The sequence below is a fragment of the Colletes latitarsis genome, chromosome 14 (assembly GCF_051014445.1).
Source record: "Colletes latitarsis isolate SP2378_abdomen chromosome 14, iyColLati1, whole genome shotgun sequence".
Classification (NCBI taxonomy): Eukaryota; Metazoa; Arthropoda; class Insecta; order Hymenoptera; family Colletidae; genus Colletes; species Colletes latitarsis.
In genome coordinates, this window is record NC_135147.1 from 30076289 (window position 1) to 30351395 (window position 275107).

Below are 275107 nucleotides of genomic sequence, written 5' to 3' on the forward strand. Positions count from 1 at the left end.
TTTCTCTTTGTTTCACTTTTTTTTTTTTTTTTTTTTTCAAACTACGATTCTTCAACAATTTTTATATATAAAAGTGCACCGTGTGTTTGAGTATTTTAGTGTACAGAATCCATCGTGGAACATGGCTTTCCACCGTTTTGTCTGTGCCTCGCGTTTCTCATTTGCCTTTGACGATTTTCTCCGAGGCTGTTTAAACGAAAGAAAGACAACAGAACGATTCACAGATTCAACTACCTCGTTAAGCGGACAATGTATTTACACGCGTACCGATTTCATTGCCGAAACCCTTTGCGCTCCATCATCGAAATACAATCCTTCTGTGTCAAACGTTTGTTTCATTCAATGAGTTATGTCGCCCTTTCGACGCCAGCACTTCTTTGTATACCGTACAGGGTGTTTTAGAATTACAGACACAAATATAGCTAGCTAATGAAACTCGCAACAAGTTAAGTTTGCATCTACAGTTCTGAAACAACCTGTATTTTAAACAAAGCGACTCTCCAATAAAATTTCATAAGCGCTCAAGAAGAAAATTGCGCCGACCAACATTACCGAGCGAATGATCGAAAAACGTATAAGAACTTGGAGAAATTTCAATAGGCCAGTGGCAACGAAAATTTATTGAATTCTTCGATTTATTCTTCGTCGTTAAATCGTGATTTCAAGCTAGGATTGTAAATTATCGGATGAATTATAGGGTGGTCTATTTTAATCTATAAGTGGTTTTATGTTGTTGTAAAAAATATTGAATATTTAGAGTATAAAGAATTATTTGAATGCCAAAGGATAGATTGATAGATGAAGAAATCGAAAACATTTCAAGATCATTTGTCGTTGGTCTGCATATTTTATTTACTACGGTATAAAAAATGTAATAAACTAAATTCAATCGATAGAAAATAAGGTTAGTTTGTTAAACTCGATGTTTTTTTTTTTGCAAAAGGAGACAACGAAATTATTAGTAAAAATAATTCTTAGGTTTGTTAAAGCAAACAAACAAAAGTGACCTTGAAATGCCTTCGATATATCACCCCGGCGATCTTTATCTACGTATCTTTTGCAACTTTAATATAATCAACTATTTTGTATCGATGATGCATTTATAGAACAAAAGTAGGTCCTCCGTTATTTATTCTATGTCAGAGTTGGGCAAAATTTTATTCGAATAATAGATAACCAATCAATCTAACGTAGGTATAGCATTTTATTCGATCGAACAGTCTTTTTATCGATTCATTATAAAGTAGTCAATTCTATGATTGAAATTTTTATTTAACGATTACGGAATAAATAGTTGTTCATATTTTATTCGTTATTCGAAATTTTTAACTAAATAAGAATTTTGTACATCTCTATTTTACGAGCTGCAAAATGAGAGAAGAAATAAACAACAGAACTAATTTAGACGAAACAAGAAAAACTGAGTTGTTTGCACAAATGAACTAAAATGTATTTTAAACTTAATTTTGTGATTTAAACGCTTCTTAACCCTACAATTTAGTTCGTCGATACGGAAGACTATGCATGCGAACCTTGAAACGTCTACGTTTGAAGACATTCGAATTGTTGGAAAACTTTATTTAACTGTATAATTAAAAATAGCCCGAATAAGGTTGTGTTCGAACGTATTTTCCAAGATAAGGCACAGCGTGGTTAGAATTCCCACTTCTGCTGTAGTCTGCTGCCGACTCACCTACCATCGCAGATAGTGCTATTGGCCGAAAATGGTGACGAAGATCGACGGCAGTCAATTCGTGACCGAGTGAAACAGAATACCCACCAATACTGTTTAACAACGAGCGAATATTTTTCTCAGGCTAGCAGTCAGTCTCACTATGACCGTCGTCGACTTTCGTCAACGGTTTCGGCTAATAGCGACCAGTGCCCGGGAAGGTTAGCAAACTACAACAAGAGTGGGAATGTAAACACGCTGTGCGTTCTTTTCGTGGAAAAATAATAGAAGAATCGCAGTTTGGCCGTCGACGAAACACACGTTTCATCCTATGTAAAGTTTGCGTAACGCGAAATAAAAAATCAACCTTGTAAAAGTGCGACAAGAAATTCAAGATTTGCAATCGGTCGGACAGAGTTTACTTAGATGTTGTCGCGTAGCATTTGCGAGATCGAGAAATGTTTTCTTGTATTAAACGTAGAAGATAGTTTAAAGTTAAAATTTTGTTTCTAGTAGATATAATAGTGTTTCGACATCTGGTTTCTGGGAGTGCACAGGTATGTTGCAATTCATAATACCGTTTTCATGTGTATGTATGCTTTTCTTTTATTCATATTTTTGTACACAATAATCGGACAAGTAGCAGTATTTGCTTGGGATTACGATTGCCCGTGTATTTGCGACGACAAGGACTTCTCGTTAAAGTTTTGTTATTAAATGTATTATGCATCTGCCTAACTCAATGTTCGATTTCTAATAAATAGTGGCAACGAGACGATACAGCAAAAACAGAGGCAATCGCTCGCACGCACACAAATTTTCAGACGCAATTAAATAAATACCTTGGACGAACGAAAGAATAGAAACTAAAGTGAATTGACAGAGAAAGTAGTCAAACATAAATTGTTGCGTCTAACAATGTTCACTTCTGGTAGACATTGTTCTTGGTTGTTAGTCCTTTATTGAAAACAGTTTTCGTTCTGTTTCATTGGGACTTGGTATGCTTCCTTTGCATGCCTTTCAATGCACAACAATCTTTGAATTTCTCCTTCTAATTGAAGAATCGTAAACCTAGTAAACGTACATTCGTAGATCTAACAAAGTAGACAGAACTTTTACGAACAGGTGCGTTTACAGATGGAACTTGAATGAAATTCTTCGTCCAAAGATGCGCGTTATAAGACACACGTGCGAAAGGGGGTATTAAAGAATTTATTCGCTTCACGTCAACTCCATGTTCGTCATAATGAATCGAAACAGAACCGTTGATGGTTTGCAATTCGTGCGAAAAGTTTGTGCGTAATTCTGGTTGAAAATTCCTTCATAACAAATGCTATAAAAATTGTCACGGTTTCATACAAAAATTGCTCGCAGTTAATGAAGAATAATATGAAATTATCGCTTAAAGTGTTCTCGGTTGGTTACAAAAATAGAGTAGTTCGTTATCAAAGTTGATCCATTTTGACAAAGATAGAGTCAATGTTGCATTATGAGACGTTATATCGCTATACTATTTATGTGATTCTGTTTTTTTTATTTCTTGTGATTTTCTTTGGCACCAGTAAAGAAAACAATGGTCATTCTGCAAGAATTACGAGAGACAAAGTATCATTTGAAATATAACCTTGTGCATGAATAAAATGTAAGCTTGCGAACGAATTGAATGGCAAATACGAAATATCTCGATATTTAAGAAAATCGAAACAAGCACAGAGAAAATACATTTCAACCGATATGTTCAACGAATGCTTTTGCTGTGTTCGATTTTTATTTTAATGCATCTTTGTCATTAAAATTACGGTACGAACCATCGATTCCATAGGAATATAAGCGCGTTGCAATGCTAATGTTACAAAATACATGGATACACTGATCAACAACAGGACGACGTGCTACCCTTTTTTTTTTTTATCTGCTTTTTCTTTTGCATCTCTCTCGAACGATTCATTTGCTACGTGAACGCAACAACGTTATGCATGCTTTCTTCTCTCTGCCACTCAATTTCCGACTTACATTCGTTTCCTTGGTGTTTTTAACTGTATTGTAAAAATACTTTGTTCGAGATAACGTAAAATTCATCTTCGTAAGTTATCTTAGTGAAAATGTACTTCTCAAATAATTCGGGGGCACGTTTCGACGTGCGCTTAACAGGTGTCGCCGTACACGAATAAAAAAAAAAATACTTGGCAACGAAAGTGATATACGAAGGCGTAGACGATGAAAGAGATATAGAGAAATAGTAAATCAAATATATAAAGAAGAGTGTATCGAAGTGGTTAGAACAAACAACCCTGTTCTTCTATGGAGAGGTTCCCTGTATCTCTTTCATGGACTATACCTTTAACAGAGACTGTATTTTTTACGTAGTTCTTAACCCTTTTCACTCGATCAAGAGGAAAGGAAAATTTCGATCAGTCGGTCGACCTTGTAAGGTAACGATTATTGAACAATTATAATTAATTATAGACGCAATTGATTAGCAAACAATGAAATTCAGATCCATTTCAAGATGTCGGTAACACGTTGACTATCACGGTGGTCACTGACGACCCCGGCTTCCTTTAACGTACGGTATAACACTAAAATTACCGACGACTCAAATGACTTTTTTTTCAAAATAGCAAGTATTATGGCACAAAATTGAGTTTGCTTCAAACTAAACCAAAAGAATCCATGGTAAATAAAAGGTTAAGAATCGCTGATTTCTTGTATTCTTATCTGATGGCATAAAAAAAAAGAGAAAAAAAAAAAGTTTGAACGATCGTTTCAAAATTACTTTTTATATTTCAATACATGGATCTGTTACTTAACATACATCGACTGAAAGTGCAATCGAGTGCAAAGGGTTTGCTTAATACATATATTAGTCTCGAATAGGATTCACTGTTTGTCACAGAACATCGAAAGCCTTTCATACAAAGCGTCGTTCTTTCTCGACGGTACTGATTATGCATTTTCCACGTGTTTAAATGAAATTAATAACTCGATCGACTCCAACATGACGCACTCACATGCATACACATATACGCACGCGTCAACGAATTCATTTTTGTTCTTTTCCACATGTTTGCAATATCTCTTCACTCACAGGTATACATACAGGTTGTTTGGTCACCGGTTTGGGAAAAATTTTAATGGGAGATTCTAGAGGCCAAAATAGGACGAAAATCAAGAATACTAATTTGTTGATGGACGCTTCGTTAAAAAGTTATTAACGTTTAAAGTTCCGTCCCTATTGAATTTTTTTTCTAGAAAGTGGGTAGGATTTCGAGGTTATGTCTAATGACCAAAAATGATTGCAATTGACCCCTGTAACTGAATATAATTTTTTTAATATGATTTGAAATTTTTTAATTGAATTATTTAACAATTTCTTAACGAAGCCTCAGTCAAGTAATTGATATTTTTGATTTTCGTATTATTTTGGCCTCTAGAATCTCCTATTAAAATTTTTCTCTAACCGGTGACCAAACATCCTGTACGTATTAAAATATCGCGTGTGTTTATAAATGCTGGTGGTTAATAAATGTGTTCTCTACGCGAAACAACTGAATCGTGGGAAATTGTTCGCTCACGAAATACAAATAGGAATGCTTTGAACGAAACAAACGATGTGGCGTGGAGCTCGTGCAAGCGTAAGTAAAATAGATTCGCGATCGTTAAAATTTATAATATGCACGCAACGAATCATAGCCACGGTACAACGATCGGTATATACCCTCGAGTACGTTGTTCAGGGATCGAATCGAGGATCGATCGAACTTGATTACCATAACGACCGAAGAAAAGAAAATTACTATAGCAATAACTATATCGTTACATATTTCGATGCATTCGATTTATGGTGAAAAAAAATTGTTTCGATTCGACAATCGACGTAGCAGTTTTTAATAATTAGTTGTAGACATCGAAATGGTTAATCGACCGGAAGTCGGATATATTTTTAATTACCACGGTAATACGATCGACATCGTGCTGGCTTGGTTACGCTTATCGGCAATAATGATTTTTGCACACGAAATCATCACTTCCCAAGCAATGGATAACAAGCAGCTGATTGATCGACGTCGATATATTACCGAGTTAAGAAAACTTTTTACCCCGGAAATGAAGTATGACCTTAAAGCAAATGCAGCTTTTGTTTCGATTTAAATTTCTTCGTTACGATACCAGGATTCAAACCCGAAGCATCGACAGGGATATATCGATATCGATTCAGCACCAGATAACACTTACGCAAACTACTATTAAGACTCACTACGATTAACGTTATCTCTATATGTATAAATACAATCGAGAAATAAATAATGCTCATCTATAACGTTTGCTAATACAATATTCGTCGCGCATGAGCAGGGAAAACATTTTCTAGCGGATTTACAAATAATCGAGCATCCGTTTCTGTGGTTCTTCAATTGCGGTTTAACCACTTTGGTACCTTTTCTTTGAAAGTGTGTAACGCCACTCGTGGACAGAACTAACGACTTTGGTGGACAGTAACGTAATAACTTGGAACACGGTCAACTTGATTGTTCGTAGAGGAGAAACGAATCCTCTGCCCATGCGCTTCTCTATCACATTTATAAATTAGACTTCGGACCTCTCGGATCGGCAACAATCACTGGTATATCTTTAACACGGAAATAGGCTTAAGTAAATGTCAGGTAGAGTTAGCACAATCAACAACGGAATTATAGATCTCGCCGGAAAGAAACTGCGATTGGATTGCGTATTACATATTTCGCGGGGGAGCCGTGCAGTTCGTTCGTCGACTCGTATACACATGACTTTTCGTTTCGCTGGTTTGATTCTCAGTTCTCTCATCAATCACTCATTTAGCAAAATAATTAACGACACTTTTTTTTTATTCCAGAGCACCGACGTTGATATATTATATATAAGTTACAAAGAAGATGACATCTTGCGTACTAACATGCTTTCATGTTTCAAACGATCAGAAGTGGGCGAAACGATAGATATCGAACAGGCATTGTCGTACGTGTTAGGTCAGTGTCGATACGAACGTCGCGAAACTCACCTTGAAGTAACAGTTAACGTTTCTTAGAGTATTGCAATTCTCATAAATGTTTCGCTTCGAAGTTAATCGAATAAAATATAAAATGCACCATTTAATAATCTTAATTTATTTATAGGACGAACCCAATATTTTCTAGGCTCACCATCCGGCTCGTCTGACGTGAGAAACGATTTTTCAACGTTCGTACGACCCTGGCCCCTTAACGTTAAGGATATACATAAATGCGTTATTGGTTCGCAAGGTGCTAATTGTAACGCGTTAATTAAATAGATTTTCTATTTTTATTTCTACGTGAACATCCATTAAACTTTCTCGATAATGTTATCGTAAAACGTAACTGAAAACAGCAAACGTTGATAATTACAGGGTTGTAAAGTACATTACACGTTTTCGATTCTATAGATTTCAACGAATCGGTGGGTGATTCGTAGACGCCGGACAAGTTTTTGTGCAACGTAACGCGCAAAATAATGCTTTGGCCAGTAACGAGGATTTCGAGCCTCGATTGCGTTTAGATAACGTACGATATTCGACGGACAACGAGATTCGGGGAGTAGGGGAGAGGGAGGGTGCATATAAAAAAATAAATGTTTGTTCCCTAAGATTACGCTTGGATCAGCGCGCAAGCATAATTTCTCAATGTACGGATCATTGAAAGTACGATTAACACCGAGACGAAATCTTCGATCTAGAGTAAACGTACATCTAACAAATAGATAAAATCCTTTGCTACGGAATAAACGATTTAGAAAATTGTTAAAAATTGGAGCGATTATATCAAAATATTTGCACTTTCGCTTTCAATGAGACATATATTTGTGAATGCAAAACACCGTGCCAAAAGAGTCGACGAGCACTTTTCCTCTCCAAATATAAATATAGAATTCCCTTTGAACAAAGAACAATTGTACGATATTTCGCGTGGTATTATTTTGTCAAAATGTAAAGCAGTTTCTTGTCTCGGTAAAGAAAAACTGAACGGAGTTTAGTAAAGTATCGTTGATTACGATCAAAGTGCATATGGTTCTTGTTGCACGGTGTTGTTGCAACGCGCTGCATCATCGTGCACGTATATGTATATGCGTTGCGTTCCCCACGTTGTGTGCGCATGTGTACCGTTACCATCGTATATACACGTTGTACGTACGTTCGTCCTTACAGATAAATACATATATTCGGAAGAAACTCAAGCGAACAATATGCAGAAACAGCATCGAGGAATCTGACCGTGTCGCAGAGTGGAATAATCTAAGGGCGGGGGGGTCGGCGTGAAACTCCTATCAAAGGAAGGGTTACGTTTCTAATTCAGAGACGACGAAAGACACACGCATAGAATTTTCGCGAATTCTACGACCGATAACGACAATAATACGATAACATATAAATACGCACGCTACGAAATTTAACGACACGTCGAATACAATTAACACAGCAATCGGCTACCCCTTCACGCATCGGAATCTCGGGTCTTCGTTTTCTTTCGTATATCTTCTGTTTCCTTTTTTTCATTTTTTTTTCATTTTTCTTATCTGGGCTTCTCAATCTTACGGACGGCTGCTCTCATCGAATGGTATATTAATTACGCTACCTTTGAAAAAAGCACGCGGAAATCAGTTTCCAGCCCGATGATGGCGGCTCGTAATCGTGCTGCTCGGAACAAGTTAAGCTAAAACTGAGTCTCGGTAACCCGTTACACGTTTCGCATACGTACTTAAGCAGTGTTGAGTAATACCTAAACGCAGAAACCATACGCCTCTCTCCGCGTGGAACTACGATAGACTTATCTTTAATTTGGTACCCTAAAATATTGCGTTTCTATGCACGAGTACAAATGTTTATACGTTTTTGGCTAAAATTCCGTGAAACGTGTCTAATTGCAAGTGTCTGTTCTGCACGCTCGCGCTCGCGCGAACTTTGATGCGAGTGCCAAACATAGACAAAATTTTATACAAACAATACTAACGTACAGCAATTTATACACAGTTATATTTGTCACTTGTTCACTGTGAAACGTTTCATTTTATAATTCAAATTTTAGTATTCGATTTAAATAAGAACTTTGTTAAAAAACCGATACGAGCGTTCGTCCAACGATAATTCTTGACGGACAAGTGTGCCCCTTTCCTATTTTCTTTTTTTTTCAAATTTATGCTCGAGCGTGATATACGCAATTACTATCGTTATTTTTATGTCGACGGAGGACCTGCGTTCCGCCAAAATTATATCCACGCGACTTTTACATCAATTATTACAAAGTATATCATTGTGATCGACAGATATGGCGATTGCTTAACACACACGAAAGTGGAGCCTGTGATTGATCGCGATTTCGACGGTTTTTTTCGAAACATTTGTTGCCTTCTTTAGAATATGTTTACCCAACACTGTGCACAAGCATATTAGCACGATATACAGAGCTTATTTTGTCGTTTCTCTCTCTCTCTCTCTCTCGCTCTCGCTCTCTCGGTTTCTATTTATATAATTTTTTTGTTCTTTTTTGTACGACTTTCCAGTATCTTTCAGACCCAGAATAAAATCCACCAAGGTTCGTTCGTTTTCAGCGATATTGGTCCCTTTTTTCTCTCTTATGATTTCATAAAGTGTGTTCGTTTCCGTACGCTATTCTGCGTTTTCTGGGAATGAAAAAGCAAACCAAGATCGTTGAAATGGAAAGAAAAATAACGGATTTTAACACAGGTCTGAAGGAACATAAAGAATACGACGTACGTCTGATATATACTTATATTTACAAATATACATATATAATATAGATATAGATATAAAGATACTATATAATATATCCATATATATATATATATATTTATTCCATTTCGCTTATATATATATTTATAAATATATACACTTCTATCTTTTTTGTTTATCATATTTATATATATATATATCATTTTTATAAATTATATTCTAAAAAGGAAAGATACCACCGTCGATAGTCACGTGCGACGCTACTTAAAATTCTATATTGCAACAATATTAATTCTCTTTCTTGATCTTAGTTTTTTATATATATATATATATACCACTTCATGCTCTATTTACGAACATCAACTGACGGCATCGTCAACGTGAAATCATTGCGTTGCTTGCCCGATCATCGTTAATCTCGATTATGCACCGATATGATGCGCTTTTCCAGCGCTTTTCACGAGCGTAGACATCACGTGACATCCAGCGTACACGAAATAATACACGCGATAATCTTAATCAGGCTGCCAACGAAACGATGGGCAACCTTTCGTTCGACGCGTTCTATTAACATGATTGACTAGCGAATACAAAAGTCTCAAGGCGAAAATTGATAACGGGTGGATGAGGGAGGATCGGCGCATGATAAGAGTACTATCGTCCACAATAATTTTTATTCCTATCACGCTACCGTAAACTTGACTAAATATACGTAGCATTTTATTTTGTCTCGTTAACCGATTTCGCTTGATTCTTTGTTTCATTTTATCTAACCGATCGCGAAACACTGCTTATACACGCCACGGAATCGACGACGATAGTTCTCTTCGAGACTCGAAAGGAAGAGATACTTTTTATCTCAACGCAAATTAATTTTAACCAACGTCTGTCGAACGTATAACGTGTATCGTTAAATCTTTATAATATACGTATGTAAAGATACTCTAGCAGGTATTTTTCTCCCCTTAAAAAATATAAACGATGTTAGAAAGAAAGCCAGATGCACGATCGTTAAAGAAAATCAGAAATATGTATAAGTAGAAATTGAGTAAAAAACTTTGTCCGATATCGACCGTCGTTCTGATTAAAAAAGAAAGAAAAGAAAAAGGTTCGATAAAAAAAAAAAAAAATGCAAAAAGATCGACGAGTTTAAAGAAAACTAAAAAATATATATATATGTATATATACTATATAACATTTGCTATTAGCTAACGACCTTAATATACGAATGTTAACGCGGCCTTCCTTGCCGCGCACGATCTCGAGGATACTTGTCCGAAATTAGAAACAAGAGTTCGACGAAACTACGTAAATACTGTAAAACAATGTAATGCAATGTCGCAAATCCCATAAAAAAAAGAAGAAACGATATTCCGTTTTTGTCAGCTCGATGATCGTTGTCGTATATAACAATAATAATAACCGATACGTACCTACAACAATGCTAATCTTTTCGTTAAGCGCGTACTTGTTCGCCAAGAAATGGAACAACGAGACTTAATCGTCGGTTACCGATACATTTAACACTTTCAGCACAATATTAACTTCCGTACAATATCGACGGATCGGTAATTCGTAGCATTTTGACTGGCACAATTGAAACGCATAAATCAATTGCTTACTTCCTACGTAATTGTAAAACCGAAAGAAATCTTTGGATGTTGAATTTAATCTCGCTCGTCGTATCGATGTGTTCAGGACGGCAATCGTTAGGTTCTCTCATCACTGGTACGCACCGCTCTCAACGAACATCGAGAACACCGACTGTCTGACAAAAACGGATTTACAACCGAACGAGATAATATTGCACTTGACGATTTTATCGATAAAACGGCGTGCAGCGGTGCACGTAATTATCTAATTCGCACCGCGGTATAAGACTAAAATTAACCTCGTCTCGCTACGCCTAGCGACGATAAAGTGCTTGATCTTATTTTTTTGTTTCTTTTCTCCTTTAAAGATACGGGATAACTGTTACACGGTAATCCTAAACGTAATGATAGGTACTTAGACGGCATAGCAGCAAAATTTCCTGTCGAAACAACGCACGAAATCGTTTTTCATTTTTTTTTTCTCTTGTTTTTTAAGCGTAGGCCGGACTAACTCGTCTCCCATGAATGTAAACATAATCTTTGCGGTTCGAAGACCTCGAACCTGACCCGTTTCCTCGTAATTCTCGTTCTGACTAGATTTATGATAAGTGCACGCACGCGGATGAACGAATCGAGCACTGATCCTGATCGACCGGACGATTTCGGTTATCTTCGCGACGTTTTCCCGCCAACGATAGCGAAAACTGCTACCGTTAAATACTACGAGTGGTAGGAATTAGTCGTTACGAAGAAATTACCATCGACGAGGATACAGCACACGGAGAACAATATCGACGCGCTTATCGACACAACGATAGGATACTATGGTCGGTAATTATTGCTATACAAGCAAAAGCTGTAAAACGGTACGATGATCAGCTACATTTACATGCGAACGATCACTGTTTCCCGCCAATGATTGCAAACACGGTGTACCACTTTCGCGAAAGCAGCATCGTATGTATACATATCTATACGTATACGTATATACACACATACATACAGATATTTATACAACTATGGAAATTAATTCTCCTTGTACCGATGGTATTCATCCCGCGCATCGTTAATTTCTAAGACCGTGCGATCAATACACAAATACGTAAAGACGCGTCGTACCATGTAACATTGATTTTGCTTCGTCTCGATTCTTTTTACGCTACCACTCTCGTACTTGGAGTCCTGCACAGGCTCCAAGTACGCAGAGGGAAGCACGGAAATAACCTATATCAATGATTTCTTTCTTTGCTTAAACGGACCTAAATATCTACGGAGGACATAAAAATGTACGGGTACGACACGACGACAATGATCACGACATCGATTTACATGTTCTGTCGTCGTAATTAACCACTCGAATACAATCTGGGGCTGAACGTTGTCGTCCAGTGGCTGATCGCGCGACAGACACGCTAAAATATTTTTTTTATTTTTCTTGCGCTACTATACGATCTTCTCCGCGATTCTTCTCTTTCTCAATTTACGATTACTAAACGTATTTATTACTAAATCATTACGCTATTATTACTAGAATCGGCTAAATCATTTCATTACAACTATTAACGACGATTCAAGTTTACACCAAGGATCGAAACTGGGCAGAGTTTGTGATTCATTCACCGATCCAGCCGCAATTCGGTTGCGAAGCTCTATTGGAAATAACTGAATTGAAATCTTTGGTGCAAACTTCGCGGCACAAAACGACGAATAACGTGCCTTTACTTATAGAGTATTTTGTTTCTCTCTTATTCTTTGCTCGCTCCTTAAAACTCGACGAAAAGTTCCTTACCATCGTGTTGGATAAATTTATCATTGTCAGCCACTCGAGCCAACATTTTGTCCGACCTAAAGTTAACCGTTCACTGATTTACGTTTTTACGTACTTCAGGTGCTTTATTACGCTGCGGATAAGGCTCAACTATTTTACCACTTAATACTATATGTATAGAGCTTTCAGCTTTTTCTAATTTAAGTACACGAGTTGATGCATCAAGCCTTAAAGACACCTAACTAGAGACAACACGTACGAAGATTCTGGAAGGTGCATCGATATCGCTAGGTGGACTTTTTGTTTCTCTTAATTCGATTAACAGTAATTTTCGACACTCAGGCGCTCAACACGCGTGTCACTTGTGTTAAACATCTCCCATCGATCAAAAGATCCGAAGACATACCGAGAATTCCACGCGATTACATGTTCGATCGTTTCGAGTGTTCCTAATTGCGTGTCTCCGTTTGTCCACGACATTTTAGGCGTACTGTTTAAAATAAGTTAAGTTTATATGCGTACACATACGTATATATCTTTTATGTAACTTTGACGGTGACCACCAGTGGACTCCGTCGCGTCTATGATCGCTTAACATTCTATTTTAAGTATGAAATACCATCATCACCAGCTCAGATCGTATCCTGCTCGATCTTCACTGTGCAAGCATGGTTTCTCTCTCTCATTTTTTTTCTTTTATATTAAATTTAATTTAAATCCTATCGGAGAAGCGCTGCGAGATGCTCTTCTGGGTAAAGCTCGACGAAAAGTTTAGACCGTTCGAAGACGCCAGATCTCGTTCGAACAGAAACAGAACTTGTCGATTTTCTACGGTAATCTATGCTATACGCACAGGTTTATACACAGACTCGACATTTATAATTGCGTCGGCTGGAGGTTTGTCAAAACTTAAGCCCAGCTTACGTTCAGTCTTGATCACTAGTGACTCGACACTACGCTAAGACCTAAAACTCGACTTACTTTTTAAGCAATATCGGAATCAATAACTTGATCTTTTGTTTGCATTTTCTTTCTGTCGTAATAAAAAATAATCCCTATAATCTGCAACGAAACTATCACTTAAGTACGTAAGCGCTAAAAAAAAAAAAACAAAATGCATAATAAGTGCCAAGTCTTTCTACACGATATAACCATGAGTCTGCAAATCAGAAAAGATTTCCTTAATACACATTCCAATGGAACTAAATCTCCAATAAAAGAAAAATAAAATCGTTATCAATATTTTTCCTCATCTTCCAGACTCAAGGTTGATCCTGTGCGAGTGCTTCTTTCTTTTTTACTGGTATAAAATACTTTGTGTCGAGGAAAATCCTCTAAAAGCGCTCTGAGAGGAAACGAAATACACGGTTGACAAGTCATTGAAAAATCCTTATCGATTCAAATCATTCATCCTCCTCTAATACTTCTGTAGAGCTTCTAACAATATTATATGTATATATTTTTTAAGAATATCAATTCAACAGAAAATGATAGATCGCCCAGCGATCTTTACCGCCACACCATCGAAAATGACTTTCTTTGCTCGTATCTTTTTTTTTTCTTTTTTTTTCTCTTTTTTTTTCTTTTTTTTTTTGTACTAATTTCCTTAACCAAAGTACTTGATTTCCAAAGTACATTTGTTCTCTAACGCCACGAATTGAATCTCTCGTTGGCGTTTCCTCTCGATCACGCTCGTTTCTGGCTTTTCATGAAAATGAAAGGAAAACTGCGATTTCACTCAAACCTTAAGACACAATTAGATCGAAACGCATTCTTGTCTACTTGTGCCAAATTAACGTCACCGTTTGCTCGTTAACGATCGACATATCAGCGAAAACTGCCAGTTCTTATACGAAACAGACGTCGAAAACTCTAGTCGAAGTTTCCAAATTTTTCGATGATCTCCACCACTTAATTGTGCAGCTCGAACATTGGCTTCCAATAACACAGAAAATGATCTCCGGTAAAGACGAAATATAAAGGAGACCCTTACCGAGCAGCTTCAAAACGCCGATGTTCAGCTTTGCAGATTGGCATCGTCGCGCCAATATTTTAAGCAAGAAGCGTTAAGTTGATATTAACATTGTAATCCTCTTCTTCGTTCACTGATTTCTGTTTCTTACTGTGCTCCAAACCCAGCAGGATTGAAGTCTTTGTTGACGAAAGAGAAGCCGTGGAACTCCTCTTGATTAATGCAGTTCACTTCGTCTGGATCCTCTGGCGTCAATACTGGGTCTTCTTTAGTGAATTCCGCGTCGAAGTTCATTGTATCTTTCTCACTTTTCTAAACAACATAATACAATTGTCGTTTAATAAGGTTCAAATAACAGTGCATTAATAATAACAGTTGTTTAAAATACATCAAGTTGATATAAACTTACAATTTTGGGCCTGATCGGGGGTTTCACTTGACGTGCTTCGAGCGCATCCCAATCGATCCTTTGGAAAAATGGATGAGCTTTTATGGCGTCTTCGCGACCATTAGCTGCAACACAACCTAACCTGTCGGCAGGATTTTTCGTCATAAATCCTATCAAAATCGATACTGCTTCTTCCGAGATCCATTTCGGATAAACTACATCGTCCCGTAAAATGGACTCGAATAGATCGTCTTCGTTGTCCGCTTCAAAAGGTGGTTGGCCGACCATCATTTCGTACATTAAAACGCCAAGTGCCCACCAGTCAACGCTCGCCCCATACTGTAATTCTTGAAGGATTTCGGGTGCTATGTAATCGGGAGTTCCACAGAATGTTGTTGTAGTTGTTTTTCCTTCGATAATGCCCTCTTTGCACATCCCAAAATCGGCCAATTTACAGTGACCCTCTTGGTCGAGTAATATATTGTCTAATTTAAGATCCCGATAAATAACGTGATGTTTATGGAGAAATTGCAACGCAAGTGTAACTTCTGCCGCGTAAAAGCGTGCTCTTGCTTCGTCAAATTTTCGAGCTTTCTGAATATGAAACATTAAATCGCCTGAAACAACGGAGACCTCTTTATTTCTAGTCCTCTTATTACCCCAGAAAATAGAGCTTCGATTTTACGAAGCACACCTTTGGTAAAGCTATTTTAGACAATGCTTACCTCCATTTACGAACTCCATAACAAAAAACAATCGATCGTTTGTCTGGAAACAACTATGTATAGCCGTGAGAAAGGGATGTTTCGCTGCCAGCGTTAAAATTCGCTTTTCCGTCATTGTACAATCTACATCGTCGTCTTGTATAATTACATCCTTCCGTAAAATTTTCACTGCGTAAACCTCGTCGGGATTTGTTTTCCGTTCCACCAACATCACTTTCCCAAAACTGCCTTTACCGAGAACTTTAATGAAATTGAAGTCTTCGATGCCAAGCTTTCTAATTTGATTTTCACTAGCAGGTACTGTATTTTCAGTAGCGTTAATCGGCACCTCTTCCGTTTTTTGAACTGTTTGCAAATTATCCGTTGGTAACGTGTCCGTAACTGTTACGGTCGGCGGTGCTTGACCAGATTGACAAGTTGTCGTTCTATAATTAATCTTTGGAGTTTTGATCTGTTTATCCGGAGATATATTCATTGTACTTAAAATTTCAGCCATGGCCTTTGTGTTTATACCACAGTTATTCGCTACATTTTTCTGGCACCTTTTATGAACATTTATATTACAAGCTGCATAAGAGAAAATTTGTTTTAATTCAGAAATGATCTATTAACATATTTTTGTTGCATACACGGAATTTATGTCGTTAGAAACATACCTTCACATTGTAAGCCTTGCTTGAATAAACCGTACAAAAGCGAGCCACAGTGGTCACAAAATGTAAATGTTTTGTAATTGTGTACAGCAAAACGATGTGGCATGTCTATGCTGAAGCGTGGACTTTCTGTATCGTGAGTCGACTGAAATTTAGTATCGTTCGAATATCATTAAACAATACGAAAAATTTCGAGACAAATTTTGTGTTGCAGTATCCAATACGAGAACGTGATATTAAAATAATATTCGTAGAAAATGTATTGCGTTTACCTCGTCTTTCATGCCTGGGCATTTTGTAATGACCAATTTGTGACATCTCTTGTGAACTACGCATGTACAAACTGAAACACAATAATATTTAATTTAACGCATTTACACCTTTTTTTGTAAATAACATTGAGCATAGCATGACCAAAGCTGGCTGCATGCGTGATTAGACGCGTCGATTTGATATGACAAGCATAAATAAAACTCAGTGGATGTTGTGATAGTCTTGCCAATAGGAACAGTATAAGCTTGAACATTAAAAGACAGAATATGACATCTAAGGATATGATAAAATGGAACCATTGGAGCCCCCTTGTAATTTGTTAAGTTGTACTTGAAGACATGCAATGGAAGACTTGCCCGTTTATTACCATGTTTAATTGGAACTAACATAATTTGCATTGAAGAACCTAAATGATGTATTACAAATGTATCATTCTTTTTACAAGTATTATTACAGAAAGCACAGTGTCGAGTATCAAGCCACAGGCCAAATTAAATGTTGAAAATTTCAAGTTTTCAAACTGAACTAGGAAAAATTATCGACTGCTCTAAATGATTTAATTCTTTACAAAGAACTATATACACATACACACACACCTAGGTAAACATGTGTTCACACAAATATAGAGCAAGCAAATATATAATTATAATATCTGTTAATAACGTGTATGTGTCTTCTCACCTTGACACTGATAGCCCTGCTTGCCCAAGCCCCTGAAATACAACAGACAAAACACATCACATCATCTCCTGATATACCCTCATAAAACACATACGTATGCCTTCTTGGACCATAAACCATAATTAGATGTTTATTATGCTAGCCTTTTGAGAAAGATTGGGGAAAAAAGACCACTCAATGTGCATGTCTGTCTTACATTTGCGTACTACGTTCTCGGAAGAAACGTTCTACAATTATACCCATCAACTCCCTTGTACAAATATTACAACACCTTGTTAATATGCAAATAATTTCACCAAACAGTACATGTAGTATATGCTTGTAAAACCAGTGCATGCAGCCGATTTCTGGTTGAATAATTAAATTCGAAACAATAGAAAAATAATTATGTACTCGTTATACTGCCGCATCAAGGTAAAAAAAAAAAAAGAAAGAAATATCTGAAAGAGATTTAATGTTGTTATAGACTAGCAAACTAACTGAAAATTATTCATTATGCATTCATTGTAATACAGAATTAGAGAGAATAAGTATTTAAAGGAATGTTTAAAGTAGTACTTGAAAAGTCACGTGTTCTCCCAATGATACTAAAATCAATTATAAGAAACCAAATACCCAACATGCAACTTGAAAAACTTTGAAAATTAATTCAATATTTCCAATTCCCATATTAATTTGGTGTGCATAACAGTTACCAAATTTAAACACAAGATATGTCTTAAAGCACACACACCTAATTAAGTGTACAGAGTTTTACATCGCGAAATGATTTAAATTAGTAAATGCCTCGAATCAGAGTTAAGAGTATGCTTGTGAAATAGACCCTAAGCAAGTGTAATCGATAAATCTCTGCCAGAACACATACCATATGAATTCACGGCAGTGAGAACAGAAAGTTGGTTGTCTCAGGAAAGTAGCCATAAATTTGTGGCCATTTGCTTGGTGAACCCTACGTCGCATGGCACCCCTTCGCCGATTGAAGCCCTGTCGTTCCTTGAACTCCCTTCTGGGTTCCCTCCCAGCAGTAATGCTTCCACCACCTCTGCCTCCGACTCCTTCTCCATTACCTGTGCCACAGCCTCGCTGTTGATCTAAAATTTCATTATGAAAATATATCCTATATGTGTTTAATCCAACTATTATCAAACCTTTACCTTGATCATTCCACTTTAGATCAATCCTAACCCTTAGTTTTCCTTGAGGCTCTAGGTCAACCTAAAACAAGTTTCATTTGATATTGGTAATTTATTACAATTAATATTACTTAATTTATAGATAATGTATTAATACATAACAAACATAAATATTAATCTAATAAGAATGAATCATTTAAATATAGTATTGATAGTGCATAAAGTTCTCAATAGACAGAGCATCGAATAGTTTACTTTACTTGTTTATAATTATCATCAATCTGTGCCATTTCAATAGAATTAACTTCAATCGTTAACTACTTTAAATCTATGTAATATCTATCTTGTATCTTGCTTTGGTTCAGGTCTTATTGACATAGTCTTATCACGCTACCTTGAATTTTCTTATACTCGGTAAAACTGCACACAAATACAGATTACAGGTTACTTTACTATTCCATGTATCAAGAAGAAATATCATAGCATCGATATTAAACAAACTTGAACCAATTGAAAACAATTCCAAGAATCAAACTGATAAATGCACATAGTATTGTATTATATTTACATTTAAGTCGACTCTTTTTGGATGATATGTTTCAATTTAAAGAAAACCTGCTCATAATTCAACATTATCTTAATTTTCTTGGTTAGATGAATCAATAAACCACTTGATAGTGTTATAATTGTTTGAAAGAACTTGGTTCCATTTTCGAAAAAGTAGAACGTCCTATGTTTACGCGAAAATGAGCGGTATAAGTTTGAGCGAGTATATCGCGACTTATAAATAATTTCTCTTAGAACAGAAAAGTTAGCAGTAAAAAATATTACTGTTATATCGGGAGATATTGAAACTGTTAATAGTTTAATTTGATTCGAGCGTATAGTTTGAAACCAACCCAAAAGTCTGCCGTCTTGTCGCTTCTGTTGACAAGCTCCTCGAAGGGGATGCTGCAATTGGCGACGAAATAATCCGGCGGTAACGCCGCATCGTGAAAGACAGTAAGCCCAAGCATGACTGCATCCTGTACCTCGTGGGTGAAGGATTCGTACCATACCGGATTGAAGGTTTTGGGCTTCGTAGACGAACGATTGAGATGATTCTCATCGACGTCCAGCTGAACGTAAGGGTCGAGTATAGGTTCGTTCTGCCAGAACTTACGCTGCTTGTCCGTCGCCCTTAGCCCGACTGCCTCGCATATTTCGATCTTCATCGTTCCCGTGAACATCGTGAATCGGAAACTGTGTTACCAAAAAAGCGAGGACAGAGGACGGACGAGCCAGTCGACGGGCTGTCACGCCTGTCGACGAGCTGACACTTCAGACCGTGCGAGCAGGTTATCCAGAATTGAGTAAACTACCCAAGTCAACCAGATCGAACCACCGTCGCTGTCTCCGACGTGTTCTGGCCGGAGGAGGTTGTCGGACGGTTCGATACGTTTATCGAGGAGACCTCCGAAAAAATGTCACGTATAGTTTTCGCGCGGTAAATAACGACCTTCCGTAGAAATGTGCGGCGCACCGCTTCGAATATCCCGTCACTGACGAGCCTTTGGCTCCCTCTCTCTCTCTCTCTCTTCTTTTTCTCTCACTCCCTCGCACACGCACGTACACTCTTTCCCTCTGTGTCACTCTGTCTCTCATCCAAGTTTCTCCTTCTCCGCCTCCCTTACCCTTTCCCTTCGTCACCGCCACCAGCACCGTGCAGTTATAAACACTCGGCCCGCTTCGCGTTCACGCATAACAGACACGGAAACGGAAGCTGAATTCCCGACGACAACAGAAGCCTGTCGTCGAGATCGAGACGCAGTGGAAGCGGACACGGGACCACCGAACGCGAGACGATGCTGGTTATTGCGAGGCGCCCCGTTCGCGAGTACGAGGTCTGTCCTTGTATTTCCAATCTCCTGAGAGCCATTAAGCTCCTCTAACTCTTTCTTGGATTCTTGTCTTTCGTGTAACCGTGTCCTTTTCTTTATTATTGTTATCCGTCGCGTCACCGAACGATTACGACCGAGAGAATCTTGTTTCGCGATTACGAGGACGACGTATCGCGATTAGCACTCGTTTACCGTCCCTTGGCAGCCCCCACCGACCCGAACCGCTCGATTGGTCACTCCGCGCTTCGTCTAAAGGGCGACTCGATCTCGGCCTCGGATGCCGTTCGGAGCATCTCGTGTGTTTCCGTCGAAAGCTCAGGCTGCGTTTTCACCCATGCACGGAACGACGACGTATTCGTTGCATCTCGTCGCGACCGAAACTCCTCGACGTTTTCACACGATGAAATGTTCGACTTGGAGAACGGTTGAAAGTTACTGTCGCGTTTCGAGTTTAGTCGTGTACGAAATACACCTTCTCCCGCGGTTTTACGCGTTAAGCTTGCGGAACAAGTGGAAACAGAATGATGCGTAGACATCTGATTGGACGAGGTCTGGCTAAAAAAAGCGTACATACGTTTACTTACGGCACTGGCATCCAGCGATCGTTGAGAAAGGTTGGGAACTGTTTGAACTTTGAATCGTACAATATATTGCAAGTGGAAGGATAATTCGTCGTCCTGTTGCCACTGAATATCGTTCCATCGTTCCAGCGGCGCCATTCCGCGTACGATGAATTTCGGAATCTGAATCGAGGGAAATAGGTCTCTGATTGGACGAATGTCGATCGAAAGTAGAGATATTGTGAATATCAAGTTGAAAATAACGGGTCTTGGCGAGTGAAGGAATTTCAGGTATTTATTGAGCTATATAAATAAACGAACACAGTACGAATCTAGTATTTACACCCACGATACGTTTAACGCAACGATATCCTCGCGCTGCTTCGTCGGGCCAGGACATTTTTGCGCCGGTGGCTTCGTCGTTGAGACGGAAACAGAGAAACCCGCGAGAAAAATCTGATCGTTCTACATAACAACTATTTCCTCGACGATCGACCGAATCGTTTTTCGTTTTTCACAATATCACAAGTATGCGCATCCTGCATCGACGGATTCGATGGACACTCGGTACGATCGCGATCCTATTCCTTCGAGTTAGAATTTAGGACGAAAGGTTGCACTGCTTGCGAATACGTTCGGTCGATCGTCGGTCGATCGTCGGTCGATCGTCGGTCGATTCGAGCAATCGCGATGCGTCTCGTGTTCAAAGAATAAATATTTCATCGAAATGAAGAAAAGTGGATTATAGAGAGACGTGACTTGGATTATGACTACCGCGTACGAAATAAGAACGATCCAAACGTCATCGATCGTGTTTCGGATCGTTCTCATGTGCCGACGACAACGTCCGACGTGGACGCGGTCTCCTGCGCTTCAGCGATCTCTTTCTTTTTCTCTTCTTGCTCCATCCCCGATATCACGTACACTGGTTGCTGGTACGCCAGAAAATGCTGGTCCGCCGCTAACGATTTCGTCGGATCCTTCATTTTCATCTGAAACGCCGCGCGATAATTTCTAATTAATTAATGTTAATTTCATTGTTTCTCCGTAGACAAGGTGTAAACGTCGTACCTTTTTGCGGTACAACATCAACAGAATCAACAAGCTGCTGATTATGAAAGCGCTTCCCGCCGCCAGGACCAGCGTGGCTGTCTGGTAAACGGGCGTTTCCACTTCCGTGAGGATCTCCCGTTGCTCCAACGCGACGATTCGACTCTGCATAGCCATCGGGGTCGACCTGTGCGTGAAACGGGACGTTGTCGCGTCTGCGTACGATTCGAGCATCGAAAGCTTCTGGATTCTGGTCAACTCCTCCAAGTGGAACGCTACGTCGACCTTGTTCGGGCCTATTATTTCGAAGCTGAGTATGGCCGAGTCTTGCCCGATCTCCACCCGTATCCCATTCTTCACTCTGGCGCCCAGATCCCGAAGAAGGTCCTCCGCGTGTTTCACGAACGTGGGTTCGTCGCTGGCGAGGAATCGACCGGGGAAACGTAGAGTGACTTCGACAGCTTCGATCGGCGTCGGTACTGGACACAGAAAACGGAACATTTTTTAATCGAAGGTAGGATGATTTTCAAACGATACATGTCCCGGGCTTGTTAGCGGACTCGTCGTTAAGACGGGATATTAGGTAGTCGGTTCAGAAGTGTATATGTAGGAAATTAAACTTACAACAAATATTCGTTCCCTTCAAGAAAGGCTCCGATCCTATAAGTTGATTGCCAGCCTCGTCGACGCACCAGCACGTAACTGCAGCGCACTGGGTTGGCTCGAATCTACCCTGACGGTCGCATATAGCTGGAACGTGGCCTCTGTCCTTCATCGCTTGACACCTAGTGCCAAGCACCTTGCCGATTTCTTTCTCGTCGGTCTCCAAGTTGATCAAAGAGTTCTCCATGAACGCCTGGATCTCGCGATCGATTTCTTGCACCACCGGTCCCCTGCCGCCCCTTCTAGCTTGCCGGAAGTTACACTTGGGCTCGGGTCCTCTGGTCAGAGAGCCCTTTACGGGCTGACCCTTTCTGTTGACGCACCAGCAGACACCGACGTGCTCCAGGCACTGGACCGGTTCCCACATTCCCGTTCCTGGATCGCATCTGGGCAGGAAGGCCGGTTGTTTCAGTCTTTGCGACGTTTTCAAATTCTTCTCGCGGACTCTCTCGCACTGGGACAGCACCGGGCAGACAGTGTCGCAGACCAAACGACTGGAGAAATCGTTGTGGCCAAGTCCACACTCGATCTTCTTTCTGCACTCGTTGTGCTCAGGGTCGAAATACCATCTGTTAGTCTCGTTCAATCCCATAGCAGAGTTGCAGGGTACCTTTCTAGGCGGCTCGAAACAGACTTCGCGCGGTTTTGGGCAACAGACAGCGTACTCGTCCAACGGCGAGAGCTCGCATTTGTGGGTAGATGGACAATGATGACCGTGAGGACCGCAAGTCGCCGGCGAACCGTCCTGGTCCAACAACGGCGACCCGTTGGGGCACGGATTGTCCTTCTTCGGTAAACAAACTGGTACAGGTGGACAGGGGGGCACGCTACAGGCAACCTCCACCATTCTACAAGCTTCGTTCTCCCCGCGACACGTAACGCTTTTGCAAGGATCTCGACAAGAACACGTGGGACAACCGCTGTCTGGGTCCAGTTCGAATCCCTCGGGACAGTCGAGCTTGCAGTCGATCTCCGGACACCTGAGCGGCGTGCTGCACTTGGGTATCACTCCTTCGAGGACCCTGGTGCCTGCAGCTTCCCTGCCCTCCTCGTCCACGCACCAGCACATCCCGTTGTGACATTGAACAGGCTCGAACGCTCCGCTGCCATCGCATCTAGGAATGTAAGTCCTTCTTGCTGGCTCCCCCGATTCTCTGGCCGCGTGTTCAGCCACTGCTCGCGCGTGCTGACAAGCTGTCGCCATCACCGGTGTTACGCACTGCGTTCCGCAACCTGTGGAGCAACATTTCTCCGTCGTGGAACATTCCTGGTCGTTGCTGCACTGTAGCTCGCAGCTAGAAGAGCTTGGCACGAGGTAGGGGCACTGGCCTGGCTTCATGGCCAGACAAGCTGGAACCGCGGGACAGTACTGTTCGGAGCCACAGTTCACGTCGACCATCGTGCAGGTTTCCTGAGCGCCGCAGGTGATGTCTTTGCAGGGATCGTGGCAACGACATTGCTCGCAACCTGTCGCGTCCACTTCGTAGCCGTAAGGACAGGCCAGCTCGCACGACAGCGTTCCGCACAGTTTCAGTACATCTTTTATTTCGTTGCAGTCGCTGCTGCGATTCACGCCGCTCTTCAACGTGACTCCGCGATCGTTGACGCACGAACAGATACCCTGGTAACATTGCAGTTGCTTGTAACTGCCGTCCTTCTCGCACTGGGGTGCTGGTATTGCCAAAGACATGTCGTCCCGCGTACCTTCCATGCGGTCGTTAAACTCTCGCAAGTACTCGCACACTGAAACGGAACAGTTTCAATTTTCTTGTAAAAAGATTAATAAGTACAATATGTATAGTAGCGTGGCTGTCGAGGATTACTTGTTTGCGTCTTCGTGGAGTTTGCAGACGTCACGCAGCACACCGATTGGTCAATTTCCGGCACTACGGTGCAGTTGTAGTCTCGTGGACACGTGTCGTTCGCCGAGCAAACCACCGCGTTACGTTCGTCGTCGATCAATGGTGTCCCGTAGATACAGGGATTCGTGTAAGCTTTCTTAGGTTTGCATTCTGGTTTCGTCGGGCAAAGAAAGTCCGGGCAACCGTCCTCCCGACTCAACACGCATTCCTCCTTCTCTGGACATGGGAAACTGCAAGGCAGAGACGTTCGGAATCAAAACATAGTGCTACGAGACGTTCGTAGTCTGGTCCGGGAAGGCCATATTTAGAGAGTTGTTTAAAGTGGTATAACTCTCGAGTTTTATTTAAAAACAGGACGCGGAAATAAATGTACGATCGGAATAATCAAAGTTACAAAATTGTTTAAGAATGTAGCGAGCGTGCAACGATGGGTGATTGTACTCGTCGTTGGTATCGAAAGGGTTAAAAATTCTTTTCTTCCGCTAATCGATTTTCACAATGTGTTTCAGATCAGACTACCCCATTAATTACGGTTGCACGCTCACCCTTCGCACGGATTATCGCACTCGCAAGTGGGACACCCGGAGGCGTCCGTTTTGAATCCGTATTGGCAAACTTGGGCGCACTGTTGGGAGACGCACGACGCCGGGAGGGACCTTCCCTTCGTTATCGACTTGCAGTCGACTTTATCAGCCGGTCCCATCGACCCCGATATCTTTCTGCCGTTGTTATCCACGCACCAGCAGACCAAACCGTTTCTCGAGCATTGTCTGGTCTCGTAACCGCCGTCTAGAGGGAACGACAGACGACCACATTAAATAAACGAATTTGGAACAGGAATTTATTACACGAAAACTCTTGCAAGTCGCATCTTACCGTCTGTACACTGAGGAACGTATCCACGTCCTTGTCTCTCGGAGATGCTCAGTATCTTCGCCAGCATCCTGTCCCGATGGCAGGCGCTGAGGTTCTGGGCGACGGTGCACACTCCGCCCCCGCAACTGTCGCTTTTACAGCACTTTTGCGGCGCTGGACAGTCGAAATCATGCTGGCAAGAATTTCCGCAGGACGTCGAAGCAAGATCCTCGAGAGGACACGTCCCCGGTCTCTGTAGATTCAGGCTGGACGGACAACAGACACCGTACTCCTGTTTTGGCTCCACTCGACAGCTGTACATCGGCGGACATGTCGGTTTCCCCGGCGAGTCGCCGCAGAGGAACGGCCTCGGCGAGTCGGTGATTTGCAACGGTTCGCCAGAGGGACAGATCGTCAACAGTGATTTCGCTTTACGACAACTGGGAATTGGCGGACACGGTGGACGGGCGCACGTTACATCGATCAGCTCGCACGTTTGGCTGGTTCCGGGACAGGCGATCCCGCGACAAGGATCTCGACACTCGCACTTGGGGCAGCCCGTTTTCGGTTCGATCTGTTAACGGGAAATCGTTGGTGAGCATTGCACGGATTGGCAATGATGTTGTACAAGCCCTGTTAGTCAATGTTAACGCGAGCTTAAATTGGTATTTCGTTGCAGGTACCTCGAAGCCCAAAGGGCACAGCATTCGACAGCTGTGCGCTGGACACTCTCGAGGATGATCACAGTCGATCGCATCCTTGGCGGGTCCTCTGGTCCCAGGGACCTCGACGCCGATCTCGTCGACGCACCAGCAGCTGTTCTGCCGAGGATGACACTGTACCTTCTCGAACTCGCCGGTTTCGTTGTTGCATGTCGGTATGAATTGCGACGGTCCGCGCGACCCGAGAGCACGCGACCTTCTCACGGCTGCTTGCGCCAATTGCTCGCACCCGGTCAGTTCTCCGGCGACGCATCTAAGACCGCAGGCCGTCTTGCAGCAACGCTCTCCCGATGCCTGGCACTGGAAATCATTTTTGCAGGCCGGGGACCTCGACGGACATACGTTCTGCTCCTCGAAGGATGGGCATCGACCTAGTGTCTTCAACGATGGCTCTGCAACGCGATCACGGAGATTATGGTTACGTTTATTTCTTCATAAATAAAGGAAGCGAATAAACAGGGTCCCATCCAACGTCCAAGCATCCTGTTGGCGCATGTGGAGAGGTATTTATTCGGGAAACGTCACCGAGCGGACGGCAATCGTATCGTCCACGGGTCTCTCCGGTAACGAGGAAGCTCTTTTATAGGTCAGATCGAAGCGAGACCGATCACTGTTCGGGTGTCCTGCGCGGACAGAGACGGCACGAATCGCCGCTTTCATTCTCGAGCACGCTCGGACCAAATTGTAGCGCAACGATAATAATAATAAAAATAGCCAGAGTTGACCTAACGGTTCCTCGCATCCTACTGCCACACTTACTTTACGCTTACCTAACGCGACACCAGCGCGTTTCCAGCGGTGTGAGCGCCTGAGTCAGACACACCGGACTGCCGGTGGCCTGCAGTAGTCGTGGTGAGACTTGGAATCTTATTTTACGATGCAACAAGGGACTTGATATCCTTGTGGAATCTTTTCTAACTCTTATAACGCGGTACAAAAATTCCGACAGCCTTCCTGTAACTCCTGGATTCATTCCTAAGTCGTCTCGAACGTGAAACATTTTACGCTTCGACGTTCAACGATCGGCGTTGACGATTCGAAGGAGGTCAAGTGCGCTTGTATACATATATGACGTACGCTGCTTGTTCATAAATATGCATACCGAGAAAGGAACAGTACAACGAGGGATCGAATTATTATGATCGAAGGAATTGCATATTTACAGACTGCCTTTTTCAGCTACAACTGGTCACTTTGAATGGCGTGACTTGGTATTGACGCTATTTTTATTTATTAAAAACCAGAAATTCTCGATTTTAACGCAACGTGTACATTTTATTATAGATATCGCGTGTGCTATACATGACAATAGCAAACTGACTTTGTGTTTGGATAGCGACACCGATACAACCGGAAGCATCAATGGAGGCTGAGCCAGGTATCTTGCAGAGCATTCGTTCGGCGAAGACAACAGTTTTGGTGAGTTTGTTACACACGAATTACCATTAATTATGCATAAAACCGGGATAGAAATAGCGTTAAATTCAGAGCTGACTACATCGCGTCGTGGGAGCGTTCGATAGCGTATAAAGTTACGTTACGTCGTATAGAATTCAGTATACGAATAATTATTAAAAATGAACTATTTAATACGTCCTACGCTGAACAGCGTCCAACGTGATCGAAGCTTGGAGCATACTGCCAAAAGTATGCAAAATTGGTCGAGAGCGTCTGACCAGTTTCAGTTTTAGAATGGCCGGCACAAAGCCCCAGAAGCTCTTTGAAAATCTGTGGGTAGCATTGAAAAGGTGAATGCCCACTGAGCGCAATTTTCCGCCAACGTCGATCATTGAACTCGACGCCAGAGTTCAAGCATAATAGAATCAAATTTCGCCACGGTATTGTCGAAATTTTGTAGAAAGTATGCCAAAACGTATTAACGCTGTTGAGGTTCGATAGATTTATGGATTAAATATTTATACGTTGCTGTAGGTTTAATTAATTCAATATGTATAATCACTCGAAAGTAACTTTAATCCTCGCCTAGTAGACTCATGGTCCGTTAGATCGAAAACCTAGTATATAATTTATAAAAATAAAATTGAGATTCGGGTGAGAATGGACTCAAAGAATATTTTTCAGAAACAATTCGAAATCGACGGTGTTGATGAAAGAATTTAGTGGATTTTGCAAATGTTTTCGCATCGTTTGATTCATCCACTGCAGACGTATATGAATACGTGACCTAGGAGGTTGCAGAGGGTTAAAAAGAAAAGGGGACGAGCTGCCTGTAAAGGTTTCGAACCGACGAGATCAGAGCGAAAGTGTGCGCGAACACAGACCCACGCCGAACGTATGGAATATCAATAGCCATGCGCCGGCTGTCAATCGACTTTTTACTTTGACTCTCTATACGCTACGTACTCACACCATTACGGACTTTGTAAAAGTCCAGTGAAACTCCCAAGCACATCCGATTACCCGAATTTCCGGTTCGTTGACCGTCGTCCTCTTTCTCCCTGCCTTTCTCGCTCTATTACAGCCGTTCTCGCGTTAATCCTCGCTGCAACATGCGAGTTTCGCTGTTACGACATCCAAGGCTCGCGATTAAATTCCACGTTGCACGATAAAGGCTTAAGGCTCGCTGGAACGTGACGAATGGTTTTCTAACTGAATTCGAACGACTCGTTTCCTCGTGTTCTTTATTTACGGCATTAGTCGACAGTTCGTAAAATCATTCGTTACCGATAATTCCTAATTATCCTGATACAATCGAGCAGAGAATATTGTACACGGTGAACGGCTGCATCTTTGAAACGGTTAAAGACAGACAAAAAATTTTACGACGTCCGCGTTTCGCTGCGGGGACAAAAACGAGGAACGCATAATACGTTTCAGGGGGGAGGGGAGAAAAATGATGCAAAGAATGTCAAAGACACGGAAAAACGAGAGGGGGTGGGAGGGGATGAACATCGAGGTGACAGAGAGAGAGAGTGGGGGGGAATTGGTAAAAGGAAAGATGCAAAAGCGGACGTCGACGAAGCGCCAAGGAATGTGCTTTAACGGTGCGAGAGAAATTCAATTTGTTTATTGCCGGTAGCAAGCGAATCGTCCCGGACCTGATATTTATCGCGAGGGCCCGGTATCCTGCTGTAACACATTGGGAATCGATTAACCGTTCGAGGCAATCCCGGTACGCGATCGTGCAATTTAACCTGGCAATTAATGTCTCGTTAATTATGTCATTTATCCTTGTACAGGACGTGGCGCGGTACGCCGCGTTATAATCCTCGACAAATAATTAACACATTGATTAGAAATGCTCTCCTGGTGCCGCGCAGGTATCGATATCCGTCTCTCCTCGATGCACGTACCATCCGCGGTGCGGAATACGCGTGGCCGTTTCGCAAAATAAAAAAATTGCAACGTTTCAGCGTTTCAGACGGCCGCTGAATATTTTAAAACCCTCTCTGTTGCGTTTTAATGCCATTTATGGTAATTCTGCAGTTCGGTGACTTTTCACAATTTTTATTCGACTCTCTTTTTTAGTTAGGACCTATCGAAGGTTTCTTAAGTGTCCTTGGCATTATACGTGAATAAATAGTCTAATTATATTATACAGTCTCTCGTACACGGACACCCGTACACATTTATGGGAAACAACGCAAGTACAGTAAAAAGAATAAGAAGCGTGTGTCCAGCGTATTTATCGAACGAGCAAACTGCAGTAGAATTTACGATTAAGCGTTCGCGAGGATGGTCGAAGAAGATCGGGGCCTGTTGTTGGCTTTTTTGCCTGCGGTTCTCGCAACACCAAGGACGAATTCGGTTCTCCAAGTCCGATCACGTCCGCGGCGTCGCATTATATGCAGATGCACGACCGTTTTCGAGAGAGCTTGCTTTCCTTTTTTTCTTTTTTATCGCCGCGTGTCCCCGCCGCGAACACGAACACGAACACGAACACGGAAAGAGGCTCTATTGTTTGCTAATGGCCGCTCTTTCAATAATTCGGGACCAATCATTACGGACGAACGAGTCACGCGGGCGGGGACGCGGAAAATAAAATAACGTACGAGGGTTGAAAAGAAACGAAAACGAAAAAGAACGGACGTACCTGCTGTGACTGATGATGACAGAGACAGTAGCAGCCAGGTCGATGACACCCACACAACGGCGCAGGTAAGCCCACCGTTGCAAAAATCACGGCGCATCCTCGGCGCATCAAGTGATTTTTAAATCGGCCGCTATATCTGAAATTATCGGAAAATGCGGCGTTACTGGCCTGCGTCGAGCTGTGTTTCCGTCGACCGTACCAAAATATTCGGTTCGCGAAGTTTGGGAAACGGAATAATAATAATAATACATTTACAAAATTAACGTAGAAGAGATCAGCAGTTTTGTTCGATGTTAATAAAGCTGTCCAGGAGGAAAATGTGATTAACTAACGAAGATGAATATGTGACGTAGTATTTCGTACTCGCCACCAGAAGGCTACGCTCATGACTCTCTCGCAAGCGCCCGTCTGACCCCTCGGCATTCCGTCGCTTAATGCAAGATCTCCTAGGAAACCTTACTGTACGATATATTATTCGATGCAATTCCATGTCATTAAGATATTCCGTACGCGATGAATCAATATTTGCGGCAATACATTTCCCCGTCTCTGTTCCTTTCCGCACGGAAGCCGCTATTAAAGTTTCCCGAAGCCGTGCTTCGCGTCCCGAGCCAATAGAGGCCAAGATTATAGATCTGTAATGGAAAAAGTTTCCCCTTAAAGTCAGAAGTCGTCGACTCGAAAGCACAAAACCACGATGGCGTTTCGTTTCTCGTCGAAACGGTTCGACGGAATTAAAAAATATCGACTCGAGCGTGTTGTTTCAATCTCAACTGACACATTTTCCATCCTGCAGTTTCAGAAAAAACAAGAGTAACATTTACATAAAAACTCCATATCGATGTAAACTGTAATGCCAGTAAATTTTCAATCATTATGGAAATTTCAAATTATGGGTACGACCTTAATTGATTATATCGGAAAGCTATAAGTTTGTTTATATCTTGTGAAAGTGGATATCGTCGGCACCAACTTATCGATGTATGACATAATGATGTACAAGGCTGTACGCGGTAAGAAATAACAAGCACTAAGGATCGGATACGTATTGGAAATGGGGTTGAGCATCGGCTAAGGTCTCTAAGAACTTGCGTTAACTCGTTACAGAAGAACCCCGACAATTGCAATGGGGGCTGACCGTTCTTACGGGTGTCGAGACTCTGCAATTATCGACCTAACTAATCGAATAAGGCGAAACTTTACTATTATCAATTTCTCCCATCTTCAACTTCCCTCGTTGCCGATAATATCCGAAAAATATTCGGGACGATTCCGGTCCAATTTGTTCAGAAATTTTAATGAGAAATAAATAAAAGAGACCATCGTAGACTAAATAATTTGACTAATGGTCGGTCGATGATTGCCGGAATACGAAGCGTTCCGATTAATTTTGCAATTCAAGACCGTCGTTCCACGAGTTTATTGTTTCGCGGTTTCGCTGTTAAATGATGGACGGAAAATAATCTTTTAATTCCACGGCCAAGTGGTGCACTCGGTAAAAAGTATTCTCGGAGTCAGGGATGCGCCGCAAGATAGAATTCTCAGCCTCAAAAGGAAGAATAACAATGGAAGTTGCGTCTCCTTACTCGTTATGCCGCGGGGAATATTCTAATGCGTCCCTCTCCGTTATTCATGAGGCGAAGTCGGCTTCGGGATCTACGAATTGTCGGGACGCCTCTCGTTTCTTTTCTTTCCCTTTGTTCCTCGTTACAACTTCGACGGAAGACGTTTCTTTTCGCCCTCCGTTCCCCGACTCGCGAATATTTTCATCGTGACCCAAAAAAAAAGAGAAGAAAACACAGAAAACAGAGAAGAAGCGAGCGTCTCCTTGACCACGGAAACATTTTATAATATTCTCTCGAATTATCTCTCGTAGTTTCCCTCTTATTTCAATGTTCCATCAGTCTTATAATCCGTTAAAATCGAGCAAAGAAAACGGCGATCGTCGAGTCGTTGACTTTGGATATTTTTTAAGCAATGAATATTTAATTCTAGCGTCCGGATTAAATTTCTTCAGGAGGATCCTTCGCTTGCGTTTGATCTAATATGCGCGGAATTTCTACCCACAGATTCAATTGCAGAGCCATGGCCACGGAACTAATTAGAAACGTCATTAGAGAAATATCTCGTGTAACGACTATTATTATTGCCTGTATGGCAGAGGTACGTCCGGTTTTCTGAAATAAAAGAAACGAGTATCTCGGAGGATTTTCGAGCGCTCCAAGTCATTTGCGATTTGAATAACTTCGAAGCGCTCGAAAAATTAATCCACAGGATGTTTTGCTTTAATCTCGAGGGCGGCGTCGAAGCTTCCTCTTAATAAAGATTCCGTGGACGGACATTTTTCCGCAGAAATTCAATTTTAATCCCGACTGTGGGGGGTCGCCGTCACCGTCGCGCGCCGCGGAAATGCACGATTTCCGTCTTTTCCGCGGCGGATATTACTCGCATCGATTGTTACGTTCGGTCCGTAACGTAACGCGAGGGCATGTGCAGACATTGGGGAAAAATGGGCAGCTTTTAGAGACAGGGACGAATTAATACGAACGCTCGTGGAATTTTTAACTCCAATATTTTTCTTGGGATTTATATTACAGTGTCTTGTTAGCGATAAGATGCTTTATATCGCGTTGTAAATTACTCTTCCTTCGCGAGAGGTGTTCCCATACGAGTGTTAACATTTTTTCGAAGCACCCTATATTTCGGGATTTATACGACCTCCGGGAACGGAGCTGTTCGACGGTGAAATTACCCACGGTTACATCCTTTGGGAAGCCTTTGAATTTAGGGGTGTACCCCGTCCCATGAATAATGCATCAGGAAAGACTGTAACGTGGCTTGAACCGCTCCAACGTCATGGTAATTACATCGATAATCGCGTTCAGATTACGCTCGTGCCCGTTGCACGCCGCCATCGTTCTAAAATACATATCTAATGTGTACTCTGTCCCGGTAATTGATACTCGGGCGCCTTGCTTTCTTCTGGAATTCAGATCGCAGCTGAACTTTTCAGAAATTTCTCAATACCAAAAGTGAAAATCAATTTTCTCTAATTAAATAAACAAAAAAAAAAAATTGAATTGTTAAGTAGATGAGCACACGGGACGTCTTCTTTCTCCTCAACGGTAAAAGTTCTGTGAAACTTTACGTGCAGGGTGATTCAAACAGTATTGGAACGTTTACAAGAATTTATCGTTCCTTAATTAAGTGTAATATTGGCCAATCTCTTAAAGAATTTTCACTTTTATTTACATATTTCATTTATTGCTGTTGTAAATCACGTTACGAACAACTCGGTTACTGAATACTACATTTTTGAAAGCGTTCTATTCCCTTGTGGATTGCTTTATTCGTATTAAGAAATACAAAGTACGAATTATTACGAAATTACAATTAGAGCGGGAGTCTTTCTCGTAAATACATATATTATATTTAATATCGAGTTTCAATCGTTCTGTGCTAGTTTCGAACAAGTCACGCGAAAAACGATGTTCGGAATGCACGAGACTAATTATTTGTTCGCTTATTTAATTGGAGAAATTAAATTAATTATAATTTCATGCCATTCTTTGCACCATTTTCTGGTGAACGAATACTCCTCGAACGTTGTCTTATTGAAAAGACTATTTCCATTATACGTATTTAATGGAGGATTAAATGCTTGAAAGGAAACAGAATCTTTTTCAGGTTCTACTGAAAATTACCCAACCGTACTCGGCTATTTTTAACGGCAATGTACATCGCGATACCTCCGTATATCATGCTCCAAGTTTCGTAGAACAAGTCTCGAACGATTCATCATAATATTACGCCGTATAACTTTGAAAAGATCATATTTCTTACGAACCCACCTAGCCGCCGTCTAGCCTCCATTTTATAAACCTTTCGCTTAATGCTTAGCCACGATTGGCGCGCAATTCGAATGATCCATGAAACGGAATCGTTTCGAGCATCTTTTCGCCAATATTTCTTGCACGAGAAATCTTCCGTTTCGCAGTATTAGAGAATTTATATGTATAATAAAATGGATTCATTTCTTAGTTAAAGCGCAGATCGTAGTAATTTAAAAAATACAAGAAAGAAAAGACGATATCAAAGGGCCTGTACCCGATAAGATCGAGGGCTTTCTCAAGGCTAATACAGAATATGTGGGTCACTTTGTCATCGCAGTTCCTTCCGGGTCGAGAGCTGCCCTGCCCTCTCGCGTTGACTTTCTATTGTCATACTCGTGCTTGAATCCGCGTATGACGGTGTTCGTGCGTCATCGGCGGAACACTTTTCGTCGAAAGGTACTTTTAAACGAGTTCCAGAGTACGGTCTCTCCGGATGATGATCTCTGGACGCGGGTCATCGCCCCGATGGAAATCCTGAACGACCAACGAAGTCGAATACCAGAATCGAACCGGTGGACTACTTAAAAAAAACCCCCGTGTTAGCTCGTATCCTGATAAGTGGCCCAGCGGTACGAATCTGGGTTCGATGAAAATAGAAAGTGCGCTCGTATCGTCCATAGTCTCCAGCTAACGACGGCCATCGGAATCTCTTGTTTGGAAGTCTTCGAAACGGTACGCGCGGGTGGAAGACTCGGGTAGATTCGAACGTTACTTAGAATCAGTTCTCCAAGGATCTTGACAACTCACGGAACTATCGGGAACTCTCGAAACCGTTGAAAGTTCTTGAAAAGTCTCGGAATTATTGAAACCCTTGACTTGGTTGAGTGTATCGAAAAATCGTGAGGATGTTGAATGCTCGAGGGGGTGGAAAAGAATTATCGAGTTAACTTTGTTCTTGCTAGTCTTATTAAGCAAGTAACTCGACGTAACATTTGCTCTAGATGATTTTAATTGCATAGTCGAGTTGAAACTTCTCGTACCCGATTAATTCATGTTCGAAATTTTTACTTGACCGTATATCGTAGAATATTCGATGCCTTATTTTTACGCCAGCCTATATAACGATGAAAAAGTTGTTCTTAAAGTTACGACCGGTAGCGTGCATCGCGGCTCCTGCATAACAGAACGCCATTTTACGTCGTCGATTTACAACTTCCTACATTTTTTCCGGACTTTCTTTCGCTAGAAAGCTGCTTCTCTTCGCGTGAATAGCTCACCGAGGATGGTCGAGGCAGGAAGTCTGCCACACAATGGGCCAAATCTTCCGAAACGCGATCGAAATTTGAACCGTCGATTTATTATATCGTCGGGCTCTGGTTAAAAGAGTCAGCAGTTCCCAAGATCTTTCGTTTGCTGATTTAAAAACGGTCCCAATCATCGACGGATTTCCACGGAAATCGTGCTTCGCGGAGAAACGGTAATGGACGCCCATTTGTAACTCGAATTCCCGCCAACTGTGCGCCGTTGACGCGGAGAAGTTCAGAAAGTTTCAGGCATCTTCAAAATCAACTTTCCTGCCGCTTTCTCTGTAAACACCATCGACGAGAGAGACTCGTTTCGAGACGAATGGGCCTCGAAAGTAGATTCACGTCGAATTTTCTACGCGAGAATCCATTCGTGGTTAACGCAAACCAGGGATCGTCAACGGGGGAAAGTTAGGGAACCGAGAAATATTATTTTACCTGGCTCGTAACGTATCCGTTGCGATATTCAATAGCCAAAAACAGACGCGGTCCTTTTATGGTTTCACGAGATCGACGAGCTGAATTTATGATGCGGTTTCTTCATCGTGTTGTATGCAAGTTACAATGTACAGGGTGACCCTGGGAATCGGGACTCAATTTCTTACTTTATCTCGTGTCCAGAATTTAATTAAAAATAATTTTAACTAATGCATTTTGCATGTTGCAGAGAAGAAGAAGAAGAAACTTGCCTGCTTCTATTCCGGAGACTCTAACAAGTAGAACATTCCTCGAGCCACTTATTGTCAGACGTACACTTGGTAACCTCGCGTTCCAAACAATTAGCGATGAGATGCGCTGCCATCTGCATAATCTGGTGCTCGTTTTATTTCGTTGCACTATCGATGACACTATAGATGAAATCACTCAAACGATCACCATTATTGCGTTTTCAGTGACTCTGGCACGATTTGCATTACCGAATACAAATGTGACGGCCATGACAATTGAAAGTTCTATCGCTCTTATTGGAAAACCCAGTCGATCTATGTCGACTGCTATTTTTAGACCATTGAACTCTGCAAAGTAAGCGCAACGACGAAAAGAAACAGGTCGTTCGGAATCGCTTATGACTCAACCGAATAAATAATTGCTTTTTCCAACTGGGAATCCCTGGTTCGCTGAAAACGAAGCCAATGGCAGCGATAATATCCATGGGAAGCTACCAGGCCCCGTTAGGTCGCCAGCTGTTGTTCGGGACTCGTGAAACCAGGCGCGGAACGAGGGGGAGGTTAGGGGGCCTTTCCAGTGCCATTCTGTAGCGGACCTCACTCTTCAAGTTAAAAATAATTTTTCGACGAAAGGTTGATAAAAGAGTTGGTGCTTTTAGGGCTGTTACGCAAAAATGCACCCTTAATCCGATGTTGCGTGGTACGTACGAGCACGTCGTCGAACAGTTGAGCAACTGGCGAGAACAACGAGTTGGCCAAGAGTGGAAAGTTGTTGAACGAAAGGGCGGGAAACGTTCCTCCGTTTTAACCGCGCGCGGCGCGTAGAAGCATCTTCTTAATGGGGCACAATATCGCGGGTATGCATATTGCATGCACGGCGGCTTCCTATGCGAAAGGTAATGGTCGTTATTGTCTAGATAGAATCCACTTCCTGGCGAACGGTGCTTTTAAGGGACCCCGTGCCTCGCCTCTGACGTCGGAGTCGACCATTTTCGAGCAAGACTCCGTCAATAGAGTCGTTCGTTACGATAGTGGTATCTTTAGTTCGAGACACGGCGAGTAAACGACTTTTACAATTTCAACAGCAGATGGAAACTGAGTATGAGATTGTCAATTAAGCGATGCACGTTGCAATAACGGTATAAACGTCCGTAGATATTAGGTGTTTGAGTTGGATCGTGCTTGTTCGCAAAGTTTTCGATTCACTTAGCGTTAACGTTAATATTATTCGTGGTTTTATCTCGCTGTTTCTGTTCGTAAAGTACTCGTTCGTGGGCTTGCAAGCTCTCCCATCTTCTCGATGGGAGATTTAATCGAGGGATCTTTAATCGAGGAAGCTCAGGAAACCTGAAACAACCTCCGAACTTTTCGCTGGAATTTCGTAAAACTTTGAGAGCAGTCGATTTTTGCGTCATCCTGTTGTTAACGTAATAAAGACGCCGCAGGGAATAATAATATTTACCACGTTCTATTTATCATCCACTTTTGCGCACGGTTTACCTAACGCGACAATTGAACGGATGCACATCGCCATTGAATTCAATCTCGAAAGGTGTGTCAGATCATTATCGAACCGTACCGGCTGTTAGGACGTCGAGGACTGTTATCTTGAACACGTGAACGAGCCATACGCGGGGCTCGAAATACCTCATAATCAGTCTTCGATGTCCGCGCGTTGATATATTTCCAACCAGAATGATGGGAATTACAGAAATAGAATTGCAAATGCAATCTTCGCTCGCGAAGAGGTACAGTTACAGAAAGATAGATCGCATTAAATTATGCAACGTCTTCCTCCAGCGATTCTTCCCATCTTACCATTCGCGCGGAATATTCGCTCGACGTTCGTTTAACGTCCCAGTCGATCGTACAAATATTGTTCCAGATCGCTAATTAATAAAAGTCTAGCCAAGTTTCAGAAAAATCGTAACGATCCTAGAAAGTTTGTTTAGAAAACGGTCCGTACGCGGACTCGTTATTGTTACAACCACCGTGCACGTAATTTTGAAAAGCTTACGGAGCAACGTGGCCCGCGGTACTTGGTCCAAGATCGATGACGAGAAGAAATCGCCGCGGGTCATTATGTTCCGATCTGATTAACGCGCCCGATACCGCGCCTCTGTTTCTCACGACCGACCGCGGAAACGTTCCTCGGCTATCGCGTGTTCCAGATCATTTCTGTGCTGGCTGTGCACACACGGTAGAAAGTTGGAACGCACGTTTTCCACGCGCTACTAATGATACCGTCTTCGCCGGCTGTCCCGTGAAAAGAACAGTCCTCGAAAGACCCATTCTACGAACTGTCCAACGCGTACGAACAAAAAGTAGAGAAAAAAACAAAATGGAGGACACAAGAACGCGACGTTGAAACGTACCTCGAGACTCGCGTGTGTCGCGACGTTTCTGGCACGCTTTGTGCGCGTTTTCCATTCGGCTGTCGCGTGCCATTGTGCGTTCGTGTGCTCGCAAACGAAATGGGAACGAAGGAAAAACTGCGACGCGAATTCGCGGCCGGATGCCTTTTCGCGGGACGTCGAACAATAGGTAACGCGCCAATTCACGGGAACAGAATGGAGAACGTTGGACGAGATTCTCGAAACCGGCCACCTTCTGACACGCTTGCAGAATTCGAACAGCGCGGGGAAACGGCTATAGTCGAAGCCAGAGTCGACTACTGGGCACGTTCAAGGCCGCTTCCCCCACCTCCATTCGCGTTAGACACTCCTAGTCCAGAAGCCTTCTTCGCGACCTTTTCAACCGATTCAATTTACTTTGCTTGTACGAAACGTAGCTATGATTTACCAACGTCTAAAATTGGATCTCGTGGCGCTCGTGGCGCGGTGGTGAAATATTAGACGGTGGGGGTAACTTGTCGGTGTCCTTGAGCAGCCAGTTGATTTTGCGACGACTGTACCTACGTTTCGCGCGGAAAGGAAACGAACTGAAAGACCGAGGAACGTTAAAAGATTCATCCGGGTGCGCGGAAAAGCCTCGAATGAATACGGATAAACGAGGGTTCGTGGAAACGCACCGAAACTTCTCTATTTTCGGGGGCTAGGGTCGCGTTTTGCGTCTCCTTTCCACTCCAAAACGAGGACGTCCCAATTTCCGTGAGCGCCAACAGATTTTCCCTCGGGAAGCGACCGTTCAGGAAATCTCCTCCGCGCTGCAAACACGAAACGTTGCGCGATACCAACTTGGATATCGAAGGACACCTTCGAATGCAAGAGGACCTCCGCGAGACCGAGAAATTTTCAATACTTTTCGAGAATCGAGTTAAATTTTTCCACGAAACTTTTGTCTCAGCGTCCATTTTCCTCCGTCGAGAAAATTTATTATTTTCATGCAGTCGAAAATAAGTTGCTCTTATCCGTTCGCTCGTTAAATATGCATCGACAGAGACGATTCGTCATGAATCTTGAACACGTTCCTCTCATATTTCTCTTATAGTAGCGAACGCGAACGTGAACTCGTGATTTTCCTTTTGCCAGTTTTATTCCAACGGAAAATTTTAACCTTTAACGCGGCTTCGAGGATTCCCTCGTACGTTTTCACGGAAGCCAACGAATCGCGCGAGGGAATTTTCACCCCCACGAGCAGGGATGTTCGATCGAATTGTCTTTGTTTGTTTGCATAATATACGTTTCGTTGGAATATATGTATTTTATTATGAAATTGAAATTTTCATTCGTCGCGAAGAAAATCCGTGATCACCGTTGCGTTTGAACCGATCACTGGGAAATAACGGCTCGCCTAACGGTGATATCTTTCGCATTACGTGGATGTGTCATAAGCCGAGGCTCGGCTCCTTTTCGTTTTTCTTTTCATAACCATCGGTACGAGATGCCTTTTCATTTACATTCGAATGCAAACGTGTCGGAAGACAGTGTTTGGTCGAAATGGTTCATGAAAATATTGAAGAAGACTCGAGGGTGAGTAATCCATCGCAGTTTGATCCAATTAAGTTCGATGCACGCGTTATCGACGTTCCACCGTAGGAATCTAATAGAAAAGCTTCCAGAGGACGCGTAACCGCGTCTTTAATGATCGCGACTGGTTCACAAAGGAGGGTAAACGGTTTCTTTGAGGAGAACCGCGGCTACGTAGCAGCTTTCTTCGTGAAACGCTATTGGAAATTCTTTGTGGCGCTCCCCGGAGGAACCGAGAGAACTCGGTGACTACCAAGTGGTTGATTCAGGCATATATATTGCGAGCACAAAGAACCTTGGTAAATATTTCGTACCAAGTTGTTATTTAAATTGCTTCTGCGCTGCCAGAGGGGCCGGCTAATATCGTTTGAAACAGACACTCGGATTCTGCATACCGAAATTATTATTATTCTCGATGCTAATTGTAGTAGCGTACTATGATATTTAATACGGGAACCGAACGTATAGGAGGAAGAAAGTAAAATTGATCCTGAAAGGGATGATCGTATTAGGTCAGACGCTATACACTGTCCACATTCCCCTTAACCGGGGACTAATCTTTCTTTCACAGTACACTTACGCGCCAGTATGCCTGGAGATGTTAATTAACCTCGATCTTAGAGACAGTACTCTCTACGAATACTTAAAAAAACGAAAGCAGTGCTCAACCTATTCACAGATGAATTAGTTTCAAATACGTAAATAATTAGTATGTCGACCTGTGAGATCTATAAACCGTGAAATAAAAATGTTAAATGGCCACGATGAATAATGCAAAATTTCTCTCTCTTTAACAGTAACAGAGTTATGTCAAATTCGCGTTAATTTTATGAAACTCGCGTCACGTTAAATGCTACTTACGGGATATGCGATTCAACAGACAAAAGGACGAATGTTAACGAAGAGAACCAAAGAGATTTTACATCGGTGACATTCTGTTTGCTCGCAAACCAATTGCCAAGCTTTTAGCCGCTTTCAACGGCGTATAACTTTGTGCTTTACTTTCCCGTAACAAGCATGAATTCTGAAATAATATAATTAATTACTAATAACGTTAATCAACTAATAACTGTGCTACGTAATTATTTGATTGCCTCTACCCTTTGGCTATCATATTTTGTTACTATTCAAACCTTGATCGATCCAATAATTTCCGGCAACGCAATTGGACGAAACGAAATATTCTACACGCGTGATATCGTAAAATTTTACACCGACTGGCGAAAAAAGGTTGCATCTATATTTCAAGCCCCGAGAGCTAAAAATTAGCTCATCCGTCATCTCGTAATGCTCGGATTGTATTGTTTCTTGCGCCGGATACGCCGAAAAACACTGATTACAAAAGCGTATAAGCTGCTCGCGTACGGGACGTTCCACAAATTGTGGGAATAACCTCGAGCATAAATTGGACGCGCAAAAACCACTAAAAATAATTTGATGTAAGATAATTGGTACCGGTAGTCGACCTTTTAGAAGAGCATTGTCGCAATAACCCACACGATGAAAAATTGGTTACGTTTCTTGTCCTACAAAGAGTTTATTTTATACAAAAAATATGGCTTTAATCGTTTCTTCTCGAACCTCGATTATCCGGTTGACCCAGATTGCCTCGGTTTGCTTCGGTCCACATTATGCAGACTAATCCAAGTTATATGTATAGTGGTGTCTTTTTAGGAACCGGTGAACGAGATATCGATTTTTCAATCCAGGTTTTTTTCCCGCCGTTTTGTTCGCGGGCCAAACGAGGAAAAAGACGACAGACCAATCACAGAATATTTCTATGTGTGTGTTTTACGTGCCTGTATACGCCTCGAAGGCCGGAGTCAATCATAGAACAACGGATAGATCGATACCCGACGATAGTTATTTAACATCGTGCTTGCAGAATAACAATTTTCTAATTTTAATTAGCAAGAATACAGGGAAGTTTTAAGAGAATTATTTTCACAGTTATTTCCATCGAAATGCACTTTTTAGTCAAACGAATTAAATTACAATTGAAACGGTATGCTATAAAGAGATACGGAGTGCCTCGGAAGACAGTAGATTACCCCATTCCGTACAGTAAAGGTAATTGATCGCGTATGTACTGCGTACAGATGAGAAAATGAGACCCATGGGGCCATCAGACTTACAGACTACAACGTAGTCGGTAGTACGAAGCCTCTCGGGACTCATCTACTCAGCCGTTGGTTATAACAGTAATTGGCACTTGAAATTTAGACGGTAACTGACAGTTTAAAAACAATTTCCAATAGCCCATTTCATCTGCCAAACATTAAACATTTTACAGAGCTAAATTACTCTATTTGCTTCTTCCGAAAGTTAGCAATGTTAATTATGCAATATTATTTAAATTTCAAATTGCCTAAACTAAAGGGGTCTGGTACTAGAATTTTCGACGTCGACAGATGTCAACCACTGGATCGTTTTAGGGTTCGCGCGCAGGTAGCTCGACGTAATTACATATCGCGCACCTGGTGCATTCTTGCCCCGTAAGACGATAAACTTGGTAAATTTCGTGCGATCCGTAAAATTTACAGAAGACATATCTATAATTTTTGGAAGGCAAGGTTCTCTCTCGTTTCTTTCGCTCCTAAATTATTAAAGGGTTTTAAATTATTAAAACGATAGAATGGCATACATATAATCGATGTACGACAATAATTAGACTTGACTGTTTTATTTCTATTGCAAGTGTAATCTAATATGTAAAATGATAATACATTCCACTTAACCGTGAAGCTTTAAAATAACTCGTATTAATAGATTATAAATTTAAGTGACAGTAACGTTTTATCGAATAATTTCAAACGTACAATCATACGGCTGGAATAGAAATGGAAAGGTTAACCGAACGACTTGCTGGTACACTTAGCTCGTTGTATGTTTAAGGCCGCATTTTCCAACGAACAACGTCGATCGTAGCGAAACGTGCTTTGCACAACGAGGCCTTAATAAACGAGAATTGACGGGGGTAGAATGTTAAGAAAGCCTGCGATACGATTAATACACGGGACGCATCGCGAGATGCGCGTTAAGCATCGTTCGTAGCCGCGAGGAACGAATGGCCGCCGTCTCGGTTTCAGGAAAACGCCAGGCCAGCGTAGAAATTGCATTCCCGTTGCCGTTTAGAAAGTGCACGCACAGGCGACCATGTACCATAGATTTCGCGGGAATTAATTGACTCGGTAATTCGCGGCGGGGATTTACGCGGCGCGATCGTTGGATTTCGTGCACATGCGCAATCGAGTAACGCACGAAACGCCGATTGCGCGATCGTACAATTTCGCCGGATCGTCGCGATTAGAAATAAATACAAGCTGCTTCGAAAGACGCGGCCAAGAACGAGGGTTCCCTGTAATAAATGAACTCTAATACCGATTATTATCTAAATAATACATACGCCATTGATATTTACCGTATCAAGTTTGCTTCCGTTGTCAGAGAATCAATAGAGGATGAAAGTTGCAACGTAACAGCATAATCGATATTTGTAGTTAGGAAAACCCGTAACCCGATTACATTTGCCACGATACGATTATGTGAAATCATGCGGTAATTAAAAGATAATTAGAAAGTTGTTACGGGCTTTAAAGATTTACGATTATGATTACATCGCAATTAGATGCTAAGTACTGTGCGATTGCAGTGTAATTGGTTCGTATCGTATCGTGGCAGACGTAATCAGATTAAATTTTCCCCATCTCTGGACTCTAAATTCACTCAATTATCTACGATCATCGATTTTTTTCATTATTAACAACCATTTTCGTAGTACTTTCTAATTCGAATAAAAGATATAATTGGAATTCAGGACGTGTCGTTATAGTAGGACCAACTAACAGACGTAAATGCTTCGAAATTGGTTAAATAATAAGGAAATTGCACAACAATAACACATGAAATTCTAATAAATATGGGTCAAGTTGTACAAGTATATCTGAAATACTCATAGAAATTGTTTCAATGAACGCGAAGGTACTTTACGAATACATTTACTTAACCTTTTCTCGGTAGAAACTTTTCAGAAATTCTCGAAAGTACGGACAATGCAATTAAAAGTCAAGGGGAACTATTGATTACTATGGACCAATGCAATTACTTAAAATGGCCCCTGCATCCTAGAGACGAAAGGTTCGAACCATCGTTTGTTAATTTTCAGTCGTAAAATACGCCTACGCGTTTTCGAACGAAATAACATTTCTTTGCACAACGTAAAGGAGTATATATGGATCTGTGTGCCTTTAATTAACTTTTGTAACAAGTAATCTATACCAAGTGTACTGCGCAAAAAAAGAAAAAAATAAAGTTCGTATTCAGCAGAAATTTCAGCTCGTACTGGGTCAGACGTTTTAGACGCTCCTTCCACAGGCTTGCAACTGAGCAAAAAATACTCGACGCTACATTGATCTCGACGCATTTATGCATATAAATGGAAATTACTGTGAAAGTGATTGTTAAAATTAGAACGTTAAAGGGTGTCTCCCGACCCGTCAAATAAAAATTTTAATCAAGTATTTCACCAAGTTTCTGCGAACCAGTTTAGTTTCACTGTGAAAAGTAATTTTGTTCCCTGAATAAATATACATTATCTATTTACTTTGTAAACGGAAACTCTTATGTAAGTGGAGCGCGGGCCAAAAAAGCGACGCAGCTTTCACGCGAAATGAAAATTCCTTGCGGAACCTTTTTAATCAACTGGAATAAGAGGGTAGATGAACACGTGGAACGAATTTCTCCTCTTCGCGATCAAAACGACCAGATAAAATCGCCTCGAAAACGCGTCGAGACACGGGAGTTCGGGCGCGAAACTGCACGAAAATTCGATGCACCGTTACGGGTCCAAAGCATCGCGGGCTTTTTAATTCTAGACAATCCACTATCCAACTTCTGATCGGTTAAAAGAAATGTTAGAAACCAGGTGTTCGTGATCTAAATCGGTAGTTTCGATCTTGTTCGAAAAAGCCTTTGCAGAAAAGGGAACGTTAAAAAAAGATGAAAGTAGAATAATATTGAAATATAGGGTCGAAATAGTTGGAAAACTTTTATGATAAAAGTTTCATATGCCCAGATCGCGTTATTCAAAATAACTTTCCTCGTAGCTGGAGGCTAGAAACTTTGACAATTTTTTAGAGAATTTGATAATCGTTATACGTCCGAGCTCCGAAATGCCCGACCACGAAGGGTTGAAAAGATTAAATTCCTCTTTTTTCTTCTTTCGAGATGAAGATCGTGTCTAATTTTAGTTGTACGTTTCCCATGACTACACTCTAAAAAATCGCTAAAATTCGTGCATAAATTTTGCATAGATTTCGCATAAATTTTGCATGTTCCGACGTATCGTATCTGCATAAAGCGGTCTAGTTGATGCCTGGAGGAAAAGACGCGTACGCGGGGAAAATGTAAAAAAATATCTCGCGACCGGAAACGGTTGAGTTAAATCGACGATCGATGGGTACTCACCTCGATTTCGATTATCCAGGGGAGTTAACGCGCAGCAAATTAAATCCTCGTGGCCCTCTTCCTCGCGGGGACAGGTTTCGTCGCACAAATGTCAGTTTCCTAGCACTGTTTCGGATTTTCGTTTGAAATTTGGTAGATGCGCGTGGCGTTTCGACCGCGTGCACGGCAACCGTTAATCGTGTAAGGTGAATCGACTCTCGTTTCGTTCGTGCTCGATATCTAAGGCGGCGGTCGTTTCACAGTTCGCGCGTCTTTCGCCCGTTCAGTCCGCGTCGAATGACGTTCGTGCACTGTCCTGGCTCCGCTGCGTTCGGCGGAGCCGTGCCTCGTATGATGACCCCCTTCTAGAATTCTGTCGACGTACGCCTGCCTCTGGACACCGGCGTAACGGCCACCGGCCACCGGCCATCGGCCACCGATCCACCAATCTGATCCTGTTGCGTACAATCGGCTACGATCGAAATCCAACAAAGACCCGAAAATCCAATCTGTCCGGCACGCAAACAATCATTTTGAAAGATACGACGCTCAACGGTTTGCCAACAAACCGAATTGGCGTACGTTTTATTCGTTTCGAACATCACCGCTTTTCAAAACGAGTGTTCTCTTGCCTTTGTTTCTCTTACCAGCCCATCTCTGTCCAAATTAATTAAAAAATAAAATGGATTCGATAATAATCCAAAGACTCCCCCGTTTAAATTGTCGCGCGGAGTGATTAATAGAAACGTACTATTTAAATTCTGGCACTTTGAAACGGTATTGGTAAATGGTTGTGTTTGCTGGGATACAGAGAATGAAAAGCAAGTCTCTGAAAAAGACAATTTAACGGACGTATGATAGATGGTTCGGTGTCAACTTTGATAAAAAACAAAACGTACGGGTAGAAAAGGATCGATGATTGATCCCATGCGAAGTAGATTGATGGAACGGCGTTTGAAAAATAAAACAAACACCGGATAAAAAGTTTCGGCCGAACTGTGTTCTTTACTGTAAGGGAAACAATAAATTTTTATTTTACGTATCAATATCATTGGAAAACGGAAGGATGAGAATCGATCCCAATATTGCATCTCCACAGTAGTGCGCTTTCTAGTACCGTCTGGTATTAATTTATTCATCAAACACGTTTTAATTAACGCTTTACGCTGCCTCAATTTCTCAGGACAATTTATCAACAGTATTCGAAAACAATACTCCGACTGCAATAACTCGAACGCGCCGGAAACGTATGGTAACTAGAAAACAAAGGGACATCATTTAATCGATCATTTTATTTATTTCGATGGCTTACAGCACGCGTATTGCTGACAGTTTTTTTTTTACGCTGTACGAGTATCACATTTTCAAATACTGTAAATAAATTTTGCTACAGCGAATGCTTTTACGTTTACCGTTTGTCACCGAATTCAACGTTCTGTCTAAATACAATATATTTTCACTATAATATTTATTTTCCTTAGAATAAATGCAAAATATTGTACAAAGAAATAAGTTTCTACGCTTATTAAATAACACATTTTTAAGAGACAGAAACGACTGTTTACGATCAAAGGATCGAGAATCGATCTGGATATCGCGTCTCTTCGCGCCCCCATGAAACGTACGCACCGCCACGTCAACCGTATAAAGAACCATAAACATTTATGATGTTACGCTCGGTGCTTAGATTTCAATAATAGATGAAACGGGCCATCGATCGGCCAGATGACCCAAAACCATCCGGAATTACATCGTCGCAGCCAATTTTGCCACGACACTGTCTATACAGGGCGAACGACCAAACTTTACCACATCAACATCAAATTTATCAACGTTCAACGTGTATCTATTTCTATCGGATAAAAAATTACATACGATATTACAAGGAATCGATCGTTTGGTTCGATAGGACCACGCATATTAGAATGAACTTTACTATAATTCCGATTCAGAGGGTTGAAAAGAAGAAGTAAAGGAACAAGTTCTGGCGATGACGTAGGCAGCTTCTTTGTTGTTCTTCGTTGTTCGAAAGAAGGCCATACCCAACGGTAGTAAGCCATGGGAAAAATTCGTGCGACTCGCGCGAACACGTACGATATTCGATTCTGGGACGTATTGCTCCTCCAAGTTTACGGTACACTTCTCAGTGTCGACCATAGATGCGAGAGAAAAAGTGCGATCTTCAAGTAGCCGCAGTACTTAAAAAGTTATTAAGAAATTAAATTAAAAAATTTCAAATAGTTCTGGAAAAATTATTTTTGGTCAACAGACATATCCCTCGAAATCCTACCCACTTTCGAGAAAAAAATTCAGTACGGTGCGGAACTTTAAACGTTAATAACTTTTTAACGAAATCTCTAGAATCTCCCATTAAAATTTCTCTCAGGGGTGGCCGAACACCCTGTAGAAATAAAGTAACGTCTCGAAGAATTTTATCCCGTAGCTGCTCCCGAGGCTACAGGAACCCCATGGCGCATCTGCACGCGCCTGGCAGTTGGTTCTCTCCTTTCCATTTTTCTCGCCGAAAGGATCCGGTGTAATTCTAGCGCGCACGCTGAAAATTAATGTGGCTCGAGCTGGTACGCGCGGAATTCGATCCAGCAACGACCCGCTTCTTCACCTTTACGGTACTCGCGTTATCCTGACACGACGGGCACGGAAATATGCAGGGAACCGCGCCCGTTTGTATTGGCCGTGTTTCCGAGCGTACGCGTTGGCTCTCATTAGCAGCGTCCACGGCAGAACAGATTGCCCGAAACATGCTTAAAATTTCAACAATCCAGTAAACCAGCAGCTCTCAGCCGTTGCTCGATTGAAAAGGTGCAATTTCGTGCACATCGAAACCTTTGGAATTTATGTCAAGGTTTCCATGCTGTCGCTGCAACACGCTCGATCCCATCGCTACTCGTTAGACGCCGAACGGACCAACCAGGAAGCGCAGGAACGGAATAGCGTCGTTTGGAAGACGTAAACGTCAGTTACTACCCGATACTTGCGTCGCTGATTGCGCTCTTAAATGTAAACGTACTCGAAAATTCGAGTTAAGTCGGAGCTCGAAATCAGAGATCCCTCGGTTTCGAATTCTCAAATAGCTTTTGCACAGTGTGGAAAATTATAAAATTAAGAAGCGTGATGCACGAACTGATAGAAAGTCCAACCCTTCGGTTAGCCCTGCTCGCAGTTTCATGGCGGGACGTTCCGCCCGATATGGTCGAAAAAGTTGGCGTTCGGGGTCGAGCGCGTGAGAGAGCGAGCCGTTGGGACGGAAATTCAGGGCGAAGGTTCCAGAGGTTCCGGTTACGATGCCTCGATGGTACGGGTCGTCGGCCGCGTGCGCGTCAGTATCGCGTCGAGATCCGGGCGAAGGAGTATCAGGAAGAATGGAAAGGGGAATGTCGGTCACTGGGCCTTTCCTCCGCGATGACGGTACTCCGTTTAGCGCCTCGGGGGCCACCGCCTAGAAATGTTCCAAGAGTACAACGTCGATGGTTCATCCTCTTCTGTTGCCTTCTACGCCTCTAAATCGCTAAGATTCGCGTTTCCGCGGCGCCCATCGCTGCGAGGACGTTGCAAACTAAACGGACGGCGCTTCGACTTTCTAAAAGAAGAACTTTGTTCGTTATTAACTCCCCTTCAATTCTAATGCGCAAGTGCTCTCTCGTATACGCTTCCATGATCCACAAATAACGTCTCGTTCATAATCTGTAACAATACAGGTGATTGTAGTTTCAGAGTCGCGTTCATTTTTCTTTTGCAATTTGGTAAATTAGAATTTCAAACTCGCTATTTATAAGGCCATTTTCCTCAAACGACCAATCACTGTTCCGTTTACCTCAATCTGCGACGATTGTTTCGTCCCGTTCTCGTAAAAACAGAAAAAAAAAAGAAAAACGAGCGCTGTAACGAATTCGTATAACTGTGCAGCCCCGTGTATGGTAGCGGTACCTACGCGTAGCGTCTAGCGAATCGAGAAAACTTCATGAATGTATTATACACGCTACACCTGCAACAGGGACGAATGGTGAACTGTCAGAGCCCTAGAATTCTTCGTTCTCCTCTCGGCTTTTTTAAATCCATTTTACGGAACGATTGAAAAATATTCAGTTAGTCGATGCATCTCTTTATCGCCAAAAGTGGCATGTTATGCAGATGGCCTGTATCAAGTGCCTCGCCCTGCACGTTACCAAGTCTGATCGTTATAACGTGTCGAAAGTTTTCTTACGAAACATCATCCGTTATCGTATTCGTTCCGTTGTCTAACATATGTCAGTTATACGTATACGTATATACTCGGACGGAAGTTATTGCAGCGCGAAAGATCAACATAAGGAAGCGGAACGATCGTATTCCTTTCTTTTTGCGATGGATTTCTTTGTCCAATTCCTATAACAGTGGTTTACAAACCTTTCGCAGGCCGCCCCTTCCCTCCTAAAGAAAAAAACAAATTAATAAAAAATGAAACTAAATCTATCTGTCAAATCAACAGATGCCTGTAGGAAAATACAAATGCGACCTTTCTTTTCCTCTCCCCATTATTCCCTTAGCTATAAGATACATGCCACCACTCCGCAATGCCGCCACCATTTTGGAAATGTTCCAAAGAAATTACAAGAAATTAAAAAATCTCTTTCAGCCGTAAAAACAAATATTTTCAATCATAAAAGGACCATAAAAACATATTACTTATCGATTACACTTATTTATGAAACGTGATATTAAGATTCTGAGACACGTTTTTATTTAATAGAGTCAGAAATGTGTAAAACATTCCTTATGTGTATATCAATAAAGAATCAAAATTATAATACATATTTTCCATGCTTTTTATTTACGTTCCCCTCGAACCTTTCCCAATAATTTCCTAATTTCTATAAATTCTAAAATATATTATAACTGGTCCAAATATTATTCGACTCTAATTAATATTTTATCAAACTCTATATATTTTGGCAATTAATTAATTATAAACGATTACTGGAAGCGATAGTTATACCTATATTTACGGTAAAAAGCATCAAAGTATAGTATACAGATCCCCTCTCGCCCCCCACGATTTGCTGACGACGTATAGTATCGCCATCTAAGAACGGGTTTCGAACTAAGCACGGAGTACAGATCCCCTCTCGCCCCCCACGATTTAGTGACGACGTATAGTATCGCCATCTAAGAACGGGTTTCGAACTAAGCACGGAGTACAGATCCCCTCTCGCCCCCCACGATTTGGTGCAAACGTATAGTATCGCCATCTAAGAACAGGTTTCGAACTAAAAACGGAGTACAGCTACCCCCACTCCTCCTACTCCTGATACACACTACTTACCTTGATTATTCATTAATAACTCATTTCCTGGGATTAAACTATGAACTTTTAGAATCGAATAATATAGTATAGACCTTTGGCAAGATTCAAGGATAGTTTTTAGAACCATTCCGCCAGTAATTAAGACGTTATTAATGAATAAAGGAAGTCGTACCATTCACGTCTGTACTATTGTCTGCTTAAATCGATGAATTATCAACTTTTCAACAATAACACGCATATTTTGGCTATTAGAGAACCAAGTAGACATCCCTGGGAACATTCAAGGACCAATTTTACAACGCTCATTCGTCTAATTAATTAGTTATTAGCGATAGATCCCTAAGATGTCGCGTTGAAACAGTGTACAGACTTTCGATATTGGTTAATAACTATTTAATAAGACAAGGGATGGCTAAAACAAGTATCCCTGAATCTTGCCAAAGGTCTATACTATATTATTCGATTCTAAAAGTTCATAGTTTAATCCCAGGAAATGAGTTATTAATGAATAATCAAGGTAAGTTGTGTGTATCAGGAGTAGGAGGAGTGGGGGTAGCTGTACTCCGTTTTTAGTTCGAAACCTGTTCTTAGATGGCGATACTATACGTTTGCACCAAATCGTGGGGGGCGAGAGGGGATCTGTACTCCGTGCTTAGTTCGAAACCCGTTCTTAGATGGCGATACTATACGTCGTCACTAAATCGTGGGGGGCGAGAGGGGATCTGTACTCCGTGCTTAGTTCGAAACCCGTTCTTAGATGGCGATACTATACGTCGTCAGCAAATCGTGGGGGGCGAGAGGGGATCTGTATACTATACTTTGATGCTTTTTACCGTAAATATAGGTATAACTATCGCTTCCAGTAATCGTTTATAATTAATTAATTGCCAAAATATATAGAGTTTGATAAAATATTAATTAGAGTCGAATAATATTTGGACCAGTTATAATATATTTTAGAATTTATAGAAATTAGGAAATTATTGGGAAAGGTTCGAGGGGAACGTAAATAAAAAGCATGGAAAATATGTATTATAATTTTGATTCTTTATTGATATACACATAAGGAATGTTTTACACATTTCTGACTCTATTAAATAAAAACGTGTCTCAGAATCTTAATATCACGTTTCATAAATAAGTGTAATCGATAAGTAATATGTTTTTATGGTCCTTTTATGATTGAAAATATTTGTTTTTACGGCTGAAAGAAATTTTTTAATTTCTTGTAATTTCTTTGGAACATTTCCAAAATGGTGGCGGCCTTGCGGAGTGGTGGCATGTATCTTATAGCTAAGGGAATAATGGGGAGAGGAAAAGAAAGGTAAAAATGATGAGAACACATAGAATTCTTTGAAATTATATCATATATTTTCGTATCACTCGTAACATTACTAACAGATTTCGTTGCTTGCTTCGATCACCATTGTTTCGATCACCCCCGAATTTTCAGCTGTATGACAGTCAGATTAGGCCACTTTCAGTCCATAAGGTGTGAAGTCTATTCGTATACCTCGTCTGTGGTATAAGGTACGACTACATGTACTTTTCAATTTTCCTACAGACCTCCGTTGGCCTTTGCTGGCTTTTACAAATTACAACTTGCTACTGTCAGCCTCTCCCAGCCTCTGCTGACCTCTGCTGACCACCCCTGATGCTTCTGGCAACGTACAACGATTACAACTTGCTACTATTCGCCCCTGGTGATCCCTGCTTCCCACTGCTGACCGCTGCTGACCGCTGCTGGCCCCTGCTGACCACGCTGACCTTTGTTAACAACTTCTAACATGATGTACATGTATTAGAACTTTGTATAATGTAAATCTATGACAATAAATGATATAATTTCAAAGAATTCTATGTGTTCTCATCACTTTTACCTTTCTTTTCCTCTCCCCATTATTCCCTTAGTTATAAGAAACCGTTTCTCTATTTAAAACTGGAATTCTAAAGTGCCCGGAGCGTTTTCTGAAATGCCGGTGACCTTGACCCACTTTCGAAACTGGGTCAAGGCCATTCGGATTCTCGAAGCGGCCAGAAGATTTCTAAAAATTTCAAATGGCCTTGACCTACTTTCGAAATTGGGTCAAGGCCATTCGGATTTCCAAGTTGGCCCGAAGATTTCTGAAATTTCGAATGGCCTTGACCCACTTTCGAAACTGGGTCAAGGTCATTCGGACTCTCGAAGCGGCCGGAAGATTTCTAAAATTCAAATGGCCTTGACCCACTTTCGAAATTGGGTCAAGGCCATCCGGATTTCCAAGTCGGCCAGAAGATTTCTAAAATTTCAAATGGCCTTGACCCACTTTCGAAATTGGGTCAAGGCCATCCGGATTTCCAAAACGCCCAGAATTTTTCTAAGATTCGAATGGCCTTGACCCACTTTCGAAATTGGGTCAAGGCCATTTGGATTTTCGAAGCGGCCGGAGAATTTTTCTAAGACTCGAATGGCCTTGACCCACTTTCGAAATTGGGTCAAGGCCATCCGGATTTCCAAAGTTCCCGGAACATTTCTAAGATGCTGGTGAACTTGCGAAGAAGGTGGTTCGCATAAGAGAATGATTTGGAGAGGAAAAGGACGGTAAAAAATGATAAGAACACATTGAATACTTTGAAATTATATCATTTATTGTCATAGATTTACATTATACAAAACTTTAATACATATAAACATATTATATTATATTACATCATGTCACAAGTTGTCAGCAATGGTCAACAGTGGTCAGCAATGGTCAGCTGACGTCGGGAGATGTTGGCAGAGGCCAGCTTAGGTCGGGAGATGCTGGCAGAGGTCAGCAGAGGCTGGCAGTAGCCAGGAGTAATCGTTGTACGTTGTCAGAAATATAAGCGGTGGTCAGCAGAGGCCAGCAGAGGCTGGGAGAGGCTAACAGTAGCATGTAGTAATTGTTATACGATGTCAGAAGCATCAGGGGTGGTCAGCAGTGTTCATCAGAGGGCAGCAAAGGCATGCACAGGCAAGCAGAAAGCTGCAAAGGCAAGCAGAGACTTGTAGGGGCATGCAGTAGTAAGTATTAATCGTTATAGATTATCAGAAATACCTGCAGTGGTCAGTAGCGTTCGGCAGAGGCCAGGAAAGTTCAGCAGAGACAAGCACACGCTGACAGAGATCAGCAAAGACCAACAGAGGTTAGCAGAAGTCAGTAGTAATTGTTATAGGTTGTCAGAGATATAAGCGATGGTCAGCAGAGTCTAGCAGAGGCAAGCAGTAATCAGGAGCAGTCAGTAACAGTTGCTGTATGGTGTAAAAAATTGTTGGGAGTTCTGTACTTTTGTCAGCACTGGTCATCAGAGGCAAATAGAAACCAGGAGTAATTTGCAGAGTTCAGTAATGAACTCTAGGAAAGGCAAGTAAAAATACCTGAGCAGTCGAGATTCCGAATCGTATGCCGTTAACGTGAGGTTGGATTTCAGTTGTTAAGAGCGAGAAGGCAAATGTGTGCCTTTCTCTCTCGACTGCCACGAGGCGGTCCGAAATTACTTCGGGCAGCTTCGGAATAATCGAGAAAGAGGGCATGTGTCAGTTTGCCTTTGTCGACTTTCCGAAACTCTACGAGCTCACGTACGCGTAATCTGGTATGTGTGAGTAGGGCACCGGGTGCTGAATCTGACATCTCTGATATGTATTTAGTCGAATGCATGCAACGTAAACATGACTGAAGAGCTTTCTGGCGTGACGATAGTTGTATTTATTGCAGCTGGAGTATTAACGATGTTATTGCTTTTTATTTTTGCAAAACGACAAATTATGAGATTTACTTTACGATCGCGTCGTGGCCCTCATATTCCTATTGGACACGATGCAAGAAAGGTACGATTTGTTTACAAAAGGTTATACCGTATATTAACATTTCTATCGACAGTTATCAAATTTAATTTATGGAAATAAAGTGATACAACATTTAATTGTTTTCTACTTTCCACGATAATGATTCAATCCATGCATCAAAGTTCTGTATGTATGCACACTGATAGATTAACGTACTTTCTTTTATTATTTAGTCGCTCAAGAAAGAGATTGAAAGGCGAATAGAAGTAATACCAAGAATTCAGTATGAACCACAACTTATTAGCGATCCACGATTTATCGTGACGCCTAAAACACAGGTTCCACCTCATCATTACAGACTAAAAGTAGTAGATGATGTTAAATCTTTGGGTAACTATTTTTATAAATTTATTATGACGATCTAATGTTTTCAGCATAAAAATTTATAAATTGTTTATGTAGAAGCTGAAATCAGTAAATACGATAATTTTCTAAAAAGGCACCCATCTGAAAATTTGAGGGCATATTTGCTTTCTACATTAGCTCCTCCATTGAATGGAAATGGACAACGGTTGATTCATCAATTTTGTGATTTGTATGAACATGCAAGACACGATCCAACAGAATTTGGGGATGAGGAGTATCAAGTATATACAAGATTGTTTCTTAAATTAATGGATTCGTAAGTATCATTAATTGTTTTGACAAGAAATCCGACCAAAAAAAATCACCTATCTTATTGCTTCTGTTGTTGCTCAAAGTAATTATGATAAAAAACGTGCAAAATTATTGAAATTATATGCCTGCACGCGACCGTCAACGGACGAACGATTAAAGGGTTTTATTTCTATGGATTAAAATTTAATTGTTTTATTTTTTTTTTTAGAGCACGTTTATTAAAATCGTATCCGAGCAGTAGAAAATCTAGTCCAAGTCGTACGCCCGTAAAGAAAAATGTTGAAACGAAACGGAATATATTAGAACCTCGGATGAAATTGCCAGAAGACCAAACGTTAACTGGATCTCGCCCCAACACATTAACAGTTATGACTTTGGACAATAGCGAGACATCCGTTTAGCATTATGAAAAGTGTCACATACAACATATGTGACGACATATCTGTTCGTAACTGCCGATCACGGTGTCATATGACATTACATGTACGTGAAATACTACTTTTCCAATAATACATTACACGTTCATTTTTCATTTGTAATTATACTATCTCTATTTCAGTCTTAATGGATAAATATTTAGTCCATACGTCTTTATAGTATGGATTGTGCCTCAAGCAAATTAACGAACGATGAAACGTAAATTTATACACATTAGGAACAGTACTTGTTCTCATGTAGTTTAACCATTTCATGATCTGAAAAGAGAGATTTGTTATGATGCGTTTTTCTTGAAACTACGAATAAAAATAATTGTAAATACCTGTGGAATTGTATGCTTCCAATCTTGTCTATCGGAAAGGATTGCGAGAGCTTGAGGAAATAGTTTTGCTTGGACATTTTGCGACGTGATTAGTACATCTTGCTTCATTAACATATAATCTATACCGGACAAACTGATAATGGATACGAATAAAACATTACAAAAAAATTCTATTTTATTACTGCGACTTGGGGGTGATTCCACCAACAGTCCTTGAATCTGAGTCATGAAATCTACGATCCAATTTGTAGTGCATTTTTCAAATTGCAATTCAGTGTACACCCTCTGTACAGTCTCAAGAAAATATGTTTGTATGCTTGAATGTAAATAATAAAATTTATATTTATTTCTATAATTTAATAGTTAAATAACAATATCTAATAATAATCATCTCACCTAGATATAAATGTAGTTTCATCAATTACCTCGTTCAACCACATTAAGAGAGATTCAGAACGTTTCTCTAGAGCCAATTTGGCTTTAATTGCGATAGCGTTTCTTAATTTATTGTGCGTTATGTCCCACCATAGTTTAGGAGACGTCATTCTTTCTAAATCGTTTGTTGGTAATTCTAAAGCTGCTGTAAAATAGGATTCGAAACGATTGTGCGTTAAATCTATCTTATCCGAAAGGTTTTCCAAAAGACTAGGAAGCAGCGCAGAGTTTCCGTCGTGTACCTTGTTGTTCTTTATGGTTCGAGCGTACGAGGACATGATACAACAGAACGCATTTATGGCATTTTCATCGTCGTAATTAATTTTTTCAGTTACATATTCTAATGTGGTTTCTAAAAATGGTTTTATGCTATTCGGTGGCATGGTTTCACACAAATCTTCGAGACACGAATATAATAGAAGGTACTCGTTGCTTTTAAAAACGGAATCCGATTCAGCAACAGACTTATACATTAACAGATAATTTTCTACTAAAGTTTTGGCTGACGAAGACGTGTTTGCTTGATGACATCCGACGAAAAGAACATATTTTTTAGCGACGGGAGATATGTCGACAGTGTCGTTAAGAAAACTCCAATTTATATTCGGCAGCGGTTTCGGATATCTGTGAGCAAATATTCGCAAGCATTCTATAATAATACGATGATTGTTGGCCATAGATTTCTCGCTGCGTCTTAAAAATTCGCCGATTGTTCTTATTACGCTTTTTTCTGGTAAATATTTGAAATTTTGCGGCTCACCTTGCGGCCAGTGGTAAATTCCCGTTCGGAAGCCGCTTACTTCTTCGGTCATGAAAGAAATTAAAAGATCTCCGGCCGCCGATAAAGCCGCTTTATTTATTTTCTGAAGCATCGCGATCCAACAAGAACCTGGTATGTACGAGAGTACATCCTCTGGTTTCTTAATTTCATCGAGCGGAGTGGTAGCGTGCGCTGCCGGCAATACAAGATGACATCTGAATATCTCTGGTAATGTTTTTAGAGTAATATGCTCGATGCGAAAGGAACTGAGCGCATTAAGCGCAGCTTTAATAACTCTTACATCGTTGTACGTGACATATTTCCACAGATTCGTTATGATATCGTCGATCAATTCATCGTATTCTTTTACGCATTGAGAAGATGGATACGAAGTCACGTCACCGAACAGTTCGCAAAGACTTTCCAAAACAATGGTACGCTTCTCTTTTTCCATTTTCGGAGCTAACACCTTCCAGGTGGAAAAAATGTCTGTTACGGAAGCTTTGCAAAGAGCAGAAATACTTTGAAGAGTAAGCGCGCTTGCTGTTCCACCGTTTGTATCCGTCGAGCGATTTAATATTTCCGATAATAATGGCACTAGTGCTTCCCCGTGTTCAGGATGATTTTCACAAATGTATTTCATGGCTCTTGCACAAGTTGCATTCGAATACCAGGAATGATCGTTTTTCATTAAACGAATTATAGCGGGTGAAACGAATCTGTAACATCTTGGTTCTTTCCTCAGTGTCTTGAGATATAATTCGATCGTGAAATATTTTAATTGTTTGTCGCCTTTCAATAACGTGTCCAATGTATGAATAACGATCGGAAAGTTTTCTTTCATGGTTACAAGTTCTGGTAAGACGAGTAGTAAATACTTTGATTCTATACTGTTTCTAGACTTGATCAGTTTATGTAAAACCAAGGATAATAAGTGCGATTCGAAGCTTTTTATTTTACTGGTGATATCAACAAGCACGTCGCAACATAGCTCGACTACTTCCGAATTGTTTGTTTGTAAAAAGAGGCCAGACAATAGTAGTTTACATTTAGTTTTTAAATCGATAGGTATGTAAGACATATTCTTCAACCAGAATAAAATATCGTTTGAATTCCAGGCATTTAGGTAACGCACAATCTCCACGTAAAATTGAACGTAAGAATCGGAACAAGTAAACGTTTCGAAAATTTGACTCGTGAACACTGTATCGTCACTCGTGGATTGTGCGTCGATAAAAGTTCTCTTGGTTAAATTTGTCGCGATATCCAAAGCATCGGAACATAGTACTGACGGGTATGCCATCCACTTCAAAATGGATGCTATCAAAGTATTAAAAAATATATAGTTGTATGACATTTTGTTCGTTATCGTCATGCCTGTAACATAATTTAACAAAAATTTAAGAGGAAAACTTTAAGTAGTCGTTGCGTTTAAAATACTTACATATTTGCAAAGCTTTATACAGGTAAATGGCAGGGCATACGGTAATTATTTCTGCCATAAGTGCTAACATAAGATTTCCTATGTGAATATTGCACCGATCTATAATATTGGATAACATATCAAAATTTGGTTCTGGATCAGATCCGTATTTTAACAGCCGTAAAGTCAAAGACGCGATCATTGGCATTAAAGCAGTACAATATTCTACATCCTTCTCTAACAATGCTTTTTCGGTAAGCTCTAAAATTCTGTTGTTTGTATTAACGACAACGCAATTTTCGGTTGTACATGACCAGAGTAAAACTTCTGTCCGCAAGCGTACACCGTGTTTCGACTCGATTAAAAGTTGCCAAACTGGTTGCAAACAGCAATCCAACGAATTCAGAGAAGGATTACATAGAACGTACAGAAATACAGGGCGTAACATTTCTATACCGTTTTCTCTAATTCTGAAACACTTAGACTTTTAGTACATATGTATATACACTGTATACACATATGTATATCTCTATACGTACTGTGGATCCCTGTGATTTACGACAAACGTTATTTGATTTAATACAGTTTTCCAATTACATTTATCTTGATTTAAAATAATTATGAACGGATGTTGCGGCGCGTAAAGATTAAACGGATACATAGTTTTTTCCCCCTTAGCGTGCTTTAGATCCAACATTAATAAGCGACCGATAGCTATGGAGGCAACCGCATAATTTCTAAACCATATAGTACATTTATTATAAAGTAAAAAAGGTTAAGAAACATCATAGACAATATTTATATACCTCATAGAGAAAAGGCTCGATGCAAAGGTGGCCAGTGCTTCGCCGATGTCCCATAATCCATTTTCAACTAGCGTAATTAATGCCTGACAAACGGATAAGCTAAGCACGTTGTCCGTACTATCTAGCTTTATCGATAACAGTTTAAACTCTGCTATCTATAAGAAACAGCAAAATTAACGGAACGTAAGAATAAAATTGTTTGTATGGCAATTCCTAGAATTACAGTTCTTTACGTTTGTAATGCGGTTTGTGGTTTGATCGTTTCTCGTTTTCTTGATCGAATCGATGAGTTTAGATATTGCCTGTAAACAAAACGGAAATGTAGCATTGCAATAAGAATAAATTGTTCACGACAAAAAGCGAACAACTCACGTGCGATATCAAAACAGGATCTTTCGATTCCAATTTGTATACTATTTCATCCATTTTATACGAGTAATATGTAGAAGCCTCGGTCGAGGCTTTCTCCGTGATTTAATTATACCTTATTACGTACGTAATTACTATTCTTTCGCATGGCACAATTAGGTATTTTTCGAGAAGCAAATATTTTTGTTATGAAACATAACCTACGTACATGTACATACAATCTGTCTCATGATATCGTTTTATTATTTATATACGGAGAAAATAAGCTTTGAGGTAGTATTAATCTATAAGGTAAAGATTTGAAACTTGATGCATATTACTCTTGGCACGATACAAAACTACGTACAATTAGGATACGCATATATCTCGCAATACCGTCTGTAACTGAATCCTTTATCCATCGACATACGATGAATCGTATTTAATATTTCGGTTTAGAATGTTGAAAAAATTGTAAAATTTTGTAAACGATTTGTAAAAATAACCAAGTTACAGAGATTGGAATACGTTTGTGTACACACTGGTGAACATGATATCTCAAGATCTAATATATCGATTGACTCGAAATTTGGAGGGAACCTTCAGCAAACGTGTTTTTATCACCCGAACTATAGATTTTAAAATATTTATCAAGATTTTTACTTCTCTCTATAGTTCATGTCATAACTAGACACTTTTTGACAAAGATTTTTCCTTTCCTATCTTTGTTTGATCAGCAAAACGGTTGTGAGGAATCATGTCCGTCAAGGTGAGATTTTTCTTTCAACGCCTATGCTAAGAGACTTTCGTTATTTTTACTTGAGAAAAATACTATGTATACTCGAAACATTAGTAAATATATGTGTGCAATCCCAATGCAAAACAGTCTACGGTGTTTCCGTTTTAAAAAATAATCGATTTAAATGAGACAAAAACGCGTTGCAGGGCAGCAGTAACGATCGAGTATACCGTATAGTGAGATTTTTCAATATATTTATTCGTATGGACAAGTTGGAGCATAGTGCACAATATATTTAATATATAGTAGTCCGAGGAAGGGGATCAGAGTACATTCTGGAGTTTGAACACAATATCTTACAATTTAACGACAAGATGCCTGCGTTTCTGTACTTGCTTTCTGTACGTAATGTTACTCGTATATTCATATATTCGAAGTGTATAATATATAAAGCGCAACGACTCACTATTTTTATCATTCTAAAAAAAAAGGAAACGAGAATACGGGTCCTTGTTTATTACATTACGTTATATTTCAGTCCGCCATATGTTGTCGTTTAGTTTACTCGTTCGAGGATTTTTCGCAATTAATTATGCAACATCGTGGCAAATACGTAGTACTCGCTAGAGTATATCCTTAGTCCGGAAGTTGTCTCCAATCGTTAATTACAATTTGTTAACTCGTTCACGGTTGCGGAGGGAGCCGAATTGTACGAGAGACCGGGAACAATGACTGGACAAAAATGGAAGTGTAAAGAAACGAAAAAAGAACGACACCTTGGATGGAAAAGGTCGTCGTTCCGTAGTCGTAACGAATTTCAACGCGTACGTCCCGAAGAAGAGGAGAGTGTTTTGCATGCATGTAACGCACAGCTATAAACTGTCTAGGCGTTTTACGAGCAAGCTCAATTACAGTATACGGGGGTTACATTAATAATCGACAAAGTTTGCGAAACGGCGAATAAAACGATCTACAGCAATCGACGATTGGAGACAGCCCCTTTTTCTTCTGGTAGTTAGCGATTAACGATCTATATTAAATTTCGTTTAAAAGCAAATACACTTTACAGCCTATACAATCCGTATAACGTCGTTTTTTTTTCTTCCCATTATATTTTTTTCTCGATTTATCCGTTTTTCTCCGTTCATTGTTTCTACACGAGTTTTACGTTTGCGGAGAGCGCAGGGCAGGTCCAGGTACTTAGGCTATCTGCATATTTTCACAAAAATTCGTCAAGATCGTCCGTCTTCTTTTGCTCTTTTTTCGCGTCTCGTATGTTTTTTTATAAAAATCACAGCACAGCACCAGCATTTTACTTTAAAGCCTGCCCGTTTCTCTTTCGAAACGTCTCATTAAAACTGAGACGACAATATCCCGCGTTTCTCTGCACTTCTCGGTCAAAAAACGAATCGCCATTGTTACTCGAATTAAAACAACCAACGCCTTGCTCTTTGTTTCTTTTTTTTTTTGTTTTTTTTTTTATTTGGCATTTTGCGACACTATGCACGGCACGATAAAACTATTTCTCGGATTCTTGGCAACGCGTTTCACCGATCGTTCGTACCACGCTTCCATCTCTCATCGATACAATAATAAAATAATGTAACCGATAATTGTTAATGAATAATCGTAATAAAAGATACAATAATAATAATCGTTACTGAACTAACGTTAGGTAGTTGTCAGGATACTATGCGCGTGTACCACGGCGGCATTAGTATATACCTAATAGCATTTTTTTTCCTTCCTTTTCTCGTTAAATAGTCTTATCCGTTTTGTCTTTACGCTCGTCTCTCTCACGCTTTCTCCCGTTCGTTATTACTCTCTTTCTCTCTCACATACTCTCTGTTTATATTCACACACCACTAACTACCGTTATTTTTAATAAACAAACAGCATTCTAGCGTATTCAATGTACAATCATCTACCGCCGCGTTAATCGTTACTTAGAATCCTGATTCCTTCTCTCGCTTACACCGTCCTGCGAGACAAGTATCTTTGCATTATCTCTCTCTTCCTTATTCACTCCCGTTTCGCTTTCTCTTCACTTTTTTTCGTTTTTCTGTTTTCTTTTTTTTCCATTTTTTTTTAATCCTTTTTTCTTTGATAATCGTCACCGACACATACATCGAATCGTGTCGTCCGTCCCGTGTGTTCGCACAATTTCTCTACAAAAAAATGTCGAGTTTGCGGTGCTCGTCGCAATCCTTGGGTTTTTTTTTTGTTTTTTTTTTTTACAATAAAATACAACGATCTATGATTTCATCGTTATGCGCAAAACGTCCGTCGTTTGAACATTCGTCGCACACGAGACGCACACGAGCGAAACACACGCACACGCGTCGTTTCCCATTCCCACGCGCTCTCCTAAGTTTCTACGTGCGATAAAAACGTTGCTTCGGGGAAGTAGTCGCGGGCAAAGATCTTCGGTGCTTCCTAGGCGGTACGATTTTACTTTGAAATCCTCTTTTCTCGCGCGAGAGAGGGGAGGGGGGGGGGGGGGGCAGTCGGTCCGAAAACGAGATCGCCTCTAGCGACTTTCCGGGCGACCGAACCCCGTCCATTTTGCGGAAGAACGATCCGTGCTCTTCCGGATATATGCATCGAAAGTCGCTAGTATACGTCCTAAATTCGTGCAACAAATCGCGTTCGCGCGAACGAATCGACGCACGCGTCTTGGTTCTCTGTGTCCGGGTCCTATGGTCGTCGCTTACGGTTCGCAATCGCTACTCTTTTTTCTGTTTTTCTTTTTTTTTCTTTTTTTTTTCTTTTTTTTTTTTGCGAGGAAACGATCGACGGAGTCTTTTCACTCTCGTTTTCCGGGCACTTTCTCCGTTTCCGACGCAGAGTTTACAATGTTCGATCTTTTCGAAATCGGTCCCACTCTGTATCGCGCGCAATGATTACTCTAAACACGATTGATTTAATCGCGTTCACGTTTGTTTTTTGTTGTTGTTGGGGTTTTTTATTTTATTTTTTGTTGGCAAAAGAGTAGCGTCGAGCGTTTCCCGAGAGCCGACGAGTGTTCGTCGATTCGAACGCGTCGCTGTGCCCTCTCGGTCGAATATAGATATATCTCGATGGTAGAAGAGGTGCATAGGCTGGCAGATGATGGCTGGTCGATGGTGCGTTAACGAAGAGGTAGCAGGATCGAATTAGTTGGCATATGCTTGCTGTCATCCTAGGATTGCCTGCCAGCGGTGGCAGAGTGCGGATGTCCCGCAGCGGTCGCGGCGCTGACCGGTGGCGGATGATGAGGCGTGTGGTGAGTTTGTGCGGAGGTGGGTCCGGTCGTTCCGGCAGCTAGTACGGGACCGGGGGCCGCGGGTCACTTGGGCGGGAATGGCGAGATCACCGATGCGGCTACCGCGGCGGCCTGCTGACTCGCCAGCATTGCCGCTGTAACACACACAGACAGATACCGGGCCCATTAATTCGATTTCTCTGATCGTTGTTAGCGGAGCGCGTGAAAACCGGGGACCTTTTCCGGATTTCGTCCGATTCGACTCGAGCGAACGAAATCCAGTATCTCGGTCCCAATCCGTCCGAGAACCAGACTTGGGCATTTTCGTATTACGCGATCTGGTATTCGAATGTCCTTAATACGATTTCAATTTTATTTTCGTTATATCAAGTTCGTTACCTAGAGTTTGCCCATCTCTGGTCGTAACGGCGGTCCTCGAGAGACGCGAAATCCTCCGAACGAAACAGCACGTTGTCGACGATTCCGCGCCACTCCAGCCCAAGTATCGCGTGGAAACGAGAGTTAAAGCGAGTGGAAGCGACAGGGATGGGAGATCGGCAGCCGAGAAGCGTACAAGCGTAGAGGCGGAGGCGTAAGTCGGCAGGTTTGCCAAGGTTTGCCAAACGGATCGTCGCGAAACGTTCGAGGAGACGTGCGAGCGTCGAACAATTTTTCGCTGACGATGGAAAAAGCAAAAGCACGGCCGTTTGTTCGAACAGCGTAAGGAAACGCTACAAATGTCGCGCGTTGACCCGTGCCCGGAGGTTTGCCCGCGGGCAATGACGCGCAGAGCGTGAGGAAGGAACGACGGAGGAAGGAACGACGGAGAAAGGAAACGATCGTGCGTCGAGAAGGAATACCGATCGCGCGGGATAAAAGTACGCGAACGCGAGCTAAAAAATATTTGTTCGCGGGGCGTCGGTACGTCTACGTCGTAAAAAAGAAAAGAAAAAGAGTGTACGATCGTGTAAAGAGGCGAGACACGGACAAGTTTGGTGGGTAACGCGCGATCGGATCCAGTTTCCGCGGACATCCTGGCAGTGGCACAACTATGTGTTAGGTTGTTTCGTGCACGGGGGATCATCTTGTCGCATCGCGTCCAAGGGCGAAAGAAGAAGGCGCGTTCACCAAGACCGGGCGTGACGAAACTTTGGGGAAATACGGAAACGGAGGAAAAGCGGTGCGGTGTTTCGTTTGGTTTCCGGTGCGACGCAAAGTCTTTTCTCGAACGAAAGAAACCTTCGTGGAAGACTACCAAAGAACTACGAGGCGAAGGCTCGTCCTCCGTTTCGAACTTGGAAAAAAAGTGCGCTCTCTTTTTCTCTCTTTTATCCGACGTCGTTCGTGTCTCGATCGTCGACGGCGGTTGTCGTCGAACAGAGATATAATTTCGATCGGGAACTCCTCTGACATCCAGTTGCTGACGAAACGGCCGAAACGACGCGCGGAAATGTCTTTCTCGTCGGGTCGTTTTTTTCTTTTCTCGTGCCGGAAACGAGCACGACGATTAGCAATTATCACAGTCTGAACTATACGTCTAACTATGCATCCTACGAGCCTCGTGGCAGTCAGGACGCGACACTTACGTACCTATTCTTAACTGTCGTACACACGCTCCGATATTTTCGAAAATATTCAGTCCGTAGTTTAAGTAACGAATCGTCTAAACGTGTATTTACATAATATATTGTACGAACCTATCGCGCGTGTATTCATTAAAAAATGCAGCTCGCAATTCGCTGGCGCAGCTAAACGCAGGTTTCGCGGTTCGCCGTTGTCCTTGACCGTTTGTCGTCAAACTGTACGCTCGATAAAAACTATTTACACGCATATATATCGATAATCGGTGCTCGTTCGAGACGTCCCGTATCGCGTCGACGCGTCGAATATGATCGGCGTTTATCTCGTTACAAAAAGTGCCAAGAAATAAACGGGAATAGGAAAGGAGACGCGCGGTGCGTCGTCGCAACGAATCGAACGGACTCGACGCGCTCTCGACAGAGGGAAGAAAACTTCCTTCTTCCCGTTCGTCTCGACTCGGGGACGCAACAACACCTTCTTCGCATTCCGCATGCACCAATATGGTGTACGTACGATTAAAACGATCAGGCTTACGTAGACGGATCGGACGAGTTTACTATCCGTAAATCGTGCAGAGTCGTCCGGGGCAGCCTAATCCTGGGAGGAGGGGGTGGTGGTTTTGTCGAACGACGAGAAAATCCCTGCCAGAGCGACGGCAGAGTATTTGCGCGCGTCTCTCGTCTATCTTCCTGTGAAGGACGCGGCGCGCTGTATCAGCAGTAGGATCGTTGGCGTGGAGCGGGGGATGATGTTGTGGGTGGGGTTGGGGGGCGGGAGCGGCAGCGATCGGTGGTCTCTTTCGACCATAAGTCAAAGTCTCAAAGTCTCGAGTTGGGTCCGCGACGCGATCGGGTCGTGTCGGGAGCCTTACTGTCAGGGTCTGACGAGAGGCTTACCTCCGTAGGGAGCGGGGTATTGTCCAGGGAGAAGGGGATAGCCTAGGCCCACGTGCGTGTGATGATGCGTGTGCACGTGTCGCTGCGGAGGCGGCGATCTATTGTCTTTTGGCAAGGTTCCGGTCCCACCGTCGACGGGCGACTGCTGCTGCGGCTGTTGGCCTCCCGGCTGATTCTGCTGCTTGCTGGCGGACTGTTGACCCTGTGCTTGAGGTGGCCCCGGTCCCGCGCCCCCTCCGGCTCCCCCCACCGAGCTCGGGGGCCCGCTCGGCGGTCGCGAGGGCGTCGGGCCCGCGGACGAGGGACTCGCCGAGGCCGCGGAGGTCTTCGGGGTCGGGGACTTGAGCGCGCGCTCTTGCAGCTCGTGTATCTTGTGCGCCGAATAATACTGATTGGCATGGTGCTGGAGCAGATCCAACGCTTTGCCGGCGGGCGGTCTGCTCAGATCCTCCGGCGCGTGATACCTCGGCAATTGGTGGAGGTACGGGTTACCGGAGTACGGTCCAGGGACCAGCATCGGATTCAGCCCTCGGTAGACGGGATGACTAGGGTCGAAGGGCAGGGCGCCGTAGTGCTGCGGCTGCATGTAGCTCGGATGAATATAGGCGTATTGCGAGGTGGGGGGCGGCGGGCCCTGCGTCTCCATCGTCGGCTTGACGCCCTCTTGCTTGCTCTTCGAGTCCTCGTTCTTGCCCAGGTCTTGCGGCTTCTCTTGCTTCGGCTGATGCTTCGGACTCGGCGGTGGCGGCTTCGCCTGCTGACTCTGCTTGCTCGATTCCTCCTTTCGCCTCTGGTCGCCCGGGTACAGGTAATACCTTCGGTCGTCTTGCATAGGGCCGGGTGGTGGCGGCGGCGGCGCCGCCCTTTGACTCTGAGAACCGTGGTAAACGTGATACGGGCTCATCTGGCTCTTCATCTCGATGCTCTCCTTCAGTATCTGATGATTCTCGTGCTGCTTGTCCTTCAAACTGGCCTGCTGCGACTGCGGCTCCTGCTTGATCTTCGCCTTCTGCTCGTGCATCTCTTGCTCTTGCGCTTGTTGGTTCTGTTGTTGCTGTTGCTGCTGCTGTTGGTGTTGCTGTTGTTGCTGCTGCTGCTGCTGCTGCTGGGACACCGACTGCGGAGGCTGGTACGGATACCCGGGCGGCATGAAGCTGCCGTAACCGCCGTAATAGTGCGACTGCTGTTGCGGCTGCGGCACCGACTGACTCATCTCCTTCTTCTCTTTCTCCGCCACGACGCTCTGCAGACTAGCCATCGTCGGCATCTGCGGTATGTTCAGCGGCTTCATCTCCTGCTTCGGGACGAGATCGGTGGGCTTTTGATCGATGGGCTTGCTTTCCTGAACGCTAGGCACCAGATAAGGCGGTTGCCCGTAGTAAGGGTACATGCTGAAGTGAGCCGGCAGATGGGCAGCAGCGGTAGCTTTCCCGTCTTTCTCTTGACTCTGTTTCGACTTGTCGGTGGGCTCCGCCTCGAGGACGGGCGCCGCGTCGTCGGAGATGTCCGAATAGGCGGGACTCTGGACGTCGTCCCTGGCCGAGTCGACGATCGGCGCCTCCAACGGCGACGGGTGAGGACTGCCGCCTGGCGATTTCCTCGACTTTTTCTTGTAGCCCTGAGGCTTCGACGCCCGCGGATCTTTGCTCTTGTCCTGTTCCGGCATCAGAGCGGCGGTCGGTTTCACCTTGAACTGCGGCATCTTGGCGTGCAACGAGACGCTCTGGTACGGCTGCAAATGCGACTGCACGCCTTGGCTGGGATGACCGGGCTGCGGGGGCGGCGCCGCCTGCAGACCCGCGGTCTGTTGCGACACCTGACCGGCCAGACTTTGGAGACCCGGATGTTGGCTGGCGATGCTCTGCAGGCCGGTCGGTTGCTGTTGCTGCTGCAATCCCGTCGGTTGCACCACGTGGGCCTGCGTCAATTGACTGAGCTGCGCCGACAGCGAGTGCTGCACGGATAGCTGGTGCGCGGACGACAGCTGTTGCTGTTGTTGCTGAACGGCCGACTGCAGCTGTTGCGACTGTTGGCTCGACTGGAGCTGCTGCGAGGCAGACGGCTGACCGGGTTGCAAACCCTGCTGGCTCTGCTGCAGAAGGGGATTCTGTTGTTGGTGCTGCGACATCTGGGATGGTTGCGGCGGTTGAGGGATATTCAACGGCTGTGGGATGCCCGCGCTCGGATGCGGCGACGGGACGGGCCTGGGCGACTGGCTGGGTCGGGGACTCGGACATTGCGGCGAGTTCGAACAACCCAACGACGATTGGTTCTGTTGCTGCTGCTGCTGTTGCTGTTGTTGCTGTTGTTGTTGTTGTTGTTGCTGCTGTTGCTGTTGCTGCTGCTGCTGCTGCTGCTGTTGCACGGACTGTTGCTTCGCGGCGGTCGGTATCGTCGTCGGCGGGGCGGGCAGGTCGTCCTGCCCGAATCTGAGCACGCCGGGCTTCACGATGCTCTTGTCCGAGGCGAGAACGGTCGCGGTCGTCTCTATGCCCGGGGAGGCTACCCTCGAGGGCGGCGGAGGCGTCTCGGGCGGTAAACTGGTCGCCTGCGGGCTGCTCGGCCTGAGCGGTGTCCCTTCGGGCTTGTCGGCGGGCGACTTGACGGGCGTAGCCGGACTCGGGGCCTCGATGTTGCTCTCGTCGTTCTCGGACATGCTCGTGATCCCCTCTTTCGTGTCGTCGTCGTCCGCCGAGCCGTGCGCGTGGCTCTGATGATACTTGAGTCCATTGATGTGTTTGTACTTTTTGTTGCAATTCGGTTCCGGGCACTCGAGAAATACCGGGCTCGCCGGCGGCGATCCGCTCGGGGGCGTGGGCGGCGGGGCGCGCCTCTTGTTTTTATCCTCCTCTTCCGGGCCGCGGGATTTCCGCTTCGCCGCCGGATCCGGCCGCGGCGGGACGAACGCCGCTGGACTCGGGCTCGCCGCCGGCGATCCCTGGGCGCCGCGGCGCCCTTTCACGCCGCCGTTTCGCAGCTTGCTGTGCACGGAGCTCCTCGTTTCCGTAAAGTTGCTCAGATCGTTGCCCGGCGTCGTGTTCGCCGCTGCCCTTCCGCGCTTTCCGCGCCCCTTGGGCGTCCGGGCGTCCAAATCGCTCGTCGGCGAGTCGCAGAACCTCGGCGGCGCCCAGTCATGACGAGTGCAGTCCAGCAACGTACCGACGTACGTTTTCCCTCGCCACGTTACGTTCACCACCAGCACACCTGCAAACAGAAACGCTTGCTCTGAACACGCGGGAAACACCGAGATTTACTAACACGATCCATATTCGATCTGAAAGGGGAACGTTTCGGTCGTAAATGACGACGTTACTCGACACACGCTGGTCTTCGGATAACCGAAACGACGAGAAATTGATTTCGTTTTAGTTATCCGGGGATTACTGCGCTTCGTAACAGCTGGTGTTAACTACTCACGGAACGCGACAGGATTAATTTTCCACAATGCGTGTCATACTCGTGAATACCCGATTACGGGTCTCTAACAAGGGAAATACCCCAAGAGTGCCCGCCCGGGCGACATTGAAACGACGACATTGAAGCTTTTGCGTAACGATAGAGCACGTTACGTCGAAACCTAGACGATGTATGGTTAATAATTTACGAGAAATTTCTCTAAGCTTTTTATTTTTAAACCGTGGATAGAAGGGATCGCAGGACGCTGACACGAGAACGGCGAGGTGTTTTTAAAGCGGATTTCGTCAAGATGGAACGACGACGACGAGAGGCAATTCCTTTCGGGAAGATTATCGCGAAGGTTATTTTCGCCATAAGGGAAGGGGCACAAAGAAAATGCAAGAAGCGAGAGTGGAAACTGAAGGATGGCGGTGTACATACTTCTAACCCGTCGACGAGCCACGACAATCTTACTTTCGATAGCTGTCCGACAAGTTGCCTTATTCGCTGTCTGCTAGGCATGGACTAAATTTATCGCTTTTGTACCTCGAGATCGAAAATAACAAATACAGTGTTAAAATACAGTAACAACTAATGATAATATAAAGAAAGAAATGATAGCCTGTCTTCTACGCGTCGTGTTTTCTGCGTTATTATTTCCATCGATAAAAACTTTCAAGGCTCGTATCGTTTAAAAATTTCCGACCACCTGTCGATCATAGAAGCGATCGATTCGTGGAATTGGTCTTTCTTTCATTTACGTCGAGCTCCGTTAGTTTCCAGGCTCGTGTTACGCGTAGCCTCTGTCTCGGGCGCTGTTCGAGGAACCGAAATGAAACGTCGTGTCCGAGAACGCGGGCTCGAAAGATCGTTGGCGATATCCGGTGTCGCTTGAAACTCACCTCCTTCGGTTTCGTGCCAAACGATGCCCTCGAGAGTCACCGACGTACCGGGTTCGCAGGGTCCTAAACATTCTGGCTCGGTAATGGTCCCCACGCTGGTCCCAACGCACACGTCGGACATGTCCTGCAACGACAAAATTTACATGTACATCGTCGAATCGCATTTACGCGTGGAAAACGATCCCGGCCGACGATACGGGTTTCGCCGTTTATATCCGTGGCTCGTCGTGCATTCGATACGTTCCGCGATCGGGGCAGAAACGACGGAATCGATCGGTCGCTATATTACAAACTATCCGAACGTTTACCAGTTCTTTATGACGGGGATTCGCAACGAGGAACATGTAAAACAGTTGAAAAAAATAATTTAAACTGCTAGGCTGGAGGTGCACGAGTGTAGGATTGTAAAAGAAATGCTTTTCTTTTCTTTGGAAATACGTTTTACGTTTACGAATCAAACTTTGAACGATAAAGGTTTTAGCGTATCGCTTGAAAAAGGCGAACAACACCGGTTCGGGCAGTTTGCGTCGAACAAAAAATACGCAGATGAAAAAACGAAGGATCCTCGAATTAACGTCGAAACTTGTTCTTTTCGTCGATTAGGAAAACCGATAGCTTCGAGGACGCGCTTCCTCGAGGCTGTGACATACTTTCACTGTCGTCCGATTCCATCTCTCTTTCTCTCTCTGCTCGTAGTTGGTCGTTAATAATTTTTTTCAAAGCAGCGGTAAAGATGGACGCACGAAAGAAAAAAGCTTGTTCGTAGGGACGACCGTTTCTTAAATTTTTAACGCGGGAGAGTCAAAGAACGAGTGGCTTTTAATCGGTGGTCCCTGATGAACACCCGGGGGCCGAATTTATTAGCAGCTCTTGGCGCGGAGGGACGAACGAAAGAAGCAAACGAATTCTAATGGATTTAATTTATTTGTAATATCGTGGGCGGTGGGATCGCAAATATCCCGTCGTAAATAAATGGTCGTTTAATAGACGCGAGACGGACAATGGTCTATTTTCGAATTAATTACTCGTGAAATCGTGTTGGAAAGTCCGTCGAAGGTCTGGTAAAACCGTATCAACCGTAAGCCAGTTGTTACAGGTGTACCAACGACTAATACCATCGTTGTTCGCCATGGGTCTGCCCACGCGAAATGGTGGAAAATGAGTTGCTTCGAGTACTCCTCCTAAGAGTAAAGTTGATTTTTCCTGAGTAATTAATACGACGCCAGACACACACGAAATCACGCCGAGCAGCTGATTTTATTTCGGAAATTTTTAGAAAATTTTACAGGTCAGGTAAGAAATAATGCCCCCCCCCCCCCCCAAATATTGAAAATTACGTTACGAGACGAGTTACGTTTTCGAGACGAACGGGTCGGAAAGTTCGAGAACGAGGAAACTCGCGTATGAACAAATTGGTCGCTTTCTATAAGTGCACACGGTTGCACACGTGCAGTTTACCGGGTTTCTGCGCGTAAGCGTGGTAGTCGCGTGCACGAGTGTTTAGTACATACTCTAATAAGCGTACCTCGGTCGGGTCGAGTCGCGTTGTCACGCGACGTACTTCGCGCCGCATAATTTTCATCGCGATAAGCATGATTTATGCGAGCGCAATCGATAAGAGAGCCTCCTTTCGTCTTGGCCACGTTTCGTTTCCGCGACGCGACGAGATCGCAGGACCGTCTGTCAAACGAGCGAACCACACACCTTCGATGTGTGAAACCGAGACGAAGCCAATTCGAAGGAAATGTGCTCGTGCTCGTGCTCGTTGGCAATCGACTGTAACGGAAGCAGCAACAAACTACAGGTGCCAACCGCCGGGCGTACACATATCCTACTACACACACAAGAGACTGAGACTCTTTTGCAACGCGAAATTTTACCCAGCCCAACCCCCGTGTTTCCTGCTTCCAGTTTGCGAACAATTTTAAGCGAAATTCGAGATATTCGAGTCGACGGAAATTTAACCCCAACTTAAATTAGAAAAATGTTCATTTACGAAAGGAAGGACAACGGAGTAGAACGGGGATTCGAACCCACGCGACCTTCGGATTGCTAGTCAACCCTCCTAGCATCACCGTGTCCTGCGGATTCGGGGATCTCCGATACCACATAAACACATACTCTAATTGAAGTTAAACTTGTAACGCGTTTTAAAGCATGTAATTTTACGTTATGGTGTAATTATCGCGTGATTGCAATGCAAGTACGTATAATCAGATTACATTGTGCCTCCCATCGTGCGATCGAATCGTGCTCGAACCCATCGCTTGTCGCGAGACTTGCATCTCGATGCATAGAAAGCCAAATAATCGATTTAGTCTTGCACGATGACGGTTAATGGAACATTCGGAAACGTCGATCGATGGTTACCACTAACCTTGCCTCGATAACGCGATTCTATGCTAGCCAGCCTGCTAGAATCCTTTTCCCTATTAAACGTGTCCGTCGACGCGTTCGACCTTGACTAACGTAACGACGATAGCAGATCGATATCGTTCCGGATTCGTTCGAGACGTCTTCCGGAGACGTGGTTTCGACTTGGACTTGGACGCTTATCCTCCATTGTTCGTCGCGAACGGTAACGTTCTTTTCCGCCTACTCTCGTAGCCCATGCGTAATTCCCTAGGCCAGCCATTACTCTCTTCCCCGTCCTCTTATCGCCACTCGACCGTCAAACGATACAGCCGCTTATAAACCGCTAATCGGCCTACGCGCTGCTTCAGTCTGCCGATTACCCGGCATTTACTCGCCGGCGTCCGTTACTTTATCCTATTCGTACGCGATCCTAGGTGCCCGGCACGCCAGCCAACGATTATCGGAAAAAGATTACCGGTGTTTGCGAGAATAACGGGAAACGTCCTAATTCCGGTTACCGAACAACGCGGCGCGCGTTCAACTACAGAGGACGCGCAACGAACTTTCAAATTCCCTCCCTCCCTCCCCTCTTCGATTATACCCATCTGCTCGCCAGCGAGGAATCAAACGACGGCTCTTATCTGCACGGGTCGTTTCACACCAAATCTATCGCTGTTGTACATCGGGGTCAGGACTTTTCACGATATTGAAATATTTGTAGAACAGAGGTCAGGCCACGTTGGCAGACTGAGATTAATAAGGGGTCACGACGAAGGCTTGTCGCTTTTCGTTACGCGAATTAATTAGACGGAAAGGTGACGGGCCAAATCGAAACTAAACGTTAAACTAACAAAAACCGGCCGAAATCGCGTTCCTTTTCTTTTTTCTTCTTTGGCGAGGAAGCCGCGGCCAAGAAAGGACGGTCGAAGCGCAAGAATTGGAAGAAATCGCGAAAGCACCGCGGAGAAACGCGGGAACGGAATACAACGACGATGGATACAAATGGAACAAGAATTATCGTTGGCTCGCGCAACAGTAATTACCGCTTCCGTGGCACGCCGTGGAACGAAGCTTTTTCTTCCGCAGAGTTCTTTGCATTTAATGCAGAAATACGATTTCATTATTTACAACAACCGCCTCGATTCGGTTGCGACGACTACGTCGTTAAATAAGTTTAACCTTTGCATGGAGTTGTTCTAGCATCGATAATTAATACGAAATCTACAGACGACGAGTAGAGTTTTTTTCTTCCTAACGTCTTTGCGTTCGCTAAACGCGGACCAACGTTCACTTTTCTTTTTTTTTTAAATTGGAGTTTGTCGGTGATCCCGTCGTATAATTTTTTCGAAAGCCAAATATAATTTGGGTTACAAGAGGTTAAGTGGTGGAGATAACTACGGTATATTCCGCGAGGCATTACCGTATCTGACCCACGAGTGATAACGCAACGAGCACGACGCACAGACAAACGGGCATCTCGAAGCATAATATAATATGTATACATATGTGTCGTTGGAATATTGATTTACGCGGGACTTCGCGCCATCTGTCAGCCGGCTGCAGCGAGTTTCGACCGTACAAGTCGACAATTTCGACAAGATACCAGGGAACGAGCAGAAAGCGCCGGTGGTCCCGTTGCCCGATGCGATTCGGAAAACCAACCATCAATCGTGAAACGATATCGGTTGCTCGCGCTTGCGTGCGAAGGAACGAAAGTGAGACCGCAACAGCACAATTGCTAAAAAATTACAAATTTCTCTTTGTATCGTATAAAAATCATGGGTGATGTACGGCTGTTGAAGCGTTAGTCTATTGGCCAAGAAATAGGGGTAACTTTGGGTAAGACGGAGTAACGAGGAAACACTGAGTTATGCATCACTTGTAATAATTATTTCTAATCGAATACATTTAATAATTTGTTTTTATTTTGGTTGCAACGGCCAGAGTCGTTGACGCAAAATACCGGTTCCGGTATCGCGTGAGTCCGGTTAGAGCAGAGGAAGAACCACAAGGCATGTTGGAATCGCGGCATCACCAGGAAATAACCAGTCGGAAACGAAAGAACGAATGGCAGACAAAGGAGACGGGAAGCGGGAAGAAAAGGTAAAATCGCGAACGGCAGCGGGACGAGGAACTCGGTGGCCGACCGGCTAGCCGGTCGACTACGGTGTCTCGCCGGCACTCGTGTTTGTTTCTATGTATTCGTCCGTGTACTCTTGGGGGCGGAGACCGCAGAGTATTGATTTCACCCCCTTCGCGTACCCCCGGTCCGCTTTCGTCCCCGAGCTTCGACTCGAACTCGTAACAGCCGCCCACCTCCCGCGTTCTCGACCATCCCAATTTCGTCCGAACCACTGGCCGACGACACCAAAGACACCAAAGAAGAACACCGATCTAACTGAGAGAGAGAGAGAGAGAGAGAGAGACCCGGGCCCAAACCAACCGACACACGCTGCGTTAAGCTCGATGCGTCTAAATAAACGAACAACAAAGCGTTTGGCGGTGGTTCGTAAAACGAGAAATATTAAGATTAGAGGTATGTGTGTGTGTGTGTGTGTAATCGATTGTAAATGTTAAGAGAGAGGAAGATGGATCGGTAGGGTGCAAAGCGTCGATGGGAGGGTGCAAAGCGTTACCTTTGGTTCGGAAGCGGAAGTCTTCAGTTTCTTGGGAGGCGGAGGACTGGCCGCGGTATCCATAGCGTCGTCGGTAGTCGTGGTGATCGCAGGTCCGGTACCGGGTACCGCGGCTAGTTTGGTTTGCTCGGGCTTGGCGGCCGGTCCGACGGCGGTCGCGCTGGCAGGACTGGGGGGCGGGCAGGGTGCCGCGGCAGAGCTGGACGGCGGGTTAGGCCCTTGAGAAACGGAGAAGCCCGTCCGCGAGCTAGGCGGTGGTCCCTGGGTCTGTTGGGGGGCGGTCGCGGCCGCCGTCGGTCCCTGAGATTGCGCGGCCGCCCCTGTCCCGGTCCCGGCACCGAAACCTGGCCCTGGCCCCGGCCCCGGGCCCGGTCCCGGTCCGCTCGACGTCTGACTCTGTCCGCTGGCGGCGCCACCACCGCCGGCGCCGCTAGGCCTCACGGTCCCGTTCATCTCTGGCTTGTTTTGCTGTTGCGACGCGTGGTTGCTCTGCGGCTTCTCGTGCTTGTCCCGCGCCTTGTCCCGACGATGTCCGCTCGATCCTCTCTTCGATCCCGCGGTCGAGGAGGTCGCGCTTCCGGTCCCGCCGGCGGAACCCGTCGAATGACTCGGTTTCGATTTGTTCGACGACGAGGACTGACTACCGGCACCACTGCCACTACCACCACCACTTCCAACAGCACCGGGAACGGTACCGGGGGGTCCGGGACCGGCGACGCCGCCACCGGTTCCGCCGCTACCGGCACCGGTACCGCAACCACCGGAACCGCCGCCGGCGACGCCACCGGCTCCGCTACTACCACCACCACCGACACCAACACCACCACCACCGCTGACACCAGTTCCCGCGGTGCAATCCGAGTTCTGCGCGTTCTGTCCGCACCCCGAGCCGGACGACGCGGAATTCGAGGCCCCCGTGGACGAAGAGGAACCGCTCGAGGATACTAAACCGCCCCCGTTACCGGACTCTTGTGACGAAACCGTCCCGTTCATTTCGTTCGATTTAACGATCTCGTGTTTCGCCTCGCTGCTCTTGGTGCCCGGTTTCGTGCGCTTGATCTTCATTTTCAGGCCTTTGTCGACGGTGGCCGAGTGTTCAACGGCCATTTTGCCGGGATTAGCAGGGTTTCCGTGCGCGGCGTTTACGCCACTCACGACGGCGTTGCTCTGTTTGTTACCCGTCCCCGTAACGATCGACGAGGAACCGTTCGCGTTCCCGGTACCGTTTCCACCGGCGCTACTTACAACGCTTCCGTTCCCGTTACCGGGGCTGTTGGACCGTACGGATGAATTCAGGCAGCAGGAAGACGACGTGGAGGACGTCGACGAGGACGAGGACGAGGAGGATGACGACGACGAAGACGATGACGAAGACGAAGACAAAGACAACGACGAGTTTGACGACTGTCCGCAACCGTTTGGCCCCGCTGACGTTACGGACGAAGACAAGTTCGAGGAGCTTAAGCCGTTTGCGGAATTTTGAAGCTGATGATGATGATGATGATGATGATGATTCGTGGTATTCGAAGCCGATGCTGCCGAGGCAGGCGTAGAAGCCATGCCTGTCCCTGAGCTCAATTTCTCGTCCCTCGTCTTCTCAATGTCCGCATCAAGGTCGATTATCAAATCCCCTATTCCAATGTCCCATTCGTTGTCATCGTACTCAAAGTTGTTGGTCGCATTCGTCGCGGCCGGATCCAGCTCATCGGTGTTTGTAGCCACCGTGCTTGCTTTAGTATCGCGCTGCCGACCCGATGACGACGACGACGACGACGACGACGAGGACCTGTCCCGACCTTGATGGTGATGATGATGGTGATGATGGTGATGATGGTGATGGTGATGGTGGTGATGTCGATGCTCTCGATGTTCCCTTCCTAGTAAACCTCGTTCCTGTTTCCTCGACGTCTGACGACCGCCACCTCCTCCTCCAAACTTGCTACCACCGACTTTTCCGTCCTTTTCTTTCCCGTTTTTATTCTTGCTGTTGCTGTTGTTGTTGTTGTTGTTGTTGTTGCTACCGCTGCTGTTACTGCCTGGATCGACACCGTTCTCGATCGCACCGGCTTTTCCCCCGTGCCCGTCGACGCGATTCTCGTTGTTCCCACCGCTTACGTTGTTGTTGCGATGACTAACGTTGTTGTTGTTGTTGTTGTGATTGTTATTCTTGCTAGCGTGATTGTTGTTGTTGTTGTTGTGGCTACTACTGCCGCTGTTGTTGATGTTGCCGCCGTTATTGCCGCTGTTGCTGTTGCCGTTACCGTAATTAACGCTGTTGCCACCACCACCACCGACGAACGGAGATGGTCCTTTGCGGTTTACGTTAGGGAGGCGACCGCCTAGTGGCGTGGTCGCCATGCCCTTTGAAACGTTTCCCCGGCGCCCGCCAGCCTGATCACCGACTGCCCGCCTGTTCTCACCGATTTCAAGCAATCGCACCACGCGCGACACGCGTCCGTTTTACCCCGACCACCGCCCGCAAGACGCGCCTCGTCCATCGAACACATCACTTACTGTCTCGCGGCTAAACTCTACCGACGATATTCGCGATATATCCCGGAAATCCGCCCTTTTCTTCTTCTTCTTCTTTTCTCTCCTTCGACGGCCCTCTTCTCTTCTCTTCTCTTCTTCTTCGATTTCCACAAACACTCTCGTTCCTACCCTCGCGTCTCTCTACCTTCTCCGACTCCCTTATATCCTCGAATCTCCTCCTTCTCCTCTTCCTCCTCCGCCGCCTCCGTTTTCTCCTTTTCTTTCGATAAACGACCACTTTTCGCACCACCGACCACTACCGATTCCCCTTCTTACCGGTCACTCGCGCACCCACGGATCACCGATATCGCGCGCGTCGGCTTCTCTAAATTTCCTTCTCGTACTTTTGCACAAACGACATCCCTAATCGTGTCTCCTCAGGCGGTTCCGACGAATCTTCCCTCGGTCCTTTTACGAACTGCCAGTCCCGAGCGTGTATTCTCCTCTCGATTTGACGCTAAAACGACGACGATTGTACCACCTCTGCTCTTCGCCGTAGTTTCGACCTGCAATCAAAAGACACGATCCTTTCAGGCGCGTTACGATGTGCGTTTCCGGCGACGAAACCGTTTCTTTTTTTTCGTTGCTTCTTCGCGCGTTTATTTTCCCAAGTTTTCGAATACGATTAAACGGGGACACCTGAATTATACCAGAAACTATAATTACAAAATGCAAAAAGAACCTAGTTAAATTATATTATTATTTACTTATTTACGGGATAAACCCTTTGATACGGAAAGTAACGGGTGTTGGAGAAAGGAGTAAGCAAATATAGACAGGTAAAATTGCAGAAACGATAGAGCGTTGAAATACAGGAAAAGATTAGCACAACATACACCGAGTACAGTAACGCACGGTTAATTTCCAAAAGATTTCAGACCCAACAGTCAAAGTTACGCGTGCAATTTGAGAATGGTTACAAGAGGAGAAAGCATGATGGTTCGACTATGTTAAAGCAACGAGACGAAACGATCGGAGCTTCGACGAGGAGCTTGTGGAAACCACCTTTTTAGCGCCTATCTCTTCATCGTCCTGTCGAATATTAACTGTTAACTACCAATCCCATCGAATCGTTGTTCCTCGACTACAAATTGGTATTCCCACTTAGAGGGGAATTCGTGTCAGGGAACGATTAATTTTACCGGTGGCATTTGGCCGTGGTCCAATCGCGTCGGTGTTGGTGTCGGCGTCGGCGTTGGCGTCGGCGTCGACGTCGGAGACGGTGTCAACCGCGTGAGAAAGACTAAACTATTCAACGTTCATCCCCTCCCGGTGGCTTTTCGCGCTTTCTCTTGTTCCGACTCTGCGATTAAACGAGATCGATTCGACGCGATCGCGTCCTTCCGGCCGCTTCGAATAGCGCGCGCCTGTTAAACCGTTATCACCCTTCCATAGATTCGGAACAAGAAGGGTTTCGTCGAAATAACGTCGGATGATGTATCCTTACGATTCGAATAATACGCCGCTTAGGGTAAAAAAATCAAAGGACTGACCTTGGCGTCATTTTTCAAATCACTGTCGTAACACAGTAAGTAAATACTGCTGCAAAAACTCTAGGTTCTCTGACACGTGTCAGAGTCGACTCGAAGAAGGCCGTGTAGCGTTACGTGTTCGTGTCGTGTCGTTACTCCTGTGTCTGGCAAAGGACGATTCGCGTTTGACGACACAAATAAATATAATATAATAGCTTTTCCGTCGCGGCGACCCTCTTGATCCCTCTCCGTCGCAATCGGTCAGAATCTCCAACTGCTAGATCCGGGTTACGACGATACCGCCGCGTCGGGATTCAATTCAAATTACGACAAGTTAATATTCCATTACACTTGTCCGTCGTGACTGGCACGCGGACCCGAGCCAAGATAGTCCCCCTTGAATAATTGAACGATCGCGGAAAACGGAATGACGAAAGCCTGTTTCCTTTCTAGTCGAGTGCACCGTGATTGTTAGATCTCGAGAACTACTCTCTATGGTACGAATGGTTTACTGCGATAACACTGTCTTCGGCGCAGCTACGATGCCGACGTCCTTCCTTCGCCGTTACGGACGCAAGGCGAACGCGTAATCGTGTTCGCGATAGTCGGTCATCCTCGACGTTACGCGCGTCCCGACGCATTTTTTAAGCGTTCGCGCCACGTTTCGAAGCCCGCGTAACCAGTCGTCGCGATAATATCGTTTGTTTACCGACAGCAACGATAATATTTATCCAAGCTCAGTCACCGTACCGTAGATAAATTTAACTCCTGCCGGCTATTATCCAACAGCTACCGTTTATTGCTATCGTTTCTACCAATATTTATAATAGCTACACTTCATATCGATCAAAAACACTGATTGCCGATCCACGGTGTTTCAAAATTACGATCCAAGGGCGCCAGAAAACCTAGGCACGGTCCTGGTTCTCGATGATAATACAGACCTCTGTAATCCGTATCGTACATCTAATAATACGAACGTGGCGTATTCGACTAAATCTGACGAAATTATTTATGGTTCTCTCCATTTAAGCTACTCGTATTCAACCGACACTGATTCTTATTTTCAATGTTCTTTCGATCGATCGCGACAGATATTTCTATAGGTATACATATAACCTTAAGAGTGTCAAGGCCGTAGCAGTCACTCTGTTCGCGACATTCTTGCACGCTTCGACACTTGCACTCTCGCTAGAACTATACGGCTGCACGTACATCTATACTTACAAGGAATGAAATAAAAAAAAAATTGATTCTTTTCGATGACTCGCATGAGACTCCCGCCTAAAGTTCCAGGTTAAAACGCGCAGTGTCGTTGCCTGATCATGAGAAAATAGTCGAACGACGGGTGTAGTATATCCGTAATTCACCATCAAACAGCGACGCGTACATGTACGTACAAATACGAACGCGCGGCGATTCCATGGGCGATGCGGCTCATGGACAGTAGGCGTTTCCAGCGTCGTTATAAATCAGAGCTAAACACGCTAATTATATCGGGACGTAGACTCGGCCAACAGAGCGATTCGCCAGGGGTAGGCAGTGGCTCTCAACTCGCGGAGAACTTACTCGCGTTATCTTTCTGGTTTCGGTTGGTCGAGCGAGTTCAATTTCGATAAAAACGGTTCGCAAAATTCCGAGCAAACGGTTGCGCGCGTTTTTATGAGGAAAAAATAGCATGGAGGGTAAATGACTCGATAACGCGTACACGATGGCGTTCTATACTCTGCCGAATGAAAACCAGTTTGCGCTTCGTTCTACACCACTATACACCACGCTAGAACGAACGTTACACCGAGAAGGAAGGATCGCTGCAGTCGAGTCCGAAGGGATGGACGAAAGCTGCCAGGGGGGAATATGGATAAGGGAAGAATAGAACGATTTAAACGCGAAGCACAGTCGTGCATGTCGACGTTTCGTCGCCTGAATGAAATGTCGAGAGTATGGGCAAATAATGGTGCGTTCCAACGATACGACCTACCAAACGAACGTACGTTAACGCGGATGACGAATGAGACCCAACGATCGTTTCTTCGCGACACGACCATTCTTGGCTTCAACTCTGTTCGTTTCTTTCCTCGTTCTACGCGCAAACTTCAGGAGAAACAACACGGTAACGGACACCTTTCTCAAAAGCGTTCCGTCTATTTCATATAATCCCATTCGTCATTTTTGCTCTCGTTTACGTTTTACGTTAATAATAACACGGCTTGAGTTAAGCTTCTGCAAGTCCTACGATTACAACGTGACAATTTTAAATGACATTTTTCAAGTCCTATGTAATGAAAATTTATGAAATGACCAATGATCCGCAATATCATGCAACGTCAAGCACGAGGGAAATGTTTTGAATACAACGTATCGTTATATTTGCGAGCATTTGCTATTGATACAACTTGGTATACAAATGTAAACGATTTGAATAAAACAGCAGCGCGCCTCCGAGAGTCGACGGTTTATACAAATTATGCGGAAGGAACGAGTCGTAAAAGAACAATGACCGCGTGTGAAACTATTTATCGTTTAAATGACACACAGGTCTGTGTCCATACTTCTTTAATGTTTTCCCAAAAGTAATCGAAAATTATCGATGAAATATCGGTACTTTCTACTTGGATAAATTACACCAGTTACTTGCAAAACCATCATCGACGTCCTAAGGTTTGCTGAATCTCAACGATCGCGATAACCATCGATTCGCTGGATATTCGTCGCGATAACGCAACGATATCGTTTCTCCGATATTCATTGGGTAAATACAATACGAAGACAATATCAAACACGTCGTCGGGACAATTTGGAATTATTGATTATATCGTATCGTAACGACGTTCCAAATTACGCGTTCGATTACTTGATCGGATACGTGTATCCGATCATTGGGAATGATCTTTTCAAATACATGCAGGCTACGGAAAATTCGTTGATTGGGTTGAATCGACAAACTGGAACGCAAGAAATCTCGAGACTAACGTTTAACCTGCTGCCACATGCGCAACAAGCATTAGACACAATGTGTATAGAGAGGGTGTTCGGTCAACCCTGGGAAAAATTTTAATAGGAGATTCTAGAGGCCAAAATAAGACGAAAATCAAGAATACCAATTTCTTCATGGAGGCTCCGTTAAAAAGTTATTAACAATTAAATTCGAAAATTTCTAATCGTTCTGAAAAAATTATTTTCGGTTGCGGGAGTCGATTGCAATAATTTTTGGTGAATAGACCTATCCCCGAAATCCCATTCACTTTCGAGAAAAAAATTCAGTACGGGCAGAACTTTAAACGTTAATAACTTTTTAACGAAGCCTCCATCAACAAATTGGTATTCTTGATTTTCTTCTTATTTTGGCCTCTAGAATCTCCCATTAAAATGTTTCCCACGGGGGGCCGAACACTCAAGTCTCAAACTTGGTGCGGGCGTAAAAGTTAAAACGTACGGGACGCAAAATGGGCATGTTATCTTTCCGAAAAGTGTTTCGAAGCATGCCGTGCAGAACTCAACTACTAAGATGAAAAGCGTAACAACTTTCTAAATTATTAATTATCGTAATATTTTGAAATATTGGCGGACGACGAGTCGGGAGGATAAAAGAAGCGTCGGTATTTGGAAAAGTCTCTTTGTAACTGGTTGATCCGTTCGGGGGTAGGTAATGCGCGTGACTCAATTTACCAATGTGACGAACAGTAACGGTACGGTCTCGTAACAGTAGCTAGAACGTAGTCGCAATACCTCGTGCAGGTCGATAAATACTCCGGGGCTCCCTGCCGGCGATTTCACTCACGAGGCTGACGCGCGCGAAATAGCACGGGCACGAGCACAACCTCACACAGCCAAACGCACGCACGCACGCACGCACGCACCCACGCACCCACGCAACGCAATTACCGCGCGTATAAAGACGCATTGATTTACGAAAGCACAGCACAGATATCACGTGTGCATTGACAAGGCGACATACACTCGCGTTCGTTCGATCCAAGAAAGTTTTGTTTCTTCTTGTTGCGTAAGCGAACGGAAAAAAGAACAGACGAAAGAAGATGGCACCGAAGAATGGGGTAGATCCGCCGCCAATCGTCCAAGACGCGCCGTGAAAGATGGTCGGGTTTGTTTGTTTCGGTGGTCACACGTTGTCCGGTAGCGAAGAAGGAAGTAGGAGAAGAAACGAAACTGTTCGGCGCTGACAGCGGTTACGGTAACGGTAACAACGACGGCAACAACGACGACGAATAAAACGCTTTGTCACTTTACGTTACATCGGAGCTATCTCGAGTCCCGGGAAAATATGGTTGTTCGATTCAGCCAACCAGTCCGACGACAGAGTTTCGGTCGAGGGATCGTCGCCGGCTCGGCGTGCACTCGACTCTACGCCAACTTGGGCTGTTCATCGCTTACTGAGCAGAACGTTTCCCCTTCCTATTCGCCTGAGCCTCCCCTTGTTCGCCGCCAGTCGCCACCGTCCTCGCTACCGCCATTCTCTTTATTCACCACGGATTACCACTATGATCGTCTGCCAATCATGCTCGGTCGAAACAACGGTCGGTAAACGCAATCTTCCTAACTTTGTACGCGGCGTACTCGTGCATACCTATTCTTAGGCATTGCGAATCTTTGTTACGGGCGACAATTTTTCACTCACGCGACGCGTCGACCTTTCGTTCGCGCGTTTCCAACATATCGGTAACGACCGTCTTTGTCTGCGAACAATTGTAATTCGAATTCCTAATCGTTCGCTAATACCACGTTACCGTTACCGTTGTAAATGTTCGTTATGTCGACAGAAATTAACTGCACGATCTCTGGCGACAGAAGAAACACCTTGACCTACCTCGACCATCTTGTCGTGTTCGTCGCGATATTATTTTACGACATATTTCGAAATCGTAAAACATTTCTTTCGATCGATTATTGGTACATTTACCTCCCAAGTAGGCGGATAATATTGAAACCTTGCCTCGCGCGATCGACAGTTGTGTCGGTTTGCTACGCGTTTAATTTCCGGGTACGCGATAATCGTCAATGTAATGTTAATTCTTCTGATCTTCGGGGACAAAATGGAAAGCAGAGTCTGGCGTTTTGGTTGTTGTAATAAATTCTTGTCAAAATCATTATTCCGATAAAGATTTATCGGAAGAAAATTTACAAAGTTTAACGTCGCAATGGATGTCTATCGATACAACATTGTAACGACTTGACTGTTTAATTTGATAATATATTAATAGAAAGAATACTGGAAGTGTCATTGTTGAATATGATAAACTATCTATAGACGAGCATCGTCTATCTACTACGCTTATTAATTGCATTCATTCGCATTTCAAATGAGAAATGAGACGTTGTTCCAATAAATTTGTCAATAGAGCGAAAGATTTATCGGCGAATAAAAAATAATTATCCATCCAATAAAATCGTCGTTCCGTATTTATGAATAAATCTCGGGATTTGTTATTTTTCCTTTCCTTTTGAAAGGAAAAAACCGCGGGTAACAAGACGCACATGTTTATGTATTTATCGTTCTCGCTTTAATTCAACGATTACGGGAGCGTGTTTTTCTATATCGAGAAAAGTGGAAATTGTCGTTTTGGTCGACGTATGAAATTTGATTAAAAAGTGCACGTTTCGCTGAACGCGATAACGATAAAAGTAGCTACGTGCACGCGCGTACTCGGACGCAGAATTGAATCGGTCGATCGAGCGAAACAAGCATGCATGCCTAAAAACGACTAGGAATTCCGTTAGCGCGAAAGTATCTGCCGCGATGGTATCTAGCATTATTAACCCCGTCGTATAACGACCGCATTGTATGGTAAAGGTATCCAGAGAAACGAGATAAATTGTTAAATATGCGAAATGCACGACTAACAAGTTCAACAGTGCCAAGTCTCGCTGTTGTTCAAAGCTCTTTAATTTCCCCTCGCTTTCAGAGAAATATGCGTGTATTCGTGCAACTGGAAAATGAGAGATTGAAAGAAAACCCGAAATCCCGAGTACATGTACATACGTACGTGTTTTCGTTCCTCTTCTCTCTAAAACGAAAAACTAAATAATCCGTGTATTAGAGCGTTCCATAAAATATCGCACACCTTGAAACTTTAATTGACCATTTCCCAAACTTTACCCACGGAACGAGTTTTATCTCGCTATATATTTACGGTAGAGCGACATATTTTACGGCTATTTGATTTTTAAAATACGAAATATACACAGCGACTCGCGTAACTTGCCCATTCCGAATAACTCCTACGCGTTCCATTTAAAACATCCAAGGCTGCTAAAAAAAAATCATCGCGACAAATAAAATTATATGCGGGGATTATGATTAATGTACATTATCTATTTTCAAAGGAAGACATATACATATTACTTTATGTTAATTCTTTTTACCATAAATATGCCGAAACGTTAGCACCGTGTCTGTATTAATGATTAATTATGAATTTTTGCGCAACACTTGTTCACATCAGTGGAAAACGGTGTATTAATTTATTTATAACTGGCAACTACGCAAAACATAATTTCAAGCACGATGATCTATGACTTTTTATCAACGCCATTTCGGTTCTTCGGATACGCAACGAGCTACGCATATCCACGTTTTCTATTTTTCTATTGAATGAACATTTTTATTCGTTAACGATTTCTAACAATTTATTTAAAAAAGACGAGGGTCGATAATCGCCGCGTTGGTATATACAATAACGAAGACAAACACGTTAGAGCAATACCTTATAATCAGTTAGAAAGGAGCTTTGAAGTAACTACGTTTATGTAATAAACCAGTTTCCCGACAGTATCTGCGAACGTTACACGACATGCGCGTATGATCCGTCAATGACGAGATACGAAGTTCAATTTAAATAAACGATACATCGCTACTATTAACGGTACAATGAAAAATCGTTTCCCCATTTTGCATTTCTCGTACCGGGTGTCCATGCAACGTCGTGCCGATTTCGATATTCTTTATTCCCGTCCCTACACCCCTAATCGTGTGATAAATAGAACCATAAATATAGCGTTGTCACCCATGTACCTACAGCTGACGCGATCATCGTCGCGTTAATACAATAAAACGTCTAGTTGTTTCGTCTGTGTGGATTGGCCTATTACTCCGTAAATTCCCAGCGCAAGAACAGAGGCAGTGAACAAATAAACGCGTTATCAAGAATACTTAAATGCATCGTTAACGGCGACCCTGAAGCAAATGAATTAACCAAACAAATTGTCAACGGTTAAGAAATCAACAATTGCGTAATTAACCGAACGAAGGAGGCTCTAACCGTCTTGGATCGTGAAACGCAAACGGATAACGCAAAAAAGAAACAATACCTATAACTGTCCGAATGCACAGCTGTACAGTCCGTGAATGAACTATATTCGGAGCACATATTCCTGTTGACGAATTCTTTGTGTGGCAAAATAATCCCGCGAGTGATGATTGTTGCGTCGAACGGGAGGAAGGAGGAGGAAGACTGCTCGTAAAGAGAACAGAAGAGAAAAGAGATCGCAGATGTGCGTTGGACGGTAAAGGACAGACAATTTTCGCGTTTCGCTGTGCGGCGCATGCGTCGATATTGTGTACATTCAGAGAGAAGAGGCACCGCATTACGCCTGTATACATATAACCTAGCAGATATGATTCTTGCGGAAAAGAAGAGAGAGAGAGAGGACGAGAGATTTGGAAAAAGCAGTCAGTCGTTCCGAGCAAGGAACCCCCGTGCAATATTACGAAAATATAGTTTTTTCTTGTTCGTCGAAAGATAAATATTTTATTCGGTGAATGTCGAGAACACGGCCTGGAATGGCTCGAAACTGGAACAGAATCGAGCACGAGCACGAGCACGAGCACGAGCACGAGCACGCTTTGTTACGCATTCGGAACAGCGGCAATATAAATTAATGCCAGTCCTCGATAGCATTCTCTAGTAAATGGCTGAACGCTGCTGCATCGATGTGGGCTCTCGAGCGCTCAGCGTTTACCGAGGCATCATCGTCCCCCCTCCCATCCCTGTAATCCCCCTCCAAACTCGACAAGCTCGCCAATACGACCGGCCACTGGCGTAATCTTTCAGGGAACCGACGGCATTCTACTTGTCCCCCTTAACTTGTACCCATTTTTTATCCAACGGCTCTAAAAAAAAAAACGTCTAACGAGGGATTAACGTAAACACCATTTTTCGCGATCGTTCCACTCGTAAAACAGCTTATCTTCTGTACGGCTACACCGGTATAAAAAAGAAGGATAAACGCTCGTCCAAACGCTTTCGAGAAACATCCTTGTGCATTTTCGACTTGACGAAATTTCAAATAATTTTTACTATCGCATTCTACTTAACCAATCTGTTTAAGAGCATAGATCGAGTCTGAGAATAAAAATATTGCTTTTTGCTGAATACTTGTCGTCCGAATCGGTGTTGGATACTTTCGAAATACACGTTCATGACCAACGATCATGTATATGTATGTACGCAAATCTTGACCTGACGTTAAATGGTCGACAGTCACACCTGCTTGTAGTTGGCGCAACAAAACCGAGTACCGTAAATATGGCTTGACGATTCGACGCTCATGGCAAACTGTATTGGTTGATTCCATCTGCGTTAGGTCCGTGGAGTTTTACAGGCACACAAAGTCTACCTGCCTTCTCTTCGAACACGGTCTTTCGCCTTCGTCTCCACTGCATTGGCTCTATTGTACCTCCATATAGTTCAGTCTCGATCTCTTTCTCTTTCAGTTTCCAGTCTCACCGTTTCCCTCGTTGTTTCTTTTTCCCCGCATACTTAATCTTCCTCTTCTTCGTTCGCTTCTAGCTTCTACTTTCGTCATTTTGCTCCATTCGCTTTCTTTCTATTCTTTGTATTCGCACGGGAAGCCTTGGGGGACTCGTTCGTGCCCATATTGCCCTTACGGGTTTAAAACCTTGAGACCTGCCGCCCAGGCGTTTTTGTCGCAGGGGATCGATTTCCTTCGATAGCATCGGTTTACAGAAGAGAGATTAGGTCGTGACCGAATCGTAAGGGTCAACAAAAAAACCCCAAAAAATATTATACGTATACAATTTTTACCTATCGTTTCCGATGGATGCATAAATGTTTCGTTTCGAATTCGATAAACAAATTATTGTACGACCCCGAAAAGGACATAAATGTTCGACGTTGCAACGATCTTCTTACGATTTCTCCATTATCTGCCTCAACAAAGGAACGTACGTTTCTTGCTCGACGGTTTAACAGAGGCTATGTAACCTCGTTACAATTCCAGGTAGAAAATTCCGCGTTAAGCATTCTTTTAAAGGACAAGAGACCCGCCGCAGTTGACGCTGGTAATCATTTCTTTGTACGACAGAGTAAAAAATGCAGCACAATTTCAGCGCGAGCTTCCATCGCGAACGTTGCGGGACAACCAGGAGAGAACATTTTCAGACGATAAAATATGTTTTCACGACGTAGCAAAATTAGTAACGTGTGTATTTGAATCGTTCAGTTTGAGCGAATTTACATCTTTTCTTGTGCACCGATGCGATCACGACCGGTCGAAACATTAATCTCGTTTGACGGCCGATTTGTAACAATTATGCTCTCGCGGAGAAAAACAACGAGCGCTTGCTCTTCTTGTACGATAAAAGAGCTCGTCGATGCGACTCTTGCAATACTGAAATTCCGATGCTTCTGATTTACAATCGATTTAGTGTCGATTTGTAAGATACCAGAGTTAGAAAAAGTATGGAAATTATGCTGGGAAAAATTTCATTGTGAGATTCTAAGAGCCAAAATAAGACGAAAAATCAAGACTAGGAATTTGTTGATCGAGGCTTTGTTAAAAAGTTTACAACGTTTAAAGTTCCGGCTGTAGAACGGCATGAGAAACTCTACTTACTGACGTATCGACAGTCTTACAGTTTTATGAGCGAGAACCGCTATCACGCGTACGCAGCTGTTCGCAGATTGCCGTTCTACAGGCGAAACTTTAAACGTTAATAACTTTATAAAGAAGCCTCGATCGACAAATTGGCATTCTTGATTTTCGTCTTATTTTGGCCCCTAGAATCTCCTATTAAAGTTTTTTCCCCAGGGGTGGCCGAACACCCTGTATAGTTTACAAAATACTAGCAAAAAACCATCGAGCGATATCCATTTTCCAAGATGACGGAGATTCCTCGTAAGCTTTGATAAACGTTTTTCGTCGAATGGGCTGTCGGTAACGAAACCAAGTGGAGTAGGAAACAAACGACAAGACCAACAAATTGGTTCGATGCGCATTTGCAAACTTTTGAAAAACTGTGCACAACTGTGTCAGAGAGAGCGTTGTGTACGTCGTGTACACATAATGCCAGACAATGTAGCTTGGCCGGTTACGCCGCACAATTAGTACGTATGCGGTGATCGTGGAACATTGCGAGAGCCACGAGCAGCCGTGTTGGTAGAGCTAACACGCCTATACGAGTTTCAGTGGCATCGATGTCATGCCATGCCATGCTACGCGACGTATACATATACCCTCCGTTCTACGAGTCGGTCAACGCCGCTCTTGTATACATGTACGCTCCTGCTACCCTATTCTTTCTACCCTCCGCGTAATGGACTTGTTTTTTAATTAATCCTTTCCGTAAATGTTTCACGAATTCTGTTATAGCATATAGCAGTGGAAATCGATACGCACCGAACAAAAGTCCCGTGAGAAATGAAAAAGTCCAAGGTGGTTGTTCGTCGCGAATACAGAAGATTTCCGCTTTAAACGATAAAGAAATTACCGCGTTGCTTTGCGACTGCAAGAGAAGGAGAATGATCGATGCTGAGGACGTTAACACTGCGCGACGATCGACGATTATAGTTACGAATAACGAATCCAGCGTGTAACTGCGTTTTTAGAAGCGAATAGGACGGAAACGAATGAAAGCCGTTCCAGCGGTTCCGACGGTGAAACTGCGGGAACAAGAGAAACACGGTTCCATGGACGCGATATACATAGTATATGTAGTTGCGTGACCGTGCTAATGCACGAGAAAAGGACAGCTCGATGGGAAGATAGGCAGATACGCGCGCGAAGAAACTAAAAAAGAAGGGAGCAAACAAGGGAAGCAGGAAGGTTATACTGCAATTTGAACGGAAAAAGATATTATATGGTTAAAGGGAAAAGGAAAGGGACAGCATGAGAGAATGTAGGTTCGAAACGTGTGTGTAAGCGAGTAAAGGAGATACGAGAGCGAGATAGAGAGAATGCGCGTGCATGTGTGAATGTAGGAAGAAACTGTGAGAGGAACAGGGAGAGGGGAAGAAACAACATCGCCTAACTCGCTTGCTCGCACGCACGCACGGTCGATCGCTCCTGCTGGCAGCCATTTTGTGCTTGCCCGTAGACTCGACATTCCTGCCCCGGCAAAGTATTGGCCGTGATTCGCTTTAACTGTACATCTGTCCGTGTAATAGCGCCAGGTGTACTCGCGAGAAAAACTGCCAACGGAAGTACATTGGCAAAAGATGAAACCTTTTCCCTCGCGAAAAGAAATCACGTCGTTTGTCGTCGTATTAAAATGGCCAAGCATCCTGCAACTTTGGACAATACGCTCTATGCCAGATACCCTTCCGTAGTTCATCCAGTAGTACAGTCTTAACCAAAACCGTAACTTCTACCAACTACATACTTTTAACGACCAACGCGTTTCTTGGCATTTTCTAGCTTGAATTCCAACCAACGTGCATTACACGTACGTGACTTTTCTATAAATTGTACACACGGCTCAAGTTCTAGGCAAAGAAGATGGATAAATACGTGGTAAATACGGTGGGACCGCAGACCTATACTTGCATCGAATTATACGCGCTGAAAATAAGACGATAGTACTTTCGACGCGTCTTGGATAATTTTAATGGGAGCTTAAGGATAGCGTAACGACAAATCGTACGGTGGAAAAATAAAAATCGGTGCTGCCGAGTTTTCGAGCTTTCAACTCAGAAAAAACTCAACTACTATGCCATTATGAGTTGGGAATACTATCTCGTCGATGAGAATACGAAATGCCTTTGGACGCGTTCCAGGCAACTTTTCAAATTTAATTAGGAGAAAACGTTTCCCTTTGTACGCGATGTCTGTGCTCGTGTATACTACGGACACGTTACAGCCGTAAAAACGGGAATTCGTACGAACCTTTTAGAAATACATACATCGCGATTACGAATAGTTTTCACCGACATTACCGATTTATTACGCTTTAATTTGTACGCGCGTGCATGATACGCGACAATAAGCACGTTCGAGTTAATGAAAATACGATGCGAGATTACGACGAGATTCGCGATTGAATTGCATAAATAATTTTTGCGATTTAACGTCACGTAACCAGCGTATCGTGCCAACCAGCGGACAATATCAACGATGCCGGTAATGGAATGAAGCGACAATAATAATTTACCAATGCTACGGGGAGACTTTACTATCGTACCAAGGGTTATCGTTGCAAACGCGACGGTCGCTCGATGACCGTACGTCTAAAGTCGGCCGTTTAATCAATTCCAGATTAGAATAATGTACGCGTCGGCCTCGCTAACTAAAACAAACTGTATTTCTGTAATTATTGTTGCGCGACCGTTTGCGCAACGAAAATAATTCGTCGAGTCGGGTCGGAAGTGTGCGGCGCGTTAGACAAAATGACAAAAAACGAAACATCTTAAGAGAATTGGAAAGTCGGAGGAGCCGTTGAGAATACGAAGCGAGACCAGAAACGTCGCATTAAGGACTATTAGTTTTAAAGAGTCGAAAGAGAAAACGTAAAGAATAAAGGAACGTAACGTTACTCGCGACAGTTCCTTTCAACAAATTACCGGTTTAAACGCGAACGAATAATGTTAGGAGACATCAAAATTCTATATCACGAATAAAAGTACGTTTCACAAAATTGTCACGCTATAATGTTGCCGACTCGATGGACAAGATTAAACTTATCTCCGTCGATAAAGATAATTGGAAATTAACAAACTACCGGCGATCTATGTAACTCTGTAAAATCATTATCTAAATATTCTCCTGCAACATCGAGACTTTTTCTCTTATTCCCGACGATGATAAGTGGCTTGTTTCGAACCGAACGACCATGGAAATCACGATTGCGTAATACACTTCTTACCGTTTCCGAATTAACAGTTTTTCTTAAATATTTTTCCATCTCATTAGCAACTTTAATACCACCGAGATTCAAATTCTTTTTAATTATTTTTACCATCCATCGTATACATTGACCTTCTTACTTCGAGCTGTTGATTTATTTGTTATTCCATTTTCATAATGTTTTTTCCATTGTCATAATGAAGAATCGTAGATATTATGTTTGTAAGTAAGCTAATCAAAGACCATATTTCGTGTTCAACGATTACTCGATTGTTTTCTTTGTATGTACCATCTGGATATTTAAGAAATCACTTTCTATTTTACTCTGAAAGTTACCGCCCAACGTTTCAATCTCAGAATTGTGTAAATAGAATGATCGGTAATGCAAATTGTCTACACGCTAAAACAGATTTAATCCAACAGACTAATCAGAAAGTCCTTAACTGTGGTTAATGCAATGTCCTTCGGAGAGGATCGAATTCGTCCGATTCGCGTTCACGAGTACAGAATCGATCGACGCAAGCTGCAGGAGGAAGACGATGATGCGTGCGCGCGAGCGAAAGGATGAAAAATTGTTCGAAACAGTGGTAAGTGGAAACAAAGTCGAAGATACGAGAGGCAATCGAGATGAATCGATCGAGCATCGATTTCTCGTTCTCTCGAGAAGAGCGACCGTTTAAACCGCTCGTTAACGACACCTCGAGGTCGGCAACGTTGCCGCCCCACCGACGACGACCGCTAATTACTCTCCACGAGGATCGTTTGGGTTCACTCACCGCTCTCTCGGTTATAAACCGACAATAGCGATCGTATCGCTCCGCGTACGTATGTACCTAACCTGCATATACATACGCGTAATGTATCCGCGTGTTTACCACTTCCAGGCAAAATGTTCTCGTTTAATGTCAATCACGTTAATTAATTGAAATTATATCGTTTTGCTCGGAAACCAGACTTCTGTCGGCAAAATGTATTCGTGCGTTGCTACAGAATGAACGAGCAGAGGGGTGAGGGATTCTATCGTTGTGTATTTTATAAGCTCCGCGTTTCGAGTATGTCTACCGAAAATATCGAATCGATTCTACCCGATCGTACGAACGCGATGAGAGACACGCAAGTATTAAACGATGACGCTGCTCCCCAACCATTATAACGGCCTGCAGCCATGTTACGTAAATACGTGTACATATGTACGTTAGGACGAAACTCGACGGATCAAACGTTTCCGCGGCAAGAGAACTGTGAAATCAGCTGTCGTTGAACCAAATTTCTTCTATTAAACCAATTCCCTTGGGAAACTTTTTCACCGACCGGAATGTAAACAAACTATTTTTCTTTGCATAAATAAAACCGGCTACGTCATCTCGTAACCGGTTCGCGAACGAGGCTAGATAGCGTGGATTAATCAAACGTTTCGTCGAGCGAAGATGAGAAATCGAAGAAAACGGTTGCCGTAACATTTTGATTCTTGCTCGACGCTGAAGAGAATCGACGATGCGAGCAGTAAGGCTAGCGGTGCCGGTTTCAATAGTTCCAAGTATCCCATGAATCGGCGACCGTCGAACGATTCGATTTAACGAAATTGGAAATCTTACATGCAAACATTTGTCCGAATATAAAATTCGAATAAATATTTATTGGTATAATCGTTCCGACAAGAATTTATTCGAATAACGCCCAACGTCCAAATACGATAGAATCCGATGCGACGTAACATCGTTCGTGAAACGCGATGCCTCCCTGTGGCGACGAGCACCATATTCGAACAGAAAACTGCCGCGTCGTGTTTCACTATGCAATTCGTTCGTTAAAATAGCAGAGCATGGATAAGCAAAATCCTGTTTTAAAACAAGATTGAAACATAACGATTAATTTTTAATTCCTCATTCTTTCTGATCGATACCAGAGTAAGACCAAGATCTGACGCTGGTCCCCTATACGAGTACGTTTCAGTTTCAAAAAAATCAAGAATATTTCAAAGTAAAATGTGCTCGAACGAAAACGGGAATGATCTGCGTTGTAGCGCGAGTCGAACGACAAGTCTGGTGAAAAAATTCTAGAAAGGTGCAAAGCCGAGGTCGCATCTCGTTTGGTCGAGGCTCGATCGTAATTGACCGAACCGGCGACAACACGACGTCGTGACAAATTTTGCGTCTCACCGAACCGCGCGCGAAAACGATACGAAAGACGAGCAGTCGAAGCGTAAATGGCGCGTAGAAGTAACGCGCGCATCATACTGCGAAATATGTACACGATACCAGTTCCAAAGAAGACAGGCAGCAGATCGCTACGACCGAACGCGAGAGAATGTGTGTGCGACACGTACGTCGCGTATATACCGGCTTTGCTTTTGCTCGCGAGAGCGAGGCTAGGACCGGAGAGGAGAAGAGCGGAGCGAGAGGAGAGGCGAGGCGAGTCAAAGCGCACACACTCGGAGCACGAGTGTACCGTGTGTACGCATACGCGCTGCGTACACACGACGACGACGGTCAAGCGATGAGCATGTACGTGCACACGCTCCCGTGCGACACACGACGCGCAACACGCACGAAAAGTCTTGTTCGACGGAAGTACGAGCTCCTTACCATTGTGCGCGCGTATCAGCGACTAGAAGTACACGCGTTGACCAAATCCAGCCTTTCTGAAAGTATTATGCTATCCGTATGATCGGTCGTATGCACAGATTCGTCGACAGCAGTGTATACTCCGTAAGGTAATCCGGTTCGAAGAAAGACGACCAATTTTTCGACGATGTCGAGTGTCTCGTGACACACAGCATATTCACCTCACGACCCTGTTCGCACGTTCATATATGCGCACGCACAAACGGTCACACTCGTCACGATCCCGATGCTACACTATTCGCGGAAGAACATTTAAATACACCTTACGACATCATAAATCGTATAGATTCGGAGTCGATTATCTGCGCGCGACGTTGGATTCTTCTTCCTTTTTTTTTTTTTTTTTTTTTTTTTTTTTGGAGGGTGGTGGATTAACCGTTGCTGCTTGCCTACCTTCACTCTCACTCTCTCATTTCACCTCTGTCTCTTTCCCACGTCGTGCACTCCACATTCTCCTTCTTCCTTCAATGATACACTTTATCTTTATTCGAGATCCGCTTTATCTTTCAACGCGGTTACGTCGCGAGCTCATCACTATTCGTCACACTGAATAAACACAAACGCCACGACATTGGACACCGACGGTACTTACGTAGCAACTTTATCGAGTACGAAATAAAATGCGCGTGCAGTGTCCGAGTTCTCTTTCTCTCTCGACCCGAGGAACGAGGAACGAGGAACGAGGAACGGTTTCGTGGTGCGATAGATCCGATAGCCGTTCGCCAAACTCACGGGAACCGAACGATATATAGAAATTTACGAACTTCGCGACGTGCAATTAACGAGTCGTACTCGCGATTATTCCGATACGTCCAGGCGACACTCCACTACAGGCGGAATATACAAAACACGACGAACGGGATGATGCTAGTACCAACACAGAAACGAGCATGCCCGTGCGCACTCGTTCGTTTGTTCGTTTGCTCGCGCGTTCGTCCCGATATGCACACACACGCGCACACCCCCCCACATACACACACATGCACCGACAGAGGCAGAGGTATCGAGAAAGACGCAAACAGAAGGATGGAAAAGGTACGTGGGAAGGAGCGAGAGAGAGACAGCGAGAATGAGAAAGATGTTTGCACGCAGCACCCTGCGCGTCTCTATCCGGCAGCTATCGAGGATACGATTATCATGCGCACTCTCTCTTTCTTCGTTTCCACTCGATGCCTCTGTTTCGGTGTTTGCGTTCGCGAACGTCTACCGGTGTTTAACTGGTCCGGATCGGTGCTGTTCGTTTCGATCGCGCACTCCCACAGAGACACTTGGAGCATAGGCTCGCGTACACATCGAGAGACGAAGCAGCAGCTCCTTCGTCGTCTCGTTCGGCCGACGCCGCGAGAAATACACACACTTTCTTTCCCAAATGTCCAACTTCCCTCGCATCCAGGCACACCCGTGTCTCTCCGACGCGATCCCGTGATACTTTGGCCACGCGTACCTCGTCGGCCTGCTCGAAAAATCGCACTTTTCTAGTTTGCGACGAGTAAAGAAAAAACGCAGACACCGCACCTCCCTTGTCAGAAAGCACTCACGGCAGACCGCAACACATGGCTACAGGCCTCCACCAAGATCGGTCGTTCTCGACCGTGCTCGGCCAACTTCGGACAGGACCGTATCCATCGTTCCAGTCGCCATTCTACTCTCTTTCGACGGTAACTACAAAATCTTCTATATAGTCGTAGAAATACCCTGTTGATCGAACTAAACGTCTAATCGTGTTGGGCGAAACGAGCATTGCTCTATAAGACAATTCCAACTTAAAATTACGCTCAAATACTCTTTTTATATATTTAGATTCGCAATCATTCTCAAAAAACGTTCTCATTTCTCAGGTTCCGGTCGTGTACGAGTATCGCGAATTTAGTGTTCGCCCTGTTAATACGTTAACCTACATATTTTAAACGCGGCATCGAATGTACAGTTTTCACGTTTTCTGCTTCGTGTACATTGAAAACTGTGCATCGCATGAGTGCTTTCTGAATTCGTAAATACTTTGAACATGGAGTATGCGTTTTTCTTTTTGTTTTTTTATCGGATTTTCAATCGGACACAGACGTCCGTGAGCTTTGGCGAAACGAAAAAGAGAAGGAAAACGATCGGGCGTTAAAATAGGAGAGGGGCCCCTGTCGACTGGTTTCCGGTGTTGGGCAACCGTTAGAAGCAGGGCGAGGGTTCTGCACAGGCGTCCTCCGTCGTCTTCTACCGAAGGCCGTGTGGTGTCACGGTGAGCGTGGCAAAACCCGGAAAGAAGAAAAGAAGCCGAAGGAGCTTGGAGAAGTACACGAAGGAGCACGAAGGAACCCGAAGGAGCTAAAAGACCCTCCTCGCCTTATGCACCTCCTCCTCCTCCTCCTCCTCTTTTTCCTCGTCGAAGGCAGAAGCAGCCCTGCTTGCGGCCACCACCGTATGTATGAACATACATCGAAACAAAACTCTCCTGTTTTTCTCTTTCTGCCTCTCTATTATGTTCCACCCTCCATTCTGCTCTCTTATACTCGCCGTCTATCGTCTCTTACACGTTGTTATGGCCAAGTACGCCAGCGACAGGCTCGAGCATTTGTCGCTGACAAATGACACTTGGTATACACGAGTTCAACGAAGAAAACGAAATTAAGCTCGCTTAAGACTACCGCTTACGTTGCGACGATGATATCTTTCTATCGTGTATTCCGTCGTCGTGCTATCGATTCCATAGAAATGTCTGTCGATGCACGTTTTCATCTACCTCGGGGTATCGGTCGAATCGTTTCGATTCTCTGTTATCTGAAACGTATATGTATACATGTTTCTTTCTACTCCGACAGCATTAACATACTACATTACCATACACGCGTCTTACCACGCATCGTGTTTGCGCTGACTTTGATCCTTGACAGTTTCGTAACGTATATTCCCCTAGACCCCATCCGAGGCCGATACAGAACATTTTTATTTCCCTCAGTCACTCCGTTGCTCCTGCTCTTTTCTTCCCATTATCTTTCCTCGTCACAACCTTCTCCCCCCCACACACTAGTGCCACTTCGCCCCTTACTTCATTCTTCTGTTCCCCCTCGCTCCCTCTCTTTCCTTTGCACACAAAACACGCGCGCGTGTGTATGGCTATGTTCGAGCACCATCTCTTTCTCCTCGACGATTCTTCGTTCCCATAATGAACCGTACGACGTGGTTCGTGGTTAAGAGCAAATGGACGTAGCAATTTCCCCGTCCCATTAATAATACTTTTAGCGGAACTTGACCCTTTAAAGTATCGAGTCAAGACTGACGTCAAAATCAATTTTCACGTAACTTTTTTCTTTACATCGAAATCCAAGCACAACCTTTTCCCTTCTTGCATTATCGAAGCAAACGCAAATTACGAAACCAGGACAATTCCTTATCTTTGCATCATGGTACACGATACATTTATACAGGTAGGAGGTATACATTTATGTACGTAGGTATAACTATACGTCTTTTGTGCGTCGTTGCAGACATAGTATGTATGTATCTCGAGAACCGCGGGAGCAGATGTCAGCGGCTCTTTTATGACGCATCGATCCAACTCGAAGTATATTTGCGACAAGATTGATGCTTTACTTTCCCGGTAAAGTACAAGTAAATTGTCGTCAAAGAATGGAAAAACGAACGAAATTTTGCGCTGCTTGCGCCGTTTACGCGCGAAACAAATTGCCGATTCAATCTTGGAAATGAATTATTTATTTTCGTCTTACGAAACTTGCCACCCATACTTGGTATCGCGAGTATCGGGGCGCGAGAGTCGTTCACCCTCAATTATCGTATCGCATCGTCGAAACGCTCCCTCGTTTCAACGTCGAACGCATTCGTTTGCTAATAAGGAGGCAAAAGGAGCAAATGCCTTGGAATTAGAGGAAATAGTCGATGGTTTTCTGACGGAAAGGTAAGGCGGACGTTTCACCGATAAAAGTGAAATGTTCGATTTGCTTTCACTTCCGTTGGCAAATCGTAAACAACAATATAAATATCTCGAGGAAATTACACGCCGTGTTTTCAGATCTCGTCGCTTCGCTGTATATTGTACTGTGTACAGTATATTTCCTTTTCTTCGCTCTACGCTATCAATCAACACGCTCCCTCCCTCTCGCGTCTTCGTTTGCGTACAATTTCCTCCCAGTCACGATACATCGCTGTGTAATGCTGTACGCGCGAATCGCAACTTGGCGACTAATTTATGGCGAGAAAAGCAACACGACGCGTTACGATGTATCCTAATACGCGGGACGGGACAGGAAGATCGGCCACGATCGGTTAAGCACGTACGGAATAACGCAATGCGAAGCACGCTCGTTCGAAATCTTGACAGTTTCTAATTAAAAATATAACATATTTTACCTAACGAATGCCCGTGAATGTTACGTTAAAAGCGAATGCATTAGAGCTGAAATAATATAGTTGATTATCGAGGGACGCGTCGAAATACGTGGTTGACCGCACCGCTATACTTGCTATCGAACGTAAAACCGACGCGTCGAGCGACAGGTTAACATCGTTGATATTTGCATTCTATGAAGTTTAGAAGGAAACAAGAGCAAGAAATCGTGTGGTGCGCTGCTACTCCGAAATAGGCGGAGCCAAATAACGGTCGATACGAAACACCCCTCGATGGAACGACACCCATCCGCGCGTACTCGAGTCGAGTCAAGTCGAGTCGAGTCTCCCCCGAGTCCTCGACGTCTCTTCATCTTCGCCTCGTCCCTTATCAGCCTCTATTTCCTTCCGTTCTCTCGATTCCCTTGCTTTCCCTCGGCATTTTATCCGCTTCCTCCTCTCCACCCTTTCCATCGCGAAACTTAACCCCGGCTTCTCTGCTCGCTCTTTCGACCTACCAAACATTCGCGGTCAAAGAAAATATCTTTAGCGTCTCTTCTAAATACGGAAACTTGTGCTCGAACGCTTTATCGCGGACGAGACGTTTCTCTCCTACGATCCATTCTCGATCTTTCCCGCGAAACGAAGGAGAAGAGAAAATACCAATTACACAATCGTAAACGATTACGATGTTAGTTACGAGTTTGGTATACTCGAAGCGCGAGCGAAAACCACCCGCTGTCAACGAATCGATATCCGGATGGGCGTGGCCTTGTCGATCCTCGCGGATGCTATTGCTAACGCGGAATCTCTCTCTCTCTCTGTGTGCGAATTTTCGCGCTCAAAAGATTTAGTCTGTTGCAAACTTGCCACGAACAGACTTTGATTCGATTCCCAGTCGAACGCCTCACGATCGAATCCCGGTCCGCGTTTCCGAACACGAAATATATGTATATTTTTCACCCCTCCCTCGTCGCGTGCTTTCTCCGCCACTTGGGATCTCGCTTTCGAACTCGACCATCGACGATCACCGGTTTAAATTACGAGGGTTGTTCGTACGAGGGAAAAGAACAACTCGGTAGAAAAAATCTCGTCACATTTTTCCGTCGGTGGGGTGTTCGCGTAACGTCGGGAAGGGCGTCGAGAAAGGACTATACTGTATACTGTATAATAGTGGCCGCGAAAAATTGTAGGGGCGAAGGGGAGAGCGCAGGGATGGGAAATAGTAGGCGAGGAGAGAAGAGTATTCGCAGCATGTGGTCTCGTCAACCCCCTTGCTCGACTCTCTTTTCACTCGCTTCTCCCCTCTTGTTTCGTTTCTATCTTCCATCTACCTTCGCGCACCGATTTCGGTATTCTCGTTCCCGTTTGCTTCGACTAAATTTCCCCCTGGGTTCAAACTCGCTTCCTACCGCACCTACCCCTTTTCTAAATACTAATTGCTCTATACAAACGTCCGAAATGTACTTAACGTTCTCTTTCTTGCACGAGAATGCCCCCCGCGGATGTAACCTTATCCTGTCTCTAGCTTCGCGTCACTTTCCTTTTCCTTTTCGCCGTCTACGTATTTCTTATGTTTACTCGTCGCGCGTCGTTACGCGTGGCCCTTGGCGCTACGAAAAACGGAACGTGAAAACCTTTATTTATTATAATGGAAAATAAACTTAAAAAGTGTGGCGGATCGCGGTACGAATAGAATAAAAAAAAAAAGAGTAAATCAGCTTAGCACCAACCGTAAAGGGAAACAAACGGGTTGAAGGATAATTTCCTATTTCCGCTGACCGTACGCAGGATGATGGAAATTCTAGTGTCGTTGGATTTTCAAGATAAACGAAACGAACACGAATCTATTTACCGTTGCTGTCGTTGCATAGAATGGAACAGAACAAATCGGAACGGGACGAAACGAATCGGTTCGGTCGTATTCTCCGGTGTTGGACGACAAGAGCTGGGATACGATATATCTGCTGCAAGAGCCTCGAGTCCAAGCCGAAACCAGTTATACGTATAGCCGATTTACTCTTTGATTCCAAGTTGAGGGGTGTAAGAGTCGTGGGAGAAAAGTCAACGAATATGCAACCCCTTGTACGTACGCGACAAAGCTTTCTACGCCGTCGGTATCAACATCGACCCTTCAGCCGCAATCTTACTGGACACACCAACCATACCACCTAATCGCTATAACTCTTCTTTTTCCTGTTCGTATCGCTATCTCTTTTTTCATATAGCTACACGAACACTGTTTGTCGATATCCGACATTTCCATTTTTCTCAGATCTGTCTCCACAGCCGTCGAAGAGAAGAACGAATTTAACCGTTCATGAATTTCAGATCATAAATCGAAGTTACCGCGATACATTCATTGGACACCGTAGCTAGAAATTTATACCAACACGAAAAATACAGATATTAGATTCTCCGATTACATCCGAGGATTCATTATAGAAACAGAGACATAAAAATGATACTGTTAACTGAAGAAATCCTTTAGGTTAGAATTTTAAAATCCTCTTAAAAGCATGATTACGCTCGACTCATTTCTAAGAAAATACTTTTATCTGAAAATAGAAAATTATCGTCGAGGTAAACTAACAAAAAATTCATGATATGTAACGAATACGAGATCGTATGTGGTATTTATGCGAACTACTATATCACTGTGTTTCTATCATGCGAGGTTACGTTTTCTATGTGATAAATTCGAAACTACAATATTACATAGTACGTGTGTACAATATCAATTATAGTAATTTATGCGATAATTAAATTACCGTTCTACTGTTTTCTGTTACGTTAACGAGTATTTATTCCAAATTTATTTCTAACTGTTGCCTACACCAATGTCTTCCAATTAGCAATTACCCAAATCATTGCAAGTTCTCGTGTTAATCATTTTAGGAAGAAGCTTTTATAACTTGCTACTAATATTTTACATGTTCAAAATGAAAAGTATGTTTTGCATCCGGCGTACGAATGCCCACTGCATTTTGTATTAGGAGATTGTCCCCTGTTGTATCATAATTTTTTGTTAACTTATTTACTAACAAGTTTGAGTTGCGTATAAGCAATTTGGTTGCTTTATCCATGAAGCAATAAAAATCTCCATGTTGTTATCATTTAGAATAAGTAGGTTTTTGATACCAATTTCAAATTTGGTAATTATGGAATCTGATCGATCTTACGTCTAAGAAACATAGGCAGTAGACCAATAGTGTTGTCGATAATCCTGTTCTTTTACTGGAAGTAAGATATCACCAACGTGCCAGTAATATAGCAAGGGTTTATCTTTTAGAATCAAGAGAGAATGTACTTTGATATCCTCCATCGTGATACTGACAAAAGTTGGAATTGAAATAAAACCCATGGATAACAAAAAACTTTCTAGCATGTACCATTGAATGAAAAATGTCTTGAATGTAATATCCAAACTATTATATTTATGAATTTCTTTTCTCTTTTTTAAGGAACTTATTTGTCATAAGTTCTTTATGTCAGGGTTCACTGGCGCCACGAGATTATCTTCAAGTCGTTATATAGTTGCTAATACTAAAAAAAGTTCAGAGAGCAAAAGGTTAAGCCTCTAACTGAAACCTCTAACTAATGCGACATACATATACTGAAAGTTCTTCGCACGAAATTCTAACCTATCTTACATTCGATCCCTTATCTGTGTTTTCTGTCAGTGGTAAAAATAGATCCGTATTTTTTAAGTTCTTCCTATCCTCGACCCTTTTCATATTATACTCTCTCCACTCCGCCCACCTATCTATTCCTTCGTGCATTTATTGCCAAATATTCTAAAAGTCCCCTTTACCTTCGTTCCTTTCTTTATCGCCTGTCATACTTTTTACCTCGATATACGTATACGCCACCTTCCCCCACCCTCGTTTCCTATCTCGCTTCCCTCCGTTTTACTCGCCACCCTTTTCTTCGCTTGTTTCGTCGTCGGTAATACCCTGTATACAAACGCACGCATACCCGTGCACTCGGAAATTAACTAACTCGGGCTCCCGCCTTCGTCCTTTGCCCTTCGCTATCCTTTCGTTTCTTCGGTGGTCTCCTGTTAGTTTCGCTAAAAGCCTGACAATGTTGTTACGTATAGAGAAATTCAATATAGCCGTTAATTCTCAGGTACTTGTATCTACGTGATTGCCAACCTCCTCTCTTTTATCGCAATAACTTTTTATTTTTAATTACCAAAGAGTGTGACACGCAAAGTGCAACCGTGTAAGAAGAGTTCGAGGGTTTCAATGTGCGAATGCGAATGCGAATGCGAATGTAAATTATTAATAACAAACGAAGAGTGGATTAAATCGCAACAGGACGAAACAGAATGAATGTTGGAAAAGTGTGTCGGTGCACCAACTACCAAAGGCCATAGTTACGTTACTGAATGAGTACCCTCTAGCGGTAGTCTTCGGTGAGTTGCTAGGATACACCCCAGGTTCGAACCCCTACGGTTCAGCTAGCAGTGCCCGTCCGGCTACTTTTCATTGCATTTCTAACAACACCTATGGTATTAAATCGAACGAAATCCCTATACTAAATAGTGCCCTTTTTGCATCGATCTCCACCGAAGGATCACGCGCGAAATATTCGGTCGAAAGCACAGATTGCTCATCAAACGGTTCGTAACGTTCTAACATGAACACTGAAAAAACGAAATTCAGTTTAGGAACTATCCGTTTGTTTTTCTTTTCAGCTTTAACAAACAAAAAAAAGAACGTAATCAATCTGATTATGTAAATATCATATTTAATTATAAATGTAAAAATATAGTTTCGCAAGTTGTTCTTCGTTAATTGTTCTTCGGGACAAATGGCTTGTCGCTGAGAGTCAAGTCGTAATTGCTTTTACGCGAATGCAATTATGGAACTTTAACGATGACGCTAAGCTCTTAATTGCGTTTATGCTCGAACGAGATACCTATGTAATCGAGGAAACAATAGACACAGCGTGTAGATCTTTGTGCTAAAACGTTCTTATTCTATGTGTTTCTCGTTCGTCTTCGCGCCTTACGTCGTACTATACTATACCGTACTTCATATGCGAATAAGCAGACACGTAAGCACGGTCTTTGTATGATTGATCTATTACCAAGCAGTTACAGTCGTTCGTTGAAGCGATAGAACACAATTAAATACAAACGACCCTTACCGTTTTTCTGCAAAAACCGGAAGTTGCTTTAAGTTTTTCAGTGGCGACATCTTTCGTATTTAACGCTAACTTTCCTTCCAGACGTGTACCGGTTTACTCGGCAACCGGTACTAACCCTCGACATGACACATAAGCCACTTTATCACACACTAGAAACAACTGTTTCATATTCGTATTATCGAGAGACGACGACGATTTAACGAGAACTCACTAAAATTCACCGACAGTAGACGTTTTAAACAAAACTGATCATAAATACACGCACAAAATGGCAACTCGCGAACCAATCGTTTCAGCTTGTGCGTTTACAGGACTGCCGTAAACACCTCCTAGTCAAATTAACAACTTTACGTTCGAAACCTCTCTTTGCATTCCAAACATTTTAAAGAACGAATTCGTTGTTAAAATTATGTACATTAATTGTACGATAAAATATGCTATTTTACGTTATAAATATGCGCTATGAACTTTGAATATTATTCAGACATACGTTGATGTTGACTAGGATTATTGAAATCCGGCAATCACAGGCCAAAGCGCCTCTAGTGTCATGGCCTTTTCCTGTTCACGCTCAATCTAACGAAGACGTGAACGTAAGTTGTATGGTAAGAAATTTGGAGATTCGATGTATTTACCCGCCGGTCGTGCGAAGAAAAGTGATATTAAAACATTGGAAACACATAAAGATTATCAGTGATTTTAAACGCATCGTATGGTCTCTAAATTACGAGTTGAAGTGTTTCTATCGTACATGTGACCACATGGCCACATGTTTTCACGATTTTCATACAATTTGAATCAACAAAACTTCCAAATAGTGGTTCGCGGAGAAAATTTCGTCTTTAAAATAACTATATCCGATACGAGGATTTAGCTTCTATCAAAATTCTATGATGTAACGGTACCTGTTTTAAATACGTGCTTCGGTTAAACGAAATTTACACGTTTTTTTTCTCTCTCTCTTATGTGTATGCATCGTGTTCATTGACATCTGACACAAAGAACATTTAGTCAGTCTCCAGGAATATATTAAAGAAACTGTTCTGGAAATATTCGTGAATTCGATGCTACAAAGTATCGAGAGATTAAGTTTTTTTATTCAAATTATAGATATATATTCTTGTTGTTGACATGCCTAACTAGAAGATAAAAGTTTGTCGCGTGCAAACGAATCGCCTGCTTCGCGTCGTTTTTCCTTGTTTCTTACATATCCTATTTTAACATTTTTTGGCGTAGAACCGTTTAATGTACGAATTTCTATTTTACAGGTAAACCATGGCCGACATGGAAACGTTCGACGATGTGGTACCTACCACGGCGACTTTACCAGTGACACTTTCTGCAGAATTGCCAGAAATTAAGTTGTTCGGTCGTTGGAATTGCGACGATGTGCAAGTCAACGATATGTCGCTACAAGATTATATCGCAGTCAAAGAGAAGAACGCAAAGTATCTTCCACATTCAGCTGGGCGTTACGCGGCAAAACGATTTCGAAAAGCTCAGTGTCCTATAGTGGAACGTCTCACAAATTCTTTGATGATGCACGGTAGAAACAATGGCAAAAAGCTAATGGCTGTGCGAATCGTAAAACACGCCTTTGAAATAATTCACCTCCTTATGGGCGAAAATCCTTTGCAGGTAATCGATATCTCGTAATTTTATATACACAAACGTTATACCGTTACTATAAAACATAATTTTGTTCGATTTAGATTCTCGTGACTGCTATTATCAACTCAGGGCCTAGGGAAGATTCGACGCGTATCGGTCGAGCTGGTACGGTCAGAAGGCAGGCGGTGGACGTATCTCCGTTGCGACGCGTGAATCAAGCGATCTGGTTATTGTGTACCGGTGCTAGGGAAGCTGCATTCCGTAATATTAAAACAATCGCGGAATGCTTAGCCGATGAACTCATTAATGCTGCTAAAGGCTCGTCCAATTCATACGCGATCAAAAAGAAGGATGAACTCGAGCGTGTTGCTAAATCTAATCGATAAACACCTCTACTTGTGAAAACGTACAAATAAATGTTTTATCTTTAAAGCGATCTTATCATTACGTTTTACCTTTTTAATTGAAAACACTTGATTCGTAAATGCAAAGTACCTAGAAAATGTTGAGTTTTGTTATTTCGTCGGTCGGACGACGATTGTTGGCTACTAACAAAATAAATTGCGAAACGAAAATTGAAAGAAAATGTTTAAAATGCCATCGATTTTACAGCAAACAACTTACGCAGTTGGTAATTTCTCTTTCGGGTAAGTGACGAGCAATAGTAACGACAGAAGGTAAAAAAATAATCATCTTAAACGTAACGTTGAAATTGTTCTGTTATGAAAAGGACTAACTGAATTCGAGAGATACGAAGTAAGGTTATGTCGTTTCATGGTTGGAATTTAGGATACTAGCCAATCACGCGTAGGGACAACTTTTGCACCGGTTCGACACGAGTCCATCTAGGTAACTGTAATATAATTCAGTGTTACTGCTGCACAAGCATGGCTTATCGTGTTGTCGTAGACAGTTTTAGATGTAAATTTGTTTAAGGGTCGATCGCGTAATCGAGTTTCCTGCGATCGGATAATATTTTTGATCATGGCGACGGTATTAAAGAAGGTAAGTAATCCGCAGATGTTGACAAGACGATAAAAACGTTTGGTAACGCTAGATTTATCTCAACACTCGACTGTGATACGGAACATAACCAAGAACATTCTAATTTTTATCTTTCGTTCTTATTTTCTGATTTGACTTTGGCTTCTTTACATCCTAATGGTTGTTTTTGTTTCAGACGACAGGATTAACGGGAATTGCTGTATCGAAAAATCCGAAATGTGAACTAGATAAACTTTATAGAAGAATTTTAAAGGTTTTGTCAACTTTACCGCAAGAGTCAGCTTATAAGAGAAATACCGAGAAACTTATCCGAGATAAATGGGATATCGTTGAGCAGGTAGTTTACGAACTACGGAATATGGTAAATTTGGTAGATTTAAATCAAACATCTAATACGGGGTATCTACAACATTACAGAACAACGATGTGACTGCTATAGAAGAAAAGATAGGGTGCGGTCAACTGGAAGAAGTTATAATTCAAGCACAGAACGAATTGACTCTAGCAGAACAAATGTCAAAGTTTAGGCCATGGGAAAGGTTGATGGAAGAACCTCCGAAGCATCAGTGGACATGGCCTCCTCACAAATAATTTTAATTTTCTCACAGATACTCGAAGATAGTACTAAAGAAGCAAATTGTCGTTTGTTTAGACAATACCATAGATTAAAATATGCGTTGTAGTTTCTATCGTTTATTTATTTGTATCCGCTTAACGGTCTCCCTGATAATAAATAAATAGAGAGTTTGTTAATAGATTTTGCACGTTGGGTTTTAATTAATAAGTAGTCGAGCACGTTCGGTAGAAAAGAACGTTACATATTTATCGTTCGTACGAGAAATGATACTCTAATAGAGGCTGGTGCAAAAGGAATGTAGAGAGGAAAAAGTTTGCGGTGCAAAGGATAGAGAGGAAGGGAAAATGCGATGCGTTAGACGGTAGTGGGGAAGAGGGTAAGGTAGGTGAAGCTCGAGCGGAGGTAGGAGAACGGTTTTAACCAGGCTTTGGGGGTGGGGATTCGAGGGTCGGCGCTCAGTCCTGATTTCGCGTCGCGCTCGAGGATAGCGATTTGCTCCAACTGCACTTCTCTTCGAGACGTCGAACATTCGATAGATTGTGCCGTACCGCATTTTCAATTCTTCGCTCTCTTTTTCCTTCTCTTTCCTCTTTCTCCCCTTTTCGTTCTTTGCATCCTACCCGCTCGCTCATTTTCTCCGCTTCTTCCCTTTTTTTCTCCCCGATCTTTCTACACCGTTTCTCGTCCAACGTTCTTCTTTCTTTTGGCGCAAATCAAACGTCAAACGATACGTCGATTCCACGTTCGAGAGCACGAACGAAGGATACATCGAGCAGTCGCGGTTTCGTGTATTCGAAATTCGGTCCCGCGAACGTGCGTGTATCTCGAGTTTTTCGATAACTCGAAACAGTGGACGGTCGAACGATTTAAATGTGGGATGACTCGGTGAGAAGCGAAGAAAAGTGGAACAAGGAGCCCAGTGGAATCGACAATCGGTGTGTACAACGTTTGGTCTCTAAACATACTTTTACGTTTAGCTTCCGATCCGTCCGAGGACGGAAAACTTAACAGGCGCAAAGGTATCGGCGTTCAAGTTTGAAAAAACGATACCGCTCCGGTATCGATCGTTTAAAAATCGGACGGATCGTCTCGTGCTCGTATTATTATAACGAGTTTGAGTTTGTCCGGAAGTCGAGCACATATATCGTCGTATCGTAGATTCCGAGGCAGGAAACAATGCTCGCGGAAGAAAACGCGTTCTCGCGGGCGAAGACAATGCGCGTGATTTCGTTGAGCGCGACGAAACGAAAGCGGCTAAGATATATCGTCTGGGTAGAGAGACGGTCGGTACTCTGCGTAACGATTTACTCCCAATGTCCGTTAATAAAACGATAAGGTACGGGTAATATCGCAAAAACTCGGTTTCGCAATTACCGGTCAAAGGCACGAGAATTTATGGATCTCGAGATTTGGTCGATCGATCGAGAGCACCGTGGATCGCGAGCCGCCGACATTTGATTCTCGAACGAGATTCTTTTGTTCTCCCGCGCGATTTATCCGATCGTTTCGATGGCAAACGTTTCCTTTCGCGGGATACTAGTCTCGTAGAAAGCTGCCCGGTTGCCTTGTAGATCACGGCGCGGCGCGGTGCGGCGCGACGCGACGCGACGCGACGCGACGCGGTCGAAAAAATTATACCAAAAAGCAGAGAGTCGAAGAATGGTACATGTACGTATACGCGAGCGAAATCGGAAGAACGTTAACGCGCCGTGACGTTGCCCCGTTATGTATGTGCTCGGCGCTCGACGTCCCCGCTGCGACCACGAGCTTTGTTTACCACGACCGTAGGTGGATAAAATTAATTTCGAATAATAGACGATTGAAAAATTGAAACGTCTTATAGATGCAATCTATTTTAATGGACGATTCACGTTTACGTTTTGTTCAAATTTTCTGGTTCACGGTTGGCACAAGAAGATGGTTGGGGATCAACGACGGTGGGGGCTTTCGAAGCAAGTTTCGATCGGTCTTGGAACAAATCCGTAATCCGGCGGTGTAAAAGGCGAGGCTCTTTTCGCAAGGCCGAACATTATTATTTGAATGCGTCTGGTTGCGTAACGCGCGCATATTCTCGGCAGCAAAGAGCCGCGCAAGCGATTTTCTTCCCGTACGAGAGGCAGAGACAGAGAGAAAGTTCGTTGATTGCACGGTTCGAGGTCCCTCGAGAGTGTTTAGCGTACGCGGTATATTAGTTGGAGATAAGTTACCAAAGAGACGAGAGATTAGCGAAAAGCGACAAGGATTCAGACGTGTTTTCAACGAGTAGTCGAGCTTCTTTCCGCGTTCACGGCAGACTAGATTCCCGCGGTCCGTTTTCGCGTTTCATTTCTCGTAAAAGGCGTCGACGTCGCGTCGTTGTTACGAAGATCGATCGTCTTCGTTACGCAAATAACAATCTGTCTAGAGCGTTCGAAAGGTAAGGCGGTGTTCGAGAGCATATTGAATCGCGTTACTGAGAAATAAAGCGAGCGTGAACCATGGTCGGCTACGCGTAGGTATCGCGTTCGCTCGTTACGCGCGATCGAGCTTTCGCTCGTCGTTTTGTTTCTAATTAACGAGAAGGTATCTCACGGGTCGCTAGGAGACCGTCTTTCTCCTCCGGCTTCCCTGAGAACGCGGCTGCGGTTCCTCGCGATTCGCGCTCTTTCTTTTCTTGCTGGTCGCTCAATTTTGCCGGCCGCGTTTCTATCCTTTCGTCTGGTTTTCCGTCGTTGGACGGATCGAGAGGTCCCGTTAAATCACGGTCCTTTTTCAGAGTTTCTTTGGTTCACCCGTCGACCAACAAGGAGAGGACCAGGGTTTACTCACCCAGATTTCAACGACAAGCTTGTTATGGGATCCAAGGTCCGCGCGTATAAATTTCTTCGGACATTGAAAACGGATACGTATCGACTGCCAAAACAGGCTGACCGGATAACGAGTCGAACCACGGTTACTTGGCCGCGAGCATAAGAGCATAGTCGATTATCACTGTCGATGAAATCTATCTGTAACTGCGTCGTCGGTACGGTTTTGTTTCCACGAGAACCGATAGAACCGGCGCGACTCTTTAAGCGCTTTCTCTCCTTCGAACAAACAACCAGAGGAGAGAATGCCGAGCGACCTGGCTGGCACGTTCAGACCGCGAATTTCTCAAAGCTCCATCGTACACGATCGGGAAAAGCACTGTTTTCTCTCTCGTTTTCCTTCAACACTTTCTCCGGCGAGGATCCACGCGTATCACGGACATCCTATTTTCGAATATTTTAATTTCCGAAACTCTTGGAGTTTCTCGTCGTAAATACATCGGTAACGACCCAGCGTTGACGGTGTCCCAGTTGGTCTACAGGAGAAAGCAAAAGCTTAAAAACATGCAAATGGCTCGACAACGATCATGCTAATGGTCAATTTACGCCTGTAAATCAATCGAATACCCTCGAGTCGAGAAACCAGGCCGATTAATGCCTCGCGATGTCGTAACAAATCTACCTTCCTGGGTAGCCTTGACCGGCTAAAATACTCGAAAAGTATTACGTATAATGTGGTATCGGAGGTCTTCTCGATCCTCGCATATAAAATGAATGTTCCTATATCACCGAGATCGGAAGAAACGCGCGTCTGATCTGTCCGAGCCCCGGAAATCTTTCGCGAGGATGCGTTTCCCACGATAAGGAGCGCTAGACGAGCATCGGGACGCAAATTCCCGGCATCCAAGTCTCCTCCTTGTTCGGTGTTTGAATTTCCAGGCACCGTTACAACGATCGTTCGCATCGTTCTCTCTTTGCGCCGGGAACTTTCACTTTTCGTCGGCTCGCACTCTTTGTCCGTCAGCGTCGAGGACGTCTCATCGAGTTATCGGGCCGTTCGATCTACGCCGGTAGACGACCGCCTACGCGCGGGAACGATAGATCGAAGCTAGTAGCGGAGTAGCCAAAATGTCACTCGCGCCGAAGAACAGTTTGGAAACTCACGCGGATGTCTTTGGCGGCATGCAATAACCGTATTCGCGTGACACGTGCGGTCATCAAAGTGTTAACTCGGTCGACGAAAGACGTCCGCCTCGGCAGTTTAGAGGCGATTACGTTGCCGTCGAACATTACGCGCGACGACGTCGTACAATTTGTCGAATCACGCGACGGAGTTGCCGAAGGTAAACCGTTTGACCGGGCCTCGTTGCGAGTCGAAAGGGCACGCGGGAAAAAGCGCGGTTGAGAAACGTCCGATTCTACGTCGCCATCGAGGATCGTGCGCGCGGCCGCGTGCCGTACACCGGAAGTTCCGCAATAGACGTTGTTATGCTCCGCGAAAACGTATACGCGTATATCTCGACTCGCAACCCGTGTTTTCGGCGTATAGTTTATGCTACGAACGCATTTCCACCGCGTTTATTCAAATCTGAATTAAACTCGATTCTCATTACCGCGATTTATTTCAACAATGTTAATTTACTTCCTCCGCATAACCTGATTTTTATACACATCTCTCTCTCTGTTTCTCGGTCGTTTCATACTCGTTTACCTTCGCAGTAGTTACTCATAATGTATGCGAGCTGGGTAAATAGGATTTCTAGGCGATTGACGATGTTTGATCATCGTGCGAGGAATGCGTGGCCATTTTGACCCAGTTGTAGTCAATTTATTCGACCTTTCGAACAGATACGATTGTCTCGAACAGCTTTGCGCAACTATCGACGAATTTATGGAGTTATTCGAGGATACCGCCAAGTCGGACGATTCAGGTTACAGTCGGGTCTCGATTATTCGTAGTAGAACCGGTGGCGTAGTCGAGTATTTCAACATTTATCGGACACGCGTACGATTGAATACGATTCGGCTGCCGCGTCTCTTCGTCGTTCGTTGTTTCCTTTTAGACTCTAATCATCGTATACATGTGCCACGAACAACCCCGTTCTCCAACATCTGTTACGTTCCGTATCGAAAGATTTATAATCGTCCCGGAGAAGACGCTACATCGCAATTTTCATTCCCCGTAAACGCGTCGCTCCGACCTACTGTCCATTCAACCACACGCGCCCCAGACCTTTCGTCAAACTTTCGCCGGTTCTTTCGTACGACTATGTCCCGTCTCGCGTTTCGTACGACGCGGTATTTTCGAGGTCAGGTTTAAAAGCAGCCTACGGCTGCAATTTGCGTTATAAAGACGTAAAAAAAGGTACGCGGCTGTCGGACGGAAAATGCGCGCTCGCATGCGCATTCGAGTACGCGGACCGCGAGAAAAGAGCGCACTGGAATGGTGCTATCGCGGCTGTGATCAGTTCTGTGCGTTGCGATCCGCGGCCCATTGCACGAGCATCGAGTATCCAAACGACCGAACGCCATCTACCTCTACTTTGCGCCCAAACTTCCGTGCTCTTTTCCATTCTCGCATCGTTGCGTTTCTTCGTCTCTCTCTTCCCTGCAACCACCACCCTACTTGGCCAACACACAGACACATGGACACGCGCGAGCTCCACCACCACCACCGCCATTTGGTCTTTTCTCTTCCCTCCACCTTTCGCTCAATCACTCCTCGACCCTCGCCTCGCAGCTTTCCTTCCGCATACCAAAATTCCTGAGAAACTACGCTCGCCGATTTCTAATGGCGGAGCGCATCGCGCCGCGACACGATGCAACGATTCCAACCGAGGCCCGAGCGCACGCGCTCCCGCTACCACCGATCAATCTCCTTATTTCCGCTGCTCTTTATTCGCGTTTCCTCCGATCTCGTCGATCGTCCAAGGAGCGACGCTCGCTCGTGGCCGATCGATCCTCCTCGATAGAGTTCTAGGATCCAGCTAGCCTCGGCGCATGCGCACAGGTGCCGATCGAATGGGTGCGCCACACGATGCACTTGCGCGACTGCGCCTGACCCAAATGCCTCGCGAATAAAACTCATCCGTGCTCGTTCTTGACATCCTGCCTCCTCTCCTTCGTCTACCGCCCCTTCACCCAACGTTTATTCGTCTATTTATGTTGCACGATATTTACTTATGCATCGGTCGATCGTAAAAATACACGTAAAGACGAGGATCGTTTAGAGACCAAGGTAAAACGGAATCGATCGCACAGAGAATAATTATCCGAAATCGATTGATCGTTACTGACAAAAAGCCAGGAATGCACGGCAAAAACTAAAGGAATATGAATATCAACAGTACTTGCGTAATAATGGCTATGAAGGATGTAATAAGGAACTTCCAGATGGAAAGTGTACGTTCAGATTTAACCTGTTGCTGAACACGTGCGCGGGACGAAATCAACGAACGATGCATGCATGTATTTCCTAACTGGAACTTCCTTATTACATATATCTTTTTTAGCCACTATTATTATACAACTACCAAGGATATTATTCCTCTTCCTTGGACCAAAGTTTCTTTTCCTTTATCAAATAACAAAATTGCTCGATGTTTACGTTAATTTATTATCGTTCTCATCAAACTGGTTTACTTCCTTCGAATTTTCATTTTCGTTTACGATTGTCCGGAACTTTGGTCGACCTCGAAGAAGCTTGTTCGCGAGATTCCTCGTTTATCTTGACGAGTTTGTTGGTTGGAAAACTACGGCGAAAACTAGAGGATCGGGCCCGATCGACGTATGTCCGAAAACGGTGCTCCTCGAAGCGAAACGGAAAGGCCGCGGCGAGTTCCGATCCGTCGGCTCGAGAGAAACGATCGCGCGATGGCGTAACGGCGCGTACATTCTCGACAACCTCGAGCTCGATAAGTCCAACATTTTTTTGTCGACGTCGAGTCCTGGAACGCGAAGAATTCGCCTCGAGCCGAGGGAAAATTCGCTCGCAGGGTTTTACCAAGCAACCGGAACGTTTTCCTATTTATCCTCCGATTATTACGACTCCCTTCCCCCGAAGATTCGCGCTCCTCCAACCTTAGCCTTATAGGATCGTACAAAGAAGCGAAAGCCTCGTTAAAACCCAGAGGAGCCCTATCTAGATTTATTTTCTTCGAAATGAATTTCGGCGAATCATCGCGTCATCCACGCGGTGTTAGAAAAGAAGCATTTTACTCGATCGCGTCCGTATCGACTAGAGCCGGGCGTACTTGGAGAATTTCCTGAAAGTCGGTTGGAATGTGGTCGATGGCGCGTTACGAGGACAAGGGGACTTTTCACAGCCGAGTCGACTTTCCTCCGTGCTTTCCGATCGGAGGATCGAGCCCGAGCGATTCGCCGCACCGCGTCGGCTCGTTTAACGAAACGGATCGTTCTTGCGTAGACGAGTTCGAACAAGGCGGTCGAGGAGCAAGAGGAAATGAAAAAATCGGAATTCCGGTGCGGGCAAGAGACAAGAAGACCCAACGATTACAGGGCGGTTAAACGATAACCGGTTACGCGTTTCGCTCGTTCTCGTTCGCGGATAACGTTTAGCGCGTTTGCTTTTATCTTGTCCGGTTCGACCGTCGAAACTGGCCTCAAGAATCGATTGTCGAGATCGTTAACGTCAAGGACGACCGGAGGTGATCGATTCGCGAGGTCTCCGCGTCCCGTTTCCGGACCACTTCCGTGTTCCCCTCGCTGAATCCGTGAAATCGATCGCAGTCGATCCTCGTCCCCTTGTAATAGCGACGCGGAATGGGCTATTCAATTACGGCACACGTGAAAATTCGTACCATCTGGACCGTTACGGGAGAAATCGAGGCGAAGGTCCGGCGCGTAAGATCGATCCAAGATCGTGGAACTATTCCTAGTGCTCGTGTTCCGTGAAGCGGGCTTAACGATCCGCGACTAATCGCCGTACGAGCAAACGGACAACAGCCTGTGTCTGTCGACGCGCGCGAATGCAACCGTCCGGTATAGCGATCGTCGTTTCCCAGGATGTTTCTTTTTTCCAAACTCGACGACAACCTCGGGGCCTGACTCTAATATGCACGAACAATTGCCAAGATCGTCATCATATTCCGTTAATCATCCTTCCTGTATTCGATTCAGAATTACCTTGCAAGATTAGAAGGGTGCTACAAATCTAATAAATTACACCTTGATCGTAACAGTCCTAGTGCTAACTCGACATCTCCAAGATATAATTTCTCGTGCCTTTGGCTCTCATTCATACAACTGCTAGACTTTTCAACGATACGACTGCACACACTGGTTAGGACCACAACACAAATTTTTACGCTTGGCTGGTTAACATAGTGGCGATCCAACGCCTAGATATTGTAGGAAGTTTCCATTCGTGCAGTCGAGCGACCTCCAGCGCGCGTACGCTCCTAAGTGTCTCGTCTCTTGTTTGCATACTCCGTTCCTTTTCTCCGAAAACTCTTACAGCCGTCGGCGAATTACGGTCCGACGATTACGGCTGTCACGCTCCACCGCGGTCGCGATCGTACGCGACCGTTCGGAAGCAATTCCTCGTTCGAAGACCTCGGCGCGGCGTCCTCTCTTTACGCAACGCCGATCTCTAGAAACGTTCCGAGAGCTGGAATGTAGGCCGTAGAGATCGTCGGTGCGCGCGAGTCCGCGTCCTCCGACTGTTTGCATGAAAATTCATCGACGCGCGCCTAAGCGATCCTTCAACTCTTTCGTCTTCCATCTTTTCTTAAATTACCCTGAAAATGTCGAAAACTTTCCAACCATTATCGAGTTTTACATTCCGATAGAATGTTTATGGAGTCGGTTTCGATGAGCAAACCTGTCGTTTCGAAACTATTCGAACAACGTACAAAACGAACTTAAACGCGAGACCAGTGAAAGGATGCCGTTGCCAAAGAAGAAAAAGAAGAAGAGCAAAATCGAAAAGGAAGAATAAATCAACCGAGTACGTTTAAACGAGGCGTAGAAATCTATAAAACGTATACATATAGAGAGTTGCAATAGTGGACAGAGAAAAAGAAAAGAAGATGTATAAAAAGATTTAGACAAATCCTGACGATTAGAGCATTATCGGTACGCGGAGATAGATTGGAAAGTAGTAAATTGACTGTTTCCGGTTCGAAACGTTTCTGATATTTCCTTCCAATTTATCGATTTTCACCTTGTGACGTGCCCACGGCGTACTTTATTCTAATAATGAAAATCCGATTTACCAGTAATACGTTTATACGCGACGCGTTTCATCGTGTGAGTTGGCGTATGCAGAGATCCTTTTGCCAAACATTGCCAAAAGATATGCTGAGATCTTGAATTTCTCGAGGGTTTGCGTGGCCGCGAATCGAGCGGGTTCGTTGGTTTGCCAACTTTCGGATTCTTTACGGATTCCGGTGCGCGGAACCTCGTTAAACGAATTTCGGTCATCGATGCGCGCTCGGTGTCGAAAGCGAAGAGAGAACGGAGAGGAGAAGGCAAAAAAACAGGCTGAGAGGAGTCGCGTCTCGCCCGCTCTCACCGGATTTACCGGATCGGACTCGTCCGCGCCCCAGGAAGACTTTCTTTTTCGCACGAGGACCGCGACCTCGATCCGATTCGATTCGATCCGATCCGATCAGTCACACGTTTTTCTTCCTTTCTCGATTCACCTGTCCCTCGCCTCTTGGCGCAACGATACGCGGTAATGACACGGTACTTTTATCGAAAACCTATAAACGCAAGGAAACTTGTACGTTTGAATCTCCGAACAATTTCTATCGGACGCGAATAGTGCGGTGCGGTGTTTCGGGAAGACGATACCAAATCGCGATAGTTACATGTGCGAGCGATCGATAGTAAACGAGATCTTATTATCTTCCAGATAACGACAGGAAAGTTTATTTCGCATCGTCTCTCGAATCAGATTCAATTAAAACTATACTGCCCGTAATATATCCACGTAGGAGATTCTATTATCCCACCGCGCGAGATAGATCAGCATTCCTACATGCTACCATTCGTAGCGAGAACGGATAAAATTGTATGGGAAGATAAATAAGGTTTCAACACGCGATTCTCGTTAATGGCGTGTACACGAAATCGTTGTACTTCTCTTGGCATATTTCGGTGAATATACGTGTTGTGACTCGGCAACAAAGAATTCGTGGACCCTGTACCGTGCTCGTAAACGCGATCGAGAATCGCATAAACGTTCGCTGGCATCGCGGTTTAACGATTCGATCGGATCGCGTGCGAGATCCGATTCTTCGTTTGAAAGTTCGTTGCGTAGATTAAATAGGAAGCGTGTGTGATATTCTTCCTACGAGCCACCAAAAAAAAAAAAAAAACGATGAAACGTAAGGACGATACGCTCTCAAGCATCTTGGTACATGTTCGAGCAACTTTCTCTTCGACTTTACGCAACGTCCCGTTTTACGTTTTCAGTGGATCGACCGGCCGTTTCGTAGACGTTCGCGGGCAAATTTTAAAATAACGTTGAAGAATATACGCGTAAAGTGGCGAAAAGATTCATCAAACTTTTATGCTGTAAAAAAATTGTCAAGTATCGGTTCTCGTTTTGCCATTTTACACGAGTCTACGCAAAAGAATCGTACAGAGCTTCCACGAGATTCGAACAATTCCTGGAGAAATGGAAAGGGTAAATAAAACGAAACGTCTCCAGGCCCGTGTTCGGATGCAAGGATGCAAATACGGTTTTTTGTGAATTATACACTCTGCGTAATTATTCCATTTCGGTAAGATTCCTCGTCGAATCGGCGATACGCGAGAGAGCCTCGATCGGGCTTGACGCGGGTTCGTCGATGCGTGATCTACCGCGTCGGATCGTCGCGATCCGGTCTGGGTCGTTCGTCGATTTATCGCGTCTCTCGAACCAATTCGAAACCGTTAGGCAAAACCCGTTATCGCTGGTATCTCGGTAGCCTGCCGCTTCGCTTCGCTTCGACGGACGAGAGCCAACAGGGAACCGAAACGGGCCTGTTCGATCTCGTACGTCCGAAGAAATTGGGCTCCGTTTTCCGCTACCGATCGAAACGCCGCGAACAATCGTACTCTCTCGACTGTGTAAACGTCGTCGTCTTCCTCTTTCTTGTCTTTCTACTCCCGGGGACAGTCGTCCTCCCGTCCCGTCTTTCCTTTCTCGTTACTCGACACCTTTTCTCCGTCATCCTCGGCTGCTCAGCGCGAACATCCGTCGCCTCTGCTTCGAACGGGCCGCGAAATTTCCCGCGCGTCTGACTCACTGCACTCGTCCTACTCGACGACCACCGGTTCTCGGCCAGGAATGGTCATAATTCTCCTACAACTGACGAGTCTCGAACGATTCTTTTTTTTTTAAACGACACGTTACGATCGGTTTACGGTGAAAATACGGTATTCCTCGCCGTTGGCACTTTTATAAGAAACGTGTCCTTCTTCGACGTTAATTAGTTTCCGACGTGCTTTGATTATCTTTGTCAAGTGGACTCTCGACTCCAACAGAATTCCATTATTTTACTTAACGTTGATATTTATATACCAAAAAATGTTTAATGTGGGGACCACCGGGTGGTCAAAGGGTTTTACGCAGCAGCCCCGGTAATTCACTTAAGAGTTAAACGAGGAGAAAGAATCGAAAGGTTGACAGAGAGTTTCCGTTGCGACAGATGCACGATGGCGGACGGGTGGCGTTTCTCGTGAGGCGGCAACGCGAAGGACGGGAGGATGGGCAACAATGGGAGCAATTCGCGGGACGAACAGGCCGCGTCCATGTGTTCGCCGGGTTCGGAAGCGAGCCGCGGGTGGTCGCAATCCTTTCCTCGGGAGCTCGCGAGGCATCGGTCGCAGCAGCCCACGGCGGCACGGAAGGTCCTTCCCGAGCCATCCAATCAGAGACTGCGTGCCACCGACAACGGGAGCATCATTCATAACGGAGGGACCATAAGCGGCCGCAGACCACCGACGTTTGCGTCCTCGCGCGACCTCGGCAAGGTACCCGTACTCGTTCGATCCGCATTCTCTTGAAATTTCATTATTTTCCGCCGCGGGGCTCAATTATCGTACATAGTACAATACAGTAATATATTATGTTTCATAAATGTATCCCTATAGAAGAGAAAGTTGTTTAATCCGTTTACCAACGAAGAAAGCAATGTTTCAGCACGAGGGTCCGTTCCGAGGTAGGAGCACCTCGGCGTCGAACGTCGCCGAGCCGCGATCCAGGAGGATCGAGCGACACTGTCGACGTTACCAGAGCGACGCCAGCCAGCAGGAGATCGCCGCGGAGCTGAAGAGGTTCGGCAGCGAGCCCGATCTCCGCTACTCTCCCGACGTCGGTGCATCGTTCCAGGATCATCGACAGATCGCCGACGGAGAAGACGGACGGTCGTCCAACTGCCGTCGCGTCGACAGGGACGCCAAGGATCGCGTCGAGAGCAGATACAAGGCTAGAAAGAAGTACAAAGCACCGGCTCCGCCGACGCTGCTCGAGCTGACCGGCGACGATCCTCGATGCGCGAGGGACCTCGACGCTCGATGTCGATTCGAGAGGGAGGTACAGCCGCCGCCGCCGCGACGCTCTCGCCTGTTCAAGACAAGAGCGGAGAGCAAGAAGGCTCAGGTCAGCTGGCAGCTGTCGGGATTGAACCGTGCGTTCGATCGCGAACGAGTACGAGGAGGACGGGAATCGAGCGAGGATCCTCGTCGCGTGGACGAGCATCGACAACGGCCAAAGCAGATCGACGGGAAGAACACGCTTCAGAGGAGCATGAGTAGCCCAGAGTTTCAGGCTGAGCTGATCCAAGTCGCGAGAAGAGTACGCGACAAGCTCGATTTCACAGGCACCGCGAACGCCAGCGAATCGACGACCGAGTTTCGATCGTTGGATCGTCGATTGGACGTCTCGGTGGGCTGTGAAGGAGATCGTGTATTTCGAGAGAAGAGTCCCGATGGACGCGAGAGTCGCGACGCCAACGAGCCTCTGTCCCCGAAGAGCACGAGTCGAGGCAAGCGACCGGAGGAAACGAAACCGGTGTCCAGTCTCGATCGAGACGAGGCCAGGAAACCGTTGCGGGAGAGGATCGAACGGAAGGCGGCGGACCGTCGCCGACGAGCCAACGAAGGCGCGAAACACGGCAAGCGCGTCGAGGTAACGGTCGGTGTGGCGGATCGGCCGCGTGCCGCGAAAGATGCTCGCGAGACCAGAGGCTGGCCCGTCGGAAGACCGAGCACGCCGGAAACGCTCGGTCAGCGGAAAACCGGGGACAAGGAGAACTCGGATCCCAGCTGGTGGAACGGCGATAAGGCCAACGACAGACGCAAGCAATCCAACGACGAGAAATGGCCCGCTCCGGACAAACCGGAAACTAAAAATGGACCTGCTCTCTCCGAGGAAGCGAAAACCCTGGAGGAACATCGACGGGAGGACGACCAGTGAGTTTATTTGTTCTTTGGTACTTTCTTTTACTTTCCGAACCCTCAATCTCAACTGAATTATTTCACTTAACGTTGATTTTTACCGAATTGTTCAATGGAAATCAATAATTTTAGAGATATAGCCTTTACCTGTCGAGTCCCTCCTGTATTTCGTCATTACTGACTAGGAATACTCAGTTTTCTACGCGATTACAGTTCATTTTGATCCTCTGTAGGTTCGCTTTGTCGACACACCCAGCTCCAAAGACGTTCTATTTCGGCATGAACGAGATTCTGACCAGCGAATCTCGCGACGGCTCTCATCACCGAAAACAGGAAACGCGGGCCAAGTTCCGGGATCTGGAAGACGGTAGATCTTCCGTGGACACGGCCGACGATACGGACGACAACTCTGTGAGCCAGGAATCTTTTATTAATTTCGTTCGTTTGGATAATCGAAGCAGAAATATATGACTCAAACATACATGTATATGTATTCCATGCGTCCTGAACGATAAAACGATATTTTTATATATCTATGCCTAGAACTATAATAAAAAACAGTTGAATGTCATAAAAAAGAAATGTTTGTATAATAATAGGAATAATTTGTAAATCGATGTACCGGATAACTTTTATACCACCGTAGCAAGAAATCTCTGCTATTTTACAGGGGCGAAACGTAGTAGAAGACATCTCGCTGAAATTGCGACCAACCTTGCCAAAAAAGCAGCTAGAAATCCCACGATTTTCGCCGTCCGCAGCGTGGAGATTACTATCTGCTCTGGAAGCGCCAGGACCGAGTATGAGCACCGCCAGCGAAGAAATACCGGTTCGTAAAACGCTAATAAACCATTTCGTACCTCGTGCTCGCTCTATTATTAAAATCACACTGTAGGTCCTTCCGGTACACGCTTCCTTCTGAAATTCGCCGATCTCAGAACCATTCCGTTCTACTGGCCTACAAAAACAATCGATACAATCAAATCGAATATAAAGTATCGTAAAATCTAATGGTAATTAATAACGGTAATAGTTTGCCTCGATCGCGTTCCAGGTGATGTTCGAGGAACGCATAGAGCGTCTCTCGAGGCCACCGCCGCCCCCGCCGCCTTTGCTCGCGCTGGGTCCTAGGAGTCTGCACGACAAGTCCGGCGATTCCGGGATATCCGGGGACGCCGGGGCACCGAACGAGGATTCCTTGGACGTGAGCACCATCAATCGAATAAAGACGCCGGCAACGAGACCGACGTGGACGCCGCAGCAGGACCTGGGCGAGGAATCGAGCAGCGACGCTGGCGTGGACTCGCCGCCGCCTCTGGCAACTCCTCTCAAATATCCTCCCAGAGCGCACGTCTTCTCCCTCTCGTTGCCTCGCGAGGACTCCAGGTCGTACCTCTGCGCCCCCGAGACCAAGCCCAGAGAGGTGTCCGCGTTCAATTCCCTGAAAAAGCTCAAGAGATCGGTGTCCGGAGCATTCGGTATCGGCAGCCACGACCTCCACAGGAAGTCGGCGCCCGACGTCCTCGACGACAACTGGTTCCTGTCGACGAGCGCGCCCACCTCGTTGCAGCACAACCAGGTCGTCGAGGTGACGCGGGTCTCGACGTCCGTGTGGAGGCCGTTCGTGCCTCGCGACGATCCCGAGGAGAACGTCGACGACGACGAGGAAGAGGAGGACGAGGAAGAGGAGGACGAGGATATAGCGGAGGACGAGGACGCTGAAGGCGACGACGAGGTGGACGACGACGCTGGCGACGAGCTGGTGTCCGAAGGCAAAGTCAACGACTTCCCCGTGGTCATGAAGCCTCCGTCTTTCTCGTACCTGACGCCCGGCGGTCACGTCATGTATCTGCCGGAGTCGAACGAAGCGGAACACCGGGTGCTGAGCCTCAACGGACGGAAAATCGCCACCGGCGAGGAGGCGACGATTCGCGAGAAGACCGGAAACTCGAAGGATCGCGCGGTCACGGCGAAACGACGCTCCAAGAATTCAAGGTCGTGCGTGGGCGGGGTCGCGAGCTCGAGAGCCGTCGGCGAGCGCTCGAGCTTCGTCGAATCGTACGAGAACAACGGCGAGGCGAAGCAAAGAAGACGACAGTCGTCGTCCTGCGAGCGAGAATCGAACGGAGAACCATCCGTCGAGTCCGCGGAGAGGAAACCTCAACCAAAGAGCAAGTCCAAGAGCAGACGGTTCACCTTCCAGTCGACGGTCAGACAGATCGAGAGGCGCAGGTTGGCCGAGAAATTGTCCAGGGAGGCAGAGGCGAAGGAACGGCAGAGGAAAGGCGAACTCGAAGCCATGCGGAAGGTCGAGGAGGAGTTTCAACGGAAACGCGCCAAGGAGAAGGCCAACATCAGGCAACAGTTGCGGCTGTTCAAGGAAATGGAAGAGAATTTCAAGTAAGTCGAGAACACGAACACGAACACGAGCACGGCCACGGCCTAAGACTATCGAGCGTTCCAACACGGAACATTTTCTATTAATTTTTTTGCAGCAACATGCCGGCCGTCGAATGGGATGGTTCGCAGTTGTCTCGCGCGGAACCCGACGGAGCACCATCTTCCACGGCTTCGTCGCCGACCTGGTTGCCAGCTGAAAAATCGGCGACCACGGCTGCTAAGAACTTGGACGCGAGCAGCGAATTTCATCGACAACGAGAGCCTGGCTCTGGTTCGGGTTCCGGTTCGGGTTCGGGTTCAGCCTCCGACTCCAAGCACCGTCGCGGCGAACAAACCAGCTATCGACCCAAATACTACGACTGGGCCCCGGATACCTCGTCGAACCTAGAATACAAACAAACTACCGTTCATCCAAAGATCGTTTGCGATATCCCTAAAAGTTCACCTGTATTCGTGGACGTAAACGTTCATTCTGCCAAGCCTGTAACGTCCAACTCCACCCCCAGGTCCGACAATTACAGGCAAGTACCTTCGATCTTCGAGAAAACTCTGATTTCGAGAGGTGACCGTGTAATCGTTTCGTCCTGCAGGAAAGATTTCGCGCACGGTGCGATGATAGGTAGATCCTCCTTCGCGAGTAGCGACAGCGAATTCTCGCAGCCAAACACCAGGCCACATTCCAGGGAAACTGGAATAAAAAGCAAACCGCATCATCGATCTAGGTACGTTAAACGATAGCGTGTACCAGCCTCCATTTCTGCTTCAGTCGACAAAGTAGTTTTCCTATCCTTGTGTGCTACATCCTTCCACCTATCGTATACGATCGTTTGCTACCTTCAATTAAACGAACCTCTGTCAAAGTTTTCATTTCTGGCTATTTTCTGCATGAAAAGCGATCGCGTTTCCTCGATACGATCCGCGCGCGATCCCCAAACCGTTTCGTTTCCGATTACTAATCGTTGGCTTTTTCGTTTTTCGTTTCACGCAGGTTTTAAGGTGGGCATGATATACATATGTATTACGCGTAGTCTTAACGCCTCTAGTCATCTAACAACGCTTCGCTAAAGCTAAGCCAGGTAACGCTTCTAATTGCGCATGGATCCGTGAGACTCTAGCAAAAGTACCATATAAACGAATGCTCGGAATGCGTATCGAATCGACCTGTTTTCTCAAAACTACTTATATCGATGTAAAGTTTTCCAAAACTCGGTCGAATCCTGACGGAAACGGTTCACGCGCGATTCACGGTTCGATTTTAGTCCAGAGAAAAATTACCATGAAAATACAGAGACGCGTAAACCGTTAGATACACGTTATTCGCGCGACGAATCTCGAAACTTGCTTTTTAATAGACACAATAGCGGCTAGAATAAGATTTATTGAAACACCGATTCGTCGAGCAGTGAACTCTTTCTGGCGATTCGAAACGCGACGAGATAACGGAAATAAACGAACGCAAACAAACGAGCAAACGTTGAGCAGGTCGGCTAGTCCGGAACGAAGCGACGATGCTGCAACCTCGGAAGAGGAAACACCGGTGGAACCAGCGAAACGGCCGAGGAATCCTACGCATGATTTCATATTAAACGGAGTGCAACCATTCACGAAAAAGAAGACTTATCGACCGATTGCTTTCAATCCTCAACCGCCTCCGCCCATTCCGAGTTAATCGTCCCGAACATTTCGATTGTACGCGTTGCTGCTGTTCGTACTACGTTCGAAGCGTTGTTTACGATCGTCGTACTTTTAGGAAAGTTTCGAGGAAACACGAAAATCGAACGTCGATGAAAAAATACTTAACGCGAGGGCGTAAATTATCTCGTAATTGCACACATCGAGTAGGTTGTACGCGTTAAAGTTAAATCTCAGAGATTCTATCTTGCAATAGTAAATCGCACCGACGATTGCGAGCCTATTTTCTTTCGCATACACACATCTATACAGACGCGCACACAGATACACGCACACACACACACATATGTAATATAAGTCAATAAAACATTACCTTGTTAAAATGTATTCTGTTATTTTTATCAACGAATATCAACCGCGATAGATACGAGCTAAATTCAACTTGGGAGGCTACAAATCAAACAGAAAGCTCGAGAAACAATCATCTAGAATCTTTTTACCATTTCGACATCGAGTCCAGCGTTAATGATATTCATAATGGAATAAGAATACAGCGCTAAATATGGCAGAAATTACGATTTGAATCTAGTAAAGAAGCTAATATTCGGTCGAAAATAAATGTAATTATAAGATAAACGTGATACGCTTTCACCACAAACCAGGTACATATACGAGTAGACAGACAGCTTATGGACTGAAAGTGGCCCAATCTGACTGCCATACCGACCTGAAAATTCCGAGGTGATTTTAGCGTCCTCTTCTCATGGGTGGCGGTAACTTGACAAACTATTCACTGAATTAGTATCGATGGACCGATGGCGATGCGACGCGATGCTGAACCGTGCAGCGGATCTTGGGATCGAACCTACTGCCCTTGCTAACTCGATCTCGATAGGAAAACGGATGCCGTGCCCCTGAATCGAGGTCTCCATTTCTCCAACGCACCCCGCCGGGAGCCCAAAGGACTCGACTTTGGCTGTCGAATTTCAGTTGTTCAAGAGCGGGAAGGTAAATGCGAGCCTTTCTCTTTGCGACTTCCACGAAGCGGTCCGACATTACTTCGGGCAGCTTCGGTAAATCGAGAAAGAGGGCATGTGTCAGTTTGCCTTTGTCGACTTTCCGAAACTCTACGAGCTCACGTACGCGTGATCTGGCATAGTGTGAGTAGTACACCCGGTGCTCAATCTGACATCTCTGAAGGAAAGTAGGAAACCACAATCCACAATTGGCTCCTCAAGCCGCCAATTCGTCATCACTGATCTCCCTGGCCTAAGGCAATAGCATGGTAGCATATGACATACGTTCCTCGTACAAGTACTTATTTAATTGTATTTATAAATTGAACAAAATAAAAAATAACGAAAAATGACGGCAGAGAGAATAGAAATTGGCGCGCTAACATTAAACGGAACAACGGATGAGGATGTTGTAACGCCCTGGGACGTTACATCTACAAACGAAACTGGAATTGATTACGATAAACTGATTAGTGAGTTCTACAAAGATAATATTTTATAAAGAATGCTTTAAGAATTAGAAATATTTTTGTTATATTAACAAAAATAACTATTATTTTATTATGTTGATCTCATGTAGGTTATAATGTTTTTCAAAAGGCGGAAATTTACGTGACCAATTCCTCTTTATTATTATAGGGAAATTCGGAAGTTCAAAAATCGATGAAGAACTATTATCCAGGTTTGAGAAAATCACTGGCCAAAAACCTCATCATTTCCTTAAAAGAGGAATATTTTTTTCTCATCGAGACATGCATACTATTTTAAATTTGTACGAACAAGGAAAACCTTTTTACCTTTACACCGGTAGAGGACCCAGTTCAGATTCCATGCACTTGGGCCATCTTATACCATTTATGTTTTGTAAATGGTTACAAGATGTATTTCAAGTTCCATTAGTCGTACAATTGACAGACGATGAAAAAGCAATATGGAAAAATATAAAGATTGAAGATGCAATCAAGCTGGCCTATAATAATGCAAAAGACATTATTGCCCTTGGTTTCAAGCCAGATAAAACTTTTATCTTCTCCAATTTAGAACATATTGGAAATAATCCTGCATTCTATCAAAATGTAATTAGGATACAAAGATGTGTTACGTTCAACCAAGTGAAAGGTATATTTGGATTTGGAGATAGCGATCCAATTGGAAAAATTGCATTTCCACCTACTCAAGCTGCACCAGCAATTTCTGGAACTTTTCCTTTTATTTTTAAGAATGCAAAAGTTCATTGTTTGATTCCATGTGCCATTGATCAAGATCCTTATTTTCGAATGACAAGGGACGTTGCACCAAAGATTGGCTATCCAAAACCAGCTTTACTACATTCTATATTCTTCCCAGCCCTGCAGGGCTCTAAAACAAAAATGTCTGCTAGCAATGACAACACTGCAATATTCTTGACAGATACAGCCAAACAAATAAAAACTAAAGTTAACAAACATGCATTCTCAGGAGGACAGGCCACTGTTGAAGAACATAGACAACTAGGAGGCAATTGTGAAATTGATATATCGTATCAATGGTTAAGATTCTTTCTAGAAGATGATGAAAAATTAGAACAACTTAGAAAGGTAAGTTTAAATAAAAATAAAAATTTAGTTTCTTTTATATATATATATACAAACAAGTGTGCATAAAAAATATATAGAAACATGATCAATCGTAATTTTCAGGGTTATACTAGTGGAGAAATTTTAACAGGAGAACTTAAGAAAGAATTGATAGATATTTTGCAACCTCTGGTAGCTGCGCATCAAGCAACTAGAAGTAAACTAACGGATGACACAGTCAGAGAGTATATGATTCCTAGGGATCTTGGTTTTATAACAAAAGTAAAATAATTGCACAAAAATTACTCTTTATGTATATAAAGCACATTTCCAGAAAAACTCCCTTCTCATGAGTTTATTTAATTTTATTTATTTTAGAAATATAAAAAGTAATTGATTTGTTAAAAAATTTATTTTCCGAAATGCGATAATGATAGATTAAACTGCTTTTTTAAAAATGATGTATTTCATAATTATATCTACAGTCCTTCCTATTTAAATATACATGGAGGTATAACATATATTTTCAAAAGAAACTTTAAAAAATACGTTATTAATTCTCCATGAAAGTAGTCCAATATTTTTGTTATATTAATTACCTAAAGAAAACATGGAGAGAGCATTTTAAAATTATCTGGCTAAATCAGTTTTAATTTATCAAATAAGATATCTTGTTATTTCTGATTCAATTATGGCTATTTAGAATATGACTTGACAGGAATGTATTAAAATCATCAACTTTATGAAAAATCTATTTTAAATTCTTACAATCCGTTATAAAAATAAAAATAAAGTATTTATCTCGTCCATTAATTGTATCATTTTTTTTTTTCGCGAAACGGAACAGCAGATTAATGTGGACGTTTATTAACCGCAATTTTTCTTATCAAAATATAAAATGAGCATGTCAGCATTTCATAAAAATAATATTTAAAATGTTTTCCAAACAATTACGCTAAAGGAAATCTAACTAGATAATCTGTGCATGAATCAGAATTACATAAAACGGGGAAACAATGTTCGTCAAAATACTATCGCTTATCGAGAAATAATATATTTTTTTGTACTGTTTATAAATGTTAAGTAATTTTACATGCATTACGTATAAAACAATTAATATTATTATAAAAAATAATTTTTTTTATAACTAGAATTCAATATTATAGTTGGATCGATTAAGAACTCATAAAAATAAATCTCGAGGATGTAAGCACGAGTCACAGAAATTCGAAATTCAAACTAACTGAATTTGCTGACCGTAGCAATACCGATAAACGCAGTAATCAGTGACAGTACAATTTATCATCAACAAGAACTTGGTGTTTTTGTTTATACGCGTCTTCGAGAGAGTTAATTCCAGTATCGCGCGTGAGTTAATTTTACTTCAGAATCCAATATGATTGCCCAGGCTTGAGCGGAAATCGTGGGTTTTTGATTGGAAGATCATGACGCCACGAGGCAATGCTATTAATAACCAACGCATGCGCAGAAAATCGCCTAGTGTATATCCGCCATTCATACAAGTCGATTTCGTTGGTTCTGTGTGTTGAGCCTAGCAAAGGAACATGGTGATAGTGATATGAAACAAGTCTATTAGCAATACCACGCTCTACACATATACTTTTCCGAAGTAACGATGATATTTGGTCACGATCTCCCTACGTAAGTTTCGCGAACATGCAATCTGAGGTATAAACTATTTTAGTCGCAAAATTTTACACTGCCAAATAGAGTTTCTTGTTAAAATCTAGTATAGCTTACTTTCCCCCCATATTCCATTAATTTACAACATCGACCGAGTTACTGTTATAATTGTACAGTAAGCGTAATTGCATGTTGTTCGAATATTTCCATTTACGCAAATGTTATCATCGTATCACATTCGTAACGTTCACACTTCGAGATAATCTTGTACGTTACGTTCGGCATTAGAGCGATGTTATGTTCTAATTTTCCTTTTTTCCCCCGCTTAAACCAAAATTGTAACTTCAATAGAAGACGATTCTCTTAATAAAATCGTCTCTCGCAACGATGCGATCAAAAAGGAAACTTTAAGCAATGTCGTAATATGTACGTTGAACGTGATTATTATTTTTTCGTTTTTGATTTATATCCGTACCGCTAGAGATCATTGGTAACAGATAGTAATTTTATGACACACATTACATTGTTTTCGATCTCAGACGTATATTAAAAATAAAGATTTTTCTATTCTTTTTCTATCCTTGTAATTTTAGGTAAAACTTAAAAAAGTGTTATTCGAATGATCAGCTAAAAGATGCTGGTCAAATAATACTTAAGGAAACAAATTAATCAAGCTGACACAGCAAAAATTCATTAAATACTATGGGGGCATTGTTGGACACTCCAAAAACGGATAAATATAATGAACATGGCTCTGGCAATGGACTATGCTATGGTGTTGCTAGCATGCAGGGTTGGAGAATGGAAATGGAAGATGCTCATAGAGCGATAACTGGCTTAAAGGGTGGTCTCTCTGATTGGAGTTACTTTGCAGTATTTGATGGTCATGCAGGTGCATTAGTATCAGAACATAGCGCAGAACACTTACTAGAGTGTATAATGCAAACAGAAGAATTCAAAGCAGATGACGTTATCACGGGAATTCATTCTGGTTTCCTTCGACTTGACGATGAAATGAGAGACTTACCAGAAATGAGTTCCGGCACAGAAAAGTCTGGTTCTACAGCTGTTTGTGCATTTGTATCTCCCAGAAATATATATATTGCCAACTGTGGTGACTCTCGAGCTGTACTTTGTCAGGCAGGAAGTCCAGTTTTCTCTACAAGAGACCATAAGCCAGTTTTACCTGCCGAAAGAGAAAGAATTCAAAATGCTGGCGGTAGTGTAATGATTCAGAGAGTTAACGGAGCCTTAGCTGTCTCTCGTGCACTGGGAGACTACGAGTACAAAACACTAACAGATCGAGGTCCCTGTGAACAGTTAGTGTCCCCGGAACCAGAAATATTTGTGAGAGATAGAGACGATGAACACGATGAGTTTCTAGTTTTAGCATGTGATGGTATTTGGGATGTAATGAACAACGAAGATCTATGTAATTTTATACATTCAAGGCTGCTGCTTACAGATGATCTGGAAGCAGTTACGAACCAGGTTATAGACACCTGCCTTTACAAGGTAATAATATCTAAAGCTTTATGTATATTATTTTTTATAACGAGCTTCTTATTACTATTTTCAATAATATCAGTTTCACGAAATTCAGTGGCCTTGCGATATGTTGGAGGAGGGGATATAGGTGGTCACAACTAGTTGTTGCTTGCTCTTAGTTTTCAAAATCTAAACGAATTTATATGTATTTTTAATACATTTATTGTTACAGCTTAAACCTTTCAGTAATAATAAGATAACATCCTTTTATTTACGTCACTGACTCATTGTAAATATGTAATTATTAATATTAATACTCTGACGGCGAGTCGTTGGGCGACTGCCGCCGCAGACGACAGCACGGGGTCCGTTCGGATCACGATGCGATAAATACGTCCTCTGAGGCCGAAGGCATACGAGCGTCGAAATCACGTCCGTTTTTATGCCCTTACTTGTCTTACAAACGAAGAGACACAGGAACGCAGATCTTGTCTATCTTGGTTGTTCTCAATTGCAAGACAAGGAAGAACATAGAAACGCACGTCGGTTCTTAGCTCGTGTGCCCCCGGCCTGAGCCGTGTAGGTAGGGTAGGTACGTTTCGTTATCGCTCGAACGTAAACACAAGGCCCAGCGGGGGTCAAGTACCGAAGAAGCGAGCGTTTACGTCTAGAGCGGGGCCCGAACAGACTCGGCGGGCGCCGCCGTCCGAGTGTTAAATTACTAAATTGAGAATTTTATACATTCATGGTATATGCTAATGTAAAAGAAATATGCAGAATACTATATTTTATAAATTAATATCAAACATATTATTCGAATTTCGTATTTTCTATATGTAATGGAAAGTAGGTAGAAATTATATTATTACAGATTTATTTATTTGTTGTAGGGTAGCAGAGATAACATGAGTATAGTTTTGGTAACGTTTCCTGCTGCTCCAAAGCCAAGCCCTGAAGCACAGGAAAAGGAAGCTGAACTGGAAATGGCCATTGAAAGGAGAATTAAAGGTTCATTAACATTTTCATATTCACATCAATTATATTCTCTCTGCTGTTGCATTAATACGAGGTCACAATATCGTACACGTACTTGACATTCTGATAATTCTTAAATACGAATCGACATATAATCATTTGGTAATGAAATTTCAGTACAATCAAATACAATCCTCATAGTAACACAACACAAGTACAAAAAAAGATAGATCTATATTCCTTATAAATTAGTAATGAAATATTTATGTTTATTTTTCTTTGAAACTATTCGAGTATATTATTTCATGTATAAAGTGTACAAATCCAAAATGAATGTAGCTTTTAACATATAGCTAAATTCTTACACAAACACTACTATACGACTGAGTGCACATTATTGAAATTTTTATCTTATCAAGATTTCAGTACTATTCGTGATAGAATAATATCTCATAAAAACATTTATTGTTTATCATTGAAACTTTATCATATTACGTGGACAAGTAGTGACAAATATTTTACTAGTGTTCATTATGTACAGTTCAATTTAAACATTTACTCAATAGTGCATTTTAGAGAGACCAAAATTGATAGTATCTTTATATATGTTGAGTATACATGAGTATATGCCATGTGCTATACTCATCTTACATATACTTCCTTGAAGGTACATGTATATATGTTTCTATTAAGAAACGTTAAAATTTGAAACGTTTATTCTTGTTCAATGAATGTATTTTCCTACTATATATCCTACATATTCAAACAGTTAACTATAATATTACTTTGTGTTAATTTTTTATTAACTCGTAATTACGGATAGTAAATTTATATAAAAATGCAATATAGAAATAATTATATAAAGTGTGTGCAATACCGTAGAAGTAACAGATAAATTCCATTTGTTTTTAAAAGTTATAATATCCAAGTAAAATATTAAAATTTATTTTTATAGTATCTTTTACAACTAATACTTCCAGTATTTCTATGACTCAATATACACATACATACATATTTGTTTCATCCAACCATATTCTTATCACCTGTATATTGTGTAACTGTTGAGATATAATTAAAACTATACATACTTCACAGATACTTTTCATCTGATACAGATTCTAATTTTCTTAGTATTCAATTATTGACTCGTATAATTGTATTTTCATCAGTTTAAAAATAATAACATACATAAAAATATAAAGCCAAAAATTTGTTAAAAATATATCATAAAAAATTGTATAGAGCAATTTAGTGGAATGTTCAATGTATTTAAAATACTTGTAAGTTTGAAGAATATTTAATATAACTTCTGTTTTAACATTTATTAAAATATTATTAATGCACCTGTTATGTACATTTTTTGAGTATTATACCAAAGCTATGCTATCAATATAAATATTATTATATTAGAGTAGTAATAATTGTGTCACTAATTTAAGCTGTTAGAAAGATAGACAATTATAAATATACTAATGGTTATTTATATTTAATGTTAGTTTTCCATGCTGTCAAAGTGTATTAATTGTTTTTTCTTTAATTAAACTCTTTTAACACCTAGAATTATTCTTACTTAAAAATGCATTCCACCCTTGGAGTTGATATTTTTTAGAAAGATTCTTGTAAGTAAAATTTTTGTTAAAAAGTTGTTTGTTCCTCTTTCTCGAACACTGTTAAGTGGTCTTACAGGTAGGTAAACATTTTCTTATGAAAGTATACAAATATTTTACCTACTACATTTTTATTCTTTCTGTAATGACACATTTCTTATGGAGGAACATTGCAACAAATATATCATTTTCTAAATATGTACATTCCAATAATAGTATAGTACAATTCCAGAGGTGGATAAGTTTAAAAAGAAGTTACAAATATATTCGTAAATAAGCATAGACAAAGATGTATCTACTTATGACCGGATTTCATTTTCAGGTTTTCCATAAGAAATGTACTAAAGCACCAACTATTCCAGTCCTAAGTAGATGCATGTGTTCATTCTAAGTTTAGTTTTTGGTCTAGTAACAATCTTTCGCAAGATTCTAAATATATATGAACAAATTGCTTGTAAAAAAAAATAGAATGTTTAGTTGTTAAAAAATAGTGTAGTAATATATACTACAAGGTCTATTTGATTTGTTAAATAATATTGATGAAATGTTTGTAAACAGCATCTATTATAATATTTTATATACAGCACAAATATGATAGTACACGCACAATGCACTTAATAATAATAGAAAATTTTTATAAATAATTTGATTATATATATATATACATATATATATATATATATACACACACACACACACACACAATATTTTTAACTATGTTCACAACTAATTCATAAATCATAATTGCTTTTATTATATTTTTAGAAATAGTAGTTGATGCACAAGAGCACACAAATGAATTCGACTTTTTGAAGCTACTACAACTTCTTGGGGACCAACACTTTCCTAATTTGCCCCCTGGTGGTGGTCTTCCGGCTAAGTATGTATATTTATAATTGACTAAAGTTTAAATTAAATATAAACCGAGCATATTTTTCTTTCAATTATTAAAATTCGGATAGGTTTAATATATTTATAATTTAAGGTAATTAGTCATGTATATTATCATATTTGGCATAATTCCAGAAATTAAGTTCCTTTTCTAAAATTGAATATTCGCAAACTACATCTTTTACTTTTAAATTCTTAATATTTATTTATTTTTTATTTTTTTTTTTTTGTTTTTTCAGACAACCTTTCATTGAACAAGTGTTTCGAGAAGTTTGTCCCAGCCGAGCGGATAGTGTAAGTCTTGGATACGATTTCACTTCGATATAACTAACCCTTGATCTTTTCCTATACTGCATCAAGTGTACAACTATAATCATTAGACATGTTCCATAACCATATAACGATGCAGATGCTATCCGAAATATCTTTATTTTAATCATCCTTCCCGGTGTAAAAAGATTCGTTTTAAAATTGTAAGAAAAGTACACTGGTATATTATAAACTAAGTCTTACCTAAAATAAATCTGCTGCACTAAACATGTGCAGATCATAAACTCTGGCAGTACGATATTGTTGGCAAAAATAAATTAGAGTTTTAAAAATATATTTAAAAATCATAAAATATTATACACACATCCGGTCAGAAATAATGTACACAGTTTATTTCCTAAATTTCTAATTGAATTTATATATGTTCAATAACAATATAAGATATTTATTTTATTTCGGGGATTATTTATTAGAAGATAAAATATATATATATATAATTGAGGGGAAAATGTCTTGAAATAGAGAATTATTCGATAAAATCAAGTTACGACAAAAATGTTTTTAAAATTTTATAATAATCACTTTCATAACACTTAATTATTATTATTATTATTATTATTATTATGAAACATTAGTTTTTGTTATCGGTTAATACATTTAGTTTACAGTACAAGTAACACAAATAATTAGAAATATGTGTAGGTAAAGAAAAATCTATGTTTTTTATTTTTTCTTTCCCAAATGGGTATTACGAAGAAGCTGATAAGTTGAAAAATATTGATATTCTACAACATATAGGCATAGAGGAATATTTCTCAATATGTTTCTATGCATAATTTAAAAGAATGCAAAATAAACTCATAATATATCCTGCAGCTGGTTCCAATCACAATTGATATTGGTGGTTTTCATAATTATCACTATCTATTGTTGGATTTTATAAATTCTTCATTCAAGGAGTGAAAAATGTTTATATTACAGTTATTATAAGCAGAGGATTTGAAGGTATTCTACTGAGAATAAGTACAGATATACTATATTATATTCTATGAGAAACTAGATGATGTGAAAAATTGATGAATTTTTTTTTTTTTTTTTTTTTTAATTTGTCTTGAATTAATCAAATTGTATATTCTCTCTTCGATTTGTATTAAATTTGTATCAAAACGGATGAAACAAATGTATTTTTCAATGTAGTTAAGTAATAATTTACTAACAAAAATTTATATTTATTTATACGTTATTTCACGGATCTAGATTTTCATGAAAATTAACACTTGGTAGAGTATTTATATCATATCCTCTTGCAATGTTGATAAAAAATGCATAATATTACTATATATAATTATATATTTTTGTAGCTCTAGAGAACTTGCGCTCAGAATATTTACTTCGTAGGTCAGTTTTTCGTGCTCTTCCTTTGTAATAAGTTTGAAGAATAGTCGTATAACTGTTTGTTCTATATTTTAATCTTCAAGTTGTTTCATACACAAGAAGAGTAGGAAAACTGATCGTTTAGTTTTAGAAATACGATTACTGTGTATATACATAAAAGTTGTGTTGAGAAAACTGTGTATCAATATTTTATTTAAATCGTTTTTCAAATCAAGTAGCAGGAACGTAGCAAGGAGACCTTAATTTTAGTTTCTTAAGGTAAAATTGTATTTCACGTTAAATTATTTGTATTTCAATTATCAGAATAATTGATTTTAAGGCAAAGTTATTTAATTAATAAATGTCATCGTGCCTGAAATCTTGTAATTAAATGATAACGATGTACCATTAAAAAACAGTTGACATAAAAATTATAGATAAATTATGTGAAGAAAAGGCATAGAAAAGTCACCAAAACACAGTTTTCAATGATCAGCACACATTATATGTAATAAAGAACAAGTAAGTATTGTATATATTTGAGAAAAATATGATATTAGAATAGTATATTATTAATTTTTGCAAATATAGACTTAACCAGTTAATGAAACAACATTTACCAGGTAATCATATATTTATCCTTTTCTGTTTTCATGTGACTGATTTTGCACCCTCCCAAAAATTTCCTACTCATGTTACATGACATGGAAACTATGTGTCAAGGCCATTCTCAAACATAACAATCTAGCATACATACACCAAAGTATACGTATATGTATATTACCCCGTTCCTGGTTACAAAAAGAGTTCTGAAATTAACTATTATCGAGTCTATAAAAATAGTAATATATTTTATTGATATTCGAAAACCGTTTACTTTACAGGTTTTACTCGGATAGAAATTTTCGTGTGTACACGTTTGCGTGACTTTAGTCATTGTATACCTATCATGAAATACCGAAAATATACAACTTTCTTTGTTTAAAAGGAATACAACTAAAATTTTCTTTACTTAAACGAATAATAATTGAATTATCGTATCTCGTTTATTCATTATATTATTATTCATACTATTAAAATACGTTTAGAAATCAAGTTTCAAGTCCATGTTTTACAACTTTATTAGAAACGAAATATCTGTGTACTTTCAATTAAAAAGTAAACTATTTTATCTTCGTATATGCAGGTAAAAGTTCACTGCCAATCTATAATTTACGTATACAGTTCGGAATGTTAGTAATAATAAGAGTAATAATAATATTAATGAGAATAGTAGCAATGACCACAGTCGTGATGATAAATCCAAAGTGTATTTCTAATATAGGTTTCTAATCATACAATTTTTTACTTATAGTTTTGTTCTGTATTAATTATTATAATTTTTGCTAAATTTTTCAGTTGACAAAATTTCGAAAACAGTGACGACACATACAGTTTAGAATTTAGTTTATATTTCGTACTTGAAATAATTGATAGGGAATAGGACTATGAGTTAATGTCAAATACATGCATCTATGTATAAAATCGAAAAAGTAGTAGTCTTTTATTTTCTTTTGTATATAGTTTGGTGTTTTTTGAATTTTATTTTATTTCATTTTCTCGAGATTTCACGGCAAGGGGCTTACATTATGATTTTAGGATCACAGCAATATTTCCAATATTTGTTTAAGGAATGAGTATTTCTTTAATATCGTGGCATAATACATGCCACCCTTAGATTACATTTGAAGAATACTTAAGTCCTGTCCTACGGTTTCAGTTGAACTGTGCAAACCACCGATCTCAAAAATAGCGGTTATTATTTCAATACACTGACACGTACTAATCGTTTGCATTCTATTGGCGCCATTACGACGACATACATAATACGTACCGTAACTCGATTAAATTTTCTTTTACGATAACAGAAATTTCATTTACGAATAAAATTTAAATTCCAGATATTCATAAATTTTTGTGGAAAAAAGAATATTATTTTATTTTTAGATGTTACACCATAAAATTGCATCGACCGTTTCCGGTCGTTCGTATTAATAAAAATTTTCGGAGTTATTAAATTAAATACGTTTAATTTTTTTTGCAAGATAAGAAAATACAATTACAAAAATAAAGCGTTTGGCCTGCTATTTTAATATGTACATTTGATGATATCTCAATACATACGAAACAATATTTGCTTTGCTTATTTTAACCCTGTCACTTGCCTATGATCTTTGTGTAAATCAATGATGTATTTCATTATTAGAAATGGAGAAATCTTAAATATTCTACGAGTTCTTTCTTTTCTTAAGGGAAAATTCACTTTTACTATTCACATATATTTATGTATATAAATAAAGTCAATCCTTTCCTTATTTTTCTCTACTAATATATTTGTTTAATTTTTATATTGTAATACATAATCAATCACAAAACAATTTTAAAATGTGACATGGTTGATATTGTGTGTAAAATTATTATCTATTTTTACTGGAAACATGTCATAAGATCTTAACTGTCTATTTAAACTTGTTAATTTAACGTGTCATATTTCGGTAATGTAACGATCGTTTTATTTTTCATTAGAATATTATAAAAATATTATCTTAATATTTATTTAATATTACGTCTACCTTTACATACATTGTCTATCTATCTATACATATACATATACATATACATATATATAAATATACTTCTTTATAATTAATAAATAAATATTTCCGAAATATGCAAATAGATTAAAGAAACAGTTAAGGTCCTGGGATGATTACATACATTATATCGAAAATTCTCAAAATGTCTCGAATCCAGCATAAGAGAAGAAATAACTTTACACATATTACTATTATCCATAGATTTATTTACATAAAGTTATTTATCTATGTTATTGTACATAATATACGTAATTAAAAACATATTTGATGGGTGTAATTGTCATTTTGATAAGGAAGCGTGTGTGATTTGCGAGATTTTGATTTTATTATCTTGCAAAATTTGTTACAAATTCTTAAATAAATAACACATTTTTTCTTTTCTATAGTTTTTAGTACTCATTCTTTTTCTATATTTTATACTTTTTTCACAGATATAATCTGGATTGGAGTGCAGTTATTTATAATTTTATTCATTGCTGCGATTATTTTTTTTAATAATTTCGTCTTCTTTATTACGGAAGAATATTGTTTGGAATTTTTGCTAATAAAAGTAGACACATTCTTTGGGAGGAGATATTACGAGACAATTTATTACTCGGAACAATATTGTTATTGTTAATTGCATATTGCTACTTTGTTCATTCCATTTGTTTGTTTTTTTGTTTTGTTTTTTTTTCATTACAAAACGTAATAACGACTAATTTTATGTTTAGTAATAAAATTGCGATTTTCAAAGTTTTTCGAATATTTTAAATATACATATATTATACTTTTGTCGATACTATAATTTCAAAATGTTATTTAATTAATGTATAACATTTCCATAATATTAAATAAATATTGGATAAGCAGAATTTAATATTACTCAAGTAACTAATGCTAGTAAATAAGCGTAAAAATATAATAGTTCAGACATAAATTTGTAGTGTTGCTGAGAAAGATTAAACGAATGTGCTTTTTGTGGCTAGATATTAAGTTAGATTTAATTGTTTCAATACATATATGCTAGTATTAAATTAAATAGGAAAACTAAGGTATAATTTTTTAATACTTCAAGATAACCAACTGTATTGATATTTAATGTATCAATAGTGTAAGTATGTAATACATTTTATATTTTTAATCGATGGCACCAATAAGTTATTCGCTATATGCTATACATGTCTAGTATTAAACATTTGTTACATATCTTAGCGTTAAAACGTATTCTTTAGGTCATAATGAATATACTAAGGATACAATATTAAACGATCGTTTTATTTTTATTTTAGGATTAATAACTATCTTACATTTTTGTGATGATAATGTAGTACAAATAATATTCTGTCCTTGTGTAGGAATACTAAAAAGAAACGCTGTCTTTTAATAATAAGTCTTTTATTGTAAATTCTATGTGTAGAAATATATGTATGCAAAATTAAAATACTATATGATGATATGCTTACAGAAGTCACAAACCAGTTAGTGTACACAATATGTATACAACTTGATACATGTGGTATACAATAAACTGGCCGATCCAAAAGTCATGAAACTGAGATACCAACCAACAAGAACTTCAGAGGAGTGCTACATGAACAAAGACTATATGGAATGGTAATTGAATGATGTTACAGGCATATTTCATTTTTGGTTAAACAACCCTAAGAATCGTATTGCAGCGTAATAGTAAATTTAATAACAAAATTTATTGTACAAAGCATTTTATTTCTAAGTGAGGGTAAAAAATCTGATCAAGTTCTCTATAGCAATATATTATAGGTTTTTACTTTGAATATATAGTTAATGTTGTATGTTATTACCCTTCTAATCAATAAATATTTATCAAATATATCTTGTTGTGTCCTCGCCATTTGTATAATTTAAACCTATACAAGTTTAAATTTAGAATATTACACGAAACTATTTCGATATTATTAACGGTATTGAGAAACAAAAAAAAAAAAAAAAAACAACAACAACAACAACAACAAAATACTGTACTTGAATACTTTCATTGCGTTAAATTACGAAACATATATTAATAGTCCTCGAATTCGAAATTATTTTACAATACTTAAATTAAAAGATGTAAATCGATTGGTAAAAAACAGATTCTAATTTATTCAAGATATCACAATGAAACTTTGTTTAGGTAAAACATAGCCATTTTACATAATATATAAACTGTATATGTTAATTTATACTTACAATTATTTACTATTCTAACTAAAAATATTTTGTATGCACTTTCGTAAGTGTTATTCAAATGAAACGTTAAGAACTAGATTTGCAGTTTTTACTTTTTCTAAAGCACATTAAGTCTAATGTGTTATTCAATTTCCTTAATGTTACGATTAACGGCAATTGCATCAAAATATACCTATTAAATAATATTTACAAATTTGTGCTGGTTTGCATAGAAATTTTAATTTATATTTAACATCATGTACTATAATTTAATTATCATTCCATAAAATTAGTTTGTCCGTACAATATAATTTATAAAACGCTATACTTTTCAAAAAATCGGACATGTGTTTATTTGCACAGGAGATAATTTTATGTTTCATTGTAATCTTACCTTAACGATTACAAGGAATAATTTAATTCGATAAATATTCTTTGTGATGTCTCGTATGCAAGAGGAAGAATATTAGTCAAATAAATTGTATTACTGTACTTACGAGTAAATTGTTGTCATCGTAATTATGTTACATTTAACTATTAACGAATTATGATATCCGTTTTCTATTATGTGATTACGTGGAATCGAAGATTAACATTTACTACGTGCGCAAATTTAACTAACGCTTTTGTAATAGGTATGTGAATTACAAACAAAATATGTAATTGGTAAAATAAAGAACACTTCATTCCTACATATAATACATACGTACCAAACACTTGGTATTATTACGAATTAACTAAATGAAATATATGATTAGAAAAATTCCGTTCTCTGCAGAAATGACATATCACGTTTTTTCCCCTTAAATAATTATTTTGTGGTGCAAGTACATTATATTAATGCATTCGTGCTCTAATAGTAATATACATACTATCTCTTATTGAATCTATATAACATGACTTTAACAACATTTCAAATACAAAATTCATTTTGGTGTCATACATATTACTCTTAAATTTAATTAAATATAATCGAAAGTGATTAACATAATAAAATCTCCCTTGCATTCATGTTGTATATTGTCAGGTATGAAGTGTTTAACAGGTCTTGTCCTATTTCTATAATATATGATAAAAAATATACATGAAATATGGTATGCCTACACAAGAATAATTTTTGTTGAAACATCGTTCTTAGACAGAAAAAGAAAAAAACATTGCAACGCTCGTGAAATACATTAAGATAAGTAGTCTTTAAGTAGCAAGCTTATTACTTGATTTGTCTGATTGGATATTTTCCAAGGAAACAAAATAATATGAAATTTGGAACTTTATGTAAAAACTGCTGATTACTTCCAAGTACATGGACAACACATTGCAACGGGTAGCGATGACATCTCTGACGCAAAGCATATTGTACGTCAACAGAGACACATAATCACACAAAGTGTGCTGAGCGTAAAAAAGGCAGTCATTTTAAACTCACGTATATCTTATTAATGAATTATATTCACAAGTAAATAATGAAAATGTAGCGTATTATATTGTACACTGAAAAATTTGTACCAAAGAATTATGACCTTTATCTCTATCACAAGTGTACACGGTGTTTGGAATTATATCGCAAGTAACAATACAAATCAATATATTACATAAATGGTTTAAAATAACTAATTATCAGATCTCGCGAAACCTTTCGTAACTGAATTTAACTATTTCACGTGTCATACATGAATTAATGAATTCATACACATATATGTATATTTACAGTACATGAACACCCACTTCCCTTGACACAATGTTTTGCATGTTTTAAAGCATCGTCAATGTTTGTGTCTTTTGATACATATGTTTCTACATATGCTGTTACAATTTGTATAAAAAAGAAGTTAGCTAGTAAAATGGTACAGTCTACTTGTTAGTCGTCCATCCACGCCAGATAGAAGCTATGCTTGCTGCTGCACTCGTTACTAAACCACCAGCAACACTCTGATTCACTTGCATACTCGAGGATTGCTGATTAATTATTGCACCAGGGATGGGAACTGCCATTTCAGGACATGCAACATTCGGTACCTGAACAAGAAAGAAAAATTTCTATGAAATATATGCCCCCGCGGATCGTCGAGCAACGCATTATTTTTTAACAAGTGGCAAGATCTTACAGCTTCCCATTCCCAATTAAAAGCATCTTCCTCTTCGTCGGAAGCAGAGTCGTCGCTATTTTCTAAATCTGGAAATAATTGACTATGCAATTGTGCTACAATATTTGAATCAACTTCCATTGGACCAATTCTATATTTAAAAATACATAAAATTATAGAAACAATTATCATTCGTTATGATTGATTAAATACAACCGATACACACCTTCCAAGATCACTGATTTCAGTATTGAGCAAGTGCATTAGATTTTGTAAAGTATGCATTGGATGTAAAACCGCGATGTTGGTATTTTGTGTGAAACATAAATGTAACACATTATTATTGAGCCTTGCCACTTTTCTCGCAAATTTTTGATCTGACATCTCGTTCGCACAGAATTCACTGAAAATTGTTATTTATAGAAACGGAGAACGAACGATACGCAAACGCGATAGGTTACTTGAAATATATAGGAGAAAGTAAAATTTTCAAATCAGTCTTTTCATTCTCTATTTCATTTATAAATGAATGAGCAAACAATGATCCTAAGCATGAAAAATTCTCAATATTTAATGCAAGTATTTGCAAATAAAAAATGAAATATTTGTCACATACCCATAAGCAAGTTTATATGGTAGTCTTACATTAACATAATAGGCAATAATATTAACCAATTGTGTAGCATAAGTTAAAGCAGCACTGATATTGTATGCTGGATTGTGCATCGCATTTTCTTTATTTGCACCTGGCACTCCATCTTTGTTTGCTGCCACTGGAAAAAAAAAAAAAAAAAAGAGTAAATTAATATTTCGAAAATCATTTACGATTTATAATATAAAACGAGAAACATAATGCGATGTATACCCCATAGAGAATAAGCCCTATAATCACCAGTTCCTGGCAAAGTAGGAGCAACTATACGGTGTTGAATTTCTGAAGCATTTTCTGTATCATTAATCCATCTCCCTCTAACGTACGAGGTTCCAGATGCATCTGCCAATGCACAAGTCACGATATCTGAACTAGTACCTTCCTCGCTGCTACATAAACTACATAAACAATTGATATTTAGTTACTCCGTCCGATTACTACTTATAGCACAAATTTATTACCTTCTGCTAGATTGAACTTTAGATAAAGGAAAAATATATTGTATCAATTGTTTTGCAGCGGTTCTGATGACTTTTTTCAACTGTTGCCTTTTTCTATCCACCGCTTCCTTTTGTTTTTCTTGCTTTGCTCTCAAACCGGTAACATACCGATGTAATTTTTCTACTCTTTCTTCGTGTCTAGGTAATCTAAGAGCTAACTGAGAGTTTACATCTTTGAGAACATTTAAACGTTGATTACCTATACATTGGTAAAATTCCTTCTTTTATATTATAATCTTTTATATTATAAAATTCTATTGAAAACAAGATATACCTCTGTTTATACTTTGTCTGGTTTCGTTCACCAACGATTGGAGTAGCCTTACTCTTTCTTTACAAGTATTTATATCACATATCTGCAAATATCAACAATTATAAATATAGTAACAATATAAAAACGTTGTTACCAATGGCATAGCAATATACATATACGAATTATTATAAAATACCAATTTATCCCGTTGTTTGTGTTTTTCAAGAGCCTTTACACATTTCTCTTCCAACTGAGCTCTTGCAGCTTTTAGCCGTAAAAGTCGCAATTGTTTATCTGCAAATCTGTCCAAATTTCATCGAAACATTATTAAAGATTCCGACAAAATTTTTATTGCGTGTTAACGAAAATAGAAATCGATTTCTACCCGTCGTTTAAGTGAAATATCTGAGAAATGCACGATACCAGACAGAATTTCAACATACGAAAACAGGGAAACGAACAATTGTCAGGATATATTTACCGTTCGGAATAAACAGAAGTTGAATGAATAAAATCACCATTTTGAATACACTGTCGACAGTAAAAAATTCGACGACTATTATGGCACAGTGGACACTTTAATAAAGTAACGCTTAAACGGCTCGAAACGTCTTCGAGCTCTGACGAAAGCTGAAAATCTGCAGGTGCTGTACAGGACCCATCAGAACTGCTTGTCGCCATAACCAAGAACAAGAACAATAGGCCTTCGTCTGTCTGTTGTCACTCATCAGCTGATCTGATATTTACTTGCATTCTCCCGCCACTCCACGCATGATACCGTTTTTATCGCGTATTCTCACTTTCATATTTATTCGTGCCAGCACACGGGCAGTCCAGTCTTATACAAAATTTCCATCTAATTCGATGAGTAATTGTTGAATTATGGAAAAAACAAACTTAAATCTTCGTTTACGTACATGTATGTCATAGCTGCACCGTGGCAGCAATCGTCTTGGAAGAATCCCGTTACGAGATAAGGGGCAGAGATGCCAGATTCAGCACCCGGTGCCCTACTCACACTATGCCAGATCACGCGTACGTGAGCTCGTAGAGTTTCGGAAAGTCGACAAAGGCAAACTGACACATGCCCTCTTTCTCGATTATTCCGAAGCTGCCCGAAGTAATTTCGGACCGCCTCGTGGCCGTCGAGAGAGCCGCCCAAGTTTATCGTGGAATAGTTTGTTATTATCAACAACAGATGGCGCTTGTTTTTCGACCTCAAACCCTCTGGTGCTAAAACGCCCAAGTTTGTCGTGGAATAGTTTGCTATTATCAACGATAGATGACGCTTATTTTTCAACCTCAAACCCCCTGGTGCTAAAACGCCCAAGTTTGTCGTGGAATAGTTTGTTATTTTCAACGATAGATGGCGGTATTTGTCAAGTGTACGTTACGTGCCACGCGCTACATTTGATTTCATATTTCAAATATTCGAATTGCAAAGAACAAAAATATTCCACCATTATCAAAAAATGCTATTTATTAAAAATACAATTTTTTTTACAAAATCAAGGAGAAAGGTATACAAAAGACACTTATACAGGAATAGAAAACACATAAAAACTATAAAGTTTTTAAAATATTTTGTATGGGTCTTTTAAACAATGTTTGATTTATATTAGCTATTTCCCGTAATAAATATAGTTGCTGCTCTGAGAAATTTGTGTTTACTTTTATGAACAATAATACAAGTTTTCCAAAATTTTTGTCCTTAGCAAAATCAAGTGCTGCCTGTGATAATAGTTGTATGAGTTTATCATTCGTCGCAATATCCGTTTTAATAGATATTAAATTGCATAGAATGGGAAGATGCCAGGACTTGAGCTCTTTTGCATGAGATAAATATTCCCTATGAGAAATAATAACAATTCGTAAATGTAGTAAAATACATTAAAATTTCAACAAATAATAGTAGTCCAAGTACCCACGTTATTAGAACGATGTTTCTTTGAGGTCCAAAAGCATTTGCTATAGCATTAACGATTGTTACCTCTTTTAAATTAACATTTAATAGAGGGATAAAAATTAATTTTTGAACATCATCTGGAAACTTTTGGACACATTCTATGATAACGGATAATAGTAGCCTTGATGGTTCTTCTAGAGCAATTATCTAGAAAAGTGCTTGAATAATGTAAATTTGTTTTTACGGTGTAAAAATCTTTAATCATCTAGTCCTTACAGATACAAACGAATCATTACCTTTGGCAGTAACAAATGACTGAGAAAAATTGCTATATATTTCATTTGTTGTTCTAAAGTCATATTATTCATAGAAGAACAAAGATTATAAGTACCCATTATACTCAATTTCTTTTTTAATTGACAAACTACGTCCACAAGTTCTTCATCCGCTAAATTCTCTAATTGATTTAGATCTAATTTTCCATTAGAACACTCTAATCCTTCAAAAAGACATTCTACAATATCAGACTTTTGCGTAGTTGTCTGTTTCTCTATTTTATCAAAATTTTTTCCCAGTTGTGTAAAATAAAATTGAGTAGATGGTTCCACATCGTCAAGTATCATGGACGAAGCGTTATCATCTTTGCTGCTCTCATCTGTGATTTCTTCTTCGCTTATGTACATTTCTTCTTCCTCCTAAAATTTACATTGCTGCATATTATTGATATTATTTTTCATTTTCATCGATAATCGACCAACCTTTCCTCTTACAATGTTCCATAGAGGATCAGCCTGGATTATATCATTCTTTAATGTTTCCTTAATTGCTTTTAACTTTTCTATGGTATATTCTGATAATATATAGTCTTTTAAAACTTTATTTTGGTTCATATTTTTAATAATAACTCGATATATGCAGAAATCTAAGGAATACCTTTCGTATGTTTTTAGATTCGCAAATACCAATAACTAATTCACGTATGATCGTTTTTCGTTTAAAATTAACAAACAGTTATAAAATTTAAAGCACCGAATTAAAAAATTAAAAAATTCCTTCTCTGAAAAATTTATATTTACTTTTACCAATAATAATAATATACGTTAATCTTAAAGTTGGAGAAATTCATAGAAGGACGTGAGATAATAGCATGACCGTATAGAGGTCCATTTGATCTGACCTATTCGGGATGAAAAGCAAGAATGTAGTAATATGCAAGATAAATTGTTAAGATTAAGTTAATTTTCAATAGGCCGTACGACGTGAAATACGCTAGACGTCACGTTCTGTACAATAGAATCGCGATGATAGTCGAGAGGTTAACGTCGGAGTGATACAGTGAACATCGAGCTTATACGATATTCGGGAGTTTATGGAAATCAAAAGATCAGAATTCCGTTACATTGTTTTAACATGAAACGAATTTAAATATTTTAAATCAGAAAGGTTATTTCGAGGTATAAATTTTACAAGCGAATATTCATAATTTTACTAGCATGATTCATGGCAATCTGTTGCAAACGTACTTTTTCTAGGTAAATAGAATATTTAAGTAGAAAGTAAAAAAATCATATGGATGGAATTTAGCTTCAAGTGTCCGTAAATACAAGTATTCGTCATGTATGCAGCTTGCTTATTAATGCGTATACATATGTAGATATGTACATAACGGTAGATGGTATTGTTTCTAGAAATGCAAAACTGGTTTAACTGCTGGAAAACCCAGATTGTCGCGAGGTCGTCGAGTATCAAGCGCGATAGACAAATTTTTCAACTGTACTGGAATTCGTTTGATCCGTGTTTCTTCAATTTTCATTTTTTTTCCCTGATGAGATGACGAAACACGTGATTAATACACGATTATTTGCATAAACTTTTGTATTCCAGACGGTGTCAGTGTGACGCGTAGCGTAAATTTATTATTAGAAAACGTACGTATGCTCGATTGTAAAAGTCTCAAGAAACCTACTGTTATCGCGATTGACATATATCTTAAAGAAAAAGTTTCGATATGCGCACAGGTTGGCCAAACAATGCATAATGTGCGTGTAAACGAATATTGAATATTGGAGTGTGGATAATGCAAGGGATAGAGATAACGTGCAGGAATTTTTTTATAGCAACAAATGATCTTGGACAAAAATGCCGATATTTTCGAAATTATATCGTCGATTTCATATGTTGACGACCGATGCGATACCAGATCCGCCACGAATCGAAATCGCAGGAAATACGCATAACGTAAACCCAAACGATGCAAATGAGAAAACCAACGTGGAATCGATGTTTGTGCCTGTCGCGTCGGAATTACAATTCGAACAAAACACGGATGAAAAGAAATCTCTGCCAAACGATGCAGCACCTACGAATACTCGTTCTTCCAAGACAGAGGAAAACTTTGATGACATAAAATCTTCCGCGACCGATGCGAGACCGAATGTTAAAACAAAAATCAAACCGAAACAACATAGGTATTGTAAGTACACGTGTACAATGAAAATTTTAGCTGCACACTACTTGGCGCTTCTTCCTATCGAAACAGTAAATATTTAAACGTTAATTTTTCCCAGCACATGTTGTGAATTACAATATAGTTAATTCAAACGGAGTGCAAATTGGCTCGACGACCAATTATATTTGCAAATTTCCTACAAAAAGTGCCGCATCGGCAGAAGAATCATGGTCGAAATCAAAGATAAGACAAATGCCCGTGGAGGTAGAACGTTTATGCGCTTGTACCAAGGAAATTACATTGAACGATATATTTATTATTAAAACTCACGTTGGACGCGGCTGGAAAGACGTTGCCAGAAGACTGTTATACTCGGACGGTCAAATCGAACAATTTGAAGAGAATTATAGGTCCAGAGGAATCAGTGAAGTAAATTCAATTGTTTCTCTGTATTATTTATTCATTATAAAATTTTTAACATACCCTACTAATTATTCTCTTTTAACGTGTTATTTTTCCAGGTAATTTATCAGATATTTCTCGATTGGAAACAAGCTAACACGAAAGACGCAGAAATCGGGAATTTGATAAATCTGTTATGGGTTTGCCGGGAATATGATTGCGTAGAACGGTTAGTTTTTGCTCATAAGGATTCAGCTTAATATCTTTCGATTCTACACCTTACCTACAAAAGCATAAGGAAATCATATTTTGCTTGACAATTTTTTATTTAGATGTATTATTGCATTTATTTAGTGAACAAAAAAGAACTGTCTCTGTGTAGTAAACCACTATATACAAGATAATTAATAGTGCCTCATATAGAAAAGTTCGATACAACAGAAATTATATAGAGATGTAATAACCTTTTTATACATTTTCGTTATATAATATACAAATAAAAATAGTATTTACAGTTACCTGAAAAATTTAAGGTACATGTTTCGATAAAATGTCTTTATCTTACTATATACTCACGCACACACTTTCTTCTTTAATACACGTATAAAATTTAATTAATATTATATTTAGAATTCAATATAAATTCAAGACTGAACTCTTACATTGCCATTGCACTTGTCGATCGGACATGCCTTAAATTCTGACGAAAAATGTCTTCTCTACGGTAGTAGATCAATGGTGTTTTCTTCTTGTTTTATGTCTACTTTCTTTTTAAAAATATGATTCTTACAATTTTCAAATTCATCCAACATCTCTTCAAGATTTTTGTTTCCATCGAGGACTAAAACTGGCGCCGATACATTAAATAATGTCTTATGATAAAGCCATTCGTCGTGAATGCTATGTATTTGCTTCAAGTATTCCAAGGATACAGCAGTTTCTTCCTTTCTTGCTCTTTTCTTCATCCTTTGATGCACAATTTCTGGAGATGTTCTTAAATAAACTGTTTTAAAATAAAGGTAGTATGTAAGTATGTAAAATAAAGGTTTGTATCTGTTCTGCAAATGCATAAATATGTATTACCTATTAAATCTGTTTCTATATTAGCATTTTTTATACACCAATCGTACCAATCTTGCAAAACCATAACTTCTACGTTGCTCATTATCTTTGTACGTTTCATGTGTTCTACAAAACACATTCCACTGTATACAGACCTCTCCATAATTTTATATGGAAACGGAGTTTTGTACGTATGAAGTTGTAACATTGTTAATTGCACATAGGATTGAAATAAGAAAGAATAACGTGCAGGCTTTGTGTATAATAATTCCTAAATATCGTTAATACATATTTGTTAATTCCATTTTGTTTAATACTACTATAAGATATCGACAAAATTAAATTTATAAAAACTTACTAGTAAGTTAGTTCCACCCACATCCTGCCAAAGCTCCACAGGTTCTTGTAGAACTGTCGTATTATTTAATTTTTTAAAATGACTTACGAATGTTGTTTTACCACTTCCTATATTTCCTTCTATGCATACTGTAAATGGTCGACATATTAACTTGCTACGATTAGTCATTTTTGTTAATACAGTGACCAAAGATTTACCTTTAAGAACAACATAGCCAATTTAAAGTATTGCTTAAAACAGTTCATTATTTAACTTTTATGATTTCAAATGCCTTCAAACTTCTATTGTACTACTTACAACATAAACAAAATAAAAATGCCAATCCTCTTTAATTAGATAACTAAAGGAGATGTAAACAAAAAGATTGAAAGTTTAATAAATCCTCGAAAATAAGCACTTAAACGAGTTCTGATTTTAAGAAAATCACGTAAATGCGAACAGACACATTATGCTTTGAGCGAAACAATTAAAAGAACAAATTTGTACAATTAATTTAACTATTATACCGGAATAAGTCACACTGCTTTACTGTAACACTGTACCTACAAATCCCGCGTTTTTCATTGTTTGTTAGAGAGGGGATAAGTAGTTTGGCGTACGAGTTTTTGGCATTTTTGACATCTCTTTTAAATATTTTCAATTACAATTAGTTATTGTATGATTAATTCAAACTCACTTATAAACGTCATAATTGTCGAATTTTAAATAACGCTTATAAATGCGTGTATATAATTTATATCGGTCGACTCGAACCTTGATTTGCTATAACATCCAACATCATTACCAACGTATGAGTTTAGAGATACTATAATATGAATTAATGCAATCCTGTTACACTGTTACATTAGATTTGGAATCTGAAACATAAAAACATGAAAGAACGTTACATTCTTTTTGTCATTCTTCGTCTAAATTATACGGATTGTTAAAACAAATGATTAAATTATATTACCCCACGTTACGTTTTATTACTTTTTCTTAAGTAATTTAATTTTAATTTTGTTGCCGAGTCTCTCGAACAAAAATTATTTTTGTTGCTTTGATTTTGTTAATCAATTAAAATACAAGCAATAAAATATACGAGGTTTAAAGAAAACAATCAATATTAAAACCTCACGTATTGTGTTCACGTTTACTGATAGATATGGATCTGACACTAGTCAACAAAGAGGTACAATTAACTTGAAAAAATGATTTGATAAATCAATTTTCAATACGGACAAATTAACGATCGGTTAGATCGTCTTGTAGTTTTCATTTACGATTATTCATTGAAATTTCGAGCGTCCAGTTTCCGGACAAATAATTATAAACTTTTGAGATTATGATTTTTTTAAACATTGTCCATTTTCTATATAACTATGATATGTAGCAACAATGTTAATTGTAAATTGTTGGTATACAATTTTTACGCTTTTGCACTTTTAGGGTTCATTCCTAAAGTATTTACGTGGCCAGAGCAAGGTTATGAGAAAATTTAATATTTAATAATTGTTAATTTTGCGGCAATCGTATTATAATAAGGACAATGCGAAATTTTGTGAGCGATATTGTAATTTGGTGAGTTTCAGTTATAATTTAAAACGATAATAATTTTAATAAGTATCAAATACATTTCTTTCCATAAAATAATACAATAAATTCTGGCTTGTTTCTTATCTTCTATGCAAACAATTGTGCATTAAGTACAGTTTTGTTTGAATTTTGCTATAATACATTTATATAATTTTTTTATAGCTTATTGCTACTACTTTCTGTGAGCCTTGTCTTTGGAGTTAGCGAGGTCATTAAGTCTCTTGTGAATAATGGAGAAACATTTTTAAGGTCTTCCTCCTATAATTGGATTATCCGATTATGTTTAAATTTATTAAGTTATGCCACTGTATTATTGCCGGGTTATCTTATCTATAAATATGTGCGTCGTACCAAATATATTCAAAGAGGAGGTAAATAAAAACAGTTGATAAGTTTAAGAAGACTTGTAAATTTTTTTATGGTCTGTATATATATATTTCTTTTGAGCAGGTAAAGGATGTATTCCCAGGTTGGTACATTCGTGTTTTGTGGGTCACTGTGAAACAGGACTTCTGGACTCTTCTTATACAACTACACCATCCAATCATAATCAGCGTACTTTTGTTCAGGAAGCTTTACTACTCCTATATTGCTTCTTCGGATTGCTAGTCAGTTTTTTAACATGGGGTTATTTACAAGAGAAGATAATAACCCAAGTATGATTCCTTTAACACGTTACACAGGCGTTATAACATATTAGAAATGTTGTAATGTAATATGGTTGGATACTGCTTTGCTAACTAGATGGTTTTACAATGTGAAAATATTCGTTTTTAGGAGTATGTGGATGCTGCTGGTAACAAAGATCGTTTCCAAGATTCTCAATTTCTAGTGTTTGTAAATCGGATTCTTGCATTTTTTATGTCAGGATTATATTTGATAGTTCAAAGGCAACCTCAGCATAAAGCACCTCTTTACAAATATGCATTTTGCTCTTTGTCAAATATCATGAGCAGTTGGTGTCAATACGAAGCTTTGAAATTTGTTAGCTTTCCAACACAGGTGGGTGTAATTTTTTATTTTCCTCTTTGATTTTAAGAACTATGTTTAACATCTGCATTTATTTTCAGGTATTGGCAAAAGCTTCTAAAATCATTCCAGTGATGATAATGGGAAAGATAATTTCGCATACCACCTACGAGTATTACGAATATGTTACAGCTATACTTATTTGTATTGGAATGACACTATTCATGTTAGATAATTCTGATTACAGAAACGGTAAAATTTCTTACTTTCATAGAGCTAGATTTGTTAATTTCGTTGATTGTATTTTAATATTTTTAGGCGGAGCTACTACCGTTTCTGGTACTACTCTTTTAGGAGGCTATTTACTGTTAGATAGTTTTACAAGTACTTGGCAAAATGCGTTATTCGTGGAATATGGCGCAACAAGTGTACAAATGATGTGTGTAGTTAATATGTTTTCCTGTTTATTAACTGCCATGTCCTTATTTCAGCAGTCAAGTTTTCCTCTCATACTTTCTTTCATGTCAAAGGTGATTTCAGCTCTGTCTACTGGGTTATGCCTAATTATAATAATAATAATAATAATAATCGTTTATGATGCAATTTTAATATTTTCTTGTTATAGTATCCTGGATTTATTATGGACTGTTTACTCATGTCGATTTGTTCTGCAAGTGGTCAGTTATATATTTTTTATACAATTTCTAAATTTGGGCCAGTAACATTTGTGATTATGATGACTCTTCGACAGGTAATAACTTTGTTTTGCATCTGTGCTACTAGAATATATCTTTATATAAAATGTTGTTTCTTCTTTTAGGGTTTGGCTATATTGTTGTCCTGTTTAATATATCATCATCGCGTAACAGCTATTGGTATATTAGGTATATTGTTAGTATTTGGTTCAGTGTTTTTACGGATATATTGTAATAATCGACTGCGTGCTATTAGAAGACGTAGAGCTGCGGCAAATAGTATAAAAGATTAATTACAAATCTGAAAAGTATAGGTGTAAATTCCGTAAGACTTTGTATATTTTTTTTTTTTTTTTTTTAATGTACGAAATATTTCCGACTTGTGAAGTCATTAATCATTTTTATAAAAGTATTAATAATGTTTCTACGTTTGTTTTTATACGTACTTTATAAACAATTGATAACCTCGACTGTTTATATGTATATTATTCCATAATGTACTTTTGAGTAGAGTACTTTTAAAATATGTACTAAAAATGATTTAATCAGGAATCTGTATTATTTATTTAAAAAGTATTTATTTTATTATAAATACTAGGTGTAAATACCATGTATTATTGTATACTTTTTAGAAAAAGATGTTAATAAAAAAAAGGAACGCATCTTAAATTGAGTATTTATGTCTATTTTTATTATGTTTTATAGTAGATATTTTCATTGTCGATAGCTTCTTGGACTAAAAAGATTTTCCACCAGTTCATTGCCTGTAAATAATTGCAAAGGTACGAAAATTAATTAAATACTCACGACTTTTACGTCGTTTCTATTTTCTTTGTTCATATATTGTATACATTATAACATTTACAGGTTTCTCACATAAAATTTCAATTATTTCAACGTTACTTTGATGTATTTGCAAAGAGGATAGAAGGAAACCAAGGTATTGCTCACTCTTCAGGAGAGGGAGGACGATAGATAGCTATAAGGCACAAGATGGAAATAATTAATTCGGATGCCAAGAGGACTAGTTGTATGCTACAAAGAATTACTTCCAGTCGCAGCACATAATTTTGCCAGATCAAGAAGTATAATGTAGCTAACGAGCTAGGTACAGTTAAAATAACTCCGATAAGAATTGGTAGTCCGTGTTCTGTCAAGTTTCCTTTTCTTCCAAGATAGATTCTGGCACCTTCCGTGGTTATAAGGAAGAACAAAAGTGCAAACTCTGTTAATGTTGTGCTGATACCAGGCGAAGGTAAGTTTGCAGCCTTGAAGAATCCCATGCCCAATTCACAAATGGCAAACATACCAAAATAAAAGGAATTTAGGTACATGAGAATTTCGTATGTTAAAGAGGAACTGGCTATTGTGGGCATCCTACCAAACTTTTATCAGCATACAAGAGCCATGCATGTATCGGGTCTCGTGTACCGTAAAATTATTCGGTCATTGTTTCTTCGTTCGGAATACTCTCCGTTTTGTCGTCAATATTCATAAATATTTATCTCTTTTTAATGCAGTCGAACGAAATACTTTACCATAATCCGTTGTTTTTGTTCGTTCGATTCCATTAATTTGTCTAAATACACTGCATCATCGTTTTTTCATCGTTCGTTTGCATGCCAAGTATCGATTTACTTTTAACCGTAACAAATTCAATCGAGGCCCCTATAATATGACAACATTCTCTTTATCAAGATTAAATTCACGAAAAGGGAATATGTATTGGTTAAATTTTTTTTTCTCCGAATATGTCGAAAATACATACATGCATACGTACTAGATTCAGAAATATAATTACGTTTTTAATATTATCACGATATATTGTCGGAAAAGTCTATTTTAGGTAAAGTACGAGCAACAAGCAGATTTGGTTAGAAAACTGTAAACATGAAGAAATGTATAGGATATCGAGTGACCGTAATTATCTTTTCTTCTTGTTTCTTCGAAATACCGCTCTTTCCTTTTCTATTCCCAGTGCAACATGAATGCCCCAATCACACAAGATCTTATAATAATTTACAAGCGAAGTATACACGCTAGTTATTTATTCTCATGAAACGAGAAGGATCGACGAGTGTCGACGACTCGAGTCGAGTCGAGGATTCATCCGGCAGTGTTACCAAACGGGGAAAGAAGAAACTCGTACCTACATACCTTGAATTGAATTTGAAACACGTATCTTGGACACGCGATAGATCAATGGTGTGTTTAGAAAATTTTACTTGAACGTTTACTTTGAACATAAACGCGTACGGCATTATTGGATCTCGAGACGATTTTTATTACGCAATACGTGCGTGCATTGCCTTAATGGAGTTTTAACGAAGGACATATTTTTCTTGAGTTATCGGCCCTCTTTACGACAAGGCCAACGATAGTGTATAATTATAATGGCATTTTATTCGAACCTTTCAAGAATACTCCGCTCGAGCAAATTTCGCCAAAATAGACGAGAAAATTGGCAAACAAGAAATTACAAGTACGCGGCACCGATTCGATTTTATCGCACGTTGGCGAGACGTATCAACTTGGAGGGTTCCAAACGAGTCGTTCAGGCTATTCTTATTCTTTCGTACGAGCCTAAGCGTCAAGCAGAAACGCATACGAGTAAATCGTTGATAACCGACCCGGAACACGAAGGTTTCTTCGGTGCAACCCAGAATGCTATTTTAATTTTGGCAAGAATTTTCGTTATAGGATCTATCGTTATCGGATTGGCTATCGCGTATTCGGTGACGCGTTTCACGCACCGACACGTCTTCCCCACGATACTTCGGAAAAGTAACTATACGACTTGTCAGTACAGTAGTGCCCACGTAAGTGACATCTCCACCAATTCTTAGAAGCCAAGCGATACATTCTATACAGATTGTTCGGCCAGCCCTGGGAAAAATTTTAATGGGAGATTCTAGAGGCTGAAATAGGACGAAAATCAAGAATACCAGTTTTTTTGTTCACGGAGGCTTCGTTAAAAAGTTATTAACGTTTAAAGTTTCGCCCGTTCTGAATTTTTTTCTCGAAAAATTTCAGCACCTCAGCCGAATATCCTGTATGTATGGTCATCGGGTGCCAGCTATTGTATCAGCCTTATCTCCGTTCAATTCTGAGAAGTAGCCATGCCCGTATAAACGGTCCCGAGCTTGGTCACTTATTTGTGGGCCCTACTGGGCCCTAAAATTATTCATTTATTTTCGAACTTGTTCTCTTACGACACCATCGAATTTTTAGGTATCGAACTACTCGGTCCGATATTCGTAAAGTTCGGTCAATGGGCGTCCACTCGGAAAGACTTGTTCCCCGAGGATATTTGCTGTACGCTTTCGCAATTGCAACGTACCGTCTCCCCGCATTCGTGGAGCTACACGAAACAATTGCTCGAGTCTAGTTACGGTTCTAATTGGAGGAACATATTTGTGAAATTCGAGGACAAAGTACCGATCGGATCAGGATGTTGCGCTCAGGTATAAACAGCAAAGGGGTTTCGGACGCTTCGTTATTTTTTTTCAACGTTCGATCGACAGGTGTACAAGGCATGGCTGGATCTGAACGCTCGGGTCCAAGTAACACGAAAGTCTCGAATACCTACGTTCGTGCAAAGTAAATTAGAAAGTCTTTTTGTGTAATACTATACTCCGCTGTTTCTGTCGTAAGATACACTTCAGGAGAAACAGATAGCACGTCTTATAATTTCTCCCGTTTGGTATTATAAACTGAAAATGTTTACATCTATGAGCATGCTTATGCATATGTATACAGGGTGTTCGGTCACCCCTGGGAAAACTTTTAATGGGAGATTCTACAGGTGAAAATAAGACGAAAATTAAGAATACTAATTTGTTAATCGAGGCTTCGTTAAAAAGTTATTAGCGTTTAAAGTTACGCCTGTAGGGCAATCTGCGTGCAGCTGCGTGCATGGGTTGGTCCCAGTGGTTCTCAGTCACAAAACTGTAGCAAGGCTGTCGACACGTCGGCAAGTAGAGTAGTTTCTCATTTCATTCATATGTATCGACAATGACAGTCTGCAAATATATGCGTAGGAAAAGTTTTTTTGAATTTGTAATGTTTAGTAAACAGAAATTACAATAATTTTTAAGTGTGCTATCTTTTTGTTCCGGAGTGTAGACGGACGGACGTTTGGCCGGAAGTTTCAATTTGACGAAAGTAGTAATTTTAATTGTTTGCGCCGGTTCACGGTGCATGTTTTACAGTTATCGAATACTTGAATCTCGAATGGATCATCACTTTCGTTGGTAAGTACGACGACGATGAAATTCAACAGGATACCACGCACAATAGGAAGTTGCAACCGGTAGCGATAAAAGTTCTGCATCCTGGAATTAAAGGCCAACTGAGGTACAATGGTCCCGATTTTTTTTATTGCATTTACATAACGCAAATAAATTCATTCCGTTGAATATTTCATCGACTCTTCTTTCCGTTTTATTCCTTTTTTAGACGAGATCTCACCATTATGAAGGGAATTTGCAAATGCGCGACGTACATCGTTCCACAATTGCATTGGCTCAGTCTTCCCGATTGCATCGACGAATTCTCGCAGATAATGGAGAATCAAGTGACTTTCTAGCAGGGCCCGAAAATTGTTCTAATCTTCAAGCTCTGCTTTCTAAAGCCGACGATGCTTTTCTCGTTTCACCTTAACCATTTATCTTTGTGATTCTCGTAAAGGTCGACATGCATCTGGAAGCGGCTAATCTAATGAAATTCTCGAAAAATTTCTCTGGAAAACGGGACGTCGTTTTCCCACTTCCTTACACGAATTTCACGCAGCGTGAGATACTCGTGGAAAGTTTTCACGAGGGCACGCCTATTTCTGATTATCTCGAGTACAACGATACCAAGTTTCAAGGGAAATTAGCTAAACTAGGGATCAGAACGATCTTGAAAATGGTGGGCGATCGTTAAATTTAATATTCGATCGATTTTTTATCGAGTTTGTTGGCCGTAAATGTTAAGAATTATCGGGAACGACACGACCGGTCGGTCGTGAATTACAGGTATTTAGGGATAATTTCATTCATTGCGACTTACATCCTGGTAACATCTTAGTCGAAAGAAATATCGAGCCAAGCGGAAGAATCTGGGCCTGGCTTTGGAGATTTATCGATTCTGATTACTTGCCAAGATATCCGCGATTGGTCATACTCGATTGCGGTTTGGTAGTATCGTTGAACGATCGATGTAAACAAAACCTTAGGGACGTTTTTCGTTCGGTATTGATGGGTAACGTATGTACAGATATCACTATTCTCCCCGTCCATTCTTTTCGAATAGATTCCGACTTTGTTCATTTTCAGGGTGAACTGGCGGCGGAGTACATTCTGGATCACAGCTCGCAAGCGTCTCTAGATCCAGAGGGTTTCAAGAGCACGATGCGCGATATTGTCGACTCTCATCTACAAAGCAGCGTTAATGTAATTTTCCAAACGTTCACAAATACACGAAATTCTAAATGTTTGTTCGAAATTTTTGCAGGTGAGCGTGAGCACGGTCGTGACCGAATTATTTTCAGCGATGGTTCGACACCGAGTCAAGCAAGACGGATCCTTCAGCAGCGTGATTCTGAGCATGGTGGTGATCGAGGGCCTCGGACGCAGCCTGGATCCGAATATCGACATTTTCACGGAAGTTTTGCCGTTCATTTTTACTAGCACGCTGTACGACGGTTGAGCCAACGAATTGTCAAAATATTCAGTTGTGGTAATAATTAGAAATTTCAACGTTCGAACGATCGTGATCGATCGCTGATAATAAGAGGAATTTTTTAATTCTTCGCTTACTAACAACGAGTTGTTTCGTCGAACACGTTTGGTCGGCTGAACGCCGAATAAAGAACCACGCGAGAAAATTCTTGCTTTAACGGCATCGCGTTAAACGAGTTCCGAGGAGGATTCCGATTTTAAAGCAGACCACTGAAACGTGTAATCGCAACGGACAGAATTCCGGCGAGTGACCAGTTGTCCGTGATCGCTTCCTGGTTGGTCAACATTGGTCGATCATCTTCGGTGTACCGATACGTTGGCCACACGCGCGCGCGTGTGTGTCCGCTTCAGGCGCGCGAGGGCTGCGCTCGTACTGATCTGATATAGGTGTACCGCGTGCGTGCGTGCGTGCGTGCACACCGACGCGGAGGTCAAACTTTTGTCGGATCGGAAACTTTCGCGAGAACGGTTACATTGCAGAAAACGCTCATTTCGCACGGCTAGTAAATTAATTATTTATTTCGTACTACGGTACGCGACAAAATACTCTGACGTAATAACAGCACAAGTTTCAATTGTAAACTTGTTCTTTTGGTTTTTCGTTTCAATGTTCGTCTCTAGTATCGTCGCTCTTAATGTTATCGCAATCATAGAAGCGTGTTGAAACTAGCGGCTCGAAGCATTGGAATTTCAAGGTCGCGAGCAACGATACGGTTCGTTACGAACGAATTTTGTCCGTTTCGACTAAAAGTATACATTGCACGGTAGAAAACCCCCTTAAATCGAAAGCTAATTCAAATCGATGCTTCGAAATATAAATGGGATCATTTCTCCTGGTTAGATCTAGCTTGTTCTGTGCAACTGTTTGGTCACACGCATGAGTGAATTAATTATCAGAAAAAAAAAACTGTAGGTCGGTATGCAAATTTACGAGAGAATTAAGGATGACATGTCGGTCACATCGGTTCGGTACGGTGATTCGTCGAGAAGTCCAGGAAGCGCATCAGTCGGCTGTGGGCCGCGTTTTTAAGCAGATTGTTCTAATTCGTTTATTTATACATATAACGGGCACCCTTTGGTATAATGACAAATAATCGCAGTAGAGAGTGTAAGAAGTATACGTAACAAGCAACGCAAGTTGGACGACAAATATGTGCCAATAGCGATTTAATAAATATCGTATATAATTTACGTTCTGATCTTTGGTTTACAAATTATGTCCGTTTTTGTCGTTTCAAATAAATCGATATTTCGATTATATTTCAAATAACAAAGTTACTGGAAAGAAAGGCAGGAATGTTGTTTTCCATTATCATTGAAAATAAAATTTGCTCGGGTACGGTTGAAGGTGGGTGAAATTCGTTCGCCAAGTGAACCGCGATGTTGTATCGCGCCATCTACCGAGCGTGTCGCGTTCGTTCTCGGTTCGAATCCCCACTATTCCGAGCTACCCCCTCCGACGATGATTCGGCCTGTCCGTGGCCGTAGTCCGGCGGAGCATGTAAACAGAGGACAAGGAGATAAGAGAGTTCGTCTCCGAGCGTCGCCGCGGAACGGTGACGGACCGGGCTTGCGGTATCCGCTCCAGAGCTTCTTTCCGTCGTCTACACGCAAGTTTAAAGGAAACGACGAAGCACGGAGCCCTGTTCGTTTGCCCGGCGCGCGCGACGGCTCGATTGATCGAATCGAGATCTATCAACGGTTGGACCGATACATCGATTAACGGCAATTAATGCTCGTTTCGTATCGGTTGTCTCGCCTCGGGGCGTGCTTGTCGCCGGCGTGCGAACCTTTACTGGCTCGCTCGCAAATTGGCGAGCACACGATTGCTCGTGGTTGATCCTCTCTCTGCATCTCGCGTTTACTCCTTTTTCGTTTCCGGCGCTGTTCTTCTTTGCCAGCGGACAACAGTCGCGAAACGGTCAACGGTAATAACCGCAAGCGCGAAATTTCGAATTTCTCTTTTTCATATCGGTCACGGTTGACTTTAACGCCGGTGCTACCACCTCTACCATCACCACCACTACCACCACCACCACCACCACCACAATCGTCACTGCCGTTACCATTGCTACCCATCACCGGCAGTGACAACGACGGCCACGGGCGACGTTTGGTGTCTCTTTTTAACTGTCCCTCGGCTACGTTCACCCTCCGTAAGTACAAGAACGTTTCGTTTTTGTTTACCGGTCGATCGTCTGCCCACCTGTGTGACACGAGCACGCGAGTTCCTATTTCCGGGTTCAATCTCTCTTCGGACGTTATCTTCTTCGCGTTGCTTTACATTCGCGCCAAGAGAAATTATTCGGCGTAGAGGTTATCGTGTTTACTACCGCGGCGGTCATCGGTGACCGTTTTCAACGTATCTTTGCGGTTAGGTCGAATCTAGCGTTGAGTAGCATCACGAATACTTTTTCCGTCGTGCTCTAACTTGGAAAAATGTAAATAATATATCGTTAAACAGGGAAAACTGGCATGGAAGGCGTATTAATGCGAGTCGCGCGAGCACGAGCACGTGTGCCTAGCGGAAAAACGAGGTACACCCCAAACCGTGGGAACGGTTTTGTTAAATCGAACGATGAAATTTTTGATCGATCGATCGTTCGTTCGTTCGTTTCTTCGTCGATGATAAATACATGGAGCTTTTCCTAGGTGCCGTTACTTTCGTTTAACAGCTACGCGGTGCAGTGTAGCGATTTATTTACGCGTGTGTATAATGGTAACAAAACGAAAGAAAATCCAAACTATAGCGGAGCATGAAAGTACGTAAGCGGGAGTGGGATGTAACGCGGAAGGGAAGTTAGTCAGTCGCTGGTGAAAGATTTAATCGCGGGTCTTCCACACGTTTCTCGCCGTTTCTCGACACATTATACTTCCATAGTTATTGGAAAATCCCATTTCCACTAATCCGACAGTGCTTCAACGACTCGTGCGTGGGGAAGTGTTTATAGAATTAGAACACAAGGTCCAAAGGACGGTTATCGAGTTCTGTTTCTAAATCGTTAAGCGACAATCGATTCAACTACTTAATATTTAAGATTAATAACTTTTAATTGATCTTTTTTATCGAATTATTCCAACGTAAAATACACAGATCAAGGAACACACCGTATAGTCGTTGGTGATAATGCATTGCGAAAGTGAGAACTGTTCGTTTAGTTTACGCTAACTCGCAATTCTTCATCGCGAAAGGGGAAGATCGTATCGTCGGACTGCTGTTATGTTAAATTTAAAAAAAGCACGGTAGCAGGCATCGTCTCGACAGATTTAAAGACGAATATAGAATCGAAGCACTTACACAATGCTACCAGGAATATTCTTCTTTTTATCTTAGCATACATTAAAAATATAAAATTTTATTTCGGTATTATAGATTTCATTTACTGGATACAAAGTACTCTCCTCCTTTTGGTAGTCTATGTAATAAAAAAAAGTCTTGTTATTGCAGGGATTAAGAAGCCACATATGTATATTACATATCAGTCAAGCAAATAGAACGAGGCGTTTAACGTTTGCAAAAGATTTTCCAAGAGGAGTCATCGTGGAACGATCTTATTTTCGTCTACGAAAATATGTATACTACGGGAAACAGCAGATTTCGAAGACAGTACTCGGTTAATTTGCCGCATAATTAACCAGGATATACATAGTTGAAGTTGAAGGTGCTCTATTGTCCGAATATTGGTGTAATTAAAGGGGTAAGACCACTGTGAAAACCTGAAATAAACCGTTTTTTTGCAATTTTTTTTTTTACACTGGTCTTACCCCTTAACCGCGTGTCACGAGCGGTTGTAACGTAGAACATAGTTAAACTGCGTGCGATGGAACGTAAATATTCGATTGACCGACAAATACGTCGCTCTAATAAGATAACAGGCGTTTAACTTTCTCGGCTCACGTTTATTACGGGAAGGAATCGAGATTTACGTAACGTTGTAACACGGCTCGTTGTACGGCGTTTAAACATTGAAATTATACGACGGATTTTCGTATTTACACCGGTGCTTGTCGACCGGTAATTGTCGTTAACGAGTGGCGAAGAAGAGATTACACCGTGGCAACAAGTTGCCGTTACGGACGATATACATAGAGAGAATAATGCCGGTTATCTCTTAGGGACTCGTTCGTTTAATTGGCACGTGGAATAGTCGTTAAGCTGAAAATAATGTAACGCGAGGTAAATTAAACCCCATACGTCAAGTATGTACCGTCCATCCGTTTTCTAACGATTCGACGATCCATTTTCACATATCTGTAACCTCCAAACTTGGAATTTCTTTGTTGTTTCTCTTACCAATGTTAATCTTTGTTTGCTATTAGACTAGACAGCGGTGACAGTGCCGTTTCATTATCTTGGCACACAATTACCCACAGACACGTGGTTATCTTTATTGTCATACCTCTCTCTAGACGCATACAGGGTGTACCGTTTAAAAGTTGATGCTATTGGCACACCACTTTGCAATATTAACTGTTTGTAGGTCGTATCGACAACAGACTTGATAGATAATGGTTACGCGACTCGCGTTAAGTTATAGAGCGTTTATTAGAATAATTAATTGCATCCATATAATTAAATGTAAATTACTAAATTTACGCCATAGGTATTTTTAGCACGAGTATAATTCGGTATTAGAGAATCTCGAAGGCTTGTAATCGCCTTTTATGTGGAACGAAAATATTTGTTTCCCGATTCGTGTAATCTCGGCGCCACGCCGTTCGATTGTCCGAGGGCTCGCAATTTTACGCGTATTTTCATTGCACGATACCATCGCGTACATGGTCCCCTAATTAGATATACGTGCCGCAATTAGATGTAATACGCGATCGAGCGGTTGCTTCTCGGAGATTAGAGTCGCCGCGAGAGCACCGGGGGTCATCGGCGACGACGACACGCGTTATCGTCGCGTTGCAAATAAAAGAAACGCGGTCCGTAAATAACACTGGGGCAGTCAGTCAACCTCGAGTAGATGCAGAGGAAGCCACGCACCCGCCGTGACATTTTTTCCTCCTTTTATTATCCGCGGTTGTGTGCTGCCTTCTCGTCGTACGTATACTATGTATGCGCCTACCAGAGGTGTTGCAAACCTTCTTTAAATATTCAAACGGTTCTAGAGAAGCTCTTCTGGTCACGTACATGGACGATAGTTGTTTAAAAAATTGTGCAAAATAATGAAGTAAAAAGCCAAAAGATTCGTAGATAAATTTTCATTTATTTGTTGCAACCGAGATTGTTTACTTTCCGTTCGTTGTTCGAAAATCGTTACCTAGATAGGGAATCGTGCCCATCTTCTGGTCACGGCTGATTTTATCGATCACGCTTGGCTTCTTCTGCACATCTTGTATCAAGCGTATCGCTCGCAAATCGAACTACAAGAACCGACTCTCTATCAATTTCCTGTTTCGTACGTGTTCCTCCGAGCTCTCGATGAAACCACCTATCTACGATTTATGACTTTCGCGTCGACCCTCCATGTATACATATGTATACGTACGCTGCTCGCATTTTACGCATCTGCCATACACGCGTTCTATTTCTCGCTGTTAGACTAATTGTGAATTCTTCTCGAATCGAAGATCAATTCTTACGGTGTATTTGCGAGAAATATTTACGATTGCGTGTAATGTAAATTCATATGGACGTGTCCTAATAATTTTCGTTTTCGTAGGAGTTCCGGCGTACCGTTTCAAGATGTTACTTTCGAGCGCCTGGTTCGAAGTTATCGCAGCGGCGCTCTTGGCAATATTGATACTTGCCACGGGCTATCGACCAGCCTGGTGGTTCTGGACCGGAACCTGTCACAAGACAAACGGTGGGTTTTGTTCGAGAAAAGGAAAGGAAATTTCTGTGAGGTCGAAGAGACCCGTAGGACGCGGGGGAACTTGGAGCTTGTTCGGTGAACGAATGATGGAGGAAGCGCATTAAAATATACGTATAAAGCAAATAATATTCCGTTGCGTCGCAGTATCGTCTCCAAGTATATCCGCTATCGGAAGAATTATGAAATACATATACGTATATTTTACTTCTCTTTGTATTCTTAATGAGTTACCGAAGATTAGATTCGTTTAAGTCTACGGGCATCGTTCCTGTTTCTCGCCGTATACGCTTTATCTCGAGAACCATAAGCGACCGGCAATTAAAACATCTAGGATAAGTTAATCGGTACCCTCGCCCTCGCAGCAAACGTCAATGTCAATGCCAATGTCATGGTGTCCAGGCGTCCAGGCGTCCAGGCGTCCAGGCGTCAACCAGCGTAAATAAGTATCTTAATGGAGAGAAAATTCTGCGTCTCGAGTGAAATAGGATGTCGAGTCGATAGACGGCGGGTCGTCATCAGTTTGGCCAACCCCTGGCCACGGAAGGCTTGCTTCCTTCCTTCCTTCCTTTCTTTCTTCGTAGCGGCGCGTTCGAGACGGTATATGTATAGAAAAGGAAAGAAAGCAAGGAAATTGTACTTTATAGAGAGGAGGTGTTCGAGGCGACCTTCAATTTGAAGCGAGCGACGTCGCGTGTACGGTCACGGTCCCCTTTCTAAGCGTGGAGAGCTCGTGGTTATGCGCGACAAGGTCGCGCCTGTAATCGCGTCCTTCAACCTTAGAAACGACTTTCTTGCGCTCGTCGAGAAGAAACCTTAAGGCTCGAGCGTAAAGCTCTCGCTCGCCGGCGTAGAAATCGGATTCTTTCGCTCGACTCGTGACGAACTAAATTAACAGTTCCCTTTTTCCCCTCCTGTTTCTTAACAACATGTAATAGTATGTTTTTTTATTTTTTTTACAACAACAGCCACCGTCAAAGAGATGAAACACCAAAGAAAATTTCGAACGGTGTCGGACGTGCCAGGACCCTATTCCCTACCGATCCTTGGAACCAGGTGGATATTTTCTTGTTTCGGATACTATCGACTGAATAAGGTTCACGATGCTTACAAAGGTAAGAAGTTTGGCCATCGTTGTCGTTCCGCTTATTTTTTACAATGTTCGAGAAAGTTAATGGTTGATGGCAAGAGTTCGTAATTAAGAGGATGAAAATAACGGACGGAGATAGTTATAAACGCAAAGCGATCCAATCGTGAGATCTTTCTTTAAGCGACAAACACGTGGAACAGGAACCGGTTGCCAACCGAGATAAAACATGGACGGCCACAACTGTTAACAGCTATTAATAATATGTTATATTTGTTTCTTGAAAAGAGCCAGCACGTTTTACTGGAACGTTGATACGTATCGTATAGGGTCGTCGTTGATATCCCAAAAACCATAGTCTGTTGTAATCTGTTAACTTTGTAGGTTTATTTATCCATTTGTTATTGCACTCGCTACAAGTGTCTTTCCGTATATAATGTTTTAACATAGCGTGTCGTTTATCATTCAAGAATAGATCTGAATCAACGATACGGGCCGGTGTGCAAAGAAGAGGCATTATGGAACTTCCCCGTGATCTCGGTGTTTTCCCGACGCGACATCGAAGCCGTCTTCAAACGAAGCTCGAGATACCCGCTTCGTCCTCCGCAGGAGGTGATATCTCACTACCGTCGCAGTCGTCGCGATCGTTACACGAACCTTGGTTTAGTAAACGAGTGAGTAGTTGGTTCACGCGTATTTTAGTAGACCGCCAAAAAGTCTGCAATCTCCGCGCGTGAGTTCATCCCCGATTCGCGGCTCGCGGCTCTGACGTAAGCCTCGAGGAGAATTTAAACGAACATGCGACTCGATAGACAGGGGCAAGCGTGGCACGATCTTCGGACCGCTCTTACGTCAGAGCTGACCGGGGCCAGTACCGTCCTTGGCTTCTTCCCAGCGCTCAACATCGTCGCCGACTCGTTCATCGATTTAATTCGTCGACGAAGGACGGGGCATAAAGTGGCGGGTTTCGAAGAACTCGCCTACAAAATGGGACTCGAAAGTAAGCTTTGGAAGCGTAACCGATGATCGATCGGCGGTACCGTTACCTTCTACTCTTTCGCGTTAGGTACGTGCACGCTGATCTTGGGCCGTCATCTCGGTTTCCTCAAGCCGGATTCTAGCAGCTCGGTCACGATGAGATTGGCGGAAGCTGTCCGGGTTCACTTCACCGCATCGCGGGACGCCTTTTACGGCTTGCCGCTTTGGAAGTGGCTGCCAACGTCCGCTTACAAACAGCTGATCGAGAGCGAGGACGCTATATACAAGTACGTGTTCGCGCGTCTTTGCCGAGACACGAGGAGGAAATCATGGGGTATACATATAGGTACGATAATGCACAGTCAACTGTCGAACCGAACCAGAACATCGATCGAGAAGAAAGATAAATAAATTGTGGTACCGATCCATTTTTCAGATTCTTCTGATTAAAACGAGTCCAAACACGATACAAATCGGACTACTTGTAATTTATCCGATATACAGATAAGACTGCTTCTCCCCTTCATTTAGGTGGGATGAATCGTATAAAGTTGACTGTGCATACGTACGATTGATGATTGGCCATTGTCGCTAATAAGTGGGCGGCCTCGTTCAGTATAATTTCAGACATCGTCGACGCTACGATACAGGAGAAGCGCGACGATGCTAAAGACGAATCGGTGGAAGCGATCTTTCAGTCGATTCTACGGCAAAAGAGTCTCGACGTGCGGGACAAAAAGGCGGCCATCGTAGACTTCATAGCGGCAGGCATTCACACGGTAAGCCAACCACGATCTCGCGTTCGAAGCAGAACTAGAAAACTGTTGTAATATCCTTTTAAAGATTATTTTTCTAATTCCTATCTTTTTGGTGGTATCCGTTCGTGCAGCTCGGAAACACTCTGGTGTTTCTGTTCGATTTGATCGGGCGCAATCCAAAGGTGCAAGCCGATCTGTACGAGGAGGCGTGCTCGTTGGCGCCACCGGGCTGCGATCTAACGATCGAGGATTTACGGAAAGCCAAGTATCTGCGTGCCTGCATCACCGAATCGTTTCGGTGCGTATTAGCGTTCATTGAAACATTCCTTTCGTCGCATCGTCGCGTAACGCGGGTCTGCTGCATTGCTGTTTTGCGTTTAGAGTAATTCCCACGACAACTTGTGTCGCTCGCATTTTGGACGAACCCATTGAGCTAAGCGGATATCATCTTACCGCGGGAGTGAGTCAGATATTTCTCTAACGTATCGTTTCTTTAAAATCGAAGGGCAAAATATTATCGTCTGACGCCTCTTAACGTTTCCAGACAGTGGTTATTTTGCATACTTGGATCGCCGGTCTGAACGAAGAGAATTTCAAAGATGCCGCCAAGTATTTGCCCGATAGATGGCTGAAGCCTGTCACGCCGCATTCGCCATTATTGGTCGCGCCTTTCGGAATCGGTAGAAGGATATGCCCGGGTAAACGTTTCGTGGAACTTGCATTGCAGCTTATTCTGGCAAAGGTTCGTGTCCATCGAATTTTTATTCCCGTGCAATCGTGTACAGAGTGTTAAGAATTGAATTTCGAGTTAGTTTCGTTGCAACTTTACAGACCTTGGCCGATCGAGGGTTACAATTCACCTATGCTATCGTAATCGTACATTTCTCAGCACTCTGTACCATCTACAAGGCGAGAACAAAAATCATAGAACAATATTATTTATTTTCCATCAATTTTTCTAACCAGTTCTATACAAAAACATAACCTCTACTCGATTGTGCTATGACTTTGTCTCTACCTTGCGAACAAAAACATCTAGTATCTGTCTCAATGGTGGACAGGGGATAAAAACAATTAATATTTATATACATATACCCTATCTGATTTTCTTTTCCACTAATATTTTTCAATTTCTCGATCTGTCGCATAGTCCAAGTGGTTCCAGATATAAAAATCCAGCGTATTTAAGCCCAAACAATCAGCAGACTAGAGAAACACTCCTACAGGACCTATCCCACCCGTTAACACAACACATTTACTTCCATGCCAGTTTTCCATATCAAGGTATGTGTCCTTAACATTTTTCCTTTTCCATGTCCTTAACGAATTTTCTTTGTATGCTAGTTCTATGAGAATACCTTTTCTCTGCCGTCTCTTATACATATTTTTCTCTTACATTATTCCGATCCTTACAGACCGATTGGGTGAAATGTCCTTCTTAACCTTAACCTTAACCTACAGTAACTCTTCTGTCCTCCACTGGAGCAGGTACCGCGTGTTATGAAACACCCTGTATACCGAAATATTTTCTCTTCTCATAGATTATACGGGAATTTGAGATTGTTGTGGACGAGGACCTTGGTTTACAATTTGAATTCATCTTAGCACCGCAGAGTCCGGTGCTCCTTGGATTCCGTGATCGTTCTCAGACAGTATAATAACCCCGTTGTATACGTTCCGTATACGTTCCGTATACGTTCCGTCGATGAGAGATTAAACGCTTATTTAATCCCTCGAAATTCTCTCCAAGGTTTGGTCGTTGTTCAATGTCCGGTTGTTATTTTACGTTTACATTGTTTCGTAACATGTTTAATTCGTTGAAAGTAAGTTTTGTTCGTCCGTTCAAGATATTTATCGTTACGCACAGATATTCTAGTATTTATATTTAATTGCTTGCGCGTCTCTAGAGATCGTTTTGTTTTGTTCCTTTCTTACCGAAGTTAAAACGATGAAGTAATACGTTTACCGATCGGGCGCGTAAGAAGATGACTACGAGTTGTTGCTCGACGTTACGTCTACGTTATTAAATCGATCGTTTACGTCGGTTGGAAAAAATTACCTTTTCCCTTGGTTACTAATGTCTCTCGGAATCGAATAACGCTTCCGAAAAATGACTCGAAGCGTCCTGTGGATGAAACTGGTAACAACCACGCGGCAGAACGTTTCTTTTTTATGCAGTGTATTATATGTATATGTAGATATTATTTGTTGAATATACTGATAATGATAAATGCGTCGAAACTCGGTGGCGAGAGTATGTGAAATCGTTTACTAGTCTCTCGGTAAGTAAATCACCCGTCCCTGCAATGTTTTTAATCGTCCTTTCTTTATTTCGAGACCACCCATTTCTGGTGTGCATCCTTTTTTTCAACAAAATTAAATTACATTTATTTAATTCGTTAATTTACTAAGTGATCGTGGTCTACAACATGCGTACTATCATCGATGAAACTTACATATGTCGTACACGCTTAGTTAGTACACTTATACATATATTACATATTTGAAACTGTATTCGAAGGGAGTGGAAGGAATTATTAATTAAACGTACTAGCTAATTCGACGTAAATTATAAGAGACTTGAACCGATACAAACGACATCGGGACTCGAACGTTTATTTTTTATTCGCCGGTCCCACGTCGATCGATCGTCGTATGCTTACATGTTCCATCGAAGATTGTAGATCGTTGGCGATCGAGCGATCGTACTAGCGCGTCCGACACATCTACAGTTGCGTGTGTCTGCAGGTATAATGCCACTATGTAACTTATGTTAATGTAACAAAGTTAATTTTAAAAACGATTAGTTCGTCGACGCTACAACCCTTAACGGAAACGATATTTGTCCTGCTTAAACGCACGCAACGCGTTAACAGCGCGAGTGTAACAAAATAGCTCTAAATTGTGGACCAAGTGGAGACGGATCAGTCGACATTTTCTGTTTCATGGGCACAGAATTGTTCTAGGGTACTGCGACGCATCGATTCTTTTCTGGCGAATGAGGAATCACTTGACCAAACTTTTGATGCTTCTAGGAAGATTCGGTATAGAGCCTTTGTTGACGCTCGCCGCCGTCGGTCTCATGAAACCGTGGTTTCTGGTTACGGCTCGAGGATGGATCAACTTGCTTCTCGTAACCGGTGCTTTATCGCCGGCCGAACGATTCAAAGAAATCGTTTCATGTCCGACGATACTGCCGCTTCCGCTGCTGCTGCTGCTGCGCGAGCCAATCGTTCGTCCTTTGTTCCCCTTTTGCGGCTCGCCCGACACCTGAAAACACAATGGTCGCCCATCGATGCAACTTGAAGATTTAGGTATACATATAGGTACTCGTGTGTACTTGAGATATTAAACGTTCGTTGACTCGACACTCGAGATTTACAGTTATCTACGTTCTCAAGACTTTCAAGACAATCAACTTGTACAACTATCAAGAGTGACAAGATTTTCAAGATTCTATTCATTTGGAATACGTATTACAACACCGGATAAGGCTAGAACCGACTCCAAGTGTCGATCTTGGCTCGAGCCAAGAACCAGTAAAACTGATAGGGATAGAATTGCGGAGAAATTCATCACCATGCATGGACTCACCCCAAGAGATTTCCGAACTGTTCTCGCAGCTGGACCGACGCTGCTTCCGCTACTGCTGCTTCTGCTAGCGGGTATCCTGGTGACGGTGGAGCGCGGATTAATTCGACGTTTCTCAATATTTTTCGGCGGCAACGGAGCATTGGACGGGCTCTTCCTCAGATCGTTGGTGAGGGCGCAAATAGCGGACGTGTAAGTCCGAAGACGAGCGTGATTCGGTACCAAGTTCCGGACAGTGTTCACCGAGGTGGCGCTGTTCAAAGAGCTTCGCGAGCTTCTGAGACTGCTTCTCGAACCGGACCGTTCCACCTCGTTCCTCGACGGATTGATCGACTGCAACGTTGCGTTCGCGTTCCGTTGCGTACTCTCCGTTTTCCCAGGCCCAGAGTCGCGTTTCAAACTGTTGGTTCGCTTCGGTAGAAAGCTGCTCTTCTCGCCAGTCTTTCTCATCGAGCTCGCGCGTTTCTCGAACCCTTTGATCGACGACTCGAGCGTTTTGTCGATCGACTTTTTCGCGTGGCCGTCCGGCTTCTCGCGGTCATTTTCGGCGACGGCGCGCGCGCGATCGGCCTCGTTTCCCGTGTAGCGTAGCTCGGCCGGCGAACATCGCGTCGAGTCGTGCGTGTCCGTCTCGTAATTGCCGGACGACGTTTCCTGGCTCAGCGTCTCGGAAACTAGACTCTGCGTCTCCTCGAATCCCTCGTCGTTCATCTCTTGGTCCCGAGCTTTGCCCGGGGAGGACGAGGAGGTGACGCAAATGTCGGGAACGAATCTGCCGCGGAACACCGAGGATTCTGGACCCGGCTGGATTCTGATCTCGTTTCGCTCCGTGCGTTTTCTCTCCGGAATACCGCCTAGATCCTCGTACGCGTCGTGGTGTTTCGGAGCGTCGATCATGTCGGTCTGGTCTGGTCGCGACGACGGGCTGGTTCCGTTTTGAATTTGATTCACCTGACTGGGCGGATTGTTCGTCAACCTTATCGCCTCCTTCACCTGACTAGGGTCGATCATGCTCCGTTGTCGTTCCCGGCTGGTCACGGCTCTCTCGGCGAGAACCGTCACGGACGGTTCCCGTGGTCGCGACTCCTGCATCACCGGGCTGAGGACCGTGTTGGTCACCGCGAGGACCGGCGGTGGCTGGCTGACCGGAAGCCTCGAGCTTCTGTGCGTGAACGCGACGGGCCTCGACAACCGTTCAAGATCCTCGCCGGAACGGGCGATGTCGAACGACGACGCCTCGCGACGCTTCAACTTCTCTTGCCAGACGCGAAGCATCGCGTCCTCGTCGCGACTCTCCTCGGACAACGGCAAACTGTGAGGACGTTGGGCCGGTGGTTTCTCCTCGTACGGCTCCGTACTCGCGACCTCGTGCTTGGACTCCTTTTCCGCCGGCGAGTCTTGTTGCACCTTTTTATACCTCCGTGTTCTCCTCGTCGCCGAGTACCTATCAAAGTTACCTGAAACGAACGCGGCGTCGACGATGATTCTCACCTGGTTCAGGTACGTTTCAGTAAACTGCTATTTTAAAGAATCTTTTCAACAAATGAAATATTTCATTTTCAGATGTACGTTCAAAGTACCCGGCTCTATCGACGCCCAAACAAGAAGCTCTGGATTACCTCAGGCCATATAATATGTAGTTTAGATATTTAACGACTTACCCGTACCGAAATCTGTGTTACTCGTGTTTTTCGCGACCGTGTTCTTGAGATCGCGACTTTGGAACGAGCCGTTGCAACGTTCCCTCCTGCACGGCTCTTTCTCGACCGGCTTCACTTCCTTCGGCGGACTGAACAGCTTTCTAGTCGCCGGCGGAGTTTCAATATTGTCCGAGTCGATCTCGATTTTGTCGCTGATTTTCTCTTCATCCGCGCCTCGTTTGTACTTGGAAAATCTTCGCGTCGCGGAGACTTGGGTGTTGCTGTACGGTTGCCGCAGATAAATCGTCAGCTCGTCCTGAGGATCCGTGTTGACGGTATCGTTCATCTTGTTCTTCTTTCTGTCCTCCTCTTTGATCGACTGCAAGGTACCGGAGGTGAGGATATTCTCTGCGCTGAGTCTTGATCTTAGCCTACGGGAATAACGTGGGTCAGTCTCTTCCATACTATTTGGTACGTTTAAGCTAGACTTCCGCCAAGGAGATTTGTCCTTTTGGGACGGATGCGTTTCGGCTTCTGAAACGAAGCAACGAAGCATGAGTCAGTTTGCGTCCAGTTAATCAACACGATAAAAATGTGATCGTCGCGTTGACTGTCCACACTTGTAAATTAACTTTGTAGAAAATATTTAAAACGAGACGGGCCTAGAGGGACAGTCGACGCGTCGAAGGATGCGAAATGGTACAAGTAACCTTCTATAGCTTCCATCGTGCGCATCACGTCCGTTTTTTCGACCGACGGGCGCCAGTCGTAAACTTCGGAGTCGTAAACTTCGTGCGTGGAATTACCGTCGTTCGGGGTATTCGTCTTGCCTTCACTTTCTGTGCACGTAATATCACGAGGATCGAGTTAAAATGGAACGCTTCGTCGTGTCATTTCACGGTAACGATACGCGTGTTTCGCTTACCCGAGTCTTCGAAGGACCGTCGATTAGCTTGGTGCAACTGTCTCGCTTTTCTTTGAAGTTCTTCACCCGCACGATCTTCTTTCTCGTTTTCCGACAACCACGCCTCGATCTTCTGTCTCCATGCTTTTCTGTTTTTAACACGCGTACACACATTTCATTCGTTTATTTATTCGGCAATTATCTCTTTGCGATCGTTACGGCTTACCCGGCAGGTTTTGTTTCTTCCTCTTGCAAGAAGGGTTTGTTTTCCACCAGAGGCGACGGGGAACTCGCCCTTTCTCGGTCGGTCGAAAAGTCTGCGTTCAGTAGATCGCTCCTGCGAGATTGACCGCGAGCTCTTCGTGCCCACGACCGATCTGTTCAACAATTAATTAACATATCAAATTCTCTGCCTGAATTATTATAACACGGGCCATTAACTCGTCCAGCTATTCTACCTAGACTACCCCAGGACTTTCTTTCGCGAGTATTGTCTTGTCCCGACGTCCTCAAAAAGTCCATCAGGTTACCGTCGTCGTCTTCGCAGGGTATTCGACTTCTGCGACGACGGAGGGTGCCATTTGGCGTCACATCTATACGGAGAAACGGACTGGATTACGCCCAATAATTCCACGTTATATACATAATATTGTCTGATAAAATAGACAGGAAGGTACGTTTTTCTAATCGACTTTCCAAACAAGATCTCTAATGCAACATTTCGATTCTTATTTTAGGTCCTCGTCGACTACCGCGTGAGATGCAAGTATGAAAATAGATCGGTCTTAGGACAGAGGGTTCGAGGATAAGACCTGGAGAGTAGGTTTCTTCTTTGGTAGATAGTTGGTCGCCGGTACCGCCGGAACAAGAGCCCAAGCGACGTCGAATGCTCGGCGATCCGGCGATCGAGACGTCTTCGTCCGACGTGACTCCTCCGTTTTGCAATCTTTTCATCTGCATGGAAAAAAGAAAGGGCGTGTGGTTTGTGCGTTTAAAAAGTATGTATAATTAAGCGCGGCGAGCGCCGCGGTACTTTCTTCGATACGCAAGAAATAGACGGGACCGCTTACCTTGGCATCGTTACGACTATAATTTCTTTGAGGTAAACCGGTATGGAGATCGAAGAGGCCGTAATCGATTAGGTTGCATTCGGATTCAGAGGCTGGCGTCTCGGCTTGATTCGTTACTAGAAAACACGCACGGTAATAAACGATGGATCTATTTATCGTCACCTTAAATGCTTTTACTTATTACAGAAAAACTAAACTTTTACCCCAAACTAAAAGAGGCACGCGTAGGAAGAAAAGAAAAATTTTTAAATTTATCCACGTACGGAATCGTTTTTTAGCTAGAAGTTGTTCTTCTCGTTGTTTGCGCCTCGCCAAGACTTGTTCCTCCTGAATTCTTCGCCTTTCGTTCTCCGCGACAGCCTGGTTGAACTTCTGACAGAATTGATGGAATATCTTGAAGCACTCTTCGATCTTGAACGTGTTCGAGTCTTCGCAAAAGAATTCCGCGAGCGATCGCCTTACAGTCTCCAGCTCCTCCATGTCCCCTTTCAACTGGCTCATCTCCTGTTCTGCCATCTGTGGAACAGAGAATATTAAAAGTCTCGTTTCCATCGTCGAATCTGAAAGTTTAGATAGAAGGATCTCAAAATAGTTCGCGTATACAGGGTGTTCGGCCACCCCTGGGAAAATTTTAATAGAGAATTGTAGAGACCAAAGTAAGACGAAAATCAAGATAACCAATTTCTTGATGGAGGCTTCGTTAAAAAGTTATTACGCGTACGCAGCTGTTCGCTGGTTGCCTGTCTACAGGCGGAACTTTAAACGTTAATAACTTTTTAACGAAGCCTCCATCAGGAAATTGGTATTCTTGAGTTTCGTCTTATTTTGGCCTCTAGAATCACCCATTAAAATTTTTCCCAGGGGTGGCCGAACACCCTGTATACCTGTAGGAACTGAGCCATTTGTTCCTGTATGTCGATCTCCGTGGAAGGAAGCTGAATCTGAGCCTTGATTTTCTTGATCTTCGTGTCGAGGGCGTTGAACTCGTTGTTTAGCTGCTCGGTCGTGGTCCTGTAAGTGACAATTCACTTTAGACCGAAACTTGGTTCGCCGTATAAAGCAAACTTACTTCGTGGCAGCTTCCAGCGTGTTCATGCTCTTGGCGAAATTCAACAGGTCCTTCCGTTTCCTCTCGGCTTGCTGCCAGGCAAATTATTCGTAAACGTGAAACTGAGAGTCGCGTGAACGTTACGGTATAGAGAGAGAGAGAGAGAGAGAGGGAGCGAGAGTGTACTTTACCAAAGCCACGTAATGTATGAGATTCATTCCTGGTTTGTTCGCTCGGATTTCGGTCAACTTTTGCAAAGAGGATAGCTTCACTCCAGCGGCGTTTCCGGCATATCCACCCTGTGCGTGATATTAAATTATTAATCGATTGCTCTCTTTCTAATTGTTTTAGGAACCCAGAACGATTATTTCGTACCGAGTTTAGAAAATTCCCAGCGACTAGAACCATGTATAGGACCTCCTGGAGCGGCTTATTCGTCATTAGATCCTCACCGGCGAGGATCATAGAGTTGATGCTAGGTTCTAGGTAGCCCATGTTGGCAGCGAATTCTTCCTTCAGCAACATACACTCTATACGTAGCTTGTAGCTTTCGACGAACGAAGACAAGGTAAAATTAAACGAGCGAATTGTTATCGACAAGCAGAACAAAATTTGATTGCCTCATACTTTGGTACTTGGACGAGTTGCAGGAAAAACTTCTCGGCGTTTCCGAGCTTCGACTTGTCCCCGTCGAAGCTTTTGAGCATTTCCAGCTCGTCCACTTCGGGCAGTATCTTGAGGAGACCGCGTAACTTTTCCGCACCGATGTCGTCGTGACCGCCTTCCTTTATCAGCTGAATTATGTCCTCGTTCGAGCTACGACTCATATTTTTATTGAAACGTATCGCGTCGACGCGGTAATCGACGGCGGTAATGCTTACCTTCGAAACTGTTTGAGAAATATGTTGACGTTCAAGCTCCTCTTGCCGTCCAGAAGCGCGATCTGAAATATTTAATAGATCGGTGAAATCGAAACCGATCTAAAAAGAAGTAAGCCCACCTCGGTCGGTTCTCTTCGGCGTCTCTCAGCGTCGGAGCTGTTTCCGTAGGAGGAGAAACACGAGGCGGCGGGTAACATTGGCGGCACTTGCTGACAGAACAGACCTTCCATTTCCGCCCAGTCTATGTCCGCCATGGGGGAGTTTTGATGCTCGTTGGCGACCAATGACCAAATGTTTCGTTTGCCGATGACCTGCGCGTGACAAAGATTCGAATACTTGGTCGACTGGTTTCTACCACTAATTTTCCGTCGCTCTGCTTAATATAGGCTGGTAGGAGTACTTTGTTATTAGGTATCTTGTTCCAGTTGATCGTTTTCATTTTTGCCTTGGGGGTGGGTATTTCCTGTTGCGGCAGCAGCCTCGCGTGATTATTCGGCGGGTCGGGGGTGGGCGCCCGCGCGACGGGCAGCACGTGGAGCGGCGGTGGGATGGGCGGCGGTTCCATCGATGCATCGGCTTGCGTCGCGTTGGCGGCGAAAAGCGGCGGAGGCGGAGGCGGCGGCAAAATGCGGCCTTGGCTCGAGGAGGCGGCTACCGGGGGATCGGGAGGCGGTGGCGGAGGTGGCAAAGGTGGCGAAGGTGACAAAGGTGGCAGAGGCGGCGCCGAATTGTTCACCGGCAACGACGCTTTTCGAGACGTTCCGCACGTCTGATCGGTGCCCCGACAGTGACAGCATAGATTCGTCTGCGAAACAAACATTAGTCTTACTTGATATTAATATTTACTTACGCTAAAATATTTTTCAGATTTACTTTTACTACTTTTGCCTGGGACGGTACATACGATAACCAACGATAGGAACCTTGCACAAGAAGCATAAACACGAAGAAGGAGTACTATAAGAAAAACGATTACTCGACGTTGGGTCACTCTCGTAGACTGAAAGAGCGAACAAGTGGTGGCGATGAAGAGAGTTAAAAGGGGACAACGTATGGTTTCGTATAATATAGATTTTTTTAAAAGCGATCCCGTTCACGGGTTTGTTCGGTTTACTGCTTCTACGCGCGTCCGGTGAAAAGTAAAAGCGCGAAACGTGTTTGAAACGTTGCGTCGGTTCGCGTCAGGCAGACGATATTGAACAATCGTGCGAGAAACGAGTCTGCGATTACGCGATAGGGAAGAAAGTCGATCGCTCTAACTTTTCTGCTCGTTTTAAACTGCGAAACCTCGACGAGAATAAGTTTAAAGGAAAGAGAAACAACGAGCGTTAGAATTTACCTGTAGACTAGGCGATCGCAGTAACTTGGTGGCGTCCTCGCGGTTTTCTAAAAGCGTCGCTCTATGCACCAGCGTCTCGGCCGTGTCCCATGCTAGATCGCTAGCGGCGTCTTTCGGATCCAGGCGCAGCAGATGTTGAAGAATGCTCAAGAATGGTATTTCTTGCGGGGTGTCTGCGATCTGAAGTACACGCGTCTCGACTTTATCGATCGCTTTTAAAATAGAACGAGCGCCGACGGATCTAAGCGTCGGGTCGCCGCTTATCAATCGTCAAAACAGTCCTTACTTGTCCGAGAATCGCGTAAAACACGTCCACGTGAGAGGATAGATCGATTCCCGGCGGTCCGTGATTCGACAATTCTTCGTCGGTCTCTCGTTGATCGTCGAACACGTCTAGCTGCACTCTGAGATCCGGAGCGTGACTCTTCCTGCAAGAACAATCGTCACCTTCCTGATCTGGGTTCATTTTGAGCCTTTACACGGTTCTTCGCTCTATTTCCGTCCCACTCGAGGCACATGTCTTTTCTAGAATTTCAATTTCTCTGCTCTAGCTTCACCCCCTTTCCCTCTCTGTCCCTCATCGGCGTCCGGTGATCCAAATCATCGATCTACCGGGTCGAAACCTACTTTCGTCCAATTTCCGAATAGATTACCTGTGCGCTGGATATCCAACCCAACACGATACACGTAATTTTTTATCGTAATAATTATGTATACTATATTCACGTAGACAAAATGTATGTTTTAATCTGTATCACTTAAGTTTGAGAAATTATTATTAAGGTTTGAGGTCAACGCGAGCAGGAGAATCGTCTTCCGCGGTGGGGGTGGACATCTACTAACAGCAATCTATTTCTAGTTATAATAAACGTTGGTTTTCTTTGGCGATTTGGACCACTGTGTTTTCGAATTTTCTTCATTTTACCGTTGACGCGCGACACATTCTTTTCCGGCCGTTTTCCTTAAACTTTTCTCGCGCGTTCTGTCCGTTCGATCCGTCAAAGAGGAGTGGTCGATGGTATACCATGAATTAGCATCGTTTCCGTTCAGAGCGTTCGATCCGTTATCATCCGGTGATTCTTACGAAGCACGAGTGCCATACGTGTTTCTCATAATACTCGATATCCACGCCCGACGATCTCGCGTCTAAGGGGAGGAACACGTTAAGCTTAGAAGAGTTTGCTGACAATTTATGACTTACACCACAAGTAAGAGAATGTTTGTCGGTGTTTCCAAACGTATACATTTTGAGCATTGATCAAAGCAACCGATTTCCCGGGTTTACGTCAACGACCCTCTAAAATTTGGCATCGCCTTATTCGGACACCCTGTAGACGAGTTTTACACGTATACGTGGTGAACTCCAGTCGCGTTTCAAACACGATTTCCGTCTCCGCGATGCACACCCGAAAATAGTCGCTGTCTTTGCGGTTGTCCGACCGTGTCATCGATCTTGCGCCCCAGCGAGGGTAACAAAGTCGTCGTCGTCGTCGTCGTCGTCGTCGTCGTTGAAAAATTCCCCGGGCTAATAAAACTGAGAATCAACACTTTTCACTGCCATTTCACCATTGCATTTGCTTTTCTTTTTCTTTTTTTTTCTTTGCTAGGATATATCTGTCGACGTCGATAATTACCAGAAGACACTAACGCGATCGGGTTGACTGTCGATGCGTGGCGCGACGCAAGGATGCAAACGCTCCGATCGGCACGAATTTGTTCTCGGTTTCGAGGAGCGAAACGTTGAGGAGTCGGTGGAATGTCGTCAATGGCTAGGAACAGCAGTCTCGTCATCGGTGGAGTACCGCACTGATCGCTCCAGTCGAGAGCAGAGTTGCAGCTGCAGGTGCATCGCGCGCGAAGAGTTAATTCGGGCTTTTCTCTCTCCCTTCGAGTTCCCTCTTTCGCTTTTCCCTTTTTTCCTTTCCGTGTTCTCGTTCGTTTCGCACGAAGCTTCTTTCTCCTCTTTCTTTCGCCGACGCCCGCTGCCATTTTTCTCTCCCCCTTGGATTCTCGGTTTCGATTAACCCCTTACGGGGCTAAGGGGCTATCCCGGTCTAGACGCGCAATTTTTAGGCCCTTGTTACTTCTTTTAAAAATAACACCGTACATTGCTTTGTACTCGGATTCCGCACGTATATTTGCCGATACTTTGTGTGTATACATATGTATACAGTGTTTTTTTCCTGGCGAAAATTATGTAGAAAGTTTCATTAAAGGGATATTCCGGTCCAGACACGCGATTTTTAGGCCTCTTTTGTTATTTTGTAAAAAAGAACACAGTAGACTGTTTTGTATCGGGAGTAGGTTTAAAGTTTTTTACCAGGCCGCTCGAGAGTGTGCGTGCGTTAAGGGGTTAACGTTGCCGAGAATTCGGGAAGACACAGGGGAAGGAGAGGAAAAAGAAAAATCGGTACGCGTGCTTTTATTTCGCGGGCGAATGGTGCCACGGATCCCCAGTCTCGTATCCTTGACATTCTCCTCGTAGCGAAACTTTTGCCTCGACCGTTTCGAATTTTCTTTCATAACATTCTTCGAACGTTAAAACACTACGCGTTAGGGAAATGTATTTATGTACCGATCGAGTGCTTCGACGCTAAAAATTGTAAATAGTCGAATCGCTCCGACTCGTGATAGTTGGAGTGTCGAGCGACGTCAAACGGGTACGAGATATGTATCGATATTCCTTCGTATCGTGAATTCCAAGAGACAATTCCTCCGGGCGATATTTAAAGCGACTTCTTCGAATGGTTTTGCTCGTTCAAGAATAGTTTGTACGTCCGTCATCCCGCGGAGGAATGACAGATCGTACTATTCCTGTAGAGAGTGATTTAAGCGGAGGCCCAAAGAAAGCTATAAAACGTTCGGTGCATCGTGATTCGTCTCAAATACTTGTCGTTCCATCCGTATTTCCGGCGCGTTCGTCTCTTTTCCTATTGTTTACACAACAACGAACGGTATCGCGACGACAATGCGCACGAAATAACAATAGGGCCACCAGTGTGCAAGGTGGCGATCGAGAACGACCATGTTAACGACCCGCTGTTAGATACCCTAGCGATACGTGTTGTTTTTAATCGATAGAATATACATTTATTTTAAAATTGTCGAACGTGTTAAAGAAATGGATTCTGAACTGTTAATTATTAGTCTCGTGGAACAAAGATGCGCCGCATGGTAGTCGCGCGCAACGATGATGATTATTTTTTGATTAGTGCATGCAATTGTCGCGCGTTGCATAGGCTGAATGAATGCTTCTTTCGTTGGTTAACCAATCCTTGAACATGTAATTGCCTAATAGTCCCCGGCTGGATGAGTACGACGCTCGATGCATGCGCGACATTAACGTTGCATTAGGTGCAAATGAGAAGGTGTGGGTACAATAAGGCGGCCCTTTCGTAACGTTCATTATTATTTATTATTCAACAATGTTAAGGTGTTAATCAGTTAATGTCGTGAATCCGGGTCGTCGTAGAGTACTCACCGCAGCTCGTTCAGGATCGGGAGTAGCTTCAGACCTGGAAGGGAAAACAATAGTGGGCTTCTCGATCGTCGCTTTTCCAAAGTCGTTTAATCCGCATACGCTGCCTCCCATAATGTAAACATTCGAATAATCGTAATACTTATAGGGTGGCAGCGTACGGACCAACTTCGGATGGACGTTAAAAACAGATGGGCAAAATTTAATTCGAACGATGTTTAATGATTAATGTTTCGATCGTTGATCGAAATAAGAATTTTGCCCAACCGTGGTTTGAAAAGTTACTCTACTAACCGATGAACTCGTTGCGAATTCGTATGCGATCCTTCAGCACTGGCGTGGAGATGACCAAGCAATTTATGAAAGCCAATAGTGCCGTCCGATAATCCTCGCCGGTTGTCTTTTCAAGCTCGTCGACCACGATTCGTAATCGATACCGTTCTCCTTTTCGTTCCTGTAACGTTTCGAAAGATTGTTTCTTCCTCTTCTTCTTTTTTAAATTTGATACAAGCTATTCGAAAAATCTGTCCGAAATTGACTGGACTAACGTTTCGATCTTCCAACGGGAAGAGTCTTTGTAAACTCTTATCGCGGACGCAACTAGCATCGTTGCAGGAATTATGTTTGCGCTCGTCGTAACTCGAATATTCGATAAGACTCGAGGTGGTTCGTATTTAACAGATGATTAACGCGAGAAATTGCGGCGCGATAAAACGCATGGTTCGTAATGTTCAAGTCGCTGTCGCACGATGGTCGATTTCGTGCATCTAGACTTTATGGAATCGATCACCGTGCGTCGTGCGGCTAGTACATATGTCGCGAATGTACATATATGTATAACTCTGCAGGAGCGTTACGGACGGTGTAGATCATTCTTTTGTTTGTCGAAGAAAGACCTTGAACCGTGACTTTTATCCAAGCTTAGCACCGCCGCCACGCGTCTCCGTAGCTACAACGGGACGGGTATAGGAACGTCGCGTTTCGAAGCTGTTTTCGTTCGAGTGTCGCGCTTAAAATGCAAGGAAACACGCCGCGGTCCATCACCTGATACGCGTGAAGGGTATCGATGGCCCTCTGCCTCCCACCTTGACTGTAAACGCAAAGCGCGGAAAGCAATTCCACCACTTGTTTCTTCACCGAGGGACAGGCGGTGTCCAACGCTGAAATTGAACGAGAAACGCGTCGATCAGTGATAAAGACGTCGATTACGTCGGACAATTTTGGATTCGAACTACGCGAGGACGTCGAATGATTTACCCGAGGCAAGCTTGACGCAGTAATCGGGATTGTCAACGATATAGTCGAGACCAACGTGGGAATCCATATTGACCGCATTTGTGGAAACCGTCCTCCGAGTCTGAAACAAACGAAACAATGAGAAAAGTAAAGGAACAGTCAACCGACAATGAAATTGGTAGGCGGAGTTGGGCAAATTTTACTTATAATTCGCGAATAACGAGTAAAAATTCTTTTCGGCAACTTGGATGTTCGTTTGAAAGAATTGATAAAGAATTTTTTTCTCAAAAATTAGTAAGATTTCGGGATTATGTCTATCGACCAAAAATGATTGTAATTGTTGACCCCTGCAACTGAAAATATTTTTTGTTCCGAGTCGTTAGTTATCGAATAGATTAAAAATTTGTCATTCGTTATTCGTGAATAGAATTTGCGAGCTTAATTTTGTAATTTCCGAAGACGATCCTAACCGGAGGATCGATTGAATAGACGCTCGACCGTGTGACGGCGTTGGTGCGAGGCGCGAGAGAAAATGTCAGGGCGTCGTGTAATTCTTAATACTCCGTTAAGGCGAGCCAACGTGGAAACAGGTATAAGAAAATCAAACGCCATTTAACGTTTCATAACGAGCACTGAACTTTTCTTGTACTTGATAGCGAACGTTGTCCGCGAGATGTACGATCAATCTTGTTAAACAAAGGTTGCACATCATGTTATTCCGCATTCTAGTAAATGATCTTTGAATTGAATGGGTCAAAATGGATCCAGTTAACGTAGACACGAAGTAACAAAGATGCCAAAATAGTTGTTCGTACTCGTTGCCCGTAGGAAAATTCGATAAGCATATCCAAAGGTAGAAAACAAAGTCGGACGATGATATAAAAACGCGGACAAAGAAACGCGCGAAAACAGTTGGTTATTCTAGAAGCGTTTGAGCGATCGTATCGCGTCGTTCCTACTAAGAAGGTTAATGGTTCTCTCAGCCGACAAACTCTTCGCGAAACCTCCTGAATTGTCGGCAACGAATGGAGTGGGTCAGAGCTGAAGCGAGGTCTAGGTTGAGAACACGTATGTGTATCGTGCACTTGGGTGCACAAGTACGTTCGTATGACTAAGATCGCGTAGTTGGGGGGGAAGAAGAAGTATTACGCGTCGATTTCCTTTAAGCGCAAAAAAAGTAGCCATAATTTCCAACGCGTGCGTGCAACGATCTCGATGGAACCTCGGTGGCACTACATGTATGTAGAAAAAACGCGATACGAACGAAAATTTCAATTAATCTTCGTAATCTCCGTTAAGTAATTTGTAGTAACAGCGAACGAATTTGTCTCCGTATTAGTCAATCGACGTTCCGTCCGTTGGATTGTCATGGGACCGTGAACGAGAGAATACGAAAGGAGGAAAAAAGTGCGAGAGAGTAAGAGTGAAAGGGCAGGAGAGGAAGAGCGGTAGAGAGGGAAATATAGGGGGAAAGACCATAGGATTGCGTCACCATATGCATGCACATACCTCTAGTCACGTTTAAAAATAGATTCTCGAATATTAAGGACCACGGTGAAGAGGTTTCGCGATAGATCGCTTCGTTCCGCCCGTCGGATTTAAGATCGTTCGATAGGATCGACGAAAGAACGAGGAACCACGATCTCGAGTCACGTTGAATTTCGATAGGGCGAATCGTCGATCGATTCCATGGAATCGGAGATTCGAATTACGAAACGACAAAACAGAAAATTCTTGTATTTCGATGGAAGCGGAAAGGACGCGGCGGCCGCGGCGATTCGAATGTCGGGCAAGGGGGATTTGCGCGTACGTACATACAATTCCGAATATAACGACCAGTAGAGGCTGGTCGATGTGATTCATGCTAGTACGCCTTGCTACGGCCGTACTAAGCCATCGGAGCTTCCTGCAATCGTTCCTGCCGACGACCTCCAAGTTCGCACTTGCGTGGCTGCATTTACGGTCACTGGCCATCTTAGGAAGGCCGTGATCGAAACGAGGAAAAAAATAAACAGACCGATCTGGTTTTTTTTACTCGAGACCCTGTCACCTTTCCAAATTCACGCGAGAACGCCCGAACCGTTTCGACGTCTATATGTATACGCACAGTGGCAGCCATTATATTTTCGTACAAGTCGTATTTTCATTTCTGTATCGTCAAGCTTGCGAAAATGTTTGTACCAGGTCGTTTATACAACTTGAACCTCTTCCTAGTACTCGTTCCGAGAATTCGACTCATTTTTGTATAGTTTATGTAACGCAATGGCTTTCGAGGCGAGCATTGATTTTTAATATTTGCTCGCTAATCCTTACTCTTGTGCAGCTGCGTGCATCTTGTTCGATTCTACATATATCTTTTGTCCGCGTCTAGATCTTATGTACCAAATCTCTGTAACTTGTCAGTTCGATCTGTACCATCTTTCTATTCTACCCCGTATCATCGGTCGAAATATCCTGTTCGTCGAGCGTTTTCTTCATTCGTTGTAATAATAATAACGACCCGTCCTAACGAAACGGTGCTCGATTATCGCGTGGGACGATTTCTAGACGGAAAAGATTACGTGCGACGCGAAACTCGATTGTTTCGGGGCGAGACGACGGCGCCCGAAATTTCCAGCGCGCGCGAATCGCAAATAGGAAAACCGGACGGAGAGGCGACGTTTAAATTTGCACGACAACATCGCGCTCAAGATTGCATTTAATAGTTTGGTCGCGACGATTACTAATAGTAGGCAAGCGCACGAATTCGCGTGTGTATCGTGTGTATTTAGGCATACGTATACACGTATGAAATAGCGCTCACGGCGGACGTGGGATACCATATCGGGTACCTTGTTGACCTCGCCTCTCTTCTCTGTCTCTCGTTCTTGTTCTCGTTCTGTTTCGTTCGTGAACGCGAATCTCGCTGTGTGTGTACACCGACTATCTGCTCTCCTCTCTTCCCACGTCTTTCACTACTGACAAAAGAAGTTTCGGCCGTCGCCAATGTCGTTTCAAAGAGTACTCGACGAACGTTCGTCGCTTGCTTTCGACGAGCAACGGACGAAAATGAAAAAAAAATACTCGTATCTAAATATCCGTTAACCCTTTGCGGTACGAGACATTTTTTTATATTCCGTTCCAGCAGGACCCTATTTCTAATATCCCAACACTTGTATGCGTTTTCTTCTTGCAATCTAAAGAGCCAACGACTCGTTGCCTGATTCAAAATTAGTTTTTTCACGCCTGGGAAAAATTTTAATAGGAGATTCTAGGGACGAAGATAAGACGAAAATTAAGAATGCCAATTTGTCGATCGAGGTTTCGTTAGAAAGTTATTAACGTTTAAAGTTCCGCCTGTAGACAGGCAACCAGCGAACAGCTGCGTACGCGTGATAGTGGTTCTCATTCAGCATGAGAAATTCTACTTACTGACGTATCGACAGTCTTACAGTTTTATGAGTGAGAACCGCTATCACGCGTACGCAGCTGTTCGCAGATTGCCGTTCTACAGGCGGAATTTTAAACGTTAATAACTTTTTAACGAAGCCTCGACCAACAAATTGCTATTCCTGATTTCCGTTTTATTTTCACCCTTGGAATCTCCCATTAAAATATTTCCCAGAGGTGGCCGAACACCCTGTATTTCTCTTCCTTTTGCTTGGGACTTTATTCATTTGAAAAATGAATACACAAACGAACGAGACCCCGTTGAGTATCGAGGCGTCAAAGTAATCGAGACAAAAGTCGATTCGCGGAACGGGGAGCAGCCGATGCACCCGACCATCGTGTACGATCTATCGAAGCGTGCCAAAGATTTTTATTCGTTCCGCCGCGTTCGATCTCGCGTAACCGTCGTTCTGCTTGGTTTCGTTGTCATCGAGACACCGTCGTACATTTTTATTCTAATATTAACGCGACATTCATAGTTTCGTCGCGTTCGTCTTCGGGTGAAAGTTGGAATAAGTACCGATCGTCCTTGCTCGAACCGAAAACACCCAGACCTAACGTTCCATCAAGCATATCGATAATTAACACGTTCCGTTCGATCCTGTATGGAGTTTTCATTTCTGAGTAAAAAAAATTAGCGCATTTATTTTATTTATTTATTATCAACAAAGCACTGAGAAATACAATGATTCGTAACCTGTAGTCAAATTATCAAGGGACTACGGGTTCGCGTTTTGCAGTAGAATATCCCTTCGAGTTGCGTCGCGTGCGTCGATTAAAATTCGCTAAACGTTGTTTCGGGAGGCAAAAAATACATCGAGAATCGTTTCGCGAAGCGTATGCGTGTCCCTCACATCGCACTAGGCACACCTGTATATGTAATTCCATTTTAATTGACGTTGCAAATAATCCGAACTGGGATTTTGAATCATTCTACACCGATACGAGGCAACTGTGGTTACCTTGTCGCAACGTGGTCATGGCCCCGACTGGTCGCGAGGTACATATAGTGGTCAGGATCGTCCCCCCCTTTACTTTTACTTCTGCATCTATGACGCTCATCGATGTCTCCGACTATGTATAACGATGCATACGCGTTCGCGGGACTCGAAATCGCGACTTTTTTTTTTTTCTTCTTCTCTTTTCTTTTTTTCCCCTCTTCGTCGATATCGATCGATATACGACTTGGATCGTTTCTCCTATTTCCGAGTACGGATCGAATCGCCAGCCGTAGAAGCGAAAATGAAAGTGTTCTGAAAAGAAAATACCGGCCGCTCGGATCCTAATTATGTAATAGCTAAAATATTATTTCTTTGTCGGTCGCACTGCGATTACGGATCGTCACTTGAAATTCCTAATATACGTGCATCAACTATCGTGACGTTGCTAACGTGAATGTCAAAATTATGTCTAATCCATAAAATCTAAAATACTGATTTTAAACATTTTTCTTGGTACTCGATTCTAATTCTTTCATCTATAAATCTGCGAAGAATACATATTATAAATCCTGTAATGGAAATAGTATTTGCGCTGTTCCGATTGTCGAGTTGACAGGGGAATAACGAGGGTAGGACGCTAGTTAGGTTCGACAGAAACAAAGCGTGTGATTTTCTTTGAAAATGACGTTCCCCGTTGAGAAATACCGCCAAGTTCAACAGGTGTTTGGCAGGCGAGTTTAACTTGTAAATAAATTTTAAAAAAACGGTTTACGGTGAAACGATAGGAACATCGTTCGATCGACGAGATACATCCTCACCTTTTGTTCTCATCCGATCAACAGGTTGACCGCCGAGTGGATGATCCGTGGCTTGATTGGCATCCCGATAGCACGCGGCGCGCACACACTTTTTTCGTCGAGCACCGATTCGCGGAAACTGCGTTTCATGAGCGCGCGACGGACTGCCGCGATGCTACGGAATGATTTACAGCGCATGCGTACTTCCCCACCGTTAAATCGCCACTTCTATCGTTCTTTATCCTTCCCTCGCGACGAGAGACACCATCTCTTTCTCCTTATACGATATTCATTTTCATCCCGTTTCTCAAAGTTACTAAAAGTATTTTTTTTAAATAATTCTGGATACCCTTCGAATACAGATCCAAAAGTAGTCCGGCCGAGTTCGTTGATTATTGCACGATGAACTCCGTGATATTTCCTTCGCGCAATGAAAACGGTCAAGGTAATGATAATTCAAAATAAATTAACATGTTATATATGTATAAATAAAGTTGTACTATTATACTGTAATGGAATATACAGGAATCAATGACCTCCTCGTTAATCGAATACAGAAATTATTTAAATTAGTAAACTAGTAATTGAATTAGTCGATCGACAAGTCCTTTCCTTGGTAGAATCGTTTAGAAGCGCTGATGAAAATTCGACGGTTGCGTTGGCTGGGCAGTAGAGTAAACCATTCCGGGCGGTTGTTGGTGGGTCATCGCGTGGCTCTGGTGCTGATGAAATTCTGGAGCTCCGTGGGGGCCGTTAAGTCTTACTCGTTTCGCATTCTGTCCGTGATTATGGTCACCGTTTCCTTGCTGTTGTTGATTTTGTTGCTGAAATATCACGACATGTCCGTAACGGAGAATCGACGCGACATACGTTAACGAATATACTTACTGTTTGTTGCTGATTTTGTCGCGCTTTGTTTTCAGTCTTCTCCTCTGTATCGTCATCCGTTAAGAATTCTCTCTTAGGATAGGGAATAGGACATCCGGCAAATATGCTACGATAGAATATCGGTTAAATAAATATATATATATATATAACGAGTATAAGAGATATAACAAGACTATGCATTAGACGAAAACGTACTCTTGCGTTGGCAGTGGTTCCTCTTGAAAATAGGCGTCCTGCATAGAATGTTCCGACGTTATTCGTTTGTTAGGATCCATCATTAATAGTTTTTGAAGCTAAAATAGCCGAATTAATGTCATTGCCCAAAGAAATGGTCAAAGTAAATACAGTATTTCGTTCAATCGTACCAAATTAAATGCCTTGCTGTCAGGTTTAATTTTATGCCGATCCATGTACTTCGTTAGAGAACAATTCGCGTAACTGTGATGGAACATACACTATCCGCATTAATATTAGTATTAAACGTTTCTCGAACCATTACTTCCAAACAGACACTTACTTTGATCTTTTAAAGTCTTTCAATAATGTAGGATGTTCTGGCATTTTCTTAATATCCTCCCAATCCTTTTCTAACGGAAACCCCATCACATTGAATATCCTGAACATTAATTAATTCCGACCGTTTATTATCTTCCGTTTACGTTGCATATAAAAACATAAAAATCATTACAGCCGTAACGTTTGTACCTATCCAATTGATCGTGATGATATGGATTGCTAGTTTTAATATCTTCCTGTCTACAATGAAATATTGGTTCGGACGTTAAGAGTTCCGCGAATATACAACCAATAGCCCAAATATCTGAAAGATACACACGGAACTTAAGACCGCGATACTAGGGTGGTGTAAAACGGTATCGTTTAACTATGGTTTTTATACCTATAGCTTTCGTGTAATGCCTAGCACCTAAAAGTAATTCCGGCGCTCTGTACCAAAAAGTTACTACAACCGGATCCAAATCTGCGAGAGGTTTCAAGGGGGCATTAAACAGTCTAGCAAAACCCATATCTGCAATTTTTACACGACCCCTTTCATTTCCTTCTCCCATTACTAAAATGTTTGCTGGTTTCTGGTGTACGATAAATATTTCCGTTAAACGTGGACGATTAATACATATAATACCTGTACGCGATAATAATTACCAAATCCCTATGGAGCACCCAGTTGGAATGTAAATAATGAATACCGTCGAGAATTTGATATAACAAAGACTTTACCATACCCTTTGGTACCATAACAGGTTTTTTATTAGCTTTTGCTGCTCTATGAAATTTTATTATGTGCTGTATATCAAAACGTACTATTATTATTCATTTTTTTCCATAAGACTTAAGGTGTCTTTGAGAAATGTAAACATACCCACAAGTCGTGTTCTGCAAAATCAAATAGTAACCATACTTTGCGATCATTGTGTGACAAGAAAACTCTAATTAAAGTAATCACATTGACGTGTTTCAGTTCCCTAAGTAACTGTAAAAAAAGGAACATATTAAGATACCTGCATAATTCCTATATTAAAATACAAGAGCGAATACTTACTGCAATTTCACGACATGCAGACATTGAAAGGCCTGTGCCTTCGATTTGTTTCAGACCAAAATCCTTTGTGTCTGGCCTAGATTTTAATTCGCTATCCGGCACTCTGTTAAAATTTTGAAAGAAAAACAATTAATTCTTTCTGTAAATTACATTACTTGATAGACAGGTTGTTTCAGAAATACATGTAAATATGTGATCCGCTAGCTAGTTGTCTCAAAAGAAATACAGCTGCATAAACATCCCATCGATAACTCCATGTTTCTATACAGGCTGACAAGAATGTTTCATAACAATTTATTCTTTTCTTCAGCCTTTGAATTTATGGATTCTCTTTGGTCCACAAAGCAAACAGGGGAAATAGAAAAAGCGCTATAGCGCCGCGTGGCGTTATTCGATACGGTTTCCGAAATTATTCCTGCCACTCAAACGGTTAACGAGTAGATTCGACTCCTTAAGTATTTATATATGATTCTGAAACATCCCGTACACGATACTATATTTCATACGCAACCGATATAATTATAATGCGAGTAGCAATAATACGAACAAAGTCTAGATCTACGGAAACATTTCAGTAAAACGTTGGAATCTAAAATTTTCCAACAACGAAAGGAAATTCGTAAAACGTCTTCTAATGGAACAAAATATTAAAAATATAAAATGCTATGCAATCCTATGTAGGTTAGAAACACTAACCCTTCCTTCCTACGAGCTTTATAAACGTGCCCATACGTCCCTCTTCCGACTTTACATCCTTCGAATTCGAAAAGATCTTCGACCTTCGTCCGATCTTTTTGAGTTTTCATTTTAAATTCATAATCCATCATGTTTAATGTTATCGGGACAATTATCAACTATAAACAAACATCTTTAACTTGCATTCGTATGTACAGACAAAGTGATCACCTTTCGTGCATACTATAACTCCTCCTACCGCGCTCTACGTTACGTCCGTGTGTGCTCATAGATGGCAGTAATTTCGATCAGTGGTGACACCCCTGTTTGGACTCGAATATGTCGAGAATCCGCACAAACTGTGATCGAAGGTTTTCTTGATTAATCTCGTGCCCTTTTCGTAATAATTTCTAACAATGTTTGCAATCAACGGTTACGCATACGATCGAAAAACCATCCCTGGTGATATACAACCCTTTCTGCTCTCTCGTCGCGTACAATCCAATACAATCGATCCTTCGTCCGTAATGTCTGTATCTGTTTCTCCTTCTCGGGCAATTTTCTAGGGTAAAAGAGCCAATTACAACCCGTTCACACGATACAGTTTTTCCACCGATTCGGTCACTGTCACGAAACGGTAATAACCGAAGATTCATGCCTCTCTGTATTTTCGTCGCACATTCAACTCTGAAACGTAAGAATTAACCGATTCTCTGCGATGTATATTGCCTTTTATATTCATGCTACGACATGGTTCGCCAAAAACCTATCAATTATAAAAGGATCCTTAATTTTTAGTTCCATAAGAAGTCCTGAATGTGGTACGGAGATTATACTAAAATATTCCTATGTTCGATCGGTTTAACACTAGATTTACAAAACCCGCCAATTTTGGCTGCGGTCACTGGTGACTGGTCTGCCATCTGGTAACACTGGTACCGCGTTCCTATATATTCCCCTTAAGCGGAATGAATTAATGCTTCCCGCTCGGTGTATACCTACAATTTATTATTGATTGGTAAAAATGTTAATAATTTAATACGTTATTCGCGAATACGTATTATCTTTGTTTGTATAAAAACGAGCCTTATTTGCGTATCGGTATCGCAAATCAAGCACTCGTCGGTAATTACATCGTGACGAATTTACCAACAACAATGCCTGCAACAACTGTACATAAGTTTATAACGTTCATAGGATTAATGTCGATACTACATGCGGCCTATTCAGCTGCTCAACGTGCGTATCATTTTACATTTTAAATTTCCCTTTATTATTCGGTACGTTTTAGGTTAAATTATTCTACGTTTTATATTTGCCACATGAAACAAAATTTTGTTACAGATCGTTCGTATTTACGAATAACAGAACAAGAATTTACCACTTTACCAATCGACGTAAGTATCGAACTATTGCATTTAAAATTAAATCCATTAAACGTATTATTAGTAATGAGCAATGTGCTTGTCACAGATTTTAATACAAGGCATTGTCAGTTTATTTATGGTTATGTACGGAGTGATGTACATAGCTGGTGATTTCAAAGAAATTCGAGCTGTGGTTGACTTGGAAAATAAATCTTGGGAAACTTTGCGAAATCTTCCTTCGTTCCAAATGTTCAACCATCGCGGAAGGAGTTTATTTTCGCAACATATGCAATAAAGTTGACATTTATACAGACCTAATGTTAAGGAAGATGTAATACAAATGCAATGTTTTAAAAAATAATTGCAACAATAACTTCTGACATACGTCACAAAATAATTCCAATTAACAAAAGTAAGTATACGTGTACCAATATGACCAATTATAGTTTAATTTAAACATTACCCATTATTAAAATCTATAGTAATACAAAAGATAAATATCTACAGAGTAGTTTGAATTTTAAATCATTTATTTAGAAATATACGTAAATGTACATATACTTTCTATGGACACGGCAGTAAAGTATAAATAAAAGAAATTTGACAATTTTATTTATTATCTTTACCTATACGTTGTATATTTATTTTATACGAAACATTAATAAATGAATAATAAAAGTGCAGCTCGATACAAACACATCACTTTTTCTGCTTCTTCTTTTCAGCTTCTGCTTCTTTCTCTTTCTCAATTTCTGTGACATATTCTTCAACAGTATCTGCATCTAGCATCTGTAACGCAAAAGAGTTAGAAAATCGATCGTTTAATAAAATATCAAGTATGAAATACGACGAAATTTATACCCGTAGAGGCTGACCGCGTCGCATTACCGCGATTTCTAAATTTTTTTGTCCAGACTGCACTACTTCCAGTAATGCTCTAATAGCCAATTTTATAGTACCCTTTTCTGTGGCCACTTCGTCTACGGTGTAATGTTTTTGTAAAAATTCGTGTACCGTTTTGGCGCTTCTACCTGTCGCGTTTGCCTTTAAAATACGAGACACGTTACTTTTCCATCCACTTAACATTAGTAATTTACAAGTATTTCACAGGAAATATACCTTCCATTCGTAGTAAATGCCAGAGGGTTCTGTTTGATACAAATGTGGAATCCCATCATAATCAAACCCAGCTATAAGACACGATATTCCAAAGGGTCTTCTACCATTACTTTGGGTATATTTTTGTTTCAAACCTAGAAATGATTTATATATATCAACTATGCAATCATAGTTGTAAATTATCTATAATCTCTTACCTGCAATATACCTAGTTATGTATTCCAATGTAACAGGGTCCTCTACGGTTAATCTGTGGCTTTGACATTCAACTTGTGCTTGATTTATTAGAACTCTGGCATCTGCGGTCAAACCTTTAAAAAATAAATATAAATATAAGTAAACTTATAGATCATTAGGTAGTTTAATTCGTATAAAAAGAATTGTTTAAAACCAAACCTGCAAATGCCATTACAACATGCTCATCTAGAAGACATATTTTGCGAACAGTGCGTTCTTCTTGTAATTTTGCAATAGATTTCTTTTCAACTCCTAATACAACTACATCGTTACCGCGCACGCCAACCTAAAATATAGTAAAATCCATAATGTTTTTCAATTTGTAAAAGTCATTTAAATTCCAAGTATCGTACATCGGACTCGATAAAACGAAATTGAAGAAAGAGAAAAGACAGAATCGATAATAGAATACCGAATACTATAGAATCGATCAGAGATAAAATAGTATTTAACTCAAGAAGCACGCAAACTGATGTATAAAATTCACCGCACAAACGATGGAGGTTATACTAAATTCCCTCACATACCGCTGTAGATCCTTTCCTTACAGCTTCTTGAGCATATTCCACCTGGAGCAAATGCCCATCCGGTGAAAATACCGTTATAGCCCTGTCGTACCTGGTCGTCATTGTTTTAACTTTCCAAAAAGGGTATTGAAATTATTAAATGCACAAAATGACTTGACCGTTTTTCAAAGCAATTGCTGCTCACTGCGGGTTTTGATTCTAGGTTTTGCCGATAGAGGGTAACTTGACTCCGTATGACGCGTTACCTGCATCAATGTTATTTAATCGTTAATTTTTACTGTAGAAAATTTGGTAAGTTGCTTTCACTCTCGAATTAGAATGTTGTAAATCGGTGTCTTAAAGATACGTTGTACAGGAATACTCGGACACAGTTAGATCTAATTGTAACTCTGCATTTTTCTCGAGAACAGGTTCCAACACGTTCGCGGGATTATTAACACTCGAGTAAAAGGTAGAAATAGTTTAAACTCGTTTACATTGTATGGAAATATGAGAATGCTCTTATTACCAAATTTCTCTTTTTCAAAGTGCAAGTATTTCGAAAGGTAGTACAAACTTAATGTTTGAGCGATTAGGTGGTCTGGGTTAGGTAAATGGGATAAACCGCCAAATTTCCACATCTAGGGACGTTCTACTTAAACGATGTGCTTGTTTCTTTACAGAATTTCAAATATTAGAGTTCGTCCTGTGTTAGCGTTGTAAGTTCGAAGCGACGGTCACCGGTGGCCACCATGGCAGTTAACGTGTCAAATTGAAAAACAATTTAGCATTTTCTGATATGGAATATTTTTCAGATTATAAGTCACTCTCGGACGTCACCATCTTGATCACCATCGATCCACTCAAGAACTCGTACAAGATCGACAAACTTCCAAACGTAAAACGTATAAGTATGTTTTCACTGAAATTTTTATTCGTAAAAGACCCCTTGTTATACATATGTATATGTATGTATATGTATATCCGGTAATGGTATAAATACGGCCCGAATTTTGCCTCGATCCGTCCATCTTCTCGCGCGCCAAACTGCCTCTAATATCCATAGATTCGTAGTAAAAGAATTTCTTTTATTTCAAAGTACGTGATTTTTCGATAACAGTTGGGAATTCCTTATCGCGACGATGCACATATTTATCGTCGATTTTAGAAAACTTGGCGCGATCAACCGTCTGCGAATTATGTGCTTTGCAAACACAATAATACGTATGTATGCATATGTATATTTCAGAGATAGTAGATTAACAATAAAAGAAAAAAGAAAACAGAAATTACATACTAAAAAGAAGAAGAATCGTGGAAATGTTGAATCGTTTGGAGGAACGTGAAAAAATAATGTAGCAGGGATTAGCGTGCTAATTAACGGAGCACCGAAAAAAACAACGATAATGGTAATTTGCGAAGGATTGAAGGAATCGGGGGCCTTTGATATTATCGAATAAAATAGAGTAGTGGGGATGAATAGGTGGAATCTGTTTTGTAACTAGTATAAGAGGCAACGATCGGCTTGGTGAAACGTTTAGTCAAGGTTGAGCGCTCTCCTGTGCCGCGTTTGCTCACGCAACATGATCGGGTTGGTAAAGATCTTGTACTTTATACATATGTATCACTTGTCGTTCCAACGACCAATTTACCATTACTCAATTTTAACCAGTCTCGTTTCTATCGATCGTACAAGATTTATAGAAAAGTGCAATAAACACGGTTTCTGTGTACAGTTGCGTTCGCTGTTATAACAAACTAAACTTGCGTTTCTCAACGCAGAGGTGTGATGTTAAATAATAATTCTCGACGACAGTTCCTCCGATCCAGTGCGCGACACGTCCGTGTTGCACGGTTACTTTATCGTATTCCGTCAAGTGTCGTTTCGCCAAGTCGTTCCCAGTACATATCGGCGTACCGTAATGCCTACATAATTCCGAGTTAATCGACGGTTATTATATGAAAATTGCTTCTCACCCGAGACGCGATCTGTTATCTGTAAAACTTGATGCGTCGTTGCATACGAGTCATACGCGCTTAATTTCTTACTTTGAGCTAGCATCAGCGTTAGATCGCGTTAGAAACGCCGCGCCGTAGCGTAATCATTTTATTTTAGTGTGTCCGGGTGTCATAAAAAGTGCATCGCTATGAAACAATTCGTTTCCTGTATTTCTTTACACGCGTATCGATACGAATGTAATACCATTGTTTACGAGCTGTCTGATAATAAGCGTTAAAATCGATAAAAATAATTCTGTTTTTAGCGTTTCTCGCAAACAAATATCACACATTTGTTACAGGTGTTGTAATATAGATTTCATTTTACGTTTATCGAACATTTCTCGATAGTTTGAAAGTACTTGTCGTCGTTGATAAATATCTCGTGATTTCTGGCTTCGAATTCAATTTTCTTACACGTAACCGCTGAGTTTATACAAGTGATAATTGAGCAAATAGATTGATCGAGTCGGTTGTTTATACGCGAACCGTAGAGTTGCGCGTCGAAAGAGAATGAAAACGCAGAGTAATCGTGTACGCGAAGGTTATAGAAAATAATTTCCATGTAGCTCAATAAAGATAAAAAAAACGTGACGTGACTTTTCCTTTTTTTTTTAAATATTAATCGTCGACCGGAACCGTCTAAAATATTCGTTTAAAGTCACTGTACATCTCTCTTGGAGCGATAAATTTCCTGTGAAATTAATTATTTAATGTAACTGGATGCTTTTCTCTTACGCAGGCTAAACAAGAAGAAGGTTTTAATCGGTGGGGTGAGCATCGTTATTATCGTAGCCGTGATCATCGCGGTAGTGATCGTTTACCTCGCTAAAAACCCAGAAAATGACAATGTTCAGGCCAAAGGAAATTACGGCGAGTACACAATGGTAAAATACAAGATAGATGATCGTTGATCTTCCGTAATTGTTGGATGTATCTGATACCAACACTTTCGCTACCACCGCTCTAAACATTCCGGCCAATATATGTAGACATTTATCGAAGAATTACAATTAATCGGTGAATAGTTTTAACGCGACAATGTTCGATAGCGTATACATAGTTCGTTTGTTTGTAGCCGTCACGAATACGCGACACGTGCTAGCGAGCGTGTTAATTTAAAAAACGTTACTCGACTGTTGCATCTACGTAAATCACGATGAAAGTTTTTTATTCTTCGCGTACGTTGTTCGATCGTACGGTGCTCCAGCCCTAAATTCGAAGGATGATTTCGCTCTTCAAGTACGAAAAGACGCGTGTCAGGTGTTACCAACGGTTTTGCCAACGCGCAAAGTTCCATCGGCGTCGTCTAACAGTTGGATAATGTTCTTTATTAGTTTTGCCGGAGGAAGAATGTCAATGATTCTATTTAGCGGTGTGTTTGCAAGGGTGCTGTGTCGACGAACGGGCAGGAATGCGCGCAAATCGGCGCCGACATACTCAAGAAGGACGGCTCCGCCGTGGACGCCGCCATAGCTGCGCTCCTTTGCGAGGGAGTCGCTTCTTTGCACAGGTAGACAACCTTCCCCCGGGGAATTACGTCTAGGTCGCGATACCTTAATCACGAGATTATTCCTTATCGTATCGTAGCATGGGATTAGGAGGTGGATTCTTAATGACGATTTGGAACGCTCGAACCAAGACTGCTGATTATCTGGACGCCCGCGAAACGGCTCCGTCAGGGGCGCACGAAAATATGTTTCAAGGAGATCTTAACTTGTCCATGTATGGTAGGTAGTTGACCTTGTTACTAATATCGTGCAATAGGTATGACACACGGAACATATTAATGCTGGCTCCTATCGCGGGTTGGGCTTAAAAACTTTGATGCGATTGATTTAGCAAAAGTTCTTAGCGTTTAGCGCGTATCGATATCAAGGGTCGAAAGAAAGATAAAGAAAGGAGAGGGGGAGCATTTCGTTTATCTTTACTCGGTATTTAGTTTTCCTTGTTTTCATTCTCAATATAACGAGGAATAATTATGTTGTCGCTTTCACGAGGCATTGCAAGAAAGAAACAAGTCTTGTTTAAAACCTTCGTTATTAATAGAGTTAATAATAGAAAAGATTAAGATATTTGAGAATTCAAGAACATAATCTTTTATCAATTTGAGGCCTATCTCTGATAGATTCTCTGCTTTACACGGAACGCCATTAATCGTCTGAATAATCCGTTAAACCAATCTCCTACTAAGAGACTATCCAGTATTCTAAATTATTTAATAAACGCCTTTCGTTTCTAAAAGTATGATTTTATATTGGTCGTTTTGTCGAAGGTGGTCTGTCGATAGCGGTGCCGGGCGAGCTCTATGGCTACATGGAAGCCCATAAAAAATACGGGAAACTGCCGTGGTCCATGTTGTTCGAGCCAACAATCTCTCTGTGCGCCACTGGATCGCTCGTCAACGATTACCTGGCCGGGTATTTGGCTCGCAAAGAGTCGTTTATAAAGGCGGAGAGCTCGTTGGCGGAGATACTCATTAACCCAGCCACCAACTCCACATGGAAGGTGAAACACTCTTTCTACAGTGAATCTACCCGTTGTACTTGTGCGTCGATCAATCTTTAACAAGTTGAATTACTGTTAGGTAGGTGACAGGATAAAACGACCACGCCTAGCGGAAACGTTGAAACTGATCGCGAAGCACGGATCAGACATATTTTACAACGGCACCTTAGGCGACATTCTGGTCGAAGAGATCAGGGCGGTCAAAGGCATCATCACCAAGCAAGATCTACAAAATTACAGGTTCAAAACGTTAAATTGCTTTTAGATTCCAACCCTCCTTTTAGGTCATCCTCGACTCCCATACAGCGTATCTTCATTCCAGCAGGCTAATCGGGAAGCGTTCGTAGAAAACAATGTCAGAAAATTATATTTTTCATCTGAAAATATTCCATGTTACAACAGAAATACGGTAAAACGTTACATTGTTTTCTACAAAAACTCTTCAATTTGCAAACAACAGTGTCATTTGTCGTCGAGTTCCGACTTCCGACTTCCGACTTCCGAGTTGCGTATCAAGCAACGATCAGTGACTTTTAACATTGTTGCAATTGTCAGATTTCTGGATGTTTTTTAGACAAAAATATCTTCCGAGCAAGCTGATGATTTAAATCTTATGTACCCTGTATATTTGTAATTGTAGAGCAAAATGGAGGAAACCGATCGAATCGAAGATCAGAAACTTGACGATGTACACCGCTCCGCCACCGGGTTCAGGGGCGATTCTGAGTTTCATAATGAACGTTCTCAACGGATTGGTGCCCGTCAACGACGAGGGTGTCATGTGGCAGCGATTCGTCGAGACGTTCAAATGGGCGTACGCCAAAAGAACCGAATTAGCCGATCCTGATTACGACCCGACCGGCAATATCGGTGAGTCGAAGATTTGCGTTATTGCGTAGTCATCAGCGGATCGTACATAGAGGGAAACAAAAACAATTGATCGTGATCAGTCATTTTCGACCGATTAGAAACAATGGCTTCGTAATCTTGCGTAACAAAGTCCTTCCTTAGATAAAAGTGGCCGATAAACGTACGTTTTAAACGAACTCGATTGTCGCAAAGTTAATAGAGCTTCAAGTAAATACATATACTACTTTGTGATGAATGGTCACCGCCACTCGAAGATTACAAACGGGCAAATTGTACCCGTCGAATGGCAGGCATTTGAGTGCTTCGCGTGCTTCACGCTGATTCTGTTCAACTCTTTTTTTTTTTTTTCTCTCTCTCTCTCTCTCTCTCTCTATAAAAGGCTAAAGGCGTTAATTACTGTTACGAGTCAAGTTCGATGGCGTCAATTGTCGCGACGCGAGAGGAAAACTAGCAACGTTCAAGTATACGTATACATTAAATGCACCGTGAAACCAATGCGCAGTCATTTATTCGTTACGTTGAAACGTTCTACGAATAATAATGTTCAACAGTGAAATCATGCGTGCTTAAAAAATAAATATGTAATGAAATTTTGATTTAACATTTTTGCCCCCTACAAGAGAGAATTGTAACCACGCCCTTGACCCGTTACGAATCTGTAATAATCTTTTCGTAGAGGCATTAGTAGCGAATTTGACGTCCATCGACTACGCGAACGCGATCCGAATGAAGATAAAAGATGATAGGACGAACAACGATCCGATGTATTATGGCGCCGTTATGTCCACGCCAGAGGATTCTGGGACGTCACACGTTTCTGTACTGGCACCCGATGGATCAGCTGTATCAGTGACTTCGACCTTAAATCAAGTGTAAGCCAGTTTATCTAGATAAACGCTAGAGGATCAATGTCTCCTAATGTCGTATTTTTAATCGACCAGTTTCGGCGCGATGAAACGTTCCAAATGGACGGGGATAATATTCAACGACGAGATGGACGATTTTAGTTCCCCGAATATAACCAATGGATTCGATCTGCCTCCCTCACCGGCAAATTTCATTCGTCCTGGGAAAAGACCTCTGAGCTCTATGAGCCCGACGATAGTCGTAAGTTGAACTAACGATACTATCTCGTTGTTTATTTTTATTTAAAAAATTACTAATAGTAAACAAAACTCCAAGGTTATTTGATAGTTATTTGATCCAGCGTTATATGATATAATTATAAATAAATGCAAAAAAAAATATATAAATCTCATAATCTTAATCGGATATTATCGCGATCTTGGTCAGTCCCCCGTTGGTTACAATTTTAACGTCATCTGCCCGCCTCGTTGTTTGCTTTGCCGAGTATGCGTTTTCTGAAATATTATATCTAATTGTCTGAATGGTTCCGAGAAATGATGCGAAATCATTCCGTGTCGTTGATGTTGCGTAATCGCATATACATATATGTATGTACCTATGTATATCAGTGCAATGTCGGTCATGTGAAATTGTACGTGTAAAAGCGAATGCATCGACGCTGACATGCAATACCAGCGAGACTTTTTGTTTTGTTTATAAAGGTAGATGAAAGGAGGAATGTCCGTTTGATAATTGGGGCCGCAGGCGGCAGTAAAATCACGTCCGGAGTTGCGATCGGAATGGCATTGAACCTTTGGTCGGGATACAATATAAAAGAAGCGATCGAAACGCTTCGAATTCACCATCAGGTGAGTTACAATTATCGAGGATCGACGGATGTGCAGCACGATCCGCGATAATTAACAACGATGATTCGAAATTGCAGCTAATGCCAATGAACATACAAAACGAGAAAGGATTTTCTCCGAGCGTGTTGAGCTATTTATCGAGTATCGGCCATAACGTCACTACATTTTCGGGCATCGGTAGCGCCATCACGGCTGTGACGAACGAAAACGGAAAAATATTTGCCATTTCTGACCCCCGCAGACAAGGAAGAACCGCTGGCTTTTAAACAATTATCTACGGTCTATGTCTATTATCCGCTAATAGACAAAACGTGTTAATTGACAATGAATCGGAACAGGTGACGTAAACGTTTTCATACTAAATTAAACCAACAACGTTCGATAAGGTATTATCGACAAACGAGCCGGCACAATTCTAAATACCTTGTTACAAATTACGTAGTTACCTTTATACGCCTGCCAAAGCAGTTTCTTACAAAAGTATTAGTAGCATAGATAGATAGATAGATACACAGAGGAAGCTCGAACGATAAAACTGAAATCGATGTAGGAAAAATACAACGAAGAGAACTTCGAGACGAATACAAAACGTTCGCTGAAAAGCGACCAAGTCATAGCTTGAATTTCTATACAAGCCTGCAAATAAAAATTTCTAGTATATTTACAGTATTTTTAAAAGATTAACGTACTACTTATACACTACTTTAAGTATAGTATTAAGTTCGATCGTTGCATCTAGTACAAGATCATCTGTACCTAATATTTTATTAAATTTTTCGAAGAAAGCAAACGCTGAATTATAGAAAAATAATTTATTTAATACTTTGTACATGTGCTTGATTCGAATGATTCAGTCTGACTGAACGAGGGTTGATGTTAGTTAAATTCATTAATATATTTCACTATGATTTATAATACGCGTGCTTGTTAGCTAGCTTGCTCTACATTATCATACACAATTATCAACTACTGTCGCTTTCCGAAAGGCCAGCCTCTTTTTTTACTTTCCTTATGCAACGTTTCACTTTTTTCGTTTTGTTCAATCCTTGTTTCGATTTTCTAAACACTTGGATCGCATTTAATTTCTTCTTCAAAGCGGCTGCCTTATCCTTTTCTCTTTGCGGTATAATTTCTTCGACGTATTTATCGCTAGTGACAGTGACATTTGTAACATCGGACTTGGGACTATCCACTAGATTTGGTTTGCTTGTCGATTCCGTCCTCTTCTTTTTTCGACTTTTAGTAGGAGGTTTGTATTTCATTTTCTTTATTTGTCGCTCCATGCTATCTGTATTTTCGGACTCTTGCTCTGCATTCGGATTGTTCAATTTTTCCACAGCTTTTTGAATTCGTTTGCTCAAATTCACTTGGATCGATTTTGGGACGGTCTGCACTTTAAAATACGCGGATATCAATTTCTGACTCTCCTTCTCTTCCAGTCTTTTCAATAGAGGCGACATCATTTTGTCGAATTTCTCTTTGGTCCAACCAAATTTTCTTTTCGTGTAATCTGACAAAACTACCGCGTTGAGTTTGCCCCACGTGAAACCCTCTCTCGATTCGTCTACCTCGGGAAAAAGATATGCTTGTACGACGGCTTGGCTTGGAAATCCTGTATACGAAACAACGAATTAATCTTAGGGAGGAAAGACGAAGATAAGACTAATTTCACGTACCTTTATGAATTTCTATATTTTGCAATTTATTTCGTAGACTAGCTTTCCCGGGACCCGCGACTCTACCACGAGTCATCCACGAACAAAACTTCGTTAAACCTTGCAATAAATCATCTCCTTCCGATGGAAATGCTGCTAATATTTCTAATGCGGTAACAGGTCCGATTCCAGTTAAACCTGTGGTATAATCGCTACCAACTAAAAGTGCTAGTCGTATCATTTCGTTTCGCGTTAATTCTACAAAATAATATTATTCTTTACTCAAATCTTTCCAATGCTTTAATTCTTTGATGAAAAATGCAGCATAATTAATCTTACTGAAATGATGCTCGATGTCGCTAGAACAATACTCTAAGACTTTCTTATTGTTATTGAAAAAATTTTTGTAAACGCATTGCCCTCCAAAAAGCCAAATATCCGAATCGTCTGTAATCGTGCCATCGGTCAGGTGAATTTGTTCTAAGAATGCGCATTGCGCTTCCGCTTCCATAGGTGCCACGATATACGGTATACCAAATAATCGTAACAGTTCCTGTTGATTTTTAAACAGGTTGCTTTTACATTTTTTTTAAAAAACACTGTTATTCTATGGGTTATTTGTCTCGCTATACCTGTGTTTCGATACGTATTTGCTGGGAAATATCGGTACCTTGTCTATCTAATTTACCAATGTTTGCCGTTAATTCTGTTTGCTCGCTCTCTAGTCGCGTCTGAAGGAAAAATATATTATAAACATTTCACTTAACCCTTATTTATACTTAGAAATTAATCAAAATTAATATATGCGTACTTTCATAGATAACAATTCGTTCTCGTCCATGGGTAGAGGACTTATTTTCCTCGATTCATTGCCAGTTATACCTGCACTCGTATCATCTTGTATATTTGTAATCTCTACGCTATTCGTTTGTACATTAGTTGTATGTTCTACACTGTTTGCTACTGTCGTTTCATTTCCTTCCAATTGTATGTTCTTATCTTCGGTAGCCATATCATTCTCTATAGACTCGATTTCAATATCACTGCTATTCATTGTGTCAGGTAATTGTTCATCTTCAATTTCATCTTTCTGAACTTCTTCCGCTAGGATAACTTTATCTTCTAATGTTCGTTGACGATCGGAAATGCAATTTACTGATTTCTCGGGAAATTGATTAGACAATGATGCGTTCTGAGACTTTACTTCAGAATTTAATTCGCTGTTTCGAGTTACAAACACGTCAGCAAATATATCATCTTCCATTTTCTGATCAGACCTAAACGTTATTTGGATACCTTGATTCGAATCCTTTTTATAATCATAGATATCCACGTTTGGTATCGGTACGTCTTCTATTTCCACAAAATCATCGGAATCCGAATCCGCCGAACTGATTACCGTTGTTTCTATCGATTTATCTTGTTCGTTGTTCGAAGCATTTGAAACCACGACAGACGACGACACGTTCATATTCGATTCTGCGTTTGATTCGGATAATTCAGTCTGTGGCGTGGAAAACGATTCCGTCGATTCTGTAGAATCTGCAAATTCTTTATCATCTTTGGATGTCGAAATTATTTGTTGCGTACGCGATACATTATCTTTGTTCTCGCAGTCTTGTAAATTAAAGGAATTAGATCGTTCCGATTCCGTCGTGGTGTTTTCAATACGTTTACGATCTTTCCTTTTATTTTGTTCAAGAAGCGTGAGAATTTGTTTTTCCGTCAATCCGCTGTATTCCAGCATATACAACAATGCAGGATTAAATGTATTTTTTCCGAAATACTTTTTGGAGAGAGGTCGTGATTCGTTCAATTCTATTTCCGATTCAGAATCGCTACTCATTCCTTCTATCGTTAACTTTGAATTATTCGTATTAGTTATTTCGAAATCACTGTCCGATTGATCATCGAATTCATATTCATTTATATCTTCGCAAATTGGTACAGTTTTGCTAGTACCAGGTACAGGTTCTTCCATCTCGTCTGCATTACTGGCAGTATTTTCATTGTCATCGTTGCTATTGCTTTTCATGTACGAATTTTTATCGCTAATATATATTAATCTAGTTGAACTGTCGGCGGCAACGCGATACGTGCAATTCTGACCACTGGTATTTATACCCTGTTCGGTCAGTAATTTATTTAATTCGTCCAACGTGAGTGTTTTTCCTCCCATTTCTTTTTCCGCGGCTTCTAAATTCGTTTGAACCAATCTACGTTTCAATAAACGTTTCATTTGGAATCCAGAGAATTCATGCGTTTCCTCGGGCATTTCATGCAAACGGCCCCACGAGCTTTGCTTCCTCGTTTCTTTCAAGTCGGTGAGAATTTCATAACGAACATCGGCCGGTAGTGCCTTAAATTCACCGCTAGTCACATCTACATTGTGAATATTTCCAGCCCATTTCGTTTGCTTACGCGGACTTGTGCCAACAGACGAATCAGAATCATAGTCGTCGCTATAATTTGATTCCGTTTTGCTCGCGCTCGGCAAGTCTGGTAATTTAAACATATCGTCCCTGTCCTGCTTATTTTGCAAATTTAATGCTTTCTCAGGCGAGTTTTCTTCGTCTCTATTAAGAACCGTTTTTACTACAGAATGCTTTATCAAGTTATTTATTAATTCTATCCTCATCTGTTGGGCTTTATTCTTGGCAATAGATTTCAGCTTCCTGCGCAAGGCCTGTGAATACAAAAGAATAAGAGCCTCTTTTCTCACTACCTGGTTCCCACAGCAAACTAATTATGTACAGACAATGTTATAGTCGAGATAAAAGTACAGTTTCATGAATACACACATATACAATGTACTTGGTATAGTTGCTGTTTAGAAAGTTAAATCGAATTCATTAATTGTTATTACAATGAAACATTATTTTCATATCTGTTATTCCCTGAGAAATCTACAATACAAATCTCTAAATTATAGAATACATTATTTTTACAATATATATTTACAATTGTATCCTTTTTAAGCATCGGTACACCCCCATCAAAAACAAAAACTGGTTTGATCTTGTAATGCAAAAGCTTGCATATTCTAAAGAATAGTCCGATAAGATGTGCATTAGGCTTAGGGTTGCCAAAGCGGTCTTGATATCCTTGTAATATCTGATGTATCCAAATGGATATATCTATAAAATTAAATAATCCTGTCATTCTCAACAGAACCAAGTATTTAAATAATTATAATTATTTTAATTTACCTATAGCCAGGACCTTTCCTTCGAGCGTATGCAAAGGAACTTCCTTTCCTGTTGCATCAAGTAAACGCCAAAGCCCATAAACACCCATTGTGTATGTCGAGAAGCCTACGAGACAAACATTACGTTCTATACGATGCAATATACCGCATCATATACTAATATACTCAGAGTTGGGCATCGTTGGTATTGTTTAGAATAAATATTTTGTCTAGTTTTAAATGAATAGGATTTTAAAGATACATTACCTTTTCATTTATATTTACGGTTTAATGCAACCATATATTTGATCACGATATTTGTTTTCGATTATTCATAACCTAAATAACAAGTAGGTGCTTAAATATGAAATATTTATTGCATTTGAAAACTAATTTCACTAGCGTATTCTTTACATATCTATTAACGTTACGAGTCTTTAGATTTTTTATTTTATAGAGTATTAACGTTTACTTACTCGGGCTTGCAAACCCTCGCACATATCGACATCGCACCGTACCGGTCAGCTGATTACTGAACAATACACTTGCACACGCTACACGCGCTTAAAGAGTAAGACCTTACGCATTTGCATTCTTCGTAGAATACGGCAACATTATAACTCAAGATAATAACTCGGACATTTCGTACGTGGTTGCTGGTTGAAGAAAGTGATAATCGTTGAGTAAAATATATTTATAAGAATACGTTACAATCACGTGAATTTCCATTTTGCTCCGCTGAATGTTTTATCGAAAAATCGTCTTTAGAAAATAACACATTTAAAACTTATATCTTAACGCATACAACTACGTTTTAGAATAATCTTCCATTTAATTACTATCTTTGCTTTAGTACTACGGTGGTAAAGCTTACATAAATTGCGTACGTAATGAAAAACTATAGCAATATAAAAATGAATATTCAACTCCGAGTATGTTGCAATAAGAACGATATATGTATAGTATATATAATTTTTTTTAAAGAATTTCTGCACAAAGTACAACGAAACATTACGTATAAAATATGTACGTAATACAGAGGGGAGAAAAAAAACTTGATAAAACATTGATTTTAAAAATATAATTTTTATTGCTACATTTAAATTAGATTTTCGGTTAGTATTAGGTAAACAATAAGTGCATAGAACGTTAGTTTGCTTATCCACGCGCATTCGTCCTATATTACGCAGTATCAGCCTCTTGGTCATCGTGTGACTCTTATACAAATACGTAACGTAATACGTGAATGTGCTTGTGTGTTTCCTCGTGTATTCCATGCGCACACGCGCACACTCGCAGTCATGATGTATACATATATCGTATCGTCATCATCAGAGAAGTGAAGTGAGGTAGAGGCCACCCACTCTTTCCCACAGCAGGTTTTTCCCACGCCCCCCAGGGTAACCCCAACATCCTTTTGCGGCAGCAATTCCACGGCACCTACGGGGCAGAGGGGAGTAGCTCACGTCAGGTGGGGAACAAGAGGGGAAACTGGAGGCGCTTGGGTCGACCAGGCCATTGTACAACAGTAAAACAATAGAATCTGCAGCTCAGTGACGTAACGAACCATCAAAACCCCGCGGTAGCTATCGACGAACTTTTAATTAAATCGACCAAGAAATGGGGATCGTCGTTGAAACTTCCTAGATACATTAGAGGTCGAACGATTATTTTCTCTTCCAGAAATTCAAGTTAGAATTTTGCGAAAAATTCGAAACGATTCAATCGAGAAAACTACATTCGACCGTTTAATCTTTGTTTTTAACTGCTTCCATTTTATTTTAGTAGCTCGAACGCAATTACTTGGTCGTGTATTTATTGCACGCGACGAGAAAGGAGAATTAAAAATATTTAAGCGAATCGAGAAATTCACTTCGATCTCGAGGACCTTGCTACCCTCCGTTGGTACGTTCCTGGTACAGCCACTTACGCGGTAGTAATAACTCTACGTTGTCGTTTCGAACTTAGTTACTCGGCGAATATCGTCGAAGAAGGTTGTGTAATTTCTGGTCAGCTCGACGAACCGAGTATTTGCAATTCGCAGTCGGCTCGACGAGCATCTAAATTATGGTTTCGAAATATAAAAGCAACGCATCGTATTTTCGACCGTAATTATAACAGTTTCACTCGGTGCTTCGAAACGTAGTATTTGCATCTTGGATTTAAAGTGCCGCGCGCGGCGAGAGAAGTTCGCGAGGGTTGGCAAGACTGTTCGGAAAATTCGGAAAGTGAACAGGTGTTTTTTGAATGGATTAGGGAGAATAAGCGACGAGGACGCAAAGGGATTTGCGAATAGTGAAAGATCGACGAACAGTACGATATCTGTGATTAAACGACAATTTAAAAAATGCATTGGGATTTATGTTTGGATTTTAGCTGTTACAGAAAATGAGGTGAGTGGTAAGAACGTAACCTGTTTCTGTTCGGTGTAACCTTTTTCCTGCGCCGAAAAGGTAAATAAACGACTGTTACTATTTTAATAATCGTTCGAGGGATAGATTGAATAACTTTTTTATTTCCAAAACATTCTTAGACTATTTATTATGATGGAAGATACACAGAGAAGAAGTATAATATTTAATTTCTGTTATCATAATGACTATATAATTTGTTCAAACGTTTCATTTTTAGCAGACAGAATTTTTTTCCTTTCGTGTTTCGTTATTCTAGCGTTCGTTATAATTAACGTCCGATAGTATGCGTGATAATAACAATCATGTAGACATGAAATTTGTAAAATTTAAATCGATTTACCGTTTACTTATTAAGCATTTTTGCATTTCAGCAATTGTAGTATACATCCATTCTGCTATATCGATTTTACTTGGAATAAACATATTCGTGCATCTATTTTTAGTGCATTTAATTAAGCGTTACTAGCGTACGTATGTAACTGTTGTCAGACAATTGGCATAGCGAGTGTTACCAGGAAATACGAGTTTCTTTTTTCCGTAAAATATCATGCTCGTACGTGTTTCACTATTACTTTGTAAAGTATATAGAGTTATGCTAGCTTTTTTTTAACAATAATTATCTTGTTTAACGTACAACGACAGCTATGATAAAAATGATTCTAAAAATGAAAATTGTTACAAAAGAGCGTACAAAATACTATAAAATTAGCAGACTGTCTGTATGCTTACAAATACATAGACACCGTTGTATAGACACAATGAACAAGGGTGATTTAATTCATGCAGGAAAAATGAGCTCAGCTAGGTTCCCACAGTATATATGCGTGTTTCCTCTTTCCTGTACTAAGACTAGCAATTCTTGGTAGCTCGTTTAAAGAAAGATACCTTAAGTTAATTACATCTTGTATCGTGAAAAACAAAAATCTTTCTCACGCTAAAGCTTTAAGCGAGCAAAGACTCGTATGTTTCTCCATCTATTAAAACGCGTGTAAATAATAACAAGTTACTGTTTGGTATTATACTAGACAACATTACGACGTATTCTTGAAATTACACTTGACTTTCTAGAATAAATGGAGGGTTTTGCTTCCATGTTTCTTCTCAATTCGATTTAACAACTTGTCCTTCTGGTATAACAATAGCGGCTCTTCTCTTACCTTTTCTTTTTTATGTAACGTTTTTTTTCGTTCATAAATAATTCGTCGATTATGCAACCAGATTCTAGCACAAGGGAACTCGGCGTATCGTAATTGTCTACAACTGAATTTATTTCAGGTAAAGCTGCAGAGGCAATTATGACATGCACGGATGACAAGGATAGTACGCAGCCGACCTAGCGATTCTGTGGTACCGTAAAGCGAATAGAAGAAGGAAGTTAAATATGCCACACCAGTTTGGGTTGCCTACGATGGCGCATGGAATGCAATCACCTCCTTCCCCAACTTCGGTCATGTCGGTTTATCCTCGGTTTGGATCCGGTGTCTACAGACCCGACCACCAAGATCAAAGGTTGACGCGGGAAGCAATGGAGCGTTACTTGCGCGACAGAAGCGACATGGTCATCGTGATCCTTCACGCGAAGGTCGCGCAAAAGTCGTACGGTAACGAGAAACGGTTCTTCTGTCCTCCGCCGTGTATTTATTTGTTCGGCGACGGTTGGAGGATGCGGCAAGAACAGATGCTTCGCGAGGGAGAGAGCGAGCAATCCGCGCAGCTCTGCGCGTTCATCGGGATCGGTAACTCGGACCAGGACATGCAACAGCTGGACCTGAACAACGGGAAACAGTATTGCGCGGCAAAGACGTTGTACATATCCGACTCGGACAAACGGAAACACTTTATGCTCTCGGTGAAAATGTTTTACGGTAGCGGTCACGATATAGGCGTGTTTCACAGTAAAAGGATCAAAGTGATCTCGAAACCGTCGAAGAAGAAGCAATCGTTAAAGAACGCCGATCTGTGTATAGCGAGCGGCACGAAGGTGGCGCTGTTCAATCGGTTGCGATCACAGACGGTGAGCACGCGTTACCTTCACGTGGAGAACGGAAACTTCCACGCGAGTTCCACGCAATGGGGCGCGTTCACGATACACCTGCTGGACGACAACGAGAGCGAGTCGGAGGAGTTTCAAGTGCGGGACGGTTACGTGCATTACGGCAGTACGGTGAAATTGGTATGCTCCGTAACGGGAATGGCGTTGCCGCGGTTAGTAATCCGTAAGGTGGACAAACAGATGGCCAGTCTGGAGGCTGACGATCCCGTTTCGCAGCTGCACAAATGCGCCTTCTACATGAAGGACACGGATCACATGTACCTCTGTCTGTCCCAAGAACGCATAATACAATTCCAGGCCACGCCGTGCCCGAAGGAGGCGAACAAAGAGATGATAAACGACGGTGCTTGCTGGACGATAATCAGCACCGACAAGGCCGAGTATCAGTTCTTCGAGGGCATGGGGCCGGTCAGGTCGCCGGTCACGCCCGTGCCCCTCGTTCATAGCTTGCACTTGAACGGCGGCGGCGACGTGGCCATGCTGGAACTGACCGGCGACAATTTCACGCCGAATCTTCAGGTGTGGTTCGGCGACGTGGAGGCCGAGACTATGTACAGATGCCAGGAGAGCATGCTTTGCGTGGTCCCCGACATATCGCAGTTCAGAGGCGAGTGGCTATGGGTCAGGCAACCGACGCAAGTGCCCGTCTCGTTGGTACGCAACGACGGTATCATTTACGCGACCGGTTTGACGTTCACCTACACCCCGGAGCCAGGACCCCGACCCCACTGTCCGCCGGCCGACGAGATCATGAGAGCCCCGCGCTCCATGCACAATCAAGCCAGCATGCCGCCCGCGATCGCCGACGTACCCTGGAACACGCATCAACCGCCCCAGCCGGGTCTCTGATGTTTTCTAGACAATTACACCGCGTATCACCAAAGTTTACGGCGCAGCGAGACGAACGCTGTCCGTTGCACGAACGTTGCTCGTCCGCGAAACAACGACGGTAACGAGTTACCGGCCGGCGAGAACGCCGTCGCTACGAAACGTTTAGACAATACCAAGACCACGTAGCGGATGTCTCGCTACGTTGCCTATCCTCCCGCGGAACATAACCTATTCGAGTCCGGAACCGTGTACAATGTGCCGTCTATTGTTTCCCCTATGTTCATATACCGCAACCTTACCGTAGGTTCTTAGCTTTAAGTGTTGATACAGATTTACACAGAGAGAAAATAATAATTTATAGCACTCTTAGGATTATAAAAGCTTTCTACGAATGTGAATATTTAGCCGATACGCGTGGATCAGGGGGGAAAGAAGAAGAAGAAGAAGACGAAAAAGTTTTGCGGCCCGGTCCGTGCAATTGCATATCGATCGCTGAAACTGCTTGTGCATTCGACGTCCATCACCACGTTCGTTCGTTCTCGCTCACGACGGAATCCTCTTTGATTTCAATTTTACTGCAATACCGGAAACGTTGCGATAAAAACGGTACTATACTATACATTTATGTCTTGAAAACAACGCCGTTTTAGGAACAATATTACGTTTATCCCAAAAATGCGTTGTTTTTTTCAGATATCTAGACGTAAAGTTTACAAGTGAACGCTCGGATAGGTTAAAGGCAGCTAATATCGAAAAACAGGATTCTATTGAAAGTTTATTAAATATATGTTCCATATTGGCTGCCTTTACCCTACAGATATTCGCTCGGGTATTTTTATTTTTTTTATTCTCTTGGCGTGCTCTCGACTCGTATTTTCTACATTTATACATTGACACGGCTCTACGAGGCCGGTTTCGCGCGAAATTGGACATTTTATCTTCATTATTTTTTATACCACATTTCCCTACGTGTTATACTCTTGCGAAAGAGAAATCGTCCTTTCAACATTCTTCAAACTATCAAGAATTTCGATCTTTTAAGAACCACGCTTTTTCGTTTTTCGCCAGAACGATGAGACACAGTGAACAGTGAACATCCAAACGCCATACGTCTGTATAAGTTTCGCAAAACTGGTTCGCATGGCATAGAAATAACTTTAGTTTTTAACGTGGGAGAACGCGTAAAGCAAAGTCGTTAGGACGCTACTCGAATTAATTTTCCGTGGTGTTCGGGTATCGTGATTTCACCTCGACGATTGCTATTTATTATCAGAATTTTCGTATCGCGTATTTCGCTGGTGAAATCTTCGGTTTGCTTCTTCTCTAACGTATCAAAGTATACTGTGCACGCTTCTTTTTTTTTTTTTTTTCATTTTTGCTACCTTTAACACTATTTCTACCCAGCGTCGAGAGACACCTTTTTTACAATTGTAACTAGAGGTTACTTTTCAAGTTTAACCATTTATAAAAATATTTATGTGCATTCGAATGCAAACGACACCTTTTGGTCGAAATAGATACACGATAAAACCAGGGTAGAAATAGTGTTAAAAAAAACGTACGTACGCATCGGTGCATCATTTTTAACGGCGAGAGACAAGAGGAAAACCGATCCGTATACGTTTTGTTGTCTCCGTATGATTTTGCAATAAATTAGAAAGATTTATAGAGTAAAGTCGTTGTTCCATGACTCGTGTTATCTCCAAGTCCCAAGATTCGAAGCGTTGACTGCCACCAATGTAACAAAATAGAAATATTCGGTCCTTTTTATCTTGCAGCGTTCCTAACGACAGGCGGCGTTATAATATAATATTTTATAGAAATTAGTTCCTTCGTTGCGGACGAGTTTCGAAACACGCAAGTTTCATGTGCTGGTCATCGATGATCGCAGGTGGTAGTCAACGCATCAAAGACATTTTCTAAGGCAATGAGTGCGCGTCGAAGAAACGCGAATTTATCGTTGTTCAAACGATAGAACGCTTGTAAACGTATCTTATTCGATTACGGGGGAGAGGGCGGGAGGGGGGGGCATTGCACGGGAATAGAAATTATACTCTCTAACGATAATAAAGTTTCGCCTTTAAACGGTAAAATTTTGCGAAATCAAGGTGCAATTGCACGAGTGTGCAATAGTATGAAAATGGTTCGTTTCTTGACTTCTCTCGGCATCATCGAATCGGTACAAGCTTTTTTCTAGATACCATCGAATATAATTATCAACAGCAGGAAGCGAGATAGGATCGCTTTGGGAATTGTCTTCCCGAAGAGATCCATTGTAAAAGAGGAATGTCGGTATATGTATTCCATGGGAATTTACCCACGATTAAAATTTGCACCGAGTACCTGAAGAACACGATTATCTTTATTCACGGTAATAAATTGCGAATTAATAATAATTACATCCTTACATGTATCATTGGACGGATAATCAATGAATTGATCATTGTAATTCGTTACATCGGAAAACAATTTTCAAACGTGTACGTACGCATACGTACATAAATTTCTCAGTGCTCAAGTTTGGAAGAGAATTTTCGTCGACTTGGGATTCTTTCGATCGTATATAGTTTTTAATTGCAGAAAATTTTGTCTTTTGTCTCGAAGCGACAGAATACGTTTCAGCGTGAAATTCTTTAATTATATTTCCTATATATTAAAATAATATTTTACAAAACTATATGAAAATCTTATTTGTAAATAAATCATATACAATTTTTTCAGCTAATTATTTGTGTACACGTGAATCACGGTTCCCCTTATCGTCTTGATTATAGTAACAATTAAATTATAAATTATCGGATGAGTATGAAAATGATCACGCGACGATCGCGTTCTCTAGTTAGTAACGTATACACACATATATGTATATGTATAAGTTATAAAATTTATAACGCGAACGTTTATGTATAAAATATTACTTGCTACATAGAATTTGTTATTGCGAAGCTACTTTAAATGTATCGGAGAATTTCGGAGAACGCGTTGTTGGCGATGCAAAGGATTTGTATAAATTTTTAGTAAGAGTACGAAATTAATTTCCATAGATATAAATAGTAATAAAAGATAAAGGTTTTTTAATTAAGATTACCGAGCCATCGATGTTTGTTTCGTCGCGATAATTCGCATTTACTTTATCCGTATCGTACGTTGTTTATTCATATTGGTGAGCATTAACGAAATGTACGACGTTAAAAGGTCGTCCATCTTATATCCGAGCGATGTTTCGCACAATAATTTCGAGCCTCGTACTAAATTTCCGATCGTCATGTGGAAGTAAGTGTTTCCCGACGACCAATTTGAGATTCTGGTAAAAGGATGCGTCACTAGTATATCCTGAAACAAATTATTCGTCAAGCGTTAACGAAAAATTAGTTTATTCGCGAGGTTGCTTACCTTTGTTTGCGGATGTATCAGGCTCACGCCGTGCTTATTAATTGCAATTAACAACAGTTCCGGATAATTTGGTTCCGTGCTTTGTTTGACTTCGAAAAACGCCGAACCGAACGTCGGCCATCGATAAACGATCTTCAAGAACGTTATCTTTCCATCTTCCGGGCTCATTCCTATTTAGAGTAATATTTACCGATATATCCAAAAAGGATTCTAATGCTAGGTTATATCGAAACATAATTCGAGCATCTTACCAGCATCTTGATTGTATGCTGCGATTATCGATCTTTTCCAATCGTTGGAGCTTTGTACCTTCACTAGATCACCCGGTATGAGTTCTCTTAACATTTGCCTGTAAATATTTGTTCCTTAGTTAAAACTATCAAATTACAAAGGTACGAATGCTCCCTTTGATCGTACACATATACATTATTTCACTTACGGAATCGCTTGGAGTTCTTGCTTGCTCTCGCCAAACCGAACCCTGTACACTAGCGCAGCCAATCTCGATGCTTCTTCTTTAGTGCATTTATGGTATCCTGCCAACGAACAAAGTAATAAATAGTTGGCAAGAAAGAATGAAGCGATATAAAATAACTGGTCCATTAAATAGGAAATATCTTTTTACCCCTCAACAACTTGGGAAGCTCTTGATGGAAATGGAAAATGAGATCAGCGTTTCTATCTTTGCCGGGAACGGTGTTGGTCCACAACTTTTTCATAAAAAAGACTTGGTACGTAAATTGGGGCGAGACACCTGCGTGAAACGTTAATCTTATGCAACCGACAACGCAGACGCGATTATGATATTTTAATCGATGGTGATCGAAAACATACCGTCGCGGGACGGTCGAGCTTTCCTGATCCAATCCGTTAAATGTCGCACAAAGTCGAAGAAAAAGTCGCCTTCCGGGACCGAGATGACTTTGTCGGCGATTTTTACGAACAAACTGAACCCTTCCGCCGATCGTAAATTTAGTCTCTGCGCGATATTTTGACAAAAGTCTTTCGCTCTCGTGGACGAATCCACTTCGAACGCCTGTTAAAACAATAGAAATTCTCGTAAATCGTACTCGGAATTAATAGAACGTAGATAGAGTCGCGTTTCGAGTACACACTTCGTCCGTGTCGTCCGGGAAATAGACTTTGTGAAATATTTGCGTCGTTTTGTGCTGTATAGCTTCCACTTCGACTTGATGCGGCGGGTACTTCCGTTGTCCGTTACGTAAAGTCTTTTGCAGTCTTTGTAAAGAGTCCTGAGATATGGGATGCCGTCTCGTGCGCAAAAACAACGTTAATTCCTGCAAACGAGCAAACGAGCAAACGAGCAAACGAATAAACACGAGGCGGTTTAAACGAACGAGTTTCCGTTATCGTTCTTAATCGACCTAATTACGCGTACCTTTAAGAGACTTTGGCTGCAGGTGAAGAGACCGGTGGCTAACCACATCAATTCCCAGCCTCGCTCCTCGCTCAATCTATTTCTATTGTCGGTCAGTTGTTTCATTATTTGACAATAGATCTCGTCCCGTAAGATCTCGTTCTTGAGCGGCCCGTCGAAGATAAGGTCCGTGTACTCGTTTCCGACGCGCGGTCTTTTCGTCGGTAGGTCGCCCATGTATTTCAAGATTGCATTGAACGCGAAACACGCTTCCTCCGCTAGCTCTTCTTTGGATATTAATTTCTTTAAAAGTGGCTGCTTTATCGGATCTCTGGAGTGATGCCACAATTCGTCGGTGTGCCCGCGTCGCGCCGTCGTCAAAGTCAACGCTTTCGACATTGTTCTCTTCGGCGGTGTTCTACGACGAAAAGAAACATTAGAATTTTAAGAAAAGAGTCGGACGACGACGGGTACGCGACGACGCACATACCGGAAATGATCGATCGCGTATTCTATAAGCGTGTGTGGCTTGTCGCGCGGCTCTACTCCGTTCACTTGTTGCGGGTACAGTTTGCGACCGTTTTCCGTTCCTTCGATGCTGAACAAGGACTGTAAAGAAGTTTCGAGCGTAAAGAGAAACGTGAGTGTAATTAATTGTGTCTGATCGACGATCGAGTTACCAAAATATCGTTCGGTGGTTTGGTCAGGGAAGGCAAAACGTAAACCGTCTCGGCTGGAAAATCACCCTTTTCGGCGGTTCTATCACACGTGCCGATGCACCATCCCGAGTTGAGCACGGTCTCGCCTGTGCTCTCCTCCTCCAACGTAATAAGGTCACCTTTTTGAAAGCACAGAAACGACGAACTCTCGCCCGGCGCTTTGTAATCTTGCAACGCGATCACGTATTTGCTACGCTTCTTCAGACCCTCTAGAAAGTATACCACCAGGTCGCGGATGTCTTCGGCGTTCGGGCTTTGGAATGTGAACTCTTCTCCTCGCACCGTCGATAAATTGAACGTCTGCGTGAATATTTTGTTCGTTCTGTAAGTACGAAATAAACCATCGGTCGGAAGATCCACCTTTGTACGAAGGCAAATACATTCTATCTCTACTAATGATCCTCTGATCCGATTGCATACTTCTGACTAGATACGGTGGTGATTTCGGGAAAGGACAATTCCAGAAGCACTTGTTCCTGATCGTCCACGACGTACACTCCGGTCCAGTTCACAGCTATGATGACGTCGTTCTTGGGCAAATTCGGCCCGGAATTCCTGTACGCTTCGTAGAAGCGAGAAAACAACAAAGGCCACTTGAACTTGGCGTAACCCACTATGTCCTCCTTGACGCGGAGAGCAGGTACCTTTTCCTTCAAATAGTAACTCTGCAAACAGAAACGTTTCAGAACTTGTATCATAGTAGATTCGGTGCAATTGTTAAAGCTGTACCTTTTTGTATGCTTGTAGCACGAGATGTCCCCATCTGTCTATCGCTTTGTCGATGCCCGTCAGACAATAATCCGGAATGTAATTGGGCAAAAGGGTGTAGAGTCTGTCGACGTTCATGTCCGCGTGGTACTCTATATAGTATTGTTGGGCTGCTATCATCGCCAAGTCTTCCTCCTTGTCGCAGCGATACTCTCCGAACTTTACGCCCCTGACCACCTGCTGGTAGATGAGATTGGTGGCGACCTGGTCCTCGGTCGGCTCGTGCCACGGCGCGAATATCTCCTTACGGAAGAACAATCTCCACGGCGCGTTACGTTCCTGGGCACCCTGTTCTTTGGCGTACTGCTCGCACTGGGAGATCGCGTCCATTACGTGGTCCCCGCCGCTGCCCAGCGACGAGACTTTGTCGAACAAAGCTATGTAAAGTGAGAATCCAAACTGATCGCGCAAAGATATTTTGTCGGACAACTGGTTGCACAGTTCTCTGGCAGTGGTCGCCGAATCGGCGAGCAGAGTCTTGGTGTTCCCGTCCATGAAGGTGATGGGCAGCATGATCGGCTTTTTCGACTTGGTGGCTTGTAGCTCCAACCAGCTGGGCGGTTGGTTGCGCGTCCCGTTATTGAACGTTCTTTTCAGCCGATCCTCGCAGTACGGCGCGTACCCAGGAGGACCCTCTCTGATGAACGCGCGCAAATAATTTACAAACTTCTCCGAAGGAGCGAAGCAACCCACGCAGAGCGACAGCAAGATCCATCCGCGGGCGTGCGACGACTTGGAGGGATTGTTCGTCAGCTGTTTGCAGATCTGACAGTAGATCTCGTCCCTGAGCTCGGCCCGCAGTATACCGTGACCGATGATGAAGTGTAGCTTCTCCAGGTTCGACGTGGGCCTCGCCTCTAGCCACGACTGATAGCTGTCCGCCGTGTACTCGTCCTCCTGCAGCTTCCGCCTGACGTCCTCGCCGAGCTTGTTCTTGCGTTTCAAGGTCAACGAGACCAACTTGTGCCTGATGGACCGCGGCTTCTGTCTGAGGAACGCCTCCGGGTCCACGCCCATCATCTGAGCCTCCTGGAACTCTTTGCTCCGTATGAAGTTTCGACCTAGCGTCGCCGTCACCTTGGACATCACCGACGTGGTGTCCCTGTCCATCGTGTGGAACCTGGGCTCGGGCAGGTCGCCGGTGAAACGAAGTATCGTGATCCACAGAGCCTGAGCCGCCAGCTGGTCGCCCTGCGTGTGCAGAGGCAGCAGCGGGTGCTTCAACGGCTTCCTCGAGTACTGGTGGGTGATATTGCCCTGGAAATAGGTCGCCGCGAACTTCTGGAACTTAAACTCGGACAGATCTTCCTCGTCCTCGGAGGCGGTCTGCATGGGACTGATGATCTCCTGTTGGTCCGCCTTCGGGGCAGGTAGATCGTTGAAGACGGACGTTTCCCTAGCGGGCGTTGGAGCCTCGCTGCTGGAGTCCGGCAAAAAGTCGAACATTGCTTCGACCAGCTTGCTATCGTCCACAGGCTCGTCCTGCTTCTTGGCTGCATCGTTAATCAAATTCTTCTTGATCTCCATTCTGCGTCGATCCTCCAGTTCCATTTCTATCTCCTTTCTCTCCAATTCTTGCATCCGTTCCCTGTAGTTCTGCTCGGCGATCTCCTTCGCCCTCTTGTTCCCTTGATCCTTCAGTTCCCTCTCCTCCTTCTTCCTGAGCCTCAGAGCCTCGACGTGCAGCCGATACTCGTACTTGATCTTCTTGTACCGTCTCTGTGCGATCAATCGTCGAACGTGAGCCTGTATCTTGACGATGGCCCACAGCTTCTTCTGGAACATCTTGCGCACCAAGTAGCCCCTGGCGCGCGCCTGCAGCGCGACGATGTGACCCCTGAGGTGTCGAAATCTGTGCGACAGCACGCGCGACCTGATCAAAGCCTGCAACCGCATGTAACCGATACGCATGCGTTTGTATCGTTGTCGCTGTGCGTAGCCTCTCCAATACTTCTGGACTACCGTCGCCGCCGCTCTCATGCGGAGGAACCTTCTTCTGTAGACCCAGCCTCGTATGTTGCGTTGGAGTATCAGAATCTTTCGCGTGAGCACGCGGTCCCGTTCCTGCTCGAGGAACAGATCGTGGGCGTCCTTGAGGAAGACCTTCGTGTGACCCAGCTGATAGTCGGACCTACCCAGGACGATGTGACAAATTTTCGAGGTGGCCGCGCGACAATCGACCTTGTGCGACGGAGGTATGCCCGAGATCAAGAATCTATAACGCTCGACGAACTCTGGAAACGAATGTCTGATCGGGTAACCGGCTCTGCGTATTCGAATCGTCTCCATCATGCCCGAGTATCGTAGCTGTCGACAACAGAGGCCACGGTCGAACATCATCGGCTTCTTATACTCGTTTGGCTTGATGCATCTGATGAAGAAGGGCTGACAGCTGCACAAGGTTCTCATGAGACAGTCCAACGACTTTTTGAACTGCGTGGACAGCGTGGGCGCGCGTTTCCTCGTCTCCGAGCCCATCCCTATGTCCTCGGCGAAACAAGCCTGAAGAAACTTGTTGGACGATATGTGGATCAGCTGCAGCAAGTCGGCGCTGAAAGTGTCACGGTTCTTCTCGAGGAAGCTTCTGGTGTCGTAGAACACTACGCCGGCAAAGTGATTCAATCCGAACGACGTGTTGATGTCCGACTTTGGTTTCAGGTAGTTTCGATGGCTCCCGTGGGTCTTGTGTATCTTGGCCAGCATCGTTTGATCGGTTCCCTTGGGAAATTTGGACTCCTCGTCGATCAACGCCATGATGTTCAGTTGCTTGATAGCTATCAAATCTAACGCGTCTTGGTTGTCGACGAACTCTATGTGCTGCCAATTGATGCCCTCGTGATTGTACTCTTCTTGTTCCAGCTTAAAGATGTGCTGCACGAAGAATTGCTGAAGATTCTCGTTCGCGTAATTTATGCAGAATTGCTCGAAGCTGTTGTGACTGAAATTCTCGAAGCCGAATATGTCCAGGACACCGATGGCGCTTCGTGAGGTGTTCTTGGGTCTGTAGATGGCCTCGTTGATCTTCTTCACGATATGGACAAACAGTCGCCCGTATATTCCCTTGACGAAGGCGTCTCGGATGTCCACCGACTGCTCCCTGGACAACGTGGAAACCTGTGCACGCGTTGATGGTATAGATGGTAATATAGATCGATTTCTTTTCTTTTTTTTTCTGTTTTTTTTTCTTTTTTTTAGAAGATACTTTGTGGCGCTGCTCGGAATGACGCAATTTACATGTTACTTACAACCGTCTCACCGTGAGCAAATATGGTTCTGCGGGTGAGGGCGTCTATCAAAGACTGGACCGGTACACCCAACAAATGCGCCACTCTCCGCACGTTCGTCTGTTCCGGTATCTCCGTGGCGTCCAAATTGTCTGGAAATAATCGTCGCAGATTCGAACGCGTTCCACGTTAAAGCCCTCTAACCATGCTTTACAATAAGGGCGGTAGAACTTTACATTGAAAGTAAATAATAGAACGAGTAACACGTATGGCGGCTATGACGATTGTTCTATCGTACTTATTGGAAAACGTTCTTATTGGTATAGATTGCGCCCACCTACAACCGTGGCCCTGTACTTGACGTTCCCTGTGTGCAGCAGGGCGGCGAGCAACTTGAGGACTTCCCATATTTCAGAGTCGGTGAATAACAAAACTTTCATGGCCGATCTTATGTCTGCGAATTCCGCCGCATCGTCCCGACCCTCGCAGGTGATGCTGCCACCCTGAAAATAGTATCGGTTAGTAAATGTCTTTTTTTTCTTTAAATAGAAGAGATAAATTAAAATCTTACCCCCGTTAGATATTTGTACGACGACGCGTCCTCTAGCTCCAGCTTCTGCTTTTCTTCCTTGGAGAGGCCGGCCAACATGCAGTAGAACACGTGATAGTTCCTCTCGTCCAAACTCTGCGACACTATTCGCGACTTTTCCAACAGATATTGCTCTATCTTGGCCCCCTCGATCACGCCCTGTTCGTTGAAGTGAATGTCGATGTACTTTCCAAACCGAGACGAATTGTCGTTTCGTACCGTCTTGGCATTCCCGAATGCTACAAGAACATTTAAGTCAGAGTTTTTTTACTTTATGACCGAGTTACTCACGTGTTCTACGAGCCCGAATGCGTGTTTTACCTTCCAAAATCGGATTCGCTTCCAATATTTGCTGTTCGATCCAAGAATGTTTGCCGCTGATCGCTGCCAAATATTGCAAAATTAATTTCGTACTTTCCGTTTTGCCGGCTCCGCTTTCGCCACTAAGACACAAATATTCGTGAATTTCAGACACCGTTCTAGCACGAACGAGACAAGAGTGGGGAAAAAGCCGTTCAGAGTGGATCCGTTGGGGGAGGCATTCTGGTCAGTCGTCTTAAAGAAATTTAACAAAAAATGTGACGAACAAAAGTATCGACGCAGTCTCTATGTTTCATAGTACAGTAGTCTTTTCTTTTAATTTTAAACCAGAATCCCCCCCCGTCGAGGAGGACGAAACGACCGATACCTGATCACTATGCATTGGTCTTGACCGTATCGGTTCATGTGCGCGTAACTGTTGTCGCCGATAGCGAATATGTGAGGCGGCAGCTCTCCGATTTTACGATCCTTGTACAGTTTGATTTGCTCCGCGGTGTAGATGGGCAGTATTTGATACGGATTCACAGCAACCAGGATAGAGCCCGTGTAGGTCTGCGTAGAAACAGTACATTATATGTAGATAATTAATACGTATATTTCGAGGCATCTATCGTTTAAATTTGCCGCGAAAAGCTCCCAGAGGGCGTTAGGGGTATCCTAACTAATCAGTTCCCGCCACTTACGTATATAAGATTCTCGTTGTAGCGGATCAAAAGATTCCGTAAGATTCCGGCTTCATGGAGGTCTCCTAAGCTGATCATATCCTCTACACCTTGCACAGAAGTGGCATGCATCGCCTTGATTCGTCTTTCCGGGGTCAGCCATTGTTCCTGGAAAAATTCGACCGTACGTTGAACGAACGCATCACGAGCGTATTCGAAATGGCGATAACGCGCGGAGCCCAACACTTTCCCGTACGCAGTTCGATGAATCTCGAGAAACGCTGCAGCGAACGTGAAAAGTAGGTAACGATTACCTTGTTATCGTCGTCTTTCACTTGAATGCGTCTGCCCTCGGCGGAAATCACTCGTGCTCCTATTGCAACGTCAAATTCTCTCCCTGAGATTGGTTCGATCCATATGTAATCTCCCTGAAAAGGAATGTTTTTTCACACGTAATCGTTTAGATCGTTATTTCGACCCACTTCCCAGCGACGACGGAGAATAAATAACCCTTTGACTACGAAACGTGTATACAAAGTGCACGAAAAGGTTAGGGTAAAACTTATACCACTTACGTATTACCGAGATCAAATAGACAAAAAAAGTTGGAAAATGCTCTGTCGAGAAGATACAAACGTTGAAAGATTCATATCGCATCGTGATTCTCGGCAGAGACGATCGAATCGATTTAAAAGTAAAGGTGATCGAACTATCTACAGGGAATTTCGAATCGGAAAGTATACACTGCGTGAAATGAAATAGGAAACTAATGTCAAGGTTTGCGCGAACGTTTACATGGTTGACGCGTACGAACGAGTTTGACCTAAATTAATTCGAGAGTTGGCCAACGAACGCGTCAGCACGCGCTGTAACTGTAAACACGACACCTTGGACGCATTAATTAAATAACTGCTAGTTGGGAGTTATTAGATAATCCGAACGGTCGTTTCGCGGTTTCTTTTTCTACCGTCGATTCGCTTAAGCGAACGGGAAAACGAATCTGTTGCAACCAAAATAAAGAAAACTTATACTACGACAATTTATATTTCGTTATATAAATTTTACTTGGCGACATTTTTGCCTGCTTCGAAGGTATTTTTCCCGGTTTAATGATCCAGTCGTCGTTCGCGCGGACTATAATCGAGTTAGTCGAACGAACGAGTCTGGCTTCTAGCGCACGGTTTTGCGTCCAACGATACGCGAATCGCGAGATACGATGCCTTTCGTTTCAAATATTTTCGACGGTGAAATTTTGTTCAGTTACGTGACGACAATGCGAGCTTCCGGTGATGAAAATCACCGAGCGTATCGACTGCCAAACCTTCTTTTCGAACTGCCCATCCGTGGCAATCGCGATCCAATTAACCCTTTTATAACCTAACCGAGACCTTAAATACAGGTGACGTTGATATTTTTCCATGTTACGCATGATATTAGTGTCCACATTTCGGTCGAGTGTGACGGGATTAATAAAACAAAATCGAATTTATTGTAAACGTTTCAACGCATCGTGACGATCCCATTCAAGTTAGGAATTTATTTCGAGACCTAACCTGGACTCAAACCAGCACCGTGCCCGAGTCGTCGACAAAGGTTTTCTTCCAAGGATGTCTGGATCGATTTCGTTATTTTGAAACGAGCATCGTAGAGGTCAGCACGTCACTTGAAACCGAGCTTCCAAACTGTTTGCTTCAGAGACCGTATCGTGCATTCGTGTTCTACGTATTCACAGTTTCGATCGTCGAATTGTCAAAAATAGGGACCTCCAAATATCGCAAAGTGTGTTTTTATTAATATGTCTGTATTATTAATTTTGCAACGGTTGTCGCAGTCATGATTTATCTGAAACTCCAAAGGTTCTCCAATCTCTTAAACCACAGCGTATAAATAATTATCTCTGCACTTTCAACTTGGTTCTAAATACATTAGATAGCACCGTTTATCGCAAGACTAATCGTCTCCCAAAATTTACTTTCGTAAAATTACGAATTTTTTAAACCGTCGTTCAGGCCCTAGTCAATTTCGAAACGAATCTAATATTTGTGACCCATCTAGACAACCATAATGGTATACAGAGGCGCGCCAAACTCCCACGATATGCAATTTCGTGCGTAAACGATCGTATTATACGAAGTTTGTATTATTGTTCCCTTCGACTTTGCGTCTGCCCTCCGTCTACGAATTCATGTTTGCGTGGCGCACACGCCTTCCGCCGGTATTCCCAGCCGCTGTTTTCATCTCGGTTCGCTCGACGTCACGTCCAAACAAAAAGAAACGGAAAAACACTTTGCCTTGCAAAGATACCGTAGCCGCGAGATGCACCATTTCTATGCTCAACTATCGCCGACGGCGTGCAGTTTGTTGTTTTTCCGAACGCGAATAACCGGTCGTCCCCGCGTCGAAAGTCGCGAGCAGTGTCGGAGAAAATTTTCGATTCGTCGATTCGTCGATGCGTCGATGCGTCGATGCGTCGATGCGTCGACGCGTCTCGTGGAAGCTTCCGTTCGAGGCTCGTCGAGAACCGTCGTTTGGTTCGAGTCAATAATCGTTTGCATGAATTTTCTAGGATCGGTAATCGCGATTTTTCACGGAACACTTGCTCGCGTCGCGCGGAACAGTACGAAGAACGTTGGCCGTACGTTTCGCGACGCGCCATTACTTTCGTTCAACACTGTACCCGCTTCTTCCCAGCTAGAAGAAAGATTGAGAACCTTCGGGCTAGTCTGTGGCTCCACCGACGCATCTACATATACGAGTGCACAGGCTGCGCCTGATACTCGTATACGTTCCGATTGTTCACCTCACCGGAACATCGGAAGAGCTCATCCGCTCGTTAGCTCGAAACGAGACTCCTTCGTACCGATTTGGCCCTTCTTTGCCAACCAGGTTTTACTTTCGGCCGTTACGCCTACGAAAAACGTTGCAAACTCATCGATAAACAAGAGTCTCGCGAAGATAGGATAACGCAAATATGTAATTCACGAAGATAATCGAGATAAGTCAGGCTTCCATTGCGCCGGAGGAACATAAAATTTCAGTGCCAAAAGCTTCTAATGTGCAAACAACGCCTCCGGTTCTTGGAAGAGGTCATCTACATATTTAAAATGTCATCTCATAGTGTATTAAAGATATACGTTCCAAAGATTATTCCAACGTCGTACGTGAAACTTTAAAGCCAACTATAGTTAAGGGTTCGAACTATCATCGTAGATGAAAAAAAATGTATTTAATCTACCCTAGTACACCTAATTTCGCATATCCCTATGCGCGTACGTACTCACACGTAGGGAAAGAATAGACTATAGTCGAGGATAGAAACGCGTGTCCGGTAAAACGATTCGCGTCCCGTTATACGACGGCTGGTTCGCTCGCGCGAAATGCGAAGACGCCTGCACAGGGCATTCGCGAAGTGACGAAGGACCGTTAACTATGCCTAATTAACTGACCATTCGTCTCGATATACATATGTATACCTTGCGCCGTCGTCTCGTAGTTTCATTTTTTTTTTCTCTCTTCCTTTCGAATGAAATCGTATCGCGTATTCGGTAGCATGCTCGATTAAAAAAAAATTACAGGCATGCACGCATGCATCGCACAAGATCGAGTCGAATGCATAAAAATTTGCAAGCACGAAACAACGACAGCCATCGAATACATCCAGGCATATTCGTATCGAAGCTTGTACGTTACCTGCGCTCGTTAGTGGCGCTTTAGTTATCGATCATTGCTCGAGCCTTGCGCACGTCCCACATTTTCACCAATGCGAATATACCGTAGAGGATATCTACGGATAAACGAACAGATAGAAAAATTATATACCAATCCGGTTCGTCTTTGCGAGAACGAAAATCTCGTTAACGCGATAGACGAGCAGCCTTGAAAGAGTTGCGATAACTCGAAGGTAAACCAGTCGGTTTTATGCCGGTCGATGGAAATGAAACGCACCGACGTGAAAACACGCCGCGCGCACCGACCGAAAGGCGCACGAAATCGCTACGATTTCGAATTTTATCGCAACGATAATAAAAGATTTCCCCGACTCTTATTTTCGTTCGTCTATCTGCCGATCCCACGGAAGATAACCTAACTAAGCTGTAAATATATCGAGCCCAGTGCCGTATTATACAGGGTGTTCGAATTTTTTTCAGCCCTGAGAAAAATTTTTATTTCATACCAATTTTTTGATGGAGGCTTCGTTAAAAAGTTATTAACGTTTAAAGTTCCGCCCGTACTGAATTCTTTTCTCGAAACTGAGTAGGATTTCTATTCACCAAAAATTATTGTAATCGACCCCCGGAACCGAAAATAACTTTTCCAGAACGATTTGAAATTTTTCAATTTAATTGTTAACTTTTTAACGAAGCCTCCATCAAGAAATTGGTATTCTTGATTTTCGTCTTATTTTGGGATCAGTTTCGTTGATTCCCCTTATCTCGATTGTACGAGAACATGCGTGTATTTAGTCAGTCGAGCCCTCGTAAAACGATCCAAGTACCTAGGTAGAAACGTAGCGTGTTTACATTTTTGCTCGTCACTCCGCAGACACGTCCGCGGCCATCTTGATCCGCGGAGCACAGGTTAAGAACCACTGACCTATAGTGTCGCCACTGGTCGAGCATTCCTCTGGCATCGAGAGAGACCGCGCACGTGTCTCCTGAGCATGACTTTTCATGCGGAGAAAGAATCCGCCGTCATTTTCACTTGTCACAGATTCCTACTGACCGTCTTTGAAGAAAACGGCGGTAATATAATAACGCGCGAACACTGGGAATGGACGTTTCGCGCGCTGCAAATGCACCGTTCTATACGCGACGAATCGATGGGTAACGAATATCGAGATAAACGACGAAACAACACTTACCCGCGTGACGATGACCATCTCTTAAGTCGTGGTTGTCGGCACTCCGCCTGAAAGATAAAGCAACGTTGTGTGTGTGCTTTTTTTCTTTTTTTTTTCTGAAACGGATAATTGTACACCAGAGACGGGCGAAACTTTCTCGAATAATACGCGACAAACAGATGCGTTTATCGTGTATAGTATACGTCCGAATGAACTGTCTTGAGTTTTTATTCGTTCGATCACAGACGGTGCGTTTTGCTCGCTCGTGGCGGTCATTGGAACGTCGTTAAACACGTCGAAAATGTATTGGCTTGAACGGGGAAAGTTTACGCGTTTGTATTAAGTAAGTAAATTCGTCTCGTCGATAAGCGAACTTTCCGTTCCGACCCGATAGAATAACTTTTTATCGTACGAGGCTTAACTTTCGAGACGATCAAGCTTGGTATACATATAGCGTCATCGACGAGCTCGTATGCCTTTTATTTCATTCTATTTGCGTTAGAGTTTGTAAATATTGACGGTAGTATGTACGATGATATCTGTTTTTCATTCACTTCAAGATCGTCTATCGATTCGTGTCGAGATATCGCGATGGCAACACGTTGCTCTTGTTAGGGCAGTGGTGGCCCAAGTGGGGTCAGGACAGTTTAAATAGGTAGTTTTACTTATTAATATTTATGTTTTACAGTTGGTGAGATTTATTATCTATTATATTAGCGAGAGTTTGTTCCTTTCTGGTGTCAGATAACGCGTCGAAGGGTTTTTGTGTTTAGGTCTGGGTTAAGCCTGGGATCCACTAGAGAGTTTTGCTCTCAGGAGTGAATGATTTCTTTTCACGCGGACGAACCTTCGTGCTAGAGTCGCCTCGTCACTCGTCGGTAGTCCCTCGTGTTCGTGTGTAAAAACCCACGCCTACATAGAGAACTAATTTTTCAGACTTTTAATTTTTATGATAATTTTCATTTTTTAGTTACTTTTCGTACGTTTACGTTTCCGTAAAATTTCGAAATATGTTCATTGGTTGAAATCGGGCTTTCGTATTGGCTATGCTATTATGTAGAAATTTTGCCCCGACGGTTAAGAGTGACGCGGTAATTTTGCTCGTGCTCTCGCGAATGAGCTGTTATTCTCGATATCGACTTTTAAGATGAAAGCTCTCGAGTGGTCACCGGGCATTAGACGTTAAACGCGGCGGAGTCGTGCGTCTGTTCGGAGAAAAATCATTCCAGCATGCGACGATGATGTCCGCCGGCCGATCACCGTTACAGTGGAACCAGCACAAGCATAAACCTGTTCGCAAAAGTGGGTTAGGCAGTTTCTGCTAGCACCGTGAGCCGCACGGCTTCGAGAACATCCATCGAGGATTCTCTCGACGGAGATCGATCTCTCTTCTCTTCTGTTTTCTTATCGACCAGGCCCGGCGATATTCCTTTCTGGTTCGCGAACGAAACAAATTCGACCGGATCGAATCGAAGAAAGTCGAATCCGAGCCTCTAAACTCGCGAAAGAGCATCGATCGAACTCGACCAAGTTGCGGTTTACGCGTCGCTGGCGTCAATTTCGTTCGGCGAAACACAACGATGGATTCGCTACGAATTATGCTCGCGCGAGTGACTCTTGGGTCGGCGTACCGATCGATCCGAGTCAAGTGTTTTTCTTTTTAAAAATTTTTAAAAGAAAGAGATTCTAGAGGGCAAAATGAGACGAAAATCAAGACTAGCAATTTCTTGATCGAGGCTTCGTTAAAAAGTTATCGACGTTTAAAGTTCCGCCTGTATTTTTAAGAATTACAAGTATGTCAGAATTTTGTCTCGAAAGTGCGTAGGATTTCGAGGGTGTGTCTATCCACCAAAAATTTCAACTTTTTTACAAAACCTCAATCGATAAATTGATATTCTTGATTTTCGTTTTATTTCGGTCTCTAGAATCTCCCATTAAAATTTTCCCCGAACATGGGATGTATGTCTAAACATCGAAATATCGATGAAACGTACCGTCGCGATCTATGTATACGTTCGATCGCCCGCATTACGTTCCCCCTCATTAACGATCGACGCTTCAACCTTGGACGATTTTTAGGACACTACCGCGACGGTGGTTTCGATTCACTCTATAACGAAATAATATACGTACAGTAAAACCTCGATTTAGCAAATTTCTTGTCCTTTTATTATTGGAATTAATCATTTCGTCATCGTTCGCGTTTATTTTTAAACATATGCTGGCGAGATATCGATACCACTTATCACGAGGTGAAACGGTCTTCCAGAAATTATATAATTTTAAACAACATATAAGCTATCTATCAACATAGAATCGTGTTACTAAATCGATATTTGCTTCTGATTTGTCATAATCTTTGCGATAACAATGCTACTACTCGTTCAAACAAACGAATAAAAAGCTCCTGACCGGTATTGTGTTCAGAATTGTCGATGACGCGACAAGGACGTACGAATTAGCGATATTACCGATATTACGTTTTAACGATTAGATTATAACATTCCTTTTGCGATTTCTACATTCTGATCGCCTTAGCAATAAAAGATACTGCTCGCGAAGATTCTTGCGGTTTGTCGTTATTTATGAATGGATCCTATCGCGATTCTTACCTTACTTTTAATCGCAATACTTTACCGATCGTTTCGTTCTAAACCGACTCGGCGTTTTTGCTTAGCGCTATTAATAATCTCAACGGCTCTCGCGTCTCGGTGGTCGATAGATTTTAACGATTCTTTCATGCCTTCATCGACCATATATGTACGTAGAAGTAGGTACGTAATTTCATTTTAACGACCAGCGTTATTGGCACAATTATCGAGATGTCTCATCGTACCCTTAAAGAAAGTTCCATCTATACTAACTATAAAAGTTGCAACCGTCGACTTTGAATAAAAAATATCTGGACAACGGTCAATGGCGTAGCACCGCGTGCTGGAGACTTTAACGGTTGATCAAACAAGAACGCGTGTACGGAATCGTGTGCCTCGAGCTTCCCTCGAGTAAACGTGACGAGAAACCCGATTAAATTGCGAATAGATCGTTGAAGCAAGACTGGAGGCATTCCATTTTTATTATTCGTTCGTGCATTCGCTTCTTACGTCACGACAGTTTTCCACGTGTGCATCGTTCCTTATTGCGTTTCGAAAATCCGTACGTACGTACGTACGTACGTCTATCCGTGAAACGTTTTCGTGTCGGTCGAGCGATTCCTACGAGAGAGTATACATATACATATAGTTTATTTGAGTTTATAAACTTTCGTTAATAGAAGGGCAGAAACGAATCGTGCACGATCGTTTGGTAAACATTCCAACGGTCTACCTACGTATGCAAGATATTGTTCCTTACGTACGCTTATCTCGCGAACCTATTATCGCATTTTCGGAGCCGGCGCCTACGTATGTTCGCGAAACGTTACGATTCCGGGGTAAAAACGTTGCTGGTACACCTCGTCCATTACCAACGCGGTAATGAAACGACACACCGAGCGTAATGTTTCCGTCCGATCTGTACGGGGGGAAAAAAGGACGCTGTTTCGAAGCGATCGAATGAAGGAAAATGGGCATACGGGCAAACAGATTCGTACGTACCTTGTGCGAGTAACGAGAAACACGACGAAAGCGGCTATATATCGGCACGCTCCATTAAGAGGCACTGCACTGCACTTCGGACGCGACGTAAGGCGCGCTTTTCATGTCCGACGTGACTAGATGATCGTCGGAGGAGGTTGGCGCTCTCGGAAGCGACAAACGTGAGAAAAAGGAACGATCCCGCACCACGACGGTAGGAAATGGGACACGAAAAGCAACAGTAGTCGTTCCGGAGGATGGGCCACGGTGACCGGCACATTAACGCGTCCACTCGGGGAGCTTCGGTTCGAATCGGCCGTGCCAGGTGGAAGCGACTGCAACAGCGGCGAAGAGGTGGAAAAAGTACCTGTAGCCCACGCCACCATCGACAACTCCACCAACCGGGGACACGTTACCAACGCGTCTTGTTCCGCCGTCCGCGCCAACATCTTACTCGCGTATCTGCAACCTGTTGCGACCCGAGCACGCTTCGATCGATCGACACCGAGACATTCTCTTTGCCGATCGGAATACCGATGCTGTTCTGCAGTGCCGGCGCATAACCGGACGCACGTCGCTGTATTTGAAAATTTCGATTCTCGTTTCGATAATTATGGAATAATTCTCTCCTTTCTCCGAATGGTCCGCGAAACACGTGACGATCGACTTGTTGTCTAATCACAGTTTCAAGTCGATTTCGACGCCACTGGTTATCCGCGAATACGAAAGGAAATAAAAGATAGCATAGTTTATAGAGTAGTTAATAATGGATCCGAGTATGCAGCGTAACTGCAAAACCGTGAAAAAATCGTGACCTGTTTTTTTTTTATTAATATGCGTGTTCGAGTGAGACAGGCAAACGAATAGTTTACATTGAAAATATATTTTCATTTCATAAGAATTCCACATGAACGTTACACATAGACGTATTGCGAGTTCCGGTAACTTATATAATATACACATCGATACGTGAGAATTTCAGGAGCAACACAACATCGGCGATGTTATGCACATTGCGATTCAACAGTTGCGTAAAATAATTTCTTTTTTTTTTCTTTTTTTTATGTATATATGTATATATGAACACGATTTTTCAGTGTAACGAGAATATGTAATACTTCATTTTCAACGACCTATATTTTTTACGAGTATTTCAATTGGTTCTGTACTAAAGTTATAATATCACGCTGCATTGTTATCGATGATAGTCCTAGAAGCAACGGCAAAAGCGTCACGCAAAATGTTTAAAAGGGTTTCTTAATAATAATATGATAATAGTAACAAGATCGAAAAATATCTGTAATATGCAAGGATTTCGTAAATAATTCTGGAAACACATGGAGTAGCTACATTCAAGGATGCAGACGAATTTACTGTAACAGATACGTTCGTATAAATTCTATTCTTACATCGTTAAACTTAAAATGCAGATTCTGTTTTTCCCCCCTATCAACTTTAGTGTATTCGGATAACAAATGCGACTGCTTTCGTTGCGAGTAATAGTAAAGAAATTTATAATATTTGGTACACCGCTACAATATATTGTAGTAATTGCGTGCACAATCAGGTACAAGATATGCACATTTAATATTAAATAGAATCGATGCAGAAGTAAAGAAAAGAAATTGGTAATTGGTAATTAACACTAAACGTTGGATTTTCTTGTTACGAGATAATATGTATAAAAACTTTATTTTAATCGCGTATGCTACTTTTATGGAAGCGTATTATCACTGTACTTGAATTGTAAAGCATACATCTAGTATAATTGCATTTTCCTGATTAAAAATTCTTCCGCGTTTCACTTGTTACTTTTGCATTTCCTGTACCTATTATCAAACGATTGGAGAAGTCAACCAGCCTTTCAGATGTGACGTTTTCTTGTTCGCTGGCAAAAAATTATAATATTCAACAATTAGGGTTACAACAAACGAAACGACTAGGAGCTATAGTGACTTGTGTTACTTGGAACTTCTCATTGTGTTAATAAATTATTATCATTTAAATAATTTGAATCATTCCCAAAAAATGTCACATAATTTATATTTTTGTTGACGCTCTACAACTAATTTGAATTTTGTTAAAATCGGCAGATTAATTAAAGAATGATTGATTCTTCGTGTTAGTATTATAGGAAAACAATACCAAATTCTCTACAGGCTAATGAAATTTCGTATACTTTTGGATGGTTTATAAATCAAACAAAATTAAAATTATGTTCAATTTTTATAATTCTATATGGGAATTGCTTAAAATGTCATGCAATATCATCTATTTTTTAATCGCTGTAACAGACGGATTTAATCTGACAGAATATAACGATTCGTACTTTGGTCGTCCTCCAATATGATTGCACTAAATAAGAAATGGTAAAAATATATGTTTAATACTTGCTTAACAAGTGCGCGCGCATGTGTATGAATTATTCTTTTCCTACTCGTTAAAAATAAAAGATGCTTGCGAATTAAGAGAATTTGCTTATAATTTCGTAAGAATACTATTTTGGTTCATTGATTCATCTATTACTTTAGAATTTCTCGTAAGAAGCAAACAGCGATATAAAAAACCCATTCGATCGTAATGAAACAAACTGACTTGATGGTCACAAAAATAGGCTCTGGATAGTACACTCTTACATTGAAATATGACAATATTTTTTCTTATATCTTATGATTTGATTAGTTTCGTTACTTGTAAATAAACATATTTGGAAGTTCACTGAAGAAGTGCTGAAATGTCCCAAATCTTAATGAGACGGTCTTGACCGATCGTTAATAATCTTCGTCTGGGAGCATCGAGATCCATTCCAACGACATTATGTTTCGCGTCGTGAAAGGATGCTAAAGATGTTTGACTAAATAACACACACACACACACACATATATAGGAGACATAAATAAAAGGTTCGCGCGACTCGTCTCGATTACTATTACTCGAACCAACTTTTTTACTCACTTTGCGGCTTTAAGTTGAATATGGCATGGATCGCATACCCTAACTTCAAATTCAAACCCCATTGCCGGTATTGGTATTCGTTGCGACGTACATCGGGCGCATAATGCGCTACCGCAATGGCGACAATGATGTTGTCTCAGACCTAATTGCCGTTGATCCATCATTGCTTTGATATTCCAAAAGAATGGCCTTCCACAAGCCTAAATTAATTTATTTAATTTACAGATTACAGATGACGTTGTGCGTGGAAAGCACGGGTAGGAGTAGATTAAAGACATTAAAATAAGGGAGAATTCATATAAATATGTATGTATATGCCAGATACGATCTTGTTTACGAGTAAAAGTACGCAGTAACTCGATTCGTATCGGACATACGTTTATACCAAATGTCGTTCTTATTCCAATGTCTTGAGCACTTCCCTGCCCTACTTTCCACATGCAACTCCAACACTCTGTCTATAAAATTAGTTAAAAGAGCAATTATTCGGATAATTATAATTTGATTATCACATACTTGGCACGTATCGGACTCTACCCATGCTGCTGTTTCTTTCCTATTTGCAGCCATGTCCCAACAAACTATTACTCCATCTTCTCCCCCGGACAATAGTATCCGTTCGGCACTCGCGTAACACAGCGCCGTTACTTTGTTACTGTAAAATCGTATAGAAAACTGTAGAAAATAAATAAATTTCGATCATTTCTGCAATAGATAAATGTACTTACTGATGCCCTTGAAGTTCATACGCTGTACCTTGTCGTCCACCTATATCCCATACTATTATATTCTGATCAAAACTTCCAGAAAACAAAAGTTGCTTTTCACAGTCCCATGCTAAAGTGTGAATACTTCCTGTATGTGCTTTTAACGTTGTGATTAGAGCGACACCGTTAGTGTCCAATTTCAACATTGCTATTTGTCCAGAATAATTGCCAACAAAAGCATGTTTCGATTGCGGGTCAAATCTGTGCAGGTTAAGGAAATAGATTCCAACATAGAAACTATAAAATTCTTGCAACAAAGAACGTTATAAAACTAATTTAATATGGGAAAGGATACTGCAGTGCAGTGTACCAGGCATCTGTCTGATACGATCCCAATTTTTGACCAGTTTCCGAGCAATGCAACTGAAACATTTTATCACGACCTACACTCAGAACCCATTCGCAATTCGATGCAAATATAACGCCTGTAACTCTTGCTTGGTGTGCAGAATATTCGCGCATAGCAGTCATTCGGTTATAGTCTTGTTCCACGATAAATTCCTAGAAGCAGTAAAATAATATACCTATTTTAACATAAGCAAAGTATCGATATATTTTCAATACGTACATTTATGGTTCCATTCTCTAAACCAACAAACAGTTGCCTAGTCTCCACGCAATAATGCATCGACGTTGCGCCAGCAGCCATGTATTGACAAACACTAGGCCAATATTGGCCGGAATCGCGTTTCAACCAAACTCTAACAGTTCTACGAGGAAGCATGTCGGAATAAATTTCACAGTATTAAAAGAAAAGTCCAGGCTCGTTTTATATTTAATAAAATTCGCCTCGTCTACCTGTCATCGCAAACGCTAATTACACCTTCTTCCCGCGGTATGATAATCGCTGCATTAACATCGTCATTGCATCCCTCTAATTTCGACAAAAGCACAGGTTTGCGGCTTGTGCTGAATTTATCATGATTTACTCCTGGAGCGGGTTTTATCTCTGCTGCCATTTCAGTCTTTGGAACGTAATCTTTCAAGTGGGCTTGTCATTTGACAGTTGTCAGACTTCGATGTTAATCAGAGTTTATGTACCTTACGAAGACGGAAGGTCTGATTTTTTTACAGATTGTGGAGAACCTATCGGCCTTGCGTCCACGTTATTCGTCACGAATCTTCTTTGCATTCCTTTTTATCGACTGCTACAAATGTCGTACAAGCATGAACAAGGCATACGAGAGACGTTACGATCAATGCAATTTTCTGTTCCACGAATTAGGCTTGACGATATATCTATACATAGATTAATATTCCTAACGCCCAACTTTCTGCGCACTAGATGGTGTAAAACTAACTTTAATTTATTTATTAATGCAACTTAGGAGAGAGTACTCGATAGTTTCGATCACTTGTAAATGCTTCGCTATTAACGCCAAAGGCTCAAACTTGTCTAGAAGCAGTCCTATTCCTGTCAGAAGACATCGCTAATCTAAGACACAGGTTAACGGTGCCTTCTGACACCAACAGTGTCTAATATATATACGTCCTCCCCAGAAAGAGCCCCTTGGGATTATGAGAATTAAACAGGACTTTTACACGTTGCATGAGGAATCTCGTACGATTTTAACTATGGCCAGTGGCTCAGCCAGATTATAGTATTTTGATGCTGTTTTGTTGGTTCAAATAATTAGATATCGAATCAATACACTGCATTCTATTTATTAAACGAATAGAGATCTTGGGCTTATGAAGAAAGACATATTTATAGTTTGCACGTTTCTTTCGACAAGTACATGGTTTCACGGTGTCTATATAAGTGACTGCAACGTCCATTTAATTTGTCTGTGATGTTCCCTGGCCCATCGGTGGTACATGATTTGCACAGTCATCTAAGGCAAAACGCCCAAGTTTATCGTGGAATAGAAAAAAACAAATTAATAAAAAATGAAACTAAATCTATCCGTCTTATTGTACCATATGTACCAAATCAACAGATGCCTGTAGGAAAATTCAAATGCGACCTTTCTTTTCCTCTCCCCATTATTTCCTTTGCTATAAGATACATGCCACCTCATTTTCGAAATGTTCCGGGCACTTTGGAAATCCGGATGGTAAAACGGCCAAGTTTGTCGAGAAGTTCATCTAGTGATCACACCAGTGTTACAAGAAATTAAAAAATCTCTTTCAGCCGTAAAAACAAATATTTTCAATCATAAAAGGACCATAAAAACATATTACTTATCGATTACACTTATTTATGAAACGTGATATTAAGATTCTGAGACACGTTTTTATTTAACAGAGTCAGAAATGTGTAAAACATTCCTTATGTGTATATCAATAAAGAATCAAAATTATAATACATATTTTCCATGCTTTTTATTTACGATCCCCTCCAACCTTTCCCAATAATTTCCCTCTAATTAATATTTTATCAAACGATATGGAAGCGATAGTTATACCTATATTTACGGTAAAAAGCATCAAAGTATTGTATACAGATCCCCTCTCGCCCCCCACGATTTGTTGACGACGTATAGTATCGCCATCTAAGAACGGGATTCGTACTATCCGGAGTACAGATCCCCTCTCGCCCCCCACGATTTGCTGACAACGTATAGTATCGCCATCTAAGAACGGGTTTCGAACTAAGCACGGAGTACAGATCCCCTCTCGCCCCCCACGATTTGGTGCAAACGTATAGTATCGCCATCTAAGAACAGGTTTCGAACTAAAAACGGAGTACAGCTACCCCCACTCCTCCTACTCCTGATACACACTACTTACCTTGATTATTCATTAATAACTCATTTCCTGGGATTAAACTATGAACTTTTAGAATCGAATAATATAGTATAGACCCTTGACAAGATTCAGGGATACTTGTTTTAGCCATCCCTTGTCTTATTAAATAGTTATTAACCAATATCGAAAGTCTGTACACTGTTTCAACGCGACATCTTAGGGATCTATCGCTAATAACTAATTAATTAGACGAATGAGCGTTGCAAAATTGGTCCTTGAATGTTCCCAGGGATGTCTACTTGGTTCTCTAATAGCCAAAATATGCGTGTTATTGTTGAAAAGTTGATAATTCATCGATTTAAGCAGACAATAGTACAGACGTGAATGGTACGACTTCCTTTATTCATTAATAACGTCTTAATTACTGGCGGAATGGTTCTAAAAACTATCCTTGAATCTTGCCAAGGGTCTATACTATAATATTCGATTCTAAAAGTTCATAGTTTAATCCCAGGAAATGAGTTATTAATGAATAATCAAGGTAAGTAGTGTGTATCAGGAGTAGGAGGAGTGGGGGTAGCTGTACTCCGTTTTTAGTTCGAAACCTGTTCTTAGATGGCGATACTATACGTTTGCACCAAATCGTGGGGGGCGAGAGGGGATCTGTACTCCGTGCTTAGTTCGAAACCCGTTCTTAGATGGCGATACTATACGTTGTCAGCAAATCGTGGGGGGCGAGAGGGGATCTGTACTCCGGATAGTACGAATCCCGTTCTTAGATGGCGATACTATACGTCGTCAACAAATCGTGGGGGGCGAGAGGGGATCTGTATACAATACTTTGATGCTTTTTACCGTAAATATAGGTATAACTATCGCTTCCATATCGTTTGATAAAATATTAATTAGAGGGAAATTATTGGGAAAGGTTGGAGGGGATCGTAAATAAAAAGCATGGAAAATATGTATTATAATTTTGATTCTTTATTGATATACACATAAGGAATGTTTTACACATTTCTGACTCTGTTAAATAAAAACGTGTCTCAGAATCTTAATATCACGTTTCATAAATAAGTGTAATCGATAAGTAATATGTTTTTATGGTCCTTTTATGATTGAAAATATTTGTTTTTACGGCTGAAAGAGATTTTTTAATTTCTTGTAACACGGGAGGTCGGATATTAGTTGTTCAAGAGCGAGAAGGGAAGTGTGAGCCTTTCTCTCTCGACTCCCACGAGACGGTCCGAACTTACTTTGGGCAGCTTCGGTGAATCGAGAAAGAGGGCATATGTAATTTTGTCTTTGTCTACGAGCTCACGCGTGATTTGGCATAGTGTGAGAAAGTGCCTTCGTTGCACTTCTGGCATCTTTGCTTTCATCGCGGGTATTAATTGGGTGTTATCATCGGTATGTTTCCTATATGCACAAGTGAGATCATGTATACTGTTACAAACTAAATAGTAATTATGATTCTATTTTTGTTAAACATGTAGTTCGTGTCAGGATAGTAAACAAACATAGAAAAACTGAAACGTTTAAATTTTTCATTCAAGATTCTGATATGTACGATTTCGCGTTCTTTTTTAATAAACGTGCAGTATCTTTAATGGCGATCGTAGCAATTACATTACTATTCGAAAAATCAAAAGCATTATACATAAAATTCTTTGTTTCCAATGATAACCTCACATTTTTCCACGTTAAAATGTTTAAATATGAGGTTAATGAAAAGATACATTATGTTAACTAAATAAAATTTACTTTCTTTCAGAAAAATCGAATTGTTTAAAAGTTTTCTTGTATGAACTGAAACAACATGTTACTGAGAAAAGTGTTAAGTATATTTCGACCTAATAATTACGAACAGGCTAGATTGTACAAACAACGTTTTGCCTTAGCATATGCTTTCCTTGGATGGCACGTTTGTGGATTGATATTTTATATATTGTATAATAAAAATTTACCCTCGGATAAAGATGAGAAAAGTATTTAGCACAAAGTTACCGATTTACTTAGTCTTTTTCACTTCTTAATCTATTATATAAAATGTAAATGTTTATAGAAGCTGTAATGTTAAAATATCTGGGCCATGGTCAAGATGTACAGACGATAAACTTGAGTGGATTGACTGTGGTAGATACAAAAGTTGTACAAAATAGCAAGGACGCTGTATCTCAAGTTCCAGCAAAGTAGCAACATATATATATATATAAACGATATGACGCATCAAAGTAATTTAGTATTTGAAACTTAAACTAGTTTATTGATTAATAATTAATAAAATAGATTAAAAAAAATAAAATTCCATCAAGTTTTACTATACACAAATACAGTTACAAGAATAGCTCGGTAAATTTCTTCTGCTCGCATTGTTACAGGACCTCTTCTTGACATGCAAAAAGTAAGGTAATTTGAAATGTTTTTATCAAATTTTACTCAAGGCAGAGACTGTCGTAGGGCAATCGCTCCTGACAAGGAACTTGAGGTTTCTGGATTTAATTCCTTCAGCCTTTGTTCCATTTCGCATAATAAAGCTGACCTAAACAAACAGTATTTGAAAGTAACGGACGTTAATGGCAAATTATCACGATAGGATATAACAAACCTGTATTCTTCGTAGCGCATAACAACTTCCTCCAACTCTTGTTTGTACAGTCTCGTAAGCATGGCATTGAAACAGTCTAGTTCAGGTAAACGGAAAAGTTCCCACCGTAATTTTCGATCTAACGCCACGGATGCTCTGCTATATACATATAACCAATGAGGTATTTCTTCATTTAAATACGGGTTAGCTGGAACTAAAACGCTATGAGAGTGGAAGTGTGTATGCCGCGGAGGCGCTACAACGCGTACTGCTTGGATTTCATGGGGATAACATGGATGCTCGTACTGGGCTTGTCGTGTAATATGACTGAAAATCATGAAAAAATTTTCACAATCATGGTAATTTACTAGAAAATTTTTATTTTCCCTGTACTTACTTAACGTAATAAACACCATATTCGGGAGACTCTATTCTTTCCCAACCTGTAGGTAAGCCTTCCTTTTCCAGAGGATGAGACCAATGAGTGGTCTTTGTATTATGATCGATATAATATTTCCTGCCTCTTAGAGTAAAATCGACAGACCACCCGGGCGGTAGAGGAAGTTCTTCCTGTTGTTCGTTCCTAGAACTTGATCTTTCAGAGTGGCATCGACTATATCTTGAAAATATCACAAAGAAGACGTATGCGATATGATAATTTTTGACAAATCTACAGTAATAATAATTTTCTACCCTGTATTTTGACGATACGCCGAATGATTATACTCTTCGTAACCCGAATCGATGTCAAAGGGCTTATAAGGCATCTGCGGTGTTTGAACCCTATCTAAATGATACTCGGATCCAGCATACTGATTAACATAAGTATGAGATATAGCAGGTGAAAGTCTGGAATGATACATTGGAGTCGCTGTACGAGATGGCATCCCATCTCTTGTACTAGTATTGACAGAAAGACTGGCAAATCTGGAGAAATACATTTTAAAGAATTGTTCGGGTTTTTAAATAATCGACAAAGGATCTTAAATTCATTTTCATAAATTACCTTTGAGCTAAATCCGGTACAGAACTATTAGGAGTATACTTTCCTTCGTGACTTCCTAGACCTACCGCGCTCATTGTTGTCTTAGTGTTTCCAAATTTCTGGACCATACTGGGTTGTTGCGGAATAGACTATGTAAAAATTAAATTTTTATTCACCTACAAAAATATAATGCTCATCATTGCTAATTACCATAGACGTCGAAATAGTTTGATGGTTATTACGATTCCTTGTTCTTCTGTTTGGTTCTGTGGTCCATACATTAATAACTAAAAATAAATAGCGGTTTGAAAGAAAGGTCCGACTCGAAAAACAACTATTACAATCGATAGATACGATAAATGGGAAAATAGAAAGATAATGTCCCAAAAATATGCATGAAACGTAATAGGGAAACAATTTACTTGACTGTCAAGCATGTAAAATAAAAAGAGAAACTACGTACTTGGCATTTCAGGCGGAGTTTCCTTCTTCACGTATTTTCCGACAACTCCTTCTTTGATTGTCCTTAAATCTTTATTTTTCCGTGATAACATCGTAACGATAAATATTCGATCAAACGTTAAATCAACAATATTCGATGTTTTATAAGTGCTTATAACCTAAATAAACACGACGTTAGAATTTCGGCATCGACACGATCGTATTTCGTGCACATTCATTTATATAGATAGAGACGATTCTTGTCATTTACATGTTTACGAGACTTTGTTTCGCAAATGTGTCAAATTCTCGAGTATTTTTAAATTATATACCGCGTTTGACGTACGCTCGCATCTTTCTCTTCATGTTGAGAATATTTTATGAATAGTAGCCTACTACCAATATCCAACCGACCGACAGTGCGTCAATTATTTAAACCACTACTAGAACCTTACGGAAAATTTTCTACGATTCTTTTAAACCATTTTCAAGTAGTTTAATAATAAGGGCATCAGTTGTTTAATGCTTTCTCATAGAGAACAGAATAATTCAACGATTAGAGCATTTAAAAGTATGGGGTTCTACATAACAAGTAGATGCAGTTGAACTTTTTGGTTGTAATAATGAAAAGAAAAAAAAATGCATAAATCTAATATAAAAACATGCTCCATTTTATACTAGTTAACTTTGCCCCATGACATATTTCTATTTCTATTTCTATGTATAAGTATTTTAAAAATATAGCTTGTCTCCAATCCGCGGAACACTTTGCGTATACATACGTATCTTTTTTTAATTTTAATCTTACAAGAATCTTTCTAGCTAGGTTGGTATACCTTTGAGCCACAGTTGTTGTAGCGTATATAAATAAAAAAGTAATAATCTTTAATCAATTACTGCACTTAAATTTATTATACGAATAGCTAACTATTCTTATGTTTAATATGACAAGGATAAATTAATCAACTTTCATTTATGTTATTCTTTTTACATTCTAAAATCAACTGTACAACTGTTGGTTTCCTAACAGTGATTAATACGAGTATTTGAAGTATATATCTATTAAATCTATATATACATTGAAATCATACTGTCACTATAATTCGGACTAATTGTAACTAAGTTGAGGTTGCTCGATTGTAATTTGCACAAAAAAAAAAAAAAAAAAAAAAAAGAGAAAAAAAAAGAAAAAAAAAACTGATATAATAATCACAAACAGTTGAGTTTTAACAATAAATACATACGACAGACTATCACAGTGTAGTTCATGTTTGTATCCATAGGATTTCTATTGTTCGAAACTTTTGATTATATTCCATTTTCTGCAAATTATGGAAGTACTTGTTTGCAAACATATATCTAATTTTGGTATTGATGATGTTGCACAAATGCAGTCGTCACGATATAAAAAAATACCAACGCACAAACACACATACACACATACGTATGAGTATGTATGTACGTATATATGTATATTAGTAGAAATCCTTATTATTGTAAGCTTGAAATTGTATTAAAAGTTAAATTAGCCCAAAACGTAATATTATTAAAATGCTCTATTTCTGTGAAAATTGGGGAAGAGGATATTCACAAATCCAAAAGAAAATAGGCCATAATAAGCAACTAGCAACCTGATGGTGTTACTGATGTTCCCGTAATCAACGCATTTAAAAAGAATTTGAGAGTAGAAATAAATTAGACGTTCGTTTAATAAAGTGTCTATTTATGCGTATAGAACTCTTATGACTTTATCTATGTTGTTCTTCTCGCGTCACATTACAGCATTTACAATAATTATATACTTTAATTTATTTTTTAACTAAGTTTTCATGAAGTGGAGATAAACAGTGTACAAAGTAAACAAAGTGTACTATGAGGTATGAGGTAAAACATATTTGACGCAAAACAAAAGATGGAAAAGTAAAATGTAACAAATATGTTGAATGTCTCAATTACTTCATGAAAATATGAGCAAGCAGTCACTCATTTGTTAACCATCTATTTAGTAAGATCTACTATTGTTTATTATTATTACTATTATTATTGTTGTTATTATTATTATTATTAATTATTAATTATTAATTATTATGCAATGGTAAGAAACTTTAAAAACGATCCCACGTCTTTGCGGTGGCCTGTGGGAGCACAGCTCCGAATAAATCTTATGCATTGTATCTCTATTATTTATTATATTTATAAGCAATGGATATTTTGGTACAATTAATTTTTGTTACTGTATACTTGCCCCTCGTTTCTTTTATTTTTCTTTTTATTTAAAAAACAACATATATTTTTTAAGTTTTTGTTTCACTGAATCGAACCTTATTATTCAATGTTATTTTTTATATGCTTATCGCATATCATCATGGCTCTTTTCTTCTTTGAAAAAATTTATTCAATTTGTTGCGGCCATGCAGTCGGCATAATATTAATATTTATAGCACAGCGGTCTGTACGTTACACGTGTTTACCATAGATTGGTGTATTCGTGTATGTGTGAATGTGTGACTTGTCATATCATCAATATTACTATATTTTTATAATATTATGTATTATATATATATATATATATATGTATATGTATATGTATACATACATGCATGCATACATACATACATACATAGATACACACCCACACGCACACATACATATATACACACATATACATACACATATGCGTGCGTGCATGCATGTATGTGCGTGCATATGCATATACATACACATACATCCGCGCGCGCGCACACACACATATATATATATATATATATACACACACCTAACTTTATTATGTTTTGTTATAGTTATCATTATCATTAATACGAATATATGATACATTTCAAACAACGCTCCTGCTGGCTCCGTTGGAGACGAGAACAGAGTAAGGTGTGTCAGTCATCAGAGAATATTAGCCATTTAATAACCGAAGCGAATATCACATGCAGAACTCAATGTTATAACAATATACTTTATCTATTTGAATTTACACCTTGATCATTTCCTCCTACCGAGCATAGTTAAATTTTAGTTAAGGGGCTAACATCCTCGTATCATGTGCTGACACCGAGTACATTATACAACTTAAATCATTGCGGTTAAAGAAAAAGGAAAAAGAAAAGTGGGAATTAATGTACACAATAAAAATATTAGAACTTATCAATCATCATCAAGAATGAAATTGTGATTACTGCTTCGTTCATTTGTTTCTTCTTCTTCTCCGTTTCGCCCAACAGGCGTAACTAACGAAAGGAATTACATTACGTCAAGAATGCCATTGTGAGACACTTTTCTTCACTAACAACAGTAATTTTTGCATGTAGTGTATGGACAATCGACGTAAACTAAGAACTAATGATTGGGCAGCGTGGTAATGAACTTCCATCTGAAATTAACAATGATTTTAGTAACTTGTGACTTGTACCAAAGACATTAAAATTTAATTATATTTAATCCTTTCGATACGGCAGAATTTAATCGGCAAGCAAGCAAGCAAGCAAGCAAGCAAGCATTCTCGCTAGTCGAGCGAATGGAACAAACACGTTTGTCAGGAAATAGAACAAATTGCCATGTAATTTCAAAATATTTTCACGTATACTTGTAATTTTGAACTTTTCGCTAATCAAAACCCGTAAAAAATAAAGGATATTTAATTATTCTATCATAGAGTTACTATACTAGCTAGATCACTCTTTCGATCCAAAGACTGAGAGTGATTTTACAGATATATGTACCCTTTGTACCGAAAGGATCAAGTATATAGATATTTATTAGTAAAAAAATTATTATTTATTATGGTCACTCACCACCAGCTCAGGGGTGGGCTCGTGTCGCAGGTGTGGTAGTGACAGAAACTAGTGTGTTGGCTGTAGTTGTTAGAGCATTACGCCGTTCTACCTCCAATTCATTCAGTTTTTTCCACAATTCGTCCCTTTCCTTCTCCCTCTTTTTTTCTCTAACATGACAAAATATTTCTATAGATAACGTTAAATTTATCGAAAACTTTTTACTACGTTTTATTTGTAGGTAAAAAATTCAACCGATTTGATTTATTTTTCTCTAAAAATGAAATATCACTTACTTTTGCCTTTCGGATTTGTAACTTGCAGTTAATTCATCAAAGAGTTTGCTATTCATTTCCATAAATGTCTTAAGAACGTTATAAACAAGCGCTACGATGGTTTTATTCCAATGTTCTTTGCTAATTCTATACAATGCCGGGAACATAATTCCCATTATTACATGATTGTTTTCTTCAATTAATGACATTATGTACTCGTTATTCCAAAAGAAGAGCGCTCTTTCAGCTACCTGCGATACAAATTGTTACAAGAATAGAATGACGTTGTATAGATCGAGTAATTATTCCATCAGTCGTAATATTGAATTTGTATTTTAAGTACCTGAAAATGTGGTGAAGATACACAACGTGCAATTTGCCTGAATAAGGGTTCTTGTATTTTAACAAATTGGCTAGGTTCAATGACGTCCAAAATTTCTTCAATTTCACCAAGGAACATTACCTCCTTCTGGCTACACGTTTTAGGCCAGAATTTAAGGAGACCCCGTATAACTGGTTCTGTTAGAGTTGCATCCTTTTCAAGAAATTGTACCACACAATAAGCTAATTGTGCATGATATAACGATAAGCATTTCACCTTATGTAATGGTAGCAGCACCTGCAGTAAACCATCAACCGATAAACGATAGATCGAAGAAACATGTATCGCAAATAATACGTATTTATATGAAAAATATTCACCTTAACCAAGAATTGCTTGTGCTCGATTTTTAAAGGAAGGGCAAATCCATTGATAATGCTACCCAGAATTTCAAGAAGTTCACCGACTCCGTTGAAATGCTCCGTTTCATATACAAACCTGCAGTAGTAGCGAAGATAATTTTGATTAAATATTCATTTAAGCTCTAGTTGCGAGTATAGAAAATTGAAATACCTCAAAAAAATGTTGTTAATTTGTTTGCGTATGAAGGCTCTAAGGCCAAGGAACTTTCCATATATACGATGCAAGACGGTTTTCAACAAATCCCTTTCTCTAGGATCCTCCGAATCAAACAATTCCAGCAACTAGAAAACGATGAATATCAAGTATCGTAGATAAAGGTATAACGTCGTGTTTGAAAACATTTGTACCTGTAAAACAAATTTTTGGTCGATAACTCTTTTGCCAATTGTAGGCTGGAAATCTGAAGATTCAAGAAAACGTAGAAAGAATTCGTAAACCAGCTGAAGGTGGGGCCAGCTCGCCTCCAGTGTCGGATCATCCTCTTCTGGATCGAAATCCGGATTCTCGCTGGGTGGCAATGTGCGAAACAGATTTGCAGAAATCTTGAAAAAAAAACGTATTATTTTATATTGAAAATTTAATTTTATCGGAAAGTTACAAGTTCAAGTATTATTATTTTTTCAATAGACCTACCATCTTAATAATTTCTGGATAGACAGGCTCGGTGAGAACGCCTCGTCCAACTGTAATATATTCTACCAGCTCATTCAGTGTACTACGTTTAATTTCTTTGCCCTTAAGATCTGCCATTGGATCCATGAAGTCGAAGGTCACACAGCATTGTCGAAGCTTTCTAATGAATAAATCTTCTTGATCCGATGGCGTAACATCTGCAACATATCGGTAATCTCATGTTAATTTAATGAAATAAATTTCATATCGATTCGAATAAAATTTACATCGATGTAAAATACACAAACATCTCTTTTTCACAAATAATTCATTTGTCACGTATTCATCATCGTTATTATTAACAATTAATAATAATCTTTTTGTACATTTTTTATGCGATCTTGTCCCACAGCTATCGTTGATTTAAGAACCATCTCTGTGACCATTCCAGTAAGTGTAATTCCATTGTAAATGCACAACCCATTGATTAGTATTGTTGTTACGTTGTTCATGATATCAATCACCTGTTGTGCCACATACGAGGTACGTTGTTCACAGTGTAGTGGAATCATCCGCAGGTTGCGGAGTGTTATTTTTGGTTCGTCTATGAATTCTGATAGAATATCCTCAGGATCGGACTTGGAGCGTTTAGGCCAAAGAGAAACCAGGACACTGGTACCGAGATCTCCTACCAAGCAATTATCAAACACAGGGATATCACCAATTTTTTTTTTTTTTTTTTTTCTTGTCCTTTTTATTTTCAGGCCCGAATGATTATTATAGTATTGATCGATCATACGCGTATAGTATGAAAACTACTGTGCAAAACCCATATTAACCCTTGGACATCTCGTATGTACCGTGACCAAGTTATTTCAAAAGTCACGGCCGCAGACAGAGCGCAAACGATATTCCATCGAACGAAATAATTCTTAACTTTGTAGAATTAGAATGCAAAGCACGGCTCAGCTTCAGAGCTTTCGTACCAATGTGTCCAACTATTCGACGCTAAAATACAACAAATGTGTATATTATTTATACATATATCTGGTCGTTGAAGTTTTCTTTTCATCCTGTTCACCATTCTATTCAATAGTATTTTTCCCAAGTTATTCTATAATCGAGACGACGACGACGAGTTTAAATATGCAGAATCACCGATTGTGTTACTTTCGCTTTATCGATACATCACCAACGAGCATTATAATTATCTACGGGGAATGGACTATCGTGTTTCGAAGTAGTTTGCTTTCTACGAGGCTGCAACGTGCCCTCAATGAAATTATCGAATTACGTGAAGCCTCGCCTCTCTCTCGTGCGCGCGCGCGCGCGCACCCACGCATACACAATGAATTCTTAGAAATAGCCAAGATGCATGTTTTGCGTTCAAATACATCGATATTATAATAGAGACTTTTTATTTGTTATTTTTATTGTTCGTATTGTTCTTCTTACTCATACAAGGTGAAGTCTATACGCGTAGTATACATACATACAAGTCTCAGCTTTTAACAAGCTTATGTATGGTGGATAGTGTTTTAAGTGAAACGAATAATGTATGGTAAAAAGAACATACGGTTAATAGTAGGTCGAGATATTTGACATTTAACATCACAGTTTAAACGCGTGTTCGTCTCCTGAAGTATGACTTTAGTTTAGAAGAGAGGATGTAGCGTAGTTGGCAAAGCTCGTGCCTGCTGGACCAATATTCTTTTTGGCACAAGTTCAAGCATCGTTCGGTACTTTTTCTCAAATATACGCACACCAAGTTTTTCTTGTTAAGTTTACAGTGTCTCGCCTATTTATTTACATACTTTTCGATTCCAATAATTACCGCGTTAGCTTTGGTGTTTCGAATGTGAAATGTAAACACCCTCCGTACTATGTTTGTTTACATCTTGTTGTCAGCTTCGATACCCACTTTGCATGCATGTAGTTGGCAGGATCGCTCGTGCCAAAATACATATATGTATGTATGGCCAGGTAACGTTAACAAATATGTAAATGCGATGTAATATTTTTTAAATTAGAAAAAAATTCCTTTCAAAGGTTCTCAGCTTGCCTATTATCGCTTAACGCGTTAAACGTGATGCCCGTCCTCGAGGACCGACAGTATGAAATTTAAAAAATAATTATAAAAAGAAAGAAAATAAGTGTCGAGAAGATTCGCATTATTACAATTAGTCTTTATAAAATTACTATTAGATATATTTCGTGTCCTCGAGGAATATTGTTCTCGATAAATGGTCTTCTCGCGAAGGGCCATTAGTGCAGCGGAGCCGCGTGCGAGCCGAGAAACTGCACGCGTCAATAGCGGAAGAAAATGCAAGTGTAACCGATCGAACGTCATTCCCAAATGACGACACCACTCGTGGCTCGAGAATTGACACCGTGCCCAGAATGAACGCTTACAATTCACCCAAAACATAATTAGAATTTTACTAGCGCCACATTGGCAGTGTCATATGTCGGAAGTGCGATTTTATTATCCGTTGTCGGAGAATCGCGGTTTACATCGCACGCGTTTTACCAATGTTTAATCTACGACTGTGTAACTACATACTTGGTTACTTGGCACGAGAAAACATTAGTGTCGATCCATAAAGGCCAACGATCGGTTTTCGAAGAAAAGAAATTCGATTCCACCGACTCGACCGAAAGAGCGAAGGAAAGACAGGAAAAGGTCGAAGAACAAGAATCGGTAGTTGCAAACGATTCCAAAAATAGAATTACGCGCTCGCTTGGTCGTTCGTGCACGATCATCTAGCATGCACGTATTTATAATTTCATTCATAACACGGTCGGTACTTTCACGTACTCTTCCCGACGCGTAGTGCAACGTAGTTGCTTCGATTGCAAACACATTGCATTTCGAAACGATGAACGAAACAACATTGACTATCGCGGATAGAATAAATCGGACATGTTTACGAATTGTAATAATTTTTTTGCCGAATAACGGTGCGCGTTCTAAAAGAAGAACGAACACGATATACATTAAACTCATACACTTTTATGATTAGAAAATAAGTATGAAAATGTATCTCTTGTTCCATCTTAACTTAATTTTATTTCGTTTTACTATCAAAAGTTGTGATATCTTTTATAGAAATTTACAATATGTATTAATATATAAACACGGTTTATCACGCGATTATAAAATCGTTTGATAGAATGTTACTCGTACATTTGAAAAATTTTAAACAATTTCGTCCGCACCCCTTAACCCTCCAAGTATTGGGACTGTTACCTTAATTACCTTGGGATCAACAGTTGTAACAAGGGTTAGGCAATACGAAATCTCAGGAAATCTCGGAGAAACAGTGGGAACGATACATCGGTGAAGAGAAAGAGAACGGCAGCGCATACAAGAACGAGCGACAGAGGAAACAGAAGAGAAGTTAAAGGAATAGCAGAGAGCGTTCCAGGCAGGCGGTCACCAGCATTCCGGATCAATACTCCCGCCGGCGTTGCTTCTCTGGGGGTTCGTCGGCTGCCCGGCTTTTTCTCTTTCTTTCCTTTTGCCCTCCCCCTCTCTCGCTGTGTGTGTCTCATCTCTTTTCTATCAGTGAACGTGTGCATTGTGAACTCTGTTCAACGTGTTTTCCTTACTTGCGGATTGTTCCCATAGTTTGTCTATGCGCAGATACTTCACCCCTCCCCTCTTTCTTCCCAGAAAAATAATTCGAAATTACAAAATATTTTTATTTCGACCTCCATTCTATCTCTATCGATTTCGATGATTTTGGACATGTTATAATAGAGGATAAGATTTAACACAACTTTCTTCTCTGCATGTATATGGCGATCGGCCTTAATTTTCAAGATATTTCGAAATTTCTGATAATACTATCACGTTGAATCGTGAGAATCGTAGAGAATGCGTCAATATGCGAAGCCAGGAGACTGCCACTTGTCTATTGTTTCTATAAGCACATAGATCTTCTGAACCGTGTCTTGGAAATATTCTTCAAAAATTCCAATTGAGAAAATTTATTTTTGTTTCTTTACGCGTTAATAAAATTTACGTAGGCGAAAGAAAAACTAATCAAACTGCAAACTATTTGGTAAAAACTAATATTACCGAAGCAGTAAGATATATAAAACTTTTATTTAGTTAGTTTGGTGGCTCTGATTAGGCCGCGTATTCACTTGTGCAGTAACGAGCTAGCTACGAGCTGCTAATGTTACTGTATGTATCTCACTCGTACCGAACGAGTGGCGACTGCGCGGCAAGTGGATACTACGAGCTGTTTTACATCCTAGTCCGAGACACCGTTCCTCGAGTGTCGCTCGCTTCGAATCACCGTTTCAGTCGCCGTCGCGTCGCCACTTGGTGTCATTTTATTATTCGTGTGCGCGTCTGCTTACTCGGTTTATGTATTTACAAACCCCTGTAACAACCGAACCTCTAGATTCGAATGTATGCACGTTCGGTTCGCGTTTCTTCTTTGGTGTACGGCCATCTTTACGTAACTCTAATTAACGGAATGGGTCAACGTAATGCGAGACCGCGTGTCTTCGCTCGGTGCTCGAAAGTTCAAATGGAGGCCGGATACATACATCGATGTGTCAAATATTACCAAGTATTTTTCGACAAAAATATCATTAAATTCAACGTCTTTTCAACAATGTAGAAACAACTACACTTGGTAAATATAATTTCATTTTCAATCGGATCGTTATATACCGTTCTTTAACAAGAATGAAATTTCAAGTGTCAACTCTGTTGATTGTATTTAATAGCTGTAAAGAAATGAAAAACTATTTGAAAATTAATTAAAATTGATGCTGTGAATAATTGTTTGTTATATCGAATACCCTATAAAAATTTATTTAAAGATTTACCACTATTCGTTAAACAATTGTAAAATGAATAATACTCGACACATCGGTGTTTCTCGTATAAATATAATAAAAAAAATAATGAAATGAACGTTTTACGCTACGCGCGAACGGCCTCCCATTCAAGTTTCGCCCACCTATCTAAGCCACGTCATCCATGTTCCTTGGTCGCTCGACTATGATTTTGATATCCACACAGGTTTAAGTAACCGATGTTGCATGTTTTGTTGCTTTCGCCTGTACACGCGGTCTGAGATCACGCACGAAGGTCAATGTTCTAACAATGCCATCGGTGTCCTCCCTGCATTCACCACTCGCTTGTGGATCGATTCTGCGCGTCGACTCTCTTAGCCGGATCTAGGTTTACCAGCTTTATTGCCCTGTAACGTACGGACGTTTCTCCTTTCTTGGTACTTTGACCCCGTTGAAACTTCCGAAAATGTACCCGTTCAAATAAAAGTTTCCACGAAAATTAATATTTAAACGAAAGCATGGATAACGCCCGCTCTCACTACCACTATTTTACGCTGCGATTCTCGATTTCGACGCTTAATTGATCAACATTTTACAGTTTAAGCGAAATTGTTGAAATCGACTTTTTTGTTATCTTTTCGAGGCAAATACACTCTACTATACACTATACTTTCTAACGTTGCATTTTCAATCTTTCGTAAGACAGATTTTGTCTACACCGTGCGATTGCAGCTGCAACTTAACTCGGTCAACAACTGTTAGATATCGACTTGTCCTCGACAATGATTCATAGATTACTGGCACCGAGCGTTTCTCTTTCACTAGGTTTCTTCGCACCTAATTCTATGACGATACTTGTATCGTGAGAAATGATTTTTATTGGTGTGGTCGAGACGCATCATATTTTAATCGGCGAGGGCAATTAGTTGAGAATGGAATAGAATGCAAAGTGTGCCACGCCATCGCTTCTATTGACGCGTTACTACTACAGAACACGCGTCGATGCCGTTCCCTTGCTGCTGCTTTTCGCGCCATGCTCTACCTGCTATTCAAGGAACGGGTCGACCGCTCTTTCATAATGATTCGCGTCAATGTCAACGGTAGAAACATTTCACATGCTCGTCTAGACGCGTTTCTTTATCATCGGAAAATCATTCGTAGCACAAATATAACGTTGCGTCATTGATTTGCAAGCTCCTAAATGCTTGCACCACGAGTGGATAAATACAACGACCGACGACGGTGGTTCCTCGTATTTATCAGAAAACGCCGCCATCATTCGTCCGTCTGCAGCATAATGATCTTAACAATGACCACTGCATTCGATCGTGCCATCAATTAAAGGCGAAACGCGTACCTTAAACCGTGACATCATTTTATTACACCAAATTAGTTAAATAAGTTATACGTATAATTTCTTTAGTACAATAAATACTCTATCGAAAGAACTCGTTTTAATTGATTTCTTCTATAATTAAGAAAGATATAGACCGTTGTAGCAAACATACCATAGTGTCCGAATATTTTTATCATTCACTGTACATATGTACGGGTACGTATAGAAACTGTGCTTTAGTACGACGTTGCGCTATTTCAAAGACTAAACAAATGTTTCACGTTTCCAAGTGATACACGCAGCCTGATTAAGATCATATTCAGTTCTATTGGAGATGAAAGTTAACGAATCGAAATATCACGCAAAAAGGTATCAACCTCTTTGTTAACCTATTCGAGATTAACAAGGAACATCGGTCAACCATAACGTGCCAATTTTTTTATGAAAGTGAATTGCTCGCGAAACTAATTAAAATTAAAACACACTTTATCGCTAAAAACGAGAAAAGAAAAAATTCAGCAAGTTTCGCGTGCAATTTACACAATTTCAAAGTATGTTTTTAGCGGTAACGGTTATAAATCAAACACTGATCGACACGAGGTAAACACTACTTTAGAAATGTTACGCGTGAGAACGTCTAGGAAACCGGAAGTGTATAAAATTAATCCAATTTCGTGTTCGACAAGTGGAAAAACGATCGCCAGTGACGACGACTCACCATCGCTCGACGGCATACGTGTACTGCTAGAGGAATCTGCTAAGCGACTTGCGTCTACGTTGCTGCTAAAATCCCGATCGCTTTGCCAGAGGGCATAATATATATGTATAACAAGTAATAAATACACGAGACAGGCCGCTTCGAGATTAAACATACTTTGCAATGATTCGATCTTGGACACAGATTGCTCTCTATACGGATATGTATTTCCCTTTAACGCTGCGCGGCGCTGTTTTTAGCTAGTGGGGCCACTTATGGCAACTAGCCATTGCGATTGCTATTATTTAGGCTCTGCTAAGAAATTAAGACCGTTACATTTTTCATCTGTTTGTGCATTCATTTTACATTCGATGTATAGAAACTCTGATATCTCGATCGTTCATCGACAAGACAATAGTTGATCTTAGTAGCAGCCTATCTGATGGTCGTCGCGATTTATAACTCTCCTTTTAATGCTGACGATATTAATTTAATTCGAATTTCTTATGAAATATTGCGCGTCCGGAACTGTATGTTTTTACTTTTCCGTTCGCTCCGACCTTCTTGCCCAAGTATAAAAACAATCGCTAGATGGCAAAAAAAATTAAAATCGGTTATTAAATCCCGCAAATTACATAGGGTGTGTTTACCTACTAGTAATAAATATTTTTCGAAATTGTGTTCGAAACTCTTTGTTCGTAGAAAAAAGTACTCGCTAATATGCAGTTACAATTGAGTTTACGTCGACAGCAAACTGTTAATTCATTTACCAATGAATCGATATCACAGATAGAAGAAAATCAGAATTGATTACCATTTTGCACCGAACAACCGTTAATCGAACCGATGATACGCAACAACGCGAGACATGTCTAAATCGCGCGCGTGCGACGATAAATCTGCGGTTTCTTATCGGTTTCTGTCGAGCAGCCGATTACCGTGATCCTACAGCGATGTTCTAATAACAACGACACCACCACGAAACTTTGCTCTATAAAGTGTTTCGTTTCTTGTCCAACTGCGATTGATTCCTCCCACAAATTTACTTTCTCTATGTTTTTAAAAATCCTCACAAGCATCACAATCGTTGGTTCGAGTTCTACCCAAGTACCTAATTGATCCAAGATACATTTCTATGCGTTGGTCTTACGCCACGGACTATATGCAGTACATAAATCACGCACGATGCCAGGCTTACCCACGTACGCGGTGCTATTACTATTTACTTCAATTATACAAACAAATCGTAGCAGAGTATATGTATACCTGTACCGCGATATTTATCATTATTCACTTCTAAGTCGACAAATATGATCAACTCTACAAGATGTCTTGACAATTTTTTACTCCGATATTGTTAACATTTTTAACGACTGAGACTATGATGGAAATGTTATATGTATATGCATATACATATTACATAATGCGAGCGCGAGCGTGTGTGCGTGTGGGGGGGTCTTGAAATACGATTTATTAAATATAGTTACAACGAAAATATCAAGCACAAAGAAAACTCCATGTCTAAATTTACCTTTCAACGTGTCATTCGTTGCCGTCGATACAGTAATGGCGATACAACTTTCTTGTCGCTTCATCATATTTGTATAATAATATATTTTTTCGTTAACAAATATTCGTTACAATCTTCCATTATAATCTTTGAAATTTACGCACGATATATACAAAGTATTCTTTTAAAAATTGACAACTATTACTAATTGCAAGAATGGATTCTAATTATTGATATTACGTAGATATACATATGTATTCTGTAATTTGATCAAACACGCAAGGTCTAAATCGAAAATTATGTGACTTGTGAAATAAATGTTGATACGTGAACGCGTGTGCATACTACTCGAGTGGAAAACACGTGCGTAGAGGTTATGTATGAATCAGCGCACAAGAAATGGCAGAGAAACTACTCGAAGAGAAAAGATGGAAAGAGACAGACGAGATAGTGAGAAGGTGAACGAGTAAAAGAGAAAGAGAGACACTAAGGACTACTGCCGTTTATTGGCAGAGGTGAACGACACTGCCTACTGCAAGGTGGATGCCTGTATTTCGCATAACCGCTCGTCGTTGGAACGTGCCACGAGTTTATGGGTCACTACATACTGTTTTCAAGTACCTTCGCACGAAAATAGTGTGAGTAGATCGAGTTTGGATCAATATCGATCCGGAGGCTACCCCAACTTTCATATTTTCTTTCAACTATTTATCCATCTATATCCTTTACCCGCGAATTTAATCAAAAAAATTCAATATTTAACAAATTATTTCTCAGGAGACTAAGCATCTCAATGCCTTTACAATATCTTGAAACTTCTGTGCAATGCAATAAATTATGATAGGTAATAAGCAGACGTTTTTTAACAACCTCTATGTAACGTGTTGGAAATTCACGATTAAATGGAACCAATTTGTTTCATTCCCGAATGATAACTCTAACGACACTAATAACGGCTTCTGTTGTAAATTAACAATTAGTTCCGGTACGCATCGTTCAATTGCAAAAAGTGATAAACTTGCTCAGGTTATATAATAATGATTTGAAGGATAAATAGCAGAGCAACGACCCATAAACAAGAGCGGAATAAAAATTCCGAGCTATTTTTATTTCAAAGTTATCAAAGACACTTTTCTAAAATCGTTGGTCGGGTAATAAGAGTACATGACGTAAGGTGACACGCACATGGCGCGACTTAATTTTGCAAGCGATCAAATTTAAATTCCAGTTCACAAATCGTACAATATCATGCAACTACCCATAAATGCGATAAAGTCGTCGTCATTTTTAAGAAAGTCATCTCTACTAAACTCAATTTTCGTTCAATCCTGCATATTGCTGTCATCGATTCTGTTCGAGACTTATAGTGCAAGAAAATCGGTCGGGTAACGTGAACTGACCTCTGCTTTGCTGCTCTTCATCGATTTTCAGAATGTACGTCAATACAAAGTACACTGGACACGTATTCACAGAATCGAAAGCTACCCCTCGAGGTAGTCGATGAATCGAAATACCAGTCTAATTTATCACCACTTATCAAATACATAGAAATATGAAACAATGTTTCCATTTTCGATGTGACCGTACTTCGTCTCGAAAAATTTGAGGTTAACTTCAGTAATTTCGCGTATCAACGTATCGGGAAATTTAATACATCACTCTTGAAAACAATATGAGATTAACATAATATATACATATCATTAAGTCATAAATATTAATAATAAATTTTCCATGTGTTTGGTAAACATTTGAAATTTACTTAAAAATCATTCCATCAGTTTAACGTACGATAACAAAATTTTTTGTCATTATGTATAAACGTACTATTAGTTGATATAACAAATAGCAGAAACAGTGAAAATAGCATACATAGAAGATTAAAACAAAATTGCTAAACTATCAACTATAACTTTGTTTATCTTCCAAATACAATTCTATTGCATCTATACATTCGTTAGTTGCTTAATATTGAAATGACAAGTGCAAAGATCTTTTTACTACATATATCAAATAAAAACAAAGCGTAAGTTATTCTTTCAATGAAATAATAGTATAGTAATGATAATTCCTAAATACCTACTTCAAGAAAATGAAACTAATATTATCGTTGGAGACAAAAAACACTAAACAGACTAGAGCACTATGTTGTAATATAGCGAGACGTACGTAACAGATGACATTGCTTTTACTTAAAAATAAAATAGGCATAGTTTCAAAGACTTTTCTACTTATATAAATAACTAATGTCTTTATAACATTAGCGTGAAAATATAAATGCAAAGAGCCTGTTGGAGAGGAAACTGTATAACGATTATAACTAACCTTTAAGCTGTGGTAACTGTTGAAGCTCGATGTCTTGAGAGTTACGATAACGAGACGATCCTTGTGACTTCTTCGACTTCTTCTTTAGAGATCTCTTGGCAAAGGGATCTATCCGGTCCACAAAAGTCCCTGACGACATGTTGGTATTAACGGAGGCACTATGAAAGCTGGTGGGAAATAGAACGCCAGAGATACGTTCGTTCCTTGGTTGTGCTTTTCCAGTGTTGGACACAATTAAAGAGGACTGCGTCCACCCTGAGGAGGCCGCATTCCGCGTTGATGAGGATAAACTCACTACACTCACAAGGAATAAAGCGACACTGCACGAAATAAGAAACCGCACGTGGTGTGTGTCTGGACACGATAACCTACTCAATTCAGGCGTTCCTGAGAAAGAAAAAGGTGAAAATTGATGATCGTGCGTGCATAGTACGAGAATAGTTTTCCGCGTAACGGAACAACGTGCTAATCGTGATTGACTTGTCAACCGACGAGATCCATCAAGTTTCCAGTTCAATAGAAATTCGTGACGGAATTACTAGCTCGTCTAGTATCGGCTGCGAGAACAGAGGCGCGATCGTTTGTTAGGCGTTGTCACATGCAAACGCACGCCCTATCGTCGTACGCTGAATCTCCCACCTACACCGTGCAACACAGAGAAGCGGCACCGTGTCTCTCCTCGATCGTCATACGTGGATTATGCGTTACCTGAAATTTCCAGGACCGGTGATTCTCACTCTGCCTTTCGGTTCTTCAATTTCGAATTCAATTAACTGCACCATGCACTGTGGAACGGCTTCGATGCAGGCTTACCGTATCGTGTCTGCCTGTTTGCTTGCTTGCTTGCTTGCTTGCTTGCTTGCTTGCCTGCTTGCTTGTCTGCTTGCTTGGCTTGCTTGCTTGCCTGCTTGCTTGCCTGCTTGCTTGCTTGCTTGCTTGCCTGCTTGCTTGCTTGCCTGCTTGCTTGCTTGCTTGTTTGCTTGCTTGCTTGCTTGCTTGCTTGCTTGCTTGCTTGCTTGCTTGCCTGCTTGCCTGCTTGCTTGCCTGCCTGCCTGCCTGCGTGTCGGGTACCAAGAGTATCAGAGACGAAGCACCGTTACGAAATAGCTGGTAACTCAACTAGAAAGCGGTTACACGCTGCGCGAAACTTATCTTCCGCAGGGAATGATCTTTCTTCTATAACACGCGGCAGCCGTACTCCGTACGTGCAGACAAACGCACACACTCACTTAAACGCCACAACGGGAGACGACACAGAGGCTCGAACAGCACTCGGCCGCCATCAGCTGCTCGGACCGACGAGCTTCTTTCATTTTTGCCGGAATGACCGACAGACCGTCAGGCCTTAAGCCCCACCAATATGTCTTCCAGCATCGTATGTTTTATCACGCACGCATCCACAGGCCACTACAATTTCGGCATCTACTGCACATAAAATTTCAATGAAAAAAGAAAAAAAGCAATCCCTTGCACCGCCGCCCTCTTCACTTATTGAAAACCCGTCAAGAGGTGCCCTGTGTGCCTGAAAATAGTAATGTGCGCTCGGCAATCGTCGGCCGAAGATAGTCGATCGTATACGAACATGCACGAACGTTCTAGATCGCGCCACTTTCCAAATCTTTACCGTTCCTCGTTACTCCCTCATTTTCTCCACTAGGAACGATTCGATCGCGTTTAACCAATCGCGCTGTCGAGATCCTTTGAAACTATTGGTTCACAATCATCCGATAATTAGATTTTTAATAAACGATAGAGGGTCTCGAGTCAGAGAGCCATGGGGATTGTTTTTCAATCTGATTGGTTTGCAATTTAAAACTTGATCCGAACACAAAAATATAGTACCTAACTATATGTATTTCACTCGAATGATAACGGATCGCATTCTTGACTGCAGTATTTTTATATTTATTTTTTACATTCATAAACTTGAAACTCTCTAGCGTAGGACTCGTCATCTTTTTCATAACACGAACCACATTAGGTTATTAAGGTTTATACGAGAGCCATATTAATATTTCGAGGTGTAAACTTTTAATTACGGTGAAAGAAAAGAAAACTTGTAAGTAAAGATTAAAAATACATTCCATGATTTTGACGTTTCTACATATTTAGAATAACGATGCTCGATACGATAATATACATATTGATAATTTAAATATTATTTAAATTTAAAAAATTAACAAGAGGTCTGAATTTTTTGGATATTGTAACACTACATACGGAGTCACTGAATCTATCGCAAAACGTAAATTCTTCCGACAGATGGATTAACATTGGCGATTTTCAATTAATAGAAGAATCTGGCGTTTCCAGTATCATTTCATGAAACGGAAACTTAGCTCTACATATACATATACATATGCGCCATGACCTTGTCCATGCCCTCCCAATGTAAGTAAGTACATGCTAATTCGATGCGTTGAACGTAAACTCTGACTGAAGGTCCTCTATCATGATAAAACGTTACGCCACTAATGTATATAAATGGTAAATGCTATGATAGTCATGCTTTTCAATCTAAAATTCAATCAACGAGGCGCAGAGTAGATCGGCATTCAATGAGGAGTTATTTTCACAAACTAAAACATTAACTTTGTAAAAAAACGTTGATTTTGCAGTGAACTTTACGGATAAGAACGATAATCGACGGTGACACTAGTAACGACGAACTTCCTTGGCGTCTAACGGACTGGAGGGGAAAGCAAACACACTACCGCACGGGTTCTATGTACATGAGCTTGGCGCTTGGCACTTGGCACTTGGCACAACTTTGGAGAAGGCGAGTGTGAGCTTTTCCTTCTTGCCTTTCTAACAGCTGAAATTCGATCTCGAATTTTCGACTGCTCAGGCATTTTTACTTTACGACCTGTTTCATAAGGAAAGTACCATCACAGACGAGGTATACATATACATGTATTGGTACTTTAATAACCAGGATTCGTAGGTGCAGTTGCACATTCCAATTTCACATTTGTTAGGTTCACCATCTCTTGATTGGGCAGTTCTTTCAAGAACTCGACCTTTGTAGCTCATTTCGAACTTTTTGATAGCTTCTCTAACTTGTTAGATAGGTATTCGAATTCCTTGGCAAAGGAAGGGTGGTTGGGACGAGGCTAAGGCGGGTCTCCTTACGCAGCAACCTCCACACGGTGAGACCTGGGGATTATTATTTACTATGTAATTAATATAATTATTAATTACATAGCAATTAATATGGGCTAACGGCATTATATGTATAGTTTCATATACGTTCTTCGCCCCGGTATGCGGTCTGATAACACCGATTTCGAGTCGCAAATACGTTTTTGCCGAGTTATTTTTTAAATAAATAATGTATTACAATTTATCAATTAGATAAGTACATCGTATCCTTACGTATTTTAATAATCTTTAAATCTTTAAATAATGTTAATCGATTGGTAACTCCAATGAAATTAATCGATCGATGCTCAATTCTGGACCGTACAGCTTTCATTCCGTTAAAAAATACAAAAATTTCTGTAATTTCATTTTCTAATATTATTTAGCGTTTAATTAATAATCGTGTCACTCTTAGTTGGGTAATACAATTATTAATTAAAAACTAAACGATATAAACAAATTGGCTGCGATCCGCCTTGCATAGGTTATCATAAATATAGAGCTTCTTCGCTAGATTAGTTTTAATTCTCATATGTAGTTGGTAGCGCTGCAATCTTTGTCCATTCTGAATTGATAACGCCAGACTAGACAGACACCGAAATGGTAAAATGATTCCAAAGTATTGTTACAGATCAAGTAGCTTTTTAAATTTATATAAAACGTTTTAAAAAATTTTTGCAAATAATACATATATGTATATATATATATATATATATATATATATATATATCGGAATAATTAAAAAACTACAAGACGTATAATCATCATTATCCGTGAGATGATTATGCTCAAAATCTAATCAGACCTTGAAACAAGAATATAAAACTTAAATGTTAAGTTTCATTGAAATTCATTCAGCTGTGTAGACGCAATCATGTTAATAGCATATGTACGTATGTACGTGAGTAAATAGCACAGAAAAAAAAATTTATGCTTATGCCACGTGTATGGCGTTGGCAAAAAAAGTGTACTCACCGCTAGATGGCTATGGACAACAGTGAATTCTTCCAAATCTTTTTAAAATATATAAAATTTGTTTCTTGATAATATCCCTTTTTTCTGTTTAAACGTCATTTCGACACATTATATCTTACTCATTTACATTTTACAACAGTTAATCATATATACATTGATACAATACCTCCCATCAGATTTCCTGTAGAATCTTGTTAATGGCGTGCACATTGCGTATGTATGCAGCTTTATGTCGGAAAGAATTACGTGAATTTTTACGATATCTGCAACGATAAAAAAATAAAATGTTGGAATCGAAGTAGTTTAATTATAAATGTGGTACATAGACTGCATATAAATAACGTTATTCTATTCTTTGCAAGTTTGACCATGCAACAAAATTGGCTAGCACAAAGATGACACGGGAACAGATCAAAATTCGTAAATATTTATGACGATGATCGAGTTCATAAGAAGTTCGAAGGGTGTATGTTCTCTTCTTAAGTGATTCATATGGGAATACGTGCAAAAATGACGATTCGTGCTTCGCAAAAATGCCATACCGAACGATAGTAATTTTTACGAGTACAGTATTTAGCGATACTCGGAAGGAAATTAAGTAATTCGAACACAAACAAAATTTAATTACGAGTCTCTGCTTTCAGTGTACGATCGTAAAGTGTGAAATGCTTTTCGTTTATATTTTTACAAGGAATATACGTAACCGTTTGTTTTAATAATTAGTTTTATATTGTTTCTTTTGTAAGTACATACTTGTAAAAGTTTAAGATAGAGAACCTAGTATTCTACGACGAACCAACAATAATTTAAACGATATTACAGATATAATGGAATCTGAAAATCCTGTGATGTTGGAACCGTGCGGAGAGGATTCGATTTTAATTCAAACAGTGAAAGATATAGTTACAGAAAGTGCAAACACCGAATTAGAAAGCGAGGAAGAATTTTTTGTAGTAACAGATGTTCAGAATAAAGAACAAAATGTAATAGAAGCATCTAACGAGGAATCGATAGTAACTCAGTCCGAAGAACGATTGTCATGGTCCAATTTATGTAGAATATGTGCCAATATCGGTCATCATCTGATTCCAATATTTGAGGGAGAAGGTTTACAACACAACTTGTGTAATAAAATTCATAAATATTTGCCTATACACGTAGGTATTTTTATAGTTTTTGATATCAATCAAATTTGTATGTAAAGAATATTGGACTTATTTTGATAATCGTTTATAACAGGTATCTCAAACAGATACTCTTCCACTACAATTATGTTATCATTGCGCAGCGACATTATTAGCATGGCACGAGCTTTTAGAAGGATGTCTAAATGCAGAAAAACGATTATTAGAAATACAACATGCCTTGGAAGAAAAACAAGTGTGTATAAAATGAAACTATGTATTTCATGTTTTTGGTCCAGTAAAGGAAATAGGTGATTTTAACAATGTACCAACATTGATTTTCTAGAGCCAGGAAGGTTTAGAGGCTCCGGTACAAGATACATCGGTATACAACATAGCTGAATCTCTTGTAAGTATACGGAATTTTAAATATTAATTTTTTTTTTTTATCGAGTTATTGGTATTTTAATTAAAAATAACAGTTGATAATTTATTTCAATTAATTTTCGTATATCTTTAATAGTTGTTTTAATTGTAGCATCAACAACAGGAAACGATAAAGGATGAAGATTATTGGGAATCAGCCGTTAACGATTCAGACAGGTAACAAACAACTTCCTCTATGTTGAAAAAAAAAAAAAAAAATTATACATCAAAGCTATGCATTACGTAGAATTGAACGTGCAGAAAATATGCCCTCTGTAAATAAATTAAAATGTAGTAGTTATTGATATAAAAGTGCTTCGTGCATAAAAATACAATAATGATTAAGTTTTTCATTTGTATACGTCTAAATATATAAAAATCCAACTAATGTACAAAATGGACGACCAGTCTCCCTTAAAGAAAACTTTATGTATCAACTATTTCTGTTTGGAATATGGAACAAGGATTGCTGTGAATTCTTTTAATCAAAGCACTTACATATAGTTCTGTGAAAAAAACAGAGACTTATCCATGAAGTCTATGTAGACGCACAGAGAAAACGAAAATCTATATACGTGTGACTCTAAGGTAACAAGAATTAGATTTTAAAGATTATCAAGAAAGATGATCATTCTCGAGTGCCATTGATAATTGGGTCGAACAAGAACAAACTTGTGCAAATCGTTACGTCGTAGCTGCAAATCTGGAGTCAAGTTTTGACTGTTTTGCAGGTCCAGTAGTATGCGGACACCATTTAAGGTGTTCCTAGACACGCAGAATGTATTTCGGAAGCCGCACAGAAAAAAGTACCAGCTACAAGAAAGAAAGGCTACAGTTAGCAGAGACTACAATTCGGTATGGATCACGGTTATGAATTCAACGCTCGATCAACCTGTCGGAATGCCTGATCAGATGCAAAATAATGATACCGATGTAAAGGAAGAGGTTTCCCAGCCGTACAAGTCAAATAGTTTAGAGAAGTCGAGACTGACTAATGAAATGTGCAAGTCAGCAAATCCTTCGAATACAGAAAATAGAGAGGAAAAGATGAAAGTAAAGCGTAAACTTTGTACAAATAACACGAACAATTCGAAAGATTCATGCGAACATATAAAACGCAAGGGCACTTGCATCGACATTCTGGAATCTTATCGATGCGTCGAGTGCGGAAAATGCTTTAAATTAAAAGATTCGTATTTAAGACACACAAGAATTCATAAAGACGAAAGACCATTTACTTGCCACGTATGTGGAAAACAATTCCGGGATTCCGGTGGTCTTTCCAGGCATTTAAAAGACGTACACGCGAAACTTAAAAATTTCACTTGCGACATCTGTGGTAAGTCTTTCGCGTCAAAAGCTACGAGGGATGATCATCGCAGAACACATACAGGAGAAAGACCTTATAAATGCGACTCTTGTGGAAAAACTTTTAAATCGAAAGCTTCCCTGTACATTCACAGTAAATTACATACGGACGAATTTCCGCATCCGTGTTCCTATTGCAACAAAAAATTCCGTAGAAGACAAGAAATGCTGGCACACGTGACCACTCATACAGGAGAGAAGAATTATGGTTGCGACGTGTGTTCGAAAAGGTTCAGAGTAAAATCGGAACTAGTTAGGCATAAGCTAATTCACTCGGAAAGTAAACCGTTTGTTTGCGTGAAATGTGGTCTCGCTTTTCGACAAAAACGTTACTTAAACAACCACATAAAAAGCAGACACGTTGAATCTTTACGAGCATGCTAATATGCGTCTTATAATTTCTTTCCACACCACAGTTCTCCAACTATTCGAATAGACCGAAAATATTCAAATCTGGTACATTTGTTATTTTTCCAGGTTTGGTCTACTTCCGAAGAAATCCTTTGTGGCATACTGTTCGTGGTATACGACAACGATGTGTGCAAATAATATAATTCAGACCACTAACAAACATAAAGTTGTTCAGAAATTCAATAAAAATAATATAGAGGAAAAGATAAAAAGTAACGACGACGACGACGACGACGACGACGGCGACGACGACGGCGACGACGACGACGACAACGACAGCATCAACTTTTTTAACAATTCCAATGCAATGCTATGCTCTAGAGACTGTTCGAACGAGACAGTATTATCAATGAAAAAATATACAGGTTCATCGAAGGAACAATACGAGTGTAAAAACTGTCGGCGTTATTTTAAGAGAGAATGTACCCTAACGCGGCATACGTCGAAATGCAAAAGTGAAAGAAAAAGTAGCATCAAGTTGATAAATGCAGGCTCGAAGGAGGAAAGTGCATCGAAACAGTCGAATAAAAGAAAAGAGGGCGAGGATGGAAGAAATTGGAAATTTGATAAAAAGTGTAAACGTAAGAGACACGAAACGCATCCGTGCGTATATTGCGATTACACAGCGAATAAAAAGAAATTGCTTCAAGTTCACTTGTCGGAGTCGCATTCAGAATTCATGGGGAAAAAGAAGAAGAAGCTAAAATACGCTGATCGAGAACTGGTTATGCGTGCTAAGATAGAAATCGATGGAAAGGTTTATTATCACTGTAATCAGTGTGGTAAAAATCTTTATTCGCCGTATACATTCTTCTGGCACATACGAATACACACCGGTGAACGGCCTTACACCTGTCATATGTGCGGCAAGCAGTTTCGCGTAAACCAGGGTCTAGCGAGGCACTTGCGCGACACTCATGCCGGTATAAAGAATTTTTCTTGCGACATTTGTGGCCGACCATTCACCACGAAGCGTAACGCGGAGGATCACAGACGTATTCACACGGGTGAGCGACCATACGTTTGCAACATTTGCGGGAAATCGTTCAAGCAGAAGGCTTCTTTGTTCGTACACAATCGCACCCACTCGGATGTTTTTCCTTTCAAGTGTAACTACTGCGAGCAGAGTTTCCGCACAAGACCGCCGCTCGCGGTTCACATGACCAAACATACCGGCGAAAAGCCGCACGCGTGCGACATATGCGGTCGTTGTTTTCGCATAAAATACGAGTTGAAGCGTCATCGACTGATACACTTTGACGAGAAACCGTGGCAGTGCACGGAATGTGATCATTCGTTTCGTCAGAAACGCTACCTAGTTAACCATAAGAGACTTAATCATAGCAGAAATTGATTACTTGAAAAAAGCGAAAAATAGAATCAGAACGAATCGTAGTCGATGGAACCGTCGTCGTGTAACGTGTAACAAGAATTGCGGGGAAATATATTGTCTATATCGTACAATATTTTTTAAGTCATCGAAATACCGTGCGTGTGTCGCGTCTTCTGCGAGAAAGAAATTTTGTTCGCCGTCCAGCCTGAACAGGCATGAGTGGGATCATATTCACACGGGATTAAAAATAGACTTTTGCCCGCAGACGCAATCGAACTCGTACGTGCGTATAAACAGAAGGCGGGGCGGGCATCTCTGCACGTTCCATTCCGCAAAATTTACCAACACTATCGAAGGAAGCAAGAGACTGTACATACTCTTGCGACGTCTGCGGCAAACGGTTTCGTAATAAAGGCTGTGTTGCGTGGGGGTGTGTGTGTGAGTGTGTGTGTAAGTCGTTATAACAATAGCGAAAAATCGCACGTTTATTCTATACGCGACACGACGAGATTCAGCCAAGAGCGTTACCCGAAGAGCCACAGCAAGAATTTGCGCGAGGCTTCGTGTTCGATGGCATGATATCGGAATATGTTTATTTTACAGGTGGAAGAACGAGTCCGGCGGCGTCGTGCGATTAGCGACGATCGAACGCGAAAGTACAAACGGCGAGGAAGTAGAATACGTCCAGTGCACTCAATGCGATATCGTCTTCGTGAACATGAAGTATTTTATAGATCATATGAACGCCGAGCACGAGGCTCGAATGCATTATTGTCAGTATTGTAAGTTGGTGTTTCATGGTCGAGACAAAGACTTTGAAGAACACATGTTGATACATAAAGACGACGGCTGCGAGGAATTAAAAGATTATATCTTTAAAGACGAAACGATGAAATTCGCGTACGATGAAAAGAAAGAGGCCTTATACAGCGTACAAGATCCTATCGTTGTCAACGTTGCGAAAAAGCAATCGCTCTGTTATACTTGTAACTTGTGCAAGAAAAAATTCAGAAAAAAAACTGAATTGAGAAAACATATAAATCGACATTCCGACGCGAACCAGATCCAACATCCAGACGAGATGGAACTTGTAAATAAAGCGAGGCAACTGATCGATCATCGAGTCTCGTACAAGTGCGATACGTGCAAGAAGATTATATTCACGAAACGTGGTTTCTTGCGTCATATTCGTGTACATTTCGACAAACGGCCATGCAAATGTGACTTGTGCGGTAAATCTTATCGAATCGAACAAGATCTGGCTAGGCACGTTAGGGATGTTCACGAAGGGCTCAAGAAATATGCTTGTGACATATGCGGTCGCGCGTTCGCAAATAAAGGGGCGAAAGATGATCATCGAAGAATTCACACGGGTGAACGTCCATACGCCTGCGAACATTGCCCAAAAGTGTTTCGTACCTTAAATTCCATTTATATTCATAATCGCGTACACACAGATTACAAGCCTCACCAATGCTCCTATTGTGGTAAACACTTTCGAAATAGGCAAAGGCTAACACATCACGAGACCACGCATACAGGCATCAAAGCTTTCGCTTGCGAGATCTGCGGTAAAACGTTCTCTGTTAAAGGAGAAGTTGTGCGACATCGTGCGATACACAATGAACAGAAACCTTTCGACTGCAAATGTGGCATGAAGTTTGGCCAAAAGAGATACCTTAGAAACCATATAAAACAACATCATAAAGAGGCGTCTTCTTGGTTGCTGGAGGAGCTACTAGGAAATAATAACTGAAGCGCGGGTTCTTTAAGATAACTGGATGCTTCGACAATTTTCTACGAGTATTATTACCTATATGTATAAATTCAACTGTACAGTCAGATATACGCGTATTCTATTTGTTCGATGCATCTTTTATATTTAAAAAATCGACCTGAAATATTATAGATTAAACAATCGATTAAATCATATCTTAGCGGCGTGTATCGTTTTAAACACAACCTATCTCCTTATTAACCACAATCGATCGTTATTTCATTCAAACTTGTTCTAATCGAAATAAACACAGAGTAATACGTTCTGTATCAAAAGTACTATGATTTATATAACTTGTATGTATAATTAATCGTACCAGTCATCCGCTGACTTGAAGTCTCGCGGAACAAGTAGAGGGGTATAAGAACGTATTCACATTGATCTCTGGCTCGCTATTCGTCGCGGCAGTTACACACGCGTGTCCGCTGCCTGAGCGGACCGACTTCCTTTGCCCCTGTGCCGTCCCGCGAGACTTCCACTCAGCGGACGGACCACTCTACGTAGAAACGTACACGTACAAATAATTTCAACAATTTATTAATATAATTACGCCAGGTTATTACGAAACCTTACTTTCGTTAATATCCATTCCAAGTAGAATTATTCTAATAAAATGTTTAGTTATCAATTTACCATACACGAGCATTCTAACGAAAATAGTGAATTTTTATGGAAACATTTCAGAAATCATTTATACACGTAAATAATAAATTAGTCTTTTTATTAACTTTATTCTGATATTACAAGTTCAGTTCAATCAAATATAAATAACAAAGGATCGATATTAGAAAAATATAAAAACTATCAATATGTCATTTTAAGCAAACTATATTAAATACAAACAGACCCGGATGAAACGTGATGTGTTTCTCCTCTTTTCTTTATATGGAATTACGTTTGAAAACGGCAAAGCATTAGCTCTTTGAATTTTTTCACCAATATCTGCAACATTTATTCTGGTTTTATTTTAATCTTATTATTTTCTTTGCCTATAACACATCTATTCACCTTTTCACTGTCTTCCGACATGCACCTTCTTTTATCCAAAGAGTCGTTTACATCGCTTATACATAATTTACTAATATCGGTACTGTTTAACAAACTATCAAAGTCTTCCAAATATAATCTTCTCATATTTTTAACAAGTTGTGAAATATTTATATATTTCTTTAACGTTCTACGCTTCTGAAAACGAAAACAAGGCGATAACGATATACTTAGAAAATTATTAAGAACCCTATTATTCGATAAATATAAGATAAACCTTACAAAACATTTTCTTAGATTTCGACTAATTTTCTCTACTTGACAGAGGGCCTGCATTCTTCTACGCTCTGCAAATTTGAATTGTTTTTTTATCAACCTCGAGCCTACCATACATCGTATGATGTTCCTTGTTTCGGTACTCTTCCAAGGGTCGTACGTTTCTACGTGCTCCTTTAATATTAAAAAAACACACACACAGTGTATCATTTATACATATATTAAAAATTATTGTACCGTAATAAACGTTGGTTCGAACCTCGCTCCAATTTTTCATTTTGGGTGCAGATAAATATTTAACTGTTTCCAAGGTTACCGTACCCAGTTGATGCTGCTGTGTATAACTACGTTGACATTTTCTCATCTTGGAACTACTGGCACAGTTTGAGATATGAGCCTACAACGTTATAGAATTACATGTATCGTGACTTAACTAATACGATCAAATTTACAAACACTGGACAATATCGACCAAAATATATTTTCGCCAAGTACCAAATATCAAATTAATTATTGATGCTTTAAAAAATTTTTCCCTTTGCTCTCTGTTTTTTTTAACCAAATTTCCACTATGAAAGTGAGAATTCTCTAACGCGTTATAACCATGTATTAATTGCTCTACGTATACATATTCGTATAAATCAACTGTACGTGGTGTTTAATTTGTTGATACATATGTTGCAATCCGTAACTATCTGATCATATTAACAATCGTAAACTTACGATACCTCAAAATAGATCTTATCGATCATGTGAAGTGCATCGAATGGACAACGTATCTTCATCGTTGAAAACTAATTTTTGCTGAAATGCACCAAGTGATAGGGTAACACGTTTTTATGTTTCAAATCCCAATTAATTTCTTCTAGTAGGCAACAAATTTGCAATGGATCACGCATTAAAATGAAAAACAACAAATATTTACAATGGATTCTAAACCGCGGGAAAACACAACCCACGTGTTCGCCGCCTAAAACTACACAGTACAAAGAAGCTGTATCTCTAAGGGGATCATTTTATTTCTGTCGCAAATAAACGACTCGGCAGGAAATGTAAGAAATCTATGACGCAAAAAACTAAAACAACTAACGATAATTTTTTCTTTACGTAAGAGGCTAATTTTTTAAAATTACCGATAATACGAATAATGGCCGTGTTTTGTTGGTGTCGCGAACGTACGTATGTACCTTTTTGCGATGGAATTGAAAACGAAATAGGAGGAGGAGAAAAAATAAAAGAAAAGAGAAAGCGTCTTTTATAATTATTGCTTTAGATGGCGAAACATTTGATGATCGAATCCATATACAGGAATCTGAGACAGGCTGAGAACTTGCGAGAGAGGCGAAGGTCGAGTGTGTCCCCCTTTTGGCGAGTGCTAGAGTCGTCGCAACAGTATTTTGCGAAAAGCACTATCTGTGTAATATAAAAAATTACCTTGTTCGAGGGACAACTGTAATATTATGTATTACGGTGTAATGAAATGATTTAGCAATCAACACTCCACGAGCAACGAGTTCCGCCCGAAAGTGGACTTGGCGATAGTTGTATTTTTGGTTATATCAAGGAAATCTTTTGTTAGAAGAATTTACAAATAGTTTAGATAGAAGTAATTACCCAGAGTTTATGAAACGGTGTGTACATATACGTAAGGGACGAAGGAGGGTGTAGACGATGCATCGTACCCGACAAGTTCACGGATAAAGAAAAGGATCTGTGGGAATTTCGGAGATTTTTAAATATACTTGCTTGCATCTATCGTTCGAAGATCAGCATTTACATTTTATACTAGAATTCGTGATATAAAAAAACACCGGATAAAAACAGAATGATCAAGGACCTTGTTCTTGCCTGTTGCTTTCTGTGAAGTAGGAATAGGATAGTTGGTGACAAGTTTTTCTAAACAAATAAATTTGAATTTTAAGTATTGGTATATTAAAATAATTTCGTTTCAAGTAAAAAAGAAACACGAGGAACCCATCGTCTCTAGAGAAATACATGTACATATACATGTATATGTATATGGTTTTCGTGTATTTTGAGATCGAAACAGCAGATATCTATAGTTAAACAACCTTGCACGTGCACGTAATATATCGAAAACTATTTTTAAGCAAAATACCGTCAGCATATTATTGCCTGAAATAAGTTGGCCAACACGGCGCGGCGCGGCGCGGCGCAACGCAGCGAACTTAGTGTTACGTTTTAAAAGAAAAGAAAATTACAATGGCGGAAGGGGGAGGGGGGAAATGTTCTAATTTTAAAAATTAAATTACGTACACGTAAATATTTAAATTAATGTCTTTGAAATGTACATTAAGAATCTCGGAAGATTAGAAATTACTGAATTACTTTTCACTGAAACGTATATTTAAATATACGTGCTTTGCATACGCAAGTATACATATGTACGTTCGCAACAGAGAAACACATGGTATAGGGCAGACATGGGCAAACACGTTTAATTGAACAATAGATAACGAAAGAAAATCCATATGCAGTAATTTATATTTATTTATTATAAAACATTTTATTGTATAGTTGAATTTCAAATTTCTATTAAACGAATGATAGATAAATAAACGGTTGTGTCATATCCTTCTATTCGTTGTTTGTTAATCGAAATTTTTCTGTAGATAAGAATTTTGCCCATTTCTATTATCGGGAATACAACGCACAGTGATCGAGGTTCTGGCAAAGAGGTGGAAAATCAACGACGAGACGAGCTAGCAAATATGTATATCAGCTTTGTCCCGCACAGTTTCAAAGCAAGTGACCGACCGGACGACTGGAACGATTCCGTTCGTGTAGTTTGCGTTGAAACGCAATTCCACGTGTTCTACATATAATATCTCCCATCGTCAAGCCGGTTATACATATAAACGGAAACAATTAATTAATAATTGTGTCGAAAAAAAGAAGGAATTGTTTTTTTATAATTTGCTACTTTTCAAATAACGTCGTTACATTGATAACGATACGTTTCTTTGATCCATGTTGCTCGTTAACGTTTCATCTTTGGTATTTCTGTTACTAGTTCTTTCAAAAGGTCAATGACTCGACTCTCTTTCGACACTTATTTCAGACGTGTTGACCAAATTGAACGAACGTATATCAAAGATTACTAAAGATGCAACGAGTTCTCAGCTTTCAAATGGCTCGCGGATTGGACGAGTCGAGCGAATTTGTGACGAAACGTATGTGTTTCTCGTTTCTCTTCTCCATCGGTTTCGTTTGCGTTCTCTGTGGTTTCTTGCTCGGTCGATTCTCCACACAAAGGATCGTAGAGTCTCACGCGGAAAATAAACGTCTCGAGTTTGCGGGAAATGGCCTCGAGAGCACCAGGTATCTTCAACATTTATTACTCCAACGACTAGAAGGGGCAAAGCTTGATGCTGATTTCGAACAGTACGTTGTCTTTAAATCTTAATCCTAAAATCCGAATTATACTTATTTATAGTTAAGTGTTTATACATATACATATAGGAACTGCGCGTCTTTAAATTTTACGGAAGATATTGTAGATCGAGTACATGGAATCCTGTCAAATTTCTCACTTATTGATAGAGTTGTAGTACATCCAACGTGTATCTTTGCAAATGCTCGAGGGTACAGAGAACCTGGTAATTTTAATTCTCTACGTTCACATGAAATGCTTCGATTCTAATATTTTGCTTATTAATTAAATATTTAGACAGATATGTTGTTGTATCGGCTAGCGGCGAAGGTGTTTGTATTGTTTTGGAACTGGCAAAGATCATGAACGATATTCAACGGGAACACGACTGGAAGCCTCGTCGATCCCTTATTTTCTGTTTCATTTTCGGATCTTCGGACTCCTGTTCAGAAATACTGTTTCAAAATGCTTTCGTGCACTCTAGAATTATGGCCTATGTTGTTGTACATCATCGAGTTTTCCAAGGTTCGTCAACCAATATACACATGTATAGAAATAATAAAAGTTTGGAAAGGAAAATCTTGTAATTTTCAGTATATTTTAATCGATTCTAGGCAGTGGTCCTTTTATTGCGTCAGGGTCCGATATAATACAGTCTCTGGTTTTAGAAGCTGCTAGCATCGTGAAAAATTTACATTTTCATAACGACCGCTCGATATCTTCAAACAACGCGTCTTCTAATAATACAATTTCTCGCCTTGCTTTAGACATACCGCACGCAGTATTGTCGTTCGTGGTAAGTAAGTAACGGTGGAGGACAACCATCAACTTTCTACGCGATGGTTTTTGTAAAATTAGAGGTTGCTGGTTTGTACATCTAGAACAACGGCATCACCATCGATGAAAATGATCACGAAAGGAACATGCGTAAAATAATTTTAGCCCAAATACTTGGTCAAACTATTTGGAAATTATCCGAATGTTTAATCATGAAATGGAATCCACGTTATTTCGATGAAACTGTTTCCAAAGCACTGGACTCTATAGATAGTACTAAATTTTTTACGAACAAAGGTACATACTTTGGATATTTCGAGAACTCAGTTCTTTCGATATTAAATAAGAATATATTTTTCCTTTGTTTAGATGAAATACAGGAAACCTCTGTCAGATTACTGATCGAGGTTAAGATTTTTAATGGAATGATCGACGCAATCGATACCACCAAGTATGTAATTTTTCTATGATATGTACATAAAATTGTTAATTTTAAAAATCTATCCTAATTTGTTACGTTGCAGCGTAATCAGGACGAGGATATTAAATGATTTGATGATGGATTTGGATAGAACTCTTCTGTGTTCTGATAGAAAATTTGTATCGAAAACCGATTGGGCAGAGATTTTAAAACTAGCTCATGAGCCTTTTAACGTTATATCAACGCGTCTTAAACAAGTATTAAAATGTTACGAAACGGCCGTCCAACTTTTACAAAATAAAATTTAAAGAAATTTAATGAAATTTTAAAATACCATTAACCATGGTAATGGTAATTAACACTAGATTTACGGGACGCGTAAATTTCATGGGTTTCAGGTTCGAAACTTGACACGTTACAGAACTGAAATATTACTTTTTTAGCAATTTCTGTTGTATTTCAACGATCTTACGATACGAATACGTATATCCCGATTAGAAGAAAAACTGCATTTTAATGTAACTCTCAACACAATGGGTTTAAAAAAACCGAATTACGAATGTCCGTAAATTTAGCGTCAATCACCATTGGAATTCTTCTACGCGCCAGCATGTCTTTTTACCACTTTTACAAAATATGTATATGCTACTTCCGGTTACGATGAATAATATAAATCTAATATTTTGACAATTTATATTAACGTACGTTTCCTATACCATATCGTATTTCTCTTTCAAACTGTGAAGCGTCGAGCGTTCCTTCGATAGCTT

General features: G+C 41.2%; 33 protein-coding genes and 3 long non-coding RNA genes across 90 annotated transcripts in view; 16 read left to right on the plus strand and 20 right to left on the minus strand.

The window, feature by feature from the left end:
- Nucleotides 1-12746: 12746 nt before the first annotated feature.
- Nucleotides 12747-21086, minus strand: Pkc98e (Protein kinase C). The gene is made up of 9 exons (XM_076781819.1): nt 19498-21086; nt 18620-18680; nt 18331-18556; nt 17466-17497; nt 16784-16854; nt 16515-16656; nt 15859-16425; nt 15155-15750; nt 12747-15057 (listed from the first exon to the last, which is right to left on the minus strand). Exons 1-9 carry the CDS (start codon nt 19825-19827, stop codon nt 14893-14895), a joined length of 2190 nt encoding a protein of 729 aa, XP_076637934.1. The 5' UTR covers nt 19828-21086; the 3' UTR covers nt 12747-14892.
- A 229-nt stretch (nt 21087-21315) lies between these two features.
- Nucleotides 21316-46383, minus strand: LOC143350040 (thyroglobulin). Its single transcript, XM_076781818.1, has 9 exons — nt 45445-46383; nt 30245-30380; nt 26152-26582; nt 25490-26042; nt 25159-25402; nt 24575-24843; nt 22713-24494; nt 22110-22567; nt 21316-22030 (listed from the first exon to the last, which is right to left on the minus strand). The coding sequence occupies exons 2-9, from the start codon at nt 30339-30341 to the stop codon at nt 21866-21868; spliced, it is 3999 nt and encodes a 1332-aa protein (XP_076637933.1). The 5' UTR covers nt 30342-30380; nt 45445-46383; the 3' UTR covers nt 21316-21865.
- Nucleotides 46384-54270: 7887 nt separating this feature from the next.
- On the plus strand, nt 54271-55594 carry LOC143350268 (protein C1orf43 homolog). The gene is made up of 4 exons (XM_076782250.1): nt 54271-54557; nt 54749-54905; nt 54978-55197; nt 55402-55594. Exons 1-4 carry the CDS (start codon nt 54399-54401, stop codon nt 55592-55594), a joined length of 729 nt encoding a protein of 242 aa, XP_076638365.1. The 5' UTR covers nt 54271-54398.
- Nucleotides 55595-55730: 136 nt separating this feature from the next.
- Nucleotides 55731-60589, minus strand: LOC143350267 (focadhesin). The gene is made up of 8 exons (XM_076782249.1): nt 59750-60589; nt 59611-59679; nt 59378-59532; nt 59111-59308; nt 58593-59041; nt 56350-58525; nt 55954-56269; nt 55731-55888 (listed from the first exon to the last, which is right to left on the minus strand). The coding sequence occupies exons 1-8, from the start codon at nt 59801-59803 to the stop codon at nt 55733-55735; spliced, it is 3573 nt and encodes a 1190-aa protein (XP_076638364.1). The 5' UTR covers nt 59804-60589; the 3' UTR covers nt 55731-55732.
- Nucleotides 60590-60701: 112 nt separating this feature from the next.
- LOC143350266 (uncharacterized) lies at nt 60702-105002 on the minus strand. Of its 8 annotated transcripts, none has more exons than XR_013081077.1 (5): nt 95162-96761; nt 75475-78512; nt 70484-70607; nt 64108-69389; nt 60702-63863 (listed from the first exon to the last, which is right to left on the minus strand). XR_013081077.1 is itself a non-coding variant. In XM_076782243.1 (5 exons), exons 2-5 carry the CDS (start codon nt 77830-77832, stop codon nt 63793-63795), a joined length of 5757 nt encoding a protein of 1918 aa, XP_076638358.1. In that variant the 5' UTR covers nt 77833-78512; nt 104690-105002; the 3' UTR covers nt 60702-63792. The 8 variants fall into 8 exon arrangements, 7 of the variants coding, with proteins under 7 accessions (XP_076638358.1, XP_076638361.1, XP_076638356.1 ...); XM_076782243.1 differs by lacking the exon at nt 95162-96761 and adding an exon at nt 104690-105002 and having other exon boundaries at nt 66186-69389; XM_076782246.1 differs by having other exon boundaries at nt 66186-69389; nt 95594-96761.
- A 208-nt stretch (nt 105003-105210) lies between these two features.
- On the plus strand, nt 105211-106732 carry Rps5a (ribosomal protein S5a). Of its 2 annotated transcripts, none has more exons than XM_076781799.1 (3): nt 105211-105282; nt 105958-106327; nt 106402-106732. In XM_076781799.1, exons 2-3 carry the CDS (start codon nt 105965-105967, stop codon nt 106684-106686), a joined length of 648 nt encoding a protein of 215 aa, XP_076637914.1. In that variant the 5' UTR covers nt 105211-105282; nt 105958-105964; the 3' UTR covers nt 106687-106732. The 2 variants fall into 2 exon arrangements, with proteins under 2 accessions (XP_076637914.1, XP_076637916.1); XM_076781801.1 differs by having other exon boundaries at nt 105224-105294.
- A 423-nt stretch (nt 106733-107155) lies between these two features.
- On the plus strand, nt 107156-108062 carry Nd-13b (NADH dehydrogenase (ubiquinone) subunit ND-13B). Its single transcript, XM_076781402.1, has 3 exons — nt 107156-107305; nt 107481-107642; nt 107723-108062. Exons 1-3 carry the CDS (start codon nt 107285-107287, stop codon nt 107894-107896), a joined length of 357 nt encoding a protein of 118 aa, XP_076637517.1. The 5' UTR covers nt 107156-107284; the 3' UTR covers nt 107897-108062.
- A 113-nt stretch (nt 108063-108175) lies between these two features.
- LOC143349951 (uncharacterized) lies at nt 108176-125693 on the plus strand. Of its 3 annotated transcripts, none has more exons than XM_076781633.1 (9): nt 108176-108817; nt 119329-119653; nt 119823-121093; nt 121312-121489; nt 121749-121907; nt 122133-123478; nt 123574-123999; nt 124069-124200; nt 124961-125693. In XM_076781633.1, the coding sequence occupies exons 2-9, from the start codon at nt 119387-119389 to the stop codon at nt 125145-125147; spliced, it is 3966 nt and encodes a 1321-aa protein (XP_076637748.1). In that variant the 5' UTR covers nt 108176-108817; nt 119329-119386; the 3' UTR covers nt 125148-125693. The 3 variants fall into 3 exon arrangements, with proteins under 3 accessions (XP_076637748.1, XP_076637751.1, XP_076637750.1); XM_076781636.1 differs by having other exon boundaries at nt 124467-125103; XM_076781635.1 differs by lacking the exon at nt 108176-108817 and adding an exon at nt 116541-116636.
- On the minus strand, nt 121317-121884 carry LOC143349954 (uncharacterized). The gene is made up of 3 exons (XR_013081037.1): nt 121701-121884; nt 121561-121623; nt 121317-121487 (listed from the first exon to the last, which is right to left on the minus strand). It is a non-coding gene; the product is annotated as an uncharacterized LOC143349954 (long non-coding RNA).
- On the minus strand, nt 123394-125974 carry LOC143349953 (uncharacterized). Its single transcript, XR_013081036.1, has 3 exons — nt 125838-125974; nt 123924-124166; nt 123394-123862 (listed from the first exon to the last, which is right to left on the minus strand). It is a non-coding gene; the product is annotated as an uncharacterized LOC143349953 (long non-coding RNA).
- On the plus strand, nt 125932-128140 carry Trprs (Tryptophanyl-tRNA synthetase). Its single transcript, XM_076781637.1, has 3 exons — nt 125932-126599; nt 126766-127703; nt 127806-128140. The coding sequence occupies exons 1-3, from the start codon at nt 126476-126478 to the stop codon at nt 127971-127973; spliced, it is 1230 nt and encodes a 409-aa protein (XP_076637752.1). The 5' UTR covers nt 125932-126475; the 3' UTR covers nt 127974-128140.
- Nucleotides 128141-129176: 1036 nt separating this feature from the next.
- LOC143350322 (protein phosphatase 1B) lies at nt 129177-140248 on the plus strand. 4 transcript variants are annotated; one of them, XM_076782368.1, is made up of 6 exons: nt 129177-129344; nt 129920-130841; nt 131705-131822; nt 134162-134276; nt 134527-134581; nt 140015-140248. In XM_076782368.1, the coding sequence occupies exons 2-6, from the start codon at nt 130029-130031 to the stop codon at nt 140030-140032; spliced, it is 1119 nt and encodes a 372-aa protein (XP_076638483.1). In that variant the 5' UTR covers nt 129177-129344; nt 129920-130028; the 3' UTR covers nt 140033-140248. The 4 variants fall into 4 exon arrangements, with proteins under 4 accessions (XP_076638483.1, XP_076638480.1, XP_076638479.1 ...); XM_076782365.1 differs by lacking the exon at nt 140015-140248 and having other exon boundaries at nt 129177-129371; nt 134527-135779; XM_076782364.1 differs by lacking the exon at nt 140015-140248 and having other exon boundaries at nt 134527-135779.
- A 389-nt stretch (nt 140249-140637) lies between these two features.
- On the minus strand, nt 140638-145144 carry Atg14 (autophagy related protein 14). Its single transcript, XM_076782359.1, has 9 exons — nt 144707-145144; nt 144422-144527; nt 144247-144328; nt 143934-144171; nt 143686-143870; nt 143437-143593; nt 143047-143223; nt 142842-142971; nt 140638-142752 (listed from the first exon to the last, which is right to left on the minus strand). The coding sequence occupies exons 1-9, from the start codon at nt 144904-144906 to the stop codon at nt 142588-142590; spliced, it is 1440 nt and encodes a 479-aa protein (XP_076638474.1). The 5' UTR covers nt 144907-145144; the 3' UTR covers nt 140638-142587.
- A 571-nt stretch (nt 145145-145715) lies between these two features.
- On the minus strand, nt 145716-147949 carry LOC143350323 (uncharacterized). 3 transcript variants are annotated; one of them, XM_076782370.1, is made up of 5 exons: nt 147655-147949; nt 146890-147308; nt 146428-146826; nt 146154-146338; nt 145717-146074 (listed from the first exon to the last, which is right to left on the minus strand). In XM_076782370.1, the coding sequence occupies exons 2-5, from the start codon at nt 147019-147021 to the stop codon at nt 145789-145791; spliced, it is 1002 nt and encodes a 333-aa protein (XP_076638485.1). In that variant the 5' UTR covers nt 147022-147308; nt 147655-147949; the 3' UTR covers nt 145717-145788. The 3 variants fall into 3 exon arrangements, with proteins under 3 accessions (XP_076638486.1, XP_076638485.1, XP_076638484.1); XM_076782371.1 differs by lacking the exon at nt 147655-147949 and having other exon boundaries at nt 145716-146074; nt 146428-146841; nt 146890-146966; XM_076782369.1 differs by lacking the exon at nt 147655-147949 and having other exon boundaries at nt 146890-147440.
- A 233-nt stretch (nt 147950-148182) lies between these two features.
- Nucleotides 148183-149509, plus strand: Imd (death domain-containing immune deficiency protein). 2 transcript variants are annotated; one of them, XM_076782373.1, is made up of 3 exons: nt 148183-148604; nt 148699-149004; nt 149102-149509. In XM_076782373.1, the coding sequence occupies exons 1-3, from the start codon at nt 148271-148273 to the stop codon at nt 149137-149139; spliced, it is 678 nt and encodes a 225-aa protein (XP_076638488.1). In that variant the 5' UTR covers nt 148183-148270; the 3' UTR covers nt 149140-149509. The 2 variants fall into 2 exon arrangements, with proteins under 2 accessions (XP_076638488.1, XP_076638487.1); XM_076782372.1 differs by having other exon boundaries at nt 148184-148604; nt 148699-149009.
- Nucleotides 149102-154191, plus strand: LOC143350321 (adenosine 3'-phospho 5'-phosphosulfate transporter 1). Of its 4 annotated transcripts, none has more exons than XM_076782361.1 (9): nt 149102-149211; nt 151831-151962; nt 152140-152348; nt 152428-152633; nt 152755-152979; nt 153048-153198; nt 153265-153476; nt 153572-153697; nt 153767-154191. In XM_076782361.1, the coding sequence occupies exons 2-9, from the start codon at nt 151931-151933 to the stop codon at nt 153932-153934; spliced, it is 1329 nt and encodes a 442-aa protein (XP_076638476.1). In that variant the 5' UTR covers nt 149102-149211; nt 151831-151930; the 3' UTR covers nt 153935-154191. The 4 variants fall into 4 exon arrangements, with proteins under 4 accessions (XP_076638476.1, XP_076638477.1, XP_076638475.1 ...); XM_076782362.1 differs by lacking the exon at nt 149102-149211 and adding an exon at nt 151172-151190; XM_076782360.1 differs by lacking the exon at nt 149102-149211 and adding an exon at nt 151399-151573.
- On the minus strand, nt 149303-151183 carry Dnk (deoxynucleoside kinase). 3 transcript variants are annotated; one of them, XM_076782375.1, is made up of 4 exons: nt 151079-151183; nt 150403-150599; nt 150066-150315; nt 149303-149985 (listed from the first exon to the last, which is right to left on the minus strand). In XM_076782375.1, exons 1-4 carry the CDS (start codon nt 151089-151091, stop codon nt 149702-149704), a joined length of 744 nt encoding a protein of 247 aa, XP_076638490.1. In that variant the 5' UTR covers nt 151092-151183; the 3' UTR covers nt 149303-149701. The 3 variants fall into 3 exon arrangements, with proteins under 3 accessions (XP_076638490.1, XP_076638489.1, XP_076638491.1); XM_076782374.1 differs by lacking the exon at nt 151079-151183 and adding an exon at nt 150945-151014; XM_076782376.1 differs by lacking the exon at nt 151079-151183 and adding an exon at nt 150700-150818.
- Nucleotides 154192-154368: 177 nt separating the features above from the next.
- Nucleotides 154369-156185, minus strand: LOC143350403 (transmembrane protein 216). 5 transcript variants are annotated; one of them, XM_076782530.1, is made up of 3 exons: nt 156053-156185; nt 155410-155523; nt 154369-155309 (listed from the first exon to the last, which is right to left on the minus strand). In XM_076782530.1, the coding sequence occupies exon 3, from the start codon at nt 155015-155017 to the stop codon at nt 154589-154591; it is 429 nt and encodes a 142-aa protein (XP_076638645.1). In that variant the 5' UTR covers nt 155018-155309; nt 155410-155523; nt 156053-156185; the 3' UTR covers nt 154369-154588. The 5 variants fall into 5 exon arrangements, with proteins under 5 accessions (XP_076638645.1, XP_076638647.1, XP_076638648.1 ...); XM_076782532.1 differs by lacking the exon at nt 155410-155523 and having other exon boundaries at nt 156053-156182; XM_076782533.1 differs by lacking the exons at nt 155410-155523; nt 156053-156185 and adding an exon at nt 155799-155893.
- On the plus strand, nt 156017-163026 carry LOC143350401 (putative aarF domain-containing protein kinase 2). The gene is given in 10 exon segments (XM_076782521.1): nt 156017-156425; nt 156873-157105; nt 157166-157241; nt 157853-157997; nt 158100-158217; nt 158331-158558; nt 158561-158890; nt 158960-159076; nt 159138-159362; nt 162813-163026. Coding segments are annotated over 9 exon segments (1833 nt in total). The 5' UTR covers nt 156017-156034; the 3' UTR covers nt 159333-159362; nt 162813-163026.
- Shd (cytochrome P450 family 24 subfamily A member shade) lies at nt 160907-171177 on the plus strand. Of its 6 annotated transcripts, none has more exons than XM_076782523.1 (11): nt 160907-161292; nt 165034-165177; nt 166152-166298; nt 166746-166944; nt 167083-167270; nt 167337-167535; nt 167865-168027; nt 168138-168304; nt 168388-168466; nt 168551-168748; nt 169548-170334. In XM_076782523.1, exons 2-11 carry the CDS (start codon nt 165057-165059, stop codon nt 169662-169664), a joined length of 1578 nt encoding a protein of 525 aa, XP_076638638.1. In that variant the 5' UTR covers nt 160907-161292; nt 165034-165056; the 3' UTR covers nt 169665-170334. The 6 variants fall into 6 exon arrangements, with proteins under 6 accessions (XP_076638638.1, XP_076638643.1, XP_076638642.1 ...); XM_076782528.1 differs by lacking the exon at nt 160907-161292 and adding an exon at nt 161324-161520; XM_076782525.1 differs by lacking the exons at nt 160907-161292; nt 169548-170334 and adding exons at nt 164722-164849; nt 171042-171177 and having other exon boundaries at nt 165037-165177.
- Nucleotides 170875-184160, minus strand: Form3 (FH2 domain-containing protein formin 3). Of its 2 annotated transcripts, none has more exons than XM_076782520.1 (25): nt 184009-184160; nt 183215-183314; nt 183002-183117; nt 182252-182411; nt 181961-181994; nt 178766-178907; nt 178480-178659; nt 177541-177945; nt 177260-177451; nt 177141-177202; nt 176887-177075; nt 176635-176806; nt 176451-176558; nt 176281-176351; nt 176096-176222; nt 175475-175727; nt 175212-175327; nt 174954-175095; nt 174600-174734; nt 174368-174518; nt 174163-174290; nt 173948-174076; nt 173265-173771; nt 171601-173054; nt 170875-171276 (listed from the first exon to the last, which is right to left on the minus strand). In XM_076782520.1, the coding sequence occupies exons 1-25, from the start codon at nt 184036-184038 to the stop codon at nt 171013-171015; spliced, it is 5367 nt and encodes a 1788-aa protein (XP_076638635.1). In that variant the 5' UTR covers nt 184039-184160; the 3' UTR covers nt 170875-171012. The 2 variants fall into 2 exon arrangements, with proteins under 2 accessions (XP_076638635.1, XP_076638634.1); XM_076782519.1 differs by having other exon boundaries at nt 173259-173771.
- Nucleotides 184161-188862: 4702 nt separating this feature from the next.
- Nucleotides 188863-192015, minus strand: Cdk8 (cyclin-dependent kinase 8). 3 transcript variants are annotated; one of them, XM_076781646.1, is made up of 12 exons: nt 191741-192015; nt 191503-191660; nt 190807-190909; nt 190627-190737; nt 190410-190550; nt 190147-190336; nt 189954-190068; nt 189766-189864; nt 189614-189686; nt 189444-189541; nt 189249-189354; nt 188863-189184 (listed from the first exon to the last, which is right to left on the minus strand). In XM_076781646.1, exons 2-12 carry the CDS (start codon nt 191631-191633, stop codon nt 188987-188989), a joined length of 1365 nt encoding a protein of 454 aa, XP_076637761.1. In that variant the 5' UTR covers nt 191634-191660; nt 191741-192015; the 3' UTR covers nt 188863-188986. The 3 variants fall into 3 exon arrangements, with proteins under 3 accessions (XP_076637761.1, XP_076637762.1, XP_076637760.1); XM_076781647.1 differs by lacking the exon at nt 191741-192015 and having other exon boundaries at nt 189444-189481; nt 191503-191726; XM_076781645.1 differs by lacking the exon at nt 191741-192015 and having other exon boundaries at nt 191503-191726.
- Nucleotides 192016-192401: 386 nt separating this feature from the next.
- On the plus strand, nt 192402-193460 carry Emc5 (ER membrane protein complex subunit 5). Its single transcript, XM_076781649.1, has 3 exons — nt 192402-192720; nt 192826-192878; nt 192955-193460. The coding sequence occupies exons 1-3, from the start codon at nt 192639-192641 to the stop codon at nt 193141-193143; spliced, it is 324 nt and encodes a 107-aa protein (XP_076637764.1). The 5' UTR covers nt 192402-192638; the 3' UTR covers nt 193144-193460.
- Nucleotides 193444-194920, minus strand: Prosalpha4 (proteasome alpha4 subunit). Its single transcript, XM_076781648.1, has 6 exons — nt 194732-194920; nt 194364-194490; nt 194165-194278; nt 193968-194101; nt 193710-193892; nt 193444-193637 (listed from the first exon to the last, which is right to left on the minus strand). The coding sequence occupies exons 1-6, from the start codon at nt 194831-194833 to the stop codon at nt 193548-193550; spliced, it is 750 nt and encodes a 249-aa protein (XP_076637763.1). The 5' UTR covers nt 194834-194920; the 3' UTR covers nt 193444-193547.
- A 1302-nt stretch (nt 194921-196222) lies between these two features.
- LOC143350169 (glutathione hydrolase 1 proenzyme) lies at nt 196223-202497 on the plus strand. Its single transcript, XM_076782080.1, has 11 exons — nt 196223-196301; nt 197451-197595; nt 198097-198221; nt 198299-198438; nt 198984-199216; nt 199296-199456; nt 199857-200086; nt 200763-200958; nt 201028-201193; nt 201655-201801; nt 201879-202497. The coding sequence occupies exons 1-11, from the start codon at nt 196294-196296 to the stop codon at nt 202065-202067; spliced, it is 1740 nt and encodes a 579-aa protein (XP_076638195.1). The 5' UTR covers nt 196223-196293; the 3' UTR covers nt 202068-202497.
- Nucleotides 202498-202601: 104 nt separating this feature from the next.
- Nucleotides 202602-207476, minus strand: Mus201 (rad2 superfamily protein mus201). Of its 2 annotated transcripts, XM_076782078.1 has the most exons (9): nt 207120-207476; nt 206911-206982; nt 206666-206770; nt 206418-206593; nt 204268-206142; nt 204089-204187; nt 203796-204009; nt 203478-203714; nt 202602-203413 (listed from the first exon to the last, which is right to left on the minus strand). In XM_076782078.1, exons 3-9 carry the CDS (start codon nt 206751-206753, stop codon nt 202764-202766), a joined length of 3339 nt encoding a protein of 1112 aa, XP_076638193.1. In that variant the 5' UTR covers nt 206754-206770; nt 206911-206982; nt 207120-207476; the 3' UTR covers nt 202602-202763. The 2 variants fall into 2 exon arrangements, with proteins under 2 accessions (XP_076638193.1, XP_076638194.1); XM_076782079.1 differs by lacking the exon at nt 206911-206982.
- A 276-nt stretch (nt 207477-207752) lies between these two features.
- Nucleotides 207753-213689, plus strand: Su(h) (recombining binding protein suppressor of hairless). Its single transcript, XM_076782085.1, has 2 exons — nt 207753-209036; nt 210333-213689. Exon 2 carries the CDS (start codon nt 210439-210441, stop codon nt 211957-211959), a length of 1521 nt encoding a protein of 506 aa, XP_076638200.1. The 5' UTR covers nt 207753-209036; nt 210333-210438; the 3' UTR covers nt 211960-213689.
- A 270-nt stretch (nt 213690-213959) lies between these two features.
- On the minus strand, nt 213960-232186 carry Ck (unconventional myosin-VIIa ck). Of its 5 annotated transcripts, none has more exons than XR_013081066.1 (22): nt 231429-232186; nt 227857-227903; nt 223310-223423; nt 223017-223163; nt 222701-222885; nt 222334-222455; nt 221995-222251; nt 221761-221926; nt 221445-221575; nt 218161-221313; nt 217852-218096; nt 217393-217753; nt 217203-217321; nt 216734-217130; nt 216450-216632; nt 216169-216370; nt 215960-216088; nt 215774-215870; nt 215586-215683; nt 215335-215504; nt 214350-215274; nt 213960-214284 (listed from the first exon to the last, which is right to left on the minus strand). XR_013081066.1 is itself a non-coding variant. In XM_076782083.1 (22 exons), the coding sequence occupies exons 2-21, from the start codon at nt 227872-227874 to the stop codon at nt 215068-215070; spliced, it is 6501 nt and encodes a 2166-aa protein (XP_076638198.1). In that variant the 5' UTR covers nt 227875-227903; nt 231429-232186; the 3' UTR covers nt 213960-214587; nt 215030-215067. The 5 variants fall into 5 exon arrangements, 4 of the variants coding, with proteins under 4 accessions (XP_076638198.1, XP_076638199.1, XP_076638197.1 ...); XM_076782083.1 differs by having other exon boundaries at nt 213960-214587; nt 215030-215274; XM_076782084.1 differs by adding an exon at nt 226686-226779 and having other exon boundaries at nt 213960-215274.
- An 85-nt stretch (nt 232187-232271) lies between these two features.
- Wdfy2 (WD repeat and FYVE domain containing 2) lies at nt 232272-236286 on the minus strand. The gene is made up of 7 exons (XM_076782086.1): nt 235928-236286; nt 235698-235839; nt 235425-235630; nt 235091-235330; nt 234879-235017; nt 234363-234562; nt 232272-234261 (listed from the first exon to the last, which is right to left on the minus strand). Exons 1-7 carry the CDS (start codon nt 236086-236088, stop codon nt 234123-234125), a joined length of 1227 nt encoding a protein of 408 aa, XP_076638201.1. The 5' UTR covers nt 236089-236286; the 3' UTR covers nt 232272-234122.
- A 2809-nt stretch (nt 236287-239095) lies between these two features.
- Nucleotides 239096-241159, plus strand: LOC143349647 (uncharacterized). Of its 3 annotated transcripts, none has more exons than XR_013080963.1 (5): nt 239096-239230; nt 239595-239808; nt 239886-240513; nt 240616-240766; nt 240857-241159. It is a non-coding gene; the product is annotated as an uncharacterized LOC143349647 (long non-coding RNA). The 3 variants fall into 3 exon arrangements; XR_013080964.1 differs by having other exon boundaries at nt 239886-240054; nt 240202-240766; XR_013080962.1 differs by having other exon boundaries at nt 239886-240766.
- Nucleotides 240223-241987, minus strand: LOC143349644 (uncharacterized). Of its 3 annotated transcripts, XM_076781038.1 has the most exons (7): nt 241856-241987; nt 241603-241679; nt 241414-241541; nt 241101-241334; nt 240805-241026; nt 240429-240734; nt 240223-240362 (listed from the first exon to the last, which is right to left on the minus strand). In XM_076781038.1, the coding sequence occupies exons 1-7, from the start codon at nt 241944-241946 to the stop codon at nt 240260-240262; spliced, it is 1161 nt and encodes a 386-aa protein (XP_076637153.1). In that variant the 5' UTR covers nt 241947-241987; the 3' UTR covers nt 240223-240259. The 3 variants fall into 3 exon arrangements, with proteins under 3 accessions (XP_076637153.1, XP_076637152.1, XP_076637151.1); XM_076781037.1 differs by having other exon boundaries at nt 240260-240734; nt 240805-240990; XM_076781036.1 differs by having other exon boundaries at nt 240260-240734.
- Nucleotides 241988-243535: 1548 nt separating this feature from the next.
- On the minus strand, nt 243536-258458 carry Wdb (serine/threonine-protein phosphatase regulatory subunit widerborst). 2 transcript variants are annotated; one of them, XM_076781039.1, is made up of 9 exons: nt 257928-258458; nt 247266-247462; nt 246980-247174; nt 246783-246913; nt 246590-246707; nt 246231-246506; nt 245909-246138; nt 245634-245782; nt 243536-245212 (listed from the first exon to the last, which is right to left on the minus strand). In XM_076781039.1, the coding sequence occupies exons 1-8, from the start codon at nt 258064-258066 to the stop codon at nt 245641-245643; spliced, it is 1428 nt and encodes a 475-aa protein (XP_076637154.1). In that variant the 5' UTR covers nt 258067-258458; the 3' UTR covers nt 243536-245212; nt 245634-245640. The 2 variants fall into 2 exon arrangements, with proteins under 2 accessions (XP_076637154.1, XP_076637155.1); XM_076781040.1 differs by lacking the exon at nt 257928-258458 and adding an exon at nt 247631-247952.
- Nucleotides 258459-260354: 1896 nt separating this feature from the next.
- Nucleotides 260355-268662, plus strand: LOC143349863 (uncharacterized). Of its 6 annotated transcripts, XM_076781451.1 has the most exons (8): nt 260355-260414; nt 260546-260706; nt 262688-262784; nt 262866-263200; nt 263283-263423; nt 263514-263576; nt 263706-263770; nt 265439-267409. In XM_076781451.1, exons 4-8 carry the CDS (start codon nt 262871-262873, stop codon nt 266724-266726), a joined length of 1887 nt encoding a protein of 628 aa, XP_076637566.1. In that variant the 5' UTR covers nt 260355-260414; nt 260546-260706; nt 262688-262784; nt 262866-262870; the 3' UTR covers nt 266727-267409. The 6 variants fall into 6 exon arrangements, with proteins under 6 accessions (XP_076637566.1, XP_076637568.1, XP_076637567.1 ...); XM_076781453.1 differs by lacking the exon at nt 262688-262784; XM_076781452.1 differs by lacking the exons at nt 260355-260414; nt 260546-260706 and adding an exon at nt 261847-262607.
- LOC143349864 (uncharacterized) lies at nt 260912-270998 on the minus strand. 5 transcript variants are annotated; one of them, XM_076781459.1, is made up of 6 exons: nt 270933-270998; nt 270474-270549; nt 270005-270142; nt 269752-269919; nt 269491-269667; nt 269220-269424 (listed from the first exon to the last, which is right to left on the minus strand). In XM_076781459.1, exons 2-6 carry the CDS (start codon nt 270528-270530, stop codon nt 269374-269376), a joined length of 591 nt encoding a protein of 196 aa, XP_076637574.1. In that variant the 5' UTR covers nt 270531-270549; nt 270933-270998; the 3' UTR covers nt 269220-269373. The 5 variants fall into 5 exon arrangements, with proteins under 5 accessions (XP_076637576.1, XP_076637577.1, XP_076637575.1 ...); XM_076781461.1 differs by lacking the exons at nt 269220-269424; nt 269491-269667; nt 269752-269919; nt 270933-270998 and adding exons at nt 260912-261083; nt 262044-262127; nt 262210-262306 and having other exon boundaries at nt 269983-270142; nt 270474-270902; XM_076781462.1 differs by lacking the exons at nt 269220-269424; nt 269491-269667; nt 269752-269919; nt 270933-270998 and adding exons at nt 261227-261652; nt 262044-262127; nt 262210-262306 and having other exon boundaries at nt 269983-270142; nt 270474-270902.
- A 1252-nt stretch (nt 270999-272250) lies between these two features.
- Nucleotides 272251-274660, plus strand: LOC143350019 (uncharacterized). Of its 3 annotated transcripts, XM_076781777.1 has the most exons (7): nt 272256-273150; nt 273229-273365; nt 273437-273664; nt 273754-273935; nt 274021-274213; nt 274286-274367; nt 274441-274660. In XM_076781777.1, exons 1-7 carry the CDS (start codon nt 272873-272875, stop codon nt 274643-274645), a joined length of 1305 nt encoding a protein of 434 aa, XP_076637892.1. In that variant the 5' UTR covers nt 272256-272872; the 3' UTR covers nt 274646-274660. The 3 variants fall into 3 exon arrangements, with proteins under 3 accessions (XP_076637891.1, XP_076637890.1, XP_076637892.1); XM_076781776.1 differs by having other exon boundaries at nt 272251-273150; nt 273808-273935; nt 274021-274367; XM_076781775.1 differs by having other exon boundaries at nt 272254-273150; nt 274021-274367.
- Nucleotides 274661-275032: 372 nt separating this feature from the next.
- The window catches only part of Saysd1 (SAYSVFN motif domain containing 1), a 1479-nt gene continuing 1404 nt past the window's right edge, over nt 275033-275107 (minus strand). The window contains exon 2 of the mRNA XM_076781780.1: nt 275033-275107. This exon is cut by the window's right edge and continues 250 nt beyond it. Coding sequence (XP_076637895.1) covers nt 275034-275107 — 74 coding nt within the window. The 3' untranslated portion in view covers nt 275033.

Bases quoted from the DNA above. Each gene is read 5' to 3' on its own strand.
- LOC143349644 (XM_076781036.1), bottom strand. From the start codon at position 241,946: ATGTTATCACGGAAAAATAAAGATTTAAGGACAATCAAAGAAGGAGTT. The intron at 241,542-241,602 runs GTAATTAGCAAT...ATTTTTACATAG, and splicing joins AAACTATTTCGACGTCTATG to TCTATTCCGCAACAACCCAG. The intron at 241,027-241,100 runs GTAGAAAATTAT...GATATTTTCAAG, and splicing joins GCGTATCGTCAAAATACAGG to ATATAGTCGATGCCACTCTG.
- Form3 (XM_076782519.1), bottom strand. From the start codon at position 184,038: ATGCTTATCGAATTTTCCTACGGGCAACGA. The intron at 181,995-182,251 runs GTTAGTAGAGTA...TTTCCCTTCCAG, and splicing joins AATTCGCAACGAGTTCATCG to GTCTGAAGCTACTCCCGATC. The intron at 176,223-176,280 runs GTAAGTTTGCTT...TGTCACTTACAG, and splicing joins ACGCTGGAAGCTGCCACGAA to GACCACGACCGAGCAGCTAA.
- Trprs (XM_076781637.1), top strand. From the start codon at position 126,476: ATGACGGCAGAGAGAATAGAAATTGGCGCGCTAACATTAAACGGAACA. The intron at 126,600-126,765 runs GTGAGTTCTACA...TTATTATTATAG, and splicing joins TGATTACGATAAACTGATTA to GGAAATTCGGAAGTTCAAAA. The intron at 127,704-127,805 runs GTAAGTTTAAAT...CGTAATTTTCAG, and splicing joins AATTAGAACAACTTAGAAAG to GGTTATACTAGTGGAGAAAT.
- LOC143350019 (XM_076781775.1), top strand. From the start codon at position 272,873: ATGCAACGAGTTCTCAGCTTTCAAATGGCTCGCGGATTGGACGAGTCG. The intron at 273,665-273,753 runs GTTCGTCAACCA...AATCGATTCTAG, and splicing joins ACATCATCGAGTTTTCCAAG to GCAGTGGTCCTTTTATTGCG. The intron at 273,936-274,020 runs GTAAGTAAGTAA...TTGTACATCTAG, and splicing joins ACGCAGTATTGTCGTTCGTG to AACAACGGCATCACCATCGA.
- LOC143350040 (XM_076781818.1), bottom strand. From the start codon at position 30,341: ATGCGCCGTGATTTTTGCAACGGTGGGCTTACCTGCGCCGTTGTGTGG. The intron at 26,043-26,151 runs GTACCTGCAACG...TCCCGTTAACAG, and splicing joins TGTGCCCTTTGGGCTTCGAG to ATCGAACCGAAAACGGGCTG. The intron at 22,568-22,712 runs GTAAGTTTAATT...TTCTGTGTCCAG, and splicing joins GAAGGGAACGAATATTTGTT to TACCGACGCCGATCGAAGCT.
- LOC143350322 (XM_076782365.1), top strand. From the start codon at position 130,029: ATGGGGGCATTGTTGGACACTCCAAAAACGGATAAATATAATGAACAT. The intron at 131,823-134,161 runs GTTCATTAACAT...TTATATTTTTAG, and splicing joins CATTGAAAGGAGAATTAAAG to AAATAGTAGTTGATGCACAA. The intron at 134,277-134,526 runs GTATGTATATTT...TTGTTTTTTCAG, and splicing joins GGTGGTGGTCTTCCGGCTAA to ACAACCTTTCATTGAACAAG.
- LOC143349863 (XM_076781451.1), top strand. From the start codon at position 262,871: ATGGAATCTGAAAATCCTGTGATGTTGGAACCGTGCGGAGAGGATTCG. The intron at 263,201-263,282 runs GTAGGTATTTTT...CGTTTATAACAG, and splicing joins ATAAATATTTGCCTATACAC to GTATCTCAAACAGATACTCT. The intron at 263,577-263,705 runs GTAAGTATACGG...TTTTAATTGTAG, and splicing joins ACAACATAGCTGAATCTCTT to CATCAACAACAGGAAACGAT.
- LOC143350323 (XM_076782370.1), bottom strand. From the start codon at position 147,021: ATGAACCAAAATAAAGTTTTAAAAGACTATATATTATCAGAATATACC. The intron at 146,339-146,427 runs GTAATGATTCGT...GCACTTTTCTAG, and splicing joins GTCATTTGTTACTGCCAAAG to ATAATTGCTCTAGAAGAACC. The intron at 146,075-146,153 runs GTGGGTACTTGG...TATTTCTCATAG, and splicing joins AGAAACATCGTTCTAATAAC to GGAATATTTATCTCATGCAA.
- LOC143350169 (XM_076782080.1), top strand. The intron at 198,222-198,298 runs GTAGACAACCTT...ATCGTATCGTAG, and splicing joins GGAGTCGCTTCTTTGCACAG to CATGGGATTAGGAGGTGGAT. The intron at 201,194-201,654 runs GTAAGTTGAACT...TTGTTTATAAAG, and splicing joins CTATGAGCCCGACGATAGTC to GTAGATGAAAGGAGGAATGT.
- Wdb (XM_076781039.1), bottom strand. From the start codon at position 258,066: ATGTCGTCAGGGACTTTTGTGGACCGGATAGATCCCTTTGCCAAGAGA. The intron at 246,708-246,782 runs GTATTTCAATTT...CTACTACTGCAG, and splicing joins ATTAACAACATTTTTTTGAG to GTTTGTATATGAAACGGAGC. The intron at 245,783-245,908 runs GTAAGTGATATT...TTGTCATGTTAG, and splicing joins TACAAATCCGAAAGGCAAAA to AGAAAAAAAGAGGGAGAAGG.
- Mus201 (XM_076782079.1), bottom strand. From the start codon at position 206,753: ATGGGTGTTTATGGGCTTTGGCGTTTACTTGATGCAACAGGAAAGGAA. The intron at 206,594-206,665 runs GTAAATTAAAAT...TTAATTTTATAG, and splicing joins AGGAAAGGTCCTGGCTATAG to ATATATCCATTTGGATACAT. The intron at 203,715-203,795 runs GTAAGATTAATT...ATTATTTTGTAG, and splicing joins CGACATCGAGCATCATTTCA to AATTAACGCGAAACGAAATG.
- LOC143350267 (XM_076782249.1), bottom strand. From the start codon at position 59,803: ATGGATGAAATAGTATACAAATTGGAATCGAAAGATCCTGTTTTGATA. The intron at 58,526-58,592 runs GTAAGTATTTTA...ATTATGTTACAG, and splicing joins GTATAAAGCTTTGCAAATAT to GCATGACGATAACGAACAAA. The intron at 55,889-55,953 runs GTATTTACAATT...CTCTCTTTTCAG, and splicing joins GGAAGCATACAATTCCACAG to ATCATGAAATGGTTAAACTA.
- Atg14 (XM_076782359.1), bottom strand. From the start codon at position 144,906: ATGGCGACAAGCAGTTCTGATGGGTCCTGTACAGCACCTGCAGATTTT. The intron at 144,528-144,706 runs GTAAATATATCC...AAATTTGGACAG, and splicing joins ACTTCTGTTTATTCCGAACG to ATTTGCAGATAAACAATTGC. The intron at 143,871-143,933 runs GTAATAAATTTG...TTGTTTATGTAG, and splicing joins AAAGTTCAATCTAGCAGAAG to TTTATGTAGCAGCGAGGAAG.
- Dnk (XM_076782374.1), bottom strand. From the start codon at position 150,966: ATGAAAAACGCGGGATTTGTAG. The intron at 150,316-150,402 runs GTAAGTTTTTAT...AACGATATTTAG, and splicing joins TGGGTGGAACTAACTTACTA to GAATTATTATACACAAAGCC. The intron at 149,986-150,065 runs GTAATACATATT...ATTTTAAAACAG, and splicing joins TATAGAAACAGATTTAATAG to TTTATTTAAGAACATCTCCA.
- Rps5a (XM_076781799.1), top strand. From the start codon at position 105,965: ATGGCCGACATGGAAACGTTCGACGATGTGGTACCTACCACGGCGACT. The intron at 106,328-106,401 runs GTAATCGATATC...TGTTCGATTTAG, and splicing joins TGGGCGAAAATCCTTTGCAG to ATTCTCGTGACTGCTATTAT.
- Imd (XM_076782372.1), top strand. From the start codon at position 148,271: ATGCCGATATTTTCGAAATTATATCGTCGATTTCATATGTTGACGACC. The intron at 148,605-148,698 runs GTAAGTACACGT...AATTTTTCCCAG, and splicing joins ACCGAAACAACATAGGTATT to CACATGTTGTGAATTACAAT. The intron at 149,010-149,101 runs GTAAATTCAATT...TTATTTTTCCAG, and splicing joins GGTCCAGAGGAATCAGTGAA to GTAATTTATCAGATATTTCT.
- LOC143349951 (XM_076781633.1), top strand. From the start codon at position 119,387: ATGGGCAACAATGGGAGCAATTCGCGGGACGAACAGGCCGCGTCCATG. The intron at 121,094-121,311 runs GTGAGTTTATTT...GATCCTCTGTAG, and splicing joins CATCGACGGGAGGACGACCA to GTTCGCTTTGTCGACACACC. The intron at 123,479-123,573 runs GTAAGTCGAGAA...ATTTTTTTGCAG, and splicing joins GAAATGGAAGAGAATTTCAA to CAACATGCCGGCCGTCGAAT.
- LOC143349864 (XM_076781459.1), bottom strand. From the start codon at position 270,530: ATGAAGATACGTTGTCCATTCGATGCACTTCACATGATCGATAAGATC. The intron at 270,143-270,473 runs GTATCGTAAGTT...ATAACGTTGTAG, and splicing joins TCGATAAGATCTATTTTGAG to GCTCATATCTCAAACTGTGC. The intron at 269,668-269,751 runs GTAAGGTTTATC...TTTCGTTTTCAG, and splicing joins GAAATCTAAGAAAATGTTTT to AAGCGTAGAACGTTAAAGAA.
- Wdfy2 (XM_076782086.1), bottom strand. From the start codon at position 236,088: ATGGCAGCAGAGATAAAACCCGCTCCAGGAGTAAATCATGATAAATTC. The intron at 235,840-235,927 runs GTAGACGAGGCG...GCTTCCTCGTAG, and splicing joins ATTAGCGTTTGCGATGACAG to AACTGTTAGAGTTTGGTTGA. The intron at 235,018-235,090 runs GTAAGTACATTT...ACGATTTTACAG, and splicing joins TATGAACTTCAAGGGCATCA to TAACAAAGTAACGGCGCTGT.
- LOC143350266 (XM_076782243.1), bottom strand. From the start codon at position 77,832: ATGGCGACCACGCCACTAGGCGGTCGCCTCCCTAACGTAAACCGCAAA. The intron at 70,608-75,474 runs GTAACGCTTTGC...TTGTCGTTGCAG, and splicing joins CTTCCGCTTCCGAACCAAAG to GACATGTCCGACGTGTGCGT. The intron at 63,864-66,185 runs GTAAGCCTCTCG...TGTGTGTTACAG, and splicing joins ATACCCCGCTCCCTACGGAG to CGGCAATGCTGGCGAGTCAG.
- Cdk8 (XM_076781646.1), bottom strand. From the start codon at position 191,633: ATGATGGATTATGAATTTAAAATGAAAACTCAAAAAGATCGGACGAAG. The intron at 190,069-190,146 runs GTATAAAAACCA...TGTATCTTTCAG, and splicing joins GCATTACACGAAAGCTATAG to ATATTTGGGCTATTGGTTGT. The intron at 189,355-189,443 runs GTACGTTTTCGT...ATTCTATCGTAG, and splicing joins GAACCACTGCCAACGCAAGA to CATATTTGCCGGATGTCCTA.
- Nd-13b (XM_076781402.1), top strand. From the start codon at position 107,285: ATGGCGACGGTATTAAAGAAG. The intron at 107,306-107,480 runs GTAAGTAATCCG...TTTTTGTTTCAG, and splicing joins TGGCGACGGTATTAAAGAAG to ACGACAGGATTAACGGGAAT. The intron at 107,643-107,722 runs GTAGTTTACGAA...ACAACATTACAG, and splicing joins AATGGGATATCGTTGAGCAG to AACAACGATGTGACTGCTAT.
- Emc5 (XM_076781649.1), top strand. From the start codon at position 192,639: ATGCCTGCAACAACTGTACATAAGTTTATAACGTTCATAGGATTAATG. The intron at 192,721-192,825 runs GTGCGTATCATT...ATTTTGTTACAG, and splicing joins GGCCTATTCAGCTGCTCAAC to ATCGTTCGTATTTACGAATA. The intron at 192,879-192,954 runs GTAAGTATCGAA...TGCTTGTCACAG, and splicing joins TTACCACTTTACCAATCGAC to ATTTTAATACAAGGCATTGT.
- Shd (XM_076782522.1), top strand. From the start codon at position 164,816: ATGACTTTCGCGTCGACCCTCCATGTATACATAT. The intron at 166,299-166,745 runs GTAAGAAGTTTG...ATTCAAGAATAG, and splicing joins GGTTCACGATGCTTACAAAG to ATCTGAATCAACGATACGGG. The intron at 167,536-167,864 runs GTACGTGTTCGC...GGCCTCGTTCAG, and splicing joins AGCGAGGACGCTATATACAA to TATAATTTCAGACATCGTCG.
- Pkc98e (XM_076781819.1), bottom strand. From the start codon at position 19,827: ATGTTCACGGGAACGATGAAGATCGAAATATGCGAGGCAGTCGGGCTA. The intron at 18,681-19,497 runs GTTGGTTTCAAA...AACTTGTTTTAG, and splicing joins ACAAGACGGCAGACTTTTGG to GTTGACCTAGAGCCTCAAGG. The intron at 16,426-16,514 runs GTATGTTTCTAA...TCTCTTATGCAG, and splicing joins GCAAGGCTTACAATGTGAAG to CTTGTAATATAAATGTTCAT.
- LOC143350403 (XM_076782530.1), bottom strand. From the start codon at position 155,017: ATGCCCACAATAGCCAGTTCCTCTTTAACATACGAAATTCTCATGTAC.
- LOC143350321 (XM_076782361.1), top strand. From the start codon at position 151,931: ATGCGAAATTTTGTGAGCGATATTGTAATTTG. The intron at 152,349-152,427 runs GTAAATAAAAAC...TCTTTTGAGCAG, and splicing joins CAAATATATTCAAAGAGGAG to GTAAAGGATGTATTCCCAGG. The intron at 152,634-152,754 runs GTATGATTCCTT...ATTCGTTTTTAG, and splicing joins AAGAGAAGATAATAACCCAA to GAGTATGTGGATGCTGCTGG.
- Prosalpha4 (XM_076781648.1), bottom strand. From the start codon at position 194,833: ATGACGACCAGGTACGACAGGGCTATAACGGTATTTTCACCGGATGGG. The intron at 194,279-194,363 runs GTTTGGTTTTAA...TATTTTTTAAAG, and splicing joins TGTTGTAATGGCATTTGCAG to GTTTGACCGCAGATGCCAGA. The intron at 194,102-194,164 runs GTAAGAGATTAT...AATCATTTCTAG, and splicing joins CATAACTAGGTATATTGCAG to GTTTGAAACAAAAATATACC.
- LOC143350268 (XM_076782250.1), top strand. From the start codon at position 54,399: ATGACTGAAGAGCTTTCTGGCGTGACGATAGTTGTATTTATTGCAGCT. The intron at 54,906-54,977 runs GTAACTATTTTT...TTGTTTATGTAG, and splicing joins AGATGATGTTAAATCTTTGG to AAGCTGAAATCAGTAAATAC. The intron at 55,198-55,401 runs GTAAGTATCATT...TTTTTTTTTTAG, and splicing joins TTTCTTAAATTAATGGATTC to AGCACGTTTATTAAAATCGT.
- Ck (XM_076782082.1), bottom strand. The intron at 221,314-221,444 runs GTAAGTAACATG...ACGCGTGCACAG, and splicing joins TTGCTCACGGTGAGACGGTT to GTTTCCACGTTGTCCAGGGA. The intron at 216,371-216,449 runs GTGTGTACTCGA...TTGTTTTAACAG, and splicing joins TCCCGGACGACACGGACGAA to GCGTTCGAAGTGGATTCGTC.